Genomic DNA, 288,358 nt, shown 5'->3' with positions numbered 1-288,358 from the left:
CTTTTCTCTGCCGTGCCATATTTGTTTCGTTAGTTTATTATATACAATTACTAGCTTAATGGAAAAGTCAGCGTCGTGTAACAAAACATATCCATCTGTTCCCATGTAGTCGTCTGGAGCAGAACATGATCAAGAGCATCCCAGCAGGAGCGTTTTCCACGTACAAGAAACTGAAGAGAATGTAAGAACTTCTTCACACAACAACACAGACTGATGATCTTACCATGTACACTTTACCGATCAAAAGGTCGGTGTCAGACTTTTTTCTTTTCATAAAAAATCAACAGCACAACTGTTTTCAACATTAGTGAAATATTTCTTATAGAATGAATTCTCAAGGATCATGTGACACTGAAGACTGGAGTAACGCTGCTGAAAATTCAGCATTGCATCACAGGAATAAATTACATTTTAAATATATTAAAATAGATAACAGGTATTTTAAACTGTAATAATATTTAACCATTTTACTGTTATTATGCAGCCTTGGTGAGCATAAGAGCTTTCTTTTAAAAACATACTGACCCTTGAACTTTTGAATGATAGTGTACATCCAAAAAGCACTTTAAATTCCTCTATTTTGACACATCAAGAAATATAAACACTTTCTTCTTATATTTTTCCAGCCTATGCATGAACTCTATACCTACTGCAAGTGATCTCCTGTCAACCGCATTGAAAATATCGTAGAAGGGTTCATAACCCACCGCAGTTTCTAGAGGCATGTCAGCCTGCACAAGAAAATTTATATTTTACACACAAATTCAGATATTTATTCAGATCTTCTCACCTCTGCTTTGGCAGTGATGTTTTGATGTGCAGAGCTCAGTATTTTTAAAAAAGGATATACACAAACCAATCTGGGCTTCCTGAGAGAAACACACCTGAGGGGAAAAAAACATGAATTCACAACCACTTCTCACCGAATCGTTCTAGAGTTTATTTCCACCCCAACAAACTTACATGACAGAAGATTTGAAAGAATCAAGTCATTATTTATTCACCCTCATGGTCCACTGCAGTTCAAGTCATGTGATAGCTTAATGTGAGAAGAAGTAAATGGTTTAAAGATTAGATGCTAATGATGATCACCATGCAGTTTCTCATGTTCTTTCTCCTCAGTATCGAGTTCGTTGGGTATTTATGGAGTATTGACGTCCTGTCAGACAAATGTGCAAACCATCCTTTTGTTGGTCTAACAGTTGGCCGTATTATCTCTATTTATGTCATTACAGAGACCTGAGCAAGAATCAGATATCCGAGATTGCAGAAGATGCATTTAGTGGCCTGCGCTCGCTCACTTCACTGTAAGTGTTTTTCACACACACCTGCAAACATTCATACATCCTGAGCTGCATACTAATTCATTTACAAAGATAATAGGCGTGCGTGAATGTAAACAGTCAGGTGAAAGGACAGGTGTCGAATAAATCAGCTGACAGAAAGGAGACGAGACAGCCAACTGTCTGTCTGAGTGTGTTTGCTGACATCTGTGGCAGCATGAACACAAGGGAGGACTTTCATTTAAATCACCTCGACAAGTCTGAGAGAGACAATATTAATTTGGTCAGATCTATCTCTCTGCGTCCGCCCCACACAGCTGTACACTGCTCATTTACACATGCGGCGTGAAAGAGGCGCTGAGGGGTGCAAGATGGGCATAGAGCAAAGAGGACACGCGAGATGACATAAACACACAACCACACGTTTGCTCGGAAATTAGAGTTTGTTGAAGGAATGGTTCAGCTGAAAGTGAACTCATATAAACTCATTCTTTCTTCTGTGAACACAAAACACATTTACTATGAATGGAGAACTTCAAAAGGACACAAAACACCATAAATTGTCATAAAAATAGTCATGCACTGTATTTCATGTCTTCTGAAGCCATACAATAGCTTTGTTACAGGAACAGACTGAAATTTAAGTCATTATTCACTGAAAACGTTGACATCTGCCCTAACTCTCTATGGCTTGTTGATAAGAGAGGTATTTATATCTAACTATTTATTAATTCAAAATAATGACATAATAAGATCATGACTGAATCATCAATTATTTGATGATTGGTCCAGTTTTCTGATTCAACGGCTTTCTCTTACAACATTATCAGTAACTTTTCTGACAGATTTCAGTCCGTTTCTTATATACAGCTACATTGTACATCATACATCGTATGACTTCAGAAGACTAGTTTTATGTACCACTTTCATGATTTTGACCCCTCTAAGAAAAACACATCCACGCTTGATGTGTTGCATGTGGGCTACATACATGTGGGATGATTCATTGCTCTCTATTTACATTGTATCTGTGTGTATCTCCAGGGTCCTGTATGGAAATAAAATCGCTGAGATCCCAAAGGGACTGTTTGATGGCCTGGTCTCCCTGCAACTGCTGTGAGTGCTGCATTTATGACTCAATAACCTTCAATGTCAAGAAGATAATGACTTCTGTGTATGTGAATGTTCAGTGGGGTCCAAGTTTTACTACAAGTGATTTTTCTTTTTACACTACCACTCAAAGAAATGAATTTATTCAGCAAGGATGCAATAAATTGATCAAAAGTGACAGCAAAGTCATTTAAAAGACATTTAAAATTAATTTGAAAAAAATATATATTTAAAATAAATGCTGTTTGTAATTCTAAAACATGTATCATGATTTCCACAAAAATATTAAGCAGCAAACTTGATAATAAGAAATGTTTCTTGAGCAAATCTGCATATTAGAATGATTTCTGAAGGAGCATGTGACACTGAAATTGCATTTTAAAATAGAGAACCTATTAACTGAAATTGTAATAACATTACAAAACATAACTGTTTTTATTGTATTAAATGCAGCCTTGGTGAACATGAGATCATTTTTTAAATATTATAATAAATGTTAGATTTTATCATAGTTTCTTAACAATTTTACTGAGAAAAAAACGTTCAGAATTTCTGTATTTGATATTTTTTGTATTTGCTTTAATAACAGTAGCACTTTTCTCTCTGCAAATTTGTGCAATGCCTGATTGTGCATGTCATCTAGCATGATTTGAGAATGTCTGATTACCGTATTTTCTGGACTATAAGTCACACTTTTTTTCATAGTTTGGCTAGTCCTGTGATTTATAGTCAGGTGCGACTAATTTATCAAAATTCATTTGACATGAACCGAGAGAAATGAACCAAGAGGAAACATTACTGTCAACAGCCGCGAGAGGACGCTCTATGCTGCTCAGTGCTCCTGTAGACTACACTGAAAACACAGAGCGCCCTCTCATGGCTGTAGACGGTAATGTTTTCTCTCGGTTCTTGGCTCTAAATAAATGCAACTTATAGTCCAGTGCTACTTATATATTTTTTTTTCCTCGTCATGACGTATTTTTGGACTGATGCGACTTATACTCAGGTGCAACTTATAGTTCGAAAAATACGGTAGTTACCTCATTATTATTATTATTATTATGTTTTTAAGTTATTTTTGTTTTAGGAACCCATTGTATATATGTACAGTACATGCTTCACAATGAGAACAAACGTGTTTAGTATAAAAAATGGACTTGTTTGATTAGAGGAGGTAAAACATTTCTGCCTTTTCCCTCGTGAAAGGAAGAAAAGCACTAAAAGAAGAGAAAAGAGCATGTAGTGTTTTGACTGAAAGGAGCATCAAGTTTAATTCTCGTTTCCTCTGGGGGAACACTCTCGACATCATTAGCATGTAAATTGGTCTTGATTGCTAAACATGTCCCTCACACCTACTTATATTTGTGTAGACATGGAAACATTGCTCTGACATCATTTCTGCATTTAATGGTCCAAATTAAGGTGAATCTGTCGGCTCTAATGGGCCTGTTTCAGCTTATTCTAATACTTTGGGGAAATTCTGATGGCTTCCACTTTTCTTAACGTACACACTGCTGCCTCAGGCACAAAAATAAGCTCACATCACCTGTTATTATGCTTCTAAAACGCCATAGATTTACTGGTGCGTCCGGCCCATGTTTTCACTGTCAACTGCCATAATGACTCAAATTATCTGTGTTTTCAGCAATTAGAGTTCTTCATCCTTAATGGATTTTCTTAATAAGACCCTTTCAAAGGTACACCTCAGGGCATTCCAGCAATTTCGCAAAGCTATTCTGGTGTTTCTGTGTTTCTTTCTGTTGTTTATGGTTTTATTCACTTTAGTTTTTCTTCCTTTTTTGAGATACTCAAACCTAATTATTTCACCCTGTGAGAAGACTAACGATGCATGTGTTTGCTCCAAGACAAAACCTCATTACAGTGGCTTTCAGTAATTAAGCACATGACTGCTTTAGTCAATTGTCAGGCAGCATGAACGAGAGAGAAGTGTGTGACATGACAGGAGTTATGTGTGCAACTCAGGAGCTGAATACTCCAGCAGTTCATCGACAACACATTCACTCGGGTTTGGTTAAAATTAGTGATCTGTGAACCGAGTAAATTACATCTATAGATCTGAATATGTTTCTGATACTTACGTCAAGTCACACAGCTTTGTGCACTTTTGTGGATCCCACACTGTGAATTTTATGTCCGGTGACATCAACGCGCTGCTCGTGATTACTGATACAGCACAGATTACTGAATTTACTGCCCCCATAACACACCCCACTAGAGGCTTTAAAGCAAAACATCAAATCATTCAGAGAGAGCAGCACTTTCCGCTCAGTCAAGCAAATTGAAAATAAAAAGTCCTTATTGTCTCTCAAGTCTTTCGCAAAGTACCCCTTAGGATACATGTGCTTGAAACAGACTGAGGAACCGCACTTAAAGAGGCTTCTATATGGTGACTGATGCCACACAAACAGAGCACACTAACTTCTGTAACTTCTGTTTAGACTTCTGTAATGCAATATATAATAATTATTCATCAAGAACAGCATACAGGAAACACTACAGCAATAAAAGTATTTGCTTTGCTTTTCTTTGTTGTGCTTTGCTTTGCTTTCTTTTGCTTTGCTTTGCTTTGCTTTGCTTTGTTTTGCTTTGCTTTGCTTTGCTTTGCTTTGCTTTGCTTGTTTTTGTTTTGTTTTGTATTTTATTTTGGCTCGCATTGCTTGTTTTGTTTTGGTTCACTTTGCGTTGGTTTGCTTGTTTCGTGTTGCTTTACTAATTTTTTGTTTTGTTTTGTTTGCTTTGCTTGCGTTTTGTTTTGTTTTGTTTAGCTTTTTGTTTTGTCTTTGCTTTGCTTTTAGTCCATTCTTTTTTTATTATATATATGTTTTTTATTTCATTTTAGGAAAGCATAAATTTGACATTGTCAGTATTCATTTTAAAGGTATTTTGGGGGTTTTGCCACTTCAAATGGTAATTCAAATGGTAATATTGTGCCTATTATACGTGTAAATTAAACATAAATATAAAAATATTTTCGAGTTTGGTTTGTTTTTTATCGTATGTTTATAGCGATGTCATTACACATTTATAGTAAAATGTCTAATGAATCTGTTTACTCTTCCAGACTGCTGAATGCCAACAAGATCAACTGTCTTCGAGTGAACACTTTCAAAGACCTGCAGAACCTCAACCTGCTGTCCCTCTATGACAACAAGCTTCAGACCATCAGCAAAGGCCTGTTCACTCCTCTGCGCGCCATCAAAACACTGTGAGTTACACACACACACATAAACACTTAATTCTTCACACCCACACTCAGTCCAGGAGACTCCAGTCTCTAAGCAACTGTTGAGCAGGACTGCCTTCACCCCGCAATTAATTAGCTGCAAGTAGACAGCAAAACAACAACATTAACAGCAGTGAGATAAATGTGAACTAAACAAATGAAAACCTTACTCTTAAATGTCATATGAATCGTATTGTTATCACAGGATATTACTGTTTGATTATAAAAACTCCCTTGACTCTAATGAAGCGTTTTGATTTATAATTATGTCCGCCCACCGTAGACATCTCGCTCAGAATCCCTTCATGTGTGACTGTCATCTGAAGTGGCTGGCCGACTACCTGTTTGACAATCCAATTGAGACCAGCGGAGCTCGATGCAGCCACCCGCGCCGTCTCGCCAACAAACGCATCAGCCAGGTCAAGGGGAAGAAGTTTCGCTGCACAGGTAAAGCTACACACATGCACACTGTTCACAGAGGACTTGTATTCCTTTTTGAGTTAATTTGAGTTATATTGTGTGTTAAAACAATATACTACACAATGCAGACATACTTTAACATTCACAAGGCTTCTTCATTAGTCCACCCAGAATATGCATTCACATTAACATACAAAAACGGGTCCTTCAGAAATCAAAATATTATGACGTTGTAACATGATTGCCCACTTTACAATTAGTATTCAACAGCTCGCTCATTTCAAATGTTGTCAAAATACAGTAGTGTTCTAAAGTTCACTTTAAACATTCTGCTAAATTTAAGTAAAATTGCAGCTACATACATGTCAACTAACTCTCATTATTTTGCATCTGCATCAACCAACACTCATTAAAGTATTAATAGACTGTTAGGTTAGGGTGAGTACTGTAAATTGACCTGCACTTGCGAAGTTACTTATAGTTAGAAGAATGTTAGTTGACATTTAGTTATTTATAGTTATTAGAATGTCTAAGGTGGACATCCTATGATCTTACGATCGTCGAGTCTGCATTCATTTGATCAAAAATACATTAAAAACAGTAATATTGTCAAGAATTATTACAAATTAAAATAAGTTTTATGAATCTATTTTATGAATTTTCAACATAGTTACTTCAGTCTTCAATGTCAGATGAACCTTCAGAAATCAATCTAATATGCTGATTTCTTATTATTATTATTATCAGTGTTGAAAACAGCTGTGCTGCTTGATATTTTTCTGAAAGCCATGTTGTTGTTGTTTTTAGGATTCTTTGAAGAGTCGAAACTCAACAGAATAGCAGTTATTTGAAACTGATTTTTTTTATAACAATGTAAATACTTTTACTGTCACTTTTGATCAATTTAAAGCGTCCTTGCTGAATACAAATAGTGTAATATGCAAAAGCAGTAGTGCAACTGTTTAACTTCAATGAGTAAGTGGAAAATGGTGATGTACATTATAGTTGGTTTTTGGTCCAAGATAACATTACAAAGGGACATACACCTTATGAAAGAGTCAGTCAAGTAAATCACACAGTGTCTTGTTGATGGCCAAGCAATTGCTGCTCACATGGTTCTTCACACTGAGAGTCCTCACATTCAATGACGTCCATTTCCTTTTCCTATGTGTGAGTTTGTGTGTGGCATACTCTGGCCTGGAGCAGTTCTTCTCACACACTGCCAGGTTTCAGAGTGCTAACAGGACAATGCTGGCTGCTCTGAAGCAGAATGAAGATGCCTTGTTAGAAGATGTTTTTTACGAGTCGGAATCGGCCCCCACACGCAGCCAAGAGCACGGGCCCCTGAGGAAACTGCTTTGGTGGGAGAAGTGCAGCCGCTGTTTGCTTTGATATTAAGCCAGAGATTTTTCTCATCAAACTTCTGTCAGTATATCAGCACAATAATAAGTGCAACGCCGGAGCACACAAACCCGCTACTGGCCACAAGTGTGTGTTTGCACATGAAAATCTTTGTTTTATGCGTGTGTGTGTGTGTGTGTGTGTGTGTGTGTGTGTGTGTGTGTGTGTGTATGCAGGCCCATAGGCAGCTGTACGACTACCATGGTCCAGATCTCAGTAAATTGTGCATGTTCAAAAATAAAATTTGTTCTCTGAATGACATATTTTTTGTCCTCATATGAATGTCTGCATGTGTAATTCAGTTTAGACAGTTTGAAAGAATATTTAGCATTCGTGGTTTGAAAATATTTCACTATGAGATGCTGGCGGAGGAGTGAATGAGAGAGTTGTGAGTGAGGACACGGGCGCAGCCTCTATGTTCAAAGATCCAGTTATTATATGCGTTTTTGGACTTGTTTAATTTATTCCACTAAATTTGACACCTTAGGAAGTTAATAAAGTGGGAAGTTACAGTTTAGGGTCAGCGAATAATAAGTTATCTTATCTTATTGGCAAATATATATATATATATATAAGATCATAAGATCACTAGACAAAGTTATCATCTACATAGCAATTATTATTAATGAAAGTCATAACAGTAATATGTGTTGTTGCATGATTAATAAGCAACTGATGAAATTATCCACCCCAACCTGAAGTAAAATATTAACAAATTTTGATGCATTAAATAAGTTCACCCCTCCAAAACAGAGAAAACACCAATCACAAACATGTACACCTCTGTCATCTCTTGTTTTAAAGTGTTAGTGTATATAATGAGTTGTAGTTGGGGTAATTGTAGCACTGTTCCCTGGCTACTGGTGTGTGTGTGTGTGTGTGTGTGTGTGTGTGTGTGTGTGTGTGTGTGTGTGTGTGTGTGTGTGTGTGTGTGTGTGTGTGTGTGTGTGTGTGTGTGGTGGCAGAGGGCTTTCCAACATTCCTTTCTCCTCTGCAATGTCTTTATGTGTGTCTTTCTAGTCCCTGTCTGTCTGTCTTTTCGGGCTTGTATTCCCAGTGGGCTATTGTCCATGCTGGGACCATGGAAAGTGGACGGCTCGCCTGTGTGCATGGTGGCCCAGAGTTCTGGGCGGCTTCCTGGCTGCTGTGTCCTGGCTGCTCCTTCCTTCTCCTCCCCACCTCTCCGTCCCGCTCCGCTCCTCCACTCTGACCTCTGGTGCAGCTGTCTCTTGTGCTTGATCTAACCATGTGCCGCCGCCTACACAAGCCTCACATGGTTCCGTCAAGCACCAGGGACCGCTGGACACACTCGCACACAGCATGGCATTCTGGGATATGTGCGGTGGCAGCTCGCTTTGCCACCGTGAGGAGTGAAGGTGGCATTCTTTAACCCGGGAACAACAGATCACTTGTGAGGAGCTCTAGCTGTGTTCTGCGTCTGAGTTTCTTCTTTTTTTAAGGTTGCTCTCGTACACATTTGGCTGGAAACATCAGGGCAGCCAAACGGAGATGGTGGGAATATGATAAACAGTGGCAGGCAAGTGATGGCTGATGGGAAGCAGACTTATCGCGGGCGGCCAGAAGCTCGTGTTACGCAGAAACTGCCTGTGTTTTCCTGTCAAAACACTTCGTAGTGCCAGATCTCCAATACCTGACCTCTCGCTCACTGACGCTGTTATCTGAAAAAAAGAATACAGACAGTGAAGTTGTGTTCGCAAACAAGTGCCTGCGACTGTTTGTAGGTGGAAAGAAAAAAGACATAAAACCAAAATATTCATTCTTATTTATTATGTGGGTAAATCTCATAAAAAATATGTCCAGGTCATGTTTTGCCTCACAGTCAAGAGAAAATGTAAGAATTACTTTTTGCAGGATATTTACAGATCTTATATAGAAAAAAAGTAAAATTGTGGTCATATATTTGACATTTTTTATATAGATTACAAAGCCATTAAGATAATTAAGCACATTTCCCCAATTTCTCATTACTGTGATACATTTCAGACATCCTACTTTGAGATTTTTTTCCTTATAAATCTGAACTGTATTACTTATACGGTGTTATTATTATTATTGTTTTTCAATATAACTATTACAAGTACACATTTACATTTTATATAGAAAAATAGGTAAAATTGTGTTCTGATTTATATATATATATTGCAAAGCCATTAAGACAATTAAGCACATTTCCCCCAATTTTAATTTAAAATGTTACTTGTTACTTTTTATCTAATTCCCATTATCTGAAATTCGAACTGTATTACAGCTCTATTTAATATGAATATAATTTTTTTTAAATGTCAAATTGTTCATATACGTATTTTACATCTTTTTACAATGATTACAAAATCATTAAGCCATTATAAAGTGACACTTTTACATAAACGCTTGCAGGGAGAATACAAATTTACATTTTATTTAGGAAAATAAGTAAAACTGTGTTCACAAATTTAAGCCATTAAGACAATTTACTTTGATATTTAATTTTCTAATTCCCATTATTTGAATTTTTATTACTATTTGAAAAGCACTTTTATTTTAATTAGCATACTGTATAGTCGGTACAACACAAAGCTTGATTTATAAATACCATTTATTATTGTATTTAATTTTAATGTGGAAGTGCTTCATTGCCCTGGAAATAATGTCAAAAAGGCTTCATTTTTATGCAAATACATTTATCATTTCTGTAGATTTTTGGATTTTGACGTGTGGTTGACAGATTTTGAGCGTGATGTTGAATAAGCTGTCTGTCTCTCTGTCTGTGTCTGCTGTGTTTGTCAGGTACGGAGGACTACCGCAGTCGTCTCAGCGGCGAGTGTTTCCAGGACCTGGTTTGTCCCGAGCGCTGTCGGTGTGAGGGAACGGTGGTGGACTGCTCCAACCTCAAACTCACCAAAATCCCCCCTCACCTGCCGGAGCACACCACCGACCTGTAAGAATCCTAGCGACGCACCTAGCGACCCCATCAGTCATTCACATGATAATTTGCCATTTACAATCTCACCTCACATTTTTTCGGTGTCCCTCTGTCTCCGAGGCCTCGTTCCTCTGAATGTAAGGTCCTGTTCCCAGCTGAGTTGTGTAAATGAATGTCCCGGGCCTCTCTCAGGCCATTAGCCACCTAGCCTTGTTTTCCCTGGGCAGCGCTATTCAGGGTGACAATGCGTTTGCCCTTGTGTTGGTGTGTGTAGAGGACACATCAGGGTTTTCCCTCTGCAGTCCCATCAGTTCGAGTCATCTGTCACACTCTCTCGTTCTCTCTCTGTCTTTCTGCGGCTCAGTGACTACAGCTTGCACCCGCTAGCACAGTTGCTTATTTATAGAGCTCTTGCGGGAATGCTAGCAACCAGGAACCAGCACTTTATGTCTGATGTGCTTTCCCATGGCAGGCCCCGCTGGGGACAGCAGCCCTGGGGGAAGCAAGAAGACAGCCATGGTTTATTTACTAGACTCTACTTTACTAATGTTTGGAAAGCCTCTCTCAACCTTGTCTAGACCTTCTCTGCACCAGCCTGTCTCGCTCTGTTTGCAAAGGAATACTAGCGTACTGCTAACTGCTGTGCAGTATATGCCTCATGCTGTCGTTTGCTGGTTATAATTTCTTGTCATTTCTTGGTTATTCATTTGGTGCATTGAAGTCCTCCTGGGAAGTTCTTTTAAGTTGGGAATTGCAATGCATTCAAATAACTTTGGTTAGAGTAAGAAGCACTGTAAAAAAATAAATATATATATATATATATATATATATATATATATATATATATATATATATATATATATATATATATATATATATATATATATATATATATAAGTTATGAAGAAAAAAAAATTCTACTACTACATTCCACTTCAAATTTTCACAATTAAATCAATGTTACTTGCTGTTTCTTTGTAAATATTTGTTATATTTGCTAGCAGTTTAAAGCAAATCTCAGTTCAGTGTGGCAATGGATCTTTTCTACATAAGTTTCAAAAAAAGATTTTTCTTAATCTATTGAATGATTAATAAAGAATGCACATTGGGTGCGTTTTGCTTTTTAATTCAATTTATGAATGTGCTATAAATTAAATGATGTATTCTATCTATAGTAATCGTACAGAATTATTACTTTTAAATGCAAAGTAACTATTCTTAATGCTTAGATTGGTTTTATTGTAAATAAAAATGAATATTAATTCCATTAATTTTAACAAATGTAACATTATAAAAGACAGGTGATTTAAATACGTAAATACGATTTTTCCAGCATAACTTGAATGCACCAGTTTTGGAAGATATCTTGTGTAATACATGCATAGAATAGCGGTTTTCAAATGATTTATTCCTGAATAAACCACCAATTATACAGTGAAAAAAATAGTATTTTAAATACATGTAAAATTTGATTGAAAATATTTACAATAGAATTTTGTTTCCCTTAAGATGCGGTCAATTCTGTAAAATTTCATGGACAAAAAAGTCTATTGTCTATTTTCAGAGTGGAAATGCATGAATCACTTTCACGCTCATGCAAAATTTCTGTTTGCATATATTCCTTTTGCAACTGGATATTTGCAGAACAATGGTAAATGTGACCGCACTTTTAGAATATTTCCAGTTGTGATTAATTTTAGGATTTTCAGCCAGTGTTTAAATCAGAATGAAATAGTAATTAATGACAATTGGGTCCATATTTTATTCTTTTCTTTTTTATTTCTTTTTTTCTTTTCCTCCTGCCGTTCCTTCTTTCTTAAGCAGCTCCAGTTTGAATCTCCTCCATAAAGTACTATGCCTTTCCAAAATACACCATCTGTTTCCAGATTCTGTCTCCATTTATTTGCATCGCCCATTCGCCCGTCTTCCACCTCTACTCTTATTATTTGCAGAAGTATCAGAGTATGTCCTTCATGTTGTCATCACTGATGTTGATGTGTATGAGAGTCACATACCCAGCGCTCACACCAGAGAGAGCGCTACTGATTTTTCATTACAATGACATCACCGTCCCAATTACACAGCGTCTCCCACATAAGAGACTTGAAGACTGAAACAGAGACAGAGTCTGAATGATAATCACTTCCCATCACTCCTACATGCTCCACTGAGGCTTGCTAGTGCTTTTTGCTGTGAGACTTTATCTTATTATTATACAGTAGCTTGTGAGTACTCTGCTTAACCGCTGTCTCTCTCTCCACCAGACGGCTGAACGACAATGAAATCTCTGTCCTTGAGGCTACAGGGGCCTTCAAGAAGCTGCCAAACCTGCGCAAGATGTACGAACGGGTTTATTTCTCTCTTTTGGTTTGACTGCTGAATGACATTGGTGTGTTTGGGAAATTCAGCTTCGCTATGGACAGCGGGACAAGAAAAGCTTCTGGAATATTCCAACCTAATAGGAAAACGCATGCAGTGATTTACCATAAGGCGATATTTGCGGCCCACTCCAAAATTGGAAAAAGCGGTATTCGCTCAGGAAGAGGACTGGTGATTTATCATGCATGAAATTGCTTGCTATCTAGCACAGTTATAAATTGGGCAGATCTAAAAGCCTGACCTTACATTTTACTGTAAAATATTTTACTTATTTAAAATTAAGCGGTGAATCATCGTAAACGTGTGTTTAGGATACAACCACAACCTATCCATATGATGAAACAAAGACATTTGCATTGTACCGTTACAACCAGCGCTTTCTGCCATTTGTCAGAGTAATAAATAGCGCATTTGAGACCCATTAAAATAAAAGCTTCAATTCTGTGTCTGCAGAAACTTAAGTAATAATAAACTCCGGGACATCCGTGAGGGGGCGTTTGACGGGGCCGAAGGTGTTTTGGAGCTGCTGTTGACCGGAAACAAGCTGCAGTCGGTCAGTGGACGGATGTTCAAGGGTTTGACCGGCCTCAAAACGCTGTAAGTATCGCCAACGTTTAAACTCATTTTTCATTTCTCCATTAAAATGAAGACATGTCTCAGAGCCACGTTTACATTCATATATTCACACGCTTTTGAATAGAAATGCATGAACACCAGAGATACGGCCTTGGAAATGTGCTCCAGGAACTGCTCATATAGGCTATTTTAGAAAATAAAAATTGCCTGTTCTCTGCAAAAACTGTGATCGTCGGATCTAATCACGATGCTGAGTGCGAGAAGCTATTCTAAGAAACTCATGGGCATAGACGTCTCCTATGCTGGCCAGCTATCGGGAACAAAGATGCTAATACAATGCATATTCTGAAGCCTGGTGGTTAGAAAAAGCCTTCCTAAGGTCTGCTGTCACTCTAATTAGCCTAATTGGAGAGAGAGAAGAGCATAGGAGAGCAAATGAATGGAATCATGGTCCTGCAATATTGGATTTAGTGGCTTTCAAATTCAAATTTCAAAATTGAGTTTGTTCATCTCAGATCGCTGTTTGTCAGAGATTAATGCCGAATTTGCTGCTTTCGGGTTTTCAACACGACTGACTCTGGTTTGCATTTAGCCCGTTTGTGCTGCTGAGGGCCTTTAGGAGAACCTGATTGTTTTGGGCAGCTCAGCCCTCCTCGATCGCCCCTTAACAAACTCATCTTGTCCCGTGTCACAGACAGAACATTAACCTGGCGATCTCAAAGGCCAGAGACATCTGTTGTTCAAATACAGCTCGTTAACCCAAACCCTACACCTAAAACAAAACTGATTTGCGTTTTCAGAATTAAAGAAAAATAATAGATTAGAAACTCTAGGGTTCATGTATGTACTTATTAGACTCAAGCAAAGTTATATTATATATAATGTTTCACATATGATAACATTCTATAAAATATGTTTTACATAAATTAATGGATTTATATAGGCTTTATGTAATAGGCCTGGTTCTTTCTAGGAGACTGCACAATAAATATTTAAGATCTTTGCATATCATTTTTGTGTTATATTTATTATAATAATGTGCAACAAGGATGTTTAATTGATTTAAAAAAAGTGATAAAGACTTGTACTGTTAGAAAATATTTGTATTTACATCACAGCAATTATAATTTAAAAGTACATTAAAATAGAAAACCATTATTTTAAGTTATAATAATAATAATAATAATAATAATATTTCACAATTTGTTTCAGGATTTTTGATTAACTAAATGCAGCCTTGATGAGCATAAGAGACTTCTTTTAAAAGAAAGCATTCACAATTTTACTGATCCCAAACTTTTATTTTAATATATTAATAATAATAATTGTTGTTGTTGTTTTATATATTATATTATATATATATATATATACTCTGTTTAACTGACTTGCTGGGTTAAATAAAGGTTAATGGCATTGGCAGTTTAGCAATGTTTCATTTGAATGGTCTGATACACAGTAAGGGCCGTCTGTTCAAGCCCAATCAGATTTCCTTCCTGTAAATTATTTCACTACCATCAAATCACTGTAGACTCGTACCAGACGCCTGTCTCGATTTGTGTCTACTCTCCTCCCTTACACCAGTATGTGTGTTTACCCACCCGCTGCATGTATGCCACATTCACAAAATACTGTTTCTGGAGTGAGGTGTTAGCAGTCGTATTGATTGAATGCATTAGAGTCTCATAAACGCCCCGTGAGCTGCATGCCGCTGTCTGTCAGACTCAATGTGATCCACCTGCCTCTGTGTTCCCGTCAGGATGCTGAGGAGCAATCAGATCAGCTGTGTGGATAACGCCACCTTCACCGGCCTGAGCTCCGTGCGCCTGCTTTCCCTCTATGATAACCGGATCTCCACTATCGCCCCGGGAGCTTTCAACACCCTGCATTCCCTCTCCACCATGTGAGTCCTCCCCCTCACACACACACACACACACACATTCCCCTATGTGTCATGGGTTCACACAGTCATGCATCCATAATTAACTGGAATTCTTTGCGCAAAAAAAATTATAATTGAAAGAATTAGGCATTTTAAATCTCTGCTGCCTAATAAAACTAGTTCATGTCTCCGTTCCAAACCCACAAACGAGTTAGTTGAAAAATTCACAAAGACGCAGGAAGTCAAACACAGTCTATCGGGTCACGCACCACCACCAATCAAGCGCCTATTATATCTTCATATGCAAAGCGAATGAGGATGTGGTTCGAGCGAAGAATTTGTATTGTTTGCAGATGTTTGTTTTTTTTTTCAAAATTATGAGGTTATGTTTTCTTGTCCTGGTTGTTTTTTGAACCTCAGATGAGAAAATGTTGGCTTGCCCCATGGGGCAGGGTGAATAATTTAAAAATGGCTATAAAAAAGGGAAAATTGCTCCGCGGTCTAAAAATGGACTCAAAATTTTGTGCGATGAAGATGCCCATACAGAGGCAAATGTAGTGAATTAATTCTTCTGCCATTTTGTTTTAACTTTTGATTGTATGCTGTAAAAAATTGGGAACAGCTGGAGAAAATGATGTGCGGTGCATTTTTAATGCAGATTAATATCTGCGTAGCTTTTTGCAGGGGAGGTAAACAAAGAACTGATCAATAAAAAAATGAACTCTAGTGTGTCACAGCCCTGAGGGAAAGACAAGAAAGAGAAAGATCAACAGAGAAAGCTGAACGAGATCTCACAGATGTTCATAGATAAACAGATGCTGTTAAGCATTCAAAATAACTTTTGGTGGAATCATAATTTAGAAAAAAAAAATGTAAATGATGACTGCCAACACAGTAAGCCTCTGTAACCATTTGAATTATCATATCAGGCTATATTGCTGGCACACATCACAACATGCAGCAATACACATGCTTCTCTTTTTCATTTGGTGAAAGCTCTCTACTAGCTGAAATATGTGAGCAGAGAGACTCTCAGACTGTTCTGGTTTGCATGGGGTGTCATTCCTTCCGTTCTGACCGTCTAATCAAGTTTAGCATGCATAAACAACAGGAAGAATTTACACAATGAAGTCATCAAATCAGTAACATATATTTTCCTTTTTTATCAAGGCGTAAACAAGGCATAAACTTCCTTTACAACCTTTTTCTAGCTTAGAACTATAACACGGTTTATGTATTCTGTGTGTGTGTGTGTGTGTGTGTGTGTGTGTGTGTGTGTGTGTGTGTGTGTGTGTGTGTGTGTGTGTGTGTTGCTTAGTTTTTTGCTGTCTTTTATTGTTTTTATTTTATTTAATTTTTATTTATTTATTTATTTTTGTCATGTTTGCTTTGCTTGGCTGTGCTTTGTTTTATTTTTGTTTTATTTGTGTTGTCATGTTTTGTTTGCTCTTCCATTCTTAATAAAAACATGCATATTTATTTTTTTATTTAAATAAAATATTGTATTCTAAAATATTCTTAAATATTCTGTTCTATATTCATTTTTTATTATTTAATTCATTTCAGAAATGAATTAATGTAATTATTTGTGTGTGTGTGTGTGTGTATATATATATATATATATATATATATATGAGTACAAGATTGCTAAGTGCATATATATATATATATATATATATATATATATATATATATATATATATATAGTTTTTATATAAACATACATTTTGTAAATGTTTACAGTAAAAAAAATTAAAATGTTTTTTTCCATCATAGAAAAAAAATTATTAAATATTCTCTTCTATATTCTATTTTTTCCTAAATATTCTTTCTTTAAATAAATGCACCTGCCACTAGGTCAAGGATTGGATTTTTTTTTTTTTTTAAATAGAGTTAAGACATCCATGTAGAATGTATGATATGCTTATTTTCAGCTAAATTAACATATTTTGTATATTAAAAATATTGTATGGAATCTGGAAAACACCTTCAATTTTTTCATTCTTATGCCATAATCCGAGTTTTCCAATCAATATGTTGTGCTTTTTCTTTTTCATTATCTTTCTTTTTTGCAAGCTCTCTAATTACCCAGCGGCTGACACAGCCATGTCCATTTCAGCACAGGGCAGCTAAAAAATATCCAGAGAGAGAGCGAGAGAGAGAGCAAGGTCTCTCCACCTCTTCTCTTCCCACAGTAGTGGCATGTTGGGCACACTTCCCTCCTGTTTCTCTCTCACTCCATCATTCATCCCTCCACCTCGGCCGAAATTAGAGCAGGAGTGTGTTTCCGGTTGGAGAGTTTGCTCGCATTTGTGATCACAGTAAAAATAGCCACGTGTTTTGTCAGTTATGTTCCATTTATTAAATTTAGCAGCATAAATATTCTCTCATGTCTAGTGTGTGATATCATTCCCAAAGCAAACTTCTTCCTGGCTTGTTCTCTCTCAGCCAGTGTTCCTTTGCCCTTTATAGTGTGTAGAGAAAGCGATGTAGGAATAAGTAAAGGCAAGCACATTGCAGGATGGTGTTAACATGAGCACATCCTCTTAAGCTGCGAAGCATCTATTATCGAAGCAGCGGAAGGTCAGCACACTCGATGAATTTATCCTGGAGGCTGTAGCGCAGTAGACACTCAGAAAGAGTTCCTCTGTCTGTTACAGTAATGCATCCTGTCTGAGTGGACCATCTGCCGGCTCTCTGGTGGGCCTCCTACGGTCATTGCTGGTGACGCTTTCAACTCAAGGCTACACTTTTATGATTTAGGTCTGTGTGCCACCACCTGAACTTTCAGAACTAAGTGAGGACGCACGAAAAATGGGCCAAATAACTTGATTCTGAAGCCTCTATTCCAGCAGTCCTGGTAGCCATTGATTTATGGATCGGTTTGTACCCAAACGTGATGAAGATGTGTCTGTGTCTTATTCATGAGCCCTGTTTTTCGGGGTGTTTTTTTGGGGGGGGCATAGAATTTTTACTGCAAAATTGCACTTTTACATTTTACAATATTCACATTCTACCTGACCCAATAATCTTATAATTTAAAAATTAAATAAAAAAGAGAAAAAATAATAATGAATTAAAATATAAAAATTAATATTAATACAAAACTACTGCTCATAGTATAAAGGAGAAAAATAATTATACCTCCCCTTAATCTACCTTCAGAATGTGTATATGATATTATACATGACTTTTTCACGTTTTTAAAGAAGATTCAATCTTTAAGCCACACTGATATTGAAGGAGGTTGTGGGGACGTCCAAGATAACAATATGCTGCGCCGAGCAAGCAATGTTACAAATGCCGAGGCATTACCTTGTTTATGGTTCAGAGGATAACACTGAGATGGAACCCCAAAAATATCAATTTAAATTTTAAGAACATCTGAGACAATTTTAAAGAAAGAGTCTAAAAAATTTGCAGTTTGGGCCAGAGAGGTTATAGGGTGTAAGTTTGCTTTTTTTACATATGTCGAGAAAGTTAGGATGTATCTTCAATAGTTTAGTCTTAGACAGGCCTCGTATTAGTTTTTAAAGCAGCTTACCATTAGGGGCTGTTTTATAACAATGTAATAACATAGCAAAAGTTGCTATCGAACGCTGTCAGCATTGCAGGTCACATCGCAGTCACGATATGTAATTGTGTTGCTATCTAAATGCAAATTCAGTTCTCCTGCTGGGTTAAATGGGCTGGAGTTTAATCGTTTATGTGGTAATTTAACCCTGCTGATTGCTTTCCATTGTAATTATATAGTAATGGGGTTTGTGTTTTCTTTCTGTTTGTGTACAGTAACCTGCTGTCTAATCCCTACGTGTGTGACTGTCACTTAGCCTGGCTGGGACTGTGGCTTAAGAAGACCAGGGTGGTTAGTGGCAACCCACGCTGCCAGAAACCTGCCTTCCTGAAAGAGATCCCCATACAGGATGTAGCCATGCCTGATTTCTCCTGCGACGGTATAACTCTCTTTTGTTCGCTTGCACAATATCTGCTAGTTGCCCTGTTGATGGATCAGTAACTCAGCAAATGCCTGCATCAAAGAATGCATATTGAGAAATAAATCAGTCGTGCGTCACAGTGGTTTTAGCACAATAAAGGAACATGCACCTTGTCAGCCTGACCACCTTAACTTTAGGACAATCACAGATTTTATATATTTATATATATATATATATATATATACATATATACACATATATATATATATATAAAAGTGCACTTTTGTTAGCACTGTCAGGACGCTGAATAAGGGTTTGCAGACCTCAGCTAGTATTTGCTCTGTAGCATGTGCCATCCACACCACATCCATCTCCAGTTCCCATGAAATCACGCTGCTTAGATCAGGCCGCTGCATCGCCTCCTTCCAGACCGAGGCTCTCTCTCCACTCCATCTCCTCAGATTTCCCACACCTTCATCCCCCTCTCCCTGCTTCCCAGCATCAGGGTAAATCACACACCCGTCCAGCTTCCCACAAGGCCATTCTAAGAGGGCAGCACAAGGACAAATTCAAAAGGCCTCCCTGTCAAAGTCGGGGTGTTTTGGGTAGAAACAGCTCTTTTGCTGCTTCGGGGGAATATCGTGTTAAGAGAGCCTGCTCAGCTGTAGACGGCCGAAGCACTTTGAAACAAAGAGGTTGAAAGTGAGAGAAATTGCCCATTAGTTAGAAGAAGTCTGTCAGGACTCATGTCTTGTTATTCTGTTAGTTTCTTCCTCCTAAAGCGGGGCTCCAAAAAACTCACCAGCTATTTCAGTGCTCTGCAATTACAGTTAGAGTAACAAAGTCAAACTAAATTGATTTACGGGAAGATATTTTTGGTCGTTCGAAGGAGTCCAGTCATTGTAAAACTAGCCCACAGCCCCTTTGGCTCTTCTGCGTTTGCAAACACGTCCAGATCCAGCGTTCTCCTTCCAGACTCGGTCTGCGTGTTATTGTTGGAGCATATCTCGGTCTCCATTACCTCCCATTAATGGCTTAATTCGCTGTTTCTTTTAATCTGCAGGGCAATTCAGCCTTTTACAGATAGCATCTTACAGAGCTTGGATGAAAGCAGCTCGGGAGGAGGCTACAAGTATTGCTTGCAGGAAATGTGGAGCGAGCGAGGCCAAAAGCAATATTTAGCTGCTGATTTTAAACTCCTGTGCACTGTATCAGTTCACAAGCATGTGCTGTAATAATGACACCCGTGTTTGGAGAATGGGCTATTTTCAGTGCAGTTCGGTGCACCTGTGCTCTTTCTTCCGCTCTCTCTCTCTTTGTCTGTCTTCCATTACTTCCTTTTAAAGAATTGATGAGTTTCTATATTAGATCTGTCAGCAACACATATTACATTTTTCTCTTGCATGATGTAAAGGAGCATTAAATATGCATGTCTTCCTCTCTCAGGTATGGAAGAGAATATCTGTCTGCCGTCGGTTCCTCGCTGTCCCGATTCCTGCACATGCTCGGACACCGTGGTGCGCTGTAGTAACCGCGGGCTGCGTTCGCTGCCTAAGGGGATCCCTAAAGATACAACTGAACTGTGAGTTTCTCCTTCCAGCTTCTTCCTGTCATGCTTTCAGCTTTTTCAGTTTATAAAAGACAGGTAAGGGTTGGTGCAGTGTCACATCCAGGTTTTGTGTCTCTGTCGGTGATTGTTCTTGGGTTGTGCAGGAAAACTCCAGCAGGATTGACCTCTTCTCCTGGGTCGTAGTTTTTAGGACAAGACTCTTGCTCACTGACAGACCCCATTATCAAATCACTTTGATAGCAGACCATGAGTTCCCTATCAAAGCCCCATTATCTGTGTCCTGTCATCTTGCAGTGGAACGCCTTTTAGCACCTCACAAAGTGGCAAAATTTGGATGAAACTCACCCAAGAGTACATTTTGTACTGAAACAGCCACACTTCATAACCGTTCTGTGGTGCTTTTCTGAAACCTAGCATCACTTCTCTATATCTAGAGCCACTTTGTGGTAATAAGACTATTGCTTTCAATGTAATATTGATTTTTAAGCCTGAAATAAAATTTAAAATGAATCTGGTTTTACTTTGTAGCTTGTTTGAGGATTGTAGACTTGTCTGTTAACAGGATTTTTCTTATCGTTTCAGATACTTGGAAGGAAACCTCCTCACCTCCGTTCACAAAGAGCTTGCTAATCTGAAACACCTGACATTGCTGTATGTATTTCTCCACTTTTCATTTCAATTTATTCATTTGACACACACTTTTACCTTTAAGGAACCTATTTGTGAATTGAATGCATTCATTTGTATGTTCGTTTTAAGCTTTATTTTTATTTCCTGAACCTGCAGGGATTCATTTAGCAATTTTAGGAAATATGAAGCACCCACACAAACACACACACAAAAAGGTTTATGTTTACAAAAAAAAAATGTGACATTAAAAACCTGTCCATTCTTTAACTGTAAGTTACTTTAGCAAATATGGTGAAAACTGTAAAGAGTGCATTTTATGTAATTTTACTGTTAAATATTGTTTTGCAAGTAAATCTATGAATGAATGTATAATTTACAGTGAAAACATGAAAAATATCACATTCAGTGTAATATTTTTATTTCAATAATTTGGTTTCTTCTAATTTTTCTTATCAGCAATGTACATGTTTTATTCAATGTTATGCTTTTGGTTCATGTTTGTTCATGTTTGTGCCATCGTACCCTGATGCTGCTTTTTTTCTTTGTTTATATGACCATATGCAGCATTTATATATAAAAATTTGCCATATTTTATGGATAAGGTACAAAGCAAATTTAGTTGATTTTCATGCATCTTGGTATAACATTCAACCACTTAAGGAAATCAAATAAGCTGTAAAATGTACAGTCACCAACATGCCTTCCCATAATCCCTCAAACATTAGAAATGAGTGAGTTTCTGGCAAAAGTTAAGCATATAATATTTTTTTGCAGTAAACGGTTTAGTTTGTATGCATGTTTACATGCTCTGGCTTTGGATTGTGAAGGCATGTTGTAGACGTTGTTCTGAGGGTGTGCGTAATTGAATCTGCTGTGTGTTTGTGTGTGTTTCCTCTGCAGAGACCTCAGTAATAACAGCATCAGTCTTCTTGCACCTCTCACCTTCAGCAATATGACGCAGCTCGCCACCCTGTGAGTAACACAGGGATCCAACAATCAAACACAGTTTCTGTGTCGACAGATGTGCAGTCATGTGAATGTGATTACTACTGTTGGCAGAAATGTTGACATTAAATGAGTGTGTGTTTGTGTCTATGTCTCACTCATATTCACTCTCTCTTTCTCTGCAGTATCCTGAGCTATAATCAAATTCGCTGTGTCCCGGTTCATGCATTTGATGGCTTGCGTTCTCTCCGCCTGCTGTAAGACTCCCTTTTGTTTTTCACCTGATGAACCAGCGATCATCTGCTGCACAGTCACATCAATCTCTCTCTCTCTCTCACACACACACACACACACACACACACAGTCACATCAATCTTTCTCTCACTCACACACACTCTCACTCAGTCCCCATGCACCACAACACCTCTGTCAGATCCTAATAACCTGCCTCATGAACATCGGAGATTACTGCCTGAACAAAGCTGCTTTAGAACAACATGTTCACAGCATAAGCTGGTTCTGAAGGAACAAAGCAATAGATTTTAAGAGCACTTAAGTCCCACGGGGAAACGTTTTTTTCTTTTGGTTGTATGAAAGTCACATTAAAATGGTCTTGGAAACTTTTTAAGATGCCTTCGTTTATTTTTGTTACTTACCAAACTACTTGCAGACTCAAACTACACTGACTGATTTTTATTTTTTTATTTTTGAGGTTTTAAATTAAATCAAAGATTATTGGAATTTCTTTATTTGGAGTTTCTTTGAACACAGAATTTATTATTCAAATTTATTTGAAATATAAATCTTTTGTCAGATTAAAAAAGTTAATTTCTTTAAACAAAATCTCTTATTCTAAATTTTTTTTATTTTGCATTTTTTATCTTATGAAACTTTTTTTTTATAAAATATTGAACATGTGTTTATGATACTAGAATATGAAATAAGTAAACATTTCTATTGAAAATATAAATTCCATCACAGATTTATTTGGCATCTTGTGATGAAAATAAATAAATAAATAAAACATTTGTCCATGGGTAAAAAGTTCTGAGATGCATGTATATTCGCTCTTGTAAGTTATTAGGAGTGAGTTTGAAATATGTGCTCATAGTTTCAGAATCATCCTGTCTGCATTAAGCTGGTTCTGCGGCTCTGGGCTGGATAGGTTATCAACACCCTGTGTGCACAGATATGTTAAACAGCCCAAAGGACGCCCACCTTATTCCGGCCCTTTTAAGATTAGTCTGCCAAGCAGTCATCATTGTCACTTTTTAATTTCCCAGAATGCCCCAGGGCCAGTGCTGACGTGGCCTCAAGGCCCGTAGCTGTCCAATCATGTTCTCAGGTTGCAGTCTGAGTGTGTATGTGTGGGCAGAGTGCCCCTGATACAACAGGAGAAATTATTAAACAGAACCGACACAGCATACATTGACATCTCAATGCAAATCTGCCGTTCCCACCGGTGTTCTGTAATCGTCACTGAGTGTGGTGAATGACCAGTCCTTTCTTTCTCTATCTCCGTTTATAGTGTGGAAAACAATGGAACCAACTCCCAGAGCTCCATGCTTTTTTCATTTCCTTTCTATTCTTCTCTTTCAGAACCCTCCACGGAAATGACCTTTCAACTATTCCGGAGGGAGCCTTCAGCCACTTGACATCTCTGTCTCATCTGTAAGTGTGTGTGTGTGTGTGTGTGTGTGTAAAAGCATGCTCTCTCTGCCTCTATTAATGATGGACTCCCAGTCTCAGTCTTAGAGACCAACTCAGGTCTTTAGACTCAGTGTAAGTTTTACCTCATTACCGGGTGCAACCTAGAGAGAGAGAGAGCAGCCTTGTGCTCCACGCTCAGAGACCGAGCCCCACAGGAAATCTTTGTACATTTTATTACAGCTAAAAGGCATCTATTATGGAGGCTTATGGTGGTGTTGTTTTTTTCCTCTCTGGCTGTAGTTCCTATGCCGGTTTGGAGCGGGGCTACTGTAGCTCCTTGTTTCCTCATTGAAAAGAACTATCAGAGAAAAATCCCCATTGAGGAATAAATGGCCTGTTGAACTGAATGAAGTGCACTTGGGATGTGTGTAGTAACCGAAGAAGTTGGCTTTGTAATGAAGAGTTGAAAAATACACTAGACTAACGAATCATACTGATATTTTTCAACACCTGGTTCCTGTCATCCAGGGCTCTAGGTGCGAACCCCCTGTACTGTGACTGCGAGCTGCGCTGGTTGTCTCAATGGGTGAAGGCTGGGTTTAAAGAGCCTGGCATCGCCCGCTGCACTGGACCACCCGACATGGCAGACCGTCTTCTGCTGACCACCCCTCTCAGTCAATTCCAGTGCAAGGGTGAGGCTCTTTTCTGTCTTATCTCTTCATAATTAACACATCTGCTGCAGACACATTGAGCCATGGTGCTCATGTGGGAGACACAGATTTAAATGTGGTCTGTGCCATGCCCTGGGTCAGTTTCTGCTCTCTTTCTCTCCCTAAATAATATGCTGTCATTTTTCTGTTGTTTCTTTCAGTAAATAATCAGTATGCAAAAAGTAAGCATAAAAAATAAGGTCCAAAGCTACAACCCGAATTCCGGAAAAGTTGGGACGTTTTTTAAATTTTAATAAAATGAAAACTAAAGGAATTTCAAATCACATGAGCCAATATTATATTCACAATAGAACATAGATGACGTAGCAAATGTTTAAACTGAGAAATTTTACACTTTTATCCACTTAATTAGCTCATTTAAAATTTAATGCCTGCTACAGGTCTCAAAAAAGTTGGCACGGGGGCAACAAATGGCTAAAAAAGCAAGCAGTTTTGAAAAGATTCAGCTGGGAGAACATCTAGTGATTAATTAAGTTAATTGATATCAGGTCTGTAACATGATTAGCTATAAAAGCTTTGTCTTAGAGAAGCAGAGTCTCTCAGAAGTAAAGATGGGCAGAGGCTCTCCAATCTGTGAAAGACTGCGTAAAAAAATTGTGGAAAACTTTAAAAACAATGTTCCTCAACGTCAAATTGCAAAGGCTTTGCAAATCTCATCATCTACAGTGCATAACATCATCAAAAGATTCAGAGAAACTGGAGAAATCTCTGTGCGTAAGGGACAAGGCCGGAGACCTTTATTGGATGCCCGTGGTCTTCGGGCTCTCAGACGACACTGCATCACTCATCGGCATGATTGTGTCAATGACATTACTAAATGGGCCCAGGAATACTTTCAGAAACCACTGTCGGTAAACACAATCCGCCGTGCCATCAGCAGATGCCAACTAAAGCTCTATCATGCAAAAAGGAAGCCATATGTGAACATGGTCCAGAAGCGCCGTCGTGTCCTGTGGGCCAAGGCTCATTTAAAATGGACTATTTCAAAGTGGAATAGTGTTTTATGGTCAGACGAGTCCAAATTTGACATTCTTGTTGGAAATCATGGACGCCGTGTCCTCCGGGCTAAAGAGGAGGGAGACCTTCCAGCATGTTATCAGCGTTCAGTTCAAAAGCCAGCATCTCTGATGGTATGGGGGTGCATAAGTTCATACGGTATGGGCAGCTTGCATGTTTTGGAAGGCTCTGTGAATGCTGAAAGGTATATAAAGGTTTTAGAGCAACATATGCTTACCTCCAAACAACGTCTATTTCAGGGAAGGCCTTGTTTATTTCAGCAGGACAATGCAAAACCACATACTGCAGCTATAACAACAGCATGGCTTCGTCGTAGAAGAGTCCGGGTGCTAACCTGGCCTGCCTGCAGTCCAGATCTTTCACCTATAGAGAACATTTGGCGCATCATTAAACGAAAAATACGTCAAAGACGACCACGAACTCTTCAGCAGCTGGAAATCTATATAAGGCAAGAATGGGACCAAATTCCAACAGCAAAACTCCAGCAACTCATAGCCTCAATGCCCAGACGTCTTCAAACTGTTTTGAAAAGAAAAGGAGACGCTACACCATGGTAAACATGCCCCGTCCCAACTATTTTGAGACCTGTAGCAGAAATCAAAATTGAAATGAGCTCATTTTGTGCATAAAATTGTAAACTTTCTCAGTTTAAACATTTGCTATGTTATCTATGTTCTATTGTGAATAAAATATTGGCTCATGTGATTTGAAAGTCTTTTAGTTTTCATTTTATTAAAATTTAAAAAACGTCCCAACTTTTCCGGAATTCGGGTTGTATAATTCGGGCAGTATCCTAAGGTACAGAAGCTAAATGTACATCATTGTAGTTTATTTAATACAAAATGGTACATATTGAAAGTGTAGCGCCGCAGTTTAGTACATTTTTTTTTAGATTGTGCAAGTTATGCATTTGTAATGTCATTGTTTTCATGATAAATTACATTTTTAGAACAAAACAAGATATTTGAGGAAAAAAATACTGTAGGTTATGACTTGATTTTATTAAGTTCAGAACAGATTGGATCATGAAAAGTGGACATTACGTACCAGAATGGAGTCAAAGGTTTGTGATGTCCAAAAAGAGCAGTCTTGTTATCAATAACTACAGCTTAAAACTGTTCAAACAGTTTAAGTTATCATTTAAGTTATACGTTTTCAGTTCTTTTCATTACCTAAAATAAAATTGAATAAAATATAAATATTAGATGAAAAAAAAACTTTAAGAACAAGAATTAGAAATGTTGACCTGAACTGAAAAGTTCAAGTGAAAACTGAACTAAACTAAAAACCTGAAATTTATATAAAATCAAGCTAAATATCAATATTTATGAAAATCTTAATTAATCAAGAATTAATTAAAACTTAAACTAAAATTAAATGAAAACTGGAAAAACAAAAGTGAATTCAAAATAATAAATGCATACTACAACAGTACATAAATATTTTTTATTTTGTATAGTAATAAACATGCGTATATTGTTTCACAAGTAAATATGGTCAGGTTTGTTTCATGTTGACCTTAATGTCACCTCCATTCACTTTTATTTCTTGTTCCCTTTCTCATTTATACTTCACATTTTGTGTTGTGTGTTTCAGGGCCAGCAGATTTGAATCTGATGTCCAAGTGCGCCCCCTGTCTGGCGACTCCCTGTCAGAACAACGGCACATGTGTGAGTGATGTCACAGGCTCCTACCGCTGCACCTGCCCTTTTGGCTACAAGGTGAGTGAACATCCGCCACCCCAAATACAGCACATCCTCATGCACGTGTGTACAGAATATTCCTATGAGTTATGTGCTTCATTACATGCAAGAGAGCCTCATCATCCATCTTCCCGACGCTGAACTCACTGTCTCTGATGTTTCTTGATTAGTTCCTATTGTACTCAGGCTGCAGTTGTTTGTGTAGTGGATACTCGGTGGTGGGACCTTGGCGGTGGGGTCTTGGGCTATGGGCAAATGCATTGCACGAGATGTGAAAAATGTGAGCTCCTCTTCATAGGCAATTTATTCAAAGACAAGCTGTGGTGTGCAATGATAAGTGTGACCAGACAGGAGCGTACAAAAATGATAATTATTTATGAATTATTAATTGATCAGATTGCTGATGCACATACGAAAACCAATTGAAAACCCAAGCGAACCAAAGTTTTACATAATACAGACTCGGTTGCATTGCGAGTGTGTGTGTGTGTGTGTGTCCTGGATGCAGCGCCCAATTATTACCCTTTTGTTTGGTTATGGGATTCCTGTCAGTGTTGTTCTGTTGAAGAACAGATAAGAGCTTAACCCTTTGCACCCCCTACAAGACGGAACCAATGAGCTCTTTTAATTAAAACCGCAGCTCTCAAGGTCATTTGCAGGTGTTCATCTGTCCTCGAAGTAAGTGAAGATTGATTCGAATGTTCAAGAGTACTGAATTAAGTCAAACATGAGACCAAAAAAAAGATACGCAGAGAGAAAGAAAACAGACATATGGGCCCTTTGAGGAGAGCAGAGGAAACAGGCATATCTGTGGCAAAAGCCTTTCACAGAGTCACAGAGTTACAGCCCCGGAGTGTAAAAGGATCAGGACAAGACATGCATCTTCCATAAACCATGATATTAAACTAAACTCGGTTCTGGGCCTGGATATAGAAATAGTAAACAAACAAGACTTTTACATTAAGTGAGGAAAATCTGAGTGGTGCTTTTCTGTGCAAAACGAGTTAATATGTTCTGAGTGTTTTTATTATGTTGCTATGTGGTTGCTAGGGTGTTCTTGATGGAAGTTAAGGGATTAAAACAGATTCCTAATTATAAGTATGAGCAACAATGACCATAGAAAGCACCACTAATCATTGGCTTTAATATCCACTCCTTAACCCAGTTTGAAAGGTAAATTGTGGTTAACGTTTAAGTTGACATTTTACACAGAACTCATTACGTAATACTGTGGATGATGGCTTTTTATTCCTTTAACCGCTTCACCTTTGAAAGTATCCATCTGATTGTGGCCTTTGTCTCAGTATGTAGGGTCAGACATGTTAAAACCAAAGCTCTTTCTTTCTTCATCCATGCTCATAGGCTTTCTCTTTCCTTAGGGTCGTAACTGTGAGATCCCCATAAACGCCTGCATCAGCCTGCCGTGTGTTAATGGAGGCACATGCCACCTCACACCTGGACTGGATGGGTACTACAGGTACATTCAGAGCTGTAGAAATTATATTCTGTCAGCCATCGAATAGCTTGGAAGTTGTTGGACCTATGGCCTGAAATGTTGAGTTTTGGTCTGAATGTAGTCTGCACAGTGTTTCCACTATCGCTATGAATACAAGTGTCAAAAATGATATAAATAAGATTAAAAAACTGAAATGATTTGTTAAAATGCACGTCTGGGGAAAATCTGTGTATTAAAAATGTAAAGCTTGTAACACCCCTGGACATTTGAAAGAAGCAAGAGACAGGCAGATTGTTGTAATGGCACAATAAATGTCCCCCGTGTCCTATAAATCTCCCAGCAACTTTGGTAATGTCACGTTAGGCCTCTGTTCAATTTTTGTAGGGCAGCCGCTTCACATCCAGCAGGAGCAGAGTTGCACAATGACTTAACAAAAAAACAGCAAATGAGCCCAGAGATTTGTGTGTTTTTATGTGTCTGGGGGTGGAATATATCGGTTGCTGGCATAGTTTCTGAGAGATGGCAGCCAGAGGGCAGGGACTGGGTGGAATGGTACAGATGGGTGTGGGCTCTGCTAAACAGTGAGATAAGTTTTACTGCTATTGCTCAACAAGTCACCATGGAGATGGAGGTTTATCAAACACTGAGCCTCAGTCACTGATGGATCTGACCTATAAGTCTTACGGATAGCAACAGGAAGCCAAAACAACAGAGAAAAATTGAATTTCAGCAGGTAATTTGCTGTGGTGTAATTGAAACCAGCTTATCTGAGTCCCAGTGAAGACCTAAACCAGAACAGAGTCGAGTTTGAGTCTAGAGTGAGATCAGAAAAGGGTCGAGTCTGATTCAGGACTGAGACCAGAAAAAAGTCTGAGTAAGTCTGAATAAAATTGAGATCAAAAGAGGGTCGAGTCTGAGTCACAAGTGAGATTGAGTCTGAATCAAGACAAAGACCAGAAGAAGGTCAAGTATGTGTCAGGGCCAAGACCAGAAAACACTGAGTCTGAATCAAAATTGAGATCAAAAGAGGGTTGAGTCTGATTCAAGTCCAGAAAGAGGGTTGAGTCTGAATCAAGATCGAGATCAAAAGAGGGTTGAGTCTGATTCAAGACCTAAAAAAGAGTAGCGCCTGAGTCACAAGTGAAAACAGAAGAGATTGAGTTTGAATCAAGACAAAGACCAGAAGAAGGTCAAGTATGTGTCAGGGCCAAGTCCAGAAAACACTGAGTTTGAATCAAAATCGAGATCAAAAGACGGTTGAGTTTGATTCAAGTCCAGAAAGAGGGTTGAGTCTGAATCACAAGTGAAAACAGAAGTGAGATTGAGTCTGAATCAAGATCGAGATAAAAAGAGGGTTGAGTCGAAACCGAGACCAGAAGTGGGCTGATTTTGGTTAAAGACTAAGACCAGAAAAGGGTTGAGTCTGAATCAAGACAGAGTCTTCATGGTCCCAGCAGGACAAGACCAATAAAATTAAAATATGATTTTGAACCCTGAGTCGAGGACCAAGACCATCAAAATATAATCTTGGACTCATATTCAATGACCAAGAAAATATGGCTCAGACTCAAGGACCAAAACAGTCATGGACTCCAGTAGCATTTTGACTCATACACAAATGAGCTGGTTCTTCCATCATCTAGTCACCATTATATTGCTTGTTTTTGACAGAACAAAATGAGATGTTTACCAAAATGTTTAGGCTGCTCTTTTCCTTCAAGAAAGTGGATGGTGACCAGTAGCTGTCAAGCTTAATAGCTTAGAAAAGGACAGTCTGTGCTATAAAAGTGAGTCCAGGTTTATTCAGTGTCTCAAGATCTTCTTCCATAAACCCAATATTCTCAATAAACAAGAACATATAGAGTGTAATAAATTTACCAGCACCATCATTAGTGGCTGAACTATTGTTGTAATGTGTTCAGTGCATGTTAAAACCAAAGCTCAAAGTGTTCCTGTTGGCTGTGAGCAGAGCACTAATGAAGGATGTTGGATTGACATTTAAAGACCAAACAATCAGACATGAATGGCAACAAATGAAACTGTTCTGGCTGCAAACTTGGAAAAAAATCAGTCTGGCAGTATCAGGGTGTCACCCAACAGAGCTAAATCACTGAAACCCACGAGTTTCCATTTGTTGTAACATTTGAAGTATTGATCCTTGTCCTGTGCCTTCCCATTCCTCTAGCTGTGTGTGTCCGCCTGGGTACGAGGGACAGCAGTGTGAGCTGAATCCTGATGACTGTGAAGACAACGACTGTGAGAATAACTCCACCTGTGTGGACGGCATCAACAACTACACCTGCGTCTGCCCTCTGAACTACAGAGGTATCAGTTAAAGCTCATTAAGCCAGACTATAAATGCATTCAGAATGCATTCAGACTCTTTGTTACCATTTTCTTAGACTATTGCCCTACTTGTCCATCTCAGCTTACCACAATCAGGCCATTTCACTGGCAAGACTGCGCCAATTTCATTTATATCCTCCAGCCACAACTGAGGTGGCTAAGAAAACATTAAGAAACCAAAATAATATACATGTTAAGACTGGTAGTGGGCAGTTTTACTAAACAAACCAGCTTTTGACAGAAGTCCTGACCAGGCAGATTTAAAGTTCAGCTGTTGTTAAAACTGTCTGTTTATTTCCACTTCAGATCTGCCAAGAGCTGTCCAGTGGCACCACTGCTCGTTCTCTCTTCTTTTCCTCAAAATAGGAAGTGCAACTGCTCCTAGCGGGCCCTGTCATTATAACGGCATTCCTCTTTGCCACCTCCCTTGGAGCGGGTGCAGTTGGTGTAGAGAGTGTGTACTTGCTGCGGTATAAGCCTGGCCACATCCTTAAGCTCGTAGGGCACACACAGCTGCCCGCTTAAAGAGCACAGTCTTAAAAACTGAGTTTTAAACCAAGCAAGAGAAAAAAGTTATTGCTCAGAGGTTGATCTTAATAAAGTTCTCAGTTACGTTTCATGAAAGTATCATCTTTGACTAAGAGGTTTCCCCTAAAAGAGCAGGTGCTTTTTTTCTCCATTTGCTGTCATATTTCACAAAAATCTAATTTGTGATTTTTCCTGCATGCAGGAAGTATGCAGTGCTCTTCATTTGTACCAGAATGGCTAAAGATCAGACTCTCAACATAGAAAATACTTTTTCATTAGTTTCATATAAAACATATGTACTGTATTTATGTGGGTGAAATGAAAGGGGAGAAGGAAGGTGGAAGATTTAATATACAGATGATGTTTTCTATTGTTTTAACTTTATGCCCATAGACATTGTGGGCTTGTATTGTTATATTTTACATTTGTATTGGGGCTTATACTACCATTTGGGGTCGATTAATATTTTTTTCTTTTTGGAAAAAAAAAATCATACACTATTGCTAAATATTTGAGGATTTTTCATTTTGATACAAATTAACACTTTTATTCAGCAAGGATGCATTAAATTGATAAAAAGTGACAGTGAAGACATTTATAATGTTTGAAACGATCTCTATTTAAAAAAATGCTGTTCTTTTTCAGCATGTTAGAATGCTTTCTTAAGGATGTGACACTTCAAATTGAAGAAATGGCTGCCAAATATATATTTAAACTGTTATTTGTAATTTTTATATTTGTAATATTATCTCATAACATTGCATTTCACAACACAGTCTTTTTGACCAAATACATGAAGTCTTCTTTTTAGAGCATTAAAAAAATCAACCCCAAACAAGGCAAGGCAATTTGGTGCTTCAGTCCTTGTTTAATGTTGAATCTTCACACTTTGCCAAAGGTGAAGTCTTCCTTCTCAATTTTCTTTGTGTTTCTGCATCTCAGTCTTGTATTTTAACATTTGAGGATTGTTCTGTATTAACGTCAGTCAGCACAAATCTTCCCACCAACATCCAGAATTGTTTTAAGAAGCCCCAGCTTGAGCTCTTTCCAGACTCCAGCCTGTGAGGTGCACGGAGGAAACATCAGCTGTAGACACTGACTGCACTGATTCCCTGAAGAACACTCACAGTTGCTGTAGAAAGGGTCTAGAGGAAATTGGCCTGGCAGCAGACCACCTAAACCCGTCTCGAGGGTCTGAGCACGGAGAGGGTACATCTCTTTCTGAGCTGTTGCCGTGCCATGCAACTAGCAACACCAGCGCAAGTGTGCTAGACAGGAAGTGCTAGGAATATCTGGTTGAATGAGTGCAGGGATGTGGAGGTTGGATTAGACCCAGTATGGCCTGTTGCAGAGCCAGATGTCCTACAGCAGGTGGACGGGAACAGGGAACGTATTGAAGTTTCTGGTTGTCAGTGATTTAGTGCCTTAGAGTAGAGCCTGCTGAGCTGTGTGCTCTAGAAAGACTTTGCCATCACACAAAGATGTTTTCAGTTGAGCCTAGAGGAGAAAAGCCTCATACAGTCTAAATGCTGACAGATGGTGTGAGGGGTGAAAACACCTCGAGGTGGGTCGTGACACACATGTTGTATATTCAGTCAAAGAGTTGCTTCACCCGTAGACATCAGAGGCCCTGAGTGTTTCAGCATGTGATAAAACTCCGAATGCAACTGTTAGAGTCATCTGTTCCTTTTCTTTGTGTGTCTCTAAGGTGATCTGTGTGAGGAGGTGATTGACCCCTGTCTGCCCGGGTTTGACCTCTGCCAACACGACTCCAAGTGTGTTCCCCTCAGTAAGGGCTACAGGTGAGTGTGTGAGCTCCTCTGGTCAGAACTTCACACAAAAGACAACATGAGCTGCCTGTAATAGAGCAACTGTCGGGTTCTGGAAAGTAAAAGCATTCATTTTCTCTTCGTTAGGAAAGTGAGTTTAATAATTCAAGACAGACCTGTTGTGAGCTCTGAGGATATATGCTTTTCTTCAAACCAACTGTTCACATTAATGCAACTTATTTGTAAAATAATTATGCTTAATAGCAGAATTTGTGATGGAAAAACTTACCATGATGCTTATGAAATTCATGTGTGTACACACACACACACATATATAAATGTTTGTGTGTGTGTGTGTGTGTGTGTGTGTGTGTGTGTGTGTGTGTGTGTGTGTGTGTGTGTGTGTGTGTGTGTGTGTGTGTGTGTGTGTGTGTGTGTGTGTGTGTGTGTGTGTGTGTGTGTACTTGTTTTTCTATTCTGGTGGGGACTTAAACCTGAATACACACAGACTCATGGGGACTCATTTCACGGTGGGGACCTAAATTGAGGTCCCCACGGGTAAACAAGCTAATAAATTACACAGAATGAAGTTTCAGAAAGTTTCCTGTGAGGGTTAGGTTTAGGTGTAGGGTTGGTGTAGGGCCATAGAAAATAGGGTCTGTACAGTATAAAAACCATTACCCCCACAAGGATAGCTGACCAGACGTGTGTGTGTGTGTTTGTGTGTATAATTTGTTTTTGTTCTTTGCTGAAAAACATTTTAACAAACAACTATAAATTAATAGATTTTAATTTAAATTAGCAATGCTTTATGGGATTGTAGTTCTTTCACTCACTAAAACTGGACAGAACATACTTTGTCTACTTTTCATATACTTCTTTGATTGATTTGGTTTATGTCTTGTAATGCTTCAACAAATAGCATCTGAACTGTTGTTGGTGTTGTTCTTCCTTCAGGTGTGAATGTTTGCCGGGTTATGTTGGCCAGCACTGTGAGCAGGATTACAACGACTGTCTGGAGAACAAATGCCAGCATGGAGCAGAGTGTAATGACGCCATAAACGGATACACGTGTGTGTGCAAGGAGGGGTTCAGGTGAGACTCGTTCATTGTTCACACTCACACGCTTGCATTTCCTTGCACGCAGTATAGAATTCAGTTTTTTCTGTTATAATGACTTACAGTTAAACTGCTAAAGACTAATCTGAACTAATCAGTAGCTCTACAACTAAACGAAAAAGTGCATTTTAAGGGAAAAACAATTCACTCAATTTAGAATTATATTTTATAATAATAATATCATCCTAATATTTTAATAGTAATATTATATAGTATATTAATATACAATGCATTTGAATGAATGCAATTTGAATTTAATTCAGCAATGCATTTGAATGAATGCAATTTGAATTTAAGTTTTATTATATTTTAAATAGTAATAATACCTAAATATGAAAACTGTTGATGAATACTGACCCTGACGTTTTTTTTTTTTTTTTTATAAATCAATCAATAATCTACTAATTCCTTTCATTCATAATTTCCCCTTTTTCCCTCTTCACAATTGCATCTGCAAAAGTGAAAGTAGGTTAGAAATCACTCAAAAAGCATGCACATACTTTTCTGATAGCTAGGATACTTGCACACCTGTGTTCATTATGATTATGAAAGGCTTGATAGATGATGCAAACATGTACACGCTTACACACATACACACCAAGCTTCTGTTGGTCCTTTGTTATATGATAGTGTGTAGTTAGATCTGACACGCACAGACGATGAATAGCCATATGGCTAATTATAACATTCGGGTGTGTGTGTGTGTGTGTGTGTGTGTGTGTGCGTCTGAGTCTGCGTGCATGTGTGGCATTGTACAGAAGAACAATAGCTCTCTCCTCAGCATCCCTCACTCCACTACGGCTACTAATTAAGGGCCTGATGGTGTCTTGAGCCCCACATTAATCTGCCTTACCACCCATCCTGACACTCCATCAATATTCTAACACTGTCTCCATTTCTTGTGTGAATTAGATTTAAGAAAGAAAGAAAGAAAGAAGTTCTTAAAAATTGCTTAAATTGTTTCCAGTAATATACTATACTAATATAATATTCAGTAATAATATATGCATATGATGGTATAAAAGCTTTTATCATTGTATATAATCACAAAATATGCAAAAAAAAAGCATTGTTATATTATAACAGGTATAATAAGCAAAACTATCATTTTGTTGTGTTGCTTTATTGCTTATAAATGTTTAAAGTAAAAAAGAATTATAGTTTATATGCAATAGGTAATAATTTACAATAAGGTCTCATTAGTAAATGTTATGTGAAATTGCTACATTTGTTACACAAGGTATCTGTTAATGTTACAGAAGAATGTTAGTATTAGTTTAAAAAATACAACTGAATTTTCTTAGTGTTTTTAGAATGCATTTGAAAAATCAGAGTAATGTATAATCATTTACAGTATTTGAAGTGCCCACGATTACGATATTCATGCAGGTTTATTATTACGATGTTATTATTATTTTGAAAATTCAGCTTTACATCACAGGAATAAATTACATTTGAACATATATTCAAATAGAAAATTGTCACTTTAAACTAAAAATATTTCACATTATTGTTACTTTACTGTATTGTTCATCAAATAAATGCAGCCCTAGTGAGCATAAAAGATGTCTTTTAAAAACAGTAAAAAAGAATCCTAATTATTCCAAACTTTTGACCCTCGCCCCCTCTCTTTCCTTAGTGGGTTGTTCTGTGAGACTCCTCCACCAATGATAATCCTCCAGAAGACGAGTCCATGTGATCAATCTTACTGTCAGAATGGAGCGCAGTGTCTGGTCGTGGAGGGAGAGCCTGTGTGCCGGTGTCCACTTGGCTCCAAGTGTCATAAGATGGTCACAGTGCACTTCCTCGGCAAAGATACCTATCTGGAGCTCTCAGGCGCCAAGATCCGACCACCCATGCACATATCCCTGCAGGTATGCCTGTAACCACTTCCTGTAATGCTTAACAAAGGGTCCCAGATCAGTTTCTGTAATACAGACCCCACATATCTCCCGAACTCACATCTGCTGCCATGAGAAGCGATCTGTCTCTCTGTCAAGGTCTGTTTTCCTCCGCGGTGCCTGGTCTAAGCCAGCTTTGGCCTCTCTGACATTATGAGAATGTCACCTCTTGTCCACCTGCGTGAATAATTCTTCTCCTGAGGACATATATTATGGTAATAGAGGTTGAGCCGGCTGTTATCCGTTGCAATCAGGGGCCCTGCGTAACCGCTAGATCTCCTACAAATGATCCCATCTTCTCACCGTCGAGAGGGCACACTAATGTTAATTAAAGTAGGAGAAATGAAAAAGAGCTCAGTGGCTGTTTATCTCCTTGTGGACGTCAGCATCTCTCCTTTTCGAGTTAAGTAATGGTGCTTTCTAAAACAAGTCTGACTTTTTGGCAAGAAGATAACATAGACAATGAGGTTTTAAAATGAAAAAGTGCATATCTATGATTCGTGAATGTTTATTTATTTTTTCATTCATCACAAGTCTAAAATTCATGTCTGATTTGTTTGAATTTTCATAGATGTTTTAAAATTAACCAGTTATTTTAAAATACTGCAAAAATGTGTGAAGGAATCCAAATACCATGTTCATAGAGTATAAAAAAAAAAACATTGGTATTTTCCTCTAAATATTTCCTCTGTATTTCATTGCATGTATGTTTACTATTAATTAAATTAACATTTAAATAGCATTAAAACCAGAGTAAAGAAACATGTAATATATTCAAAAAAAAATTATTTCACACAGTATAGTTCAAATCTATTAACATAACTGATATAAAAATTATAATTAAACTTTATTTGGAGTACTACTTGTGCCCAATCCACATTTCTTAATAATACGCCTAAAATGTGTCATAATGTCACCATTTATTGGTGGATCTTTGATCTTTGTATAATCAAAGTCTTTAAATGCAAGATATTTAATGTGTGCCTGAAGCATACTTGCAGTAGTTCCACTTTAAATGGTAAATGGACTGCATTTATATAGCGCTTTCAACAGACCACATGGCCATCCAAAGCGCTTTACAAGTTGCCTTGGACTTCAGCACTATTTCAGTACAACTAAAATGCATTAAGCACAAAATTAGCTGTTCCAATTTATTAGACTTGAAGTACACCAATTTAGTATACCATAAGTACAATTGCAGGGTATTTTTATTAAGCAGATGTAAATGTATTTATAGCACACTTAGCACAAAACAAATGTATTTCAAATACATTGTAGTACATTTATTTTTAAAAACAATATCAGTAAAAAAAAAAGTGTCCATTATTGTATGAACTGATAAATATTTTAAGTCAAATTTAAGAGAATGACATTTCATCATTGCACTTTCTGAATATTTTACAGCTTTCGCTCTGTTGGTGCAACACGCTCAGGAACTGCAAATATAGAAAAGCAATCAAATTAGGTTGCTTTTTTTATTTCTAGCGCTCTTAGTAAAACTGTGCTAAACAGTGTTAATGACTTGGTCCTCCTGTGACATATCCACTGACAGAAACCAAATACAGGGACACATTAACGGCTCATATGCCTCCAGGGCATATGAGCAGTCCACTTGGTCTCAACTGATGTGTAGATGGGCTTCCACACTCCATAAGCCATCAACTGCTCTTTTCTTTCCTCTCGTCCTAGTGCTTATATATAAACGTGAGCTGTTTTCCATCACAGCTTGCTCGCAGGCGTTCCATTTGATGCCCTCGACTAAACAGGGAGTTAATTGTCAGGCCTGCAGCAGATCTCTCTCGGTGTGAATGTCGTATTGAAATAGCGTGCTTATCACGCACTCTTGATTGTTTTGTACATCCTTCTTTTACCCTTCCACCTCAATCTTCAGAAGTCTTCCTGCTGTTTTCCTTCACTGATCTTTTGCTGTCTCTTTCCCATTACCCCTCTCTTTATTTGTAGGTAGCCACAGATAAGGACAATGGCATTCTGTTGTATAAAGTGGACGATGACCCACTCGCCCTAGAGCTGTACCAGGGACACATACGTTTGATCTATGATGTTGCCAAGTACCCCCCAACCACAGTGTACAGGTGAGGGTATGGCACAAACACACACTTTGTAAGCGATTATTTAAAGAAAGAGACACTAAGTGCAAAAATCTTACCTCTATGTGCAAAACACCTGTAGGGGCAGTAGAAAGAGGCATCTTTGTACTAGGGGTATGCAATATAGACAAACAATATATCTTTATATTTTGAGGATTTTTTTTCTTTTTTCGATAATGATAATTAGTGCATTTTTATGTTATAACCTTGGCTGGTTTAGGCCTGTCATGGATAAATAAATATGACACTAAAACCACCAGTAGGTGGCAACAATTCCCTGTTTGTATGATTGACTCATTGAATCATTCATTCAAACGATTCATTCAAAACGGTAAACTACAGAGTTGTCTTTTAAAGGTAATTCACCACTGACAAGATGGGCTTTCAATAAAACTTGGCTGTGTATCACTAATTTCTTTTTATAGGTGCTACATGAGAAACAGAGAAAAAGCACTCTTGCCAAAAAGTTACTAAAAACACCCATAATGCACTGGGCTCAAACCGACTGTCCAGTATTGGGAATACAAAATGCCTTGAGGTGAAAGTTCATTAAAATTGACTTAAATTTAATTCATAAATAATTTAATATAATTGAAAATGGTATTACCCCATATTTGTGTATACTATGTATATTTATGTTAATTAGAGCATTGCATTGTGAACTACAACATGCTAACAGCAGAACCAGTTGCAGTGTGCCTCACATGAGGAATGTTATTTGTGGCTTCCTATGTAGAACATTCCAAATTAGTCACTTAAGAGGTTCCATTTTAGTTACGAAGCTCTCTAAGAAATCAGCTGCCTCTGTAGCTCACCAGGTTTTGTAACAGACCCACAAACACAATCATACTTCTGTTCTACACAGTAAATAAACTCATACAGCCAGCTGTGTTTGCAGCACCATAATCTAAATAGACATATACCACTCTAAATTATTTCAAAACATCAAACATACACAGTCATTCATCTTCCATAAAAATGACTGAGTTTCAAACGAGGCTCCCTGCTCTCATCCAGAATAGTTCAGGGTGAAAAAGCTGCATTTGCGGGTAAGTTTGCTCACCGTTCTCAGTGAGTTTGAATCCCTGTAAGCTCGTGGCACATCATAAAACCATATAGGAGGCCTGGGTTTACATGACATGCTTGAAGCAAGCTCTCACTGGGTTCCCATGTGAACGCTTCTGTGCTGCAGCGCCATGATTTCTATGCTCACTGGAGCCCCCATAAACACAGAGCTCTTAGCCCTCACCTCCTGCCCTTTCAGCAGACAACAGACTTGTTGAGTCTGGTGTAGATTGTGCCTGACTCCGGGCCTGGTGGGTCACTGCGGATGTCATTAAGCGAGCAAGGCTCTGTAATGGGTTTCAAGAGCCCAGATTCAAGCTTTTAAATTCAGTCTGCACACTAACATAATGACAGCGCACAGTTTCAAAGCATTTCGAGATGTGTCTTGATCTATAAAGAATGGGTATGTGCCATCTCTCAGAGTCTCTGGCATCTTTTTCATCTGCATCTGCAGAAGTAGAGAGTGAACATTTGTGACTGGCAGCTGTTTTAGCAGGCAGTAGATGTGAACAGCGGTGAGCTGGGTGCTCAGGCCGTGTCTGCTTTCTTGATGACTTTGTATTGATCCAGTGCCTTCTGTTGCTGCTGCAGAGGGCCACTCTTCACTTCTGCCTGCAACAAGGGCTGAATCGATTGCTCTATGAAGTAGACACAGCATGAAAAATAAAGTTTCAATCAGATTCCTTGTCTTTGTAGACTGAGAATACATTCACTTAATTCCAGTGTTTCTAGTAGTAAATGCAAACATGCATTTAGAGCATTTTTTTTTTAGAAAAAGATAAAAGGAACAGACTGTTGTTTCAAGTTGCAGCCTTCATGGAATACACCAGGCAGCTACATTCTATGTAATAACAGAGATACAAGCTTCTCCTTGAATGGGGAATGACCAAAATCTCCAATGGTATCATTAATTTAGCTAAACTCTGCTTAAGAGTTGTGTTTTTGAGGCTGGTCCGGGCAGAATAAAAGACGGATACAGCTGTACAGTTGTCGAGCACCGGAGGTGTGCTGTGGGCGGAGCTATGGAGTCATGAGCATGCAAAGCTTTTGAGTAGCGATCGTCTGCAAGCTGTGACATCGACACGAATAAAACGAAGACAAAACATTTATTGAATTAAACAACGGCTAACGAATTAATATATGAAGCACATTGATGGGTGTGCTCTTGCTTTCGCTCTGATTGCTGTTTGCACGCTTTTCCAGGAGAAGTGCCCATATAAGGAATTCCACCCTTTATTATTTCATACAGGGTCATACTTTACGAAACTTTACAAACCTTATACAAACCGTGCATAAAGTGTCTTTGGCACAAGTCATACATTTTTGAGTCATGTTTAGCCTGAGAATCCAACACTTGAACAGTGTAAATAAGTCAGAATGCATGAAATAGCATTCAACATCCTGTTTAAATTAATATGCAGTGGTGTGACTAAATGAAGTAAGTTTTGTTGCCAGGTCCCTGCTAAGTCCAAGATGTATCTTGGCCCTCACAGTTAATCACAGATCCATGCTCACCCTCTAATTATCTTGTTTTTCCCCAAGCGACGTTGTGCTGTGTGGCTTTGGCATATCTTCACCCTATTGTGTTGTTCACATGTGAGGAGAGGAAGTGCAAGGAGAGAACACGTTCTTCCATTTCAATGTATAATATTTGGCATTGGCACACCCCGGTCTGGCAAATGTACTCCGGAGTTCTCCATGTCATAGTTAGCGTTAACAATGTGTAACCAGACCTAACAGAGCCAGCTGCTCAGTTTGTAACCCGTCCTACGCCGCAATGCTTGGACGTGGGTGCAGCGTTTGGGCAGCTCCCTTGCTTTTGGTTTTCCCACCATGGAACCTAGAGTTTTGAGGCTGTGGTTGGAGCATTCCTGAGCTGAGTCTGGTTCAGTGGCTCTCTGCGGGTGCTTGACTTCAAATGTGGAATTGGGTCATAAAGACTCTGTGGGGCGAAGATCAGAGCAAGATTCCCACACCATCTACAGGTCTTGCTCAGCTTTTCTTACACCTCATCCCTGCTGAACTTCAGCAAGAGATCCCCGGCAGGAAAAACAAGGGTTGGTTTGAGGGAAAGCGCGGTGGGAAAGAAGACAGCTCGGACTCCAGAGAGATGAAGAACGACTGAGAGCCGACGAAGAGTGAAGGATACTTATCTCTGCAATGTGATCCTGCCTTGATGGAAGGTGTGGGTGAGGGGAGGGATGGAGAGACTGATAAATGCACTGGGGAGGAGAGCGACGGAGGCTGTTAACTAGCAGTAATGCCTCATTACCATGAGATGAATGCTCGGGCCCATGCAGCGTGTTAATGCGCTGCCCTTTACTAAATGTCATGCTAATCTGAGTATTAGTTTAGGCAGCGGCATGGGCAGTTCCTCAGCAGAAGCGGCGGTTTGTGGAAACATTGCAGGAAATTGAATGAGAATGTTAGCATTCCCTGCCCCCAGCTTCTCAGCGTGGGCTCGCCATCCTGCGCCACGCCTAACCACAGCTCTCCAAATGCAGCTAATGTTTGGCATGTCAACCGGGTTTAACACTGAGCAGCGCTAGGGGGAACAAGGAGGGGTCAGGGTATGTTTTTACGGCCTGTTTTCATTTCGCCCGAGATTAGAGTTCCTCTGCGAGCAGAATGTTTGAATGGGGGGGGGCAGTGGTAATTCAGACTGAACCGTGACGGGACATGAAGTAAGTTCGTTGGGTTTGAGAAGAATAAATGGTTGTGGTGTGCTAAGTGCGACAGCGCTAATGCAACAACAGCAGAAAGCACAGTCAAAGCTGAGGGATGTTTATGGTAACGGTCCACACACAAAGTTTTATCGTGCCTACATTTACCTTTAATGTAATTAAAGCTTAAATGTTAGACATCATTAAGTTACCCAGAGTGAAGATTTAGTCGCATATGCCAGTGATGTACTCTTATCAGTGTTTTCCTCAAGAATCAAACCAAGACCGTAACATTGCTAGCGTTGCTCTAATGTTTGTGCTTCAGGAAAGCTACATATTCTCAAAGGATGAGACCTTATTCCTTGCTGCTTACAAGTGTTTTGATGCTACCTGTTAACTTCAGTCTGTAGATTAAAGCTAACCTTACTTGGTTACACCCCATGATATATCAAACGCTACATAACCACGTTTAGCAATTCATGTTCCAGAAGGGCATAATTGACTTTACAGCTGCGTTACTTATACAGTAGCTCGATGGTTGTGCGGCGTAACTGAATCTGGAAGATGTAAATATGTCTACAGTTTTTCTGATCTAGATAACTCTCCAAGATGAAGGTGCCAGTAATAGTATGTATGTGTCATTTATAACGCGGTTTCGCTCGAGGGAAAACAGAGTATTTTATTTTCAGCTAACAGGAAATTGACTACCCCTCGTGCGAGAAGGGTGACATGAGGTTGCTGAAATCTTCCATGGGTTTCTGTTTGTTTTTATTGAGCTCCGTAACGAGCTGCTTGAAGCTAATATGTAGGCTAGCCACACATCAAAGATCCCCCCCCCCCCCACAACCCTTCTAAAAATATTACAGCCTCAGGATATTTTCTGTCTGTCAGAATATGAACAAAAGGCCGATAGTTGCAAGCGCTAAGATACATCTTAATCTCTGGTGCCCCCTAGTGGTGCTAGAGCTTCACTGCATACATTTTGTCAACTCCAAATGATGACTTCTGTCCCCCATGGTGAGATTTATGTTCTGATTAAGAATGTTTTCATTCTCATAATAGAATCTTCCTCTTTTTTTCTATTACATTTCCACTCTCACCATCTTTTTTTTTCAAAAAAATACTCTTCCCATTTCCTTCTCAGCTGGTCTGTAGGCTCTCTTAATGAAAGGTGGCTGTCAAAACCAGAGACAGTGGATAAAAATGTCCTTATATTGTAATAAAGCCATTCATCGGTACCACCATAGATGTATCAAATGGACGGGCTTGAGATGTTTGGGGGGTCTCAGCCCGCGGACTGCAGTGTTTGTTGCAAAAGCCTATTTTGAAACAGGAATTGAATTATGGGCCTGTAATGCAAACCACACGTGCGCCTGTGTTGGGTCTTTGTTCAGCCAAGACCTCCGTGAACCATACCCCTCTATATCTGGGGACACTGATCTCTATCCGCACCTATGGCATCAGCATTTCAGCAAGGGAAAGTAGCATTACGGGCAAGCGCAAATACTAGTTGCCTGGCCGCAAAAATGAGCTAATTTTAATGCTTTAATGCTAGTCTGTTTGTTTGCTTAATGTATTTGTGCTGACAATGCTCTGCTGGTTTTGTTTATTTGTTTGTTTTGTTTTGTTTAGTACATGTGAATTTTTTATATATATATATATGTGTGTGTGTGTGTGTGTGTGAAGAGTTTATTTGCAAAAACAGATCTTTTTATTCAATAATCAGGATCTTTTTTTGTTTGTTTTTTTTTTTATTATGATTTGAGTAATTTTTTGTTATTTTTACCTAATCAAAATAACCCCTTCTCCTCTCTCTGTTGGTCTCTGGGCTTCTTTGCCAAACCACTGTCTCTAGCTGTCTGTAACTGCTTGTGCTTCATCCAACAATAACTACTACAATACAAAACTGGGCTTTCTGCTTTCTCATAGTTCAGGGGCTACTGATAAGTTAATAACCCTATTTCTCACATTTAAACAAAATACAGTCCTAGAAGTCAGCAGAATCTGGGCCAAACAGGGCGCTGCATGCACCACATCGTAAGAAACCGAGGAGGGAAAAGGCGAAAATCCAGCTGTGCCGGTCAGAGCACGTCTGTGAGATGTTTCATGGAGGTTTAGTGGAACCCGGGAACAAACGGCACTCTTCAATGGTTAAAAAATGACCGTGTGAAAGAGAATCGCTCTCAGGAGTTCACGCAGTCACAGTGCCAAACTCAGCAGGATGTGATTTGAGCGTCTTAACTCAAAGAAATAGTGAACTCATGGCCAACACAAGCTCTCCTTTTCCCACAACATAAGCTTTCCCCACATCAGTGCCAAATTCACTGGAAATACACCTGACGGAGTCTAATGTGGAAACCACGGCATTTTCAGACGACGGGGAGATATTCTGTATTGCACATTCATGGCTTTTCATTTAGGCTTAAAATGTTGCTTTGAAAAGTTAATTTACTCCACTGGTGACATGATACGATCTGCTAAAACTGTCGTTTTGTAGCTAGCATTTTATGTATCCACAATACACTAATTTAAATATTTCACACTGCAAAATTTGACAAAATAAAGCATAATTGGAAATGATACAAAAATAAAGATATTTTGCTCACGAGTGATATTTACACTACCATTCAAAGTTTGGTGTTATTTTAAGAAATGTTTCTTGAAGGTTTCTTGTGACACTGTAGACTGGAGTAATGATGCTGGAAATTCAGTTTCGATCACAGGAACAAATTACATTTTAAAATCTCTTCAAACAGAAAACAGTTATTTGAAAATGGAACAATATTTTACTAAATGCACTGTATTTTGATCAGATAAATGGAGTCTAAATGAGCATAATAAGAGACTTCATTTCTTACAACATTAAACAAATCTTACGACCCCAAGCTTGACTTTTCTTTCTTTTCTTTTTTTGTCTCATATTTAATCTCAAGTGTGCTCTAAAAACTGCTATCTTCTTCTGCTTTCTTGCAGTGTGGAGTCAGTGAACGATGGTCTTTTCCACACGGTGGAGGTCCTGATCCAGAATCAGACGCTGAGTTTGGTGGTGGATAAAGGGGCACCGAAAAGCCTGGGCAAACTCCCCCGTCCTCCGGCTGTGGACCACAACACACAGCTCTACATAGGAGGTAAGCATCAAAAACACCTCATTGTTCATCAAAACCACATTTCAACGGTTTCAAAAAATTTAATATGGCTTGTTTTGAGATACATTCAAAGTGTTTGAATGGTAATGATTGAAACGTGAGCACAGTGTTGGGAAGGTCACTTTGGAAATGTAATAGTTACCCTATTTAAGACAAGTAGTGTAACTATTTCAATTACTTTATTAAAGGAATGTAACTAATTACATTTGATTACTTCTTGATTGCTTTTCCAAATTTCTAATAAATGTTTTCAAATGGTAACATTTAAAAATAACAATAAAGCATACATAAATAGAACCTATTTTGTGTCCTGAAACATTGCGGTCTCATATTTTAGAGCAGTCAGTGCAATTTGGGAAAGAAATCAATCATATCTGTATGTGTGTGTGAAAAAATTCATATGTAACCCCCTTTGTAATCGTTAACCTCTTCATAACTGTAATTTAATTACACATTTTTTTTGCAGTAACTGTCACAGATTTGTTTTGTAATCAAAGGGATAGTTCACCCCAAAATGAACATTCTGTCATCATTTACTCACCCTCATGTCGTTCCAAACCTGTATGAGTTGCTTTCTTATGTTGAACATGAAAGACGATACTTTGAAGATTGCTGGTAAACAAACAGTTGGTGGTTCCCATTGACCTACTATGGAAGTCAATGGGAAAAAGCGACTCATACAGGTTTGCAATGAAGGTGAGTAAATAATGACAGAATGTTCATTTTGGGGTGAACTATCCCTTTAAATGATGTTATATTGTTACATGTCCCCACACTGCATAAGCGTGTGTGCTAATGTTTGCCTGTTTTTTGGTATTTTAGGTGTGCCCTCTCTGATTGACACAGCAGGCCTGCGACCGGGTCCAGACCGTCCCTTCCAGTCATTTAACGGCTGTATTCATGACGTACGGCTCAACGGGGAGCTCCAGGACCTCGGCGGTGGGCTGGCAGGGGTGGAGGGCATCCTCCCGGGCTGTCACTCCTGCGGTGTCTGTGCTCATGGGGCCTGCAGACAGAGAGGAGAGGCAGGCGTGACCTGCGAGTGTCCCATCGGCCACAGCGGCCCGCTGTGTGAAGAGACCACCTCCCAGAGCCCCTGTGAGAGCAGCAGGTAAAATTATCGATATTCACTGATATGAAAAAAAGGATTGTGATAATGTTTGGGCCATATGGCCCACTCTCAGTTGTGTTGGCATCAGGCAGTGATCTCCTGGCTCTCTCTTGCTGTGCAGGTGTGTGCACGGTGTGTGTGTGCCGAAGGGCTCCTCGTACAGCTGCTCTTGTTCAGAGGGATACTCGGGCCAGTTCTGTGACAGACGGGAAGAGTCCGCCGTCTGCAAGGGGCTGCACTGTGTGCTCGGAGAGTGCAGGGCGACGGAGAGCGGAGAGCCGGTTTGTCACTGCCAGTCTGGATACAGCGGGCCGTCCTGTGAAACAGGTGCGACACAGCACTGCAGGAGACATCCATCAGTCATGACAGAAAATTATAGCTTTTTATTTACATAAGAACAAGATAAAAAAAAATGTTTCTGGACTTATTGTGCACAATTCATCAGTGCACATTGTTCTGTGTGTGTGGTGGGGGGGATTTTACCCCTTGCTCTATCACCCATTCTTCTATTATATTGATTTAGGTATGTATATCCATTTGCTAACTGTAATTTAATACGTTGCAGATCCGCATTCAAATACTTTGTTGCTGTTTTGATCATCTTTCATTAAAATTGTATAACTTACTTTGCATTTTAAATTACTTTTTTCTTCTGCAGATGTAACCAAACTTTATTGGGTGAGGAAGAATTATACAATGATATCTTAATAATATTTAGATACTGGCTATGATATCTCATTTCAATAGAGCACAACAGTAAAAACCAGTCAAGATCTCCATGAGATTTCATAAAGTAAAAAACACATAAATAACCATTGCATATGCAATACAGTTCAAAATCAGTATTTAAAAAAAAACGATATATATTTGTACTTTTATTTAGTAGGAATGCAGACTTTTACATTGTTACAAAAATTCATAAAAATAAAAAATAAATTAAATTTTGAAAAAAATTTCACCCAAAAAAATAACACTTAGCAGCACAGCTGTTTTCAACATAATTAATTCAGCTTTGATCACAGGAATAAATGACATTTTAACATATACTAAAACCGAAACAGATATTTTAAATTGTAATATTTCACAATATAACAAGATTATCAAAATTATTCTTATTTACTACATTTTGATCAAATAAATGCAATCTTGGTGAGCATAAGAGACTTCTGTGAAAAACAACATTTTTACATCAGTGTACCTTTGATTAGAAAACTTCAGAGCTCAAAGCAAATCTGATATTAAAAATCAATTTCTTTGTATCACAAATGAATGGGACTGTTTCATGTAATCAAATCCTGAGGAATAGAATTCCCTCATACAAAATGATGTTTCCACCCAAAAATGTGATGCATTTTTGCATTTTTAAATGCTAAATGCAGTAAAATGCACAAAAAAACACTGTCTCGTGTAATCTTTTGCATGCTGCACAGAATCCAGAAGAGTGAAGCAACACAAGTCAATATCTGACCTGAAGGTCCTTATGTTTATTCATCTCTTATATAAATGCTTTATCTGATGGCCTGTCCTCCGTCTCCTCCTCCACACAGAGCTGACGTGCCAAGGAGAGATGGTCCGTGAGCTGCTCAAGCGTCACATGGGTCATAAAAACTGCACCTCCACCAGTAAAATCGCTCGGTGTCCAGGCGTCTGCCGCTCGGGCCTGTGCTGCGCCGCCACCAAGAGCCGGAGACGGAAGCTCAGCTTCAAGTGCTCCGACGGATCCTCCTTTTCCGAGGAGATGGAGACCACCGTGGAGTGCGGCTGCACAAAGTGCCCATTGTAATATTAGCCTGGAGAAGAAGATATATTGTAAAAAATAAACAAAACACAAATAGAACTTATTTTTATTAAGGGATGTTTTTTTTTTAAAGAAAGAGACTGCTTTTATGATGTTGCTTATATGAAAAGTAATTTTGTATCGTCGGACAAAAACACACAGATTAACATTCCTGAAAATATATGAATTATATAAATATGTATAAATCTATATAAGTGTACAACCTAACCTGAGAATTAATTTGGTCTGCGTATTGCATGTCTGTTGTGAAGCGTGAGCGTGGAGAGAAATGTGCCCAATCAGACGAGGACTCTCTGGACTCTCTAACACAGGAAGTGGTGAGCAAACTTCCTGTGAACTGGTGGCGGATACAAATGAACTGCTTCCTTACGGACCTCAGAGAGCTTACCTGCGGATTTCAAGGACGGAGCTTCGAGTGGGATGGGCTGATGTTTTGAACTTTAGATGTTGCTTTGCAAAGCTCATCGTTGTGGCTCTGGTTTACAAGCTGCAACTCATCGGAGTGAATTTTTTGCATGTCTGCATGGAAGAGTTAAATGTGAACTTGTAACATGCTGCGCTCAGGCGGTAAAGCTATCGTAGTAACTATGATAGTTAAAGGCTCTCTACCTGTTTTACCTTGTACAGTTGAAATCCAAATGCATTGCAGGTGATACAGGAGCAAAGCACTTCATACTGACGTAGTATTCCGTCATAAGCGTCTTTTACTAAAATATTAAATGCAAATATATTACACCCATTACTACTGTATTGTTTCATGTGTACCCTTTTTGGTTTCGTTTTTTAGATTTAACACAATGAGGTCTATAGATATTCCAAAGGAAAAGCTAATCAGTGTTAATGAATATTCCTCCTGGTTCTGTCTCATCCCTGTTCACCACAGACTGTTGTATAAGGTAGAAATCCAAGTGGACGATGTAACTCAGCTTGTGCAGGAAGTGTCATGTTAGCATTGTTATACGGTGCATTTTCTAATGTTTTGTTAAATATGAGTTAGAGAGTGATGATTAACTTACAGTGAATGTCGAATTAAACTTGTAATGAAATACGCAGTTGGGTTTTTTGTGATTTATTTTTGTAAGCTTTTATTAATTAGGTCTTTTATTTTTTTAATTTGTCAGATGTACAGTAATGTTCATATGCACCAGATCAGCGAAACCCAGGGACATGTTGTCGGTTGTTATTCAAAGGTGTTATGTGTGTATTTTTCTTCTTTATTCAAATGACTTTATCCCAGTTTTATATTCAGAGATAATGCTGGTTTACTTTCTTAAAGAGTAAATGCTTTTCTCTCTCTCTCTCTCTCTCTCTATTTTTCATTAAGTAAGTCATTTCAATGTCATATTTCAGATTGCCAGTTATGAATAATAATTATAGTATATGTGAATATTGTATATTTGTTCCTATATCCAGTAATATAATAATTATATTTTAAAATAAAATGTTTTTTGGTCACATGTATAACCATACCATACATAGTATGACATGCAGTGAAAGGCTTAAAAAAAAAACAAAAAAAAACAATTATAACTTTTTTAAAAAGAAGGGTACAAAACTAGACCGTACAGATAGACAGAATATATACAGATTATATTGGATTTATGAATTTCTATTTCTATTACTTTTATGGAGGCTCAATTCTGGCCTGCAATCAGCCCAATGATAGCAGAATGATGTCATGAGTTGTTTATTATACCATTATATGTATTTGGGTATTTCTGTAATGTTTTTGCATATACAGTACTACAACTTAGATGAATATGGCTTTTTAGCCCTTGAGGCACACAGACAGCTTTAATCTAAAATAAATAAATACATAAATAAAGGTTGCAAAATGGTGTTTTTGAAAGCAATGGCATTGAAGAATCATTTTGGGGATTCTTAATAGAACCATTTTTCTTAGTGTGAAAAACATTTGATTAATTCGAAGAAGATTTTTCCACTGCAAAGAACGTTTTGTTTAATGGAAAGGTTCTTTGGATGTTCTTCATGGAACCATCCAGTAGAGCAGATGCTTATGAAGAACGTTTATTGTTAAGAGAGTGTGTGAAGAGAAGGTGTATTTAGGAGTTTTGTCCCCTAGATGGAGTCATAAACCAATATGCTGTGAGTCTGAATGTCTCTCGCAGGCATTGAGGATGAAGTTGACCATTTTGATTAAGATGAGGATGACTTCTCCTTCACTAATCAGGACACTCTTCCTACAGCCGTGTTCTTGACCCACAACAACCAGATTGCTCTGGAGGGCTGTTATATTTCCAACTAGTCATTGAATTCTGATATTTTTGTTGAACTTTGATATGTTTTTCCTGCTGTGTAGACCACAAAACCTGTGTGATCTGTTGTCTTTGAATTACTGGATCCTGATCCTTTTTCCCTTAAGGGTGCTCTCAGTAAGTTTTTGCTCACTCTTACTTGCCCCAGTGGTCTTGCACTTTATATTATATTGATATGAATGCATTAAGTTTCAGATCTCGTAGTATATTAAACGACAGTTAGTCTGTACTTTAGTGGTGGGGATTTTTCATTAGCACAGCTTTGATTACCTGCGTCTGAGCTTGCCCTTACGAAAGGAAAATATATTTACCAATATATTTCTTAAAATATATTGTGATATATTGTAATATATTATTTTCCCTTTTTATTTTCTAATAAATTATATATTTGAATACATTGAATAATATATATAATATATATTATATATATTATATAATACATATATTATATAATATATTGCAAAATATACAAATGATTGCCGCTTTCAATATATTGCAATATATATATAAAAAAAAAATTTAAATCCTATATATAAGAATATATACCTAATATATTACATGATATTTTCCAATATACTGCAATATATTTTTGTTTCATAAGGGTGTGTTGTGTGATATTGCTCAAATAAAACTGACATTTTGTGGTTCAGTTCAAACAGATTAATTTATTACAGTACTGCTTGCTTGTTTGGACATATAATTTTTCTGTTCATGAAAAAAAACAGCATCTGCTGGTTAAATATGTTTTGAAGAACAGCTGCTGGTTTAAGCTGGTCCTGAGCTGGTTTAAACTGGTCATGAGCTGGTTTAAGCTGGTCCTAAAATGGTTTAATTGATCATGAGCTGGTTTGAGCTGGTTTAAGCTGGTCCTAAAATGGTTTAAGCTGATCATGAGCTGGTTTAAGATGGTCATGAGCTTGTTTAAACTGGTCATGTTCTGGTTTAAAATGGTCATGAGCTGGTTTAAGCTGGTCGTGAGCCGGTTTAAGATGGTCATGAGCTGGTTTAAGCTGGTCACGAGCCAGTTTAAGATGGTCATGAGCTGGTTTAAGCTGGTCGCGAGCCAGTTTAAGATGGTCATGAGCTGGTTTAAGCTGGTCGCGAGCCAGTTTAAGATGGTCATGAGCTGGTTTAAGCTGGTCGTGAGCCAGTTTAAGATGGTCATGAGCCGGTTTAAGATGGTCATGAGCTGGTTTAAGCTGGTCGCGAGCCAGTTTAAGATGGTCATGAGCTGGTTTAAGCTGGTCGCGAGCCAGTTTAAGATAGCTGGTTTAAGATAGTCATGTGCTGGTTTAAGATAGTCATGAGCTGGTTTAAGATAGTCATGAGCTGGTTTAAGCTGGTCCTGAGCTGGTTTAAGCTGGTCATGAGCTGGTTTAAGCTGGTCGCGAGCCAGTTTAAGATGGTCATGAGCTGGTTTAAGATAGTCATGTGCTGGTTTAAGCTGGTCCTGAGCTGGTTTAAGCTGGTCATGAGCTGGTTTAAGATGGCCATGAGCTGGTTTAAGCTGGTCCTGAGCTGGTTTAAGATGGCCATGAGCTGGTTTAAGATAGTCATGTGCTGGTTTAAGATAGTCATGAGCTGGTTTAAGATAGTCATGAGCTGGTTTAAGCTGGTCCTGAGCTGGTTTAAGCTGGTCATGAGCTGGTTTAAGCTGGTCGCGAGCCAGTTTAAGATGGTCATGAGCTGGTTTAAGATAGTCATGTGCTGGTTTAAGATAGTCATGAGCTGGTTTAAGCTGGTCATGAGCTGGTTTAAGATGGCCATGAGCTGGTTTAAGCTGGTCCTGAGCTGGTTTAAGATGGCCATGAGCTGGTTTAAGATGGTCGTGAGCTGGTTTAAACTGGTCATGAGCTGGTTTAAGATGGTCATGAGCTGGTTTAAGCTGGTCGTGAGCCGGTTTAAGATGGTCATGAGCCGGTTTAAGATGGTCCTAAAATGGTTTAAACTGGTCCTGAGGTGGTTTAAGATGGTCATGAGCTGGTTTAAGATGGTCATGAGCTTATTCCAGCTCAAACCAGCAGCCATGCTTCAAAATATACCTAACCAGCAAAGGTTTTTTTTTTCAACATGGTAATTATTCAATTTTGCGACCTGCTTTTTATTTGCCAATTGGCAAGGCCAGGCAAGTTTATTTATATAGCACATTTCGTACACAATGGTAATTCAATTGGCTAGAGTCTTTGTAAAATGTGAGCATTTTATACATTTATTTTACATAAGCAGGCTACTATTCAATTGTTTTCCTTTAAAATATTTGAATAAAAAATCTATTGATTTAACGTTTAGGGACCCAATGACATAGTTTGTTCTTTCTAGCCTTGCTATATTGTAACAAGACATTGGGACAGTACATATTGAAGGGCTCGCTCTTTTTTTAAGTAACAAATAACTTTAGTTATGTCACTTTGCTATTTGCTTTTGCTAGCAATAAGTTTTAAACATGCATAATGTGAATTTTGTCAACTTTTGCAGCACACTATAGATGACCCCGAAGCTAACAGACACTGAATAAAAGCCACTTACTCCAATTTCGATTTCATGGTATTTTATGGCTTCTGAAAATGTGAAGACTTGAAGACACTCAGTGCAATGCTGGGGGATTTGCAGTTAATGTGAAGGTCAGGACGACCTGCTAGCTCTATTATCTCTCTTAGTATTCCACGTGAAAAGAGAGATTTTAATAGCATTCAGATTAAATGGCAAGCATCCCAGATTACCCGGGACAATGGTGCAGTAATGCCCAGCTGCACCGGGTTTGCAGCGTGATGCATCTACATGTTTATTGAAGGGGCTAATCTCTCCATAAGTCTAGTCCTCGTGAGAATCTATGTTTACAAAAGGATGGATCTGTGCCTCTTTCATGCCATTCAATTCCTTTCAAGTGCTCAGTCATTATGTTCAATAGCTTGCCTCTTAACCCTGGTTTCCTAACATGTGGCTCTTCCTTCTACAAGAGAAGATAGAGAGGTAAAACTGCTGGGGCATGTCAAGTTATTAAGGCACTATAATTCTTGCGATTCCTCAGAATTAGCCACTCATTGTGGTCATGTGAGAAAGGGCTCCTGAGAAAGAAGACGGGAGGAAATTGCCACATAATTTAAACACAGATGCAGGAAATGAATGGAAATACTTCAAGGAATAGATCAGCCAAAAATGACAATCCTGTCATATCCTTTCAAACCTTTTTCCTTTCTGTGGAATACGTTCATTGAATAGATTCAACTCGCATGAACTCGCTTTTATTTTGAATTCCATGACCTTGCCAAGGATGGATTTCAGAAATGTGTTTGAATAATGGCTTTGAGTTAATATAGCTTCAGAAGACTTGAAATACAGTGCACAATCCTATAGATTGCTTTTCTGATACTTCCTAGGTGTTTTTGTGAGATCCTGAAGTTCTGAAATCTTAAAAGAAAGACAGGTACATTCATAATGTCTCCTTCTGTGTTTTTCCACAGAATAATGTAAGACATAAAGTTAAAGAATTCCAATAGAGTGCCATTTTTTTCACCTTTAAAATGCATCCAGAAATTCTTGTCTATTTTATTTTTAGTATTCAATTCACAAGTTGGATTTTTGAGTTAGATTTCAAATCAATCACGTCTCCTTCAGTTTTCCGAAAGGGCATTCATAAGGAGTTTGATTCATGAGGAGATGGTATCTTGACAGTATTGCATGTGATTGTGAAATATGGCATTGACAGAGAGCGTGACACTCTGTGAAAGAAAGTTCCCACCACACAGCTGGTTATAATCAGGCGGAGATAGCAAACAGATGGTACCCAGCTGGCAGGGCAGCCGCACACCAGAACCTTGTGCAATATGTCAAAAACAATATATCTGAGACACAAGCATGTTTGTACCTATTGCTTTATTTTGACAGGAACTTTGTGCATCAGGAAATGTATCATTCTTGTCCAGCATTATTGGGTCATTCCGTGAAGTCCGCAGCTCAAATTTTTGATTTTGTTATTTTTTGTATATATTCATTTATTCATTTTGTGAAAGAAATACCTAAATGAAGAGAGGCAAAATATTAAATGTCATCATTCAAAAGATAGCAGGATTATGATGTTATTTTTACACAGAGATTTGTAGGTCTATTAGTAAAATCTGTTGACATTATCAATCTTTGTTGCATTACTTGCCAATGGCGAACATTTAAAAATGAGGAAAAGCACTTTTCAGGTTTTTCCTCCAAAGTTTGCATTGCATCAAAAATTGCATTTTCATCCAAAGTTGCACTCAAGAAGTATTAAAGATATTTTAATGCCCTTTTAGATACTGTCATCTTAACAAATGTTCCTTATGGCATCTTCTTGTTTAAGACACTGTATGGTTCATTTCCAGAGATGTGATTGTGGGAGACAATGCTTTTGTCAAACACAGCCCAGAACATCTCAGTGGGGGCTAGTTTTCCATGGATTTTCCATGGGTAAGCGCTCATTATTATTAGAAAACATCAAAATCTGGTTTCTATTTTTTTTTTTTTTTTTTTTTTTTTTTTTTGGTAAAGCATGTTGTCAAATTCTAATTCAAATTCAATTTAGTTAATACAACAATAAATGTGGTGTTTACTCGTCTGTTTCTGAGAAGAATTCTGTTTTAGAAAAAAGCCCATAACTCAAGCTCATGCGACAGCTTGACTGCTTGACCTGCATGTTTTCAGGTTGCTTGTTGTTCATTTAAGACCACCATTGAGGACACTTATTTCATTACTGGGGTTCATGAGCAAAACAAGTGACGAATGTAGTCTGTTTTTACTAAGGACACCTTTTCTTTTAAGTTTAAGATATATACATACATATAGTACAGACCAAAAGTTTGGAAACATTACTATTTTTAATGTTTTTGAAAGAAGTTTCATCAAGCCTGCATTTATTTGATCAAAAATACAGAAAAAAACAGTAATATTGTGAAATATTATTACAACTTAAAATAATAGTTTTCTACTTGAATATACTTTTATTTAAATAATCATTTATTCCTGTGATGCAAAGCTGAATTTTCAGCATCATTACTCCAGCCTTCAGTGTCACATGTAACATCCAGTCTATCACATGATCATTTAGAAATCATTCTAATATTCTGATTTATTATGAGTGTTGGAAACAGTTCTGCTGTCTAATATATTTGATGAATAAAAGGTTAAAAGGAATTGCATTTATTCAAAATAAAATAAAAAATTCTAATATATATTCTAATAATATATTTTCTTTACTATCACTTTTTATCAATTTAACACATCCTTGCTGAATAAAAGTATTGATTTTATTTAAAAAGAAGAAAGAAAAAAAAATTATTGACCCCAAATTACTGACCAGCAGTGTATTTTAAATATATATATAATATTACATTTTTTTCTGTATTTTTGATCAGATAATACAGGCTTGATGAGCAGAAGAAACTTCTTTCAAAAACATTAAAAATAGTAATGTTTCCAAACTTTTGGTCTGTACTGTATATATATATATATATATATATATATATATATATATATATATATATAAAACAGTTTTTCGTTTAGCAGTCAATGGCTGATTGTTCAGTGGTAATTGAGTGTTTCTTGGAGAGTGACGGTGGAGGGGTGGCAGCATGGCCTGGCATGGGGGCGAGACTAACCGCTGCTCTGCCCTCAGATTACTGACAGCTGTCTGCTTTCCAGTCCGATAATTTCTTCCAGCATGTGATGGAAATCCAGCTAATGTGGACCGAGCTGCCCTCTTTCCCCAGCAGACTATATATCAGCATCTAAAACATGCTGTCTGCAAGTTTACCTGGACTTTTTCAGAGCTAAACAAGTCAATTAGGGTCATTAAAACTCTTTAGCTATTAACTTTTTCTCCACCATTGACCAAATTTTCATGTTTTCATGCAGGGGCACTGTTACATATCGCTGAAAAAGCATTGAACGTTCGAATCAAACAAAGGTGAAGAAGACGCAGAAACAAGCGATTGCATACTGTATGTGAGCAGATGTATGTGTAAAATAATGCAATAATCAAGTATTAAACAGCATATAAATCAAAACTGCCCAACATTAGTGAATTTAAATGTTGACCAAGGAAGTAGTTAAGGACTATGAACTTTTGGAGGTCTTGATTAACTTGATCGACTCCTTGTATGTTTTAATCATCATTCTGAATCCCATCCAAAGCTAAATAAAAAATGTAAAAATGTGATTTGTTCCAGCTTTTTGTTCAAAATGATTTTTTTTTTTTTTTTTTGGAAACATAAAACAAAATAAAAAAAACACAGTACATGAAGCTAAAATAAAAAATTTTAAGCAGAGGCCCTGTTCTTTCTTTTGACACATTTTATGTTCAGATATTAATACAAAATACAAAATGACAAAATATTTTTGGGGTCATATATGTTTTCTGAAAATCATCAAAAATGCTGGAGGTGGCTGGCAAAAAAATACAAATAAATAAATTCTGACAGAGAAAGAGAGTGGCTTAATTAGATTATTCTCATTATAATCAGTCAAGCTATATAATTTTATACAGTATTTCAATTGTTCTTTCTATCAATCAAGGGGGTCCATGGCCTCAATAAGTCGGAAGACCCCTGTTGTAGACAAACTTAAAACAGCTTAGGAGCTTTGCACTGAAGTGTGGAGTGACTTGGACACAAAGTGGCCTCAAAGTTTTCTGAATGTAACAGCCAAGCGAGACTGAGCCTTCGCAGCAGTGTTAAACTCACCTGCCTGCAGACAGTTTGCTGTGAAGCCACTTAATCACGTCCCAGCAGACCACCATCTGCCCATTTCTGCTCTTCAGTCACCCACCCACCCGCTGCCCGTCAATCTCACAGTCCACCACACAACGCCTGGGCATCTTGGTGCCATGCAAGCTTCATTTATCTGCAGATTTGGGTCTGGGAAGAGGCAACGTCCTTGACTATAAAGTAAACATGTCGGCAGAAAGTACTTTTCAACAGTCCGATTGTGTTGGATGAGAGCTCTTTGTTCTGGGGCAATTCATCATTCATTCACAGCTCCCTGTCAGAGATGAAACAATTGAGTTGGTGTTCAAAGGCACTGAGGGGTCATGGGGAGAATGCTTTGTTAAAGGAGGAAATCCCACAGTGATATATTAGAGAATTTGAGCATGTGGTCTATGGGGTCTTTTGATGCAACTGCAAACAGCCAGTCCTTCTCACAACCTGTAATGAACTAAGGAAAAAAGCACCAGCAAGTATGGGCAGTTTCTGTCGAAGTCCTTTCTCCTGTGCACACCAGTCACAACATTAGGTTTTGTTTGTTTTTTTTTCTCAAGAAACGTTAGGCTGAATGCATTTGTCTGAAGAGCTTGACAATTCACAGATGGATGCGTCACTCTCAGGAAACATTTGTATTTGTTTGTTAAGTGTGTGTTGCTAATGATGTATTACTCACTGTATAGATTTAAGCCACTTTAGTGCATAATACCGTTCTATAATATAACAGTCTTTATTTCTGTTGCAGTCTTCATCAATACCTGCCTTTGCTTTTCTATTGGTACTGTAAAGCTCAGTAGTTATGAGTTAAAATCCTAGTGAACTTAATAATAGCCTAATAATAATTGTCCAATGACTTGAACTGACACAAAGCCCTGGAAAATTTTATTCTGAAACATACTCAATCTAGGAAATTGCCCCAAAATATGTCTTGAAACAGAAATGTCACACGTTATTAATATTTTTTGTGCATTTATTATTATTGTTATTTTGTGTGTGTGTGTGTGTGTGTGTGTGTGTGTGTGTGTTTAATTAACTTAAGCACTGATCACAGACACTGATCAATACTAGAATGTTACATTATTTAAGCTAGACTAATTGAATTCAACTCGTGTAGAATTCCAAATTTACTATGATGCACAATAAACACATGCTAATTTATTGGTTTTCATCAACATTGGAAATTTTATTGTGCATGAATAAAAAAAAACACGTCATTTACATTTAGATTTGACCTTATTTAAAACATGAATATTTTGTGATCTTTAGTGAAATGAATATCAATCTTCATACTGTAAATTATATTATTGTGTTGCCTGAACATACTTGAAGAATTTAAATAGGCTTAATGTTTAATTTTGAACTCATTTATACAAAATAAGGTGAATATATCAGCTATTTATCGACTATCAGATGTAACATGAAAATAATGAATTAATGTGGTGCCTTAGGGTTACTTTAATGCTTTTCGTACTCTCTGCCAACAAGATCATTCCCTCTTTTGAAACTCGTTTGTTGCTTGACCTACATACTTTGCTGTATGGGCACAGCACAATTCAAAACAGACATATTTCAAGGCAGTGTGTACCTGTGTACCTGTGAGCTTTAAAATCCAAATATAGAAACTCATTCATACAATGCCAAGCAGACCCATCGATCAACATTAGGTGCTCATACGTCACCACAGCACCTGTCTGTTTCTACCCGCAGACAACAGGCTGATGATGAGTCCTAATGCCAGATTATTGCTTGCTGACAGAAAAACAGCTACCTTGTCTCTCATTAGCTCTATTCATTGTCTAATTCTGAGTGAAAGATGTGCATAAATCAGATGCTTAAAGGTGCTGTATGTAATTTTTTGACTAAAATACCTTAATATGTTTGCAGATATTTAGAAAACACGGGAAGTTTATTGTTTCTGCAAAAAAACAATGCTACAACCAGTTATTCTACTTTTAAATGTGTGTTCTGTGTCAGAATGTCTGTTTTTGTTTGGGTGTGACTCAATCCACTGCAAGTTTAGCCAATAATATTTCCAAACCTCGGGTTGCCAGTTGGTGGAAAACACAGTGTATTTGCATGTGTCAGTGATTGCAGATCCTACTTTTTAGATCCATCTAAAAAGCTATATAAAAGCAGAGGACTATTAAAATGGAGATAAATCAAGTCTTCGCCTTCCATTTTTAATTGCGCTCGTTCCTGTTGCGTATACTCAATATGGCAACTTGTGTGAGAATTTATTGAAGCTTCCCTGGGCGCCGCCATTGATTAGCAGACCCCCACCTGCTGTTAGCATTCCATTGACTCCCATTCATTTTGGCATCACTTTGACAGCAAATAACTTTACATCTGAGGCGTTTAAAAACTCCATTTGTCCATCAATTATTTCTAAAGAAACACGAAAATTCATCAAAAAGGCCCCATTACCTAGTATCTTACGTTATGGCCCCATAGAAGCAGTTTTTGTAAAAAAATAGGCTAACGATTGCATCATAACCAGTGACTCTCTGTCACACAGTAGAGAAATTACCGTATGGACAGGAGGAAAAGCTCCCAGCCAATCTTTTACTTACAAAATTATTCAACAACGTCTGCAAGATGTGGTGGGTGATTCAGATTTCTCTTGGCACAGCGATTAGAAGACTTACAGGTTGCTCACGTGACATCTACATCATCAAGCTCAGTTTGAGCCTGCGCAGTACGCTCGACCCCCAGGAAGTGCATGCTTCTAACTGACTTCACTTGTCTCCTTGGTTCGCTGTGTCCATATCTTTTACTGTCTATGGTTTCGAGAGCAGCCGGCTGACTCAGCCGCCGCAGTTTCTCTAGAGCGACTGCAGAGGTGACGAAACAGCTGTTTCACGATTGGCCAGATTCACCGCATGACAACGATTACGTGTTTTGGGTTATTCAAACTTTTTCAGTTCCAATAATCTGTTTTTAGAATGCTAAAAGCTTTTTTAGTGTAAGCGTACTTTTTTATTGAGTCACATTTATCATGACACTGATAAAAGCATATATATCCCCACGTTATTAGTTTTTAAATAGTATATGATTATGTTGAAAAGATGGCGCTGTATTAAGCAGTAAATAAAAAGTGTTTCTGTTGCTCATGAAAATGTTTCTGAAACGTCTGTGTATTTGACAAATATTGTATTTAATTCACTTAATCTGTGAAAAAGTATGCAAACACCGCTTAAGTGTCACTAACGGGAGCAGAAAGTGTCCGGCTTGACGGCTCCGTTTTCAATCCCACTCCCGATTGCAAGGGGCTACTCTCGGCGATCGCTATCTGTAGCCGTGCCTCAGGTTGGATGCACCTACGGTGTTAAAGTCATGGAGTGTCACATGACTCACGGCATAAAGCATCCAGCCGTAATTACAGGAGTTCTGGTCCTCGATTATGTCTTAATGACAAACCGCACGGTGGAGATCTGTCCCATTCCCATCAATATCTCCACAGTTCACCACTCATGGGCATCAGCAGGCAATTCTTGAGGATTTTATGACTTTTGACTATAATTGAAGTTCTTATATTGCTGCCACGGTCCCTCCCCATCATACCTCTCCCTGTCATCATCCTCTTCTCAGTCTCTTTTCATTCATCATGCATTGTTTTTTCCAGCTGCCTTGTCCAAAGGATTTAGCCTAGGTCTTTTGTCTTGGACATGTTGTACAGAACAGTGTGAGAACTCGTTTTTCTGCTTAGAAATGAAGTTCAGAAACATGTTTATGTAGGGAAAAGGTGTCTAGTTTCCTCTAATGAGGGTTCTTCAACCCTTTGTGACCCTTTACTGGTATTTTCATCTCAACTGAGCCGTGGGGTGCTGGCTGTCAGCGTGAGGACGAGATCTGATGCTATGTGAGAGTCAGGCAATAGGTACGACCCTTCCTCAAGGACACAATGCCCTCTCTTTGTGCATGACCTCTAGGTACATGCCCTTTCGCTGATTATCTGTTAGCCCTTGTCGTCTCGCTGATTGATCCTCTAATCCTTCAGCTGGCCGTCTGCCTTCCATCCATCTGCTCTTACAGAGTGAGGAAAGAGGCTGTCACGGCTCATTGTAGGGAAATAAATGGCATTTTTCGCAGTGGAGAAGCAGAATTGCTCTCACACTTACTTGATTATCACTTTCACTGGAAGCTAAACTTTTTAAGTTCAGGCACTTTTCTTCAGGACACATCACAATATTGAGCATCCCTGTTGAAAAAAACAGCTTATGCTGGTTACGTATGTTTTGAAGCATGGCTGCTGGTTTGAGAAAAAAATAATTTAATAATAATAATAATAATAAGATGATCATGTGCTGGTCCTAACCTGGTCCTGGGCAGGAGATAGTTGCTAAGGACCGGCTCATGACCAACTTAAACCAGCTCAAAACAGCAGCTTCAAGACTTCAAGACCTAACCATCGTATGCTGTTTTTTTCAACAGGGACAGTATTATGTGACCAAGAAAATGATTAAACTGCGTTTTTTTTTTGTTGTTGTATGCATTATGCTTTTATGCTTTTTCACTTTTTCAGCTTTAGTATAGTGTGTAGTATTGCTGTTTGAGTATAAAACAGATAACAAAAAAAGATAACAAAAGTTACAAAACTCAAAGTCCATTCTTAAAGGATATTTTCTTTAACAGAAAACACATTTCAAGAAGCTTGTTTATATAGTATAGCACACTTCTTCCGGATATTATGATTTCACAGTAGCTGTGTTTCCATCACCCTTCAAATTGCACAAATAGGAACTGCGAATCGAAAATACACCTAAGGAAACACAATTTCGCAAAAACGCCTATACGTATATATCAAAAGTGGTTTACTCTCAGAAAGTGTTTTTTCAGGCAATTTTAAAAAAGGAATATTTTGATGAACTGCATTTTTTTTTCACATTTACAGGTCACATAGCATTTGTAAAAATCAAATGATAATTTTTTAGTAAAATGTAAAAGGGGCATTATTGCTTGGATAACCCCTTATTACCACTGCATTACGGCTCCGACACAGCCACCAGAACTGATCGTGGTCACTATAGTCAATATTTATGTTTATACCAGCCGTGCCACAGCACGTTTCAGAAGCTACTTTTATCTAAAGGTTAACGCCTATGTCTCTAATGTATTTGGTCTTGGAGAAATAGATCTGCTACGCTGCTGCTGTTAGTTATTGTTGTAGTTGTAGATTATTGCTGCTGCTGCTGCAAGGATGTACAAGAGGTTGCTACGACCATTGCATACGACGTTAAGTCAATGTCAATGTCAATGTCACCTTTATTTATATAGCGCTTTAAACAAAATACATTGCGTCAAAGCAACTGAACAACATTCATTAGGAAAACAGTGTCAATAATGCAAAAATGATAGTTAAAGGCAGTTCATCATTGGATTCATTTATGTCATCTCTGTTCAGTTAAATAGTGTCTGTGCATTTATTTGCAATCAAGTCAACGATATCGCTGTAGATGAAGTGTCCCCAACTAAGCAAGCCAGAGGCGACAGCGGCAAGGAGCCGAAACTCCATCGGTGACAGAATGGAGAAAAAAACCTTGGGAGAAACCAGGCTCAGTTGGGGGGCCAGTTCTCCTCTGACCGGACGAAACCAGTAGTTCAATTCCAGGCTGCAGCAAAGTCAGATTGTGCAGAAGAATCATCTGTTTCCTGTGGTCTTGTCCTGGTGTTCCTCTGAGACAAGGTCTTTACAGGGGATCTGTATCTGGGGCTCTAGTTGTCCTGGTCTCCGCTGTCTTTCAGGGATGTAGAGGTCCTTTCTAGGTGCTGATCCACCATCTGGTCTGAATACGTACTGGATCCGGGTGACTGCAGTGACCCTCTGATCTGGACACAGACTGGATCTGGTGGCCACGGTGACCTCGGAACAAGAGAGAAACAGACCAATATTAGCGTAGATGCCATTCTTCTAATGATGTAGCAAGTACATAGGTTGTTATGGGAAGTGTTTCCGGTTCCGGTTTATCTAATTAATGCAGCCTAAAAATCCTTTAATGGATTTGGATTTTAAAAGCATATAAGTATGTTATGTGTATGCCAGGTTAAAGAGATGGGTCTTTAATCTAGATTTAAACTGCAAGAGTGTGTCTGCCTCCCGAACAATGTTAGGTAGGTTATTCCAGAGTTTGGGCGCCAAATAGGAAAAGGATCTGCCGCCTGCAGTTGATTTTGATATTCTAGGTATTATCAAATTGCCTGAGTTTTGAGAACGTAGCGGACGTAGAGGATTATAATGTAAAAGGAGCTCATTCAAATACTGAGGTGCTAAACCATTCAGGGCTTTATAAGTAATAAGCAATATTTTAAAATCTATGCGATGCTTGATAGGGAGCCAGTGCAGTGTTGACAGGACCGGGCTAATATGGTCATACTTCCTGGTTCTAGTAAGAACTCTTGCTGCTGCATTTTGGACTAGCTGTAGTTTGTTTACTAAGCGTGCAGAACAACCACCCAATAAAGCATTACAACAATCTAACCTTGAGGTCATAAATGCATACGACGTTAAGTGCTGTGAGTATTTAAGACATACTGCTGCTGCACAAATAAGCCGTAGCAGATCTACACAGGTGGAGCTGGGGAAGGTGAAGGGTTTTAGAGGAACTCTGAAAGTGCGCTGAAAAATGCTCATGTGGATACTAACCAGCCATTTATATGAAAAGCACCAAGCTCATTGGCTGCATATGCAACATGAACCAATCAATTTGTGCCAAGTCATTTAACACTGTGAATATCATCAGTTACATTAAGAACCGATCAGCAAGCACCATCTAGAGTTTCATAAAAGAACTTGGCATTTATAAAATATTGTGAAAGATTTGCACATAGAAATTCAGTTAGTAACACTTATTTAAATAATTCCTGCCAATGGAATATGCAAAAAAGAGGGGGACTGGGCCTGGTTGAAAAAAATCATGCTAATGTTTATATTGATGCCAACCCTAAAACTACATACATAAACTTTAATTTTCTTTAAAGCTGCTTTGCAATGATTTGTATCATGAAAAGCTCTATTCAAATAACCTTGAATTTAATTGAATTATTTTACAGGTGAGCAGATGCAACTTGTGCACTGTTAGCAATTGATGTAATTTTACAGTACATTTTACAACAATACACTGTATTCATGGTTTTTATTGTAAATGCAAATGCATGATGGGAAAATGATGGACAGTCCTGTAATATTATTGTAACTACACTGTAGAAGCATTGTTTTACAGACACCACAAAGCATTGTGGGATAGCATTAAAACTGGTACCTTCATATTCTTTCTAACATAAAAAAAGTTTAGTTTCCATATTAGAATAATGTTATTTTAAGGTTAGTAAAATGTTCCTGCAACATTCTCTGAGTCATTCAAACACCTGATTTGAACAAGCAAGAAAGAAAGAGAAATAAGAACAAACTACAACTTTCTTCAGCCACAACTCCACATACAGCATTACCAGCTTCACTTATAGTAATACTAACCAGAATGATTTTATTTCTGTCATGCATCTACAGAAGTTATTATTGAGAATTCACAGAGGTTAAGATGTTGATGTCTTATTGAAAATGTTTTTTTGAGATCACCATCATAGAGATCAGGGTTTGCTTCAGTTGTGCTCTTGCTCCTCAACTTTTGCTGTTTTCTGCAGCAGTTGCAGTTGTTTTCAGAAAATATTTTTGCATATATTAAGCAGATCAACAAGTCTGTTTTAATAGCAACCTACTGACTGCACTAAAATGGTTTAAGTGACCCAACTGATATAAAAATAAATAGTTTGAAACACTGTTTTGGTTTGTACACGGATGTTTAACAGTGTATAAATATTGTCTTTGCTAACTTTTTTGTTTAAAACATGTTTTAGGTTAATTATACACTCACAAACATCAACATTAGGCATATGAAACACATCAATGGTGACATGTTTCATGCCAGCATACAAAACATGTCCATGGCTCCCAGCATGCATTGCTGCAATTTTGTTTTTCGGGATTGTCACCACTGTTGAGGATTGTACAACAAAAATAAAAAATACAACATTTTATTGTATTAATGCTACTGTAATCACAGCAACACTGCTGTATAAACACAGAATTTTATTGTATTAAATCAACAGTATATTTCATGTATATTACTCGCTGTAAATTCACGGCAATTAGTTGCCAGGAGTTTCCTGTAAAAATACAATACATTTTTAACAGTGTGGTTATGGTAAGGGGCGTGTCATTTCCAGAACATGGACTAAGCGGATCACCAATCACAACACACTAGGACAGCTAACCAATCAGAGCATGTTTCATGTTTTGGAAGGAGGGGCTTCACTGAAACAGGAACTAACCAAGTCATTTGAAACAGACTGGGAAGAGAGGTGCAGCAATAATGCAAAATATGTGAAAAATAATGAATTTTTGAAACTATCAATCATGAAAACCTACACACCAAAAACCAAATCAGGAATTTAAAATGAACTGTTTCGATGCTAATACCGTTTATTTGGCATTGGGTAGATCTAGAGAAAATGATTCCATCACTGTTACATGTAGAGTCATGTTCTGCACTATGTGTTTTGTGCTTGTTATGAATGAAGGTTTTGAGGTTTCGAATCTCTTCCCAGGTTTTACTTGTAAATAAACATCCTTGATTGTGATTCAGTAAGTCTTTTTGGGCTGCCATTTAGTGTAGTTTCTATGCCAAGCGTTAACCGATACAACCACAAAACAACTTGACAGTTTGAACATCTGAGACACAGGGCTCTGCTCAGTTTGATTTGTTGGCCTGCTCTCACTTTTTCTCTCAGGAACTTGGCATAGAGAAGAGACCTGTTTTAAAACAGGAGGAAAATGTGCTCTTTGTGTTTGTTCTGATTCGAGCAGGTGACATAAAGGTGATATTGTTTTATGTGCATTTACATTTAATAACCATGACACACTGTTCTTATCGATTACAAATCATAGCAAATAATGTATCGCAAATGACATATAGCCGAACATTATGAAGTCTAAGCTGTCATATCTTATAGGATGGTTGCCTGGTATCTAGTCAAAGCTAAAATACAGTTATAAATGTCATGATTTATATGGAAAATCTTTGAAAATGAAGCGTTTTGATGAAACCATGTTAAACTTAATATCCTTTTAAACCTATAAATATATATAACTGACAAAACAAGACTTGTCATTCTGCCCTTGGGATCCCTGCATCATAACCAGCTTTCCAAGATAATTTTTTTGGGAGGTGTCAATGGAAAATTCCAGCCAGTAACTGATTTATATAACCTATATATGATGCAAGCGTGAAATGTGTTTGTCTGCCCGGCCTTTAAAGTCCTTTAAAGGGAGACTTCACCCCAAAATGAATATTTTGTCATTATTTAAGCACCCACATGTTATTACAAATCTGTATGACTTTCTTTTTTTCTATAGACCATATTTTGAAGAATGTCTTGGATTTTCTCTCCATACAAAGAAAGTCAAACAACATTTAACATGATGGGGGGTGCATGATTGACTGAATTGGCATTTTGGAGCCAACTATCCTTTAATTTCTTTGTATGTTTACATAAATTCTGGCAAGTTGTTTATGACCTGTATACACACCTGAGGGTTTTTCCTCATAAATAATTAGCTTGATGCTTGTAGGCAAATGGGTGGATTATCTTTGAACATGGGAATGTCATTGTTGGTTAAAGGAATTTAATTATGTATTTCAAGTAACTTTAGTCTAATTCTAGATTTTGCTGAAAATGAATAACAACTAAGTAACCACAAATATTAATTATAAGTTGTAAAAGCATGTATTGTACCTGGCGCCAAATTTGACGCTTGTAAACAAAAAACACACCCAAACAGAGAAACAACATTTGTGCTGACCGTTTGATTTCTGTGACTCTTTTTGTAGGCCTACTCTTTAATTGTCTCTCAATTAATATCATATTAATATATTTTTTTTTTTTTGGTTAAGTATTTATTTCTGTAGCTGTGCAAGAAAAAAACTATTTATTTTATATAATTTGATTTGTATTATCTATATTGTGTTCCAAGCACTCATTAAAATCCTCACAATTATAGGCTTAAAAGAAAGAAAGTCCTGCTTTCACAACAGGTGTTGAAAGGAACGAGGCCATGTGCATGTTTGCGTGAGTATCTTTGTGCCGTAGCTGGATTTGGAGGTGCACCGCGATCCCACATTGCCATAGCCATCTGGCCTTGCCACTGAAACCCACTCCAGTGCATTTATCAGGCAAGCACAAAGCACCTAATAAACTCCATACAATGGGATAATTAGCCAAGCGAGAACTCCAAATGAGAGCAGATTAATGTTAAAGAACTTGCATTGGTGGTACAGACGCAGCAGGAGCGGGCTGGTTGTCAGGACATTGGCCGCGGCGGGGGCAGGAATGCTGCTGGCATGGAGGAAGGCAGAGTGCATGCGCAATTGCTTTAGCAGACGGGGGCTGCACAGCGGGTCGCCTGTTAGTTTTGATGTATATACGTTCACTTCTTACTTCTTCAGCGTTTTACATCAGCACACAGGTCCCGTCGTATCCAGAGTGCTGTCTGTGATAGATGCCATCTGTCTTGCACATGCTGTCTTATTCTCATATCCGCAAGGATTTCCATCAGAATCGTCCTTGTTTACTCTGTTAAAACTCAAGAGTACGAAAAAAATATTTTCCCCTCTCCATCCATTCTTCACCCTGACCTCTTTCTCCCCTGACAGATGGTTTTTATTTGGGGGGTATTTATCAGGGTGTAAATGTATTAATGAGTTTTCCATGTCCATTGCTTCAGGCTTTGATGAGTTGCCTCATCCTTACAAAAGAGAGCTGTGCTTTGGTCCAGCAATGCATTACTCACTGTATTTTATACCATTGCTGATACAATGGCTGTTTTGGTTTCTGTGGAAAGTTAGACTCTGGTGTGGTTCTGGTAGAGATTGAGGTTATGAGGAATTGCTGATAAAAACAGCTGTTTAAGATTAACATCAGCTGTCCTTCAAACTCTGCTTATCTACTCTTTGAAATCTGAAATGATTCAAAGAAGGCAAAAACAACCGATGAACAAAATTACATAAATGTTATTAGACAGAAAAAAGTGCAATCGCTACTGGTGTTCCTAGTTTGGATCCTGTCTTGAGGACATTTCCCAATTCTAACAACTCTCCTATATTCAGTAATACTTTTTACTGTACACTGATCACGTGATTGCACATGTTTTTTTAACGATCTAAAGTCAAATGCTTAAATGGCTGACATGAGTTTTGCATACAAATATAAATTGCCAACATGAATTTCTTTACAAAAATACAACTTTATTTTTAAGTGAATAAATGGTGAAGTAAATGCAGCCTACAAATGCCCGGCACAGGAATGTGAACTCCTTTAGTGCTGCTTAAAAGCATTCCTCATCTGCTCCATATGGAGCAATGCTGTATTTTTATTGTATATTAAAAGTGAATTGTGAAGTTGCACAAGTACTAATTTACTTGACAAAGTAAATGATTCTGGTTCAGCTTCCCCAGTCATTTTTATCACCATGAAGCTGTCAGTTATGTTTGTACTGCCGAGCTTGAGGACTCAGTGGCTGATGATGGCTTTGGGAGAGTATAACAGTTGGTTTGAATATTTTCCATGCTTTTATCATCACAGAGTCAGATTGCATAAATCTCTGATCTCCTCGTTTTTTGCCCTACATTCCACCAGAGCTTTAAGTCACTAGACGTTTTTGTTTTTTGAGAGACTTTTTATTTTTGCATAATCCATGTCCAGCAAACCTGCCAGACATTTGATGGTAAAGCATTGAAAATAGTCATGTGGTGTGTGGGATGGGTACCGAAACCCAGTATTAAAATGGCCCTGGGGCTAAATTATGAAAGACCGTAGTATCAGTAAGATCTAGCGGTATCTTTGCTTAATTATGTTATCGTGCACATTTTATCTTACATCTACATCAACATCCCTAGTGGTGTGACAGACTAGCGCTAATTTCATTAGCAAACAGCACTGAAGCATTTCTCCACAACAGCCTCGGGGAGAAGCAGATGCGGATCAGTCACGGGTGAATCTGCAGTGACAGACGTGTGCAGTCTGAGGACATCGCATGAAGGAGAGGAGACTGGACCAAAACATTCAAAGGAAATGTAGCCAACATTAGGCTGTGTTTGCTTCTGGGTGGTCTTTGATACAGGATATCCCAGATCAAATCAGACTTGATAACTCTTTAACGGCTGACATGTTTGTCTTGGACTGCGTCTGTTGATACTGAATGTCTTGAAACACATTGCCACATTCCACCTCTCCTTTTAATTGTGCCGCTCTGTCTGCGGTTCAGTGCCACTGTTTTACATCGTTGAAATGGACACTGCATGTTTTCAAGTGAGGAAGGAATGCATTGAGTTTGACAGCACACCAGAAACCCAAAGAATAACAGAAGCTTGCATGCAGAGAGGTTTCCCACTAAAGTTGGCAAGAAATGGAAGCTTACCCTATCCGTTTTCTAAATGCATGTTTATTGATCTTATTGTAAATCTTAACTCCACTGCAAGCTCACTTTCATCTGATTCCACTGTTGAGAAAAACATCCACATCTCAAAATCTAATCAACAGCCGATACTTAAATCAATGTTTCCCAGTTCCTGGAGGCACAGCAACACTACACATTTTTTGAACTTTTCCCAATCAAATCAAACACACCTGATTTCACTCATCAGCTTGTTAGATACTCCAAGACCTGAAATGGATGGGTCAGATAAGGGGGATATACAAAGCATGTGTTGCTGGTGTGCCTCCTGAAACCGGGTTGGGAAACACTGGCATAGAATCGAGTCCACCCTACATTTTTGTTTTTGGATAAACCATTACTCTCAGATGAATGTCAATGAAGAAAAGACCTGTTGCTACTTCCGTCGCATCTTTAAAAGCGTATTTACTAACAGCATGCATCATCCCAAACTCTCTTTCATCGTTAAAAAAACTACTGTCAGGATTTACACTCTTAAGGTTAGGGTTATTTATTGGCATTGATGGCTTCTTTGAGGAACCAAAAATGGTTCTTCTACAGTCGTAAAAATTAAGGTTTAAATTAATATTTAAAAAAAATATTTTTTTATGTGAAGAACATTTATAAAAATAAATAAAATAAATAAATAACTGTGGCGAGTGGGGCGGGGCCGAGGGACGTGGGCCACAATAACCACAATAACCTTTTCCGCTATAAAGATCCTTTAGTGCAATTGAAAAGTTCCATTGATCTTAAAGATTCTTCGTGGAACCATTGATTAGTTTAAAGAACTTTTATTTTTTTAGAGTGAAAGACATGCATTTAAAAAACTAGTGATAAAAGGCATGGACACAGCTGAACTTTTTGCATATGCTTTAAAAGGTGTTTTACTTTAAGATGCAAAATTTATGGGAGGAAAGTGTATAATAAGTGAAAGTGACGTGACATACAGCCAAGTTTGGTGACCCATACTCGGAATTCGTGCTCTGCGTTTAACCTATCCAAAGTGCACACACACAGCAGTGAACACACACCTGGAGCAGTGGGCAGCCATTTATGCTGCGGCGCCCGGGGAGCAGTTGGGGGTTCGGTGCCTTGCTCAAGGAAAGTGGAGAGAGCACTGTACATTCACTCCCCCCACCCACAATTCCTGCTGGCCCGAGACTCGAACTCACAACCCTTGGATTGCAAGTCCAACACTCTAACCGTTAGGCCACGACTAAATAAATCATGCAATGTGATCTACTAAGGCTTGCAGTAGTCCAAAAAAGCATGTCTTAACCAATTTTGACCATGACACAGCTGTAATAATGCATTGCATTGGCCATTATGGAAACTATCTGGCTATATGAGGGTTCTTTCATTTGCACATTGTCAGTAGATCACCTTCAAAACTTTCCCATCAGCGCTTTTATTTGTATTTTTTTTACCCCTAGACTTTTCATTGAAACCTTCGTTGTATGGATGTTTGCATCCATTTACATTTACATTTACATTTAATCATTTAGCAGACGCTTTTATCCAAAGCGACTAACAGATGAGGACAGTGGAAGCAATCAAAAACAACAAAAAGAGCAATGATATATAAGTGCTATAACAAGTCTCAGTTAGCTTAACACAGTACACCTAGCATGGGATTTTAAATAATATAATATAAAGGAAACAGATAGAATAAAAAAAGAATAGAGCAAGCTTGTGTTAGCGGTCTTGGTAACACTTTAGAATACTATTTCTTACTTACTACATTACTAATAAGGAATTATTTCAGTTAATTTTATGATTATGTTAAGTAACAGTTAGCTAATCAGTAACTAATATATTCTGTGATACCTCCTGAAGAACTACTATTAATTATCTACTAGTTAAGGTTCAAGAAAAATAACTATGAGGTAACTACTAATGAACAGTTTTACACAATTACATTGAATTGTGACCCTTTCATATAAATGTTAATAGCAATAGTAGTAGTAGTAGTATGAAAATGCAATATTAATAAATGCAATACATTTTATAGAGGTTTTGCCTATGTAGTAAATTGTTTTGTGAGTGTTTTGTAAGAAATCAGCTTCCAATAGGAACCCCACCATGACTCCAGTGCCTTGCGATAATTACCTTAGTTTTTATATTTTATATACAGTACTGTATGTGTGCCTCCTCAGCATATACCACATTATCATTAATTAGATTTTTGTATGTAAGGCAAAGTCTGAGGAAAAGTGAAAATACAGGTATCCAATTTGTAATTAATAAAGAATTATCAAATAATTATGCAGGACTTATTTTGAACCTGAAACATTAGGCCTATTCTAAAGTGAAAATATTGGGAACCCATTAATAATTAATAAAGAATTATCAGCTAATTCCTGAAGAATTATTTAGAATCTGAAACAGTATTATAAAGTAAAAACATAGGGAACCCATTAGTAATTAATAATTAATTATCAAATCATTCTGAAGGACTTATTTTGAACCTGAAACATTAGGCCTATTCTAAAGTGGAAATGTTGGGAACCCATTAGTAATTAATAAAAGAATATTAGATAATTCCTGAAGAATTACTTAGAATCTGAAACAGTATTCTAAAGTGAAAACATTGGGAACCCATTAGTAACTAATAAAGAATTATCAGATAATTTTGCAGGACTTACAGAATTCTAAAGTGAACCTATTAGTAAATAATAATAAACTACATCACTTTGACTAAGAACAACCTATAAAAGTAATCATAAACTTTGTAAAATACTCTCATCTGTTTATTTCAGATGAGAACATTTCTTAATACAGCATATTTTATTCCATTTTAACATGTATACTGCCCACATTTGAACTAATTTAACAAACCTTTCATAATCAAAAGTTAAACATTTAGAAGCAAACAAAGTCCATATTTCATTTCCATTATAGACTAATAAGTGGGCTGTAACAAAGTTGCTAGTGTAGTAGTACTTTGTACTTGTCCTTTTACTCAAGTAATTTTGAAAATGAATAGACCTACTTATAATTTTACTGGAGTAATATTTTATTGAGGGATCTGTACTTTTACTCAAGTACTTGATTTGTGGGACACAGCCTGATTATTATAGTGGGGTTTTTTTGCGTATAACTGTTCAGTAGTAGTTATTTCATAGTTATTTTTCTTGAACCTTAACTAGTAGATAATCAATAGTAGTTCTTCAGGAGGTATCACAGAATATATTCGTTATTGATTAGCTAACTGTTACTTAACACAATCATAAAATTATATTACATACTGATTAATTAACACATCTTCCTTAGTAGTTAACAGTAGTGAGTTAAGTGTTAATGAATAATCACCTCTTAGTTCTTCAATAATTCCTTATTAGTAATGTAGTAAGTAAGAAACAGTATTCTAAAGTGTTACCGAGGTCTTTACACATACACACACACATAAAATTTCATAATTAATGAAAAGAAAATAGAATATAAAAAGATTAGAAAGGTAGTTAGATTTTTTTAAAGAATAGAATTAGAATAGTGAGTGTTAAAAAAAGGATAAGGATAAGCATCATTATCCTTGATCCATTTAAATGAATAGTCCCTATAACCCACACATATGTTATGGTGCCATGATAAGGTGCTGCAGTAAATGTCACTCTTTTCTGTCATAACGTTCATCTTGGAAATTGAAAATGTTTCTTTTTTGAGACCCCAGGAGCCCAAATTCAGACCCAGAACAATAAAACCCACAGAAGAGGTGGGAGTTTGTGAGTCTGTTCGGGAGCTCGGATAAAGAGCAATCAAATAGTGAGAGAGTGATCTGATAACCTGGTTATGTTCGTGGATGTTTCGACGTGGAAAGCAGTTCGGAATGGAAATATTGATATTTTATTTGTTAACAACATACTTTTCGTACCTTAATTTCAGTAAATGTTATGAAATTAGAGAACTAAGCCAATAGTAGCGCTGGCGGTTTTCGCGAATCATTCAGTCAGTTTGGGAGTTCGGAGCATGAATCATTTGAGTCAGTTTGGCAGTTCGGAGTGTGAATCATTTTAATCAGTTCAGGAGTTCGGAGCGGGATCGCGAATCTTTTGAGTCAGTTCGGGAGTTCGGAGTGTGAATAATTTTAATCAGTTCAGGAGTTCGAAACGGGTTCCCGAATCATTTGAGTCTGTTTGGGGATCGCGAATCATTTGAGTCAGTTTGGGAGTTCGGGGATCGCGAATCATTTGAATCAGTTCGGAGCGGGTTCCCGAATCATTTGAGTCTGTTCGGGAGCTCGGAGCGGGATCGCAAATCATTTGAATTAGTTTGGGGATCGCGAATCAATTGAGTCAGTTTGGAAGTTCGGAGCGGGATCGCGAATCATTTGAGTCAGTTCGGGAGTTCGGAGCGGGTTCGCGAATCATTTGAGTCAGTTCGGGAGTTCGGAGAGGGGTTGCAAATCATTTGAGTCAATTCAGGAGTTCAGAACGGGATCGCGAATCTTTTGAGTCAGTCCGGGAGTTCGGAGCGTGAATGATTTTAATCAATTCGGGAGTTCGGAGCGTGAATGATTTTAATCAGTTCGGGAGTTTGGAGCGGGTTCGCGAATCATTTGAGTCTGTTTGGGAGTTCGGAGCAGGTTCACGAATCATTTGAGTCAGTTTGGGGATTGCGAATCATTTGAATCAGTTCGAGAGTTCAAAGCAGGTTCGCGAATCATTTGAGTCAGTTCGGGAGTTCGTAGCGGGTTCGCGAATCACTTGACTCAGTTTGGGAGTTCGTAGCGGGATCGCGAATCATTTTAATCAGTTCGTGAGTTCGTAGCGGGTTCGCGAATCATTTGAGTCAGTTTGGGGATGGCAAATCATTTTAATCAGTTCGAGAGTTCAAAGCGGGTTCGCGAATCATTTGAGTTAGTTCGGGAGTTCGTAGCGGCTTCGCGGATCATTTGAATCAGTTTGGGAGTTCGGAGTGGGTTCGCGAATCATTTGAGTCAGTTTGGGAGTTCGGAGCAGGACCGCGAATCATTTGAGTCAGTTTGGGAGTTCGGAGCAGGACCGCGAATCATTTGAGTCCGTTCTGGAGGTCGGAGCGTGAATCATTTGAGTCAAATCGGGAGTTCGGAGCGTGAATCATTTTAATCAGTTCGTGAGTTCGTAGCGGGTTCGCGAATCATTTGAGTCAGTTCGGGAGTTCAAAGCGGGTTCGCGAATCATTTGAGTCAGTTTGGGGATCGCGAATCATTTGAATCAGTTCAAGAGTTCGGAGCGGCTTCGCGGATCATTTGAATTAGTTCGTGAGTTCGTAGCGGGTTCACGAATCATTTGAGTCAGATCGGGAGTTCAAGGCGGGTTCGCAAATCATTTGAGTCAGTTTGGGGATCGCGAATCATTTGAATCAGTTCGGGAGATATATTTATATCATTTTATGTAGTTAATCAATATCACATGAAGAGTTCCATTTCAGTTTTTCTCCAAAAATCAGCATGATTAAAATGTGATATTAAGTTACTACAAACAATAGCCTAATTTAATTACAAATACAAAATGTTGCAGAATAATGTAGGCTAATATATGAATGAATAATAGCCTAAAAAGAACCTTTGTGCCAAAAGGGTTTTTTCTTGTCATTATAAAACCTTTTTAGCATAAAAGGTTCTTTGGAGTTGAGTAAAGAACCCTATGGTTCTATATAGAACCCCAATGAACCCTTTTTTCTAAGAGTGTGTGAGAGACTGGCCTCAGATGCTAATGATGTGGAACAAATCTCAGTTCATGGGTAGGGCAGACATGCTAACCATTCTTCTCATTACACCCACCCAAGAGATGCTAGCAGAGATTATGAGAGTAAAGCAGTAATTAACCTCAAACTGTTTTATAATCCTGAGGTATTATTTTAACTTACACCATTACATTTGTTCTATTTAGGATTTCCTCTCAAATATGAGGCTGTGCTAAACTCCTACAGTAAACAATAACACATCAAGGGTTTAATCAAGATATAAATGGGGTCAAAATACCATTTGGGTGGAATGGTTGACATGTTGGAGACTTGACCTGTTGGGTAGTTCACATGCTCTAACATGCTGTTTAGTGATGCTCATGCAGGTCATTTAGGTTCAAATATGCATTGTGTAGTTTCCCAATCCTGTCCCCCCATCTAGGCTACTCTTAACATACTCCCTCATGAAAATGACCAAAGGGCCAAAAGTAATAAAAAAACATTTACATTTTCTAAAGACACTAAATACAAATAATCAACCTCACTGGCAATTTATTTTTCACTAACTTTACGTATATTTTACCTTAAGTGCAAATAGCATATTATTTTATCTTACACTTAAAGTCATTTATCACTATTTGTCCTTAGTGGGAACAAGATATATTTCTATTTATACACTACTGATGAATAAAAAATGTATCTATAAGATTTTTTAATGTTTTTCAAAAGAAGTCTCTTTTAGGGGCCGTTCACACAGAAAGTGTCTTTATGTTTAAAAACCCGAGATGCAGCTTTCAAAAATGTGTTTTTTTTTCTTTTCTTTTTTTTTAAAGCACAGTGCAGAATAGCTCCTCCACCATGTTGCTGTCAAATAAAACATAAAAAGTTCCCATTGCCAACTTGCTACTTTAAACAAAAGCTTTCACAGCTTGCCCCGCCTCCAGGGTCTTCTGATTGGTTCACTGTTTTGAAACTGATGCTGATTAAGCGCGCTATGTGTAAGAGTTGACAATGTGTCTTAAAAATGCAATGCTCATGTGCAAGACGTTGCAAAAGTTGTGAGACACGATGGTCAAAGAGACATCTGTCTAATGCGTTTGCATAGAAAAACAATGGAAAGGTGTTCTGTGTGAACAGCCCATTATGCTCACCAAGGCTGCATTCATTTGATCAAAAATGCAGTAACAATTCTTTTAACTAACTCCTTTTTCTATTTGAATATATTTTTAATTGTAATTTATTCCTGAATTGATTTTTCAGTAGTCATTACATCCAGTCAGAAGTTGTCGAAACAGTATTAGGGTGTTGTTATGCAGTTGCTAACATGTTCTGAGTGGTGTTTGCATACTGGCATAAGTGACACATGAGCCCACTCCAAAATCTGGTCCCTAGATAAGATTAAAGTCCCATTTTCAATGCAATGATTTTTTTGCTCGTTGTATCATTTGCCATGTTAACGTCATAAGTCTGAACACTTACAACAACAGAAATAGCACGCCTCTTCTGAACGAGCTGCATGGGTTGAGCTATCATTTATGTCTACAGAGCAAATGATGTGGGACAAGTTCCTAAGTTTAAACCTAGGATTAGAGGTTTGCTCAAATTGCTATCCCTGAGCAATAGTTACAGTGGTTGCTAAATATTGTCTGCTGTTAACGAATACCTGCATTTACAGTCCCTGAAAGCAGACACGGAGTGACTCGCAGGATGCCGATACTGCTGTGCTCCAGTTCATGTGGGCGTTGTCTCAGGGTACACAACAGCCCTAACCTGTGCTTATCATACAGCATTTTAAACACCATTCACAGAAAAATGAATTCTTCCACCAGTCATTGACAGCTGGCCCAAACACCTTCTGAAACATCCTTCTGACTCACTCTCTTTTCCATGATATATTGTGCAGCGTCAGTTTCACTGCACAACACTTTCAAATCACATGGCAACAGCAGTGTGTGACGGGTCTCCTGCTTCCCCGCAACGGGAGCTGTACTGCTAAATCATGTGCACCTGTTGCTTGTTATCTCTCCTTATTTAAGTTTGGGTGATGAATGTGTTCAGGAGGGATATTTCCTCTTGGGTTTTGTTTGGGGTTATTTTGTGTTTGGTTTCTTTCTTATTTTGTAAGTATGATTTTTTTTTCCTTTGTGTTTTCAGATACATTGTTACGATGAAACTGCCAAAAACCTTCTATCAGAACTCAGTCTAATTACTCACAGTTTAAATAAAAGATTAATTAGTAATTTGGTTTTCACTGCATCCTCCTTTTTGTCATGACTTGAAGCCGGTTGTGACAAGTGACACCGACTTTTAATTTTATGTAGCTTATCCTATGAGATACAGACGTGAATGATGTTGAAGGACTGTGTTAGTTTCACCTGATTGACAATAAAAGCCCAAACATGAGGCCATAGCTCTCATATTCTGCTATTTTTCAAGCAAATTGTGAAATTGGAATTCTAAATTCTGAATAGAAACCATATGAGAAACTCACTTGCATACACTTCTATTATAATATAGCAATGTATGGGTAAATATATTTTCCCTCACACAAAATTCCAGATCACATTAATTCCTATTGGAATGGTTGGGTTTCATCCTTGATCATTCTCAAAATAATGGTAAATGAGACCACAAAACAAGCAGTTCTCTTACGAGAGCTCTCTCGTACTGCGTCTTAGCTAAGACGCTACGGGAAAAGTCTCTTTTCAAGAAATACTGAAGCAAAAAAATTATCCTTAATTTTGTATTTTTGTAAAGCGCATTTGCAGCAGTACACAGCCATAGGCGAGACGGCTCGTTCGCTCATTGGCTTGTTCTGCGGTAACTGCACAGCCTATCGAGCGCGGGCTGATGCAACATCAAACCAATAAGGGCGCTTCGCGCCCTTCTTGCCACTTCCTGCCGAAACGGGTGTGGCCCAACCTATAAAAGGAGCTCGAAAAGGCTGACTCACCTGATTTTTCATCTCTTCAGCGAAGCTCACGCATCGCTGGATCACAGAGGAAGCAAGCGCCGTCTGAGAAAGCACATCAGCAGGACGAGCCATTCTGAAGCTGCTGGCATCGCCGCCTTCCACTGCCGTTCCTGCTGCGCTATCCGGCGCCTATATCCTTTCAATCCTGTTATATCCAAGCTGTTCTTTATGTGTGTGTGTGTGTGTTCGCCCTGCGAGCACACTCGTAAAAGAGCTCGCGTCTTTTTTAAGATGCCTTCCTGCGGCTCGTCAGAGCTCCACTCAGCGAGGGAGACCGGTACGTCATCTGTGTCTCCTGCCTGGGTGAAGATCATGCAGCGCTCGCTCGCTGACGGCGGATGCCCCCACTGCGAGCTGTTGCCATGGTGACTCTGAGGACTCGCCTGGCCTTTTTCTCTGAGCCTGCATTCTCCGCTGCGCTGAGGCGCCGTAAAAGCATCGCTTCCAGCGGATTCCGGAACCGTCTTCAGCTCAACCGAGCTCGCCGGTTCGCCCTGCTTCACCGGCCCCCCCTGCATCGCTTCCCGGTGGGCAGCGCCCGCTGTTTGCCGGCGCGTCGTCCGAGGAAGTCGATCTAAGGGCCGCGTCGGGGGAAGAGGACACGCGCTCTCTGCTAGCTTCGGGCAGTGAGGGCTCAGAGGATCTCGCGCCTTCTGCTCAGAAGCCCAGCAGACGAGCTGACATCGAGAAGGAGCCGGGGCGAATGCTCGTGTTGGCCGCGATGAGTCTCGGCCGCGAGTGGTTTGCACCAGCGCCCCCCCTCTCGTTCCCGGCTGGATGGTATTTCCCTTTCGGATGAGCGTACTTCTCAAAGCCCGCCTCTTTTCTTCCTGAGCTTCACGAAGAGGTGGCGAAGGTGGCGAAAAGCGGTGTTGCCATCTAAAGCCTGCTGTGTGACGCTGCGTCGGCACTACTAACGATGGCTGCTTCATCGAAGCGCAGGTGTACGAGTTCCGCTGTGGCCGAGCTCTCACCCAAGCGCGCCGCTGTTTCAGTTCCAGGAATTGTGACTGTCTCAGCGTTTTCTGCAATGCGCAAGCCTGCACAGTTGCCCGCTTGCCTGCACACAAAAGCCGTTATCACAACAGCTTCAGCAACGCAGCTCGAGACCCCCGTTCTCACTCTACTGGCCGTCGCCCCGCGCCGCGGGGACCGCGGCAGAGGATTACGGTGAGGCCGGGAGCCCCGAAGCCATCCTAGGAAAGCCATCTACGCATGCTGCATGACGCTGCGTCGGCACTACACTCGATGGCTGCTTCATCAAAGCGCCGGTGTACGAGTTCCACTGTGGCCGGGCTCTCAACTAAGCGCGCTGCTGTTTCAGTTTCCAGAGATTGTGACTGTTTCAGTGTTTTTTGCAATGCGCAAGCCTGTACGGTTGCCCGCTTGCCTGCACACGAAAACCGTTATCACGGCTACCCAGATATTTCCCGAAAAATGTGTAATTTCTGGTGTCCCGGCCACGGCCGATGGTGCTATAAATGTAGTGACGATGCCCACTGCTCAGTGCCCATCTACACATATAAGCACAGCCCTTCACACAGGGCTCGCGCCCATAAAAGCGACTCAAGTCGATCACGCGCACTACATAGTAGACGTGCCCACTCCTCAGTGCCCACAATCACTATGTCACACGCATCATGTGGTTTCTGTAAAAACGAAACCCGTGCACGTTCGTCTGGCCACGGCCGATGGTGCTATAAATGTAGTGACGATGCCCACTCCTCAGTGCCCATCTCCACATGTAAGCACAGCCCTGCACACAGGGCCTGCGCCCATAATGTCGACTCAAGTCGGTCGCGCACACTACATAGTAGACGTGCCCACTACCCAGTGCCCATCTCCACATGTAAGCACAGCCCTGCACACAGGGCTAGCGCACATAAGATCGACACAGATCGGTCGAGCGCGCTGCATAGTAAACGTGCCCACTTCCCAGTGCCCACATACACTATGTCACATACGGCGCGGGGCTTCTGTAAAAACGAGGCCCGTGCACGTACATTCTGCACAGGCAGACAGCGAGTTGAAAGTGGTAAAAGTGCACACATGCAGCCCACGGTTACTCGCAGATATATCGAGTCCCACGGGACCCGCTCAGCCTCCCTCCAGTCGGTTAAGCGCCGGAACGGGGTCGAGGAAGAGCGATCTGCCCGCTGTGATCAGCGCGCTCCCCGCCTCAGATGTGCAGCACACTCGAGCGCCGCCGTTGCCCAGTCAACAGAGCGCGTTTCGCATCCAGCCCTTAGCCATTCATGCAGATGCATGGTCAGTGCTTCCAGGGGTTTCGGATTGGGAGCTAGGCATTATAAAGAGAGGCTACTCGCTACAGTTTTCTCGAAACTACGGTCAAAACAGAAGTAGCACACATACTTCGGGCCGAAATATCAAAACTGTTGAGCAAAGGGGCTGTAGAGCCTGTGTCTCAAAGCGAGGGGGGGCTGTACAGCAGATACTTTCTGGTGCCCAAGAGAGACGGGGGTCTCAGGCCCATACTGGATCTAAGACAGCTGAACAAGGCATTGATGAAACGCAGTTTCAAAATGCTCACGACCAGGAAGCTCCTCGCGCAGATTCGCAGAGGGGACTGGTTCATGTCAATAGATCTGAAGGACGCGTATTTTCAAATACAGATAGCGTCAAACCACAGGCGATATTTGAGATTCGCCTTCGAGGGCCAGGCATACCAGTTTGCAGTCCTGCCATTCGGCTTGTCCGTAGCTCCTCGTACGTTTACGAGGTGCATGGATGCAGCGCTCGCTCCTCTCAGACTCAGAGGCATACGAGTGCTGAATTATTTGGACGACTGGCTGGTTCTGGCCCGATCATGAGCGGAGCTCGTGGACCACAGAGCCGTTTTACTCGATCACCTCGAGAAGCTCAGCCTCAGTGTCAATTGGGCGAAGAGTTCGCTGAACCCCAGTCAGACGGTCCTGTTTCTGGGTATAGTTCTGAACTCGTGTTCCATGACGGCGCGGCTGTCACCACAGCGCGCGATGGGCATTCAGCGTGCAGCGAGTTCTTTCCGCTGTGGCGCGACTGTGTCGCTCAAACACTGTCAAAAGATGCTGGGTCTCATGGCCTCAGCATCTCCGGTTCTGCGGCTGGGCCTGCTCCGCATGCGCCCCCTGCAGTTCTGGCTGAAGGCTCAGGTGCCGCGCAAAGCGTGGGCGTCTGGCCGGCTGCATTTCAAGGTCGATCAGAGCTGTGTTGCGGCTCTAGCACCTTGGACAGCGAACGGCTGGTACCGATCAGGTGTAAGCCTGGGGACTTCCCCGAGTGTGAAAGTGGTGTCGACGGATGCCTCCACTTCGGGATGGGGAGCGCTGCTCAAAGGCAGACCGTCCTTTGGCCTATGGTCAGAACGGGAAAAGCTCCATCATATCAACTGCCTGGAAATGCTGGCAGTGGAGAACGCGCTGACGCGCTTTTGTCCCCATATCAAGGATCACCAGGTCGTAGTCCGTTCGGACAACATGTCCGTGGTGTCCTACATAAATCGCCAGGGCGGTCTCGGGTCCCGAAACCTGTGCAGGCTGACGGAACGCCTCCTGATTTGGGCTCAGCGCAACGTGCGCTCGCTGAGAGCAGTGCATGTGCCTGGACTGCAGAATCTGGGTCCAGACAGGCTGTCCAGAGGCAATGTTCCTACGGGCGAATGGTCTCTACACCCGCAAACAGTCCGGCTGTTGTGGGAGAGATCTGGCATGGCGGAGGTGGACCTCTTTGCGTCCCACGAAAATGCTCACTTCCCCGCGTTCTTTCCAAGAACGAAAGCGCGCTGTCACGGAGATGGCCGTGCTGCCCGCTTTATGCGTTCCCTCCCGTCTCCCTCCTTCCGCAGGTGATAGAACGGGGGAGAGAAACGAGATGTTCAATGCTGCTTGTAGCACCTCTTTGGAAGAACCAACCATGGTTCCCAGATCTGATGCAGTTAGCAGATGTCGCCCCGTGGCCGGTACCGTTGAGGAGAGACCTCCTCTCGCAGGCCAGGGGCTCGATTTGGCACCCTCAACCGGAGTTGTGGTCCCTCTATGTATGGGCACTCAACGGTTACCCGCTGATCTCGCAGTGGGAGTGCTAAATACCATCACTCAGGCTAGATCCGTCGACACGACGTCTGTATGCCTCGAAGTGGTCGGTGTTCTCCAGCTGGTGCACAGCTCGAGGTTATTCACCCCTTAGTTGTGAGGTGACGGAGGTCCTCTCCTTCCTTCAGGAGCTGTTGGATAAGGGCAGAGCCCCATCCACGCTCAAAGTTTATGTGGCTGCCATCGCAGTGTTTTCTGAAACGGCGTCCGGTCAGTCAATAGGAAGGAATGATTTAGTCATCTGGTTCCTCAGAGGAGCTAGGAGGCTGAATCCTCCCAGACCTCCGTCAGTCCCTATGTGGGACCTCGCGGCGGTTTTGGAGGCCTTGAAGGGTCCCCCTTTCAAGCCTATCCAATCGATTAGCCTTCAGCATCTGTCGTTCAAGACAGTATTCTTGTTGGCTCTCACTTCTGTGAAGCGTGTGGGTGATTTGCACGCGCTCTCGGTGAGCCAGTCGTGCTTGGAGTTTGGGCCCAATGACTCAAGAGTCATACTCAAACCTAGGCACGGTTATGTGCCGAAATCCCTCAACACACCGTTTCGGGCTCAGGTTATTGCCCTGTCTGCCCTGCCGGTGTCAGGGGAGGATGGAGACTCGAGTCTTCTTTGCCCTGTCAGGGTTTTAAGAGCTTATGTGTCTCGCTCTGCTGCCTTTCGGCAGACGGAGCAGCTATTTGTCTCGTTCGGTGGGCGTTCCAAGGGAATGGCTGTTTCGAGACAGACGCTATCCAGATGGATAGTTGACGCCATAGCGTTAGCTTACGCTTCCAGGGGCCTTCAGTGCCCGTTGGGAGTCAGAGCACACTCCACAAGAGGCGTCGCCTCGTCGGGGGCATGGTCTACTGGGATCTCCTTGCAGGATATATGTATGGCGGCAGGTTGGGCCTCGCCGTCTACATTTATCAGGTTCTATAACCTGGAGGTTCCCGCCTTGCAAGCAAGGCTGCTGTCGGTATAGGCGAATCAGGGCCCTGAGGGGAATTCTGAGTTCACGAGCGCTATGCGCTGCCGACTGTTATATGGGAAGTATTGCGTAAGACCCGCATTGCCACATTGGTCAGGCCTTGCCTCGGCTGTGTGATGTCATATTGCCGCATCTACGGATGCTGCTAGATATGGGACGGAGGGCTTTTTCCCTTTTCTGTCCTGGACTCTCTGTGAGTCCCTCAGGTGACTGTGCACTGTAAATCCTGGGCGTTGCTTCAGGTTTATTGGTGTGTGATCCCTGCGCGCACAGCGTTTTACATTGGGTTCCCGTAGCGTCTTAGCTAAGACGCAGTACGAGAGAGCTCTTGTAAGAGAACGTACTCGGTTACTAAACGTAACCTCGGTTCTCTCTAGAAGAGCGAACGAGTACTGCGTTCTCTGCCGTGCGCACGATTCACTCTGGTTCGCTTCGACGATGAAATAAATCAGGTGAGTCAGCCTTTTCGAGCTCCTTTTATAGGTTGGGCCACACCCGTTTCGGCGGGAAGTGGCAAGAAGGGCGCGAAGCGCCCTTATTGGTCTGATGTTGCATCAGCCCGCGCTCGATAGGCTGTGCAGTTGCCGCAGAACAAGCCAATGAGCGAACGAGCCGTCTCGCCTATGGCTCGTTCGCTCTTCTAGAGAGAACGTTTAGTAACCGAGTACGTTTTTCACATAAATATTGGCTAGAAAGCATCTACCTAGCAACCATCCAGAACAGCCCATAGATTGCATTGCAACCTGCTATGAATCATATTCCAGGTGTGGTATGAAAGCCTGACTGTACAGATTTGCTCACCTGTCATTCATGTTCACCTACAGAACCAGAGGTACTGACCTCTTAAAGTAATAGTTCACCCAAAAGTGAAAATTTGCTGTTAATTTACTCCAATTACATCCAAGAGTACAGTAGGTGATTTTTTTTTAAGAAACAGTGAGGAAGATTTTTAGCTGAACCCAAGGTCCTTCGTGATTCATAAAATGCAAGTCAGTGGCTGTCTATTTTTGAGGGGGGAAAAAAGCATATCAAGGAACACAAATTTAATATCTGTGACTCCTGACGATATATTGAGGTCTTATGAAGCGAAACAATCAGTCTCTGCAAGAGACTGTACATTATTTACAACATTATATTACCTGTAATCCAGAGTCTTTGCCAAACAGGGGAATATGATTTATTTTATTTTGTTTTATTTTTTCGCAAACTGGTTCATTTCAGTGAACTTTTATATGGCCCTTGCGAACTGTTTCAGATGCTTCAGTCCGGTTTGGTGAACTGATTCAACTAGAACCGGCTCAAAAGACTGATTTTCTTGCTCAGACTGATTGTTTTGCTTCATAAGACCTCAATATATTGTCAGGAGCCACGGGTATGTGCCACGGGTGTTCCTTGATATGCTTTTTTATGCTTTTTTTTTTAAAGATTTGCATTTTGAACGTGTTGTTCATTTTTGTGAATCATCAAGCAACACATCTTCAGCTAAGAATCTTCTAAAGTCACCTACATCTTGGATGCCCTGATGGTGAGTAAATGAACTAAAATGTCTCTTTAAGAAGAATGTCAGAAGACCCAAAGCAATGATTTAACATATCATACTTGCTTTAAAATTGCAGTCTAGCAGACTGCATCCAGAATACTGAGGAAAAGCTTATTAGAATCATCTGCTTTCCCCCAGCTGAGATGTTGCACAAGGATGCAATCAGAGAAAATTAAAGCAGAGTGATATGAGGAGCTGTAGGAGGTTGCATTTGATTGCAAACGACAGACCTCCATAGGACCTCCAGATTGAAGTGCGACACATGTGTGCACGTGAATCGGGTCCTCGTGCATGAGAGGGCTGCCGCTCAACTTTGCACGGTGCCTCTGGAGTCGCGCACCACGCTTTCACACCCCCTGCCATGCACGCAGGGCGAAAAGTCCATAATTAACTTCCTGCTAAGGTTGGCAGCTTTGAGCAGGAGCCTCCTGCTGTGAGCGAGAGGGTATGGACACCATCACCCGACACACGTGGTCAGATGGATGAACCGCTGCTGCACCATGGGACCACATTACCCTGCCTTTACAATAGTAATTTCATTGAAGACATCCTGTTTCAAGAGTCGAGAGATGATATTTGAGGCAGAAGTGATATATTTTTCTGGCTTGTAATAGCGTTGCTAATCCAAAGGGCTCGTTACATAACATTCCAGAGGATTCCTGATGACGCTTATTGTCCTGGGAGGCTCTTTTGAGCATTATCATGTATGATTCATCAGTAAAAGGACACCGTTGCACAAGGCCTCTCTCTGTATTGAGGCTTCGGCGGAGAGATGGGGGAAGCTTTCTGAGTTTAAAAACTCACCTTGTCATCTGTGACTCTTCCACCTGTTCTTTTTGTACCTGCTGATGGAAATGTTTGCGTTATTTGCCAAAGAAATGGGGAACAATGCCCTTCCCTGCTACTGTAATATAATCTCCATGAGGGAGGGATGTGGTCCGCTCTGTTTGCGTTGTGATGATGTGTGGAAACATGGCTTGTTCTGGAAAGAAAGTGTGGTTTGTGTGGCTTTCAATGAACGGATGAGCCTTTTCTGTGCATTACAGGTGTGGTGGGAGTTTACCGTCAGAGTGATTTACCACATATATGCCATATACCTTTGTAAAAAAAAAAACAAATAAATAAATATATATATACATATGCTTTACAAGAATATACTGGAAAATATATTCATTTGGGGAAAAAATTGGCAATTAAATGTAAATTGTAAACTGTTTTATAGTGAAAATCTAAATTGAATGCAATTGTTGACTTTAAAGGAGCTATGTGGAGGTTTTTACTTAAAAAAAAATCTTTAAGATAGAGTTTTCATTTGTACATGTATGAGCCAACCTTGATGTAAAAAAAAGAATGACACCTCGACTGTCCACCACGGTTGCCTCTATCAGCCTGGAGGCTCAATTGTGTGTGGAGGAGTCGGGCCCGAATTGGTGCGAAAATTCACAAAATGTGACGTCATGCGCGTTCTCGTCTACTTGGGCTTACAACCGTACGGCACGCCAGCCATTATAGTAAGCAGCGGCAATAGTGTTTTCAAATGGACTCTGCGGATGGAAAGAAGCGACCAGCCTCCAGCACAATTCAGACACCCACGGACACTCCTCGTAAGTAAAAAAAAAAAAAAAAGAGCGTGCGCACTGAGAACGAGCATGAGACTGGCTGCAGTTCCTCTAACGGCCACTGGTGTCAGTAACGGTTAGAAATTTCAGAACCTACGCAATGCTCCTTTAAAATATGGTTAAAGCTCAAATATACGTCAATGTCATTTCTATTCAAATTTGCGTTATGTATTTAAATATATTTGTATTTACAAATTTGCATTGATGAAATTGCAATTTAATACATTTAAAATGTCAATTTTAACGTAATATCGAATAAGATAATACAGTTAATCAAGTACTTAACGTGCATAAGCTTGTAAATCAACAATCAAAATAGATTTAATTCTTTAAAGCATGGCAAAAGATCATAGGATTGACATGATTTAAGTATAACAATTTGTCGTTGTAAAGTGCACTAATGAGCATTAAGAAACATTAATGGAAGTTTACTGTATTGATTTTTTTTAGGTTATTAATAATTTATAATTTTTTACATACACTTTTAAGTTGTTGAGTACACATTAAGTACAATTAAGCACACTACTTTTTCACTTTTGCTTCATTTATGCTCTTTCTTTGGACTTTTTTTTCCTAACTACTTTACTTAAAGCCCTACAGATCCACTATCAGTAGACATTCCGTGACTCATGTATTCCCTGATGATGACACAATAAAAGATATTTTTGCATTCAGATTGCAATTTTGTTATATCAGTATATACAATATGTGGGTTGACGTGGTTAAATGTTTCCGGCAAGCTATGACGCATTTCTCTGTAGAACAATGAAGTTTAAAGTGACTCACGGAATATCTCTGTTTCACATTGTTCTCCCCGGAGACATACAGATTAGGACTAGATCTTCCATCCAAACCAGAAGAAATCTCTACGGTCTATCGACTATGCGGCTTGACTTGTGTTCTCTCCCCCTCACAGTTTTGCATTTCAGTCTCCCAGCTGTGTTGAGTCTATTTGCTTATTTGTCATTCTTGATCCAAAGCATAACAACCTCTGCACATTTCCCATAATTCTCAGCACATGGATTCTGATGCAGTTGCTAAGAGGATTTTGTTAAGTTATAATAATTAGCTGCTTATTTGATCGCTTTTGGAGCATGCTGTATGCAGCAGAACTCATCTTTTGTTGAAAATAAAGCATTGGTTTTGAAGCAACAGTGAAGTCTTTCAGGAGTTTGAGTTTCCAACGTCACTATTCGAATATGTTGTTATTATTCATATTGTAAGCATGTCATGCGCCTCTGTATGTAATAATGAGGATGCTTTCTGACTCACTATATGCCACCGCCTCCTTCTTCATCCCAACAATAGGACCATTGTCTTGCTATTATCAACTTTTCACACATAATCACAAAGAGGAGGGGGTCCGTCTGTCAGTCGGATGTTGAATGGCGTATGCTGGTGTTTTAACAAGTGACCCATGATGGGTGCCATTCATAACCAGAGCAAAGGCTAAGTAGGGTTAACTTTTTAAACTGGCCCACATGTCTGTTTGTTTTTTTGCACGGAGGAATATTGCTTCTACGGTGGGGAAAAGAGCATCTTGTCCATTTCCTCCATTACACAACAGTTCTGGTGCACTACGGTATGCCGCTGTTGGTGCGATTCCACCAGCAGGCATCTGCTTTGTCTCTCGTGCTTCTCATCCTAAGTAGGGTCCTCCAGGCCTACAGATAATGTGTGCACAAAGCCACTATTATGGCCCATGAAAAAATGTCCCTATACCCTGGGTGAAAACTTGTCTCAGGACTTATGCCTCATTCACACATAGTTTCCGCAGCAGGTCAATGGCAGTTGCTAAGATGCTGGGTTGGCTGCCTATTACCAGTTCAACTTCCAGCCAAGGTTGAGCCCTGAGCTTAAAGGAAGGTGCCTGCTTCTTCTGCCTGAGCAAAATGCACTCCTCTGGGTTCTCATTTTGGAGATTTTTTACCTGCAGCTGTTCTGTCCTAATAACGATGACTAGTATGGAGAGTTCATCAGATGTAACACACGTTGGAAAACCAATAAATATTGTTGTCTCTCTGAACAGAGCTCTGTGTTGTCAGAAACATCTCGAGGGAGGACAGAAACGAGTGGAAGGTTTTAAATATTCACTGTACATGTCAATACCCCATAGCAATGAATTGGTGCACAGCCAAAAGCAATATATTTGGATGGCAGGACATTCTCTTTGGGTTGTATACCTTACATAGGCTATCTTCAGGCTGTGTTAGATATCCATTTACATGTCACTTTAACTATTTAACACTTTAGTCACGTTACTCTTTTGTTGTCTTATACTGAGTGACCCATATTCTATTTACAGCTTATGACTCACGGAAGTATCAGCGTGTTGTGTCCTCTGTATCTTCGTTTTCCAGACAAGTGTGTGTGTGTGTGTGTGTGTGTGTGTGTGTGTGTGTGTGTCATAACTGTAAAATATGATAACCCAAGTGGTTGGTGATAATTTCTAAATTATTTAATAAAAAAAAAAGAAGAAGAAAATGGATCCTTCACACTACAGTTTGCATATAAAAATATTATAGTTTGTAAAAAAAGTTATAGTTTGTAGTTAAAACTTCTAATGACTAAAATTATTTAATTAAACAAAATTAATAAATGTAAATTTTCTTTTGTAAATGTCAGATTTATTTGATTAATATTTAACATATAAAGACAATAAATAATACAGCTGATTAGTAAATTGTGTGTGTTTACTACCTACTTTACATTTAAATTACATTTATCTGATGCTTTTATCCAAAGCAACTTACAATTGCTATATATGTCAGAGGTCACACGCCTATGGAGCAACTAGGGGTTAAGTGTCTTGCTCAGGGACACATTGGTGTCTCACGGTGGATTCGAACCCGGGTCGCTCACACCAAAGGCATGTGACTTATCCACTGCCAGTACCACTCCTCACTTGTAAAACTGGTATAAAAGTAAAGTAAACAAAGTTTTTTTAAATTGTTAAAATGCAGAAGGGGTATGGTTAGGTGTAGGGCTGGTGTAGGATGATAGAATATATAGTTTGTACAGTATAAAAAACATTATGCCTATGTAATGTCCCCAATTAGATAAGCTAAGTAAGCATGTGTGTGTGTGTGTGTGTGTGTGTGTGCGTGCGTGCGTGCGTGTGTGTGTGTGAGAGAGAGAGAGAGCTAGGCCTTGTGGGATTAATCAGGTTATTTAACTGCTGTTTATTTACACTGTAGTGGGATGATTTATTGATCCGCAGTCTCTGACAGCTAAAATCAGCCAGGCTTTATTTTCCCAGGGACTATACTAAGCTCATGACACATGCAATCTGGATTAAACACCAGCTCTGTGCTGGTACTCCTGCCTCTGGCCAGGGCCCTCAAATATGTTCCCTGCTTTGGCAGGTTTAATGAGTATTGCATGTGATGTTTGGACAGGAGGTTTTTAAAAGACATGAGTTTATCACAGGGTGCTGGTGTCTTACATCATTCGAATCAGTCAAATAAACCTCCTGGCTCTAACAGAGCAATTACGCTTGGAAAACATCAGAAAGGTCTTGGGGAGTGCGGTTGGATTCACTTTTGAGCCAGATTTGGACAAAACACATTTCTCTCTACCTAGCACCATTCACCTGTTATGTGTTGTTGGATAAGTCCATTAATGAAAGAGAAAGAAGAGAAGAGAAAGAATAGAAATTTCTAGAAAATAATACCGACTGCCAGTCAAAGAACATCATAGAATCATAGAGCAATTTCTCTACTACTTTGGCATTAATCACCTTCAGGGTTCCCCAAGGTTCTGTATTGGGCACTTTTTTTTTATCTTTATACTTATATTTGGTCAGTATTTATTTATTTAGAATGTCTTATTTGTTTCAAGAAAAACATTTCTTCTTTGTTACTATTAAACATTCCAAGGCTAAAATATTTCTACAGCTAAATGAGAATCAGACAAAGACTTTATTTAGGCTCTCTAGGTCTTGTAATATAAGTGTAATATACATACATATATATATATATATATATATATATATATATATATATATATATATATATATATATATATATATATATATATATATATATTTATTTATTTATTTATTTATTTATGCTGTATTGTAGTGTAGTTTATATTATGAGTTGATTTATTTCATTGTGCAGTACACGTCAAACGTTCCCTATAAATGTCTATGACTTGTCTACAGTGCGGCATCAAGAAATATTGCACTATTAAGAGACTGGACTGACTTGTATTATAATATATTGTGTGCTATTGTCAAAGGACTATTGGAATATAGAAAAGGTTGGCTTTATGAACAACAAATGATATTAAAGGGATCTCAAACACTGTTTATCCAGTCTCTGATGATCATGCAGATCCGTTTATAGATTTGGTCTATAATGAAGAAACTTACATAAGCACAATAACAAACCTGCTCTGAATACTATGAAAATGTTTCAAGAAGATGTCAGATTCACCATAGATCAGCAGCTCCAAAGACAGTGTTATGTAACATTATCAGTGATTAGTGTTCTCATCACATTTATTTACTAGCTGAAACCCAGCCAGAACGAGACTCTCTGACAAAAATATAGAGATTGACGGAGGTATACAGAAACTTGACTGGATGTGTCCAGCCTCTCAGCTTGTGCAATGCTGAACAGATCGACTCTGAAGGATTCTGGTATGTACTAAAGCTGTTTTTGTTTATGCTGCATGTCAGTGTAGGGACAATTATTCTTTAACCAAAGAGTGAATTGTACTCTGTAAAATAAACTGTTATGAAGTTCAATTATTTGTGACACTGCAAGTCAAATGCATCTTCTGTGTCTCCTCTTTAGGTATTCTCATGCAGTTCTTGTTACATGTTATTTAAGCAGACATTCCTATGATTCTTCCAGGACATTTAGACTAATAGTATCAGATAGTGGAATTCTAAGCAGCAATTATCCAGCATGTTCTCTCACGGAGCAAGTAAACGTGAAGAATCCGAGAGCCGCTGGCCACTGGCTAACCTGACTTAAAATCATTACATGCAATTACAAACACCACCCTTCTGCTGCAGCAATTTGCACAGACGTGCCTGATCAGGAAAAAAGGAGCTGCTTTGATGTTTGTTGACGTGCTGATTTACACGTTGTCGTGCAACGGTGCTTTCCTTCGAGCAACAAAGATTCGGTGCTCATATGCAGTGCATTGTATATATTCTGTATAACATACAACAAAGTAAATATTACTCCGCATGATATACCCACAGACACAAACAAATACATAAAGGTTTTGTCTGAATGCATGAGTTAATAAAAGAACAACAAAGAAAAATGAGCCTATGTGGGTGGAAAAATAAAACACAAAAACTTTTACAGTCATGCTATTGCATACTGTCAAACGCCCTTATCTGGTCATAACACAACGAGTTCTAAACTAGTTCTGCTTCAGAACCCAGATTGTACTGCACTTAGAGTGATAGCCTAACACAGTACAATAACTAAAATGCACTTAAACACAAAACATGTAAATGTATTAATAGGTTAATATTAATAGGGTGTGTTGACACTTGTTTTGGTCCGGACTGAAAAAAAAATATCCGAACATCCAAAATTGCTGTGGGCTGGGTTAAATACATTTGTTATATGTGTGTAAATATGTTGGTATTTTTACAAGCAGATAACTGACAAAGGAGTGTCAAGGAGTGAAAACAGTGCCAGGAATTCCTCCATAGGTGGTTTTGACGCCTGTTCCGAACTGTAAAGGGTGACATACTTTAGCTTCTATGACTAGAAGAACCAGGTGTGCTTGAGCATTTTATCCATTTCATCTTGTGTCATCACATCCTGTTTATAGTTCATTTAGATATATTTAGCCCACATTGCATTCCTATTCTCAGTCAAACTCCACCAGAATTAATTTGGAAGTGGGCCGAGGCTCACCTTTTCCGAGGTCTCGGTCTTCTTGTCTGCTTGTTGTCAAAACATTCACATACTTATCCTCGATTCAAGTGAATCGTGTTTAGTCTGGATATTTTTTCACCTTTTGTAAATGGATTTGCAGTATAAGAGCATGACACGCAACCTGGCCAGTCTGCTTGATTTGGCTCGCTTCTATCCAGTGAGAGATGAATATGTGCCAAAATCCTATAGAATTTGAATGGACACTTGATGCCAGTGAATGATATGGCAAGCCATTAACAGTTGTTAAGGCTGTTTGCTGTCATGCAAACATTAATATGTTTATGTTTTTATTTATTTATTTATTTTTGCATTTAGCAATTTGATTTTTTCCCTGCAGTCTGCAACTCTTTCAGAACAGACTTGCAATCCACCAGATGCATCTCCCTTTTCTAAATAATTATACAACGACTGAGACACTATTGCATTCATTATCAGCTGTGACGAATCTCAGTCAATCTTTCTGAATCCTCTTCTCTGATGGCTGTTGCAAGCAAACATTTTTCAAAGAAGAGGAGGATGGACTGTATGCCAAAAACGGCCTTTGGTCTAGACGGGTCTTATAAACATACCAAAAGTAATTGCTCCAAAATGCTTAGCTGGAATGAGTTATATATTGTGAAGGGACAGTTGGGTCTTTTCACAGACCTGGAGGAAGGTGACGCAGTGATCATTGGAGTGTTTTTGCATTGTTGACATCAGGTGGCTCGGACAGAGTTAAAACAGCAGATTTGATTCATTAAAGCCGTCTTTATAGAACTAAGAATGTTTATTTTGGATCACCCCCGATTTTAAACACATTTTGTACATTGAGCTGCTTATTGCTTAGTCTACTGTATATAGAGGCATTCGCCAGTTAAAGTGTTTTATTGGTGACAGGTGATTGGTTAAATCAGCTTCTTTTAAGTTCAGCTAACGAGGTATTTGGACTCTTATGGCACACTAAACTGAATGTCACTGCTAAAATATCAAATGGTTTAGCAAAATATTGCATACTTTTCAAACAACATTTTTTTTAGGTTTTAAATAATAAAACAGTAGAAATACTGATCAAAATTTATTGTGACACTTTGTGGTTTTCACACATTAGTAGATCGTCTTCGTTGTTAATGGGATGAAATCTTTCACTCAGACTTTTGCTATTAAATTTCGCAGTTGATCACTAAGAAGCAGCAAATGGATTAAACATTTTAAATGTGATATTTCCTTCCAAAACATACCTGTTCATCTTTATTTGCAAATTCGAACATTTTTCCCTTTGTATAGTTTTCTACACAGTGGCTTGATTTAAAATGTTCCAGATTTCTTATTCGTTTGATCCCTGATGTAGCTGTCAGAGGACAATCTCAGCATTATATGAAATAGATATAGTTGCCTGTGTTTTTGGTGTGACTGACAACATAAATGCCCTTGACAGTGGTAGCTGATTTGGGTTAAAGAGGTGCATTGACATTGTCTGTTACCATTAAGTCTCTATTATATCCAGTCAGGCAGAATGAAGGGCATCTTCAGGTAGGATTTTCATCCTTTTCAGTCCACCCAGACCTTTGGATGGGGCACAAACAGACATGAAATGGACTGAAGCATGGCTGATGACAGCTGGGATGAGGTTCTTGTCCACAGACACAGATACTCAGATGGTTCACTTCATGCCCTCCAATCATCCATGCATGAGGAGGAAACTAGAAACAGTCTTCTCAGGGGTATCATTTACAGAGCCAAACACTGTTTGGTGCCAGTGCAGACAATAGGTAGATTTACTCATCGCTGTGACATGATTTTAAAAAGGTGACAAATTCAAAAGCACAAAAAAGTATGAAAGTAAACTGCATGGATCAATAACTATAGCTAGGTCATGCAGTTTACTAAAGAAACTTTCTGGCATGCCTAGAAACGAAAAAAAAATTGCATTTTCAAAATATGTTTGAGAATCGCTGACTAGTCTTTTAACCCTTACAAAATTTAAAAGTCTTCATGGATATATTATCACACATTAAATAAAATGCACTCTCTTCAGAACAGAATAATGTTGTGAATGAATGTGCCCTAACAGCTGTTGTTTTGTTTTTGTTCTACTAGGCTAATTCAATTTTAAAAAGAAAATGCTGATGATATATAAGTGTAGACAGTATTTATAGCGATTGCCACCATTATGCAGCTGTGTGTAGTGTGAGTTTTTACACAAACCCTGGTTAGAAGCACAAAATAACACTCACACAGCTTTATTGGTGAAACTAGAGCATAAAGCATAATTATCGCCAACAACAATCTAAAAATAGCTTTGAAATTTGAAGAAAAGAATTGTGAAGAAAAAAAAACATGAAAAAGTGCTTATTCACAGGTTTACTTAATTATAGCTCTAATTTTTTTATCGAGGTAAGTATCATAGACATTTTTTAAACTTCCTAACTGTCCAAGAAATTAAAAGCAGATGTTTTGTATTTAGGTCTAAAGATGTTCTTAAGAAAACACTCTTCTACAAAAGACTATAATGATGTCCAGATTGTATAGATTTACTTGGTTACGAAAAGAGAGAGTTTGCTAAACTGAGCTTTTATTCATGGGCAAGAATCAGAAAGAACAAATTAAGTGAGACGGTCATGAAAGCCAATGCAATTATCTCCCCTGACAACGTACAGATTCTCCTAATAAACTTTTTAACCTAATTGTATCGCTTTTTCTCTGGCGATAGATGTAGACCGTGTCTCAAAACCTAGCTACAGTGCTGCCAACCTAGACAGCCTCGACTGCATTTAAACGATTCAAAAATGCTTTCTAGGTATGCAACTCGCTCGGTTTGGAGACACAGCCACAGTCAATTCGTCGACGGGCTTTGCATATCAATGAGGCGCTCGAGCGTGTGTTTATAGAAGCTCAGAGCGCGAGCACCTCGTCAGATTGAGAAGAGCGTGACGTGAGCACAGAGACAGAGACGGGTTCATCTTCACGCTCGCGCTGTTTGAGCATCTCGTTTATTGAATCTGAGTGTTACAAACAAACCGGAGACTGCTGGAGCTTCTCAACAAACTATTGGGGATGAATCGCTGTACGGCCGCTTTACTTTTGCTGGTTATCGCAGTTTATTCAATCAACACAGAGGGTGAGTTTGTGTGCCATCTTTATTTTTATTTTTTATATTCTATTTTATTCTATTTTTTATGTATGGTTAAAGTGTAAATCAATACAGAATGCGGCGTTTTAGCTATTTAGGTCTTATCCGGAGTGCATGATTTTAATATCTAACAAATGGCATGCTTCTTTTTTATCTCTGCTTTTAACTTTTCACGCAGAATAGCAGCGCCTTATGCTGGTGCAACTGTCAAATATGTCCACTTGTCTCAGACAATCTAGTTCATTCTGCAAAACCTGGCCAGTTGTAGTAAAGAGTGGCTCTTTGTGTTGCTGGATGAGTCTTGTTGGCTCGTTTGCTGGAGATGATGCTGAATGGAGCGGAGAAGATTGATGAGGGATTAGATGTAGGTCACGCGTCTTTCAGCAGCAGCTCACCTGCTGGAGGAGATCGAGGGAAAACAGAACAGCATGATACTTTAATGGATCTCCACCATGCCAGTCTGCTGTGCTGTTTGTTGAATTTTGTACAGCCTCGTTTTGAATGCGTTTGAAAGTCAGAAAATGCTGCCGGGAACATGTCAGAAAGCATCTCATGGAAGAAATGTCCATGTTATATGCATATTTAACCAAGAAAAAAAAAACGAATTAAGCACATTTACATCACAGATTTTCATTAGCCTATGTTAATGCAAAAAGTAAACAAATAAATGCTCATTAATACAGCAGTGAAGTTATTGTTTAGACACAATGTTAAAATCAGAAAACAAAACTATTATGCATATTAACAGTAATTGTTCTTCACTGTTTTTTTTTTAAACATACAAATTAACAAATTACATTAATGCATGCTCATGCATATAAAATATGTTGTTTTTATAAAAGAATGCATTTGTAAAAATGTGTTCACATTCACGTTGGCTTTTCATTTTTAAGCTCTATTATGCAAACTTTGTTATCTTCTCTTCAAATGTAATTTTCTTTTTGTGATTTGTGTGCAGCATGAATCAGATATCTCTTGACAGTTGTCAGCATGATTTTTCTTGAGACTTACCCGTGTGTTTTATTCATTTCTTAGCATACAAGTGCAGATGCACTAGAAAAGGACCGAAGATCCGGTACAAAGATGTACAAAAGCTGGAGATCAAGCCTAAGCATCCATACTGCCAAGAAAAGATGATATTGTGAGTTGCAAAAAAGAATAAAAAAAATCTATCTTTGATATTCTCGTTTGGGTTAGTAAAGTGTGTTTGGTGTGTTTTTATGATCGTTAATGATTTGCAGTAGGTTCTTATTAGCTACTTATTATATATTTATTATGCAGCTAAAATTTCCAGTAGGCTTCAATAGACTAGTCTTAGAATAAAAACTAAATATAAAACCATTCTTTAGGAGATGTTTGTTGATTTCCTCAAAAGTGTCGACTGCCCCTAGATCCTGGTTCATCTTGATCAAGCTTGATCCATTGTGATCCAGCTCAATCCAGTTCAAACCAGTTTCAAACCTGACTGTAGCTGTCAGGTAATGGCCACCAAATGCATCATGGACTTCCTATTGACCATAAATGACCATCATAGATCAGCAATAAATCTTATAAAACCAGCTGCCAGCAGAAACCGTTTTAACTGGATTTTCAATTATGATCCGGATGAGAGTTTAATGGCACACTTAGAAGATTCAATGGTCCAAATGAAATTGAAATTGTTAGGCATGGTTATGTTGTGACAGTGCATGAAGTCTGAACAGTGTTTATGAAGCCTGTAAGATCCAAACTGTGTTCTATGGTGTGAAGCAAACCTGTTTTTGTGATAAGCATGTCTTTTTCATAGACATTATTATACATTCTGTTCCCCCTGCTTGCCATTTTAGGTATTGCAGCATATTTACAGAGCTGTATTAAATTCTAACGAAATTTATGATCGTAGTTCGATAATTTTTTGAGTGTTCAAAAGAGGTTTTAGTATCATATGCTTTATATAGAAATCTCATTACATATGAAAAGAGAGAGAGAGATCTTCAGATCTGCAGTTTAGATCCATAAATGTTGTTCTGAACTGCACGAACTGTAAAATGAAAGTGGTCAAATATGTGATAGATTTACTGCAATATTAGATATTCTCAAATCAAGTGCTCTGCCTGTGTGATCATTTGAAGACTAGTATTTCATCTAGTCTTTATACTTCAATAATTAATAGTTAATGCAGAAAATGTTTTATATAGGAATAAAAAAAAAATCATTTGTGACCAGGTTTGGTAAGTAATCTCTGGACGTTTAGCTCATTCGTCTGGATTTGCATTGGTGAGCTCTGACCAAACCCAGAGGAAAGTGTTGCTTCTCTTCAGTTTATGGCTCTGGATTCTGAGTGAGTTTAACATTCTAGAAGCTTCTCGAGTCCCACAAGAGCTCCTGCCCTGCTTTAAGAGCCCAGTGAAGAGTTTAGGGGCAACAAACATGTTCGAAATAAAACACTATTGGCACTCTTGGTCAGCTCGCTTCAGTGTTTCCAGCGACGTGGTAAATATCTTCTTAATAGGCAAAATAAGCTGTGGTATTGAATTCTGCTTTGAATTTGTATTTGTTCAGTTACCGGTCGTGATGATTCACCTCAGAATTACTCAGAAATAACAATTTGTCAGGATTTGTGCAATCTGCATATAACTTAAATTATAATTTCAATCAAATATTTAATGCACAAATGACATTTATTAACAAATAAAGTAGCATTGTTATTATTTTTATGATTACTGGCATGCGTAAAATATATCAGGGCATATTGTTTGTGTTGCTTGAATGACTAATGTTCTCCCCGTGTCTCATCCTGTTTACCCATCTTCTCCTCTCATCCACTCATCCGTGATTTTCCGCATGTGTTTACAGTGTCACCATGGAGAATGTGTCCCGTTTCAAAGGGCAGGAGTATTGCTTGCACCCCAGACTCCAGAGCACTAAGAACCTTGTCAAGTGGTTCAAAATCTGGAAGGACAAACACAGGTAGCTTTCAGTAAACTTTCACTGATTTCAAACATCGCTTCTACGTTAATAGATATAAACGACTGCCTGCCAGCACTGCGAATATAAAACCCTGGTCAAAACCCAAATGACTCATGTCCTTTGACATATTTCCAATGTCAAATATTCAAGCGAAATTCAAAGAGAAAAACGGGACTATTTTGTCTATCAGGAATGCATTGTGGTTGTTGAGCAATTTGCAATGTTAGCCAAAAAGGAAGGTTTTATAGTTATATTGAGTTATAGTTTGATTAAAGATTATAAACATTTTCTATTTTAATAAAATTCTCTAATTTTGTGTACAACAACAACGTTTCTGTGACTTTAAAGGTCTTAAATCAGAGTTTTCTTCAGTATTTTTTAGTTTGGTACAAATATTTAACCATCATTAAATCAATATGCAAATTAAAGATATTAAGTCTTGAACAAAATTTTGTGAGTTTACGCTTGAAACAAAAGCAAACATCTGTCCTTGGGTTATGAAAGCTAACCCAGCTGACAGATATTTGTTCTTTTTTCAACCAAACTCAGTTCATTTTAAAAAGTTTCTCAGAAAACAAAGACTTTTTTTTTCATCTGATGTCATTTTTTGCTTGTCATGTAAATGGATCTTGACACTTGCACCGAAATCCAAGAGAAAAATACTGATGAAAAACTTTTCTTTTAATGTAATGACAAAAACAGTAAAAGCTATTTCCATATTCTAGTGGCTGAGAGCAAAGGTATTTATTCAAGTGCTCCTTTCAATGTTTTCCTTAAGTTTTCTGTACTTGGTCTTAAAAAGGTCTTCAATTTATATTCAGAAAACCTTAAACCCCAGATAAGATGGGGAACATTAAAGGTGCACTCGGTTTTTTTGTTCTTAAAGTGTTTATTAAAAAGGAATTGAATAATACTCTTGAACATGCATGAAATGTCACCATAAAATCAAAATTCTGATATTTTCGGAATATTGCAGTGTTTTTTATTTTATTTTAAAATTAACTCATTAACACATTAACTTTCCCTCATCTGAGAGATAAAATCACGTCCTGCCTACTTTTCTTCTCATTTTCACTAAGATATGTCACTTTATGAATTCTGTTTCATGTCGACTTTAAACTCATGTGCACTCAGAAGCCACCACTAGGTGTCAGTATAAGCCCAAGCCCCATATTAAACCTCTCAAATATTTGTTTTTTGTCCCTTTGTAGGGTGTATGAGGCCTAATCTTTCTCCATCATGCACGAGGCTGAAAACATTGTGGGATGCACTGCATCTCCAGTCAACCATGGAAGACCAGAGGACCAATTTTTTTAAAGCATGACAAAGCATATACCCAGACAAGCTTATAGAGCACACCAGTTATGTTAATGTGGAATAATTTATAGTCATACGAAAGTGTTTCTTATACAATGTAATTATGAGCCAAATGCGCAGTTATGGCAGAGAAAAAGTCCCTGTGAATCAGCACCATCTGTAAGAAGTGATCATTACATTTTTGCAACGTGTAATGTTTTCTGAAACATCAGTTCTCGGTCTGATTCATTGTGTCGTGGCGTATAAAGGGGTCCTGACACTTATATATAGATACCGTCTGGTTCGAGTGTCAAAGTCACAGTACAAAAGAACAGAAATATCTACAAAGACTTTAAAAGGAGGCAAAGTGTTATTTGTCAAAATCATGTTCAAAATATAGTTTCTCATTGATCTGCCCAAAAGTGCCGTGCCACTTCATAGTGAAGTGAAAGAGACGAAGCTGAATTCAATAATATCATCTATTTAAATCATATCATACTCTATATTTACACATATACTTCGGTGGAAATGTACTGCACACGACAAGCACATGATCTTTGGGGCCTGCAGTGGGTCATGAAGCTTTTTATTAAATCTCGGCACCCTCTTATCAGCACATTATGAACTCCTCGTTGAGGTGCGCAGGTTTTGTAAGCTATTGTTTTCATTTGTTTGGTATGGCTGTGTTTTTCTTTCTGGTAAATGGAATGTTTCTCTACATCAGATTGTATGTATAAGCACACAGAATAGGTTATTGTGTACAGACCACCCCGTCTAGTCTAGCTTGTTCAGAATTGATTAGTAAAGCCTATGTATTGTATCACAGAATTGTTTTACTATTTAAATAATAGAAATGTCTGTGTGTTTGGACTGACCCACCAAACACCCCACTCAAGTTCAAGGAGTGTAATCTTCAAACACAGCAATAAACATTTAAATAAATCACTGGCTGTGTCCGCTTTATATTGTTTCATTGTCGTTTTATTTTTTGATTCTCAGTTGTGTGATGATATGGTTTTGTATATAATTTAGTAAAAACTGGTAAGTTAGAAAAGGGCAGATGACAAAGTTATTGTCCAGTGATAAAACATTAACTTGATTGTCTCGTGCTGAGATTAGTCTAAGGGCTTCAGGGTTATAAAAAAATAAATAAAATAAAAAAATACACATTAAATAAAATACACAACGACTGAAAACAATATTTTAAAAATATATTATTACATTTTTTATTTCGTTTAACTCAACTAAAGCTAAAACTGAAATAAAATGTATAAAAACTATTGTACTTTATATATATATATATATATATATATATATATATTTATGTGTGTGTGTGTATATAAACTATTAATAGCATCTCAGTGATACTAAAACACTAAAAGACATCAGAGCAATTGGAAAATATAAATAGACATCCTTTAGATGATGATTGTAAGAACATTGATTGATTGATCGATCGGTTGACACTATGTTATAGCCCCTCACACATTATTTACACACTATTTCTCATATCTACACAACTACATCATTGCTTAGGATCCACTAGGAAGGGCAGCACAATTTCAAAAGGGTGTCAAGATGACTTAAATTATTAAAATAGCCTTTGAAATAATGTAAAACAGCTAAATATCTAGATCAGAAAATTTATTTTTAAGTCAAGAATATGTAAAAATTTGAAAAAAAAATTGTATTGGTGAGTAATATACATTTATTGGTCATAAAGTGTATATGGTGATAAACATACAGATAACGAATCTTCTGGAATTTAGTTGTTTTAATTAGTTATAATTATTTGTAGTATTTTAATATATTGCCACTAGTTAGTGTGGATAAAGTTTTTGTCATTGTACCAGAAGTATCGTCTTTGTCAACACTGCACTGCACGCTAATTTTGACAATAATAATTAATTTATACAGTTTATTCATTACAATTTAAAACAATGGCATGATAAATTGTTAAGGCTACTTTTTAAAAATTTTCTCTTTCATATTCATAGATTATTGCATACTTTTTTAAAACGGATTATTTACTGTTTAATAAACTGAATTTTCGTAGTTAATAGATTTAAATAGAGAACTATTTAAAATAAGCTACTCACAGGTGGAGAATAATGTGTGACAACTTGCCCCGGTCTTGTCCTAAGTATCCGATGCATGTATGGAATCAAACACTGGGTGACGCTGCAGAACCATGTAAAATAATATATTTTCTTTTGACAACAGTTTTGAACTGCATTTCTTGAGTTGAGTTTTTCTTTCGTTTAAAACAACAAATAATTTGTGTATCTTTTTATAATGCAGTCTATTTATATATTACCTTTATATATTACTTTTTAAACTACTACTAAAAACAGAACTGTGTTGTTACCTTACGTTAAAATAATTAAATCGATACCATGACGGTTAATTTTGCCATAATGTATTTCTAATGTTAGTTTTATGCGTTTGAAAGCTTGACTGTATAAAGCTTCTATTTAATCTAAGATAAAACTTGCATGTGTAAAATATAAATTGTTTTAATGGAATATTCTGGAAAACAGAGTGTGCTGGGAAGAATGCTCGAAAGCTGAGCGAGAGAGAAACAGAGAGGGGGGGGAGGGGGAGGGGGGGGGGGAGGGGGGGGGGGGTGAAGGGGCGTGGTCAGTGTTTCTCAGCAGCATCGCTGTGGGTGTGTAACTAACACTGTCTCCATTCCACAGAATCAACTACTCACATTAAAACTGGCCATGCCAGCCCAGCACTGTAGCTAGTCATCATTATTATTCCTATCGGCTACTTTGAACCAAGGACTACTGGACTAATTCTGTTTGCTGGTCGTTTATCGTCTGGTTTGACCTGGTAAGTGCGGAGAGCATCAATGAAGAAGTGACTTTAGCGGATGCTAGCAGTCGCGTTAGCCAGCTGAGGGATCGCCTCACAGCGACTCATCCTCTATTTGCATCGAGCTATTGATTTACACTCTATTTTGTTGTTGTATGATGGTGGTATTTTATAGTTTACATGTTTAATTAATTTCTGCTTTCGTGAAATGATGATAAAATCCGTTAAATCGCTGTTTTTGTGCGTTGACTGGTGTGTGGCAGCAGGAATAGACGTTGACAGTGCTAAGCTATGAGGCTAACATCAAAGCGTAACGTTAAAAAGACGTTGGTTTTTTTAAATAGCGAGAATTATAAATTTGATTTGTTTTTGAGTGTTTGGGGTACTTTGGTCAGGCGTGGTGCACAAACAAACTCTGCAGAAGCTTTGAATTTATTTGAAATTGTATTTCTATTTGTTCATATTGTACTCGAAGATGCTTCTGGAAATTGAGTGACAGCTGTAACGTAACTGACAGAATAACTTCCTGTCTATAAATATAAATATATTCGTGCCTTATTGGTTTTGAGACGTTAAACGTGTTCTGAAGTAAAACAGATTGCTTTGGTTCCTAAAATAGCGTTAGTTTTATTTAATTTGGATGTGTAACTTGAATCCTGTATGGAGATCTTTCTGGAACAGCAGCTGAGGAGGATTGTGCTGTTTAATAATAGATTAATTATTGGAATTATTTGACCTTGTTTTATTTCTAATTTAACGTTACATAAACGACTGTTTTTAATGCTTCAGCATTTCATAATTTAATAAGTGTTTAGTTTATCAAATTAATTATTACATGTATACTCTTAACTTTTTTTATTTAGTCATTTGTTTTCTTTTTTTATATTTTTCTCTGTACAATTTCTATTTATCTGTGCATGTTTTAATTGGTTATCAATTCATAAAAAACGTGCACTGTTTTTCTCTGAATATCCATCCTTTGACCCCAGTTCAAAAACTCATGTAATAGACTATATACTGTGTACATTGTGAAAAATAAACAGGGTTTTTTTTTTTTGTCTTTGCCTGCCCTTTGGCACCAAGCACTTTTCAATGTTTGTGTCCTTTATGACATCAGAAAGTTCAAGGAAATTCATCAAATCCTAAAAAAGCCATGGATATATCCAGCTTTTATAGTATGTCCAATATAATACAAAAGAGAAGTCATAGAAATTCAGGTAATGCTGCACTTAGATTGTGACCTTGTGAGCCAAATACATTTTTCCATGTGTACTTGAGTGATCAGAGCAAAGTCATTGACTGTTGTCCACTCCTATTACAAACTAGACAAACCCTTGCTTTCACACCAGCGTGAAACCAGGCTGCTCGTAGGCTTCCCAAAACAGAAAGTGTGTACTTGGATAACTTCATTGGGTTTTTAGCTGCTGTATGCATGGATATGGCGATAAGGCCCTTAAAACCTGCTGAACGCGCCTTGTTCAGATTACAGCTAAACCCAGCTGTCCTTGAGGAGATTTCAATGCGGCTGCTTGGCTCTTTTCTGTGACAGACTAGACTCTCTTTAGATTCATCCAATCGTTCGTCATGAAAACAGTTGGAGCACCATACGGGTTGAGAGCTAGATTATGGACAGCTGCTTTCATTTGTAACGCCGGTTCTATGTTGTTATAAATGTGCTCTAATAGTTCACTGTGCAAAATAGCAGAATCATCATGCATGCTTGAAATCAGATCTTGAACATTGAACTGAGTGATTATTGCTGTGGTGAGCACAGTCATGTGATGAGCTGCTTTGAATTGTTTTTTTTTTTGTTTTGTTTTTTGAGATAGCGAAAGTGAAAGCTTCCTGTCAGTTCTGTAAAGTATATGACTTTTATTGCGAGTGGGATTCGTGGCCAAAGAATTAGCTCAGACCAAAACTACTTCAGCTGGCAGTCATCCTGAAGAAGTATTTGCATTTTGTAAATTAACCTGATACTTGCATCCCATCTTTGTCAAATGGACCCCAGCTTTTAGTGTGTGTTGTTTCATAATAGTCATCCGCAGTGGTGCGCCCACCTCGTTTGTATTACTCACTATTTGCAAATTTAGACAACAGAAAGCTTATTTGTATGTAAATCCCAGTGACAAACATTTGCGTTAAGCAAATCTACACAAAACCTTTTCTCTGTGTGTTTGTCAGTGCATGCTCATTAAACTGGAAAAATAAAAATACAGCAGACATGCATTGAAAAAGGAACCCGATTCATATCCAGAGACTAGAATATCATACAGACTTAGAGATGAGCTCTTCTGAGTTTAGTAAAACTCAAGGATCAACCACAAAAAGCATTGTGTGAGCAATGACAAGCAACACATACTGTTTACTCCAGTGATTTAAGTTTTGTATTGGTAACGCATCTCCAGTAGGGGAATTTCTTAAAAGATCATGTCTGAACAGGACCGTTTTTAGAAATAATGCTATATCAGTTGCTGTTGAATTATCAGGGGTAAAAAGTTTCAAGGTCATTTCACATTATTGATTATTGTCACAGGTATTTTAGTGCTGATGTGTGCATGCTGTCTGTTAAAGAAGAAAGCTGCTGTATGTGTGAACAGCAGATACGATGATTATCATTAAACAAGCTGTAGTTGCTCATTTTATCCCTTAAAATTAATCTTTGATCATCAAAATGACATATTTCCAGTGGAAATAATTTCTTTATGTGTAGCCTTTCAAAGCGTACTCCATTCGAGGTCCCCTGTGTGGCCTATATTTTGGCCTTTATCTAATTTACTATATACAAAATCATGAATATGCAAAGTAGTCGTGTCCCCACTCAATTACGCCAGCTTGGACTACCTGCTCCACTTTTACTCGGTTAACTGAAGCAGTGAATGTTACACAATGACAAGCACCAGTATTGGATTAATTCAGCTATATATGTTTGAAATAGAAACTGATTCTAAAGAGGAAAAGCAAATGATATACAGGGTCATCTGCAAGTCTTTAACTGGTCTCTACATGTAACAGTAATTAATATCATTAGCCTTTGGCTTGACTAAGTTACTGAACAAGTTATAATGTGTTTCCAATATTATACAAACCCTGTTCCTTTTCACCTTCCTTCCAAAAATCAACATCTTTAGGTAGAAATGCTTTGCTAATGATATGAAAAGTTGATGGGTTGATTGGTTATGTGTTTGTACAGTAGGAAACGGTCTAAATTTTCAGACTGTCTTTTTTTTAAAGATTTATTTTTGGCATTTTTACTTTTGTTATAATGGGAGTCAAATAAATGACATAACTAAAATGAATGAAATTGGATGAACTAGAGAATTGTGGATTGGTGGTGGTGTTTGAGATATCACTGATCATTAAATGTTGCTATTAAAAAAAATAAGAATAATTCTAATAAAATAGTAATAAAAGGATACTAAAGTTATATTCAGTTACGCTGTTTCTACTTGTATTTAGCTTTGATTTGAAAGAAAACAGCGCATCCTTGTAGCGCCGCTGATACAGAAGAGCATACGCAGCATACGGTGATATGGAGAGACACAGAGGAGACTGTTGACAATGGAATTGTTGAATAAAATCGTTATTTTTGTTTTCTTTGCTTACAAACAGTATTCTCGTGGCTTCATAAAGTTATGGTTGAACCACTGATGGCAGATGCACTATTCTGACTATGCATTTCATACTTTTCTGGACTTTGACTGTGTAACTTACTTGGCAGTCTATGGGACAGTCACAAGCCTCATGGTTTCATCCAAAATTTCTTAAATCGTGTTCCGAAGACGAACACAGGTTTGGAATGCCACGGGGTAAGTGATTAATTACAGAATAAAAATGTTGGGGTGGTGTATCCCTTTAAGGTCACAAGCAAAGACAGACGTAGACTCGATGAAGTTGTTGTCTTAAGCAGTTAATCTGGGCTCTTTCTCCGGGTCCCTTCAGAACGTTGTCAGCAGCTGATTAGCTAAATTTGCGTAAATTAAAGTTTCCATCCTAATAATGAGAGCTACGTTCAGTGTTGCCAGGGACCACCTTACTGCTAGACTGACATTTTACTTCACGCTTGAGCATCCAGTGGTTTAATACAACATTTGGAAATTTCCATTCCCTGCAGAGCTGGGCAGGAGACCCTTAATCAATAATGTCAGTGTCAAAGACAAGCTCAAGTTGTTCTTTTAAGTGTCAGGACTCATCGCTTGTGTTTGCTGCTGGTTATTTATGAATAATTTATACTTGTCCTGCTTTATTCATTGATTTATTTATTTGTGGATCGGATCTTATCTTTGATGGTCAGGCTTGATGGGTTTTTTGAAGTCACATGACGACGCTCCAGCTTCTGCACAACATGGAAAACTTTCTTTTTCTCATATGCAGCCCATGATATATGACCCATAGTCTTTGTGACATAGGACCTCAGGGTTTCCTTTTTGTGTGTTTATCCTGTTATGCTTCTTATTATTAAGTTACTTTATCCCACATACTGAAAACCTATTCTGATAATTACACAAGACACAGGCTAGCAAACTAATCTGGTTCTTTCGTTCCACTGAGACCTGTTCAACACAACATATGTTCATATGTTAAGACTCCTATAGAATAGCCTAGTGTTTGAGTGAGCTTATGTTTTGCATAAATGCAGTTCTGCATCAGAGGTGGTTTGCCGTTGTCATGGCTTTCAGCACGCATGTTGTTTTATGTCTTGAATCAATACATAATGCAACACCATCTTCGCAGTTTAAAGTGGTCTATAGATGCTTAAATATAGTCAGCAGATTCAAGTAAATGCGAGAAAGAGGACCAGTTGCAATTCAATATGCAGATATTTCAGTAGATCATCACTGCTGGTTCAAAACAAACTTCGAATAGATATTGTGTGTTGTAGGCTGGTTTATATATTTGGACACATTCCAAATCAGATTAGCATCTCTTCACAAAGTGATTTGATGAGTATAACAATAAGGCTAAACTATAATGGATGAATGGATGGAAAATTGGCATGCTATGGTTAAATAGTTTTCTGTTTTGCATTTTATCTCAAAATGATGGTTGTCATGCAAAGTTTAAAACCTATTTACATGAGGTAAAAACTTGACTAAACTACTTTTACGACTAGTAAATTATTATTTGTGTAATCCCTAATGTATATTAACACAATAAAGAAAATAAATGATTGAAAACCATAATAATGGCCCATTTCAAAAAGTTTACATGATTTTTGTCCCCCCAACAACTTCCCACATTTCAATAATAAAAGGGTCCATATTCATACTCAAAGCTTTTGGACAAAGTCAAGTCAGTGACAGACATTATTTAGTCACCTGGTGCAAAATATAAGATTTCGGTCATATCTCACACCCCTACTAATGACAGACATTATTTAGTCAGAAAATGTAGTCACGTGAATAATTTACTTGTAGTGTAAAGGTTTGAGGTGAATTAATAACATACCATTATGTGGAAGAAAAATACAAAGTAGAGACATTTCAGTGCAGTGCTTCCTCATGAGACAATAAAAATTAATATTTGCCTGAATTACGGGGAGAATGCTCAGATCTAGTTTTAACCTTGAGCACCTTTTAATTGCATACCTCCTAAGACATCCCAAAAGATAGCTGTAGTTATTAATTAATCGTTTGCGTTTGAGATTTGGCCTGTGTGCTGTCAGTGGGCTGATAATCTCCATGTTAGGTTATCTTCAGGACGCTGTTGTTCCAGGGAATGTTCTGGAATGTTTGCAGCCGCTCTTTGTGTATCTATCGCATGCTTTTCTGTGACTTCATTGACAAACTCGCCAAGTTACCATAGCAAGACATCTTAGCTTTGCAAACATCATGTCACCAAGTAAATTCGGAGAGATTTGCCTGCAGAGAATTCCCTTTATGTGTCCTCCAGAGCTCTGAGGAATGAGCTAAAGTCTCACTGTGCTCTCTGCTAACCGTCTCAGCGCTGAGTTGCTTTTAGCTTCTCTAAGAATGGTGAACATTGTGAGTGAAAGGTCATCGTGCATGATATGTGGCGTTAGAAGCATATCTACTCTCAATTGTCTGCAGATTATAACATCTGCTATTTGTTTTCGGGACATTTTGTTCCTGCTCCACATGGTGTCGGGTATTTAGTCGTGCCTTAAAGAGCTCTGTAATTTGGCACAGTGCTCTTAACATCTTAAAAAGTCATTTGTGTAAATGATAGTACGCTACAGGTGTTGGAGTAGATCTAATGAACTGTAACACTCTGTATACATTTCAGAGAAAAGGTCCACCCTGGAAGACACTTGGAAAAGTGCCATTCAAAAGAAAAAATATATATTTGAGTTCTTTTGAACTTACTATTCATCAAAGAATCCTGGGGGGTGCATCAGTTTTCACAAAAAATATTAAGCAGCTCAACTGTTTTCATCAGTTTTTTCTTTTTTTTTTGAGTACATAAGAATATTTAAATTATTTCTGAAGGATCATATGACACTGAAGACTGGAGTAATGATGCTGAAAATTCAGCTTTGCATCACAGAAATAAATACATTTTTACTATATATTCAAATAGAAAATTGAGTTATTCTAAATTGTAATAATATGCTGTTTAACTGTATTTTTTGATCAAATAAATGCAGTTCTGGTGAGCATAAGAAACATTAACAAATCTTACAACCCCAAACTTTTAAACGGTAGGTTTGTCATGTTTCTGCAATTCTAATTTCCTTGTTTAGAGTCTTGTAACACTTTTATTAACATTCCTTTTCAAAGAAAAATGAAAGTGATGCATCAAAGCTTTTAGTTGCACGATTGGAAACCTTATTTGGATTAAAATTCCACTTAGTATTAAATGTGGTTCATGTGATGCCATATGCAGCAGGGCGAGCAGAATGCCTGCCGTTTTTCTTCCTAATTGAAATTTAAACTTTACCACATACGTTTTTCAGACCACAGATGTTTATAAGTGGATAAGTGGTTTGTAAATTTGCCCCAGCTAATATTTAATCAGAAAGTTTATTATCCGTTTTGATGCATCTGCTGATGCTGCTCTTTTCTGTGTGTTTTATTTCCTCCAGCTTATCCACTAAAGTCCTGAACAGGATTTGCGGTCCGTCAATGAGGAACTACAGGCTCATCTTCTGCCACAACCTAAAGCAACCATAGATGAAGAATTTGTTTACTTCTAGTGAGTGGAGCAGGAGATAAAGTGAACTTCTGGGCATTTGTACAACAAGGTACGCTCTGCTGTGACAAAAAAATATTCATGCAATTCATATTGCAGTCATTTGACCATTTGATTTGAGTAAAACTAGCATCATATCACAAACACAGAACCGTAAAGGTATTCACGGCAACCCGTCAAAATAAAAGTCCGGTTTAATTTAAAGTATTTTCCAGAAATGTTCAGCAGAATACATAGCCTACTACTACTACTAAAATGAAACAAACATAATTTAAAAAAACAAATAATCACACAACATTTCTTCCCTGTTTTATTTTTAATAGTAATTTTTAATAGTAAATCCCCCAAAAAACGTTTGCTTAATTTTCAATAATAAAAAGAAAAATTAAATGAATGTTTTATGCCTTCATTTGATAACCAGAAAAATGTAAATACACAACATAATTTCTGAGAGGTGGGACATTTCAGCTATTTTAAGAATAAATTAAGTTGTTTTTATGCATTTAAATAATTAGACATGCTAAAACACAGAAATAGGTAACAATAAAACATATGGTGAAGAAAAAAAATTTCTAAACATGTAATTTTTGTTAAACCTTTAATAAATTGTTGTGAAAATGTGTTAGGATTTTAAATAATTAGACATGCTTTTTGATTAATACAGTTAAATTTAACCATTGAAAAGGAGTTGAGAGATATTAAAACAGGGGAAAAAAATGGAATCCAGAAAAATTAAAACTGAAAAAAAAAACAAATTTGGAAAAAAATTAAACGGAATTTGGGAAAAAATAAAATGGATTACATATGGCCCTAAATCATACTTGCTGAGATAAGATGCGTGAGACCATCTGGTGTAGGCGTGAAGACATCATGTGTCCCGACAGATAAAGTTTCGATTCGGTGTACATTTCCAAACACTAATCAGAGTTTTTCCTTAACATGAACAGCTTGTTCACTGTGTTTGTGTTGATTGTGATGGAATTTGCATGTTGAAGAAGAATCGCAGCCACCTGCTACCATCACCCAAATCGGCGTGCCGCATCTGACGGCTGTAGGATCCTTGCACATGACAGTCGCTCCACTTATTTAAGCTCTCCTCATCTCCACGCTCACACAGGATAAGAACCACCGCTTCCGAGATGGGAGAGGTCCCGCTCCAATTTTTCTGCTTGTTTTGTTCTTGTTGTCCGGAGTTGGTCATTTGAGCTCACGCCCCATCCATGATAGCGTGTTTGTCCGATGTGACCTTACTCTGGGCATCTCTGTGCGCAGACGGACTGAAGCAGCTTGGCTGTGGAGGCGATGAGGAAGAGCCTCAATACTTCCCTCAGCGACTCCCTCAGCACGGCCAGAGTGTTCGGGATCCCCCTGGAGGAGGTGCAGCACAGCGGGCAGCCAGGAAATGAGGTCCCCCTGCTGGTCAGGAGCATCGTCGAGTACATTGAAGAACACGGTGAGTCGCGGGGGAAACCTGGTGAATCATGGTACTTTCTTACTAGCCTTTATTTGTCGTCACTGATATAGGCATCATAGCTACTAAAATGACTCCAGGGATAGAAATGAAGACGTGAAAAAGCATATTTATCATTTGAATCATGAGGTTTCCGAACTAAAATGTTACATATACACAATTCATACATATATCAAAATATGTTCAAGAATATATTCAAGTTAAAATATTGTCATCAAAGAATGTAAGCTTACTTACTTTACACTCATAGATTATACATAGATTTATACACCAATTACAGTATTCAGATAATTGAAGTTTGTTGTGGTTTTCAAATACCATGCTGTTATTAATATTTTTACAATCACTAGTTTTAACTTCAAGAGTTTGTGTATCAGATATACATTCCTATCCAAACGTTTGTGACTAATGAGACTTAAAGACATTGTAACATTTCTATAAAGACATGTTACAAAATATTTCAGACAAATGCTTTTCTATTAATCAAAGAATTCAACAAAAATATTTAGCATTACCACAGTTTGATAATTAATTTCAGCATTAAATTCAGCATAAAACCAAATCATCATGTTAAAATTATTTCTAAAGGATCTTGTTAAACTGTAGATTGGAGTAATGATGCTGAAGATATTTTAAAATATGTAATGTATTAAAGAATAACTAGACAACTATTTTAAATTGTAATAGTATTAGAGTTTTTACTTTATCAAATAAACTTATTAAGCAAAAGCGATTCATTTTTAAAAAATAATTTAATTTAAAACTTCTTACTGACCCCAAACTTTGGTAGGTTGTGTAATTAATATGATGTGTGTCTTCAAAACCCCTCTTTACTCTGAAATCTGCAACAAGGCTGTGTAACACATGAGTATATAGCTGCTAAATAAATAGTTTAAATATTTCTGTATTAATCAAAGTAGCACAGCATGCAGAGCATGACACTTTCATCTGATAAAGCCTAAAATGTTGTTTGGTTTGATTGTATGATAGGAGTGGCTTCCCTGTACTCCCAAAACAAAGATCCACTTCCTTTATTCTGCAACATCATGGAGTTAAAAGTCAAGTCAAAGCTCAAAGTATTATACCACTGAATCAATAGGGCGAGTCTCTCACCTACTAAATGCCGAGTCCTTCACATTTCACATTTTATTTCAATTACTGGTATTTGCAAATTGCTGAACTTCTCACTCGCACGTCCAGCAGACTATTGAGATTATTGTAAGTTCTCTTTAAAGAGATGATGACTGCAGCCTGATGTTTAAACTGCAGCACAGGCAGGATGTTGAAACTATGTTGGCAGGGCTGTTAAGTCCATTAAAGGGCTTTAGCTACCGCTGTTGTCTCCAAACACCAGCTCTTCCTCTCTGAGTTCAGCACACTGGCAATTCTCCACCGTTTCATACGGAAGGATGGTTTGTACTGAAGCTAATTTAGACATAACAATGTGTTAGCTGTGGCTTTCCTCTCATGCGGTGCAAGAGTCTTATATACACACAGAGCACCAGGATCGGGAACCGAGACAGACCAGCCAATGCTGTTTTGCCAACTGAGCTTTTAGAAAGCTTCCGATCTGATCTGATCTGATTTGGCAGAAATCTAGAGTTTATTTTAAAAGCAGTTCAGTCAAGAAGCCAGCCGTAAAAATATCCATTATGGATTTTATTATAAACATTTAAGTTGAAGACTGTAAAATTGTTCCATCGTGAAATTAAAATATGCCACAGTTATTTAAAAAAAAAAAAAAAAAAAAAAAATAGGCAAGTGTGTTTCATCATCTCAGAGATAGCAGAGAACTGATGTTATCATGCTAACAGATCTGACTGAAGGGATTATGAGTTTAACAAGCAACTGTTCTGCTTAGTCAGCTGCTCTGTGCAATGATTCAGCGATTAGAGTCTCTTCAGTGAGATGTGTATGCGTTATTCTGCCCGTAGGCTTGTCTGAGTGAGCTGTGTGTTTGTGTTCTGCAGGAGGGCTGCACCTGGGTCTATTTCTAGTGAACGGGAACGCAGAACGTGTGGAATGGCTCAGGCAGCGATACGACAGTGGTGTTGAAGTCAACCTGGAGAAGGAGGCCGACCTGGCGTCAGCCGTCAGCCTGCTACGCCTCTTCCTGCAGGAGCTCCCCGAGCCCGTCATCCCTGCAGGCTTACAGGCGCAAATATTGCAGCTTTATCAAGGTGGATAAAGCTCTGTTACCCTACCAGCTGTCCGAATTGGCTTGACGAGATAACTCACCCAAAATGAAAATGACCCCATGATTTACTCATCCTCAATCCATCCTAGTTGTATATGACTTTCTTCTTTCAGAAAGTACTATCAGAGAAATATTTAAAAATGGCAATGGCAGTGAATGTATGGTCAAGATTTTTAAAGCCCAAAAAGTGCTACAAACCTTCAGAAAAAAAAAGCTGAAAGAAGAAAGTTATATACACCCAGGATGGCTGGAGGGTGAGTAAATCATGAGGTAATTATCATTTTTGGGTGAACTATCCCTTTAAGTTGCATCTCTCTGCAAATGCTCGTTTTACCTTCTGGAATGTTTTGGCATCTTGACAGACTTTTAATATGATTGCATCATCAAAGCATGGCCATAGTCTTTCATGCCTTTACATCAGCCTGCTCACCTCATATCGTAATAACTTCACACCCCTATGAACTTCCTCCTCGTTCTGACCATTGGTTTGTTTGCTGTCCTTTAGACTACAGCAGTGAGGAAGAGCTGGGCAGAAACATGAAGTACTTTCTTCAACAGCTGCCACAGGTCAATTACAGCTTGCTCCGCTTTCTCTGCCGATTTCTGTCTGGTGTGGCGTCTCTTCAGGAGGAGAGCTGGAGCATAGGAGCTCTCGCTGCCGTCTTCGGCCCAGACATTTTCCAGTAAGATGCTTTTTTAGTTTCTGATAATTCATATTAGCTATTTTGCTTGCAGAAGAGAAGAGTCATTTTTTCCAGTGTAAGACTATTTATAATAGTATATGCCCACACAGAATCTTCACAGTTTCGATTGTGTGGGAAAATCTTAAATAGGGTCAAATGATAAACAGAGCTAAGATGAATTCAAAGGGCAGGGAAGATGATGTTGATGTTGACTGTCGAATCAAAAATCAGTGAAAAAGATTAACGCTGAAATAATATAACGTATAATTTCTGCAGGCATTAGGGCACGTTCACTCAAAACGCGGCTAAAAATCCCAGACGCAACATTTAGGAATGGTTTTTAAAAAAGCACAGTGCAGAATGCAGAAACGCATTCTGTGTGTACGGCCTCTTAGACTCACCAAATGTAATAGCATTAAGTTTTCAAACTGATTCCCAAACACTCGTTTCCTGTTAGACAGACAAAGTCTTGCCCCAAACTCGCACTAATGGTTAAGCTAATATTTAAGAGTCCAGACGATTGGATACTCAAACAAACAGAGCAATATTTTGATTATTTTTCACCAGAAAGTCAGCATTTACACAGTTGAGGAAATCAGTCTACAGACATTTTAAGCTGATATAGAAGAAAGTATTTTACCATCAGAAAATGACACGCGTTTAACCCAATTCCGGTCTACGTTGTGCAGTTTAGACACGGATGCGGAGGATCTGAGAGAGCAGGAGTCGGTCAGCCGTATTCTGGCAGAACTGCTGGAGAACCAGGAGGAGTTCTTTGACTCAGAGGACGAGGACATTTCCAACACCAATGACTACAGCTCCATTAATGACCAGGTGAACTTTCTTTCCTATGTGCTTCTGCAGTGCTATTTTTGACATTAGTGCTGCTCATCTGTATTCACACAAGATATTGTGAAAAAACCAATGTTATTTATTCAATGCCAGAAAAGTTGACAAGGATGCACCATTCAATAAACCACTGATCTCTACCAGAATATATTGTGAATCACTGCATGCATCACACAATACACGGACACTAATAATGAATGAGCTTTGTCTCAGTGCTTGGTATATGACAGCAGCCAAGGAAGTAAATTGTTGGATTTAATTAAATTCAGGTTTATTTGTATAGTGCTTTTCGCGATACAAATCGTTGCAAAGCAGCTTTATAGAAAATTAAGTTTCTTCAATAAAAAATTGACTTTCTAAAATATATTTAGTAGTAGCTTATCAGTGGTAACTGTGTCAAATTGATGTGCATATGGCAGATTCAGATGTTTACAGCCTGTTTATTTAGAAAATAAATGCATATGCATATAAATTGTAGCGTGTCCATTTTCACAGATGCAGAAGTGAATTAACCAACAAATACATCAGTGATGGTGATGGTAATTCTGTTGCATAAGCAGATTTATCCTGGGGAAGCATCAAAGTTGTACATTTGTTTTCTAGATCAATAGGCTTAGTCTAAGTTGGTATTAGCTTTGTTTCTCATTAAACACTTGCCCAAACCTTGCAAATGCGATATTGCGATTTGAGTTTTAAAAGGCGATTATATACTTGTGCTCTGTGTTTGTTTAAAGCTTTTCAAATGTGTGCCATTTGTCCCAGTACCAGGTGAAGCCAGCGCTTTACACAAGCAGATGTGAAGCACAGAAAAAAGAAAAGCAGTTGTTATGTCTGCAGTGTTATGTAATAGACTGAAATCTAATCTGAAAGGAGTGTCTCCTGCATTCAGTTTGCAGACTGCTGGTTCTCTCACAGTCATTTGTTTTAAATCTCTTTTGAATGACACTCGCATCTCGAGATTTCTTACATCACCAGACTTTACATATCTGCTTTCTTAATATGCCCATGAAATGGTTAATAATTGGCTGTAAATTCTTTCCAAGTGACTTCTCCTTCTCCCTTAAGTCAGACGGGCAAAAAAGAGGAAACAACCTTTTTTGTAAGTGACGTGACCTTCAGCAGAGGTCCAGAGACGATACTAACCACAGTAAAATACTTGAGTGATGTAAGTTTGTTTTTGGCACCTGCGTTGGTCTTTTCATAACTGGCAGTAATTTACTGACCTGGGAAAGGTTAATCTAAACGACATAAACTGGAGAGCTGCCTTGCTGTCTAATCTCTGTATAGGCAGCTGCCTTTTCAGTCAATACCTCAGCCATCATTAAACTGCTCAAATGAGTGATTCGAACAGCTTAACATAGACGTAACTCACAACTGATTTCAGTAGACTGCTGCAGGGATGAGGTGTTTTTGTAGGCCAGAAGACAGAAATGAGTTGGCAATTCATCGTTTTGGGGGGTTTTGAATGTGTTTTTGATTAAATGCCAGTCATAGGGTATGTGGTTAACACAAGCTCAAGATATTTTCACATTTAATTCTATGACGTAAAATAGCTTTTGCTTTTCTTATTTTTTCCAAATTCAATTTTATCTATCTATCTATCTATCTATCTATCTATCTATCTATCTATCCAAATGCCATTTTTCTGGACTTTTATTAAGGGTTAAATCCAATTTTATTAATCAAAAACCATGTCTAATTCAATAAAATAATGAAACTTATGCAATTTTATATCAGTTTACTAATCAGTAATTCTGTGTTCAAGCATGTCTAATTATTTGAGTGCATGAAAACTACTTCATTTATAACAAAAGGGCCCTATGACTTTTTTTTTTTTCCCAGAAATTCTGTGTTGTGTAATTAAATTATTCTGGTTATCAAATGAATCCATAAAACATTAATTCAATTTATATTTTAATCAAATGAAAATTAAACTTACATTTTTTTTGACAAACAAAGGGGGTTTGCAATTAAAATTAAACATGAAAGAAATATTGTGTGATTATTAGTGATGGTATTTTTTGATTCATTCATCCACATTCTGTGGCACTCTGCATTATTGAGAAAATTCTATTTTTATGATTGGTTTCCGCCATTCAATCTGTATTTTCATGGGGCCCTTCCTAGTCTGCTTGTATCAGATCCACAGCCTCCCTTGAAGATTAGATCACTTTGAAACAGATCTTATTGATTTCTATGGGTTCCACTGCAGGCATGCTTAGAAATACTAGACATTACAGTTTTCTGAAGGTGCTGGCATAAGAAACAGAAGGGACAGAAACCACTGGAAGCAGCATGAGGAAGGTCCTGGGTGACCTATCTGGATTCAGGCCAGTGCTCAAGGAGGTGGCATATTCTGAAATGAATATGGGCATAAATCACAGATTTATTTCTAAATGTGTCCCGCTTGAGAGACTCCCCCAAACACTGGTCATATGCCTCACCCAGGGCTCATTGAGATGAGATGGAGCTGACTTGTGTAATTGTTTATCCAATGTCAAGTCTGGCGTCATTAAATAAAGCATTCTGAAGTGACAGGGTTTGTTACATAAGTGCCTAAGATTAAATAATTTTGATAATAGCGTATTACTAAGAGATTGGCCTTGGGACAGAGGTGGATGATGTTCTGTCCATGTAACGATGCACGACTTATTATGAGCCCTCAATGGTGACCATGCCCTATTCTCTCTAGAAACACCTGTTATTGTGTATTTCTCATTCAAACTCATTCAAACGGCTGTGTCCTTTTGTTTTTCAAATTCCTGTTTCCGCCCTGAAATGTTCAGACCATTTGTGGCCAGACACAGAAATAAAGCAGGTCACCGTGCAGCGCTGCAGATCTTTGCACACACACAGTTGCTGAGCCTGTTTTTCTGTTCCTCAGAGGCTGTGAGATGACTTCTCCATTCGTGTGGGTTGTTTTTCCTCTTTGGTTCTTGTGTGTGGTTGACAGCGTTTTTACTAATTAATGAACAGCACCTTTAATTAGAGTCTCAGTCAGCTCTCTGCTGTTGGTTTTTGTATGCAGATGTTGTTGTGTAATCTGGAGGCGGCACATTAACAAAGCCTCTGAGGCCAAACAAAGGACGAGTTTCTGCGTGCTTCAGCTTTTTGGACGTATTAAAACACCATGGATGAAGCTGTGAGGATGTTTCTCCCCACACGTCAGTGTTTAAGACCATGTATGGTCATGTTTGATAGCAGTAGTTACTAATAATGAAAACAGTGAGAGGCAGGGGTCATTTCCTTCACATCTGCAAGTTTTCCTTTGTTGATTTTCTTACAAAACCTCAGTTTTTGTGTCCATTGATGTCATCAGCGACTATATCAGTCCACACATTACTTATATTAATAATAATAATAATAATAATATTATTGTTATTAACTTATAACAAATAGAATAACAATGATACATACTAATACTAACATTAATAATTGTTGTTTGCAGCATTATTTTTATTATAATAATTAATATTTTATAATTTTATATTATTGTTATTATTATTAAGTTATAAGAAATAGAATAATGATAATGCATACATACTGCAACAACTAACAATAATGATTATTGTCATTGGCGGTATTATTAGTACAATAATAACTTTATTAGTATTTAGTTATTTTATGTTATTATTATAATTATTATTACTTTAGACATTGAATAAGAATAATACATACTACTACTAATAATTATTATTATTATTGTTGTTGTTATAATAAAAAATTAATTGTATTAGTATTTTGTAATTTTGTATTATTATTAAGTTATAAAAATAGAATAAAAATATATACTATAAATACTACCACTAATAATAGTTATTGTTGTTGGCATTATTATTAGTTTTAATAAATACAATAATAATTGTATTGGTATTTTTTATTTTCATTTTTTTTTATTAAGTTATACAAAAAATAATAATAATACATACATACATATTACTGCTGCTACTACTACTACTACTAATAATAATACTATTTAGAATTATTGTTGTTGGCATTATTATAAGTTATAATAAAATATATAATAATTATATTAGTGTTTTGTAATTTTATATTATTATTAAGTTATAAAAATAGAATAATAAAATATACTATAAATACTACCACTAATAATAGTTAAAATAAACACAATAATAATTGAATTGGTATTTTTTATTTTATTTGTTTTAATTAAGTTATACAAAATATAATAATAATACATATATACATACTACTACTATTACTACTACTACTAATAATACTATTTAGAATTATTGTTGTTATCTTTATTATAAGTTATAATAAAATATATAATAATTTTATTAGTATTTTGTAATTTTATTATAATCATCACCATTATTATTATTATTATTATGCATTTTGCCACTGATGTTATCATTATAATTAATATCAATATTATTAATATTGATATTACTATTATTAATTCTGATGATAAAAATAAAAAAACTTAGGAGGACCAATCATTACAGACATTACACTGCATGTAAGTTTACGGCTAGATTTAAAAGCATATCTTTTCAGAGGAAGCAAACAACTAGTATTTTGGCACCTTTATCCAAAAGCAGTTTTACCCAAAGTGATTCAGAATGTGTTGACGTTATACTTTTATTCTAGATCTTTACACAACTGCTCATTTTGAGCTGTGCTGTTGCTGAATATTTATTATTTAAAGTGAAAGAAAGTGACAGTGACATGACATTCAGCCAAGTATGGTGACCCATACTCAGAATTCGTGCTCTGCATTTAACCCATCCAAAGTGCACACACACAGAGCAGTGAACACACACACACAAACACTGTGAACACACACACGGAGCAGTGGGCAGCCATTAATGCTGCGGCGCCCGGGGAGCAGTTGGGGGTTCGATGCCTTGCTCAAGGGCACCTAAGTCTTGGTATTGCAGGTGGAGAGAGAACTGTACATGCACTCCCCCCACCCACAATTCCTGCCGGCCCAAGACTCGAACTCACAACCCTTTGATTGCAAGTCCGACTGTCTAACCATTAGGCCACGACTTCTCCTTAATATAACAGTCTTGCTGTTATTGCATTGTCTTCCTGAAAAAACCAGATCAGATCAAATGGCGAAGTCCCTAAGGATTCCCACCTCTAAGCTGTGCAATCTAACACTCAAGTCTGGAGAAATATAATGTGAAAGGCAGGTAGAACTAAAGATCCTAAAATAAAATGGCTTAAAATTGCAGAATCTGGGGCTTAAGTGTCCAAAAGGTAAATGTGAGTGGCTGGAAGCATATAGAGATGTTCTGCACTCTGCATGTGACTCATATCTGCACAATCGCTCAACAGCAGCCCGCTCGGCCAATCAGATGTGAAGGGAAATAGTTGCTATGGCAACATGGCAGCAATACTGCAGCAGATGCAGGGTGCATTTGATGGTGTGCTAGTGCCAAAGTTTGTCTGATATTAAATACTGTCAGATAGATTTACACACGGATGTGCAGCCTTGAACGCCGTGTGCCGTGCTTTGAATTCCACTGACTGACTCTGAGCACATATTTCATCGAAACCTATTTTTCGCAAGACTCTTGTGTTACGCAACTCATTCAAGACTTCAGGAAAACCACACTAGTGATAGACGCATGCCACCAGATAAACAGTGGTGGTCAAAATTATTCAAACACTAGTATTTTCACCAGCTAAAATGATTCTCAGTCAGTTATTTCTATCTTTTGCTGTAGTGTGTCAGTGGGAAATATCAGTTTACATATATTACTGCGTTATATAACATTCTGTAGTTATCACCAACCACCGTACGTGTGATGTCACGAGTCAGTATGCGTGTAAATTAGGCTCCCTGCTGATAATCGGGATAAGTGTGGGGCGTTGCATAATGACTGGATCTCACAGGGGCGTGAGATGTTGACATGTAATGTAAGACTAATAATGATTTAGACATAAATGCTGCTGAAGTAGTGTCAGCAGGCCTGTCGTGTTCACATTTCCCTCTCTCTCTCTCTCTCACCCCATAGATCACTGAGCTCCTGGAGGAAGAGAAGTCGGAGGCTTGTGAGGAGCTCCCACGGGACAGAGAGGACGGTCCCTCCCTGTCCCCTAAACATGCCCATGTCGCCCCCTCCTCCAGGTAAAAGCAGTTTAGAAACATCTACAACTGGGATCTGTCTAGTCTGAGATCCCTCTCAGGCATCTCCCTGTGCAATTTAATATGAGAGCTTGTGTGTGTGTGTGTGTACATATTTAAGGTACAGTAAGACAAGTTACCTTTACATAACCTCACAATCTGTGCCACTCACCACATGCTGACATGTTTTTACACAACCTCTTGATATCATATCTTGAATCATTTGATTTTGTTAATGTAACAAAAATATATTTTTATAAAGTAATTGATCAAAAGTGACAGCAAATACCATTACAATGTTACAAAGTTACAAAGTTTTTAAATGCATTCTATTCTTTTGAACCTCATCAAAGAATTCTGAAAAATGTATCAAAATTTCCTTGCTAATATTAATCAGTACAGCTGTTTTCAACATTGAAGATAATGAATTACATTTTAAAATCAATTCACATAGAAAAGTTATTACATTTTAATAATATTTCGCAATATTACTGTTTTATTGTATTGTTGATCAAATAAATGTAGCCTTGGTGAGCAGAAGAGACTTCTTTCGAAAGCATTTCAAAATCTTACTGAAATTCGATACTAAAAGTTATGATGCTACAAAATGTGTCATTAGTCAGACAGTTTTTAGTTTCAGTTGAATTATATATGCATGTTTTTAGCTTTTGCGATGTGGGAAAGTGGACAATCCTGTTCTGACAGTTCATGTAAACATGAATAGTAAAATAAAATACATATTTTCTTTTTCAGTTGCTTCAGTGAATTTGGCTACTTTTTGTTTGCATGTTGCAGTTTAGCTTATTACCTTCCCTAAAGAGTTGCTTGATTGTAGTTTGAAAATATGAGTAGCTTTTAGCTTTCTCAACACTGGTGTCTCTGACCCTAATCTGTCCGCTGCGTTGAGATCCATAACTGACCTATCAGCCGTCTGAGCCGTGATCTCTCTTGGCCTTTGTTCCTCTGAAGTCGATCAGAACACACTTCCAGGGGGTGACTTCAAACCCACGGCGTCCTAAATGTCAGATGGCCTTGCCTTGATGCCATGTTATAAAGCTAGCACTTCAGAGCCATACCAAGTCAATGAGTCTGACATCTGTTTTTATGTCTAGCTGTTTTTATAGACATGCTCTAGATTTTTAACTTGGTATGTGAGGGTGTGGAGAGTATGATTAATGGCTGTCTTTAACCTGTAGCTCTTCTCGTGAGACATCAGGCGGTCTGCTGAGAGGTGTCTGGTAAGATAACACAAAATGGATTGGTAGCATGTTTCTGTCTGACACGAGCTTAATTGGATAGGTGTTTTGGATTGAGACTAAATGTGAAACGTTCGTGACTCAAATCAGTGATAAGGTAACGGTGTTTGGACAGTCGCTCCGTGTTTAAGGTGATTAAATGCTTCAACCTGTAATCCTAATAAAAAAGAGGGCCATGAGAGTTGGCATGTGACATTGAGAAATACTTGCTGAAGTGAGACAGATTTGTATTCTTGCATTCTATCCAAAAGAAAACGTTTTTTTGTTTGGCTCTGCTGCTGTCATTGGTGTTGTTCCATTAACCGCTCCCTTCTAAGTGTTCTCAGAAGTGAGTTATTTATAACATTTATAGGCATTGCATCATGGAAATAGCATGCAAGATACTTTATTCACAATTGATTTTGACTTTTGACATTGCTTTTAGAACAATTTGACACTCTAATGAGTGTTACAAAATACAGACCACACCAAAATATGGGTCTTTTTCTATTTATTTATTTTTTTATGATTCCCTGTTGAAACTTTTTAATGTTTTTGAAAGAAGTCTCTTATGCTCACCAAGACTGCATTAATTTATGATTAAAATTATATAAAATTATATTAAAATATTAATATAATTTTATATAACTGCTCTCTATTTTAAAATATTTCACAATGTAATTAATTCCTGTGATCAAAACTGAATTTTCAGCATCATTTCTTCAGTCTTCAGTGTCACATGATCCTTCAGAAATCATTCTAATATACTGGTTTGCTTCTCAAGAAACACTTCTTATTATTAGTGGTGTTGATTCTTCTTATTCTTTTATTATTTTTATTCATTTGTTATTATCAGCAAAAATAGTTGTGCTGCTTAATACTTTTGTGGAAACCCCAGATATATTTTTCAAGATTCTTTGATGAATAAAAAAAAATTCAAAAGAACAGTAATTAGTAGAAAATACTTTTTTTTTTTATAATATTTTTGTTTTAGAGAATTTTTTGTGTCATTATAAATGCATTTAATTTCACTTCTGATCAATGTGTGCTTGCTTAATCAAATGATATAAAACAATCTTACTGACTCTTACAGTACTGTATATTTATGCTCAGCTTGTTGCAATGCATTCTGACTTTGCTTTTTTGTGAAGGATACATGCTGTGCTGACAAAAATAGGTCTTAAAAGGCATCATTTTACTGCCTATCTTTTAAAAGTCTTTGTGTCAGGACCACTCATGTGATGCTGTATAATGCCATTTTGGTAGGTTTTGGAACATAACTATAGTGTGCATTTGTGTTGCATAAACAATGTTCCCCACCTAAACAAGTTCAGACTATCTTCTGTGTGAGACGAAGCTCCACACCCCCTGTCTGTTTATTCGTATAAGGATCTTGCGTACACTTTGCTAATCTTATTCTCTTTGAAGTGTTTAGTCTCTGCACGAACAGTTTTGGATGGCAGCTGCTGGAGTAAGTCCAAGTCAGACACAAGCAAAAACCATGATCCGCAGGGAAATGGGTGGAGCAAAGCTGCTAATTAATCCCGAGCACATCCAAACGCTCTGGGTCTAATAAGATGTTGATCAGTGCCAGGCTTTTAAAAGATTCGCCCACAGCTCTTTTCAGCACAAAAGCATTTGGATATTTTAACATAAAGTCGTGGGAAGTCGTGGCCTAATGGTTAGAGAGTCGGACTCCCAATCGAAAGGTTGTGAGTTCGAGTCCCGGGCCGGCAGGAATTGTGGGTGGGGGGAGTGCATGTACAGTTCTCTCTCCACCTTCAATACCACGACTTAGGTGCCCTTGAGCAAGGCATCGAACCCCCAACTGCTCCCCGGGTGCCGCAGCATAAATGGCTGCCCACTGCTCCGGGTGTGTGCTCACAGTGTGTGTGTGTTCACTGCTCTGTGTGTGTGCATTTCGGATGGGTTAAATGCAGAGCACAAATTCTGAGTATGGGTCACCATACTTTGCTGAATGTCACTTCACTTTCACTTTCACTTTTTTCACTTTCATAATTTCTTTCCAGTAGTTTTAGCACGTATATGAAAACATTTGGGCATTGTTTTTTCTTCCAAATCACCTTGCATAAAGGGCTCAATAAGGCCTGTCTTGAGTATTGCATTATTTGATGAATTTATTTGACGATTTGGTGATTTATTTCCTATGCAAAGATGATAGCCAAGCATTACAGTTGCTGTTTGCATTGAAGGAAAGGCCACGACAAATCCACTCAAATCATTGAAAATGGTCTGTTTGGGTGCAAACTAAATTTTTAAACTACAGTACAGACCAAAAGTTTGGACACACCTTCTCATTCAAAGAGTTTTCTTTATTTTCATGACTATGAAAATTGTAGAGTCCCACTGAGAATAAAGAAAACTCTTTGAATGAGAAGGTGTGTCCAAACTTTTGGTCTGTACTAGAGATCGACCGATATGGGTTTTTCTATAGTCAATCATTTACATAAAAGTTTTAGAGCATTTATCAAGTAGAATTTTTCAAGTTTGTTGGAACATAAATGTAAACTTAAATATACATTTAAATAAATACAATTTTAGAAATAAAAATCAGTTAAACTGAAAAATATAAAAAAATAAATATATAAAAAATAAATAACAGTAGTGCTGCAAACACACTAGCAACCAGCAACATTTGTGTTTGGTATAAATGACACAGAACATCTAAAGTGCATTCTAATTTCAAACTTACATCGCAGTCTGTTCATTATTAAAATAAAGTACAGTGAACCAAACATTTAAAAGGTTACATTGGTCAGTTTAAATAGACCGTGGTATACCGGTCCACTCTGCTGTTATGCCAAGGACGTTTTTGCTCATGTGAAGAGGGTGATATTTTCCGTCTAGTTTACAATAAAAAAATAAAAAATATTATAGTTTAACATTCAGATACATTGCGAATATGGAAACATTTGGATATGTGCAGAACGAGACGTGAGCAATAACCTCCAAATACATCTAGTCAAACCCACGCTCGCTCGTCCTCGTATGGATCGGATCATTTTTCGGATCAGCAAAAAAAAAAAAAGGCCAAAACAAATAAACATACGTTTTGTCTTTTTAACATTAAATTATTACATTTAAATATATGAAATCAACTTAAAGTGCACATGGCATAATATCATCTTTTTAACATAATAGCCTGACTTCTCATCTTCCAGTCTGCTGTAATGAAGTGAGCAGTTATCGTCACAGAGCTCTCCGTCCCCCTGGACGTCCACCCTTCTGTCGTGAGCGCAACAGAGGATGCTCGGGATAGTTCATCCACAACTGTTTTCTTCTCCTGTTCATAAAGATCTGGCACAATCTTTTCACTCTAACCTCTTTCCTTCATCATTATATATGACAGGGAATCCAAAATGCGCGGGGCGTTCAAGCTCCTCCGTTCCTCCGCTCGCCATGACCACTGAGTGTGGACTGAACATGCGCAACTTTTTTTTTTTTTTTTTTCATAAATCATGTGCTGAACCGAAGATATTGATCAATGATGATCTGTTGCACCACTACTATAGTGTGTCATTTGAAAACATTGCAGTTGCGTTTTAAAATACAACAATGAGCACCACGAAACCATTTAAAGAGACGCATTCAGCAGTCTTCCTTGACGGGAAACAGTCAGCAAAGTAAAATTATCTCCAACGTATGGTGCGCTCTCTTCATTTTATCAAATGATCATAATCACATCTATTCATTTTACAGTCCTGCTACTAGCATTTTATTCAGACTAAAAGCCCTTTAATTTGGGTGAGAAAGCTTTTTTTCCAAGTGGCTTTTGCAAATAATAATAATAATTTAATAATAAAAATATTGCAGCATTAAGGTTATTAATTGATCGTTAATTTAAACGACGATCGATCATAGAAATTATTGAATATTGACATCCCTAAATACAAATGAGTTGGATGGAAAACTGGTTATTGTCTGCATCAAACCATGCCTCCGAACAAATGTCATTCACCGTTCTGGGCAGCTCCAGGACAGCTGTCTCTCCGAGCACGGTGCTGTCTGTGAGCGGCGGAGTAACGAAGCCCTCAATCACGCTGCAGTGTTTGTAAGAGCTGCCAACTTCTCCACCCCATTTACAGACTTAAATTCTCTGACTACCTTTATCTCCCAGGACTGTTGTTTAATCTTCCAAAAGTTTTGGCTTGGGGTGCTTCACATGATGCAGCAGCAGCACTTTCCACCGGACTTATAACACGGGGCTGCCCGCAGACGTGCCTGACTTTAAATCGGCACTACTAAACACGGATATCGGCCGATGCCGATATATAAAAAAAAAAAAGACAAATATCGGCCCGATATATCGGTCGACCTCTAGTCTGTACTGTATGTCATGACCCTTTTAAGGCCAAGACGGCTTTCACATCATAAACCTCCTTAAAGACATGGGCCGTGTCACGTCAGAGGCATTCAGAGGCATTGTTATTTTTTTGATGCAGTGGTGCTATCTCTAATGGCCTGTCATTCACAGCAGTAACCGATAGCATTTTATAGCTTTTATGATATTTTACAAGGCATTTTTGCTGTGTCAGGATGGCAAATAGTTAATGATTAACTTCAGAGAATGCAATTTGCTCCAAACAATGTGCTATAAATACTTTCCGGCCTGTATTTTCAGTTTCAAATTATATAGTCGGCATGTTTTGTCAAATTGCTTTATTGTTGTGTAATTTGGCATGCTTCTCAAATCATCAGTGAAGAACAGGTTATCCAACAGTCAAGTGGATGTTTATCAAACTTGCCCCCATTGTGCCCCAGTGGAATCTGAAAGGGTGTCGCACATAAACCTAAATATAAGTGCTGCAATGTATCCTTCACCAGCTATGGAAAATACTTTCACGCAGCCCTAAAATAAGCATCAGTAGATTGGTGTTCTTGAGACATGTTGTTCAAGCTTTGGAACGTGTGAACCGTTTTTGACAGCATTGGTCTGTAGGTGGAAGGGTCAGTTACTACTTTCACACTGCCTAAAGACTGCCTTCACAGCTTTACATTATAGATGGAGAGGCCATCATAGATACTTTCATCCTCATGGAGAGTGCAGAACAGGAAAACGAACAAAATTTTGAACCAGAAACAGAATCAAATTTTATAGTTCCGAACAGAATCGAAAAATTTTAATGGTCATTACCGGTTAATAAAGTTATTTCATCATTCCATTTAATATTTTAAATTTTTCCTGTCAACCAATACGGAATTCAAGTAGTAAGGCCTATGCAGATTAGATGTGAACTTATAAATCGCAATGTCAGTGCACTGATGTTGTGGATAATTCTGTTAGTTTATCCGAGGATAGTGCAAAATTGATTCAGCAGATCACACGCACCTGAAGAGCTTCTGTGAACGGATGAAACAGAATAAAACTGTAAAAAGGAATATATAAGTCTATACATTAAATATATTTCACTTAAATCATAGACAGATTAACAACATGAAAGAAAAAATGCGCTGAGTTTCGGTTTATTGTGACATTATCCGACCTCCGGTGTCCACAGAAAACAAGGATTTGTTGTGGAGAGAAGCGAACTTTAGCTATGTTTATAGTCTTTGTAAACATTTAGTTTTACCTGCATTTTAGCTTTGTTTGATTATGGTTAAAGCAAAACTCAAACTATAGTTTGAAATAATATTGATAACTTGATAACTTTTTTAGAAGATAGTTGGCATTTTCTAGTGAAAATTAGAGTTTTGTGTCTTTAGTCTATGTTTATTAAGCCTGGAACACAAGGGGTGTAATGGTAAACATCGTTGTACCAAAAACCTCTGGTTTGGTATGCATATGATAAAAAAAATAATAATATTCAGTTAACAGACACTGTTGTCCAAGGTACTGTTGACCAGGTTGTACGTGTAATATGTTAATTCCCTTGGAATCGAACCTGTGCTGTAATCTACCGGTTGAGCAAAAAAGGAACACAAATTTCAACAGCTATCCCTCTTGTGCGCAATGGAGATTGCTCATTGATTGGCCTTTGTTGGGATTCAAACTATTGGTCGACCGATATGTGTTTTTTGACTGTCGATGCCGATAACTTAGAAAGCAGGGGCCACGATAACCGATATAAAGCAGATATGATTTTTTACATTATTAATATTTAAGAAATTTGAAATCATTTGACAATGGATTAAAAAATAAATGTGTAAAAGAAACATGTTTATACTTTAGATGACGACGACGAACAAGAGAGAGAAAGTGTGAGCACTGTGTGCACTCAGGTGCTGCCGCTCTCAGTGTCATCAAAATAAAAGTCCCGCCTCGGACACATCGGCCAAGCAGAAAAACTTATCGGCTGATGTCGATATTTGAAAAATTATAAATATCGGCCGATATATCGGCCTTGGCAACATATCGGTCGACCACTAATTCAAACCTACAATCTTTTGGTTTCAAGATTAGATCTTCGTTCACTATGGCACACTACAGTTTGAGGACCGTGGTTTACTGTGGCATTGGAGATGTTGGGACCTCCTGGACAGACCTGTGTCAACACATTTAAGTTTTCCCTCTGGATCAAGTCTCCTACTTTTCCCATGCACTCCTATACTGAGCCATCAAAACAAGTGCAGTGTTGACTCGACGTGAACTCTTGGCCTATTTAGTCAGCCATTCATGGAAAGTGTAATAACTCATTTCCACTCGTCTTTTTAAGCGTTACCGCAGGCATCCAGCTACATTTATTGGGTTTCACCCTTCTTTTGACATCCTATCACCTGAGCATGTCGAGCAGCAGGCATAACACGCTAGGAAATTTGATACTTGCTGTGACCGAGCTATCAGAGTACATGCCATGAAGACAACGTCTACATGACTCTGCCATCCTCTGGATCTCTCTTGTTTAATGGGGTTTCTCGTTCTCATATTATCTCATCCAAATTTCATTGGGAATGACAACTGGGTCTTTTCACTGGTTACTGAAGTGGAACCTTCTAATTTTGTTTCCAGTTAATTGATACATTGCTCATCCTTAGACCTCCAGGAAGTGTGAAATGTACTCCATCCAGCTGAGACCAATGTCTGACTGGTCCGGGACTGTTAGCTGAGAGTGTGTTGCTTAAAGGGATTGTTCACCCAAAAATGATAATTCTGTCACCATCAACCTTTCAATGGTAGCAATGAAAAATAAGTAATTTCTCTTATTGAAACTGAAAAAAACGAAAATATTCTCTTTTCATTTACCCTAAAAAATGAAACAAATATTTATTTAAAAATCAACACTTAAAAAAAATAGTTATTTAATTAGTTGCATATAAAATTTATTTAATAAAAATTTATTAATGGGTGTTTTCCATCTTATTAGGATGCAATAAACCAAATGCATGATATATTTTCAAAAGCATTACTTTAACTTTTACATTTTTTTGTTTGTTTTCCCCAGGATACAAAAAACATTTAGGGTTAGTTTTGTTTTTAAAATTGACCGAATCTAAAAGCTGAGACTTCTTTCATGTAAAAAGTGAAAATGTATTCATTTTCGGCCAAATGTTTAGTTAAATGCTCCCTCTAGAATGAATTAGAGGCTAAGTCTCAAAAAATCTATAAAAATTACTTGAATGCTATTTTTAAGAAGGCCAGATGATTGTTCTGTGTGAGAAACCGACCTAAATCTGAGCTGTTAGTGAGCAGAACAGCAAAAGCATTGAGTTTTGAATGACATGTGTGAGTGAATGATGACAGAATTTCAGTTTTTGGCTGAACGATCCGTTTAAGATGACATCTGTAATGGTATTCATGTATTTATGTGTCATTTCGTAAGTCTGTGTTCCCTTAACTGTTAACAGCAGTGCAGTAAGGGGTGAAGACTGTCAGTTGTTTGGACAGTAACAGGGTTATATAAATGTCTAACAGGTGTTTTGAGTTGAAAGGAGGGAGTGCTCTGTCTCTGTCTGTGTGTGTGTATGGAGAGACGATTGGCCCAAAGCACTAGCAACGAGGCTGCGTCAGACAGTCGTGTATTTAAGCAAGGGTCCAGTGTTTCCACTGCAGCACTTCTTTAGCAGTGCCGAGTCCCACACACAGACAGACAGCACATACAGGACTCCACAGAATGAGCGCCGGCAGCCTGTGTTTGCTCTTTGATCTGCTCATCCAGACATTAGCACCACAAAGTGCCCAGTCAGGATAACCATACGCCCAGAACAGCTCATCGACGAGAACCAAACCCAGCAACATGGCTTGTCAAGTCCTTCTCCACAGGTAGTGTTTCAGAGGAGAAAAGCTCTTATCTCTGCATATTCTGTTGAAAAACGCTGCGGATGTTGCGAGAGAGGCTGTCGTTCATGGTGAAACTGGATTGATTTGTTCCCATCCGACTGTCTTGTTCTTTGGTTTTCGGTTAAGGCTGTATGTGACATTCAGATGAGATGGCTCACTGCCTCCGATCGCATGACGGACAGCCCTGCTAACTCACTTAACCCTGTTGATGAGTTGAAATAGGATTATTTAGGTGAAAATGAGAGATGGAGATTCGGCCAGAATTGTGGAATTGATGCATCACTGCATGATACAGCATTTAATTCACAATCAATGAGTGCTGTGTGTGTGTGTGTGTGTGTGTGTGTGTGTGTGTGTGTGTGTGTGTGTGTGTGTGTGTGTGGTGTGTGTGTGTGTGTGTGTGGTGTGTGTGTGTGTGTGTGTGTGTGTGTGTGTGTGTTTTGGCCACTCATGCTGATAAGATAAAGTGCCGAGTCAGAGGAAGTCATCTGTCTGTAATCCTCTTAAAGCCTCAGCTGATCTTATAGTGAAACAACTTATTACTCTTAGCTCTGTCCACTCTTTATTTCTGGCTGCTTGATTATTCACACTTAAGCCCTGTGAAAATATTCACTATTCATATTATTTAATTAAATTCAGTTATGTAAGCTATCAACCAAACTGACTCTGTATCATGCATCTGTAGTTTAGATGCATCTCAGGCCTTAGAGTTCAGGTGAGGTCTTGCAGAAGAAATGAATGGAAGCATGTTACAGAAGGTTCTTTATTAGAGTGCTTCATGCTGAGTAATGCACAGTCACTGTGAACGCATTACTGTAACTGATCTCTGCTACTGTTGTGTGCAAGATACTGAGGAGGTCTTAAACAGGCTCGTTTTGTTCTCTCTTGTGACATCGAACGATGCACTTTTCAATAGCACAAAAAAAACACCCGAAGGCATTTTTCAAAAAGTGCTTCTCTTGTCCAGTTGCCCGAGCAGGCATTTGCTGTCTCTGTGACACTTCCTCTTTTAATAGCACTGTTTTTAAATTAGCAATGCCATTTCAATGTGCTATAAACCTACATCAAGTTAACAGAGATAATGAATGCAATGTGTTGCAAAACATTCAACAAGGTTTTTTTTTTCTTTCTTTTTTTTGTAAAATCGAATGTGGCTTTGTGGCCTCGTTGTACAGAGAAACAGAAGCTTAGTGCTCGTTTAAGAAATTAGTATTATTTAGTAATCATTTTACTTACAATCTTTTCCACTGTAAATAACCTTTTCTGGAATGCAAAGATTTCTTGGATATTAAAGCTTCTTCATGAATTAGAATGAAGCTTAGATTTTTTTTGTCTTGTTTCCAGACAAAATATAAAAATATTCTTAGAATTTAAGCTAGAAAATCATTTTTGGCAGTGTATTAGCTGGTCATTATATCTTATTTGTTGTGAGCGAACACTATAATTAATAATATTATTTATTCTTTTATGGGGGAAAATATAGTGGAAACATGAAGTTGTTGCTTTTTACAAAATACGAATGATGAAAAAAACTGAGAGATTTAACAAAAAAAAAAAAAAGGGAACTGATCTGATTCGGTGGTCGTTTTTTTTAAATAAATGCTCACATCTTAGAAATCAGGAAATCGTTTGATGCTCTGACCTTGTAGACCAGGGGTTTTCAAACTGTGGGTCGCGACCCACTCGTGGGTCACGGAATGGAACAAGGTGGGTCGCACAAAGTCACTTGGCTGCAGCTAATTTTGCGTTTCAATGACACACAGACACTAACACAGTTCAGTCTAGGGCTGCACGAATGTGACGAGTGGGGCGGGGCCTAGTGCCATGGGAACAGAGCTAGGCCGGTGGAGTGATTGGGAAATGAGCAACACTCACCGGTCTCAAGAACCACGGAGGAGATCGGAAAGATACAAAAGAGGAGCGATGACAGTGAAGGACGAGAGAGGACCAGGCCTGGGTTTTATTTTGTGTTTGTTTTTTATTTGTGCACGGCAGTCATCCGAGAGGGGCTGTCGCGCTGTTTTGTGTTTATTTGGTTATTAAAACTTTGTTTGATTGTCCGCCGGTTCCCACCTCTTTCCACGAAGGAGTCATCGAGGCGGTGGGCTGGAGTGAGTTCGCCCCCCCCCCCCCCCCCGGCAACTCACTCCAGCCCACCACATCGAGCACCCTCGGCGGCAGACTCCTTCGCCCTGCTCGATGGCACTGCGGATTCACCCCAGCGGCGAAGGATCTTCGGCAGCGCGCCCCTCCTTCCTCCCTGGCTTCGGCACCAGTGTAAAACATTAAAATCTTCACAATCACAGGAAGAAGGAGGCGGGAACTGGGAACCCACTCATCACAACGATATAGCCCACCAACATTAATAATGAACTGCAATATCCTTAGTGTGATTTTCAAATTGCAATTAAGTCCGTGTGCGTTGCGTGTTTTGAAGGTCTCAGAGCAATGTCATTAAAAGGTTCAATCGGTCTTTTTTTACCTATTTCACAATTATTTTAATCTCCAAACTGTTTTAGATAGTTCTGCTTTGCTTCTTATGCTTTTCTAAAAAAGTGTTGGATTGTGCTCCGTTCTCGCCGACACACACGGAAGGATCATGAATGCAACAAAACACAGCAGCGCAGATCACACTTCACTGGAGTGAGCCTGCTTCACGTTTTTATGGACACTACATATTTTAACGCCAGTAAACAAAAATTAAAACTTGTAAATTTGTAGTGAAATTTTCAGTTGTACTCTAAAATAAAATGGTTATTTTTCTTAAATACTTAATTTCTGTCATAAAAATTTTAAGTAAGATTAGGTTTAAAGTAATTTCACTCGTTGTTTTTTTTTTTTTTTTAATATTTTGGTGGGTCGTGAAATATATTACACTTGTCTAGGTGGGTCGTGGAATGGAAAAGTTTGGGAACCACTGTTGTAGACTAGCACTAGACCATAGTTTCTAGAAAGTGTCAGGATTTTCCTTTTTCGTGGGATGACATGAGTAGTCTTCCTAGCAGCCTAGAGAGCTTAAGGGGTCAAGACATTGCACCATAGACCGCACAGCTGCCTCCAAATGACACGGGACCTCACGCTTGTCCTGTTTCTGTACATGCTCATCTGCGTGTGTTTAAGGCCTTATCTGTTCTTTCCCAGAACCTGACACGGGTGCTAACAAGAAGCAGGCAGCTAGTGTTATGTAAGCAAGCGTTCCTAGCATGTCTGAATCTGTTTATGGAACTGCAAAGTCCCCCTGCTCCCAATTCCTCTCTGATGCCCGCTTCCTGACACTCCTGATGTTTCCTGTGACCTTTACAGGAAATGAAAAACCTTGTTTTTCTACAGTGTACGTGACTCATGAAATGTACACTTAATGAGACGTCTTTTCCCTAGATGGCACCATAGACTGTATAAAAACATGGACGTAGTGTCCGTGACGTCACCCGTAGTCTCCTGAAGTGTGTTTTTGAAGCCTAAAGTGTGTAGAGCGGGCCGTCGCCAGCTTGGCAGCGCGTCACAGCGCGACTCTGCCGGACAATCAAAAATGGGCAAAAAGGCGGGAGCTAGTTGCCGAAGCCACACCCACCTAGCACGACGGCAGTGTCAGCAGCGGCAATCCGCCTGTCACTCAAGTGGCTACACCCTTAATTATGCAGAACTTTAAGTCTTAATATAATTTAAACGGATGAGTTATAAAAAAATTCACCCCCTCACAGTTGTCATGAAGGGCAAAATGAGCTATTTAGACCAAAATCATTTTTTGAACCAGGCTGTAAACATGTTTTTTCCTGCTGTAAAGTTGGGCATTTTAACATGGGGAGTCTATGGAACTGACTCCCTTTTGCAGCCAGCCTCAAGCGGCCAGTCGACGAATTGCAGTTTTAGTCACTTCCTTATTGGCCTCAGAGAGAGAGCGGGAGGTTGGCGCTCGGATGGCACATACAGCGATTATTGCATGAGGATGCAGTCATAGTTAATATAATCATCCTAATGTTTCCTTCCGTTTCCTCTTTTTCCAGTTCGCACATTTCTTCCATCAGCATTCTTCCAGGATCTGCCGCGTAAGTGTCTTCTTTTTTTTAAAAAACAGTGTGTAAATAATTAATACGTTTTATTTTTATAAGTCTCAACTAGAACCATATGGTTTGCTCTGAGTGTTGTTTGTTTGCTAGTGACATGGACAGCATACAAGGCCTTTCTTTAACCAACAGGTCCATTTGATGTTCATCTCTCTGACGTTAATTTGAACCATATGCAATTATCCTCTGGATTAAATTAGATTTGTTGACTCAAACAGCCACAGTATGCAATAAACAGACCTTTTAGGTGGACAGAAGGTGAAATGGAGCTTCACAGATGTGATTATGGTCTTAAAAGCAGATAACTAGGGCATGACATCTTGCCGACAGAGAGACCGTCAGGACTTTGTGACTTAGAATGGAAAGTAAAATTATGCCAAATTGCTACATGTTGCTGACATTCCACTAATTGTTGAATAATGAAAGAAACCCACCAGCAAATAGAGGGTTAAGCTTGTCTGGGTTTTATTTATTTGATATGACACAACTAAGAAAACTAGAGGAACAGCCATTAGACCAGTAAACAACTGAAAATTAAGAATTTAACGCTTTCAGCATCTTTTTATTTGCTTTGAGGAAATAAAATGTCCAAAATTCATGTAGCCTATTTTTAAAAGTGTGACTTCTAGGCGTGAAAGGGTCATGCTAATAAATAAAACCTTAAAAACACATGGGCATTTTATTACAAGAACACATTTTACTAGTTATGCTGAGCTCTGAAATATTTTATTGCATAGAAATTGCAAGTACGAAATAATGACATCTGTATCCTGTCTCTGTACTTATCCTGTAAAACACAAACAACTGGAAGAGGCATGTAGCTTAATCGATTAAAAAGATATGGCTCAAAACAAAATTACATTCAGCTTTTAGTTTTCTTACTAGCGAATGGCTTTTCAGCTGAAACCTCGACTCTCAGCAGTGGTAAGAATATTATCCCATTTTAAAATGGCCTTAGACCAAAAAAAGCATTAAAGTATCTGCAACCGAACAGCAGCTTCAGGCAAATCTAGTGCATCTGGCCATGAAATGCTGCAGCACTTAGGTGCACAGCACAAACAACACCATCCTCCAATGATTTATTGTGCACACCGAGGCAGCGTGACTCAACGAGACTTTTGGCCCAGATGAGCACGTGGAGGTGGTTTAGGAAGGCATGCTGGGGGTCCATTGCTCTTATGACTTCAGCATAGCCAGACCCTCAGTGCAGGACACATTAGAGACATCAAAACACTTCTATTTTTAGACACAAGAATCTGAGGTGCTCAGAATGGAGGGTTATTTGTTAGAACTTTGAGCTTGCACTGAAAACTCCTTGGCTGACCTTATTAAAAAGGTCGAATTGTGATTAATATGGGTACTGTGTGTTCTTGCCTCAATAGGAAGCTTAATATATATATATATAGTTGTTTCAGATGCCTTAAATGTGTTTATTTGCAGTATAATACAGAGGAGCATCTGTGCTGCAGTGGAACAGCACTTGTTGGGCTTACAGACGTCTATTGACAAGGAGCTCAGCTGCTATGAGAGTCAAGTGTTGGACTCCCAGCCCTTCCGGGGGTGAGTTTGACAATACACACAGCACATCTGGTGTTTAGTTGCTTGTAGCTGAAGTTTGAAGGTTAATGTTTGGTGGAAATGTGAATCTGTATGCATTTTCCTCCACAGAAACAGCCCTACTCAGAAGACAGCAGGGCCTGAGGAGCATGAAGATGTCCAGTCTGAATCTGAAGAAGAGACCGAGACTCTCCCGGAGGTTACAGAGGAGAGCCTGCCGTCAGAGAATAGCGAGGTAAGCAATTAAAGGGTTAAACTCATCCTGATTTTACTTATTTGATACGACAGAACTAAGAAAGCCAGAGGAACAGAGATTAGACCAGTAATTCTTAACATAGCTGAAGCTAAATCCAACTTAACATAAGAAAAAATCTATTATATTCACCCCCTCGGCAGCTTTTTGTTTGCTTTCGAGAACCAGAACCCTCACAGCCTAGGAAAACACGAATATATGATATAACCGAATTTTAAAAGTGTCATAGATGTGAAAAAGTCATTCAAATAAATAAAACGTCAAAAAAAAACATTTGTATTTTTTATGAATGCATAGCTCTGGAATTTTTTATTGGATAGAAATTGCAAGTGAGAAAAGAAAATCTGTATCCTAAGTCCTTATACTGTAAAACACAAACGACTAAAAGAGTTATGTATGAATAAAGAGTATTCCTCCCTGAAGAACATTTCTGGAATCCTAAAATGTAATTATTTTAATTCAAATGAAAGAATGCACATAGATTACGTTTTCAAAACAAAACTATGTCATATCATTGTGGACAGTGGAGTCCTAAAGGTAAAGAACCAGTGCATTAGATCATTTCTGGAGTCCTTGAACATGTTTAGTCTCTGTGCTATCAGCAAGGTCTGTAAATCCTCCTCCTCAGCAGAGTTAGAAACAAAGGCCTTGCTGTCAGATAAACAGACCGTCATCTGTTCTCAGCGGACACAAGTGATCTTAACATCATGCCGGAGCGAACGAAACATTTCAGATAAAGCACTTTCCTTAAGTAGCTAATATAGTATGTCTCTTGATTGTGAGGTGTAATGAAGTGACGAGTGTGGCTGAGGTCTTTCTGGGCGACTTCTCTTCTCTTCCCTCCACATGCTCATGCAGAGTTCTTGTGGCCTGGCCACAGTTCAGAAACATATGAACTGGGTCACCTTCTTTTAATAGCCGTCCCTGATTAATGACAGCACCACCTGGTCAAAGCAAACACTCCCTCCCTCAAAGAGCCACCCCATTCCTCAATGTTATCAGCTCCCGAACTTGAGACGCCGTCGTCAGTAAACACACACACAAGGCCTTGATGTGTTTGAGTGTTCAGAACATTTGGCATTGTACATTATCTCCAGTGCAATGCCAAAACGTATTATCTTTTTCACTTGTAAAGCTGTCAGTACAGTCAGTGGTAATTACTCTTCTCTTCCCCGCAGGAACCTCAAGGCTCTCAGCTCAGCAGCCCCGTCATGGAAGAAAGTTCTGGGATGGACCTTGACACGGAGACTCGCATAGATGCTGAGAATCTCAGCACAGAAAGGTTAGATTGGAAGCATTGAGATGCGATCACGATTAAGAGTTTGCACTTTTTTTGGAGGCGAAATCCACTCATTTTAATAGGAATCCATGCATCTGGAATTGTGCCATTCGTAATTCCCTCATGCAGATTTCTCTTTTAATCAGGACGTGTAAACAAATGTCAAATTCCTCCCTCGGAAATCAGACCTGTTATTAATGGTTGTATATGAAAAAAGTGGCAAGAAGAGTGAGATAAATATACAAAATATAAATTACATGAAATATATCGGAACAGATTTTTAATCTCTTTTCAAACTAGATTTGATTAAGTGGTATTTACCAGATGATGAATAGATCACACAGGATTCCCCTTTCTGTCAGACACATTTTATTGGACCGTCCAGCTTCTAATGTATATAGAAAACTCTTTTATGAAGTGAACTCACTTAAAGAGTTGTTTAATAGAATTTTCCAGGATTTTCCAAAAATCTTGTGTAATATCACTTGTTTGTTAGTTTGCTGTTTTTTATTATATTTGTTATACTTGTATTTTTCTTTTGATTATTTTTTCCATTAAAATAGCCTAAGATGCTGAGATGGCATTAAATAAAAATATACTACTACTACGAAAAATCATCTTTAGGCCTCCATGAATGCAAATGCTTCTAGCTACTTTCAATATAACGGTCTTGCATTTAAAAAGTATGCTTTGTAGGGTCATAAACAATTACGGTCACATTGGGACCCTGGACCACAAAACCAGTCTTAAGTGTCAATTTTGGATACTGAGATTTATACATCATATGAAAGCTGAATAAATAAGCTTTCCATTGATGTATGGTTTATAAGGATCTGAAAATATGTGGCTGAGATACAACTATTTGAAAATCTGGAATCTGAGGGTGCAAAAATATCTAAATACTGAGAAAATCACCTTTAAAGTTGTCCAAATTAATTCTTAGCAATGCATATTACTAATCAGAAATTAAGTTTTGATATATTTATAATAGGAAATTTACTAAATATCTTCATGAAAATGATCTTTACTTAATATCCTAATGATTTTTGGCTTAAAAGAAAAATCAATAAATTTGACCCATACAATGTTTTTTTGGATATTGCTACAAATATACCGCAGAGACTTAAGACTGCTTTTGTGCTCCAGAGTCACATTCTATTTCATAAGGTCCAATTCTCATAAACTGACTCAATAAACTAATTTGCTGCTTATTAATAGTTAGTAAGGCATTTGTTATAGTTTATGTATTGAGCAGGATCAGAGATGTAGAATATAGTCATGCAGAATATGTGCTTTATACGTACTAATAAACAGCCAATATGTTAATAATAGGTATGATATTAAGCAACTAGTTAGTAGTGAGAATTGGTCATTATACTTAAGTACTACCACAAATCTTTTATAGTCAGGTTAACTACTGTCATGGTTTAGTGAATACAGTAGCACACACTATTCAATCTGACACCACTGGATAATAGTTTTAGTGGCATGTGCATTTGAACAGTACTTATATTTTAGCCCCTGCGAGAACACAAATGGAGTATGTATAGTGAAACCTCAGGCATTCATCTCACATGTTTCTGGACTGATTTTGAAAGCTTCCAAAAATAACGTTTTACAAGGCACATACAAACCTGTTCTGTTCCTTGAATGGACAGTGATAATAGAAATCCCTAGCTAGAAATCGCTTGTAAACGTTGAATTGTTTTCTTGTTTAACCTTTGTAAGCCTGTTACTCCTTGCACCGGTTAAGCGAGCGTCGTAGATTCAAGAGTCAGTCTGTTAGCTTGTATAGTACGTGTGGGTGTGACTTGTAAAGTTTCAATACCATCCTGCCTGAATGCTCTCTTCTTGTTTTACACCTTTATTTATATACTAAATATAAAGCAAGATGTTTAAAGAGCTCTATAACTGACATGCATGAAGGGAACAGATCACAGAGTAGTTCATAGTCATTTGTTTCCATCTTCACACAGACAGGAGAACTACCCAGACTATGAGCTGATGGACCAGGCTGATGTTATCCCCCATGTGAGTATTTTTGAATAGCACCAGGATTTGGTCTGGTTTACTGTGCTGAAGCATCTAATCAAAGCTCTTCGATGTTTCGCAGGAGCACCTGAATGCTAATAATAATGAGTCCACAGATCCAAACAGCAGCCTTCTGTCTTTGACCGGACGCATTCTCTCAGACAGTGAACAAGAAGGTAGCTATTTCTGTTATTTCTCTGTAAAAGATAAGTTGCACTGTATTAACTGCTGATGTGAACATTAAGAAAATAAACAGTTTATGCAAAAAACATTTTTAGCGTGATTAAAAAAAAAATGAAACATTAACCAGCTGCATAAGCGCAGGGCAGCATCTGTGTCATTATTTGTAAAAGTTCGATTTGGTGCAAATTGTGGTAAAGAAAATGCACCCTTCACTTTTAAGCTCGTGTAAGAGTGATGAGATGTGTTTTGTGTATTCATACACTGGCTGAACTCGAGAGATGAATTTAATAGATTACAGAGATATAAATATGGACAGTAAATGGTTATAATTCATAAACCACCAACATACACCGTTCTGTTTTCTCATTTATGTGTAGATGTATGTGAATCATAAATATGGTTGATGTGGTCTGAGTGAATGCTAGTTATGACTATGTTAGTTATTTGTATTTCTGTCGTAGGTCCACAGCATTATGTATCTGTTTGCGTGCGTGCGTGTGCGTGTGTGTTTGTGTGTGTGTGTGTGTGTGTGTGTGTGTGAGGCTCATAGCTCAATGCACTCTTCTGTGCTATATCTCTCTCTCTCCGCCTCTCTCCGTCAGAATCATGCCCCATCAATGTCCCACCCATTGACTTCACATGTATGCACCTGCAGAGAGAAGGGAGCGGTAAGTCGCATCTCCACAGCCCTCCCCCGAGCTCGTCCATCGCCCACTGCTCCTCTCAAGCTGTTTTCACTCGTTTCAAACCCGAGTTTGGCCCCTTTCCCCCACAGCCACCGTCTCGTTCTGCCTTATTTTGAGTGCAAACAACTGTACTCTTTCAACATCTACCACAGTGTTACACTGTGAATAGACACTAAAGATGTAAAGCTTGCCGTTATTGTTTATCTGCCATAAATGCACCCAGAACAACACTTGTGTGTGATTTCTTCCAGGAAAAGTAGCATCAAGAAGTTCCAAATGGAATCTTTTGGGCCTTTTTTGCATTTTTCCACCTTGATTTGAATGGAAAACGGGTGGAATTTTGCCGAGAAGGGATTTAAATGCAGAAATGCGTCTGTTGAACGGCGTGTTAAATTTATTGTATTAAATAACCAAAAATATTTAATATACAAGCATGACTATGAGGAATGTTGTGAACCAATGTTCTCAAAGCTCTAAAAATCTGCAGAATTTTCTGTGGGTTCGGATTCCACGTAGAAATAAATAATCTTATAGTAGACAAATTATAGTAAGTGTGCTTGTACGAAAGAAGTTTACTTTTTAGGATGGATTGCTTTCATACAAATAACCAGCTCCAGCAATAACTATAACTGTAAAGATTTACAGAGTCTAGCATTCACGCCAACCAAATTCAGTTCTGACGTCAAACGGACTCTTAATGTGAAAACAGTTTGAGTTCTACCCCTGAGACTCTGACTAACCCGTCGGCTCTCCACATGCACCCAGTTGGTCCTGCTGACTCCCACTGTTTACCATCTGCCATCAGCAAATGCATCAGTTTTCTCCTGATCAACCACCATGTCAGATATCTAAGCAGTGCAAATTTGATCAGCTAAGTTTCCTTAGCAGGCCCCAGTCCAGTACATTCTCTGCCCTCTCGGCTCAACGTGACTTCTTCTCTGAGCATAATACCCTGCATCGAGCACTCATTGCTGTCATTGCAGCTCTTTAAATCATTTAGCTGTAGAATGTTTATGTGTGGATGATATTCAACCATGCACTCTTACCAAATAACACAATGCTTGTCTAATTCAACGAAGGAAGTCTGATTGAGTTTTTATGTCCTGTATGGCTCGCTCACTATGTGTCAGAGTAGCTGTGATTTCTGCACACCTGTGTAAACTTTGGGTTTATAGCACAAAGCAACCCAGGCCTGTTGTGATCTTCTAACTCTGTGTGGAAGTGTATGCGATTGAACTGTTGAGTTACGCTGATGATATGGTTTTTTTTTAATGCCAGTGCATGTGTCTGTGTCTTTGTAAGACCCTGTGCCGGTGTTCATGTCATGGCAAGAGGAGACCGAATCAGGAGAGGCCCAGTTGTCTCCGCTGGCAGGCCGCATGATGCCCCTGCCGCTAGAGGACGATACTCAGCCACTTCTGGCCCGACGCTTCCTGGACTTTGGCCACAGTCAGCGGTTCTTGCAGAAGGACCATGATGCTTCATCCTCCACCAAAACTTTGCCCTGTGGGAGGTGAGAAGAGAGACCACAGACACTCACCAATGCTCAGATACACTGACAGCCAAACTTACGCTCGTGTCACGTCTCTCAGGCCTCGCCGTGCTTCCCTCACTTCCAAAGACAGTCTGAAGGGAGACAACGTCTCCCACCAGCTCACCAAGAAACTCCAGAACCTCAAGAAGAAGATCAAGCAGTTTGAGGAACAGTTTGAAAAAGAGAGAAACTATAAGGTTAGGATGATATACATACACTAGTGGTCAAAAGTAATCTCTTCTGCTCACCGAGGCTGCATTTATTCAATCTAAAATACAGCAATGTTGTGAAATATTATTGCAATTTAAAAAAAACTTCATTTTCAGCATCATTACTCCAGTCTTCAGTGTCACATGATCCGAAAATCATCCTAATATGTTAATTTGCTGCATGAGAAACATTAATTATAATTATCAATTGTTAAAAACAGTTGTGTACAATTTTTCTCAGGATTATTTGATGAGTAGAGCAGCATCTAGCTGAAATAGAAAACTTTTGTAACTAAGTCTTTAATGTTTTTTTTGGTCAGTTTAGTTCATCCCAGCTGAATAAATGTATTCATTTCTTTAACCCCCCCCCAAAAGAAAGTTTTTGCTGACCCCAAACTTTTAAACACAATAGTGTATAAACGTACAAAAATTTTTGTTCTATTTTAGATAAATGCTGTGCTTTTGAACTTTCTATTCATCCCAAAAAAAATCTTAGATGTTTCTTGAGCAGCAAATCTGCTTATTAGAATAATTTCTGATTTATGGAGCAATGATACTGAAAATTCAGCTTTGCATCAAAACAATTAATTACATTTAAGCAGAAGATACTTACATTTTAAAATCGTGCTGTTTTAAATCTTCTGATCTGCAGCAAACGCATTAATCATTTCAGAAATGATCGGTTAAATTGATATCTGTGCTTCGTTTGCAGCCGTCTCATGCTGAAAAGGCAGCTGATCCGAAGGTGCTGAAGTGGATGACTGATCTGACCAAAATCCGCAAGCAGCTCAAAGGTGAGAGTGTCTGTGTGGGCCGGAGGAGTGATATGGGTGTGGAGTCTCTGATGTTATTGGGCCGTCTCGGTCCAGGCCTGCTCCCCTGTCCTCTGTGGGAGAAGTGCACCTTACACTGCATGTCTGTAGAGACTCTGGGGCTCTCTCTGTCATGGGACCACCCTCATACTCTACTGAAGAGCCCTCCGCTCACTGTGTTTGGCCTCCCACACTTCCCATCATCCATTTCCATTTGATTCCCCCCATCAGAGGTGCACTGTCGTATAAAGTCTTTCTTTCTCTTTAACTAAATCAACTCGGACGGCCCGCATCGGCAGGACGACAGCAGCACCTCTTACCCAAAGGTTTCCTGAGGCACCAGGCCGTGCTTCAGTCATACAGATGCCACTCGTCCTCTTCCTCCGTCCCGAACACACCCCATTTTACACTGTCACGCCCCCTCAATGCCTCTAGACAGGCGCCCCACTCCTGTAAGTACTCTTAAGCAGCAGTAAGTAGACTTGAGTTTGACACTCCCTGCTCTCCTCTCTCTCTAAATTTCTCTGACCGCGGTCTTGCAGACGCTTTCCCCTTACGGGACGCTCTCAGCCACGTGTCTCATCTTCTGTAATCATCTAAAGTGTATGTTTATGATTACAGACTGTTCTCAGTCGCCGAGACAGTGTTTCCGCTTCTTTGGCCCACTTATAGCGTACTTTGTGAGCTTGTCGGTGCACTACTGATGGACTTTTTCGTAGTTTGTGGTGATGCTGAGTGAGGTCGATCACTGACCTTGTATTTATTTCGGTTAGAGTTAGGACTGCACGATAAATCGCAATCGTGATTAAGCAAAGCAGTGAAGCACAGTTCTGTGATCAGTAGTAAATCTCCATCCAAAGGCCAGAGGGCGCTCTCGCACAGAAACTTCAAATACACCCCGCAGAAGAAATCTAAGAATCCCTGTAGCGGTATCTAAATAGAAGATTTAACGGACTACAACGGTATATGTGACCCTGGACCACAATACCAGTCATATGGGTCAATTATTATACATTATCTGAAAGCTAAATAAAAAATCTTTCCATTAATGTATGGTTTGTTAGGATATAGGACAATATTTACAAGATACAAGCATTTGAAAATCGAGAATTTGAGCGTGCAAAAAAAATCTAAATATCACCTTTAAAGTTGTCTAAATGAATTCTTAGCAATGCATATTACTAATCAAAAAATTAAGTTTTAGTATACATTTACGGTAGGAAACTTACTAAATATCTTCATGGAACATGAGCTTTACTTAATATCCTAATGATTTTTGATCAATAATTTTGAGCCATACAATGTATTTTTGGCTATTGCTACAAATATACCCCAGAGACTTAAGACTGCTTTTGTGCTCCAAGGTCACATATGGTTTATCTGAATTTGTCTTATTAAAATTTGTATTATACTAAAGTATATAAAAATGCAATGCATTTATCACTGCTAAGCCGTAGTTCATTGAGAACATACACAAACGCAAACAATTTCATAATCGCAGGATTATATCATCTGAAAATTTTTTATTTTTTTTTTGTCAGTGAACTACGATTCTGTATAGTAAATGCTTTTCCGCTTGAAAGCATGTGATTGAGATTTACTACTGATTACAGAACCTGCTTTACTGACAAGAATTGTGCAGCCATAGTTAGTGTTGTCAACTCCATCCAAACCTCCTTGCCTCCTAATTCAGTCTTTCTTTTCGTCTCTCATCCAGATGCCAAACACAAGGCTGAGATTGAGCTGACACCACAGACGCGTCCACGCAGTAACACTCTACCCAAGAGCTTTGGATCCACGCTGGATCAGTCGGTTCACGAGGACCCCGTGGAGAGCGAGGCACGGAGTCACCAGCCCACAAGAGAAGAAACGCTGGAGCTCATTCAACACTGCATCCAAACCAAGAGAGCTGAGGACGGCTGGCCAGAGGACGTCAGAGTGAGTTCCAGCTACTTAAACTTTAAAGAGTTCATTCACCCAGAGACTTTCCAGAGAGCTCTCAGATTCCATCAGAAATACCTTAATGTGTGTTCTGAAGATTTGGTTTGAGTAATTAATGACGGAATTTTCATTTGCAATAATGGGTGAACTAATCCTTTTGATCAGCCGATTTGATTCATTTCAAATTCATCTAAAATGTTCTCAGAAAGTAAGATTTGTAACATCTACATTACATGACTTTTGCACAGATTTTAGCCCTGCTTTACAGTCTGGATGAGTCAACGCTAGTTGAGGAAAGTCACAGCTAGTCTTCAGATTTTGGGCTGCCGGTGTTAAAAATTTTTTTTACTGTTTTATAATGAACTCTCTCATGCTCATCAAGGCTGCATTTATTTGTAATATTGTAAAATATTATTGCAATTTAAAATAATAGTTTTCTATTTTAAAATACTTTGAACTGTAATTTGTTCAGGTGATGTAAAGCTGTATTTTCAGCATCATTACTCCAGTCTTCAGTGTCACAAGATCCTTCAAAAACCATTCTAAAATGCTGGTTTATTATTATTATTATTATCAACCTTGGAACCTGTGAATTATTCTAAAAAGATTCTTGATGAGTAAAAAGTTAAAAAGAAAAGCATTTATTCAAATATATTCATGTATATTAAAAAGGAAACATTTTACATTAAAACTATATTTCAAAATACAACTTTTTATTCTGTATTTGTAATCAAATAAATGTGCATAAAAGACTTCTTTAAAAAGCATTAAAAATCCTACTGATCCTTCTTGGATTACTGATCCAGGTTTATTGTGTTCAAAACTACCTAAAATCTGTTATTGTTGTCATAAGTCATTCAGTGCATGTTGCCCAGTTTTTCAGTCAAGCTAGTATTTTAAATCTGTTCGGATATTAAAAGTCATGTAGTTTATCCAGCTGTAACATCTCATTTGCGAATTTAATTTGTTGCTCTTTGCAGAAAATGACCAAGGAGCAGCTTGCAGATGAGAAAACAGTAATGCAGAAGAATCTTCTGTACTATGAGGGACTTCATGGACGCCCAGTAGGTGTCTCTCTCTCTCTCTCTCTCTCTCTCTCTCTCTCTCTCTCTCTCACACACACACACACACACACACACACACACAGACTTTCCCCATGAATGCAGTCCTCTGACAAAAGGGTCTTCTTGCAGGTGACCCGAGAGGAGCGCTTGATCGTGAAACCCTTGTATGACAGATATCGTCTGGTCAAGCAGATGCTCACTCGTGTCAGCATCACCCCTATCACAGTAAGACACCCTGTTCCTCTTATTTAACATCTTCCACATTAGCCTTTTGGATATTTGGTGTTATGAATAATACATAATTATCGTCGTTTGCAATCCGAAACCGACTGTAAAGTTTATAATTAATGCATATCCTAAGAATGATATTGAAATGCGATAGGACTGTGAAATGAAAGCTGACACTGCTGAAATGGGATCTAGTGTTGTTTTAGGATTGTATGGTACACTGGCTAGACATTTAGCACAGAGGAAGCAGAATAACTAGGATCTCCTCTCTTTCGCACAGACTTCTCCCTCCAGCAAACGACGCAATCAGATGCTACAACCCATCATCGAGGGCGAAACTGCCCACTTCTGTGGTGAGATCGAAGAAGAGGAGGAGGAGGAGGGCAGGGGCCAGCAGGAAAACACAGAGATGCAGACAAGCGAGGGTTCGGAAATCATCATGGACCCAGTAGCCCAGCCCACTCAGGAGAACATCCTCAGCTCTGGGAAGCTCAATCTCGATCTGCGCCTGTCCAGTTCTAACGCCTCCTCAATGTAAGTGTGTGGACCAAAAAAGCCAAAGTTATATTACTTTCTTACTAACTATTCCTAGAACAGTATGGAGGTTAAATGGAAATGCGTTTTCATGTGGATTTAAAGGAATAGTTACCCAAATATGAATATGAAAAAGTCAGCATTTAAATCTGCGTTCGTACTGCCACTCTTTTTAGCAGCTCCTTTTCAACTACACAGAATTATTTCATTCATGTTATGACAGAATTACAGGGATGAAAGTTTATAGATCGGATATAAACACTGATGACTATAGTAGCAGTCAAAATAGAGCAATTCATGTATTTCAAGTAATTGGCGCTTCAAATAAAAACTTTTGTCGATTGCATCGTTTTGCCACTAGGTTTCATTCATTCAAGAGATTCATTCAAAAATGCTGATTCATCCAGTAATGAAACAAGTGAAGTATTTATGAGAGTCATTGAATCACTTTTTCATAATTTTAATATTAGAAATTGGTACATTAAATACATTTTATATTATATATTCAAATTAATTAAACACTTTAAAATAGACTGCAGCAATTCATATTTTTCCACACATTATTTTTAGTTCGGAATCATGGGAGAATATGAGTTCTTCATATTCAAGATGAGTTCATCGTAACTGATTTGGAGAAATGTAGCTTTGCATCACTTGCTCATCAATGGATGCTCTGCAGAGAATGGGTGCCGTCAGAATGAGAACAGCTGATCAAACATCACAATAATCCACACATCTCCAGTCCATCAGTTAACATCATGTGAAGAAAAACAACTTCAAACTGTTGTTTCTCCCCATAATACTGCTTTTTATCTGGTGAAAAAGTCATCTGTTCTGAATCTGGAGAGAAATATGCACAGATCAAGCACCGTTTACAAATGAAAACAGTTCAAAACAAATATGTGGGTGGATTTTGATGTGAGAGGATAACAGGGAATGGGTTAATGTGATGTGTTATCAGCTGATTGGACTCTCATTGTGACGGCACCCATTCACTGCAGAGCATGTGATGCAATGCTGAAGAAACAAACTAATAAAAAATATCCGAAAATTTGCGTTCTTGGGTGAACTATTTTTTAAAATCTGAAACAGTGTTGAAGGCCTCAGTCTGGAATTTCCCAGCAGGTCTTGGGTTTACAGTGTAACCTACATTGGCAGAGACCTCGATCTTTACACCTTGATTTATGTGCATGCGTTTCTACGCACGTAGTCCCGCGGTTTATCAGGTCGGAGCAGCAATCGGCTCATGCTCTCATCATATGAGGTCTATTAATAGAGCTTGGCAGAGACCTGGAAATCTGCAGGAGTCTTGAGCTGGATCAAGCTGTAATCCGGTATGAAGGAAAACAACTGCTCAAGCTGCCAGATCGAAGTCTAGTGTACTGTATTGGGTGCCGCCGAGATCCATGTCATCTTGATTCTAACCTTTACCGACCCGAGTTGACCTCAGAGCCGCTCAAAGGTCGCAGTGTTTTGAGTACACAGTTTTCTGTTGCTGTAGCCTCCTGAGAGTTACAGCTCTATGTATGGAAACCAGCAGTTTAACTCCACCGGTATCCCACAGGCCCGAGCTCCTGGAGCAGCTGTGGAAGGCCAGAGCAGAGAAGAAGAAACTGAGGAGGAGCATCAGAGAGTTTGAAGAAGAGTTCTACCAACAGAATGGCAGGTATGACCCAGGAACACACAGGACATGTTTTGAGATCAAACGCACCAGACGGGAGTCAGCGCTGGACCATAAACCAGCAGAAATGCATGATGTTTTCAAGCAAGGAATAAAGCGTTTTGGAAAGAAATTAATACTTTTATTCAGCAAGGATGTGTTAAATTGGTAAAATGTGATAGTGAAGATTTGTATTGTTAGAAAATGTTTCTATTTTGAATAAATGCTGTTCTTTTTAACCTTTTCTCATCAGAAAATCCTGAAAAAATCACAAAATATTAATCAGCACAACTGTTCCCAGCACTGATAATAACTAGTAGCAAATAGTATTAAGGAATGAATACCTTTATTCAGTACTTTTATTAAAATTGGTTAAAAGAGGCAATACTACACATTTATAATGTTACAATGATTCATATTTTAAGAACTTTGTTCATTAAAAAAAACGATCAGTTTCCACGAGAATATGTAACAAATCAGCATATTAGAATGATTTCTGAAGGATCTTATTGACAATATTACTGTTTTTACTGTGTCACTTTGGACCAGTATTTGTAAAATATTCTGATATTTTTTGTTTTGACTTGAAACAAATCACAGCAGCATTGTAAACCGGAAAGCGGATGTCTGGTTGTTGCATGTTTTATGTTTCTAACAGGTTGTTGATAAGTCATCAGACACTGCGTGATAAGAGCCTCCTCAGACACTGTATCAGCTGCTACTGTAAACACCTGAGCTTCCGCCAGATTCGGTTCAGTTCATTGTTACACAACTGACATCGATCTACTGAGGAACAAGCGTTTACTTGACTCTTGTTGCATGAAACGCTGTGTAATGCAAAGAAATTCACCTGACGCCAACCTGTTAAATCCCACATTTGTCCCATGTATGAAAATTTCCAAACGATGTGTCATTAGTAACCCTTTGATATAATCAATAATTATTATTTTTACATTTTTTGGAAAGGTGTGTGGACATTTGTTTTATGTCCGGTCACAATTTTGACCAGTGGGATAATGTGCGTAATATATATATATATATATATATATATATATATATATATATATTATGTTGAAATAACATTTCTGTCACAAAAATGTCATAAAAAATGGTTCGATATCCTAGCCCAGCTAAATGTTTGATCACATTCTAGTATTACTATTATGCATTAAAAAAAATCTTATGCAACAACTGATAGGAACACTGAGATAAAAGCTGCATTTCAAAATTGTTACTTTTTAGTAAAATATAGCATCAAATTTTTATATTAATGCTTTGAATATAACAAGATCATTATTGTACATTTTTTATAACATTTGTATTTTTTTATGTAGTGCATTGCAAAAAAAAAATTGTCATTTTCACTAGCAACTGCAATTGGATTTATATTGTTTACCTAAGTTCACTGTTATCCCATCAACATGTTTACTCATTCTGTGAGCACACACAACAAAACTCAATATATGTGAATGCACATATTAATACTAGACACCCTAAAGATCATGTGTAGCAAAGATCTGTGTCATGTCTATTAAGACACTTTACTGGCCTTTAGTTTTGAAACTTTGATGCAGCCTTCATCTTCTCAAGATTCAAACAGGAAGTAAGCTGCTCTGGTCATGTGACAATTTCCACTAATCATGTGAAACTGCAAAAATTTAATTGAGACCTTTCCATATTTGCAGGAAGTGCACTAAAACATTGGATGAAAAAAGCTCTGTACACGCTTTATCTTCTTCATATCAGCATATATGTTTTTCTTCCCCCCACAGGAATGCTCAGAAGGAAGACCGCGTGCCTATGATGGACGAATACAAAGAGTACAAGCGCATTAAAGCCAAACTGCGGCTTCTGGAGGTCCTCATCAGTAAGCAGGATTCATCCAAGTCCATCTAAAGCATCAGACATGGCCTGCAGCATCAACATCCACCGCCGTCCCTCCTCACTCAACCACTGGAGAAGAAGAAGAAAAGCCTGTACTCCATCATCCAAAAATTCACCTTGAGTTTGATATTCAGACTTCTGTCTGTCTTTTCCACATTGACAAGCTTTCTCATACTGAGAATCACGCTGCATTGAGTATCACATCAGTTCTACATGTGTGTATATATATATATATATATATATATATATATGGACATCAAGCACTAAACTCTTCCTCTGACCACACAGATGGTCATCTTATTTCAACATCCTCATCATACTCCTCCTCTCACTTGATTCATAGTGGTCTGTGGGTTCTGTGTATGTATACTTGTACAGATCTATACTATTCTATATGTAGACTCAAATATTTCAATGTTGTTCTTGATTGAGACGCATCAGTGAATTATCCAGAGCATGTTTTCAGTTACAAATCAGAGGACTCTTGTATCAAGCTGGTGCTCTTTTTGTGTTTTGTAATGAGGACTGATAAAAGCACGAACTCTTTCTGATTCTTATGTAAATATCATCGGTGATATTGCGTCTGACTAACGGATGTTGTGACGAAAGTGAAGATAAATGCCAAACTGAGATGTTACATCGCAGTGGTACACAGTAGATCATTTCTGATGCTGTAGTTAGTAAGCGTAGATGGAGCTTGTTTGGGTTTTAAATGTGTCCTCATTGGTTTTTCTCACCTCTAGACTCTTGGTTTGCCAGTGTGCACGTATTCAACATTCAACTTCAGTCCGAAAGCATCCGCTCGTGACCAGTAATGCTATTAGTTGGAAGAACATGATGATTAGATGACCCTGACTCCTGATGTGTGATGCTGTCATAATCATGTCATGTGACTTCTGGAGGTTTTCTGCACTTTGCAGCATATCATCTGATCTGTCACAGTCTCTTTTCTCATATCGTAACAGTTTCGGCTTTAAGGTGCTGCGGGCGTTGAGCTCGACTGATAATAAAGTCTTATCGAAGAAAGGATGAGAGGAACTACTGGTCAAGTTTTTCCACAGAAGGGATGTGTTCGTGACAGATGAAGGAGGTGATGGAGGTTATTTGCACAGCATTCTGGGAATGCGGTATGTTTTGTTTGTTCCAGCTGTTTCTCGTTTATTCAAGCACTTCTTGCACGCGAAGGCTGCGAGTGTGGCTTGTTATCGGACGTGTTCTGGCCCATCTATCACTTTTTTTATGACCATTATTTTGTACTCCGTTTTTTAATCATCTCACTTTCCGCAGTTCATCTTAACGTTGTGGTTTCCTCTGTATTAGTGAAGCACCTGCTTTGTCCTGTTTTGTATAAGCTTGTCAGTAGTAGGTTTGCATGGCTAAAATTTGTATTTCTATTTTTGTGCCATGAAAATGAAGCAATAAATTAGCACCGGGGCCAGTATCAGTGGAATGAGAGCCCTCCTGTATCCAGTATGTGCATTTTCATTAAACAGCTTGTGAGTATTATTACCTGTTGTGTTCATTCCTATAGGAGTGCTCCAAAATCAACAAAAACATATACAACATAAAACACCACAGAAGAAGTCTATAAAAAGAGTCATGGGTTGTGACTAGAAGGGATACAGCTATGGCTGGGAGCTAACCATAAATTAACTATTAGATTGTGTTTTATTAAACCTACCCCTTATAATGATGCAAAAATAGTTTTAATCACACTGTGCAACCATAATTATTATTCTATATTGATGTGTGCATGCCCAGTATCCCTTCTTGCCTTAACCACTATCAATACTGCAAATGTATGATGCACGGCTCACACAGAAGTCACTTTCAGAGCAAGATCAATGCATTGGGAAATCTTTTGTCCTCACAAAATTCCTGATAGTTGGTTGCGTCTGTGAAAAGATGCAGTGGTAAATGTTGCTTAATTTTGCAAACTGGTGTTTATTTTTGTATTATTTTCAAAGGTGCTATATATTTTTTATTTTATTTTGCTGGACTAAAGCATACAAATACCCTTTATTTAGGAAACATATTAATTCCACATACTTGTTTCTCTGAAAACAATGCAACAGACAGTTATTCTACTTCTCGTCCCATATCGGAATGTCTGTTTTTGTTTTGGTCTGTGTGACTCCGCCCACTTCTAATTTATCCAACAGTATTTCCACACCCTGGGTTGCAAGCACAACTTATTTCATTCAAGGAAACCTAACAAAATATTTTTCATAAACATTTGTGTTATAGTGGTTGAAAGTCTCTTTGACATCCTGATAGCAGTCAAATGTTATTAAAATCTGTGGAAGCCTCAGGACCATAAAATGTTTGTCCAATCATTACAATGCATCCGAATGCAATAATAGGATGTCTTACCTGCCTCCTTTTTTTTCTTTTTTTGCATCATAAAAATACATCGTACAAGGAGCCTTGTGTATTAATTTTGAGTTCAACTATGTGCTTTTTTATTTCTTAAACAAGGGTAGTTGCTGACTTGAATTTTATAACTCACCAAGGACCACGCTTTGAGCTAAAAAAAAAAAAAATACTACTTGAGGGTGAGTAAATTAACAACTTATCTTCATTTTTGGGTGAACCTTTTAACTGCCACCGGTGTCGCTAAAAACATCATAACTATCCAACTTTTTCCTCAACACGGAAGTAAGCCTATTGGTGAGACTTCCGTTTCACTAGCCGCTACAGGAAAATAACGAGGAGAATAACAACGTGCAGTAAACAGTAAAACCGTTTTCAGTACAAACCAGTATGTTCTTAATTAAGATAACAGATTAAAATAATATGATAGTACACATCAATTGTCAATATCAAGCAGCAAAACTTAACTGTTTTGTACAGCTAAAAATAGCTGGACGCAAATGAGACCGGAAACTTTACCCATATAATTTACAAATAGCAGCACCCATTTTTACATCAGGAAAAAGGTGGATAACTGTTTTTGCATATATTGTATTATTATTATTATTTAGCCTAATAATTCATGGTTATTTTTTATATTAGTTTATTAATTTTCCCCCTTCATTTCGATCTCTTTTACGTTCTGAACTACTGTAAATGCTCGACATGATTATGAAAATTGTGCTGACTGGAATGCAGTTTAAATTTAATATATTTCATTTTATTTCGGCTAATTAATAGACCATAATTATAAATATTATAATGTTACGTTGAGGAGTTAATCATTCAGGTAGTTGTAAATGAAAACACAACACGCTCATTTATCTTCACACATGTACATAAATACAATCATAAAGTCAAAACTTTAATTGTCAGGGTATTTGCTTTATATTGTCAGTTTATTTGCAAAATATATGCTAGCATAAGGAAAAGCCATACTCAAATTGAAAGGGAAAATAAGCATATATAACAATAAATATAAAAAATATAGGCCTAATAAGTTAATGTAATTTAATAAATTAAACGTTTAACGTTAAAAAAAAATTTTACTTTTACATTTTGATAATCCCGGCTTGCTATGGTCATGGTTTGTTTATGTATTAAACTCATAATAAGGATATAAGGATGTTGTTACCTCGATAAATTGATCTAGTGGTCATGACATAATATGAAGTGACCACAAATTAATATCTCGTGACCACGAGTTATGTTATTATGACCGTTTCACCTTCCGGGCACCGTACTATCAGACTTCAATACTGCACACACTTAAGTACATACACTAGACTGGACTGAGTACATAACTAAGCAAACATAACTAAGTGCATAATAGTGTAAAGTATGTCATAATGAAACACATGTCTGGCTCATTCACAGAATAAATCATCTAAATATACTGTACATGCTTAAAATCTGCTTGGTCAAAATTTGACGTTAATGCAAATTTAATGCAAATCTGTAATAAGATCATATTCCCTTTCATCTTGGCAATGCATGACTGACTGCTGCCCTCCAGTGACAGCTCATAGACTTGACAGTCACAACACAGCAGTCGAATTCTCTTAATACTTTAGAAATACATAAATACCTTGTTCACAAACCACAGTCGTGCATAATCCACGGATGAATGTAATAGTTACACAGTTGTGGATCATGAAGTGTGAAGACATCGAATGTAGTGACAGCAGTTACTCCAGGCGACTAAAACAATCCTTTACTGCATAGTATTACTTTTAGATCAGTATATATCCAAATTAAAAAGAAACTAGGTCATTGTGAGAATGAAAATATGTGATAACTGAGCTGGTAATGTTGGCAGTGTTTTGTTAATTCGTTTTCATGTCACAATGATCAGTATTGTAAACAGGAACACTCTACAGTCAAGCTTTATGACCCAATAATGAAAAAAAGAACCTTAATAACCTTAAATAAAACATTCTTCCAAAGTACAGTTCTGTTGAACCGCTGATGCAAATGACCCAGTCAGAAAACAACAGGATAAATAGTATACTTGACATGAGCCTGTGCTATCTTGGGATTTACCCAGGATTTGAACAGTGCAATTTGACCAAAAAGACACCAAGCCGGTGCTGCATCTAGAGAGAGATATCATGACCAAAGAAAGACTCTGTGTGTCCAACATGGACGATTGCACACCAAACTGCATCATAACAAACAGCATTATCCATTTGAATTAGGAGTTACATTTAGCACATTAACTGGAGACTTTTTTATATAAATCTTACTAATCCCAAACTTTTGAATGAATACATCCTGAAATTTTTTTTTAAAGGTATACCTGTGCTGCCGTCAAAGCCCCCCACAGCGTACAGCAGGTCCCCCAGCACAGCGGTGCTCTTGCATGCTGGGAACAAAGCTCCACTGGTCCTTCAGCCCATCATACACATTCACCGTCTACACATGCAGGGAGCCGTTAAATCCCCCCCACCGCGTACACATATACACTTACACATATACACCACACCAACATGACACCAACGGATCAAAATTCAGTCTGCGATTGTCATTCGTATCTTTCAGCGAGCCACGGTTCTGTGATCAGCAGTAAATCTCTCTTGTGTCAGTCATAACCTTTGCTTTAGCACTAAAACCAGATCCTGAATCGGTGAAAAGTAAGATGTACTTAAGAGGACTCCCAAGTAATTGATCCTAAAACGGCTGTGTAGTATGACCCTCGGGATGCCCCGTACCTGGGGCTGTAGAAATGTATCTGTGGGTAGTCATGGAAACAGTTCAGTAAATATGCCAGCAGGCTAAAGACATGCCGTTGTCTGTGTTCATTCATTTATGTACAAATTACGACATGGTGTCAGAAGTGTTTAATGTTAAAACCAACTCAGCCTTCGACATGAAAGTATAGTCGACAGTATAAGAGACTTTTCAAGGAAATCACCGCTATTTGGAGTTAAATCAACCCGCCAGCTCAAGTAACGTTAAGATGTCCAGAGAAGAGAGAGAACGCGCGGGACCATCCTCTGCAGCTTACACCGCTGGAGATGCATTTCGCATTAGCCCTCCGGAGAAGTTTGACTGCAGAGACATCCAAAATTGGCCCAAATGGATTAGACGTTTCGAAAGGTACAGAGTAGCGTCGGGTTTGGATAAAAAGGATGAGGCATTCCAGGTGAACACATTGATATATTCCATGGGAGATGAAGCAGAGGACATCTTACATGCGTCGGCGATAGAAGAAATAGACAAGGTAATCTACGAGAAAGTAAAAGACTGTTTTGATAAACATTTCATTGGAGAACACAACGTCATTTTCGAGAGGGCCAGGTTTAACATGCGAAAACAAGAGCCGGGGGAAACGGCTGAATGCTTTGTTACTGCAGTTCACAAATTGGCGGAATACTGCAAGTTCGGGACTCTCAAAGATGAACTGATACGTGATCGCATAGTAGTGGGCATAAGAGACATTAGACTTTCCGAAAAGCTACAGTTAGATTCAAATCTGACTCTGTCTAAAGCTACGAACTTAGTAAGACAAAGTGAAACTGTAAAACAGCAGCAAGTGGTGCTGCGCGGCGCGGGAAATCACGCACACACCGGGCCCAGTGATGAAATGCACGCGCTTTCGCCGGCTCGAAGGAAAGAGTGGAATTCCGAACGAAAAACAAAATACAATGCTACTGGAACATCAGGGATGTGCCATAAATGTGGGAGAGTGCCATTTCATAGCTGGAAGGATTGCCCGGCCAAGGAGGCTGAATGCAGGAAATGTCACAGAAGAGGACACTTTGCTGCTGTCTGCAAATCCAAGCAGCCTGTGCATGAGATGGCAGATGAGGAGGAGCAACTCTACCAGGACAGTCTTTTCCTGGGTGAGGTGAAGGCAGATGGTGCTGGTTGGTACTCAGACATCAAAATAAATGGGGAAGTTGTTTCTTTTAAATTAGACACAGGAGCAGCAGTGACCGCAATACCCACAAAATTATATAAGTGTAGTAGAGATGGTCCTCTAATGCACACCTCAAAACGACTGTATGGCCCAAATAACAAGATACTGCCTGTGGTAGGACAGATACAGAGTAGACTAGAAAGTAAAGCTAAAAAGGCCACTCAGTCTGTATTTGTCATTGATAACCTAGCCAGGCCACTGCTGGGCTTACCAGCACTTACAGAACTGCACCTCATTGAGCGATTGGATGCAGTTGACGAACAGGGTGAGAACGCAGATTCAGGGGAGGTCTTCAAAAAGAGGTTTCCAAAGGTGTTCAGTGGATTAGGGAGACTTGAAGGTGATTACCAAATCCGCCTGAATGAGGACGCCATCCCTTATGCTCTGACCACTCCTCGCCGCGTACCAATCCCCTTAACTGACAAAGTCAAAGAAGAGCTGCAAAGGATGGAGGAGATGGGGGTCATCTCAAAGATAGAGAAACCCACTGATTGGTGTGCAGGAATAGTAGTGGTCCCAAAATCCAATGGTAAAATAAGAATCTGCGTCGACCTGACCAAACTCAATGAGGGAGTGTGCAGAGAAAGACACATATTACCCTCAGTGGACCAATCATTAGCTCAGCTGAATGGCGCACTGGTGTTCACAAAACTGGATGCACGTTGTGGGTTTTGGCAGATACCCTTAGCACAGGAGAGCAGGGAGCTCACAACATTTATCACCCCCTTTGGCCGATTTTGTTTTAATGTTCTGCCTTTCGGAATTAACTCAGGGCCAGAACACTTCCAGAGACGCATGTCCCAGCTCTTAGAGGGGCTAAGTGGAGTGATATGCCATGCAGATGATATCCTCATATGTGGAGAGAATAGGGCCCAACACGATGAACGTCTCACAGCTGTTTTGACACGTCTCCAGGAGGCGGGTCTAACACTAAATGAAAAGTGCACCTTTGCACAGCCCGAAGTCCTGTTTGTGGGGCATAAAATCAGGGCGGGAGCCATTGAACCTGACCCCGGGAAAATCAAAGCTATCACCAATATGCCCATCCCACAGAATACAGCAGATGTTAGGCGTTTTTTGGGGATGGTTACATACATAGCAAAGTTTATCCCTCAGTTTGCAGATACCACCAAACCACTCAGAGATTTGCTGTCGAAGAACAATGAGTGGTCTTGGGGCCACATGCAACAGACATCATTCGAAAACCTCAAAAAGGAGCTGGCATCACAGAGAGTGTTGGCTCAGTACAGACCACAAGCAAAAACAAAAGTGTCTGCAGACGCATCATCCTTTGGCCTGGGGGCTGTCCTTATGCAGAGACAAGATAACATGGAGTGGCGCCCGATCGCTTATATCTCTCGAAGCCTTTCTGAAACGGAGCAACGTTATGCCCAGGTTGAAAAGGAGGCATTGGCCGTCACCTGGGCATGTGAAAGGTTAAGTTCATACCTCATAGGCCTACCATTCACGATAGAGACAGACCATAAACCACTACTGGCCTTGTTGGGGACAAAAGCGCTGGATGACTTACCTCCCAGAGTTCAGCGATTCCGTCTCAGACTGCTGAGGTTCACGTACAAGATAATTTACGTGCCAGGGAAGGCTCTCATCACAGCAGATGCACTCTCCAGGGCCCCGGTGAGACGGCCACTGACTGAAGAAGAGGCACAACTGGAAGGGGAAGTGCAGGTCTTCATTAATATGATACGCGAAACCTTACCTGCATCCCAGTCTAAACTTCAACAGATAGCTGAGCACCAACAGCGGGATTCTATCTGTAGCCAGCTGAGGTCACAGTGTAAGAGAGGGTGGCCACGGCAAGAAGAGCTGTCCCAGCAACTGAAACCCTATTGGGTACACCACAGTGAGCTACACATGAATGGTGACCTTCTGATGAAAGGGCAACGGATTGTTATACCAGAGACATTACAGAAGGAAATGCTGGCCAGACTACATGAGGGACATATGGGGACAACCAAATGCAGGCTGAGGGCCCATCAGTCAGTGTGGTGGCTGGGACTGGGTGCTCAGATCACAAGAATGGTGGCCCAATGTGAGGTGTGTGCTAAAAACCAAACACTTCACCCAGAACCAATGATACCCTCAGAGCTGCCACAGCGGCCCTGGCTAAAAGTTGGAGCTGATATGTTTTATTGGGAAAATGACTCTTACTTATTGTTGGTAGATTACTATTCTCGATACATTGAAGTAATTAAAACCCCAATAACCACATCAGCAGGAGTTATCAATGGCTTTAAATCAATTTTTGCTAGACATGGGGTTCCTGAAGTACTAATAACTGACAATGGCCCTCAGTTTTCTTCGGGCACTTTCTCAACATTTGCCATGGACTATGATTTCAGACATGTGACCAGCAGCCCATACTTTGCACAGAGCAATGGAGAGGCAGAGAGGGCGGTGAAGACTGTCAAGGGCCTAATGAAGAAAAATGCTGCTGACCCATACAGGGCTCTGTTGGCCTACAGAGTCACACCGCTGCATCACGGACCATCGCCAGCAGAACTCCTGATGGGCAGGAGACTGCGCTCACCGTTGCCAGTCTCACCTGTTCAACTCAAACCTAAATGGCCAAACAAGAAGGCCTTTGCAGACAAGGACAAACAACTGAAACACACACAGACAGTTGACTTTAATCACAGACACAAAGCTACTGTGAGACCAGAGCTAAAAGCAGGTCAGCGAGTCTGGATCACAAATACAAAAGAATCGGCCACAGTGATAAAAAAAGCAGACACTCCCCGCTCATATGTAGTGGAAACGGACTCAGAAGAGGTGAGGAGAAACAAAGCACACCTCAGACCCCTCCCAGAGATACAAGCCCCACCAGCGGTGGAGGATGCGGAACAGGCAGCAGGGCCAGAAGAAGGGGAAGGGGAGGGGGGGAGGATACAGAGGGCCCACCCAAGGAGAGAGGTGAAAGCCCCAGAGTGGCTTAAAGACTTTGTAACATAGTATTCAGCACCTAGAATTAAGCATAATAGACAGTGTTATGTTTATGTTTAATCTGTCGGATATCTTTGGTTCAAGTTTAATAGTTCCAACAGACTAGGTGACCTACAGTTAAGGCAGTTCGGCCAGTGTGAACATTTATTTAAGGTTTTATCCTATTTTGGGAGAAAGGGAGATGTAGTATGACCCTCGGGATGCCCCGTACCTGGGGCTGTAGAAATGTATCTGTGGGTAGTCATGGAAACAGTTCAGTAAATATGCCAGCAGGCTAAAGACATGCCGTTGTCTGTGTTCATTCATTTATGTACAAATTACGACAGGCTGTTGCTGGCAAACTGACTCGTAAATAAACGTAAATATTTCACAATGATTTCCCTTTAATTTAATTGTCCTTTTTATCATGCACAAGTTGGGCAAGAAGTAACAGCTGTCAATTATTTATAATAACTGTCACAATTATTTAGAACCAAGAGAAAACATTACCGTCTACAGCCGCGAGAGGGCGCTCTATGCTGCTCAGTGTAGACTACAGGAGCACTGAGCAGCATAGATCGCCATCTCGTGGCTGGAGACGGTAATGTTTTCTCTTGGTTAATTTCTCTCGGTTCATGTCAAATTAATTTTGATAAATAAGTCGCACCTGACTATAAGTCGCAGGACCAGCCAAACTATGAAAAAAAGTGCGACTTATAGTCCAGAAAATACGGTACACAATGTCTTACAATCAGCCATGATTGCTCTAGCAGTCTTAATTAAAAGGCTGGAAGTCATTTCACTCTTCATCCATATTTTTTTGCTATTTTTAACATGGAAGCGTGTTGCACTTTTCCTCATTCCCAGTTATACAGGTAAGCAGTCTAGATACATACAGTGTTAAACAGAGCATCCTCAAGCTAACTTGTGAGTTAAAGTTTGAATCAGACTTGGTGAATCACTCAGAAAACTAGTGATAATAAAGGACTAGTAAGTACACCCAAACTTGACTAGTACTGTAAGTTTGTGTAATATAGCGAATATATTAATACCTCTAGTCTGCAGGTAAAAGATGGTACTTCATCGCCTCGATGAAGAAGTTATTACAAGTGTTGTTTTTTTTATTAAGGGCTCCTCCTCAAAAAAAAAACGAATCTCTTCATATAAACAAACTAAGACTTTGTCTGTGCTCCTTTCATTTAAAACTAGAGGCAACCTCTGCACTTTAAAGAGATAGTTCTCCCAAAAATAAAAATCCTTTCGTTAATTACTCATTCCGAACCCGACATGGTTACCACAAAGCAGCGCTGCACTTATGAAACGAAAATAGCATCTAATGCTGCATCCCAATGCCCTTTAAAGTATACTTTTGAGTCTGTAGCAGAATAGTAGGTAATCTTTTGGACATAACTGCGTCTTTAATGGACATTCTGTTGCTTAGTTATGTGTATATCCTGTCACCATTTAAACTGCGATATCATCAATTGTCTTTTCAAAGACTATTTCGTTTAATTTCCTACCGTATTTGAAAGAAATGAAGAGACACGTTGCCAGTCTCGGCTCAATCATGCAGAGAACTCTCTTTTTATGTTTGTATAATGCATTTAAGAGTTAAATACCAAACGTATCATTTTTAAAGTTCACAGTGGTGCTGCAGATGAATTATACTACGGATAACATTAAATAAATACTTTTCCAACAGGTTAGATATTGACTATTTATCACTCAAACCTCTTCTCTACCTGTCCATCAGTCTCACATATCCGCCATGTTTGTAGTTTTTAACACTTTTTATGCATGTTTGTAGTTCTAATCGAATCCTCGTCCACAGCAATCGCGAGTAAATTTTCTGTGCAGGACTGTGATATGAAGAGTTTACAAAGTAACACATCTGTAGCATTAGTGTGTATAAACATAGACATCTATTGGTACAATGTGTCACATGTCTAAATATGCATTATCATTTTTAAAGGCCTCTGTTTTCACAGTCCACACTACAATGTTTTCAAGTTTATTCGCTTTCAAGAGCATTTTTAAAAAGCTAAGTCTTAGTGGGGATGGAAAGCTAAAATGGAGAGACAAAGATGCGTTTTCATACCAAAATGTATTAGTGTGGACAAAGCCTAAACTTTTCTGAAAACAGTCAAGAGATACATTCATATAAACCCAAGCGTATCACGATTCCTTTAACATCTCAACCAACTTGAATAGTCACATTTGTATCTATTTGGGGATGCATCATTACATCGAGAGAGCTCTCTTTGAAATTGTGCGCCGTCATACCTGAACCAGCTTATCTCTGGATAGCAGGGGCAGTCGAACATGTTGCATGAGCATGTGCTCCAGACGTGCCTCTTTATCTTGCTTTATCCAGGCGATCATGGCTTCAAACACCTGGGGGTGTTACAGACGAGAACAAAGTCTATTATATATATTGCATGAATGCAGCTCACATCCACAGCAGACCAGGCAACTATCCTCTACTGTCTGTGTGTCACTGCTCAGATGACACTGAAGCATCTGACGGATGACATCTGCCATCAAGTGTATGTGTGAGCGCAGACTGGAGACAGCAAGCAAGCAGACAGCAGCTAATGCAGTTAGACAGACAGATGGCCACATGTAAAAACCAACCATCAACCGTCTGCAGTCTACAAATCCCGCAAAGCTGAGCTGAAAACAGGCTCGGTGATGTGATGAGAAACCGAGAAGCGTAATGTTTTTTTCCTGTGATCAAAGCTGTATTTTCAGCATCATTACTTCAGTCTTCAGTGTCACATGATCTTCAGAAATCAGTCTAAGATGCTGATTTGCTGTTTCTAGAAACATTTCTGATTATTATCAGTGTTTAAAACAGTTGTGCTGCTTAACCTTTTTTTTTTTTTTTTTGCATTCTTGATTAATACAAATATACATTTCTTCAACAACAACAACAACAAACAAAAAAACAACAAACCTTTGACAGCGGTGTACAAACTAGTTAGAGACAGCTCTGTCTATAATTTTTATCTCTTTTATCAGTGATGATTTTAGTAAGGAAACTAAAATGAATGATATTTCACTTAAAATATTATTATTGCTCATCGTTTTAAATAAAACATTACTTTAAGAGCTATTGTCACCACCTCAACTGTTATACCAAATTAATTTTATGAATTAATTTTATAATGATGAATTAGGAACATAAATGAATATGTTCTGGGAAGTCGTGGCCTAATGGTTAGAGAGTCGGACTCCCAATCGAAGGGTTGTGAGTTCGAGTCCCAGGTCCGGCAGGAATTGTGGGTGGGGGGAGTGCATGTACAGTTCTCTCTCCACCTTCAATACCACGACTTAGGTGCCCTTGAGCAAGGCATCGAACCCCCAACTGCTCCCCGGGCGCTGCAGCATAAATGGCTGCCCACTGCTCCGGGTGTGTGCTCACAGTGTGTGTTCACTGCTCTGTGTGTGTGCACTTCGGATGGGTTAAATGCAGAGCACAAATTCTGAGTATGGGTCACCATACTTGGCTGAATGTCACTTCACTTTAATTAAACCCAGCATAAGCTACTTAGCATACAAGTAAAGATTAATATAGAAAAGTCCGACACAGAGAAAGGGAATTATGTGTGTACTTCTAACATGTTTGGTTAGTAAAATAAATGTTGTAAATTTAAATCAGATGTTCTTTCGTGTCTGGATTGGATGTATTCTTGAGTCTATAAGGTTACAATAATATGAAATGAGTTTGGCTAGAAGAACATGTTGGTTTCGTATATACTACTAGGTACCTGTACTATATTGACTGGGTTACATAGAATTGCATTGCTAAAAAGAGACTAAAATACAATTTGAATTGACTAAAACCTCTACCTCTGAGCACCAGATCTCCACAAGAGGAACGCAAACAGCCTTTACACAAAGAGCGAGTCATTAGTGTTGTTTGAAACAGTACAGTCTTCAAAAGTGCATTACCTGAACATTATCCTCAGACACTTCGATCTCAGCGGTGTAAATATAATCCACCAGCTTCGAGAGCGTCTGTCCATCAACATCCCTGATCTCCACATGATGAGCCTTGCTTTCACTCATGTCACATGGACTCATCAAGCACAGCCCAGAATCAGACACAAGGAAGAATTAACATTGTTTCTTTTCTCTTCTCTTTATTTATTTAATGTATCACTCATGCTGCTGCAAATAACTTGCAAATGATTAGATGGTCTATCCTCAATTCTGTCATTCACTAGCCCTCATGTTGTGTCAAACCTGTTTTATTTTCTGTGGAGCATAGAAGATACGATTCGGGTGTAACGATTCACTCGTTTTCTAAATGCATCGATTACTAACCCTGACGATGCATATGCATCGATCTTGAAACATGATTTTTGAATCGTGAATGAATCGCTGATTTCTGAGTAATTGATTTAAAATGCTAAGAATCGAATGAATCGCGATTTTTTATTTATTTATTTATTTTTTGCGATTCAATGCTTTCAAAATATATACACAATATATATACTTTAGCAAACAGACATCTGGCGCGTTTTCTTTCAGAATCATCATTCGCTGATGGAGAGGAAAAGTTAAATAGCTACTATAGCCTTTTATTTTGTGAAAATGAGATTAAGTTTTCACACTGAAAGAGAAGTGATCTCGCTCTCATAGATGTGTCAGGCTTTATCTGCAGCTAAACTGAATAAAAGCGTTAAAAAAACGTAAAACACACACACAATAAATAGATCAAATTTATGAATGATGCAGCGCTAATTGACATATCATTTATTACAGTACAGAAACTATAAATTATATTTTCCACCTTATTCTGTGCAGAAAATGTGTATGCCATGTCATGCCAAAGCATCATTAAACTAACATCTAACAATGGACAAAAGGTTGTTGTTGTTTTTAACCTATGGTTCTCTAACCATAAAGTCTGCTGTAATTTGCCCCCTGCATTTAAAGAATTTAGAGGAAGCATTTAAATAATCCTGTGAATGCACTTAATGCATCTTTTGAACATAGACTTGAAAGTGCATGATCCAAACCATGACTGAAAACATTTTGTAACATGATTTTGATGTACCATTTTCATGATAATGCAATGTTTGTTTTTAAAATGGGTTTCAAAGGATGAATTTTAAGTTTTCAAGTGATGATTTCTGATGATTTTTAAAATGCAATAGAGAAAAAGGCAAAAGGTCAGAACTCCTGTTATGATGTAGGTTTTAGAGGTGCACTCTTGCCATAAATTAATCTATTACTTTTCCTACATAATTTTTAACAAGATTGGTAAAATACATATTTAGGAGTCTTAGAGCTTTCCAACAATATATAGTTTGTCATGATTAGATTAGGATTTCATTGTAATATAGTGAAGTAAACGTAGGCAGTTAACAGGTTAAAGAAAGGAGAATCGAATCTCTATAATCGAATCGAAAACCTATGAATCGTGAATCGAATCGAAGCCTAACCAAAGATTCACAGCCCTATAGTTGCATTAAGCAAATCGCATTAAATCAATATGCATGTATTACCCGAATAACAAGGTGCTGAATAAATTCATCGGTTTACAAACCTTCTCAAGTCATTCATGAGCCGGAAGGCTTTCCTCGTGTGTGTGTGTGTGTGTGTGTGTGTGTGAAGCTGTGCAGTCCTGGGTCTTTAACATCTTCCTGCAAGTCCAAACTAGTCAGAGGTCAAGAGACTCTGCAACTAAAATGTGTTGCTGTTTAATTAAAACGTGTTAAATGCTTTAGCCGTAACACTCTAAACACTAAATAACTTCTACTAGTTTAACATGACAGTTCTGCATAATTAATTTGAATGAAAAAGTCCGTTTATAAATCACATCAGTGGATCGATTGCTGGAAGCGATTAGCACGAGATTGTTTTGAATGTCTCCCGCAAAGCTAATACAGCATTATTTCACATAACGAATCAAATGACAGCTTTATTTATTATTGGTCATGTCGGTTTCCTCTTTACCAGCATTTTAGTTAACTGCATCTTTAAAGCCCCCTCACAGCACACACTTAACCGTCACAGACAGTCCATGGTTCGAACAGATTGCGCTAGGCTAAAGTTGGCTTGCTAACGTTACATTATTTTATGTCTCGGGCATTGTTTGCGTTCGTTTAAAGCCTCTAGTCGAGTGCTGAACGACTTCAGTAGGCCGTTTCGTGCTCTTTCTCTTATGAGGTGGCCGAGGTTGTTGTTTTCTTGACTGGTTAGCAGCTCGAGGCTATCGCTCGACTCCCTCTCCAAGAGTCTTAACAGCGCTCCATCATCAGCGCGTCGCCAAGAGAACACGATCACAATAACAAGCTTCTGTAACCCTTATCAGCTATATTAAACGTTAATCATTTATTGTGTTAACTTTACTCAACGTTTATCCTTTTTTCATCCTGTGTAACACCACTTGATGCATTCAAACATTAATAACAGACTCAAGTTATCCAGTCATTTTTTTTATTGAATTCTTCAATCATTCAATGTTATGTTTATTCATGTCCATGTGCAATTTGCCATTGCGCATTTTATTTAACTTCGGTCAAGGGAACCGAATGCAGTCGCCCTCCACGTACCAGATCTGTAAAAACAAGTCAAGACACAAATATAATAGTTTGAGTAGTCTTAACCCAGAGAATAAAAAAAAATCACCTTAGATTTAGTAAAGGCAACAGTGTTATTCGGCTTTACGTTTGGGTGGTACCCATACTTTAGATCCAAAATGCAACAGCAGACATATTCGCTAAATATTTCAAACAAAGAGAAACATTACTCCAAGAGGGAAATTGTACTGGGAGAAAAGCCAAGTAAATTTTGTATATTTAACAAGGTTAAGGAGATTAATTACACTATAAAATCCTTCCTAAAATGTATCCCGTTAATTCGTCTATTTCAAAACATTCTGATGCTGATGAGTCTTGCTCATTTTGTGGAGGAAACAGCTGCCCATTTGTTTTTTGATTGTTGTATTACCAACAAATTAAGGGTTGATTTAAAGCACCTATGTTTCTAACCTTACAGGTGTGACCCATACCTTTATCCTCAAAGACGTAATTTTTTATCATGAAGCTCCAAAGCTATTATCTGATGAATAAGTTGTTAGTTTCTTATATTGAATGCAAACATTTTCATTCATAAGCAAAAATGGCTTAAATCTCCTTTGTCTTTCCCCCTTTTTCCAAAAATAACAAAAAGAGCCCCAAATGTTTGATGGATTATGACAACTTTTCTAAAATTATACTTTTTTGTATAAATAACATAACTTGACATACACAAATCCAGAACATTTGTTTTCTGTTCTTATTTCTGTGATTGTTCTTTGTAGGAATATATTCAGGTCTTGTTTCCCTGCTCTTGTTTCTACAAGTTTTATCATAACAAAACCGAACAGAAGACACATTTTCCAGCAACCATTATGCTTGACAACCATGGTAGTATTAAAAGAATGCAATTAGGGTTGCAGGACTATGACAAGAATCATAATTGTCAATTCTTCCCTTGAAATAGTAATTGCGATTATTTACGATTATAGCGATTTATATTAAATCATGTTTAGAATAGCCATATACCAATTTTTGAAACAAATGCACTTACAAAATAAGTTAAAAAACTAACTGAAAAACTATTATTGCTTTTCTATAGTATTATATTAAGCCTCGTGTCAACTATACATTGGATCCGTTTATTCTTTAAATAAAAAGTCAAATTAAGCACTGTATTATAATATTAAATTAACACAATAGAAAAACCCATAAGATAACCTGTAGAAAGAAACAAAAACACATCTTAAGCACCTAGAATACCGTAAGTGGACTTTGAACAATTGTCACTTAAATCCTATATGTAATTATATATTTTGATTTCAAATCACTAAAATGCAAGAGATTTAATGTCAGGGCTTAACGTACAAAATCTTACCACGGACATCTTGGCTCTCCAAGGTCCACGGGAATCTGGCATATTCATATGCAAACTCTGCTAGAACGCTAAGACGGAGAAAAGGAAATACTGTAAATATAATTGGGATGACTTTCAGTAAAACACTGATTTAAAAACCAAACTCACTGGAGTTTTCTTTATCTTTCAGACCAACTGGATTCACAGCCGCAGCAGAGGTTCATCAAGCGGCCGCGTTTGGAAGTGAGATTTTATTTAATTCCTTCCATTGTGTTCTCTCTGTGGAAAAAGAAAACAGATGCAGATTCATGTAAGCGTCAAGTCAACTAGCAGTTTCCTTAGACATATCTAGCTACACAACCTCTTCAGATTTACACACTGTGCCTTTAAGAAGGGTCTATTTAGGAGGTGTGCTTTTAAAATGACAGCACTTTTGAAAAGGCCAATGCCAGGAGGTTGTACAGTTGCATTTCAACTAGTCTCACTCGATTATCAACACAACCCACTGCCCTCTTAGAAATGTAGGACAAAACACGAGCAAAACACCGAGATGAGGAGGGGAGGGGGATTGATAAGATGTAAGGTAAATAACTGAAAGCACAAACCTTGCTTAATTAATGCTGATCTCCTTTGCATTTGATGCCATTAATATCTGGAACTAATGCACCAAGTAAACAGGAACTATAAGCTTCGTTCTCCGGATTGACCTTAAACTGGAAATCGGCTAAAATATTTGATTAAGACATAACTACATAGACCACAATCACCACATTGAACTACAGAGCATGTTCTAATTTCCACTTTTCCTCCATGTTACATGGTCACCGCCAGTTAACGCCATTCACTACTAGATTTTAGGAAATAAAGTTGCATGCACGCTTTATGTTAACGACCCACAAATACCTGATTTGGTTTTCCAGGTGGATCCAAAGTATGTTAAAGACACACCCGATGTGATGTCTGGTGTATAAAGCATTTCTACAAACCTGGTGCGTTTATCCTATGGATTTTCAGCTGGGTTTCTACATCTCTGGAGTAGCCCTGGAGAATCCAATGAAGTAGTAGTGGACACAGCTAAGGTATAGATCCGTCTTATCTGATCACTAAAAGTATTGGAACAAAGCTCTAAACATATTTGGAGAATAAAGACAACATATGGTTGGGAAAATATCGACATCCCCACATGTCTGGTGCAAAAAAAATGTCATTAATATGGAGCACTAGAGCCAATGCCTGATATTGGCAAAGAATGGCCTCCAGTTTTAGTCTTACCTAGATGGAAAGACAAAAATCGCAGCACGAGCCTTATATGCCACCCAATAAATCTCAGCTGGCCATAAACCATAATGGTTACGGAATAATGACTTTTATTAACAGAAATACATACAGTTCAGTTGTATCTGGAATAAACAATATTCAATAGGTTATTCCGTTGAAGCAGTAATACAATAAGACAAGAGCATTTAAGTCCTTTACTAAGTGATTAAACGCTAGAAAAACAACTCAAATCGGTCTTCAGAGACCTGACGAAAGAAAGGGTTTGTGTAACACCAATTACAATATTTTCATAATGTGCTAGAACTATTTAACAAATGACACTAATTGGGAGGAGACACGTTAATCACTATATTAATGGATGTTGAGGGATGTTTTAGCGAGCCTGAACATTTGAGGCTGAAACTAGTACTTTAATAAGCTACGATTTTGAGACGCCAAAGAAATTTTGGTTTATTCCAAACACGTTTATGTTAGGACGAACAGCTTCTAGTTGCCATTGAGCCTAATTAAAAGAAAGGTTCAATCTTTCATTGGTTGGCGGCCGATTCTGCAGCAAACGGAGTTCAACAACAGTGCAGTTTTTCAGTTGCGTTGAGTTTTCTGGAGTATTTATCCCATTCATTTTTTAAAAAGTAATGAGTTATAATTCCCTTAATCAACTATGCGTTTGATTTAAAGCCAAAAACAAACAAAAAACTGGGTACACAATGAAAAAAGTACTGCAATCCCAAGAATCATTACAAATTACAGATTAAACTATTGATTTAAAGACGTTGCGTGTGTATACAGAAACAAAATTATAAGTTTATTGCAAAATAAGGAAATAATAATGCGGTTAGGGTTATCATGCGGCATGTTACATAGGAGTGGGTGGGCACTAACATTTTTTTTTGAAGAATCATGGTTCATTTCAACATATTTGCTAAAGGAGTAAAAAACAAAAAAAATGCCCAGTGGCGGCTTCAACAAATTCATATAACATAAATTAACCTCATTGCTCACAGGTCTGGTCTTATGAAGAAAACGAATTTGATTTTTACTTCAGATACTGATGCACTCAACAGATCATGTGATATGCAAATCATGCCTGCTGCCAGCCAATGAATTTTTGAATCTCTACAGGGCTTCACTGCGATTGGCTCTCAATTAAAACCAGATTTAATTGTTCGGCTGCGAAACGATTAATGCATACAAAATAAATGTTCGTTTTCAAACGGTGTGTGTGCACGGTGTATATTTATTATGGATGTTTAAATACACAATCATGTATACATTAAAAATATATATGTATATATTTATACTTCCACTAAATCTTTGATGTATACATGTGTGTATTCACATATGCATAAACATACACAGTACACGAAGTAAACAAACAGATTTCGAATGCGATTAATCGTTTCGCGACCCTATACATGTATTGAAAAGAAAACAGACAATAAAAATACAATACATATACTAAAAGGAGGGGAACGCATGCATACACTAATTAACAAGCAAAAATACTACTCTTAACTTAACCCCAAAGCACAAAAAAAACGTGAGTAACAGTTTCGCAAACAAGTAGCCTGCCCCGGACACCACTGGCCAGTCTTATAATAAGCAAAAGATCCAGAGTAGTAGTCCTATGTCTTGTTTGGGGGAAAAAAAACTTCCTAGTACTTCAGGGAAGAGAGCAAAATGATGTGTAGTAGTAGCTGAGATGTGGAGTAAAGTCGAATAGGTGAGCCCTAACTATGATCTGCTGGACTGGATAATGATAATGGAGCTTGAGTGTTTCAGTCAATGCCATGCCACATTAAAGTGACTCAACTTAGCTGAAGATAATGTGTGGTCGAAACTGTGATGTGGGCTGGGGAAGGACCTAATATACGCTCCTAATACGAGCCTCCGTAACCCCCCCTGCCGTAACCACCACCACCTCCACCTCCTCGGGAGTAAGGAGCGCTGCTTCTGCCCGAGTAATTACCTTTCATTGGGCCATAGCCAGAGGACTGCTGGCCATAGCCGCTGCCAAAGTCATTGTAGCCGTTACCACCGCCGTAGCCCTCCATTTGGTCCCCGTAGCCTCCCCCATACCCGCCTCCGTAGCCTCCGCCGTAGCCGTCATTGCCTCCATACCCGCCGCCGCTGCTGTAGTTCCCGTACCCGCCGCCGCGCGCGCCGTAGCCGTTCTGGGGCCTGCCCATCCCCCTCCCGCCGCGGCCACCACGACTCCCAGCGGCCTGCATCTCCTGCTTGGTTAGGGCTTTCTTCACTTCCACTTTATGCCCGTTAATAACGTGGTACTTGAGCACCACTGCTTTATCGGCCGAGTCGTTGTCCTCGAAATACACGAAGCCGAAGCCGCGCTTCTTTCCGGTCTCTTTGTCCGTGATAACCTCCGCCTTCTCCACCGCGCCGAACTGGGAAAAGCAGTCGAGGAGGTGATCCTCCTCGATGTCGTCTTTAAGCCCGCCGATGAATATCTTCTTCACCTTCGCGAGGGCCTCGGGTTTGCCTGCGTCTTCCCGGGCCACGGCCCGCTTCAGCTCGACGGTGTTACCGTCAAGAACGTGCGGTCGGGCCGCCATGGCCGAGTCCGCCTCCTCGGGGCTCGAGTACGTCACGAAACCGAAACAACGCGAGCGCTTCAGCTGCTGGTTCTGCACGACCACGCAGTCCGTGAGCGCTCCGTATTGCTCAAAATGATTTCGCAGGCCGTCGTCGGTGGTCTGGACGTTGAGGCCGCCGACAAACAGCTTGCACAGTTGATTTTCCATCTGAGTCATCTTCTTCGCAACTAGGGTTGATGTGAAATGGCGGTGAAATATAAATGGCGGTTGCGATTGTAAGGACGGATGATGTCATGTAAACGTAACCACGCCCACCGCTGTGTGAGGGCAACGGGTGCAGTGTTGCCAAGTCCGCGGTTTTCCCGCTATTTTACGTTTAAAAAAATCTATAGTATTTTTTTAGTAAATAAACACTGTAGCGTTTCTGAACCTATAGTAAAGTAGTACTTTAATTTATTGTGGTAATTTTATAGTTGCTGTGGTAATTTAACCACTATAGCCTTGTAATATAAACAAATTACTTTACCCTATTCTGTATTAACTAGGGTATATTACACTGCAATACACTACACTAGTTCATAGTAGTAAAAACTAGTATACTACAGTATCTATTACAGTTTATCAGTTCACTACAGTTAATACTACAGTATGCTGTAGCATTCATTAACAATGTGTTGTAAATACTATAATATATATAGTATAATACATTTTACTATAGTATGGTAAAGTAAACTATAGTATTTACCATAAATTACTATAGTATTTTTTCATGTTGGTGTTGCCACGGTTTGACTTTGTGATCAGTGCCAAATACCTGCGAATGTAGAACATGTTCTTGATTCTGGCATGCAGGAATAAAAGTAGGCTTAATCGTGCGCACAATTTACTATTTCCTTCCCTCGATTTATAAATTGTCCACATGATTTACTACTTCAAAAAAATAAATAATTAATTAAAATAATAAAAAAAAATATTCATTGAAATAGTAATCATGTGCACTTTTAAGGACATAGAGGGAACTTATTAGTAAACCGTGCTCACAGTTTCTAAAAACAATTCTTGAATGTCATGTGTGGGGCTCTGTACTTGTGTATTGCAAAAAATATGAAATTTCTATAGATTATCTTCGAAAAAGACATGGTGGAAATAGGATTAACTGGACATGGATCAAAGTCATACTGGAATGCAGTAGGAGCAAACAAGGAATTAAATTTTTTTTTTTGCCAAAATCTGTAAACTTTGTATGCGTTTTGCCTATTCAAATGTATGTTTTTGAAACGGGATTCAAAGTGCATGTTTCCATGTAAACACCCAATACAGGAATCTTTGAAAACGATGATGTCATCCGCATGTGTAGTACGTGTTAGGTGTGTAGACGTGCAGTAGGCTATGTGTCGATTTTAAAGGCAAGCGCGAACAAACATGAAGAAGACTGACTGAGTACAGTGTTGTTGCTGGTCAAGAGTTTGCTAACATTTCTTCAGTAAATTGTGGATTTACTTTACCAATATTATATAACAAATAGCAGAGACACATAATAGATTCATAACTTCCCTACAGGTAGTGTTTACTACCAAAGTGATAGCGCTAACTACTGGCCTGGTATAATACAGCGTTTTTGTCCGTTTTCACTGAATTGTGTAAACACGAATCGTTTTGAAAAGTTTTCATACGTGATTTTTTTTCAGTTTTTGACGACATCGTTATTGTGTAAACGGAGACTAAAACGGTACTAATATCAAGAATATGAAAAAATTAAAATAAAAACATGCACATGGGAAGTTACTGTCTCCAGAAGATGATGTTAATGCATGACCCATGCAAACTGCTGTTAAAACCAAAAGAAGAAGGACTTTTTCATGTCCGCGGGTTGAAGCGACCCCATTAACGTCATATAATTTTACAGTACGAAATTTACATGGGGAACCTCATTTAAAAAAATTCAAACCCCACGCCCCCAGAAGGCGATTTTTACTGAGGGACCCTCCCAAAATGGGCTAATTTTGGGCTGGTTTGGAGGGTTTTTGTTGTTAAAACCTGGCAACCATGGGTTAGAGCGATTTGGATTACATTAGTACTATGTTTATATTTCGGTTAAATGTGACCATGGACGGTCAAAACCAGTCATAAGCAGCACAGATATATTTGTAGCCATAGCCAACAATACATATGGATCAAAAAAATTAGTAAAGACCATGTTCCATGTTTTCTACTGTAAATATATCAAAACGTATTTTTTGATTAGCAATATTTATTGCTAAGAACTTTACTTGGACAACTTTTAAGGTGATTTGACATTTTTAGCACCCTAAGATTCCAGATTTTCAAATAGTTGCATCTCAGCCAAATGTCCTATCCTAACAAACATCAATGAATAAGTTTATTTATTTCAGATGATGTATAAATCGCGATTAAAAGAACTGACACCTATGACTGGTTTTGTGGTCCAGGGTCAAATATATTTTGTACAGTTTTCCAGAAACTTTAGTCTGGTTATGTTTTATCTGCTATGACAGATCAAACATATTCTCCTCTGAAGACCAAAAGAACGTCGCGTTCGTTCAAAAAGAACAGCTAGTGCGCATGCGCACTGAAGACAACAACAGCCCACTACAGCAAAACAATGGCGACTGCCGTGGAGAACATCGTTAAAGTGTGAGTACATGTAGTTTATCAACTCTTTGAATGATTATCCGCGTGATATTCTCAATTTGTGGCCGATTCGCGACGGTTTTATTGTCAATACAGTAAGGCTGAAGCATTGGGGTGGTTTGACTAATAATGAAAATCTGCACCTCGTTCATTCATCGTTTTCTGACATCAAAGCGCCGCATACAGCCATGTGTGTGTGTGTGTGTGTGTGTGTGTGTTTTAATCAGTTGCTCTAACCATTCACTAGTTATTTTGCCTTGTTGTTGGGTTTTCCTGTCCAACTTTTTTTTTCTTTTTCTTTTTTTTAATAAATGTCTAGTTTTGCCGTTGTTTCTTTTATACTGGCAAAAAATGTCTAGTTTTGCCGTTGCTTCTTTTATACTGGCAAAAATAGTACATCTCATTGTTGTCCATTGTTTGCATACTGGACCACAAAACCTATATTAATGGTCTTTTTTATTTTATTTAGATTTATGCAGCTAAAAGCTGAATAAATAAGCTTTCCATTTATGTATGGTTTGTAAGGATCGGACTAAGTGAAAATATAGAATCTAAGGATGCTACAAACCTAAATACTAAGAAAATCGCCTTTAAAGTTGTCCAAATAAAGTTCTTAGCAATGCATATTTATAATCAAAAATTAAGTTTGGATATATTTACAGTAAGGAATTTACAAAACATCTTAATGGAACATGACCTTTACTTAATATCCTAATTATTTTTGACATAAAAGAAAAATCTATAATTTTGACCCATACAATGTATTGTTGGCTATTGCTACAAATACACACCAGTGCGACTTAAGACTGCTTTTGTGCTCCAGGGTCACATATAAGCACATATTGTGATGCAACGAATAAGTAAGTAATAGTAAAAAAAATCCCCTGCTGTTTCCCCAAGACTAGGATTTAACAACTCGGATGTGAATATGTTTACTAACATTAATCTAAATCACATGCTTTGAAGTACCTTGTATTTGATGTTGTGTGTGTTTGTGTGTGTGTGTGTGTGTGTGTGTGTGTGTGTGGACTGAAGGCTTGGAGAGCAGTACTATAAAGATGCTTTGGAGCAGTGTCACAGTTATAACGCCCGGCTGTGTGCCGAGAGGAGCATCCTCATGCCCTTCCTGGACTCCCAGACTGGAGTCGCTCAAAGCAACTGTTATATTTGGATGGAGAAGAGACACAGGAGTGCAGGTTCAGCATCAGCCTAATGCACTTATGCCATTCTCAGTCCATAATACTGGTGCTAACATATGATTTCTGTTTAAGGTAGCGCACCGGGACAGCTGTACACATATCCTGCTCGCCGATGGAGGAAGAAGAGAAGAGCTCACCCACCAGAAGACCCTGCTCTGGTTTTTTCTCCACTCAAAGCTGGTATCTGTTAAATCGTTACCTGTTTGTAATGCTTAACATCATTCATTTCTTTCAGTGATTCTCTATGTTTAAAAATCTATATTCTGTAACAGTTTTTGATACACACATTTATGAAAACCATACACACTCTACTCCATGGCTTCCTTTTATTTAGTAAATGTTTTAATAACTTATATATTATTAGTAACATTCGAGATGAACACTTATTGGATTGCAGCAACTTATTATGCATGCTTTTTTTTTTACATATTTATAATGCATCAGGCTTTTGGGTAACGTTTATTCGTTCATCCCTGAATTATGTCTTTATTGCATTACATTGCATTGCATTTTTAAAAATGAATTGAATATCTATAACAATTATGGAAGGTTTAAATTGAAAACTGATATTTATATGCATTTTAAGTTAGTAGTGCTGTTATATCTCATCGATTTACAATACTAACTCAAAATGTAATCTTAATTTTGATCTAATTTCCATATTCTTCTACATTATACTATATTAGCCATAAAAGCCTGGTGTATCAAATTTGATGCTCAACATAAAACAGACTTAAGTCTCTGGAGTATATTTGTAGCAATAGCCAACAATACATTGTATGGGTCAAAATTATAGATTTTTCTTTTATGCCAAAATTCATTAGGATATTAGGTAAAGATCATGTTCCATGGAGATATTTTGTAAATTTCAACCTTAAATAAAACTTTAAGTAATATGCATTGCTAAGGATTTAATTTGCACAACTTTAAAGGCAATTTTCTCAGTATTTTTATTTCGCACCCTCAGATTCCAGATTTTCAGATAGTTGCATCTCAACCGAATACTGTTCGATCCTTACAAACCATGCATATATGAAAAGCTTATTTATCAGCTTTCAGATTAATAAAAAAAAATGTTTTACCCTTCTACTGGTTTTGTGGTTCAGTCTCACATATGCAAACTTTTATCAAAAGGTTAAACAAACTGTTGCATTTAAAAAAAAATCAGCTGATTTCAAATTTCATACTTTGTAGGGTTAATAAATATAAACGATATAGATTGAGATATTTAAGTCAGAGAGAATATATGTAAAATTAGATTGAAAATCCTAACCAAAACTGCATCTTTTTAAAGCTGAGCTGGACCTGAACCTGAAAAAAGATGTGTTGGGGCCGTTGGATGGAAGCAGTCTGGAAGCCTTGCTGAAAGGAGAGCCGCTGGATAAAAGAGTGTCCACCGAGCTCAGACCGCCGGAGGACGAAACCAGTCTGACTGAAATCACTGGGACCAGTGCAGCCAGCAGCTCCACACGCATCAGGAAGGTATGACTCTTCAATATGGCTTCTTATATACTATATACTCTGAGCACATCATTTATGAATACATGAATGTTCTCAGAGAGTCCTTGAGCCGGAAGACTACTTGGATGATCTGGATGATGAAGATTTTGAGGAGGAGACCCCAAAAAGAAGAGGAAAAGGAAAGTCTAAGGTAACATGCCTGATCTGCTGTTGCTTAATTAATTGAATATTGATACAGTAACAAAGGGATAGTTCACCCCAAAATGAAAATTCAGTCATTGATTACTCACCCTCATGTCGTTCCAAACCTGTTAGAACTTAACTTAAACTTAACAAGATATTTTTGATGAATTCCAATTGCTGTCCGTGAAGGGTCAGAGAGCTGTTGGATTTATTTACAATATCTTCATTTGTTTTCCGAAGAAGAACGAAGGTCTTACAGGTTTGGAACGACATGAGGGAGAGTAATTGATGACTGAATTTTTGTTTTTGGGTGAATTATACCTTTAAGAATTTATTATATTCCGATGTTCTTGGTCGTTTAATCATTCAGGGTCGAGGAGTTGGCAATGGGAAAAAGAAAATGGAAGCTGCTGCAGCTGCACAGGAAGATCGAGACAAACCATACGCTTGTGACAGTGAGTTGTGACACACTTTATTATGGAGTGAAAATTAATATGATTTTTTTTCTTTTTTTTTTCTTCTTTTTTTTCAAGTAACGGTAAGAATTTCGAAATTACATTTTGAACTTTTGAATCATTAAAGAATCCTGAAAAAAAATTTTTTTACGGTTTTACAAAAACATTAAGCAGCACAATTGTTTTTAACAAGAAGAAATATATATAAGCTGCCAATTAGCATATTATACTGATTTCTGAAGGATCATGTGACTCTGAAGACTGAAGTAATGATGCTGAAAATAAAGTGCTGCATCACAGGAATAAATTATGTTTTACAATACATTCACATAGAAAACCCTGTTCACACTGCTGTTTTAATTGCAAGCCTTTTCTTTGTGTTAGTCTGTGGGAAACGCTATAAAAACAGACCAGGTTTGAGTTACCACTACACTCACTCTCACCTGGCTGATGAGGAAGGAGAGGACCGAGAGGAGCCTGAGATGCACACACCTGTACCACGAGAGGAACACAAGAGTGAGTTCACTCACATCACTTATAGTGTTGTGCATGATCAAACGAGTCGAAATATACCCTTCTTCACGTTTGAGCAACAACCTTTATACAATACTTACACAATACTTTATACAATACTTATACAATATACAAAAGCAGTCTTAAGTCTCTATTTATAGCAATAGCCAAAAAATAAAACATTGTATGGGTCAAAATTATAGATTTTTCTTTCATGTCAAAAATCATTAGGATATTAAGTAAAGATCATGTTCCATGAAGACATTTAGTAAACTTCCTACCGTAAATATCAAAATATATTTTTTGATTAGTAATATGCATTGCTAAGAATGCATTTGGACAACTTTAAAGGCGATTTTTTTCATTATTTAGATTTTTTTGCACCCTCATATTCCAGATTTTTAAATAGTTGCATCTCTGCCAAATAGTGTCTGAACCTAACAAACCATATATCTATGACACTCAAAAATTGACACTTGTGACTTGGTTATGTGGTCCAGGGTCACAAATGACATTACAGATATTTGTCACGATCACATTGATTGCAGCTTCTTCTGTCAGAACATTAATGTAAGCAGAGTAATCTGACCCTCTGTTTTATTACAGCTCCTAAGAAAGGACCAAATGGCCTGGCGTTACCTAATGACTACTGTGACTTCTGCCTGGGCGACTCCAACATGAACCAGAAAACAGGCCAGTCGGAGGAACTGGTGTCCTGCTCTGACTGTGGACGTTCAGGTACCACACGAGAGACACAGAACAAACTCTAAACCTCCACGCTGAGATGCACATAATTCACACATGGCCTTTTTCTTCCTTCCTTTCGTAGGACATCCTTCATGCCTGCAGTTCACTGCCGTGATGATGGCAGCTGTGAAGACTTACCGCTGGCAGTGCATCGAGTGCAAGTGCTGCAACGTTTGTGGGACATCTGAGAACGACGTGAGTCTCCTCACATGATCAAACACATGAAACCAGTGTTGGGGAAAGTTACTTTTAAAGTCATGCATTACAGTATTGCATTACTCCCTAAAAAAGTAACTAATTATGGTACTTTTTGTGGAAAGTAATGCATTGCATTACTTTTTGAATCCGGGCTGGACTTACTTGTTTGTTTTAAATATAAAAAGTTATATTTTTGGCAAATGTAAAAGCCTGTTCACTCCAGAACTGAAATGCATAAGTCTGAAGGAAAACAACCCTTTCAGTTGTGCATAAGATACAGGAGAATAAAAAAAAAAAATCTAAAGTGTCATATTTTTTGTTGCATTTCACTATTTTTATTCATTTTGAAGAACGCTGAATCTGTTTTTGTGCAGATTTAGATGAGTTAGATGAGTTAAAGCATGTTCACATTTTACTACACTAACATATGTGACCCTGGAGCACAAAAGCAGTCTTAAGTCTCTGTGGTATATTTGTAGCAATAGCCAAAAATACATTGTATGGGTCAAAATTATCCATTTTTCATTTTCCAAAAATCATTAGGATATTAAGAAAAGATCATGTTCCATGAAGATATTTAGTAAATTTCCTACCATAAATATATCAAAACTTAATTTTTAATTAGTAATATGCATTGTTAAGAATTCATTTGGACAACTTTGAAGATGATTTTCTCAATATTCTTCTTTCAGCTGATGTATAAATCTCAATTTTGAAATATTGACACTTAAGACTGGTTTTGTGGCCCAGGGTCACATATGTTCACACTTCACCTCTGTGCTTTCTTCCGATTTCTTTCAACATGGAGACTGGAAAGCTGCCAGTTAATAAAAAAGAAACCATATTTGAAAACGTAGTTTAGATATTTTCTTGTAAATTGAAAAGTAATGTCACTTTACTAGTTACTTTAGAAAAGTAATCTGATTGCATAACTCGTAATGCGTTATCCCCAACACTTCACAAAACCATTTGTTAATGTGTTTAACTCTTCTTCCTCAGGACCAGCTTCTGTTCTGTGATGACTGTGACAGAGGATACCACATGTACTGCCTCAGCCCTCCCATGGCAGACCCTCCAGAAGGTACGAGCGATGTCGTGTACTGGGGTGTGCACGGATAGTCGAACATTCGAATATTCGTTCTGCTCTAATTATTCGATAAATAATTCACATATCACGCCTAAAACCCTGTGGAAAACGCTAGGCGCGCCGCTTTCTCCTTCTTTCCAAAGCGCTCGGGCAGAAGCACCCCTGAGGTGTCTGCCGTTGCTAAGCAACAATGACGTGCTCTCTCCATGAAGACGCGGAAATTTCAGCAAAGGATAAATGGATTTGCAGCACAAAAAATCACTTTCAGTAGCTCTGCTACTAAATTTATTTCAAAATGGCAATCTATATACAGCTATGATCAGCTGTTCCTTCATCTTGGCTGAGCTTTCAATGTTGTTACAGGAAAGGATGAAGCTGAATGTTTAGTTCTTGTCACATGACCCGCGGTGCGTTTGCGGGATTCTGAAAATTGAGATGTTTTTAACTCGATGCAGTGCGGACGCGCCTGGAAAAACCGGGCGCATCGCACAGCGTGCGCATCGCGACCGCGTCGCTTCCATTATGAGCGCGCATACCGCGCGCCTACATTGGAAATAACGAACTTGAGCACGCAAGAGACGCGATATGTGAACGGCCCCTATGAACTGCGGTCTTCTGCAGTACTTCAAATATGCCGTGGAGAATCACAGAAAGTGGCCGAATTCAAGAACATTGTTGCGGCATCTCTCAAGCAACAAATAAACACCGCTAACTTGGAGAATGCAGTGAAAACTCCTCTCCTCGCGTCTGCCCTAGACCCTCAGCACAAACATGAGAGAAGTAAGAAAAAAAACTTTTTTGAACATTATCAGAACATTTTCCTTGATGTGAGTGGTGCGGATGCAGCCGCCGTCACCAACGATGAAGAGGATGCAATGCCCACTCGTCGGAAAAGGCTGAGCCAGATCTTCAGCGATGATTACAGAGAGTCCAGCCGAGACGAGTGGGAACAGTTCTTGCTGGAGCCATGTATTCCACCAGATGAGGATCCCATTCGGTGGTAAACGAAAACACGAAGCGCTTCACAAAACTTATTCGCTTAGCACACCGTTATTTGTGAGTCCCGACAACGTCTGTGTCGTCAGAGCGTGTTTTCTCCGCGGCCGGCCTTATTGTTAACAGACTAAGGAGCCGACTTTCCCCCGATCATGTTTACATGCCCGTATTTCTTAACAAGAACATATAAAACAATAAAAAAAAGCAAAAAAGATTTGATGACAGTTTCAAAGTTAAGTGTAAGCTACATTCTGTACAATAGCCTAATTGCTGCAGGCTGCTTTACGTTTTTCTTTGTTCACACTCTTTGTTTTTTTTTGCTTTTAATCTGTACTTTTGTTTGTTTGCACGCATTGTTAAAGGTTTTCAGCTACAAAACACGATGTGTAATGTTCGCTTATTGTGTGTAAGCTTGTTCAAAATGATGGAAACAATAAATGTTGCTGAAAAATAACGTCTGTCTCATTAAACTTAATTTAAATAAACGAATATTCGAAAATTCGTTTTTTTGTGAGCTCAAATATTCGAATGTGATATTTACGGAAAACGCATGTAACACTATTTACTTGTGTGCTATATTCCAAGTCTTGTGATGCAGTGCAATAGCATTGCATGAGGAACAGACCAAAAATATAACATCAGATAGCTTTAAAAAGCAATCAAATCTCATGCATGTGTGCATGCATTGCAAAACGATTGCACAAGTTTATGCATTCATTGCTTTTTAAGTTGGTAGTAGTTATAGTTATGTGTTTGCGCACTGATTAATATTTGGCTTTAATCTTCTTTATAGGAAGCTGGAGTTGCCACCTGTGTCTGGCTCTTCTGAAGGACAAGGCCTCAATTTATCAGATCCAAAACCCCGCGATGGAGTGATAATGAAAACAGTCTAGCTTGAAGAATACACAGCCCTCACAATCCACAGACGGTCGTGAGATTTTACTTGCCCTTATTATAACCATTGTTTTTGGGTTTTATTCCACTATGACTGTTACACACATCACAAGCAGTGTTTGAAATGAAAGAGTGCATAAAGGAAAGGTCATACGCTTCATGCATTATGAGCAGTATTTCCACATTCCTTGATGTTAGTGCCAGATGATTAAGCACCTGTTTATGCATTGAATAATTTTTTTTTCATCTTATTCACTCAAGATACATTTGTTTACATAGAGCAAACATATGGCTTAATCATTTAAGGATGTTATGGATTTCAAATTTTCATTTGTACAAGAAGTGTATCTCTGTCTTTGTAGTAAATTATTATTTCTTGTAAGTTGCTCTTTCAGAAAGTAATTGTGCCAAGGTCCAGATTCAAACACCAGAAAATGGTGCTGTTTTTTTATTTTAATTATCATGTTTTTTTCTTCATTTTCTGGATTCACTCATTTTAATTCCACCAAAACACTCTCATGATGCGGGTTATCTTTCGTAGCAGAATTTTGTATGTGATATATAACCAATATCTATTATTGTTGACCATATTGAATTATAGTGAGTACTGTATCGTTTTGTATTTGGTTTTGGTATATCATGCAAGTTTGTATTTGGTATTAAATGTAAATGCTGTATTTTTCTGTCTTTTTTATTTACATTTTTCATATTGGCCTTTCCATAATAAACATACGTGTAACAGATATTAATCTTAACCACGTGTATTTTTTTCTGAATGGTACCAATAAGGTAAAGTAGGGCTGTGCAAAAAATCGAATGCGATTTTCATGTGCATCTCATCAGTAAAGACGCTCCTGTATTTAGAAGTATATCTCCAGCACGTGCGTTCAGATCAGGGTTGCCAGGTTTATACAACATATCCACCCAGTTGCTTCTCAAAACTAGCCCAACTGCGTTTCCAGGAGATTCCCCGATAAAAAATTACTTCCCGAGGTTAAAATATACGTTTTTTGACAGGGTTGCCTTGGTAAAATTCGCATTTTAGCGGCTAAATATCACGTTATTGTTTTTCATGTCCGCGGGTCGAAGCGACAATACCAATAACGTGATATTTAGCCCCTAAAATTCGAATTTTAACAAGGCAACCCTGCCAAAAAAACGTATATTTTAACCCCGGGAAGCAATTTTCATCGAGGAACCTCCTGGAAATGCGATTGGGCTAGTTTTGAGAAGCAACTGGGCAGGATTTGAAAACCTGGCAACCCTGATCTGAACGCACGTGCTGGAGATATACTTGCAAAGCATTTTGGGAATCTGCGGCACAAACATTAGGCTGGTGACACACTCACGCATCCAGTGTGTCGCTGGCCTTAGGCGCCAGCAGTGTTGCCAGACGTACGATAATTATCGTATTTGTACGATAATTTTTACCTCTGTACGATCAATAATGAAAAAAATCCCGTAATGTACGATAATTTCAGAATTTTATGAAAATTTAAATGATGGTAGTTGCAGTCATAGGGCTTCTTTACTCATACACGAAATCGGCTCATTACAGACACTAAATGCGTTCGTGTGCACCTGAGGGTGTGTTAAGAATGCAGGAGGGTGCCCTGCACTAGTCGCGGTCCATGACAGCAAGAACCCCTTCAACATCTGGCAACACGCAGGATTCCGATGACAGCGGCTCAGATGTGGTACATTTTACTAAAACCACGCAGAAACAGCTAAATTCCTTCTTCACTGGATGCGACGAAGCAAGTGTTAAAAATCATTTTTATATGTTTTAATATGCGCCGCGACGCAGACAGTCACTGAAAATAATGGGATAGTATTTTGTCTCACTGCTTCCATCCAACAATAAGCCTTGTTATCTATTGTGTTAATTTGCAGGTCGTGTCAAAATGTTGTTGGTTTATAATAGATAAATAACTCTTTTGACTCGTGTACGATAATTTTCTTCCAAATGCGATAATTTTGAACTTCTGGTACGATACTTGGGCATTTCCAATCTGGCAACACTGGGCGCCAGACTTCTTTGCATGGAAGGAAGAACGCAGTGTTCAAGATGCCGTCTACCTGCTGTGTTATAAACTGCAGTAGTCGTTTTTACGATAGAAGTGGCAAAAAGCTTAAGAACGGAATATCCTTTTATCGTTTTCCAGCGTGGAAAAATAATAGTAAGGCTGGCGACACACTGGATGCGTGGCGCAAGCGTCTCAGCCGCGTGGCGTGTCAGTTTTTAATTCGGCTCCCATGTTAACAGGTTAGAGCTTGCAGACTGCCTGCGTGAGTCGCGCGGAAAACGCGTGCATGCTAGAAATAGAACCGATTCCTATTTTTCACGCGACACGCTAGCGTGTTGGAAGCGTTTCCAGGCAAAATATAATAGGAAAATATGTTTATATGTCATTTTGTACACAAATACATATTAATTCATGACATTGTGATGTTTGAAAGTCTATAGGTTGACATAAATTCAGATATAAATGTAATTTAAAAAAATAAATAAATAATTATTGATTTTCAAAGATTGCACCTGTCAAACATAGTATATTTTGCCGTCAAAACTGTTGACTGTGACCTTTATCAGTAGGCGTAGTTGTAGGTGTGTAAAAAAAAAGATCCTGGTCTGTCGGCGGCCTCCCTCTATGTCACCTACAGCAGCAGCAGCGCGCCAGTGCCGCGTCAGGCCCGCTTCTGATGTGTAAAGACACAGAAAACGCAAAGCATCCGCCACGCTTCTGGGGCGCTTCTGGCACGCAGCAGAGATGCCACGCAGCCAGTGTGTCACCGGCCTAAGCCATGTTTCAGAGGTGACAAAAGGCGACGAATGGCATGGATAGCAGCGGTAAGGAGACCAAGCTTACCTTCGATAACACTCCACCACACATGATGGTGTGTTCAAAGTATTTTCACAAAGGTAAGTTAAGTTACAATTACTCTCTGTAAATGTTAACTGTTAACTAGCATGACATGGCTAGAAAATGAACTTAAGTTACCAATGTACTAAAGCGTAACATTAATCCGTTTTAAATGTTGTACATTTAGGCTACATTGAAATTTAATTGGTGACTGTGTTTGCAGGCAAACCTGCCTATGAAATGTTGGAGTGTGATCCTGCTTTGATTACAGGAATAAATTTGTTTAAAATAGAGTCATTTTAAATTGTCATAATATTTCACAATATTACTGTTTTTATTATTGTTTTATTTTATCAAATAAATGCAGCCTTGGTGAGCAGAAGATGCTTCTTTTAAAAACATTTAAAAATCTTACTGATCCCAAACTTTTGAATGGGTAGTGTATGTTGCCCCCTGTGTATAGCTAATCTGGATTCCTTAGGAATAGAGGTTGTGATATGACTGTTAAGCCGCCTTTCCACTGTCTCCGATGAACGACAAGCGACAGACCGGAAGTCATTCATTTCCAATGGAAAGTAATACGGGAGCTGCGTGGAGTTCCGATCACATGCGTATGCGGAAATCTCGGATCTGATTTGAGCCTCGGATACGTTCAAATATTTGAACTTCTGCGACTAGACCGTATGCGAACGCGAGGTCAGAATTACCAATATTTTGTTAACATTAACATTATCCTTTAAACACTATTTCTGTAAAATGGTGGGTTATAATACTTATGGCAGAAATAATTATTTAATAATTATTAAACCATTATTTACGTTGATTAGCCCCATGAAACCTACTGTTTTTATTTTCGGGGTCACCTGATTTGTGACGATGCATTCATAAATTAACTGTGTTCATTAAAATTATTAATTTTATCATGGTGAATATGCCAAGGTAACGGTTGCTGCACGACCAGTTTGAAAGTTCTGCGCGACTGCCGCTAGAGGGAGAAATGCGACAATCGTGTCCGAATGTCGTGTGCAGTGGAAAGGCGGCTTTACTGTCAGACACTACACCTGCAACTGAGATGGAAGGTCCTGTGAATCCACCCCCATCGCCGGGCACTGTCCACACCACTCGTGAGACTGAACTGAAGACTTACTAAAATGATTCGCAATCCCGCTCCGAACTCCCAAACTGATTAAAATGATTCGCGATCCCGCTCCGAACTCTTGCACTTATTAAAAAGATCCGCGAAGCCGCTACGAACTCCCAAACTGACTCAAATGATTCGCGAACCCGCTCCGAACTCCCGAACTGACTCGGATGATTCGCGAACCCTCTCCGAACTCCCGAACTGACTCAAGTGATTCGCCATCCCGCTCCGAGCTCCGGAACTGATTAAAATGATTCACGCTCCGAACTCCTGAACTGACTCAAATGATTCATGCTCCGATCTCCCAAACTGACTCAAATGATTCGCGATCCCCAAACTGACTCAAATGATTCGCGAACCCGCTCCGAACTCCCGAACTGACTCAAATGATTCGCGATCTCGCTCCGAGCTCCCGAACTGATTAAAATGATTCACGCTCCGAACTCCCAAACTGACTCAAATGATTCACGCTCCGAACTCCCGAACTGACTCAAATGATTCACGCTCTGAACTGCCAAACTGACTCAAATGATTCGCGATTCCGCTACGAACTCCCGAACTGATTAAAATGATTCGCAATCCCGCTCCGAACTCTCTAACTGACTCAAATGATTCGCGAACCCCCTACGAACTGCCGAACTGATTAAAATGATTCGCGAACCCGCTCCGAACTCTCGAACTGATTCAAATGATCCGCGAAGCCGCTCCGAACTACCGAAATGACTCAAATGATTCGCGAACCCGCTCCGAACTCTCGAACTGATTCAAATGCTTCGCGAACCCGCTCCGAACTCCCGAACTGACTCAAATGATTCGCGAACCCGCTCTGAACTCCCAAACTGACTGAAATGATTTGCGATCCCTCTTTGAACTCCCGAACTGACTCAAATGATTCGCGAACCCGCTTCTAACTCCCGAACTGACTCAAATTATTCGCGACCATTTGGGGATCTAAAGTTGTGGTTGTGTGCTGTGCTTTGACCAATATGTGTCCAAGTATTGTTGTGAAGGCGTCATGTTAGAATTATACACCATGCTCACACCTAATATGTAAATGTTTTTTTGGTTTTCCAAAAGATTTTGTAATGTCTCTTTTCACATGTTTTTTTTATAATTTAACATAAAAATAATTATAATTTAACAGCTTATATAATGCGGCATGGTATTTTTTACATAACTCAAAAAAAATTAAATGATAATATTTGGTAAATATTCCACTCTGCTGTTATTACGTTATTAAGTTCATGTCTGCAGCTTTAGTACACAGTTTGTATGGTAACCCTCTGGTGTTGCTCACATGATGGTCAAATTTTATTTAATTGAATGTACTCTATTATAATTTTATAATGTTTTATATTTAATATTTTGTGCTTTTATGGTACTAAATTATATTTATGGAACAGTTGTGAATAGGGATGTAACGGTATGCAAAAATCACGGTTCGGTGCATACCTCGGTTTTAAAGTCACGGTTCGGTTCATTTTCGGTACAGTAAGGGAAAGAAATGCAAACATTAAACTGCAGGTTGTTTATTACTATAAACTTTTTTTTGACAATTTGTTTACACTCTCTTTTTAAATACTTTTTAATAAAATATATATAAAATAAAAAAAGAATAAGAAATAAAATACTGCTGCAAAGTTCTCCACTAAATAAAATACTCTGTCTCAAACCAATATCATATAATAAAATATAATGAAAAATATAAATAAATAACTATGATTACAGTGCAGCATTTCCAATCCCAGCTTGCCTGCTCCTATTTAAAAAAATATATAATATAACTTTTCCAAAGTGTAAAGTGCAGCATCAACAGTTTCAGTTTTTAGACCTGCTCGGATTTCGTTATTGCGTTGGACCGATCGGAATTAAGAGCAAAGGTCTGTTTAAATGCCGACGGGAGCTGCGTTTGAATTACAATCGTTTTCTTCCTAGTTGTAGTGATGTTCACACTCTCGTGATGCCTTTTGAAAACCTTAGGCGGTAACACACTGGCATATTGCACCTGTCAAACATAGTCTATTTTGCCGTCAATACTGTTGACGGTGTCCTTTATCAGCAGGCTTTATATTTATGCTCAACATGAAGTATAGATATTGTTGTAGTGAAGACAAGATCCTGGTCTGTCGGCGGTCTCCCTCTTTGTCACCTACAGTAGCAGCAGCGCGTCAGCGCCGCGTCAGGCCCGATTCTGGTGTGTAAAGACCTGTTTTTATACAGTCTATGGTAAAGACACAGAAAACGCTAAGCAGCCGTCATGCAACTCACACGCAGCAGAAACGCCACACACACGCCACGCAGCCAGTGTGTCACCGGCCTTAGAATCAGCTGCAGGGCGGGATTTGCACTGAACGCGGAGACTTCCGCCACTTAATGTGTTCGTTTGGAAACACGAAAATGTATATGTTCCGCAAACAAAATATTGCTTTCGGTCATTCGGTATACACTTGCACCGTACCGAAAGCCCTGTACCGAAACGGTCCGGTACGAATACACTTATCGTTACTCCCCTAGTTGTGAACCATTTATTAACCACTGAGCATAGACCTGAAAATGAATTGCTTGTACGCTTTGGAGTGCAAACTTAATTTTTGGTCTCTTTTTAAATAAGACACTTGGCAAATTATAGCTGAAGTGGAAAAAAATGTTATAGAAGTTTAAGCTTGTTATTATAAAAAATATACAAAATGCTATTTTAAAATTTTATCTGCAATATATTTTTTCCAAAACATGTTTTACTCTACATCTATATGAAAATCAAAGCCATTTTGGGTTTGGGTTTCCATTCATTTCCAATGCAAACAATGTAAATTACTATTTTTTTTTTTTTTCAGGACAAGTTAACTTTTTTCAATTATGTTCATTATTTTTATTTATCATATATATATATATATATATATATATATATATATATATATATATATATATATATTGTACAATTCTGATGAAGTTACAAAAATAAAAAAATATTTGACCAAACATCCCCAAAGGCTGAAAAGGTTTATGCTTGATAAAAACATACCCAGATGCTACATTTTATATTTTGAATGTGTCAAGTAAGGCAATTCCAATTTAAAAAATGCTACATGTCCTGCCAAGACACCACTTCATAAACAGCTGGTCTGAACTTCATACACTTGATGCATATCTTAAGATCTTTTCAAGCCTTTGTCACCCAGTGCTGAATCACTGATATCATCAAGGGAGAAAACCCAACATCAGCCAGTCCCTGTCGGCGTCCATCTGATCCATCTGACAGGGTTGACCGTGCTGTTGACACCGGGACCATGATGTTTTAAGGTGTCCATGTTACATTGAAAGCCAGGAGAATGGCGCTGAGAGTCCGGGGCTGCTTTCTTCTCCCGGATCAGACACGAGGTCCGGGCTTTGCGTCCCTGCTGGCCCGCGGTCAGACTTCCAGACTCACAGATCTTCTTGGTTGCAGTCATTGTGGAGATCACTGACCGCAGAGTTATCCATCCGAATGATTGGGATGTATTTGTTACTGTCGTCCGTTTGTCCTGAACAGTTAAACTGTCTGCTGTTCTTCAGAAAAATCCTTCAGCTCCCACAAATGTGTTGGTTTTCCAGCATTTTTGTGAATTTGAACCCTTTTCAACAATGACTGTATGATTTTGAGATCCATCTTTTCACACTGAGGGACTCATATGTAACTATTACAGAAGGTTCAAACACTCTCACTGATGCTCCAGAAGGAAAAACCATGCATCAAACGTTTTGAATTTGAAGATCAGGCTAAAGTTAACTTATTTTGTTTTCTGGGAAACATTTAAATATCTTCCGTAGCTTCTGAAAGGCAGTGGCCTACTATATGAAAAAATATGATATTTAGGGCAAATAAGAAAAATGTAAACATCTTCATTCTGTTCATTCTGTTTTCACCCCCCGGCTCTTAATGCATCCTTTTCAAAATTATTGTTGGAAAGGGTTCAAATTCACAAAAATGCTAGAAAGCCAAAGACTTTGCGGGAGCTGAAGGATTTTTCTGAAGAACAGCAGGCAGTTTAACTGTTCAGGACAGACTTGTGAACAAATATCACTAAACAAAAACACACAGCTGTGGATCATTCAGGTAACATCCAACAGTATTAAAAACGTTTAAACGGGTCATTTTTATAAATGTATCTATTTTCTATTGTGGACTATGATGTAAACAGGTCAGTACTAAAAATATAACATGCATTTTGTATGATCCCGCTTTTTAATTCATATTTTGCAGATTCATGAAAAAAAGAATAACAGAGTAAGTGTTAGAAAAATAACAAAGTGTATATGTAAGAATAAGTGAAGTATTAGCAATAGATAATTTAAATTCTGTGATGTTTTGTGTGATTGGGTATTTGTTTGTCTCAGCACTACATCATGTTTAGTACAATTACTTATACAGTGTTATTATTACACAGTGGGTACAATTTAACAAAACGTAACTAAACTAAAACCAATCATAAAAAATATACCACAAATTAATAAGCTATTTGAAGGAATTGTATTGCTAATGTTTATTTGGGGAAATATATTATGTATAATGCGGTCAATCGATAAAAACAAATTAACATTTAAAAAAATAATTCTGTAATTGATCACAAATAATTGCATATAAATATATATGGATTTATATTGTCATAATTTCGCATTGGAACTCCAAATTAATGTAGAAAAAAGATAAAAATGGTTTATTTAAATTGTTTTAGGGCATCTTTTTACTAGGTAGCCCGTTAAATAAGGTCAGCGTTAATTATAGCCATTCAACATTCCAGTATCAATTCACAGCCATTATTTTTTATAATTTAACAGGCTTTGAGTGAACTTAAAAACAATCTTCACAAACAATAAACTGTATATGCATAAACAGTAAATTGAAAAAAAAGGAAGATGCATTAATTGCATTTTTTAAATAATAGTTTTTTTTTAGGAAGCATCATTTTTGGTTCCCTAAAGAACATTGTACCTTTCAGTGAACCGTTCTTAAAGCAACCATTTTTTTCAGAGTTTAAAGAACATTATAAATTAAAAAAAAAACTAAAAGAGCCCACATGCCAGAACTAAATAGCTGGAGCCCAAAGCACAAACGAGCGTTTCTAGTGGCCCGATAGGTCAAAGGTCGCATGACAGAAAGATAGCGGTCGACGCTGATGGCCAGCAGGTTCATAACACAGTCAACCACACATCACAGGCTAGGTTTCCTAAAGTCCACTGGCCGATCAGGATGTAATAAAATAAAGTCAGCCACAGCCAAGCTTAAGAGGAAGTAGTTGCTCACTCTCCTCAGGAGAGGGTTGACCCGAAAAGAGATCACGACCAGGACGTTGCCTGTGATGGTGATGATGGAGAGCGGGACGGTTATGAGAATGATCATGGCTATCCTCCAGGTGACTGGACCTGAGACCGTCACATCTGTCCCATTGCTTAAACTGGAGAGATTCAGTGTGAATGAGATGCTGTTCACCATTACCTGAAGATGGCAGAGAAGATGAGATTATCTTTGTGCTTTAAAACTCCAGTGCATGCGTCGTATTGCATCTTTTAGGGGATTCCTGATGTTGGATCATTCTGCGTAGACAAAACCAGTCATTAGGGTTGATTTACAAAAAATTAAAAAGCTGAATAAAAAAGATTTCCATTGATTTATGGTTTTTTAGGATCGGGCAATATTTGGGAAATCTGGAATCTGTGGGTGCAAAAGAACTCTAAATATTGAAAATCGCCTTTAAAGTTTTTTTTTTTAAACATTACTTATAATAAATATCATTACATTTTTTGTAAGTCACACCATGACTGTTTTCAACATAAATAAATCTTTACTTGTAACAATAATGGTGATTTCCGCAATGCAGAAAAGTCAGATGGAAATCACAGACAATGTGATCCTCTCTGTGACATCATTTCCTGTTTTATTTTTCTGAACGTCACATAGGTTAGACTCGGTTGACAATATTTTTCAAAAAGAATAATTTTTAAAGAATGCGTTTTGTTTATTCTTGTTTTTACATTCTGACATCATACATTTCAACCTGACATTTTTCTTTTCTTATGCCCCTAAAATATCAAAATTAATTTTAATGCAGAAATTAAAAACATAATAGAAGCCCCAGTGTATTTTATTAAGTATTTTTTTAATAAATTAATACCTAAAACAAAAACTGAGCATCAGATCATTAATGCTTCATTTATCTGTAGCCTTTGTTATCAATATTTGTTTACTTTATGATTACAAACTAAAATACAGTGACTTTTTACCTTGGTGATGACATTAATCCATCAAAATCTGATTGGACATGATGACTGCAACAATAAAATACAGAAAAAACTTCCGCAACGACCCTTCATAAGAACAGTAGACTAATACAAGTATCAGTAGATTAATACAAAGGCAGGCAGTATTTGTTCATGTTAGCCTGTTTATTGTTGGCCAGCCTGAAACAAAGGCATCATCATCCTGAAATCAACCCTTCTTGTATATTTAACTGACTTTCTGTTACATCCCAGAGTAAATGTATTATATAATCATAGATGTTTTTACAGCAGTCATCTCACTCGGTCTGTTAAAGCTAGCAATGAAGTGAATAAAAGTAAAAGACAGTGGCTTTAGGACTTCTAGGCTTGCTATAGTACACTTAATATAGTTACTATCGCTTGCTTTATAAAAAGACTTTAAGTCCTTGACAAACAGCACTTTCTAGTCCACGGATACAGATCGTTTTTCTGCATGCCGAGGTTAATCCCGTTAGACAGGTTCCTCTGTATGAAAAACCATCGCTCACTAAACGAGGAACATGGAGATCAATGAAGCAAGTATGGAAAACAGCTCTAATGTCATCAAATACCATTATTATTTACTTGTGTCCACTTTTAATCTAATTGCAATTGATTACTATAGTCGCTTCTGAATCCTCAATCAATTTTAGCCATTGCAAGCCTTATTGCAACAACTTGCAATAGTAAAATGTGCATTAATTGCTGAATTTTTGATAACCTCATTGTGGTCTTATTTTAGTCCAATACACACTTCAGCCCAGTTCTGGAGTAAACAAATGTAAATAAGTGCCTCTAAGCATGTCTAATTACAAGTTGTAGGATATGTATTCTGACTACTTTTAGATTACTTTTGACCCAATTTGTTTAGCCTATCGATTTGAATGGAATTATTGATGAATAATATGAATGCATTAAACAATACATCACTCCAGGGTTTCTGCAGAGGGTTTATGAGTTGATGAAAAGCTCATACTGAATTATTGATCACATTAATTATTTTGTGTTTCAAAATTTAGCTGAAAGGCATGGGATGTTTGTTAAATGGCAGGTTGCATTGTGACAACTTACTCCATACAGGGTGAAAATATGCCCCAGGACTGCATGCATTGTGTAAAATCTCCATATTTAACTGAAATAACTGCATTTGAAAGCACTGAAGCATATCCTAAAAATGCAGCGTTTTTATATTAATAATAAAATAAAGTAAATAAATGAAGATAAACTTACACAGTCAAGTCAAATTTTTATGTCAAATTCATGTTATTTCTAGTCCCTATAAATCACATCTTGCCTGGAATTACTATTTCCTTTTTTTTATGTATAGAATGCATAAAGAAAACCTGACCTGCAGTGGAGATGTTGAATCCTCTCAGATCTGTAATGTAACGCACATATTCACACTGAAGAAACTCTGAAGCTGGACAACTGCTGGACAACACTTCTCACTCCCAAAACTAAACTAACAGAACCCATCTATAGTCTCATTCGGAATTGAATCGAAGGCTTGCAAACTTTTATCAAATTATTTTTCAATTTATTTGCTATCTGAATCTCATACGTTAATCCGTTAATCGTCTCGATAATAAAAGTGGACTTTGTGTCCAGTGGGCAGATTTCATCATCTCTGCGGTTCATCTTTGCTCAGTTGCCAACAGTAGAGGGCGCTAAATAACAAGAAAAGTCGCCTTCTTTACCAACATCTTCCTATCGTTTCTGACAGCAGCATAACTGATTTTTAACCTAAATAGGTCTTGGAAACATTTTATCATACATTATTAATTTGCTACTATTCAGTGTATTTTATTTTTAATAAATAAACATTAAAAAAAAGATTAGAAAAAGGAAAATAATTATTACATTTATAAATAATAATTCATCATCACTTTTTTTTCTTAGGTTTTCCCCCAGAAAGTTAGCAATAAAAGAATATTGTCAGAAAAGCGGCATGGGATGTGCCATGAAACGATTAATCGCGTCCAAAATAAAAAAAAATTCTTTACATAATTTATGAATGTGTGCTGTGTATATTTATTATGTATATGTAAATACACACACATGCATGTATATATTTTAGAAAAATAGGCAATGTTTATTTATTAAATATATATATTTATAAAATAAATTATTTGAATATAAAATATATGTAAATATTTCAAAATATATATAGTGTGTGTGTGTGTATTTATGCATACATGATAAATATAGTACACAGAACACAGACATATATTATGCAAACAAAAACTTTTATTTTGGATGCGATTAATCGCGATTAATCGTTTGACAGCACTAAAAATAAAATAAATAAAACAAAATAGTATATGAATGAATGATGTCAAGTTTAGTTAACTGTCACTAACAGTCTATGGTTAACATAGACATTCAATCCTCAACTAAATAGGAATATATCCAGACCTTTATTTTGACATCGATAGTGAGTCATCAGTTCAGACTGCACTGCAGCGATGGCATCCTCTGCAGATGTCCACGTCCGAATATGTGAACAAGAAATCATCAAGTATGATTTAGAAATAAAAGCTCTCATTCAGGTATGACTGTTTTATTGTTCATATTGATAAAACTGAAACATTACGATTGTTGCCATATTTATGTTTTATGTGGGACAGTATAATTATTTTTTTTTAAATGCTGATAAAATTAATGAATTACAAGGACCATAAATGGCATTTTAATGTTATGGTGAATCAATAATTTTATTGTTGCTAGTGCCATGTTAGCATAAACTGATTTTACAAAGTGAGACATGTTCCTGGGACAACCAATCAGATTTGAAGAACCAGTTTATAGATTTTGTGAAGTTTATGCTTAAAATCACTGTTTGGTGCTTGTACATCAGTGTCATTCATCTATCATTTCCTTTGATTTTAGGGATTACTCGTGGTTAAGGTTAGGTTTAGGTGTAGGGATATGGTCAAGAATACATTTTTGGAGTAAAATGTTGTTCCAGGGTCAACAAAATATGTTGACCTAGGAACACATCTAACTCCGCAAAATCAGGACGTGCGCCATGTTAAATGATCATTTGTATTTGTTTTGCTAAATAATATTATTTTCCTGTAACTAGCTGATGTTTTCAAACATTGCAGGATGTCAGTGAATGCACAGGACCACAAAGCAAACTGACAGATTTCAATTTACAAGTAAAAGAAAAATTCAGCAATCTTAGACAGCGTATTCAGGTGAGAAGCAACACATGCAAATTTGGTGCTTATTTTAAGCAAATTCTAAACTAAATACTTTTTTTTTTTTTTAAACAGGATCTGGAGCAAATGGGAAAAGAACAGGACAAAGAGTCTGACAAGCTGATGCTACTCAATAAAGCAGAAGGACATCGGAAACAGATGCTTAGGTAATGATGCATCACTTGTGTTCTTCAATGCATTTTATAGAGAAATGCTCCATTTGCATTATTCAGGTGGAAGGAGGTGTGTATTTGCTCTTAAAAAAAAAAAAAAAAAAGTGTTTTTTTTTTTTCTTACAGCAATCAGACCGCTTGGAGGAAGGCCAATCTCACCTGTAAACTCTCCATTGATAAGCTAGAGAAGGAAGATTTGTTAAATTCAGAGGACATGTCAATAAGACACAGGTGAGTTTGAAAGCTGAAGGATGTTTTCAATGCTACTTCTGATGGCCTGAATCTGTTTGATCAGAAAGATGACTAAAGAAAGCCTCGCTCAGACCTCCAGTGGCATCACAGAGAGTCTGATGAGCATCAGCCGGATGATGGCACAGCAGGTCCAGCAGAGCGAGGAGACCATGAGCACATTAGGTGGGCATCTCGCAAGCTTTCCATTTCATCCATGTCTGCATGCTGGGAAACTCATGATGTATTAATTGGTTTATCTCCTGTAGCAACGTCTTCCAGGACAGTGCATGAAACGAATGAAGAGTTTAAAGCCATGACAGGAACTATACAGCTGGGCAGAAAGCTGATCATTAAATACAATCGACGGGAATTGACGGACAAGCTGCTTATTTTCCTCGCTCTCGCGCTGTTCCTGGCTACAGTCTTGTACATCCTGAAGAAAAGACTTTTTCCTTTCTTTTAAATGCAGAGCAATGAATAGCCTATGATGCATAAAGGATAGAAGAAGAGAAAGACACCTACAAGCCGTAAAACCTTTTTGCTTTCCTTGTGAAACTGTTGATCATGTCATGAAAAAGCTTTTACCGTTGACTGACGAAACTATGAAAGCAGCAACTAATTCGTCTTATCATCTTGTAGGTGTCATAAGTTATTTTTATACCATAGCATGGTAAATCTGCTAAATGCATAAATGTAAATATATAACACTTTTTGTGCTTAACTATAAATTATGTTTAATGTATTTATGATAATGATAATGTTAGGTTTAAAATGTTAGCTTGAATGCATTGTAAGTCGCTTTAGATAAAAGTGTCTGCTAAATGCATTAATTTAAATTTAATAATTAAGAGTACAATAAAGAGAAATTTTGTGAAGTACGGCAAAAATCTTACAAAAGAAGTGAATTATGAATTACATCTCTTCATTTTAAAACGTTTTACAGTGTAAGCCGATTATTATTTCTTATGACAAATCTGGAATTCAAATATTGTTTCATGGGTTCTAAAAAAAATAAAAGATCTAAATGAGTCTTGTATATCAAAGTTGTTATAGATTGGAAAGCCTAAAAGTCAAAATAGTTTATGAAAAGTTTATTTTATGTACTCTGCTGTTCAAAAGTTATGCTCTCTTATCTCTTCTGCTTGCCAAGGCTGCATTTATTTGATCAAAAATATAGTAAAAACAGTACTATAGTGAAATATTATAAATAACTGTTTAATGCTGAATATCTTCAAATGTAATTTATTATGTGATGGCAAAGCTGAATTCTCAGCATCATTACTCCAGTGTCACATGATCCTTCAGAAATCATTTTAATATGCTGATCTGAAACATTGTTTATATTTTTGATGAATAGAAAGTGAAAACCTAAATGTCTTTACTGTCTCTTTTGAATAATTTAATATGTCCTTACTGAATATAAGCATTATTTACTAACTCAAACAGTTGTGTTTTGCTCTGCATTGTTTCGATTTAACTTCTCATTTGTATTACATACAGTTAATAATTTAAGGAGGCTTATTTTTATGGAAACAGCATAGAAAGTCTTCACAGTTTAACGGTCAGTGTTGCCACCGGCCCTCAGTTTTTTCAGTGTGATGCCTCTAGACGCTGGAGGCTGTCACATGGACACCTACAGTATGACAGGCAATTTAGAGAGAGTTAAACTCACATCCCGGGCAGTGATGAAGCAGCAGCTGTTATGCAGGGCAGGATCCAGAGTATCACAGGGGGAAAAGCTCAGAAAAGCTATGGCCATAATCAGAGCTCGGCTGATAAAGAGGCATGCGACCCTGTCTTTCCTCCGATAAGACCCGGAAAAGCTGATTATTCCATCCCTGGTCTCTTTCTCGCTCTCTGTCTCTGTCATTCTCCTTCCATTGTGGCCGGAGGACAAGGTCTGTTATTTTTAGAGATGTGCGTCCATGTTATCTGACTTGTTCTTTTCAACGCCTCTGAAGAGTGGGCCACTATTGTAACCGTGTGACCTTTCTCTGTAACTCTCAGTGGCCCCGTATTTGACTTGAAATGACAATCACTTCCACATATATATGTATATATATTTCAGATGAAGGTGGACGCTGGTTCAGATGTGGTGGAGAGGGGGAACTGTGTTTAGTGATATGTGTGGAGAGGCCAGAGAGATGCCCGAGGACAATCTATTACTCATTTTAAGTGGCAGCAAATGTGGATGATCTTCCCTCCTCCATCCAAGTCTTTGCACCCTTACCTCTCTATGTCAAGCAAATTGTGCCATTCTGCTCACTAAGCAGAGCACTTTTGTGTTGTCAATCAAGTGGGAAATCAACCTTTGCAAGAATAGCATGCACATGATAAAAATGATCTAGGTTTGAGCATATAGACAAAAAGCGTTTAGTTTCACAGTAATCTCAGCGGGACGTTTTACTCTGACGACCCTTCAGATCAAATCACATGATACAGAAACATGATAAATGCTGAATTAGGCCTATATACAGTTTGGGATTATTTCTGCAGGTTTACATCGGTTCAAGTCCTCGCTGAAACGTCTTTGTTAAATATTATACTTATTTTTAATATTTGTATTTGATTTATTCGAATAAGTCATAGAAAAGGATATCTCAGATTCACCTTTGGTAAAAACAGTCACCCCAAAAATGTTTTAAATGGCGAAATAGTGTTTAGCAAAGGTAAAACAACAACAAAACACTTTAATGGAAAATATAGATGAAGCCGTCAATGACGGAAAGATACATTTAATAATAATAATAATAGTGTTTATCAATTTTAGGAATGTCATTTGTAAATACGAATCTACGCATATTTTTAATTCGCTTCTACGTCGAATATCAATTATTAGTATTGTTTATACTAATATATTAATTGTTATTCTCAAACCAAATAATAACCGCATAGGCTACATTCTTTAAAGTCCTTTATTATTTTCTCTTAAAAGGTTTACATATCAGACTTACACAAGCAAATGAATAACAACACCTTCATTGAGCCGTACTCTCTGGATACACACACACACACACAAATGTTTCTTAATTCATATATTGGTTACAGTTAATTGTTATGGTCTGATCATATTAATGAAAATGAGACTGGCCTTGAACAGAAAGAAAAGAAAAGAAAAAAAACACGGGAACTTCTTTCGAGATTAATAAAGGCTTCATAATAGCTACATCTGGTGAAAATTATAAATAATCTACCTATTTCACGCGCTGTTTATCTCTCATAATTTAACTCAAGTGGAAGCAAATGATTCAGACATGTTTTTAAAGAAAACAATTATATATACTGAAAGATATTAAAGCATAAGAAAGAATGCATCTGACAGAGCAAACCCATCCCGCATTCTGCAAATTCAAATAGGCTGTTATAAAAACAATTATGAAAATTAATATAAATGTCCATGCATGCAACTAAAGTTCTTTGTTTCACCAGGCTCGGATGCCGTGTAGTGAGGGAACCCCGCTGCTGGACTGAAACGGAGCCTGCACGTTATTTAGATCCCCAACTCCAAAGTTGATGTAGTTGTTGTTGGACTGTGAGGGCTGGATGGAGGACATGCTCGCTGGGTAGTTGCATGAGTAGTTCGTGTTGCCTGGACTCGGGAAATTACTAAAGGCAGGGTAGCTGTTGTAGGTGAAGTGATTGATCCCCACGTTGTAAGAAGTGTTGTATGTGGAAGCGTCGCCCAGGCACGGCTTTCCATCCCGAACCAGAACCGGCACCGAGATGCGCCTCGGAGGCGCGATGCCCACCATCTCCAGGGTCTGGTCCTGACGCTGCCTCTTGCACTTATAGCGTCGGTTCTGGAACCAGATCTTGACCTGTGTGGAGGTGAGTTTGAGCACGCTGGCTAGATGATCTCTCTCAGGTGCAGAGAGGTATTTCTGCTGTTTGAAGCGCCTCTCCAGCTCGTACACCTGCGCTTGAGAGAACAGAACCCGAGGCTTCCTCCTTTTCCTCTGCTTGGGTCGATCCGCATCATCCAGCTTCACATCTTCACTTGGATCTTCCTGAGAGCAGCTGATGTCTGAAAATGTATTATTAATTTCATTAATGGGACACAAATCGTCAATATAATAACACTTGGGCCTGTTTGTATCCATTCCATCCACTTAGAAATGTCTACCTTTTTTAAATTCAAACACTCTAAAAAATGCTGTGTTGTTTCAACTCAACTTTGGGTCAAATTTGTACTAACCCAACTTTTGGGTTAAAAATTTAATGCAAAAATGTAACCCAACGGTTGGGTTGTTCTAATGTAGGCTACATTTGACCCAAAGTTTTTAGAGTGCATGGACTTGTGACTAATACGTTTTCGTTGCCGGTTGTAACCTCTTGGATTTAACTTTAAAATTTTAAAACGTAATATACATTTTTTTATAACGTAAATGTAAAACATTTTACATTTTAGTGAGTTTCATTTCATGCACTGGTGCCGTTTTATCCTACGTTCTTAAAAATAAAGATTCCAAATGGAGTTTTCGCAGCGATGACATAAAATTTAAAATTCCCTAAAGAACGTTTTTGAACAGCTCTTAAAAGAACCATTTTGAAACCAAGTTTGAGGCACATTTTATTCCGAATATGATCGGTGGATGTTAAACTTTCTGTATATATCCTAAGATAAATAAAAAAATCTATGATGATTTTAAATAAAATGATTTTTTATAATATATACAAACACTATTTTTATAGTGCAGACAGTGATTTTTATTCATGAACTTTTTTCTGTTTTATTAGCCTACTAAAAACCGGAATAAAAATAGCAAAGAATTACAATTATTGTAGTCTAATTAGTGTTATAATCAATCTAGACACACTGAAAAAAAAGAATCATTGAATTAATGAAGTGGTTGCAATCATACTTTATTTAACAAGCTATAGTTAAATAAACTAATTTAGTTGATTAACTTTCAGCAAAATTTGTTTATTTAAATGTAATTAAATTTTTTTTATTGCAACCACTTACCATAAAAAGTAGTAGGCTAAATTCAATGATTCATTTTTTTCAGTGCACGTGCGCTTATTTAAAAATGTTTTTTTTCTTTTAATGTAACTCAATATTAGTAGATGTGCATTTTTAGCTGAGTTTTTAAATAATCATGAAACGGCATCTTTAGTTTCCAATAAATGTCCGACTCTTGTGAGAGCTCACCTTTTTTCTCTTTGTCTTCAAACGCGTCATCCGTCTTTGCGTCTTTAACATAGTCCATTTCTAGGAAACTCTTCCCATAAAAGGCAGCGTTACCGAAGTTCAGAGGGCTGTTTTTGGTGCCTTTGTCGTCCTGAAGGTCTTCGCTGAAGAGAGAGGCTCCGGATGGCATGTCCATGAACTGCTCTTGTTTGAAAGTGGACAGCATGCAGGATGAGCTCGGAATTAGGGCACTGTCCAGCCGCTGAGACATGTCCAGAGACACCAAGTCCTCCTGATTCTGCTCCAGGTTCAGTATGTCCCGCACTGAGAAAGGAGTGGAAGTCATCTGGCTGGAGAACATTGCCGTGGAATGATGGTCCTCTTGGGCGACCCGGCTGGCATTTATCAGGGGAGCCTGTTCGTTTAAAGAATAGTGTGAAACTTTTGTGTTTAGAGGTAGCCTATAAACCCAAGTTTATGTTTTTAATAGAGCCCTCATAACACACTTTTGGGGTGTAAGGAGTGACTGCATGCTGTAATGAGGCAGGGGGCGTGGCTCAACATTTCAGAGCTTATCATTGGACAAATGACGTATAATATTAAAATGACTCGTGAGAGTTCCATACAAGTCCATGCATAAGATGTAATATCCTCCAATTATAGCAACTTTACTAACACCTACAAACATTGCTGTTATCCATATCCATTTTTTAACGTTTGTTTGGTGTTGCCTGTTGTTAATAGTTGCAATGCTACTCAGGTCAACGCTTTTTATCAATTCAGCCAGTCTTGAGAGAGATGGATTTCTTAGCTATACCTTCGAGGCTGCATTTGTCCCTTTTGGTTAGATCTGGCACTGTGCGCAAAATGCGCATGCACTCGGTTTGATTGTTTTCCTCTTAATTGCTTAATCCAGAGGAAACCACGGGCCAGAGAAGAGTTTTCTCCAAGAGATCAGACACTGGCATTGCTGGAACCTGAAACCTGCAATGACAAACCCAACTGTCTACCACTGAAAGATTCTGGTGCCACTGGGTTTGTTATCAAGACGTGATAACAGATGACAACAAACCAGAAACCCACCCACGCCGAACAGCCGCAGCAGAAGAGCAACACATGGCGATTCATATGAAATATAGACCGGTGTGGAGGAAATTATATAATACAAGAACACATGTAGCCTACAGATTAGACTCAAAACATCTGTGACTGATAGTTTGGTAACACACTATACCAGTTACAGTTTGGACATTTATATATATTATATATATATATATATATTTTTTTTTTTTTTTTTAAGTATATATATATATATATATATATATATATATATATATATATATATATATAATTTAATAATATTATATTTAATATAAGTTTGTTTTAGATCAAATATTTAGCTTGTATTTTTTTTGACAATGCATTTAGACGACAGACAATAAAGTAGACAATTTTAGACAATAGTTTAACTAGTTTCTTTATGTGAATTAATTCTTATCAAAAGTGCTTATTTAAATTTGTAGTTTTATTTAACCAAATAGACTCGTTCTGGGCCTTTGTGATCCGTTATATAATCAGCCTTCATTACTTTAATAAATTTTTAGTGATTCATCAATAATAATAACAATAATAAACTAACTACGAGCTCAAAGACTGCTTATTGCAATTGCATATTAAACTAGTTCCTATCTGTTAAAAAATTTAATTACGGTGCAATATGGACACCAATCCATGACACCATTAATTATTATTTATTTATTTTTTGGCAGCAGTATTGGACAGTGTTGCCGTTCCTCTGGATATTAGTCATAGTTTGTGCAGAGGAGACAGACAGTATTATCGTTTATTTGATCTCTGACGGTTAATGCTGCAGAGTAAATGGTGCACAAGAGCTTCATGTTTATAGTTTTGGAGGAAAGCAGTGCGTCTGGTCTCAGACAGGCGTTTCTGATTAATGAGCGCGAGCACTTTTCTCTATGAGCGAATCAACACTCCCTTATCCATCTGCAATAATTGGTGAAATAAAGTAAACTGACTCCGCAGCTTATGCAAACTGCTTTATATCACTATGATTTATGAAGCATATCCTCTACTGAGCGCCATTGTGATCCTCATGACGGATGGAACTCAAAACATGCACATGTTGTTTTTGAGAGTTCACTACGGTTTTCTGAGACAGAGCTTGCTTGGAACTGAGTCGATTAATTCATCTCGTTTGATGCATTTCTGAAATAAATATTATGACAGACTACACGGTCGAGAGAAGAAGAGACACAAACTCCCATAAAGCAACTGCATCTAGGTCTGTCTTTCAACAGCGCATTTGGAGCAGATAAAGAGCTGGATAACGTTCTTGAAAACTTCCTGTTGGTCGACCTGTTTAGGAAATGATGGGACAGAGGGGTGAGATGGGTGTTATCTAAACGAGTCTGTGCAGTGCTGAAACCACAGACCTCTTCATCCCTGTCAATCACTTCCGAATTGAAGCTCGTGCACGAGACCTGGCTCGCTGCGCGGGGATTTTGAATGGATTTATATCTAACACGTTTTTTTACACTTAGCTAATTTAACACACAGGCAGCTGTTTAAACTCGCTTCAACTAAATATGACTGGTGCTAAATGTCAAGACAGTCATCTTTTTTATTATAGAATTAAATATGCACAAATGGTTTCTTTTGTTTTCTTGAGACATTTTTTTTCATTATGTAACATTTAATTTCATCGTGCAACATTAGATATTATTGGAATATGTGTGCAATTAGATAGGCCACTTTTATAACCAATTAAGGAATTGTGTTTATCTTTATTTTAAGCTTTTCTAAATAGTCTAACTTTCTTGCTTTGCTAAAAGATTCTATATCTGATAAAATTGTAATGTGTTTATTTGTGTGTTTATTCAGCAATTCTGACGACATAATTAAACATGCATCGGTTAAATTACAATAAACACTGTTTTAAAGTAGCTATAAGAAAGTAAAGCTAAAATGTCTTCTCATATGCTGTAGTTTTTTGTAGTTGTAGACTAGTCGTTATTTATTATTACAATGATTTAGCCTAAATTAAACTGTAAAAAGTCTTTTAAAGAGCCATAAATTAGCCTATAATACATTTGTGTATATTTCAACCCTAAAAGTTAATGCACATTATTAATGCATGCCTGTATCGAAAGAAATTCAAATTAAAACTACGAGGTTGAAGTTGCAAAACCAAACACTGTGAGATCAGATGTAGATGATCTCTAATAGGCCTGATGCATGAAAAACAGAAGAAAATCATTACGCTGATTTAGAGCTGTGAGTTTTGTCATCACATCATTTGTCTTACACGTCTTGGGGAATAACAATTTTCTTTCTAAACTCATGTTCACAGCTTTGGCAGTGGATTAGTCAGACAGACAGGATCATGATTGCTCCCGATGGGAGTCAGATGACCTGCTCTTCTTTGGATGCCTCAGAAATAGTTTTGACTACTCGCTCACACTGAAACATGTTCATATGCTCATATTTCAAAAAGGCTTTGTCGCTATATTAATCATAAGAGGGTTTTTGCAGCTGGTTGCTCCCGTTTGATTTCACAGACCATCCGGCAGCTGAGTTCATGAATGCCACTGGATGTGGAGTTTATATAGTGTCTTGGACAAGTGCCTGTTTCCCAAATTTAGATTCCTTTCTGTCCTGAAGTTTCTGCGAGTCTGCCTCCTGGTGGCGGATTTAAACATAGCAGCGCTGTTTCATTCATTCATCGACATAATAATAACCTCTTCACAAAAAACATAAACACATGTCCGTCTGGCAGTTATATTGGCAGAGATATTTATTCGATAGTTTTAAACACATATTTCGCCTAAAAATGAAATGCTGTCATCATTTACTCGCACTAGTGTTTATTCCAAACCTGTATGACTTTCTTTAGTCTGCAGAACACAAATAAAAGCTATTTTGAAGAACGTATGTAAACAAACAGTTTTCATCACAACCCACTTCTATTATAGACTACACAGAGTTTTTTAAAGTTTTAGTCAGTGCATGGTTACACACACACACACACACACACACACACACACACACACACACACACACACACACACACACACACACACACACACACACAAAATAAAAAATAAATAATAAATAAGCAACTTTAACTTTTTATAATGCTACAATTAAGATTATTTTAAATGTTACCTGAATGTGTGACGTCACTGCACAGGTGAACTTCATTAAGTACAAACACAATTAAAAACTTTTGGAATAGTATAGATAAGCTTGTCCAATAAAAATGAAATCCCAAATCCAGAATTTAAATCCAATTGAATTAAATTAAATTTAATCAAAAATCCAAAACATAAAATGAAATCCAAAATTTAGTAAATCTATAAAAAGAAAACTTATAATTCAGTGAATTATACTTAATTTTAAAATCTGTTCTGACTTTTGAGACACCTGTTGTTAGATGCAATAAACAATACAAACAAAATTATTTTTTAAATGCAAATTGAAATGTTTTAAAATTAAGTTTAGGATTACTCATTAACTCATTAAAAAAAGAACAAATGACAACCCTGTTAAGTATCCTATTTTCCTCACATTGCATTACTCAAGAGTTTAACCTACAGATCTTGACCAAAGTTTGTTATATCTATATGCAATGGTTATAAATGACCGCTAGAGGACAGTAACGCAATGCTTTACACGACTGTCACAATGATCCAAGCACATAAAACAAAGAAAAAATAAAAACATTATTTGCTAACCTTGCTCAGTCTCTACAAGTGTTGCGATGGATTAACAGGTTTGTTTAGCTGTGCAATTACTGTGTCTATACAGCACCAGATTTAACTAGATAGATCAAGTAGGCTACAGTGTGTTCAATAAATTGTACTAACAACATACCAACTGATCAGCTGACAAAACTTCTTCCTGATACAATCAGTTGATAAAGACTCAATAAAAAAAGTTGAGTTGATTTAAAGCATTTAGGAACTTTACACACTGTAAAGACTGGAAGTCTATTCATAACAACCCCATTTTCATCTGTTATATACATTATGGCGCCTGATCTGACTAAAGTCTATTAATCAGTCTCTGTATCATTGCACTTTTATAACCGTGTATGCAGAGGTGGGTAGTAACGAGTTACATTTACTTCGTTACATTTACTTGAGTAATTATTTGGGGGTAACTAATACTTTTCGGAGTATATTTAAAGATGGGTACTTTATACTCTTACTTGAGTAAATTTTTTGGGGAAAATCTGTACTTTTTTCGTTACTATGGGCGACGCCCCTCTCGTTACTTTATCTTAATGCAATAAATGTTATAAATGCTTCAGTTTATTCCAAACGCGCCGTCTACGTTTCTCTGGGCAATGAGCGATGCCCATTCGTGAATGATTCATTCTTTTGAGTCAATTCTGTTCAAAGGCTTGATCAAACCGAATGGCAAACGAGTGAATTGGTTCATGAATCAGTTTGAATGAGTCGTTCAGTTCCCTGCCGCACGCGCTGAGCGTCTGAAGTGGTTCACTCGGAGTTGTAACGTTTAAGAACAGAAAGAGCGTTGAAAACGTGGCTGGAACTGCACTGAATTGAAAGCAAATCTGCAAAGGCTACTATTTGCTAGCGATGGAGATCCTTATTAGATGAACACCGCGTGTGCTGTACTGTTTAACAGGTAATGACTTGGGCTACATTCGATTACAGTACACGATACCTCTGACATTAGTTAGTTGTACGTGTGTGGCTTATAACAGAGGGGAGTCAAGTTGAATGCAGCTTCCAAAAGACAAAAAATAGCCGATTAAGATTTTATTAATTTTAATACAATCACACCGGTGCAAGTACGTTCAGCGAGTCATATTATCAGCTGCTAAATTCAGATCTGTGATTGCTTGCTGGCGCTGAGCCAGAGATAGATGCGTTTTTACAGCGCTGCGCATTATAACCAATCACACATGATTCTGTTGAGCTCATTAAAGCATTGGCCAATCAGAGGTGTCCGATGAGTCATCGCTAAAATGCCGGTGCTTCCTTCACTCGCTCACTGACTGAATACCTATTTCTGGCGAATTCTCTCGTCAGAAACAACAAAGTGCAGATGTGTGTACGAATCTATAATTAAGATATTGATTTCACAGTTTTAACAGTTTCAGTGATTTTAATGGAGAGTGATTGAAAGAGTGATTTCTAAGAGTGATTGAAATCTAGACTGTCAGTGAAAATGATCTTTAATAATGTAAATGTTATTTGCTCTCTTTCTGAACAATGAAAGATTAGTAGCAATTTTTATATCACATTAACTTTCAATGTTAAATTCACATTTAATATAAAGTCAGTCGTATTAAAAATATGTTATGGCATGACACCTATATCTGGTACTTAAGTAAACAGACAGGGTTTTATAATAAAATACATAAATTGGAGTAAAGGCTGATGAAATATATACGTTTATACACGCACACATACATTACATACATTTTATCTATATATCTAAATAAAAATAGGCTCAGTATATATGACCCAAAGTAACTAGTAACTAACTACTTGAGTAGATTTTTTATCCGATACTCTTTTACTCTTACTAAAGTAACTATTCACGACTAGTACTTTTACTTTTACTTGAGTAAATATTTCTAGAAGTACTTTTACTTTTACTTGAGTACAGTTTTTGGGTACTCTACCCACCTCTGCGTGTATGCCAGCTGTAGCTTTTAAGTCATCTCTGTGCCAGTGTAGTCCAAAAGTCTGTCAACATTATAAAACACATTAAGTGTACTTAGATAACATGATACAAATACAAGGTAATTGTGACTTATCTCACAATTCTGGCCTTTCCTCTCAGGGTTGAGTGAGAGAAAATTGAAATAGCAAGTTACAAAGTCAGAATTGCATGACGAACTCACAATTCTGACAAATACGTGTTGCATAGTCGCATCAAGTCAGAACTGCAAGAAAAAAGTCAATTGCGAGATATAATATCCAATTCAGAATTTTTTTTTTTCGAGTTTATTTTTCACTATTCTAAGAAAAAATGTCAGAACAGTTGAGAGAAAGGAAGTCAGAATTAAGAAAAAAAGGCAATTCACATGTTTTATTTTTATTCGGTGGCGGAAAAATAGGCTTTCATACATTGATTGACAAATATATATATTTTTTTTTGTGTGTTTTTTTGTTTTTGAGGAAATATACAAAAATACATCTTAATACAAAATTGACTGGCACAACATCTTAATTCACAACTAATGCACGGTGCATAGTTTTTATTATCAATTAATAGATTTTTTTAAAGGAACTAGTTGCATGATGTCTCAGTATTGATAGGTAAGATTTAAACGGCTCTGTTCCAGCCATCTCTGGAAACGGGGCTCTCTGGGAGCCCAACGATGCATTTTTGACTTCTTGACCAGATCACCCACACCTCCAGCTCAGTAAATTCATCAGCATTCAGAATGGCCACTTTGTTGTGGCGTTGGCCTGTCATATATTAGCTGCAGCGGCCCGGCCTGAGAACCAGTTCGCCTGCTGCTCGACCACAGCCATCAGAGCCTCATAAAGCCTGTTTATAGATCTTCAGCCCCATGACAGGAGAGACCGAGCCAGAGCCAGAGCCAGAGCGCAGGGGAGCTTGTTTACGGTGCGGTCGTCTCATTCCACTCCGACGAGAGAGAATGAGTGTTTTTCCCACTGCAGCAGCGATGAGCCGAGTGTTTCTGCAGGAGGCTGGTGAAGGTGCAGCTCAGCCTGGCGCCAACCCCGTCCCACACGCCCTGACAGCTTTATGCTCCAGTCAAGAAGAACGCTTCTTCACATCGGCAGCGCTGGCTCCAGACGACATAGACCTGACTAACTTTTTTTCTCTTACAAAATCCAGATTCTTAGAAAATTCAGGCCTGTCTAAATTGAGTTTTACTATGATTAATGTCTATGTGGACTCAGTGGGTAATGCTGAGGTGTTCCTCCTGAAGTCCACTATCATCTCCATTGTTTTGAGCAGTGTTGGGAGTAACACATTAAGAGTTATGTAGTCAGATTACTTTTTTTTCAAGTAACTAAAGTAATGCATTATTTTTTCACTAACAACATTTTCAAATAAGTAACTCCTGTTACTTTGTTTTCCCATTTATTGACTGACTATGGTGTCACCATGTTGAGAGAGGTGCAGAGAATAATCCTTAATAACTAATCTCACTTGCATCAAAACAGTGAAACAAAAGTGCATTTTCTGTGAATCTGTGTTAGTCAGATATATATATATATATATATATATATATATGTATAAGTATTTTTTTATTATTATGCCTGAATATCAGCTATCTTTTATTCGTTTTATACTAAGTAATGATTGTCTTGGAATATTTGTATGTTTGACACATTTCATGGTTTTGTGCTGCAATATCCTGTCATGTCAAACTTTAAATAAAACTAAACTAAACGACTTCTGCCAAGGACAATTAGTGGAAGTGAGAGAAAGTAGTTTATAGTATTTTAAATATGGATATTTTTCTCACAAAAAAAAAATATCAAGTTGCTACAGGAGGCTTTTATTCACCCCACAGAGCCGTGTGAGGGATATTTTAATAATGGATGGATGAGCTTCATTTGACTACTTTTGGAATTGTTGAAAAAAAAAAGAAACACCCATCTACTTCTATTCTACAGATTGGAAGAGCAGGGACAATTTTTAATATAACTCTTACAATTCGGAGTATGGGTTACCATACTTGGCAAATGTAACGACTTACAATATTTTCAATAATTGGTAATTGGTTGACCTTAACTGGTATTATTTAATTGTGTAATTAAATTTAACAGTTGAATAATTTTTGGTTGATTGCAAGCCATTTCTCCCCTTCCTGACATTTGAAAGATTTATTGTTTTGTGACTCAGTTTAACTCCGAGTTCTTGTCATATTATATTACCATTTTCGAAACTATATCATATAAACTGTGATAATGTCAGAAATGATGGAGGTGTCTGAATATTTTTTTGTTCGACTGTTAAATCCTTGGTTTGTCCAGATTTTGCAAGATAAAATGTAGACCCAAGAAATTTGCAGGAGCTACATCAAGCATCCAGTGATGTTCTTCACTTGACCACCGAGGTTAGGGCAACAGGTCTGTAGACATTATGTCCAATGATTTTGTGTTTTTTGGGAAAGGGATGGTGTGGCATATGTGATATTAAGTTTATACAACAGTTTGATGGCACAAGTGAGTAAATAAATAAGAAACCACAAAATATTCAGTGTCCCAAATCTAAAGTTAACAGAAAACATAAATTTAGAACGTTTTACAAATAGTAACTTTAGAATCTGTTGCTTCATTGAAATCTTTTATTATCAGAGAGTTGTGTGTGTGATTACCTGCATTTTGTACAGCATTCATTCTTCAGCTCAATATATTCACAATAAAACTGTTTGAATGTTCGCTGAGGAAAGCGATATCTTTGTCGTACTAGCCTTTCATCCGTTGAGGGGGATCTTCAATGAAAACACTGCTCAATGAATTGGCTGACTGAATCTTTACAAGAAGTCAAAAAGTTAAAATAACTTCTTTAGTTATAGTGATGTCCGATTCGCGAACGAATCGTTCAATTTAACCGGTTCTTCTTAGTGAACCGGTTGAACCAGTTCACCAAAACGAACTGAATCGTTTGAAACGGTTCGCGTCTCCAATAAGCATTAATCCACAAATTACTTAAACTGTTAACTTTTTTAACGTGACTGACACTCCCTCAGAATAAACCAATATCCCGGAGTAATTCATTTACTCAAACAGTACACTGACTGAACTGCTGTGAAGAGAGAACTGAAGATGAACGCCCACTGCTGGAGCAGTTCTTGTTCTCGAGTCAAGAGCCGGTTGCATCGGTTTTCGGATCACCAGTACACTGAACTGAGAATCGTTTCTGTCGGACGCGTCCGATTTGAGAACCGAGGAGCTGATTCTCGTTCTTGAGTCAAGAACCGGTTGCATCGGGTTTCGGATCACCAGTACACTGAACCGAAAACCGTTTCTTTCGGACACGTCCGATTTGAGAACCGATGAACTGATGATACTGCGCATGCATGTCATTTTTCAATTATTTTGTTAAACATTGGAAAGTGTGATGAAATAACTATATTTTATTTTGCTTATTTATTTATTTAAGATGAATGTTTCTAATATTTTGCTTATTTATTTATTTAAGATGAATGTTTCTAATCTGTATATTGTAGAAGTTGGACAATAATTAAGACTCTAAAATTAATAGGAATAAGGGATGATTTATGAAATATCTGTACTGTATTTATAGTTTTTTTAATGTAAAATCATTTTCTAACTGTTTTTAAATTCATTTTAATTAAGTAAATTTTTTAATCATTTTAAAAGTTTTACAATTGCTTGTTTTATTTTTGTTATTATTTTTCTTCATGATTATTTTACTTTATTTTATGTAAAGAACTTTGAATTACCATTGTGTACGAAATGTGCTATATAAATAAACTTGCCTTGCCTTAATGATGACACATTCACAAATTGAGTTTGTAGTAAACAGAACATGAACACGAGTAGAGCAGTTGATGATACTGAACTGCAGCACGTGCCGGTTAGAGCGATTCTCGTTCTCGAGTCAAGAACCGAGGGCTTGAATGAAGGGCGATCTGGCGAAACTAAGTTCATTTACTAACAAATACATCGCAATGGATTATGTATAGTAAGTGGATCATGGTTTCTGCTCTGATGTCACCTAATTTATTTACTTTATATCTTCAAGACTTAAATCCTCGTATGCACATTATTGCTGTTACTGTATTTGGGTGCGTTGTTGCAAAACTTTTCATGATTATGAGGTTTTTAACTGACTAAAGTTATGATTACTGACTCTATGTATTTGAATGTTTGATAGACTTGACGCCATTACGTCATCGCCAATGACGTCATTACGTCGAGCGTAAAAGAACCGGTGAACCGGGTTTTTCAACCGGTTTATTGAATCGAACCGTCCGATTCGCGGAAAAGAATCGAACTTCCCATCACTATTTAGTTATGGTGTTTTTCAAAATAAAAGTCTTTGCCGTTGACTCATTCATTAAACAGTCGCCATCTAATGGCAGAACAATATAACAAAAATTACCATCACTACAAACAGGGCTGCATTTCCCAAAAGCATGGAAAGCCTAAGTTGATCACTGAACCATTTTTATCGATGGAGCTGCAATCAACTTAAGCTCATGATGCTTTTGGAAAATGCAGACCAGACCGTTTCTCATTACCAAATACTATTATTAATAAATTTCTAAATACTGACTTTTATTGTGCTAAAATGCTGTGTGTGAAAAAAGAAAATCCAGAAAGACACATCTGAGTAAGAAATGAATTTTAGTATTTATTTTTCCTAAAACAATTGGAACACATGCTATCTGTACCGATATGGAATCTATTATTCAATGTAATAGGTGTACACAGATTTTTTTTTTTTCATTTCTTGTAACAATCTAAAAATGTTTTTCCAGGTTTAAACCCAAAGTTGATCACATTTTTGCCCACATGTTCATTGGAATACCTGAGTGAATTAAGAAGATGATTGGTCAAAGTAACTACTGTTGACTTTAGGCTGATGAATAGCAGAACTGTACAGGCTGTTCCTTATTCTTAAACCAACAATCAGCTCCGAACATTTTATTAACCAATCACGTGGCAAGGACCCAAAACAATTCTTTTCGCAGCTATAGTAAACAATAATTCACCCATTTCAATATTATTGTCAGTAATACCCTGAGCTTCTTATGTAGCCTTAACCTAGTTCTTGGGTCTAAGGCCAGACGACTGCAATTCCAGCTTCTGGCTCTTCTCAGTGGCTCTGGGAGAAAACTGCTATTTTTTACTTGGAAACACCAGCGGCTGGCTGTGGACTTGGCAAGAGCACAAGCAGGCCTGCTTTCCATGAGACACTGTGTGCTAAAGTTGTTCCTATGTTCAACTAATCTGTTTGGGCAAAGCCCAGAAATGCAGCATACACATTAGACTTAAGCGATGCTATTAGGATGCTTTATCATACTGAGACATGATGCAGCTAGAAGTTTTTACTATCATGCATCTGCTCCGGTTCCACAGTTTATTTTAGGGTAAAGCCTCTATGTAATATTCTCAAGGCACAATAAGCTTGTAACTGGACGTTGTTTTGACTTCGCTTTCCTTCTAAGAAGCACAGAGCGTCGTACTGTATGTGCTAGTCCTGGACTTCAATCCTGTACAGCTTGTATTTAATCAAGTATTTCAAATAACAATTACACACACATTTCTGAAACAAACAAAAGTATCTTACATATCTACAGTCAGATGCGTAATTGGTGCAATAATGTAACTAATACAACAGCAAGCACTATATTACATATAGTATATCATTACTGAATATGTAGGCTATATTTAGATGTTTATATAAATATAGATATACATAGATTTATATATACATGTTTTATATTCAAATGTTGCATGAAGCATAAAATAAATAAACAAGGTGATTGATATGATTTGCAAAATAGAGATGCTGTTTTAGAACTAAAATAAAAGCAATTCTACAAAATTAACAATCTGTCCTATAATCTGGAGTATCAAAAAAGCTGCACCACATTTACCCTGCAAAATGTACAGTTTGGGAGAGCTGGAATGACTGTGGAGATGTGAGGGTGGATGGGCTGAATTAAGAGGTCTGCTGAGTCTGTGAAGAGGGGGATTGGGGTGTCATGGTCAGTTTGGGTGATCCTGCTGTTTCACCTCCGAATGTCGCTGATCTTTGACTCTTCCTGCTCGGCGGGGCCTGCATCTACACTGGCGCGGCGCTGGCCTTGGCTCCGGCTTCTTGTGTGGGAACTGAAGCTGACCTTGCCGGGTTTGTCCTTGTCTCCTGTTCGAGTGCTCTTGTGGTGCTCGGCGTCTGACTGCGAGGAAATCGGCGGGCGTCGCTCGAGGCCTCCTGACGCTGGAGCAGAGGTGATGGATGTACAGATGCTCAGGCTGTCGCACAGAGCGCCCCAGTTCTGCTCGCACTGCAGACGCACGCTCCGCGTAATGGCTTCCTTCACCTCCTCTCCACAGCTGAGCAAGATGTTTACCAGCTCGACGTACGGCCTAAGAAAGCAGGATGATAGCGGTTAGTTCAGGCCTGGTTCTACAGGGGTGCTAAGCACCCTCAAATAAAATCAATAGCACCCTCAGTTAAAGCTGCATTAAAGGGATAATTCACCCAAAAATTTAAATTTAATGTTTATCTTCTAACCACCAGGGCATCCAAGATGTAGGTGACTTTGTTTATTCAGTAGAACATAAACAAAGAATTTTATCTCAAACCGTTGCAGTCTGTCAGAAGTGAATGGGAATCACGGCTTTGAGAGTTAAAAAACATACACAAACAAAACCAAATTAAACCCTGTGGCTTGTGACGATACAATGATGTGGATAAACATGAAAGATAGTTTATGCAAGAAACTGAACAGTATTTAAATCGTTTTTATTGCATCATTTTTATTGCATCCTGAGCATGTTCTTCTCAACAGCAAGCGCCTGTTACTATATAAATACTTTTCAGTTTCTTGCACAGACAGATCGTTTTGTGTCTTTACACATCAGTGTATTGTCATGAGCCGCAGGGTTTAATTTGGCTTTGTTTGTGTATGTTTTTTTTACTCTCAAAACCGTGATTCCCATTCATTTCGATTATAAGACTGACAGACTATCTCGGTTTGTGTTCTACTGAAGAAACAGTCATCAACATCTTGGATGACCTGGAGATACACATCAAATTTTAATTTTTGGGTGAACTATACCTTTAAGTTCACTTAAATTAGAAGTTATTTTAAGCAGTCTAACAAACGTTAAAATTAATAGCTCTTGTGATGTTGAATACCTATAGTCAATGGTCAGTGTTGTGCATGAACGTGTTCATATTTTCGCCGAACGCTGAACTGAACAAATCACTTTTCATACAATGAACGTGAACGAGAGCGGCGCTCACTCTGGCAGGAATGAACAGAACGCGCAGTTCACTTTCACGCTCATTTGAAAAGTCAGGTTTTACCAGGGCTTAATTTGAGCCGGAACATGTTCCGTCACCTCCGACATTGGATCCGGCACCTCCTGTGTCACTAAAATTAATTGCCTAAATGAAAAAAAAAATACTGTTTGTGTAGTGTTCAATGTTTGTGAAACATGACTTGCGCGCTTGTTGTACTAGTTGAGATTGCTGTTAGCCTCGATCGTTTCACGCAGGGGAAAAATGTCAAAAAGACAGGAAAGTTTGCTTAACGTTTTCAAATACGCTGGACATTCAGATCCCAAACAAGCAAAAATCGTTTCCGCTGATCAAAAAGGAGACCACGGTGGACACAGTAGCCTAGTATGATATCTCGTTATTTCGACATAATAAGGGGACATTCTAATCTGCATTAAGCGTTCTTATAATGGTTTTCTATGGGAGGAAAATGCTTAACCGTTCATATTATGGGCTCATCTGATATTTTGTACATAGCATAGCCTATTTGTTAGGATTTTAGTATCATAATGAATAGGCTAATAATTGCACGCGCAATTATCCGTGAACTTGATTTGAACAAATGCCTTTCAACTTGTGTGTGCAAAATTCAGAATTAAATGAATGTGCAGAAATTTGTACAAATAGAGAGTAGGCTATGTAGGCATACTATACTGTTGTAGCCATTAAAAAAAACGCGTTTCATATTGTTAAAATATTATAATGTTATTTTTTTTTTCCATTTATGTTGATTTATGAAAAGTGAACAGCACGACCGAGTAAGATAGGATGCGCAATATGAGACATGGAGCGGGTCAGACATGATTGACCGTTGAAGTTGTTAGAAAGTCCTGGGTAATTTGGTTCATGCTGGCTAAATAAAAGTTTCACTGAACATACTGTATACCTTGACTGCACCTTGTATTTTCCAATTTCTACATATCATGATTACACATTATTTAAGGGGTAAATATATTCTCTATCTCAACATTATTTTTCTCCTGGCTATAATAATTGTCTCTTGTTTATTGGTACAATAATTTTGATTAGTTTTGGAGTGGCAGTGATTTGCAGCTGGTAATGGATGGTAAAAAGGTTCTATTGAGTAAGATAGTGGCCTATCTTAAAAAGAATTTAACAAATGAACGTGAACTAGTTCGTTTTAGATATGTGAACTTAGTTCATTTTTAAAAAAAAATGAACTATGAACATGAACTAGTTCATTATCATCTGTGTGAACTGAACTTTGAGCTAGTTCTTTTTAAGTATGAACTGGCACAACACTGTCAATGGTTAAATCTTAGGGGAAAACTTTTTTAAATTTGGTTAAATATTAGGGGAAAACCTTTTTTAAATTTTAAAAATATACCGTCTTTATGTAGTTTCTACATTAATTTAAAGATTTTAATTTTATTTTTATTCTTTTTTTTTGGTGAACTGTCTCTAAACGCTTAAAGAAATGCCATCAAATGCAAAATATTGTGTCAGTAGCACTAAATAAATAATAAAAACACTTTTAAAGTACACAAATATAGTGTTCAGGGGTCTTTCTTTAAATTAAATGAAGGCTTTTGGGTTCGAACAGAATGCATTATATTATTAATTACATAAATATTAATTTCCAATAGAAAATATAAATCCTATGGACTGATACAATTATAAATATTATAAATGAAATAAAAAAAGTATACATTATAATCAACGTGAAAAAAAAACAGAATTGTATGACAGTCGTCAGTACAAAATTATTGATCGAAACAGGCCTATTCGCTAAACCACAAACAATACTGAAGCACAAGGACAGGACGCCATATAGTGTGCAAACAGGAGCATGCATTGGAAAGCTGATATGCCGAGCGTGATACCTACCCTTTGGGAAATAAGTCTTGGAAATGTATCATATCCACCATGACATTGACGTTGTCTTTAGCAGCTGAGCAGAGGTTGTGTTTCATGTAGCACTCCCGCTGCAGCTGGAAGACCATTTCCTTTATGGCCAGACATTTTCGGCTGATGCAGCTGAACTTGTGCCTCAAGCCATGAGCCATGCACTTCAGTGCATCCTTGATGAAGGACTTGCCCTGTGAGTGTTTAAAACAGAGTCTTATATGCAGTCGTAAACAGCCTTTCTTTCTCTGCTGGGATAACATGGACTAATAGTATGACAATTTTTGCTAGACACACATCTTGATCCGTGCTACAAGCTTGAAACCCTCTGCTTCAAATCCACCTGTACCTTGTGAAACACGAGCCAGGCTGGAGGCGATGCCAGATGGCCCAGGCCGGTCGCTGGGTCATCCTCTGGATGCATTTGAGGGATATGAACCCCGTGGGAAAACTGGGGCAACTATGTGCTTACCTGCGAGTCGAATTTGCCAGCATTGTGCAGGAAGTTCATGCAGATTTCCTGAAGGCCCCGGATTTCACAGGAGTTGTTCTCGAAACACTCGAAAACACCGCAGCCCACGTCTCCTGCGCTCACGAGGCAGTGCTGGATCTCTGCTGCGGAGGATAGAAAGACAGAGCATGCTGTTTAAAGCTAAATAAAGACTTTGCGACACTCGATTTTGGCCGATCCAAGGCGATCTCTACAACAAGTCTATGTTTAAATAAGAAATAAAATTGCTTTAGAAATATACTTGACACAACCTTTTACACATGAATGCAGAGGCCTATTTTCCGGGTTTGTTTCTCATGTGAAAATTGAAGAACTGTATTTAGGGGACAAATTTAGCTGAGAGCGCGCTGTGGTAATTAAGGTATGCTATTAAAGTCCATCGAACTGGGAGGCATCTTGCAGTAACTGCCTGCGATGTGGAAAAGCAAGGTTAACTGTATATAGGGCAGGATGAGATTGCTTTTACCTTGCTGAAGAGATCAGCAATGACTACTGAGATTCAGAAAGCTAACCAGGGAAATAGAGACTAGCAAACAGCACACTGAAACACTTGAAAAGCAATTCTGATACACAAAGGAGCACTTTATTCGCTTATTTAGAGATTGCAAAAGCACCGATAAATGTTTGATACATTAGATCAGCTCACAAAGATAGACATTTGGTTGTATTTTTCATAACCACATCTTTATAAAATTGTTTGTGATGTGTCTGTTAGTCGTGTCCTACTAAAGAAGAGTAGTAAGAGAAAGGATGCATTAAAGACTTTTATTTTAAAATGAACAAATCATGTGCTGTAATAAGACAAACATTATTAAATATGTCATGGCATTTGCTCTAATGCAAGGCAAACAGTTAATAAAATTGACTGTGAAATTGAAACCCCACTGTGTCAGTAAAAAGCCAAAGTATTAAGCATAAATCAGTTCATGAAAAGTAAAGAGCTCTGCAGCTATCACATTACAAACTGCCTTGACTTATTTTTTTTTTTTTAATGTTATTTCTGGGGACCTCTCAATGGCTACTCCAATCCTCATGCATTTGTAAAGAGATTAAATAAAAATACAGACTGATTGTCTTTTTCTAACATTACATTATATGGACCAATCGAACACATAAGCACAACAATGTCTGTCTTCACAATTCTTGTTTTCTTATTTTAACACAAACATTCCAAAATTTGAATTTTTGAAATATTCTAAATACCTGAATGTTCTGATTTAGAAAGGCCTATTCCAAAAGCTTTTAGAGTTTCCCTAAAGCATTTCAGCTTTACAGAAAACAGTATATGAGAGGTTTTTAAGGTCTTGTATATGAATACTACCCAATACCAGTGTAAATACATGGCAGAGGACCTCGGCTGCTGGAGGTGCACAGGTAAAGTCAGCCGTCCGCGTTTGTAGACGTGTGGATCGTGCGTGGAATCACACAGCGATGAGACCCATTGAGCTCTTCTGCTGTAATAACCTAGCTTGGACTAGTCCCATGCAAAAGTTGAAAAGATTTGATGCCTGACATCGCTGCTATATTTCATTGTCATAATGCACGGGATTAAATTGCCTTTATGCCGTGAGAACGGTTAAGTTTGATCCACCTAGTGCAACACGTAGAGCCATTGCATCACACACTACAGGTTTAACTTGCTCTCCCGCACAATGCAACAAAAGTTGCGCACGTTTATATTTGATGCTCTTTATAATGAGCACTTTGCATGGCAGTTAATAATAAAATACCAGCCGAGGGTGTCGTGCGTAAACACAAATCCACGAAAATAAGACGCACGCGCGAACCTGACAGCAATGTCACTGTATATCTCTGCCTACCTTGTGCCACGCTATTAATAGTTTACGAAGATATTGGATTTCTCTACGTGTGCTCCGTATTTACGAGTTATCGTCTTCTTGCGTCTTCGGAAAATGAGATGTGCACTGGTCGGTTTTTGCGCCGAAATCGCGTTCTAACCGCACGAGACTCAGTCTGGAGCGGAAGAGCAGCTTCGCAACACTTGCTTTCTCTTACCTGTGTTCTGCAAGGAGAGACGTCCCTTCTGACTGGCCGGTTTCTCAGGGTGAGTCTCGTGGACGTCCGCGTTATCCGTTCCCACCAATTCCCCCAAAACGGAGAGAAGCAGCAAGGCTAGTGCGCATTTGGTCAACATTTCTCCAATCAGTTTGCGCGATAGATACGATCAGGCTGTCAGCGCGGGATCTGATGTGGAGACTGTCGAGATGACATAGAGGGAGCGTGTGAGAGCGGAGAAGGGATGGATGCTGGATATATTTCCCAGAGTCCGGGTGTCAGTTCGGATGAAGGAGTTAAGCAGGTGTTGTCAGTCGCGCTTCCCGACCAATCAGAAACGCAGACCACCACGTCCAAGTTTTTAGGGGTGTGTCAGACGAAAGTTGTCTCTACTTGACATAAACTAAGCTTGTAAAATGTGTAAGGGTGGGTGGGTATTTACTCTGCAAACGCTTATGAGGCATCAGACAGCTGTAAGGACAAGAGCATGCGAGCCTGTGATTATTGCTGTTAATACTGTAAGTGATGGATTTATACAGGAGAGGATATGACTCAAATTTAAAATGAAGCGTGTATGAAATGTTGCATTTACAATGCATGCATTTCTAGATATCTAGTCACAAAGAACTCCATATCTGCAAAAGGAAATGTAAATGTTATTCTTTTTGACAAAAGAAATTACACACACACACACACACACACATATATATTAAACTTAAGCCTAACATGTTGTTTTCACATGATGTATATAATAAGCATTTAATAGAGTGCAACCAGACAATCAAGTCTTGATAAATCAATTGGATATATATATATATATATATATATACTATGTAGCTACAGTAAAAACATGGAATATATTAAAACAATGTCCACACAGTTTACATAATATACACAGTGTATGCTCCATGATCTTAATAAGTATAAAGAAGAGGTAGAAAAGACTTCAGGATTTCCAAAACCCTTCTAAATAAATGTGGCATTGAGAGGGAATAGCACATTCTGTTCTGCTTGCTGTTGGTATACTGGTGACCCAGCAGATGAACATAAAAAAAAGGAACATAATGATTATGTGAGTTTTTTCATTGCAGTTTTTATAAACTCACCAGTCGACATAGCTAATTATATAGTCCCGCTGTCAAAATGTGCTCCACACAGTGCAGAAAATGGGACAAATTTGCTAATGGATGGCAGGGATTGCATCATTCAAACCACCCCCTCTAGGCAGCTGCCACACACAGACAAAGCAACACAAAAGGCATATAGACATGTGTGCACATATGACTCTGACACACACACATGCACAGCATATATAGGCACACCACTGAATCAGAGCGGTGTAGTTATTAAGCCTCATTTTATATCTCTTGCAGTGAATTCTTAGATGAAGTCCATGTAGCAAATCAATCCCAAAACTGCGGTTCACTAGTAATCACCCAAACTATGAACTTTTGAGAATTACACAGAACACATCTATTTTGATTTACTCTTTGGTGACTATGGTTTATGACAATACTCTGATGGGATCCAATTCAAACCATGCAAATCTATTGCAAATGAGAGATATGCCTCAAATGGGTTGCAGGCCATTCTCATGGATGTCTGGCTACTAAGAAACTGTCAGTATGGCAAGCCATGTTATCACTCATAGAACCTGATTTTATTTTATTAATCTTTATTATTATTATTATTATTAGTTGTACGTAATCTAGTAATGACTAACTCGTATATCAGTTTCACATTTAACTGTTTATTAGATACACCAGTTACGCCTCTGCCATACTAGGTCTGGTCTTATTTTGTATTCATTTACTTTTATACAGGTTTATCGTCTATATTTTACCCTACATGTTATGTAATAATATGTTCTTTTAATTGTAATTTATTGCCTATTCAGTTATACTAATTGTTAGACTAGTAGTATACTAATAGTATTTAGTTTCCAAAACAGGCAAGCATTTTTTATATAACATTACCAGTTACATTTTGTTTACATTTTATTTTAAGGTGTCCTTGTTACAATAGTAAAAACAATTAATTATGCATAATTACATGCAAGTAACCCTAAGCCAAACCCTGATCCTAACTCAAACCATATAGTAAGTACATGTAGTCAATTAATACTCATACATAAATGTATGACTACACTGTAACATGGACACTTTAAAATAATGTGTAAACAATATTTCTTATCTCACTAGTTACACTTGCATTTTGCTTGTTATATGTAATTAAAAGTGAAAATGGTTACTTTATATTTCAAATAAATTTCTTAATATTGTGATTAAAAAATCAACTGGAATTCACTAGTTGCTAAATTAGGTGCGGTAATTACTATTATCAGGATAGAGTCTAGTTAGGTTTGCCCACTTCAGCAAGCAAAATTATGGCTACATTATTATGTTATAATATTTTTGTCTAAATTATTTTATTTTTTGCTTTTTAAAATGAAAAATTGATTATTTAAAATTATTATTTGTTATGTAGACATTTATGATAAATATAAATGATAAATTAATAAACAGGGTTTAACATTAATCATAACCTATTAATTCATCTATCTAATAAATGTATAACATTTTTATAATTATGTCTACCAAGCAGTGATAATGTCTGAATATTATATTTCACAGACTATCAAAATTTTAATAAAAGAACAGGCCTATTCACAGATTTGTTTTTAAAGGAATAGGTTTTCCAAATATGAAACTTCTGTCATAATTTAATCAGGTTCTTCTAAACCTGCACCAGCAAGTAATTGTTTCTGTTGAACACAAAAGAAGATACTTTGAGGAATGTGGGTAACTAAACAGCTTCTGGCCCTCAAAATAATGTAAAATAAGTCATAATGTGAATGTTATTTATTTTTTACAGCTGTTTATACTTGATTGTATTATGTTTGAAGGTTCATGGAAATGTCCATGTAAAAAATACTAGACAATTTTTTTGGATAAAAACTGGATTTGTTTATTCATTTTACACTGAAGAATAGTACTAGTCATTGATGAAACATGCAGATTTACTTGGCTACATTCTTAGTACTTTCTAGGTAAAAAGAAAGCACAAATACACACACACACACACACACACACACACACACACACACACACACATACACACACACACACACACACACATATATATATATATATATATATATACAGTTGCAATCAAAATTATTCAACCCCCTTGACCTGCAAGACATTTTGCTGCGGAAAACAACATTTTATGAAATCAATTCAACAAAGGCATCAGTAAAGTATCAGAGAAAGTTATATGATTATATGATTCTGAGAATGGAACATTGATGAATCATGATAAAATTCAAATTGGCTCTAAACATTCATGTTCAAAATTATTCAACCCCCTTTGTGCAGAATCTTTAATTCTTTAAAATCATCATTAAACGCTGTCTGTAAGTGTTTAGAAGCTTCTGTCACCTCTCTACTACAGTCTTGGCCCATTCCTCGCCTGAAAAAGCTTCCGGATCACTGATAATCTTTGGTTTTCACATTGCCACTGCTTTCTTTAAATTCAACCAGATATTTGCAATGAGAATTAAGCCTGGAGACTGAACAGGTCACTCAAGTACATTCTATGACTGATCCCTGAACCAAGCGGTAGTAGATTTTGATGTGTACTTTGGGATGACTGGCCTGCAGGAAAGTCCATTGATCATCAGCTTCAGTCTTTGCACCAAAGGCATCACAATTCTTTTCAAAATGGCCTGATACTTCAAAGAATCCATGATGTCCTTCATACAGTCATGATTTTCACTTCCTTCAAAGTTCAAGGTTCAAGTTTATTGTGAGCCCAAGGGGCAATTTTTGATTCCGCATAAAATCTGTAAACAACACACAACCATCATACTAAAAACAATCCATAAACAATAACAACAACACTCTCACAGGTTTTAGAGTCTAACAGCAGTAGGAATAAAAGAAAATCCATACCAGTTACTCTTAAGTTTAGGCATACTATAACGTAACCCAGAAGGAAGCATTTTAAACTCATGAAACAGCGGATGAGTATGATCTACAAGAATAGTTTTGGCTTTCTGTAAGATGAACCGCTTAAAACTGATAACTACACTGTTAATTATTTCACTGTAAATTTACAATAAATAGCAGGTTAATAATTGCATGGCTTTCACAGCAAGTTACCGTATAATTTTTACAGTAAATAATTGTGAAATGACAGCTGTTTACTGTGACTTCACAATAACTATGCCGTCATATTACTGTGATTTAGCAGTAAGCTGCTGTATAATTACAGTATTTTACTGTGCAATTACAGTTAGTCTATCATATTACTGTAATTTAACAGTAAGGTGCTGTAGAATTACTGTATTTAACCATGTCTATACTGTGATTTAGCATAAATGATGGACCAAACAAAACTGATAAAAACAATGGTTTAACTTTTATTTTTTTAGAAGAAAAATACATTTTAATAACAGGAATAAACATTGTGTAACATGAATGAACACTGGGTAACATGAATGAACACTGGGTAACATGAATGTCTGTCAATATGTGTGTGAATGTGTTTACTGTGTTTACCATTATGTGATAATGGTACTTGAAAAATACAATTTAATAACAGGAATAAACACTGGGTAACAGGAATGAACACTGGGTAACAGGAATGTGTGTCTATGTGTGTGCACTGTGCATGTATTTACTATGTGATAATGGTACTTCACAACGTAGGAGATGAAAAGAGAAAGAAGGAGAGAGAGAAGAGAGAGTAAGAGAGGGAAGAAAAGACAAAAAGGTGGGAAAAGAGAGGGTTGCAGGTGTCTCACTCCTTCCCTTGCAGCAGGCACCTGCATAGTATGGGTTCTGTCCACTATCTACAAAAGATAAGAAAGACAAAAAGTTTAAGTTACTTTGTGGTGCAAGTACCTGCAAGTATGGCACTCGCATTGTAAAACTAATCCTAAAATGTGTACAATTTAAGAAATTACAATTGTAAAACTCATGATAAATCAGATAAATCATGTGAATAGTACTATATCAATTAATATTAAATCAACAAACCAGAGGACTCTGAAAGTAACATGATTGAGGTTAAGCAAAAATTACATGACATGCGTACATAGTAATGCAACTCAGTAAGCCAGTAATGTGATGTAAATTTACACTTAAAACTATTGTAAAGTTTTTATTCTAACATATCAATAACCTATAACATTGAAAAGGCATTGTGGCGAGTGGGGTGGGGCCGAGGGACGTGGGAATGATTGGGCAAATCAGTGGCACCTGCGGCCCACCGCCGGTCTCGAGTCCCACGTAGGAGATGGAAGGATATAAAACTGGAGCGACGACAGTGAAGGATGAGAGAGGACCAGGCCTGGGATTTTAGTTGTGTTTTGATTTTTATTTGTGCGCACCAGTCGTCCGTGAGGGGCTGGTGCGCTGTTTTGTGTTTATTTTGTAATTAAAGTTTCACATTGATTGTCCGCTGGTTCCCGCCTCCTTCTTCCGGATGAATACGAAGGTTTTATCATTACAGGCATGTTTAATTCAAATAAACGTAAGAAAAATGAATTTTACACATTTTGCAGCCTTTCTAAACTCGTAGAACAGATTAAAGGGATAGTTTACCCGAAAACCCACCCTCATTCCAAACATGTTAGCCCTTCATTCATCTTTGGAACACAAATTAAGACATTTTCTGACTCCTCCATGGAAAGCAATTTTATTACCACTTTCAAGGCCCAGAAAGGTAGTGAAGATTGTTAAAATAGTCCATGTGACTACAGTGGTTCAACCTTAATGTTATGAAGCGATCCAAAAATACTTAATAGTGCGGAACGCACAAAAAGTATTCTCGTCGCATCATAGCAATAAGGTTGAACCACTGTAGTCACGTGGACTATTTTAACAATGTTTTTACTACCTTTCTGGGGCTTGAAAGCGGTTATAACATTGCAGTCTATAAGCGGGATCAGAAAGCTCTCAGACTTCTTAAAATTATCTTAATTTGTGTTGAACAAAATTTTTTGGAACATCATGAGGGAGTGTAATTAATGAGAGACTTTAAATTTTTGAGTGAACTAACCCTTTAATAGCTTAAGTAAACATCTTACTGCATAACTAATTCTAGCTTAAAACAAAGACAGTGTTTCGTTAGTCTGTTCTGAAGTTGGAACACAACTTACATTAGACTGACATCCATTCAAAGTCGATGAGCTTCCTGATCAGTGTACAGACTTGCTGGTTTATGTGTCCTCTCTGCCTCTTTGATTTTGTACCTGTCTCTGGGTTGATGCCCAAGAAGCACATATAAACAAAAAGACAGAGAAGAAAGATGTTAGTTTAATTCAAGTGGGATTAAAAAGGTTTCAGTTCCCAGTCATCACCTTCAGTGGGTCACTGCTGTTGCAGTACTGAGCAAAACTAAAGTTAGCTCAGTTTTAACAAGGTGACATTACTTGGATTCAATTAAACAGCAACCATTTAAATAACTTAACAGCAACTGAAAAACATTTACATCACAAACACACAGTCAAGAATAGTCCTGCAACAAAGTAAGTTAGATGTGTGTGATTTACCCAGGCAATGCATTTGCACACAACAATTTACATCATTTACACGTACTGTTTGCAGAGGATGGAGGAAGAGCCTGTTGCCAGTCCATCTCCATGTGGCTGTTTCTGCTTGCACTCTTCCTCCTATGCTGTGTTCACACCAAACGCGAATAGAGCGTCTGGCGCGAATGATTTCAATGTTAAGTCAATGCAAAGGCGCGTTTACGTGCGTCTGGAGGTCTCGCGGCGCGAATGAAGGCGTTTAGCGCGGCGCCGAAGACGCGAATTCACCTCATTCGCACGTCTAGTTCGAATAGGAATACCCTTCTCCACTCATTCAACAAGGAGGAACGACTGATGTTGTCAGTGAGCAGTCAACCAGAGCTATATTACAAAAGTTCATTTTTCTATAGAGACAGGAATAAAATAAAGGACCTATATATATATATATATATATATATAAAATATTAATAGATTGATTGAATAAAGGCCAAAGATAAGAAACCTTTCGTTTTACCCCAAACGAATTATATTTTAACTTGAACCACTAAAGAGACATCAGAGGCAGCGGCAAATGTCAGAAGATCTAGCCGAGGTGAGGCTGCTCTCGGCGGATACATGATGACGGAGCTCCCGCTGATGGCATGGAATTTGACGCTCTATTCGCGTTTGGTGTGAACACAGCACTAGAATTATTACCCGTTCACAGACAAAATGGCTCCTAATATCTCCAGATGTCGACCTGTTTTACTTTAGAATAGCACAGCTAACGAAGCTCCACTAATTCAGTGATAAACACATTTATTTTCCTATATCTTTTTTATAATAAAATGCACTTTATTTTTTCTGTTGACGAGACAGACAACGGCTGCTCCGTTTCACACACACGGCAGAAAAATATGGACGACGCCCAGCTAGCTAACATTACTAATTTGAGATTAATTTATTCCACCTTTGCACAAATCCACAACACTATAATGTATCTAGTTGATCATAACTGTCATAATACACACATTAAGGCCACAGCTTACCTTATAACTTTATTTCCCGGTGGTAGAAAAATGCTGTGGGAAAAGAGAGAGTGCTGTTAGAGTAACGAACGTTAACTAAGAAAAGCATTAAGCAAAGCTAAAGTTCAATTTTGACGGTGTAGTTAACGTGAAGCCTCACAGTTAATAACTTAATACGGTACTACTAGCTATACACTTATTAACACAACCAACTTCTGATCATTCAACTTCGCGCGCTCAAACCTAGACGCGAGTCTGCTCCATACAGTCAGTCTATGGTCTGCTCCAGCTAAGTTACAAAAACATGAAACAGAACTTAACTAACGCTAATTTGGTTAATACTTTTAAATAACATGAAATTTCATATTAAAAACAGTCATCAAATTGACAAAGTTTGAAATTAAACACTTACCGCACTGAATCCGTCGAGTGAGACCATGGATGAGATCAGGCCAGGGAGCTCCGGGGGAGCTCAGATGACGCAGTTGCAGCGCGAAAATGACAGAATTCACAGTATATTCTTGTAAAAGCCCCGCGCCTGCATTATTTTCACAGTAAAAGTCTAAATATGGTATTATATTGTGAAATATCACAGTTAAAGCCTGTGAAGTGGTAATAATGTAATTACCTGTGAAATATTACAGTTATATATTGTGAAATCCTGGAAATATTTTACAGTGTATCTGATAACCCAGTCTGCTTAGAACCAACAATCTTACTTCCTTGGTTAACAATGCCATTCAATGAGTTCCGATGCTTCACATTTAGATTACCATACCAACAACACATAGAGAAACAAAGTACAGATTCAATATAAGATCTGTAATACATGGTCATCTGTTGACATTTTTGCTACTCAACTTCAGCACATGCATGGGCTAACTGTATGTATGTGTAACAGCTCAAGCTAATTCTGTTTTTAATAGAGTTTCTAAAGGCTTAATTGTATTTTGAGACTGTTTTATTCCCCACCATGCAAATAAGTGATTTAAAAATAGCAATGTTGAATAGGGGTTGAATAATTGTGACATAGCAGCATTATTAAAAAATCTTATAACTCAAAAATATTACATTATATATTGACAATATCACTTTTAATATGCCAGTGAACTGTTACAGATGCTATTTTTATTTTATCCTGGATCTTCAAAAGTACTGCAGTCTCTGAGGTTTTGAGTATTTTTGATTGCAACTGTATATAATACTTAATTTTAAGCAATAAATGTTAAAACAGCTTGCCATACTGAGAATTGAGAATTTCTTTTGCAGCCACCCGTAGGCGAAAAATAGATGAACAGCGCTGAAGCTGCAGACAAATATTTGGTCAACACACTCTCGTGGTGAGAGGAGAATAAAACATGGTTAGACTGTCAAAGCTTTTTTATAGGCACTTCAAATGCTATTGGCAAGATTATTAAACAACAGAAAGCCTATAAATTAAAATCTGGTATTTCAGTTCTCTAAGCTTTGCTTTCCAGGGAAATGAAAGAACGAATGCTTCTGTGGCTTCAAGGGATGCATAACGTGCCAGTACTCTGCTTTATGGCATTCTGGCGAGACTCTGTGTGTTGCTTTACCTTTTTGGTGCGCTGGTTTAGGATGTGCCTACCTCACTGCATGGACTGAATCAGAGTCTGTAAGAAAGCCAGTCCATGATGCGCACACACCCTCGGTATCCACCAATCAGCATGCGTTCATAGACCGCAACCTCGTAATGACGTGTGTCACCATAGACGACTGGAGCGCCGAAAAGAGTACTGATGGTTTACCCGTATATTTTGTACTTCTGAGATGCCTAAAAGCGTGTCTCAAAGAGAGAGAGAGAGAGAGAGAGAAAGAGAGTGTACTGCGGCAGCCTGAAATGTGCTATTACCGAACGAAAAGATAGCCTATATTTATTTTAATGCACTTTCAACGTGACGTCTACATCATAATTTAAAAGAAGAGGTGCAGTCATCTGGCATTATCAGATGCCTCTCAATAATTAAAGGCAATCACATCCGCATAAACGGGGATGAAGCTGACCAAAACCACGCATAAAATACATAAACATCTCTCAGGAGGGTCTTTAATCATGCTGTAATTTATGTCTTGCGTTCAGTCACTGTGTTGCTGGAAAATGCCAGCTTTGCTCACAGATTGCATGAGGCTGTCAACAAGAGTGCTTATTAATTCCTTCTTGGCAGTGACGGTCTGTTAAAATGTGAGCTATCATATTGAAATGCATCAATTTCTGTTTTGCTTAGCTTGCTAATCCCATCAGTCCATCATCATTTTGGACTAGTGTTGCTTTGAGTCCTTCTACGAAATGAAAGGCTGCATCTTCTGGATCGGTGGTGAATTTTTAATAAGCGATTTCTCTAATCTACTTGCTGATGTGCCCCTGAACACTGACATCAAGATGATCAGGTGTTATTGATAAGAGGACTGTGCTGTGCGTAGCTGGAAGCGTCTCAGATGTCCCAATCGGACATTAATCCCACATTCCAGGGGGCTCAGTGTGATCCCGGGTGAAATGGAGAGGGCCCAGAAAGCTTGGTGACTTGGAAGCAGAGAAGGAGACCAGGAATCTCTGAGCTTTTTCCAGGAACCATGATGGTGGAGAAAAAGATATGCGAGTATCAACAGGTCATAAAGCACTCGCTACTATGCTGGAAAGACTTGCTATGCCTTTGCGACATGAAAGCATGCTTGACTCACCTGAGTCGTGAAAAGAGCAATTTTACAAGCCGTGCACAATGCGCCAAAATGCTCTTTCATTCCAAACGTGTGAAAATAGTACCTTGGACACCAGCTTTTACTGGCTTTGAACAATGTGCTATTATAGAGTGTTTTTCATGCTGATTTATATTGCAGCAGTGTTGGCAGATTACAACCAAGCCCTCCAGCTCATTACAATCCGTGTGGCTTTCCCACTGCAGCACAATAGACTCAGTGATGCTGCCATGTGACCCTTTACCTTGCTTGCACTGTCGAATCAGGAGAGGGGTTGATGTCATCTGCTTTTGGAAAGCTGGGATGGAGACACTCTTGGTGTGGGAGGTGGGTCAGCGATGCGTCAGGACACAATGGGAACCTGGAAAACAAGAGCGAATTACCAAAAGGCTTCTGTTATGTAAAGCCAGACTTGGATTTCAGTGGGTTATGCTGTTTTGAACCCATAACACAGGATGCTAAATTTATCTCCGTGGAGGGCCAAAGACAACCAGCCAATGCGCTGTGACACACTTACTCCTCATTAGAGATGAATAGCACATTGTGGTAGGTCTGAGATCTCAGATGATCATTAAAACCTCTCCTCAATGCTGTATTTACTCGTTGTCAATCAAGAGAAGATTGTGTGCCTCGTGACCCACATTTACTGAAGTGTATAGCTACCGGATGGGGAAAATGAACAGACAATGCTCAGGAAGGAGCATAAGATTGAGAGCTTCTCCTTGTTGTCAAGAGTTGTTTTGTCCGCATTCATCCTCTGACATGAATGCCAATAGGAATGAACACAAGTGCGAATAGTCAACAGGTGAACATATGCTATAAGTCTTACTTTCTCTAATAAACATGGTTTCCAAAGTACTACAGCATCATTTTCCTTATTTTTCAACACACTAGTAATCTACATTACTATTTTTACTACTACTAAAACTATTTGTGCTACTAAACCACTGTATTTACAATTACAACAATACAATAAAAGAATATAATAAGAAATACCAGTTTGCAATATCAAGTAGCATAATAAGCTGTTTTGGAAACTATGTGGCACAGACTGATTGATTCATTACATGCAATCTGCTAGCGATCACTTAATTACACAGCACAAGCTGATTTGCTGCTGATTAGGCCTCCACCTCCCCCAGCTCCACTTGTCTTTAGGATTTATGAATGCCTATTCATGCAGCTCCAACATATCATACATGCTCACAGCAGTGTGTTTAGTCCACCTAGATCTAGTTCACCAATGTCAAAGCCGCTAACACGCTCAAGCCGTTCCGAGAGTTGCCATGACTGGGTTGCAGTTTCTAAAAATGACTATATAGAGCTAATTCTAGAGGCTGCTTCAAATGAAATGATTGCACCCTTGACTTGTGGCAATGGTGCTGGGCATGCATTTACTTATTTGAGTATGTATGGATGCCCCATCTGATACCATTGCCTATGTGACTGGGAGCATGTGATCACCTGAAGCTCGAGGGAGGGGGGTTTCTCTGACCCTGCCTCAGGCATAGGAAGGGCAACAGCAGACACCCACTTTTCTCAACTTCCCGCCTAAATCCTTGGGGAGAAGGCAATCAGCTTACAGGCCTTTTGTTGAGCGGCAGTGCTCTCTCCAATACCTCCCCCACTCACAAATCTTGTGTAAACACCAATGATTGATCTGCCATCTCTTATTGGAGGGTTTATGTTAATCAGATAGCATGAACAGAGCTTAGTTCATACCATGCTGTTTTCCATTCTTTCTATGACAATTTTGTTGCAAATCAAGGGTTAGTTTGGCAAAAAATTTTAATTCTGAAATCATTTACTCCACCGCATGTCGCTTCAAAACCTGTTTGTCTTCCTTTTTGTGGAACTTAAAAGTCCCTTTGTACATAGAGTGGGAGGTCTCCAAGCCAGGTTGGTTATCCACATTTTTCAAAGTATCATAAGAAAGTCATTCACATGGGTGAGTAAATAATTATAGACCTTTTATTTTTGGGTGAACTATCTATTTAACTGTAAGTATCAACAGACAATAAGATGTCTATGTCAAAGTAAATTGTTAATTGCAGACTTAGTCCATGAAGCCAGGTCGTTAAAGATGAAAATATAATTCCCTGTAATTTAATTCTAATCAAGGTGAGTGATACAAAGAACTGTTCAGGTTTATTTTTGTCTCTGTGAAGAAACATTTCGTAATTTCAGCACAGAAATTCAAAACCCGACTTTTTTCTTCACTCTCAGAACAAACATACCCTTGTTTGCCTCCTTGTTAAAAATATGTTGTTTTTCATTTGCCTGGCTTTATCATCTGAAAACTGTGTAAAAGCAGGCCTGTACCCAAAAAAAACTACTGAAACATTGCTTATTGAAGATCAGCAATAAATTCTGTGAAACCATAAATCTTATTTCAAGCCAATTCCGTGGTGCCTCTGACATTTCCAACGAAATTGATCACACATTCAACACATTTAGATTTAATAAAGTTGTATTATTATACAAAACCTTGAGAAAATACAGAGTGAGCTATGCATATTTCTTGTCCTGCTTCTCCCCACTTATACGCTGGCACAATCCTTACATTTCACATCAGCTCTCAGACTCGAAGGTTTTCAAAAATGTTTTCCACACAGACTTGCAATTTCATAATGGACGGGAACGTATCAAATGTGCCAATTTGTGATGGATGAAATGTCCTGATAAGAGTCCAGACTGGCTCTGTATAATGATAGGTCAGTCATATCAACCTGATTCAGAAATGCATTGCAAGACACCCTAATAATATAACAGCTCTATAAAAACTAGGGCATCTTTGCTTCAGTGGTGGTGATACAGTGTGTGTACACAGTTTTTTGCCAAGGCTTGAAGAAATTGACTCTATAATCTTGATCTCCCGGACCTTTGTTTATCTTTTCTTCCTTTGTCTGTTGGCACATGTTGGATTTTTCCTAAGGCTTGCTGCCTTTGACATCGTGACAGAGACAAAGATCCCAGAGAGATGAGCCTCCAGAGGAATTCCAAAAGCTCCTCATAATTATGGCATCCGAGGTGCTTCTGTCACTTCTGTATTCTTCTTCTTTTATTTTTTTCCAGTAGTGTCCGGTCTTCACTGATCACAGAATATGCCAGCAGGAGCAAAAGTTATCTATGTGTGGAATCTTCTATGCGGTTCATACATGGTAGTTATGAATAAATCAAGACAGACTCCTCTTTTGCTATGCAGTGTGCAGTAGTTTCTAGCAACTGTCCCACTACTTTGAGCATGACACATCTTTCTGAAAGAGAAGTCCTGATGAAGGACAACTTTGATATCAGATCACTAGGTACTGACACATAGAATCACTTGCCTTCCTGACCTAGAGGTGAAAGTTCATCATCTATCATCGCTTCCTGAGGAATCACTGGACTACATTCATTCATTCTCACTATGACATGGCCTGATCAAACAAGGAGGATGTGAAGTGTCTCAAGTTCACAGATTCAAGCTGTCAGGTTTCTGTTCTGTTATGTATTTGGTTCTTAAACATTTCCATAAATTATTTTTGTACTTTAATGGAATAAATATTTGTGGGTAAGATAAAATTCCATTGCCAAGTGACGAGATTTCCAAAAATATCAATAATACTTCATCGTTTAAAAATATAAAATATGTATTTTTACATGTTACACTGAATGTTTAAAAGTTACATTGGCCAAGTGGCTTTATTTTATTTATTAAAAAGCCAAGTATAGACCTATTTTAGCATGCAGGGTTTTATACACATTTTTAATTAATTTAGTTTATGTTAATATTTCTAGCACTTATACATGCATTTAGACTGCACTTAAAAATTGCATAATGCTAAAAGATTAATGTTTTAAATATAAAAACGTATAAAAAAATGTAATTATACTTGAAAAAAATTTAATGATACTATTTAATATGAAACTACCAACCCGATTCCAAAAAAGTTGGGACACTGTACAAATTGTGAGTAAAAAGGAATGGTATAATTCACAAATCTGATAAACTTATATTCACAATACAATATAGATAACATATCAAATGTTGAAAGTGAGACATTTTGAAATGTCACGCCAAATATTGGCTCAGTTTGGATTTCATGAGAGCTACACATTCCAAAAAGGTTGGGACAGGTAGCAATAAGAAGCCGGAAAAGTTAAATGTAGGCTACATATAAGCAGTGTTGGGAAAGTTCACTTTCTACATGAACTAGTTCAAAGTTCAATTCACAAATTTTAAAATGAACTAGTTCAGTTCATAGTTCAAACTACAAAATTTTGAACTAAAGTTCACAGTTCCAAAAATGAACTAGTTCATAGTTCTTTTTTTCCATACGTTGCTGCGAGCTATTATTTTTCAAAATTATTGCCACAGCCCATATAGAATCACAGACAGCAATAATTTTATCAGTTTTAACAATGAAGCTATGCGTCAGATTTCATCTTCATATCCAATTTTGAATCCTTATCCAACCAGGGTGTACATTAGCATTGAGGGGACAGCATTTCCCCATTGTTGCTTTAATGCTTTGTCTCCCATTCTCACCGACCTTGCCATAAACATCATAAAATTCTTTTAAATGATCATATACGCCTTCTTGCTACATGCTGCTGTCGTTTGCTGTTTTTTTTTTTTTTTTTGGTGACGCGTCACACATGCGGCGGACGGCGGTGCGACACTGGTGGCTGGTATTTAATAATAAAAAAAATAAAATAAAAAAAAGACACTGGTGGCTGGTGTTGCCAGATTGGGTGTTTTTCTGCTACATATTAAGACCCGTTTACGGTGTGTTTTAGCCGGATTTTCGCCTGGAGGGCTCTATAGAAATCTGGCACCCTATTGAACGAAGTTAACCTGAGAGAGCGTGCCGTTCACAGACACCAGAATGAACGAGCTCACAGTAACGTTCATCAGGCATTAATACAGCACGTTCAGTTCACGTTCGCCCAAAATATGAACGAGTTCATGAACTATCGTTCAATGAACGCGTTCAGGCACAACACTGCATATAAGGAACAGACTTTGAAGAGCTTTTCGAAACTCCTGCAGCACAAAATGATTCACTGTTTTGAATCACTCCAATCAGATCGCATATTGTGGATCGTTTGATTCATTTGATTTAGATCAGAACCTCGGGGTGCATATCGTAAGTCATTTTATTTAGATTGGGACTTTGGAGCGCGATTCAGATTGGGACATCGTAGCATGTATCATGAATCATTTGATTCAGACAGGAACTGAGCGGGTTTGGGAATCTATTGATTTAGATAGAGACTTTAGAACATATATCGTGAATCATTTGATTAAGATCAGAACTTCGTAACGTATCATTATTCAGATTGGGACTTCGGAACGTGAATCACAAATCATTTGATTCAGATCGGAACCAAGCAGCTTCATGAATCTTTTGATTCAGATCGAGGATTCGGAGTGCATTTCGCAAATAATTTCATATCGGGAATCATTTGATTTAGATCTGAACTTTGGAGTGAGTTCGTGAATCATTATTCAGATTGGAAATTCAGAACGCGTATCACAAATCATTTGATTCAGATTGGGAATTTAGAGCACATATCGCAAATCATTTCATATCGGGAATCATTTGATTTAGATCTGAACTTTCAGGAGTCATTATTCGGATTGTGATTTCTTGAAAGCATATGTGTATCGATTTAGATTGGATCTTCGGTGTGGGTTCATGAATTTTAAATTCATATCGGCACTTCATAGCGCATGTCACATATAATTTGATTCAGATTGTAACTAAGCGGTTTCGCTAATTTTTTTATTCAGATTGGCACTTTGGCGCACATATCGCAAATCATTTCAGGTCGGGAATCATTTAATTTAGATCTGAAATTTCGTGAGTCATTATTCAGTTCTGGATTTCTTAAGAGCGTATGAGAATCGATTTAGATTTTTTATTCAGATCAGAACTTCGGAGCACATATCGCAAATGATTTTGATTATAGGAACTTCAGAGCGTGTTCATGAATCTTTTAATTTAGTTTGGAACTTCGAAGCAGGTTAGTGAATCACTTGACTCAGATCAAGACTTCGAAGCACACATAGCGAATCATTTTATTCAGATCGGGTTTCTGAGCGAGTTCTAGAACAGATCGGGAAAGTGAACATCACTGAGTTCCAGAACTTTTTGGTTTTTCCTACCCTATTTTAAACGGACTGGTTTTATTCAAATAAAAGCTTATGTTATGTTTTCCTTTATTGCTGTCTTTTATTGTGTTTATCCATCTATTAGCGTGTATCTCTTTCTCATTCTCTGTGGGAGTCCATTGTGCTGTGGAGGGAGACGCATCAGAGACATGTATAGCAGTGAGAAATATGTGGTAATTATTATCTTCAGGATGGCCATCTGTCATCTCTTCCCCTCCAGCTATTTGCTGCTCCCACATTCCTGGTGCTGTGAAGCTGGCTCAGAGAGGACAGTTGTTGGGGTTTGAAGCGGCTGGAGGACGGTGGTGTGGGCAAAATCATCTGACCGGTGCTGGCGACTGTGAGGGAGTTGAGTGTGATGGTGAACAGACCTCGGCTTTGACCATAATTGTCCTCTGACTTGCTTCTTATTTCGCTATCACTGTTTTTCCTCTCCTCCCTTTGTAGCTTGGATGATTTTCCAGTGTTTAATTCATTTACAAGTGCTGCAACAAATTATCCCCTCACAACATGAATGACATTACACCTTCAAAATCAGCACGCAACACTCAAGTGAGTCTTGGTCAAAACAATCTGGCTTGACTATCAAAAGCTTATGGTGAGTGACACGGTATCCATACTGATTCTGGAAAAAATGAGGGTTTAATGAGGGTCTTTAAAGTTCAGATTGAGCACAGACATCAATGTGAGCTTGTGCATTCATGCATTGTTCCTTAAAAGTTCGATGTAGGACAAGTTTTAATGCACTGCCTTAGCTGGAGGAAATATGACGTCATCAGACTCGATTTGCATAAATGCACACTTGTTTTATTAGGGTGTTTTTCTTAATCTAGCTGCTGTGTAGTTGTTGAGAGTTGTTGCACTCTTGCAGAGTAATGCTTATCAGGGCAGTTCTAGGAACTAACATGGTTTTTGACATGCAGTAAATCAAGATTTATAAGACACAAGACATCAGGCATGCTATTCATTTAATCAAATTATGTGTGATTCCAGGAAAGCGGAGAAGACATTCACTGTTTTGCGTCAGCAAAATATATATTTAAAAGAAGAAGAAGAATTATTTTATTCGGCAAAGATGCCTTTAACTGATCAAAAGGGACAGTAGACTCAGATTCCTGGATCCTAAAAGAGGGAATCATATAGTTTCTACCAAAATATTAAGCACAGCTGTTTTCAACGCTGTGAGTCAGAAACATTTAATATGATTGATTGAACTCGACTACTAGGTAATGGCAACTTTTCATAAAATTATTAAACAGCACAACAGTTTTCAACATTTACAATAATAATAATAATAATAATAATGTTTCTTGAGCAGCAAATCAGCATATTAGAATGATTTCGAAAGGATCATGTGACACTGAAGACTGAAGTAAATGATGCTGAAAATTCAGGATAATGTATATTTAAAAGAATTTAGAAGTATATTGAAATAGAAACAGTTATTTTGATTTGATTCAAAATATTACAGTTTTTACAGTATTTTTATAATTTTATAAAATCGACCCCAAAGTTTTGAAAGGTAGTGTGAAAGGTAGTGAATAAAACTGTCTCATTGTATGACATTTTAATGCATTTTAATTTTCATGTTTTATACTACATGCACAGTGGTATTGTTTTATCATTTGACTTATTTATTTATTTATATTGACAGAATAGGCCAGGCTACTCTCAAACCTCTGCTGTATTTGAGTAATGGGGGGTTTAATAAGAAAGGGCAGATTTCTCAGTTACCTATTCCCCATGGTCTCATAAGAGAGATCAACACTCCACTTTTCAAGTTATACAAGAGCCCGGTGATTCTACATGATATTTCATTAACTTATGAAACAGTCAACAGAGTCCTCTCAGGCTGCAGAGAGGCTCTAGACCCATAAACCAAAGGCTCACAGATACTACAGTGTGTTTGTTTGTATGCATGCAAGTATTCAGCGAAAGCACTAAGTCACCAGAGTTAGCGCTGAGATCATATCACCTTCCACAGTGTTAAATAAAGACGTGTGATACCTTCTTCTTCGAAACCTGGCCTGCTTTTCCAGAAATGTTTGGAAGTAAGTCACTAGATATGTGTGCACTGGCTGCCATGGTTCTTATAGGAGTTTGCCAAACATAGCTGCTCATCTCTGGTCCAAATAGTCCAACTCAGAATGACTTATGTACGATAAGCTGCATAGTCATTAATGAAAAATTGGCCTTTAGCGCTTATTCATGCCATCCAAGTGAGTTAGGTATTTTGATATGAAAAGTCAGCCAAGCCAAAGGCAGTGAACTGAAAGGCATTTGTCGAGGCTGCATATGACACAGGAGAACAGCTCTTATTTTACGATTTCTGAGTCATTCGCAGAGCTTGACACTTTGGACAGGAATCCATTGAGTCACAGTGAATCGTTTTATTTCAAAATATAAAGAAAAGCATTAAGTCTAGCAATGCACTTAGTGACACATTTTTAGCTTTTTTTCTCTTTGTGTGAATTTTTAGGTTTAATTATTGTATATTAATCTATAAAGACTGGAAAATGTGCACAACGTGTTTTTTTAGGTCAGCCTCTCCTAGAGAAATCTGGACCTTTACAAACACAGTCAACTGTAGTTTAACTCAAATTTAAGATTTTGATGAAATATATAGTTACTATGGTATTTTTGGGGATTAAAATATAATTTACATTACTGTTAAAAATTTGTGATAAAAAAAAGATTTTTAGTTAATGCATTAACTAACATTAACAGTGAGAAAAACATTTGTTGCTGCATTTACTAATCTTTGTTAACGTTAGTTAACTATTTATTAACTATTCATTGTTAGTTCATGTTAGCTCAGGTCCATTACATAACAGAATAATGCATTAGCTTTGAATTTTTTTATTGAAAGGATAGCCCCTTGAGATGTAACATCTCATTTTCAAGGGGGTCCTAAGAACATGAGCAAAATATACAGCACAAATAATAATAGTACTACTACTAATAATAATAATACAACACCAAACCAAACAACTTTACAAACAAAACTACAAAACACAAGACAAGACAAAACAAATGCTCAACCTGCTTCCCGCACCAACAAATCAGTTGGGATACAGTCTAAACATTATACATCATCAACATAAAGTCGAATAGTAATCGAAAATCATCAAATTTATCTCAAGAAAAAAATAAATAAATATATATATATATATATATATATATATATATATATATATATATATATATATATATATATCAAAAATCAAAAACATGAACAAGTTATTTTAAAATAAGAAAATAAAGATAACCTAAAGTGATAAAGGGAGGTAATAGATTTCAAAGAATCAGGAAGATTATTCCAATCAAAAGGGGCTTTATACTGAAATGACCTACGTCCGGCTACACTGAAAATTCTAGGAACAAGAAAAAAAGGATATTGTGTATGCCTAAGTGAGTAAGATGATCTATATGGAATTAAAATTTCACTCAAATAAAAAGGACAAACCAAATAAACACATTTAAAAATAAACATAAACCAATGGAATTGTCTTCTAGACTTAAGATGCAACCAATTAAGCAAATCATACATATGACAATGATGAGTGCGATATGGGCACCTTAACACAAATCTGCACAAAGAATTGTAAACAACATTAAGAGGCTTAAGATGAATATCATGGGTATTTTGATAAACAATATCACCATAATCAATAAGAGGTAATATTAACTGAGAAACAATTCTTTTCCTATCCTGAAATGTAAAACAGTTAATTGAACGATAAAGTGAACGTAGGCAATAATGTATTCTATTAACAATAGAATCTATATGGGGCTTAAAAGAAAGTTCAGAGTCAATCCAGAGGCCAAGATATTTAAATGAATCAACATTCATAAGAGATAGGCCATCATCAAAAATAATATTCAAATCAAAAGTGTTGAAATGACAACGACGCGTCCCAAAAATCATGCAACAAGATTTCCTCTTATTTAACATAAGCATATTGTTATGACACCATTTTTGAACCACATTAAAATCAGATTGCAGAGAGTTCTGGATTTGAAACAGATCAGAGTTAGTGGTATAAATTACAGTGTCGTCAGCATAAAGATGTACAGAACAATTTAAGCATAACTGAGGTAAATCATTGATAAAGATAGAGAAAAGCAATGGTCCAAGAGTGGAACCTTGTGGAACACCTTTTTCAACAATTACATAATCTGACTGATAACCCTGGAAAACAACACATTGACGTCTATTATGAAGATAAGCATTAAACCAAAGGAGAGCATCTCTACCTAAACCAATAGAATACAATTTGTCAAGAAGAAGATAATGATTGACCATATCAAAAGCCTTAGAAAAATCAATGAAAATGGCACCTGTTGCTTGGCCTTTGTCAAAGGATGAAAACACATCATTTGTGAATTTTAAAAGAGCAGTTGTAGTAGAAAAATTAGGTCTGAAGCCTGACTGTACCGGAGATAGAAAATTTAATGAATTAATAAATGATGATAATTGATTAAAAATTAGTTTCTCAAAAATTTTTGCAATAGAGCAAATGATAGAGATTGGACGATAATTATTGACATCAGATGAGTCTCCGCTTTTGAACAAAGGAGTAACTCTCGCACATTTCCATATAGACGGAACAGAGCAAGTAGACAATGACAAATTAAATAAATCTGCAAGAGGATACATTAATACATGAGCAGCAGATTTAATAAATTTAGCTTCTACACCATCAGGACCAGCACTACTATTTGTTTTTAGATTGCATATAACATAGTAGACATCAACAGGCATAATCTTCTTAAAGGAAAATGAACCGTTTGCAGTAATTGGATTCAAATAAGCATCAGTATAGAAATCAGAACACTGAGAGTCGCAAATTGAGGAAAAATGTTGATTAAAAGCTTGAGAAATAAGTGAAGGGTCAGAAATAGTTTCATTATTAAATGTAATATTTTTAATCAAACTTTTTTCAGATTTATTCAAAAGATTATTCAACTGATTCCAAAACTGTTTAGGGTTATGAAAGTCCTGAGAAAAACGGTCTTTATAATAATTGGCTTTTGCATTCCTTGTTTCCAACTTACATAAATTACTCAAATGAAATATCTATAGTTTTCCCAATCGATGGGATCCCTAGATGACCGGTGTTTAGCCCATGCTTTATCCCTTTGCTTAAAAAGTTTAATAAGATTAGAACTGATCCAAGGTAAATGTCTGCCTCCGACTCTAACAGTTTTCATCGGAGCATGTTTAATTATTATATTTGTAACCTCAGAATGAAAAAAATTCAGAGCATCCTCAACAAAACGAATTAACTGAAACCTATCCCAATTTATATCAATTAGGTCTTGAATAAAATGATCAACGTTCATATTTTTGCACTGTCTCAATCTTATGTATTTAGGTGGAGAACTTGGAGTTTTAATTTTCCAGAGACAATATATAATCGAGTGATCACTTAAACAGTCTGACAGTACACCAGCATTAGTATATATTGAAATTAATGCTTATGTGATGCTTTATTAGTATTTTCAATTGTTAGTTTATATTAACTAATTCAGTTAACTAATATTTATTTTAAAGTCTGTTATACTCTCAAAGGCTGCATTTATTTGCTAAAAAAACAGTAATATTGTGAAATAATATTTTCTATCATTATACGTGCTCTATTTTGAAATATAATTTATTTCTGTGATGCACATCTGATTTTTCAGCATCATTTACTCATTAATCATTTATTGATTTATTTATATCATTTATTTATTGATTTATTGCTTTAGAAACAGTTCTTATTATTAATATTATCAATACTGAAAACTGTTATACACCTTAATGTTTTAGAGGAAAGGATTCTTAAAAAAAAAAAAAGAAAAAAAAAAAAAGATTTTTCTGAAATAGAACTCTGTTGCAAAATTATGCATGCATTCCTCACAGAATAAACATGCTTACTTTAATTACTTTTTAAATCTTTTGAACAGCCCCATTTTTAATAACTAGTAAGAACATCCTAAAATTCAACATTTTGTTCGCTGAACTCTAATGTAGGTGCCATAGACGTCACCCTCTGGTAGCAGATGTGGGTTAAACAATGTCTCCCGCTGTACTGCGTTCCCATGCAAATCTGGACTGCAACGTCGACACAGAAAGAGAAGAGCCAGAACCATAGAAGCAAATACATGGAGTGCCTGAGGTTTCTTAAGTGGCCAGATTTTATGAGTAAATGATTAATTCCTCACATTTGGACACTTTTGCCTTTCCACAGCAACATATTTGCAGGCGAGACAGATGGTACCAATTTTTGTACCCCAGTCGCTTCAAGGTCCAAGTGCATGTGTGTGTCTCGTGGCTCATTGTTACAGTAATTCACTCCTTCCTCTCACGGCCGAGTTATTAATAGTTCTTTTTTCCTCACGGTATTTTTAGTCACGCTTACATCTCTAGGTCATTGAAGTTTTGTGCATGTCACAGCTGCTGATTGTTGGTCTCCAGTCTCTGGTGCCAGACCGTGACACCCTGCACCATTTTCTCCATGCCATGCCTTCCTCCATCTGCTGTTTGAGGGACTTCTGCTCCTCTAAGCGCCTTCACCGCAAAGCCATAATTGCATTAAAAGAAGAACGGCTGGCTTTTGGCCTCCTCGTGAGTGTTGAGTTAGAGATTTCATTTTGAGGAGAAAAACTGGATTTTATTGGAGTTGGCAAAATGAAAACAAATAAAAATAAAGTCTATATTATCAACCGAATGGTCAGTTAATCCGGATTTAACGGTCTCATCACCAAAGATGTGGATTTTTGCACAGCTTTCTGATCAGGTGATTGAGGAGACATCGCTGATGGCATAAATTCTGGGTGTTGCTCTGCCATAACCTGTCACATTCATCTCCATAAACACACTAGATCTGTTCCAAAACGTAGTGAGTCACCTATGGAGGCAGTATTTTAAGGGCACTAGGCAGCAATGATTCTACTCTTCTACTATTCTCTCTTGTTCATAATTTTAGGCTAGGTTTAATAGATTCTTTCTAAATATTGTGTCAACAGTTCTGAATATTGGTAACCAAACGGTTGATGGCAGCCTTTGCCTTCGATAATATTTTTCCCCCAAACTATGGATGGGACCACCGGACACTTTTTGGTTACCAACATTCTTCAAAATATCTTCTTTTGTGCTGAACAGAAAGAAACTCATACGGGTTTGGAACAATGTGAGGGTGAGTATATAATGACAGGATTTTAATTTAATTGGTCAACTATCGGTTTAAGCAGGACTTATCTAAAAGAAAGTTTGTGAAATAATAATAATAGTTTGATAATTATAAATCAGCAAATGATTTAAAAAAACAACAAACTTCACTGTAAACTTGAATAAGTTAGCAGATCTCAAACAAGTTACATCAGCATTTTTTAAGTTAAAAAATTCAAGGTTGAAGTAAGCACAGCTCAGATTTTAAATTTGTCCTCATAGTAACAAAATATTTGAGTTACTCATGTCTTAAGGGTCAATTTCTCGAAACTGAGATTTATAGATAATCTGAAAGCTGAATAAACGAGCTTTCATTGATGTATGGTTTGTTAGGATCTGACAATATTTGGCCGAGATACAACTATTTGACAATCTGGAATCTGAGGGTGCAAAAAAATCTAAATATTGAGAAAATCACCTTTAAAGTTGACCAAATTAATTCTTAGCAATGCTTATTACTAATCAAAAATTTGGTTTTGATATAGTTATGGTAGGAAATTTACAAAATATCTTAATGGAACATTAAGGATCTTTATTTGGATCTGTATTTAATATCCTAATGATTTTTGGCACAAAAGAAAAATGTTGACCCATACAATGTTTGCTATTTGCTAAAAATATACCCCAGCGATTTAAGACTGCTTTTGTGCTCCAGAGTCACAAATTTTGGTGTGGAAAGTAGTAGAAACTTAAGAAGTTTGTTCAGTTAATTGAAATATGCTAATTGGTAACACTGCTTTAATTAGTATAGCAATTACTAAATGAGTATAAGGCAACATAGAACATTTAACATACAGTAGTCTATAACTGTATCAACAACTGTCACCATGATGGTAAAACATTAAAGATAGGACTAAATCTCCAACTTAATCTTGCACCTAAATAAATAAACGAATAAAGAATAAAGAAATAAGATCATATCATAAAAAAAAAAAAATTATATATATTCCAACTCTATTGGAAATTTGTATTGTTTTCATGACAGAGATTACACATGAGACTCTTTTTTTTAATCTAAATGTTCATTTCAAATGTTTCCTTTATGGTAAAAGCAAATCCATAATGCAATGTGATGACGTCCATGAAAAATGACATCCAAAAAGTGAGAGTAATGTCAGAATTTTCTGAAAAGAATACATTAAAAATAGATATCAGTGTTTTTAAAAGTGAATCGGGCAAAAGTACCTAATATTTGTGTATGCCATATGTTTCTATTGTCAACATGCTAACATCAAACTCTGTATAGAAAGCTTCGAATCACACACTTATGAGGTTACATTAATAGTAAAAAAGGTAGCTGTAGATAGGAAGTTGGGAACAGCGCTAATAAAAAGGTTTAGAAAGGGCATAGATGGGCAGCACACATTGTTTCGTTCCAAGGGTAGGATTAAGTTAATTTGTTAAAATGCTTCTTTGCTCTAGTTTTGCAAACGTTGGAGAGCTCAGTGGCTTCTTCCACCGCTCTCCAGAGGCTCGACTACAGGGTAATGAAAGAGTGTTTAAAAACCTGGGAGTGACAATGGAGAGGAGTAGAAACCAAATCCTTGTGGAATTTGGTTTTCGCTGTCAAAATGTTTTTGCATGAATGGCATTTAAGGATGTTAGGCCAAGTGTAATCCTTTTGTGGTGAGTCTTTTCATTCCATCAGGTTTTTGCATACATAGACAGACTGCATTTTTCACTTTACGTTGAGACCAAAGTTGATATTAATGGCTTAAAATCAACCACAGGACTGGCCCGAGGCTCCAAAAATCAGCTTATGTGCAGCAAAGTCGCGGCTCCGATGGCTCAGTTCAGTCACGAGCGAATCCATGCCAGAAGATAGTGGCAAAGAGGAGCCCAGCTCTGCATACTGTCTGCAAATCCAGGCCAAGATGTAAGCACTCGACTGAGTGGATAAGTGGAGGACAAAGCAGGCATTTACTGGGTAGCGTTCATTACCTCAACTACCCCGAATCAAAGGATCAGAGGTAAGGAGAGCGTGAAACTAAAATGAAGGAATTACTGAGATTATGGAGAATTCGCCGTTCAAATAAAGACATCATTCCAGCACTAAACTTATCCAGTGACTCAGTTTTATGTGATGTAACTCAAAGCTCCCGCGTTGTTGATGTCTGGTAAACCTGGCCGTCACGGAAAAAAATAACAATTCATCAAAGGTGCTCGTCGAGACGTTTGCCAAGAACAGCTTCAGAATTCTTGTTTTTTGCAGCGTCTCGCCCACATTTAAGCCTCAAATTCTTGTACTGTGTTTCAGCTCACCACATTGGTCTGGTACCACTGGCCTTGGTCCTTTGACCACTAACAACACCAGAACCACAACAACCACTGCTGCTATTTATACAGCCACAACTACTACTTTTCATACTACTCCTTCTACTTTTACTACCATTACTAATACTATTACTACAACGGCTGCGTTTGTTTTCACTACTGCTAGCTTTATCTTTTCCTGTGTAACAACTTCTAGTATTACTCTATAACCACTGCAATCCGGATTACAGTGATTACAATGTCACTGTGTTAAAAGTGCTATAAAAATAAATGCAGGGGTGAGGAGTAATGCATGTAACTTAGTTATTTAAAATAAAAAAAAGGGTGAGGAACTGTATTTCATAACAGTTGCATTTTAAATTACAGTTACATCCGAACAAGTATTTTAGATTATCAAAGTGACTTGGTATATTTTCATTTCAACTTTAACCTGCAATGAATGAAAACAATGTTATGGAAACTAAATGCGTCTTGTTTTTACATTCCACAAGAGAAAATCCCTGAAATGATAAAAATGACCCCAATCAAAAATGTATATTCCCTTGAATCTTAACTGTCTGTTGTTACCTGGATGACCCATGACTGTTTTCAGGTTTTGTGATAGTTGATTGTGAGCACCTTGTTTGTTATAAACAAGCCGCTGTTCTTAAAAAAAAACACACCTTTCCAACAATAACTGATGATTTTGAGATGTATCTTTTCACACCGAGGGCAACTGAGTGACTCATACAAAACTATTACAAATGGTAAAATGAAAACATTTACTTATGCTCCAGAAGGAAATGCAATGCATTAAGAGCAGGGGGTGTAAACTTTTGAACAGGGTGATGTGTACTTTTTTCTTTTTCTTTTATTTTTAAAGATCTTTTTTTTTTTTTGTACAACCCTTCAGAAGTACTTACAAGTTTCCCAGAAGACAACAAAATAAGTAAAATTTACCCTGTTCATCCAAAAATATATTTGTTTGTATATTTGTTTGCATTTTCCCACATATTTCAGAAAACTGATGTTGTTAAAAATAATATGGAAAACCAAGTCCTATGTTTAGTAGATGTCATTTTTTTTCTCTAGAGGACCCTTTGCATTAGTATTGCAAAGGAATTTAAAGTATTTAGATGAAGTTACGAAACTTGTCCATTCTAATGAAATACATTAAAACTGTGTTTTTTTATCTGTAATGAAATGCATTTTTTTTAAAAAGTAACCTTTCCAACTTCATGCACTGCTGAAAAAGATATGCAAACATACTAAATAATGCATGAAATAGCAAAGAGAATGAATAATACAACACCTGCTGCATGCCAACAATGTCTATTATTACTACAAACACTTCATCTGTTGTTAAAGTTATTACTGCAAACTTTTTAAAGTCAAGTGTTATGCACATAGGGCTTAATAGCGTTCTCATTGTACATTCCCATGCCACAACAATCTCCTTATCTCATATTACGCAACCGACACAGCAAGTGCACTGCGCTACAAAGTTTCATTTTCATTAGAAATTTAAAAGAGCCAAGAGCACAGAGGATTCGTTTGATATCTAATGATTCGCCTCAAGTGGAGATTGAGAAACAGTTGCTGGAACTCAGGAACCCTGCAGAGACCCCGATCCCGCTGGCTTATGCAGATCAGCGGGAACGCATTAAAATATCTCCTCTAAAATGAACTTTGTCCAGTGCTGAGGAGGAAATCTGAGTCTGACTTTTATGTCAGTCTCCAGTTTAATATTTGAGAAGGGGAGGTTACCTGAGCTAGAAACAGATCCCTTGCTTTGACCTGGGTGAGAATTTGACAGAAGTCTGGAATGAAGTATTTGTTCTTTTAGAAATAGTAATAATGTCTTTTTTTGTGTCAGATATAAAAAGAATTAGATTCATTAGGAAGAATGCGTTTTGAGAGCTTTAATTCTTTAATTCAGGGTTGAAACCAGCCTTTTAAAAGCTAAATATAGATGCAAACATCTGGTTATTTGAAAAGTTGAACAATAAAGGTACACATTTATTTATCCCTAAAAGATGTATATTAGTACATTAGGTGTGCATATTAGTATAGTATTGGTACATATTAGTATTTTTTGAAAGAGTACAGAATCAGCATTTGTTTCATTGTTTGTTTATTTTCCGGGGGTTGGGACACAAAACTAATGCACTGCAAAAATTATTTTTTTATTTACAGTAAACCTTCTTAAAACAAGATCAAGCCAAATGACTTAAGATATTAAGTCTTGTTTTCTGTAAAACTAATCAAAATTAAGTGAGCCCATGTTTCAAATATGAACAAATATTTGCCAGTGGTGTCAGAAAAATAACCTTGTCTTCCCTTTAAACTAAGTTTATTTTCTGACCTTGTTAGAAAAAACTTTCTCCTTGTTTTAACTATAAACTCACTTTTATTCAAGAAAGTATTTTCTTGTCCTGAATCATTTGCTTCTCAAATAAATGTATCCTGATTTATATATTTATTTTTTAGATATTTGCACTGGAAAACAAAACCAGATTTTTTTTTTTTTTTTTTGCAATGCAAAATATTCTTTGAAATATCTACATAGTCATACAGGTTTCGGGATGACATTAGGGTGAGTAAATGATGACAGAGTTTAGATTTTTTGGAGAACTGTCCCTTTAGATGTCAGTTCAAAATAATAAAAGTGAGTAGAGACTATCAACTACAAATACATCTTCTACTAATAAACGTTTGGGTTCAAGACCCTCAGTGCAGCTCATTTAAAAGATGGCCTGTGTACGGTAATCAGGGCAGAATGTGATGGTTTTGAAGGTTGTTGGTCTCTTATAGGGAGGCGCAGAGATCCTGCAGAAGTGGGAATGGTGGTTGCAAATGATCTATAAACATAGAGGAACAAATGAAGTACAGTGTAAAGCAATTTGGGCCCCTAAATCATTACCTCTCTGTGTGACAACCCTGGCAGATGCTTGCCAGCGCTCTTCAAAAAAGTGGGTGTTCTGCTAACCCAAGAGCATTCAATGCATCTGGCCAAACACAACACTGGCGGCGTGCCCGTCCCGTTTGCTGTGCTGGCGCGAGCCCACATCCAGCGCAGCCTTGGCGATCTGTGGGTGCACTGGGAAAGTTTGCAGGTACTTCAAACCCACAGGCACTGTAAACTGATCACACAGATCGTATTATATGCACCCGTTTGCTGAAATTGTAGCAGAAATCAAGAGACTGATACATCTTGTGATTTTGATCTTTTATATTTGTAAAACTGAAGATTTAAAAAATAGAAAATATAGCATTGCATCACTTGCTCACTAATGGATGCTCTGCAGTGAATGGGTGCCGTCAGAATGAGAGTCCAAACAGCTGTTTTGAACTCTCATTCTGACGGCACGCATTCACTGCACTGCAGTGGGGAATTGTCACCATTTTATTTTATTTACATTTTTAGCTGAGCTATTCCTTCATTTTGCTACCCTTTAATTCAAGGTAACTCAGTCCAGACCTGTTTCTTAAATCTACACATTTTTCATCTGTTCCTGGTGTCCTGGTCTGCTGCTGTATGATATCAGTTTTTAGAAGCTAATGTGAGTGTTGACACTAAATAAAGCAGACTACAAGTATGCTACTGAGCTAGTTCCAATATCATGACAGCCTTGGAAAAATTTCATATTTATTTTGCATGCAATTAGACTGGGGCCTGTTTTCTTCAGACTCTTGCGGTTTATATTTTTTATTTTTATCAGCCAGCTAGGATTATACTTTTTGCAAAGTGCCAACACATTTTTCTTAGTGTGCCTGTGTGTGTGTGTGTGTGTGTTTGCATTCATACCGCATGGATATTCAAAGCACACCTTTCTCCCAGTGCCCTTTACCACACTTGGACTGAGGGAACTTTCTTGAGAAAAGTTACTACTGGTCCCAGTGCGCATTGCATATACATAGACCAGCAGCTGTGCCAGGATGACGGCGATCAGTGGTGTGTGTCAGCAAAACTTTGAGATGTAGTCTTTGCTTTCCAGGGGAATGTATAGAGAGCATTTCAGCCTGCGACCTGAGATAACTTTAAAAAGAAGCTCAAGGCCAGAACTGATTGGAAGCGAATGAATGGTGATAGCACAGGCCAGTTCTTTTCAGGGATAATTCATCAGTGGTTGATTTATTAAGGACATCATTATATTTGGAACATTCAGGAATGAATCGTGGAGGCCAAATTCAATGCATATATCTCTTAACTGGCTGAGTGTTTGAGACTCATTTTCATTAAGGGCTGTGTGCTGATGAATGATTCAGGGAAGCTATGTTAGGCAGTAACTTGAGACGAACATGAAAACAGACTTGGCAAAAGCTTCACAAATACCACATCAGGACTTTGAAAACCATAATTGTGGGTTACATTTTTCGGCATTGTTTATTTCAGAGTCTGGGGTTACAATTAAGGGAATTTGCCTTGCAATTAGTATGTTAAAAATAATAAAACAATTTACCTAAAATACCTGCATTTTGTGTAATGATTCGGACCAGCAAATTGAAATTACAATGTTTGGACATTGCAGAGTTCTGTTTAGATGTTTAAGTGAAGCTACTGCTTTTTTTGCGAATCAGAAGCAAATTGAGAATGACAAGCCAACGGCATCCGTTGGAATTTTATTTTGAGAATCTGCGAATTGATCCTCTGACTTATTATTACTTTAAAATGCTTGTCCAGTCTGAGTGATGATGTCATTTTAAAGTGATAGTTCACTAAAAAAAATCTACATTTTGTCGTTGTTTACTCTCCCTCATGTCTTTCTTTCATCTGCACAACACACATAAAAAATAGGATGGTAACTAAGCATTTTTGGCAAACGTTGCATGGACAAAAAACACTGAATCATTTACTTTAACACCCGGTTTGGCAAATGATGACAGAATTTTCATTTTCGGTTCATTCAGGGTAGTTACTTTTTTCGATCATGGATGCAAGTCGGTTCACATCACACAGTATTTAAAGAGTACAGCTCTGGTTGTCGAACGCTGGGTTTTTGTCTCGATTAGTGAAGTGCTTTAGTATGCAGCTGGGAATGAGAATGATTCCTGAAGATACCCTGAGGGTGAGACATATTTTAATGACAGACAGGTCCCCACTGCTGCAAACTGTAATAGAGCTGAAGAAACTTTTGATATCACCATTAAACCATAAAAAAGCTTTTTACTTTTCAGCTTAGCTTTACCATAAAACAGATACAAATGAAAGCTGGAGGAAACCGAGCCGATCAGGCCGATCCGATACTTGGATGATTATTTAAATAAATACTGCACACCTTCCTCTCAGGAGTGGAGTTAGCTAATGATAAAATCATTTTATTATTGGGGGAAATATTTCATTAAAGTTTTAGTTCTGCGCTAGATCAAACCAAACTCTTTTGATTATCATAACCCAATAAGGTATTTTAAGAGAGATTGTATTTATTAATAAAATGTTTATCCAAAAATAAAACGTCCTATCACTTACCTTTATTATATATTATACATATGGCTTACAATAAGAGATGTTAAGAGCCAGAATGATTTGTCATTCAGCTACTTCCTCCTATAGCCAATCAAATGGAGAATAGGAGTTTCTCTCTTATCTCATTTTGTGTGCAAAATATATTTATTTGTATAAATTAATTGTATACTAGTAATACATAATGACTTTCTAAAGCGGAAGTAATTACCTTTATTTGTTAGAATATGTATATTTTAACTAATTGCAAAAGCTAAATAATCAATAAATGTCTAACCATGAAATGTGACCGAGTTTGGAGACACCTGTCTCAGCACAGTGGACGTATTTGAAGATTTGTGTATGAACATGGTGGTGTGGTCATACAATGACTTTAAACCCGACACTACTCTGAGCTGTTCACATACAAATGCTCCAGATATGTAATCAGGTCCTCCCTTTAGGAATGGTAAACATGACACTATTCATCACTCACACAAACAAATCACTTAATTTTTGATAATTGAATTGGTTTTTGCTGTTAAACTTTTTTTTTTTTTGTAACACATTGCACTTCATGTGTTTACAGATTTGTGCAGAATTTGAGACATCCAGAATTACCATAGGCCCAGTAGAATCAACGATCTTTGCCAAACTGGATCCGGACTGCAAAACTTATGAAAATGTTTGCATACTGAAGAAGAGTCCTTGGACAAATACTGAAACCCTCTTGGTGCCCACTACGCAGGTAAGAACAACTGCACTCAACACAACCTTGTATTAAAACATTATTCTCTCACTGGCCACTGGAAATTGACAAAAAAAGACAGATATAATAAGATTAGGTTTATTAATACAATAAATACAAAATATGTGGTATTACTATAAACTGACAGATTATGAATGCATTTGCCTCCAAAAACCATTTATTTTGATGCAAGGCAGGGGTGTCCAGACCTGCTCTAGGAAAGCCAGTGTTCTGTGGAGTTTAGCTCTAACACACCTGCCTGGAACTTCTAGTAAGACTTTTTGGTTTTAAAATTCCCAAGAACCTTGATTAGCTGGTTCAGGTGTGTTTAAATGGCTAGATCACCCAAAAACAAACATGTCATTAATTACTCACCCTCATGTCATATGTCATATTGTCATGTCATATTGAAAACAATAACCGTGACAGTCTGAAATTAACAGCAGTAACTGCACAGTAGCCTAGATTCAATACAAACACAGATGGTACAGACATCAGCATTTAGCTTTTGTTTTTTAATTGGGTTGAAACGACATAGAACTGGCCTTAAATTAAAAGATTAACTGTTACCATGTGAAATTAAAGGCAACAACTGCATAGTTCTACAGTCTAATATTGAGGAAAAGCTCAATAAAGCCCCTTTCACACTGCGATTCCGGCAAATACAGGTCCCGTAACGACACGTGACATCAGGGCGTGACGTGTAATGTACAAGTCGAAAACATTAGGCACATTATACTTTCACTGAAGAAAATAAAAATAGTGACTTTATTCAACATTTCTTCTCCAAATCACATATGCCGCCATTATGGAGAGTAACAAGAGGCATGAACATTGCTTTCCTCTGCGTGTAATCAAGCCTCAGCGCATGCGTGTTCTAGGTCAGCAGCACCATGCGCATGAATTATTTACGTGCTGTTGATAAAGGTGGAAGATGCGATTTGGAGAGGAAATGTTGAATAAAGTCGCTGTTTTGGTTTTGTTTGCACAAAAAAGTATTCTTGTAGCTTTGTAAAATTATGGTTGAACCACTGATGTCACATGACTGTTTTACTGATGTCCTTACTATGTTTCTGGGTCTGGGAACAATTCAGTTCTGTTGCTTACCGTACAGGGTCCAGATGTGTGTACCATTTTTCACTGTAATGTTTGTCAGAATCCCATCTTGACTGCCTGTAATTTTGTAATTTTAGAAAAAAAAACAAATACTAAATTTTGTTGTTTTCATCTTCAGACTAATGAAATTGAAGTATCCAATGAAGACCCTAGCAGTATGGAGTATATGGTGAGGTTTTTTTTTTTCAAGGTTAATAAATGATTTGTTAAAGTTAATACACAAGAATTTGAGTTCTCCATCCTTTTAAATACTTCTAGGATACCGACGTTGCCAGCAATCAGGAGGTGATCCAGAAGACTCGTGGGAATCTATTTGAAGCTGCAGTCATTGAAGACAGTCAAGCAGAAGTTGGGGTTTTAAAGGATAAAGTTCTTCAGGACCTAGCAGTTTACAGTCTGCAAAACCATGTTTCTGGGACTGATATATGGACTGAACTTGAGCAACCCTCCTGATCTCAGGTACACATTTGGAGTACTGAAGAAGTTATTTCTGGAGCCAGTTCCTGTTTCTGGAATAAGGTTTGATTGGTTACCCATGAATGCCAATTAGAAAATGAGTAGTTTGCTATTTTGTGTAATTTTGTAATGTGGTTTCAACTGTATTTAACTGTGTGTAATTAATTATTGCTTGTTTAACAAATACACTTTGATCATTTGTGACATCTTGTCTTTTGACTCATTACAAGACAAATCACACAAAAAATGCTTTATTGAAGGGAGTAACTTTAAATAGAAAATATTTAGTTAAAGTAACTAATTGTGTGGAACCACTGTCCGTAATTGAAATTAGTAATTTGAAACAAACCTTCTTATGTTGATAGAGTGAAACAAATTTGGCTAGAATGTAATAAACCAAAACATGTTCAGTTAACTTAACCGGTTTAAATTAAAGCAAAGTGAATAAATTGATTTGGTTGGACATTACTATTTCATATACATAGATTCTACCTCATTCAATTGTGTTGTCACAACACAAGGAGTTTGCATAGATTCAAAAAATTCCATTAATGTTATCAAAACACAATTTGGTTGTGTGGAACCACTGTCCATAATTAAATTGGGTAAGTTTAAAGAGTAATTTTTTTGAGTGTGTGAGGCAGCAGTTTGCAGTAGATTCAAAAAGAAAAGATTCTTAGATTCTTAGTTTCCTAATTTCTTTTCACTGATATATTTATATGAAACAATTTGTGTTGAATAAATTTATGACTTTGGTTATTTTATGCCAGATAGGAATAGTTCACCCAAAAAATTTAAATCTGTCATCATTTCATCCAATGTATCCTACCGTTGTGATTTTCTTCTACTGAACAAAAGGAAATAAATATCTTAACTTCTCAATGACAAAAACCCCCCACAATTGAATTATCATAAACAAAATTTTCAGAAGCCTTAGCTCTATATCATCCCTATTCACTTTCACTCTGTGAAAAAGAGCAGCTGCGGCATTATACCCTTTTGCATTCCACTATCAGTGACTGCTTATGGCTTTTTAACTCATGTTTAGATTATGGTCATGATGGTCGAATTAGTTGACTGACAAAAACCCTGTACAGCAAAGTTCACAATCCGTTTTATAACTTGTATATCTTTAGATTTTTCCATGAGCTCTCAAGTTTATGCCTTTGGTTATTTCCTCTCAGTTGATTAGTTTAATATGGAGTACACAATTAAGACCCGAAATAGCCAGATAAACCCATTTTCTGTTCCATTAGCTACATGCCTTTGCTTTTTGAGGTTTGTAGCTATATTTGGCCAAAGCCAAGTGTCCAGTCATCTGTGTGTGTGTGTGTGTGTTGCTATAGAATCTGCACTTTTTCCATTGAGCGTGACACATGTGCTTTGAGGAGAACAGAGTAAACCATAAACAACTGCTCGTCCCACGCAAGCCACTCGTGCTGGGGGACCGACTGAGGTCTGGACCTGTCGTGCAGCGCTGGAGCTCTCGGCTCACGGAAAGCTCTGTCTCTCATCGGGGCTTATTCTGCTGAAGACTCGTCGGCCGTAATTAGATGTGATGTTTCGAGTCCAAAACGACGTAATTAGACACAGGCTTCAAACTTTCAGCGGCTACAGAGGCAGATGTGCACAGGCGAGATGGTTTTGGATGGAGCTAACCGGGATGCTTGCCGGTTCCACAGTCACCCGTGCATATACACCCGAGCCCGGCCTGGGGCTTTAGCAATGACTGGCATTCAACAGGCATCACGGCGGCGTGCCAATGGAGCCAGGCACTCCTTATCTCCCGCCGCACTCAATCCCTCGTGTGTGGAATGACAGCTCGAATGTCCGGTCCCTCTCTTTCTCTCTCTGAATTGCTGTAATAACGTTTGATTTCCCACATGCATGCGGTTGGCTCGCCATGGGAAATGCGAAGGCAAATTCCAGTGTATATTTAACCGGGCCTAAAAATAGCAGAGTAGAATTGAGATGACCTCGGAAATGAAATCACTTGTCACCTTTTGCTTCGGGTGTTCAACACGTTTTAGGTTACTTTTTAAATGGATAGTTACTCCAAATGGGAAGTCAATAGTTTATATTCAAAGGATAGAATGACTTTAATAACATAAAATCATAAAACTTGAAAATTCTGTCAACATTTAGTCACCCTCTTCCCAAAAAAAGTGTGAGATTCTTCTTTTAAAACATCAGCGCAAACGTAGATATTATGAAAACATTTCTCTGCGTTTTTTGTCCATTCACTGGAAGTTATCCAAAACTGTTTGGTTACTATTTCATACCATAACATTTTTCTAAATATATTATTTTATGTTCCATAGGAGAAATACATTTGAGAATGAGGTAAATGTGAGTACGTAAGTGATGACAGATTTTATGGTCTTGGGGAAAATCAATAGTTTAATAGTTGATAAAATGGCCATCCAAGATGTAGATGAGATTTGAGAAGAAATGTAGCATTGCAACACACCAATAAATCCGCTGCAGTGAATGGGTGCCGTCAGAATGAAGTGAAAAGCTGCATGTTTTTGTAAGAAACAAATCCATCAAGACATTTTTAACCTAACTAAATTAATCCTCTATCGATAACCAAGTCATCTGGTCTGAATCAGGAGTGAAATATGCACAGATCAAGCACCATTTACAAGTGAAAACAAGTGGTTAAAAATTCTTAATTAATGATGAATTTATTACAAATCGACAACATTTCTCTTCACGAGATGCTAAATGATAGACTGGAGTGGTGTGGATTACTTGTGGATTACTGTGATGTTTTTATCAGCTGTTTGGACTCTCATTCTGACGGCACCCATTCACTGCAGAGCATCCATTGATGAGACACTGATGCAATGCTACATTTCTCCAAATCTGATGATGAAACAAACTCATCTACATCTTAGATGGCCTGAGAGTGAGACATTTTTAGGATCTAACCTATTGAATGCATTTTACACTACTTCTATCCGTCCAAGCCACATTTTCATTTTAATATGGCATCTACCCTTAAAAACTATCCTTCATATTTCACTTTATATTACCTTTGAATAGCTTCAAATATCAAGATCAGTACATTCACATGGTGTTCTTTTCTGTTCCATTCTACATTCAGGAATAATTGTGTTAAAGTGCAGTTAGAGATGAGCACATTGGTGGCAATAATGTAATGGTAACACGGTGTTATTAGTTTCCAGTGCTCAATTTGTGGTTTTCAGAACAGAACAAAATACCAAATTTAAGAATTTCCTCTCAAACGGCATTAAATCATCTTTTGAGCTGCTGCCTTGAGAATCAACCATCTTTCAAAATCTTAAATTACAGTGCTTTAAACCAGCGGGAACACAAAAATCGAGTCGTGTAATATGCTTTTCAGATATTTCAACCAGTTGTTTTTGCTCTGGAATTTCCTCAAGGACATTTCTACTTATAGCACACTTCGGCACGCGTAATTTGTTAGATATTTAACATTTGGTTTTGGTTATTCACTGCACATGCGACGGATGACTGATGATAGATACATAGAAAAAGTCAATATTGTTTGTTCATGTTCACACTCGCATGTTTATGACATGCCGTTTAGGTTTGTTTATCATCAGGTGAGTTTATAGGTTCAGATGTGATGCGGTGATGGCAGGTCTAATGGATCTGTCGAGCGTTTGGGCATGTGCATGTGTGTGATAATGAGGACATAAAATCTCAGCTTTAATGTATGTCAATACCATGCACAAGAAACACTCATTCTATTTGAAGTCTGGGCACTTGAATGCAAGGACTGGGATCAAAGCATTACGTAGAGCTTAATCAGAGGGTCTGTTTTTCACTACGTTCGTCAGATGTGCCGATGTGCCTGCTAGTGTTGACAATCGCAGCTGTTATATTAATCGTTAGTGGTATGAGGCTCCTTTTGCCTTTGTTTCAAGAATTATTTAAACATTATATGTGACCCTGGACCCCCCAAAAAAGTCTTAAGTGAGATTTATAGATCATCTGAAAGCTGAATAAATAAGCTTTTCATCTATGTATGTTTTATTAGGATCGGACAATATTACAACTATTTGAAAATCTGGAATCTGAGGGTGCAAAAAAAAACTATTTCTAAATATTGAGAAAATCACTTTTAAAGTTGTCTTAGCAATGAATATTATTGATCAAAGATTAAGTTTTAATATATTCACTGTAGGAAATTTGCTAAATATCTTCATGGAACATGATCTTTACTTAATATCCTAATGATTTTTGGCATAAAAGAAAAATCTATCATTTTGACCCATACAATGTTTTTTTGTCTACTGCTAAAAATATACCCCAGAAACTTAAGACCGCTTTTGTGCTCCAGTTTCACATATTTTTCAGGCTTAATAAAGGCATTTTTGTTATAGTTTTTGTGTACTTTTCACCATGCTACAAAACAATCCATATCAAGTTTGACGTGACCCATTGTGCTCTTCGCTAAATAGAGGGAGCTGATGTCGAATTAAAGGTTTTTAATGACAGTCCATCCTACGAAAGCCAGACGAGATGTAATATTTCCTAAATATCACTCTATACACTCTTAGTTCTTATGCACATGTGAGTATGTGTGTCCAGCCGCATGCACACGAGGAACATTACACCAATTTCTGCCACAAAACAGTCCCATGAGCCTCGAACACAGTAGCAGGCCTTGTGAAATCTGTCTCTCCTCACCATAGACAGAGGCACTTTGCTGAAAGAGAGACAGAATTTCTGAGCAAAAGGAAAAAGGGAGAGCAAATAACAGCTTTGAGAATGTTTGGATTTTAAAACCAGAACATTAGTACAAACCATAATAGCTGGCTCGGAGAGCGTCGGGTAACTCCAGAGTCTCTCTCACACAGGCAGTGATGTAATGCCAAACATTTCTGATGAAGCATTCGGTTGTTGTGCTCTGAGAGATCTATTTATACCTTGTTCATCCACTCCAGAGCGCTCCGTGTTTTGTTAATGGCTTGCCATAAATGATTGCAACCAGCTTTTCTGATTTCTAATGGTTTGGCTTCACTGTCGGTAATCTTCAGTGTCATTATCATGTAGGGTAATAAAATACTTCAAGGGATGAGAGGAATTCAAAATAGCTGCAGTCAATGCAGTCAGTGAATGAAAAGCATAGTCCAGTAGCTGTATTAATGAAGTAAAAAATAAGTCTGTGAGCGACTTAACTCATTTTTAGTGAAGCCAGATTAGTCTGCTTTGTGTTGTTTGTGCCATTGAATCCCAGCAGAAAAATACGCTGGAGGTGTTGAAATGTTTCTTTTTGATTTAATGTTGAGCGAAACACTTTTGAGGAAAATTCTTGGCTTGGTTTTAGTGGTCAGCTCTACTTTTCAGTGTAAACACGTTTTGGATGAATCTCACTGTTAGGTAGAACCTTTTGCTCATCGTTCAGTGCGTCTGTGCTGTTAAAATGTATCATCCTTGTATTTTTAAAAGGTAGAGCACACTGCAAACAATAGAAGACTGACATTATAGACTAAAGGCTCATGAAATGTAGCAGTTTATTGTAAATGAAATAACTTTGCCCCCTGGTGGCTGCATTTAAACCAGTTATTTCCCTCATCACACACTCTTCCTTAAAACTATCTCTTTGTTTTAGTCCCATAAGCAGGCTTATATATGAAAGAGTTAGTTTGCAACTTTTTAAACGTGTTCAAAAATCACTTTTTTATTTTATTTGCATCCTGCATCTTAATTTATATCGATCAAACTGCAGTTGGGTTGTTTTGAACAAATAATAATAATAATAATAATAATAAAACTAAAAAGATAAAACAATGATTTATGATATATATACATACATATATATGTGTGAGTATCATTTAGTGTTATCCTTACACTGGATCGATGTTTAAACCATAAAGATACACCTCTATTAAATTCTTAGTGACTTTTGCATTTCATTATAATTAAGATCAGTTTTCCAGGTGTGTCTAACCTGTCCGTGCCTGTCTTGAAGGAAAAGTTCATTCCTTCTGGCATGTCTTTAGCCGTTGCCATTGCCACCTTCAACATCAAATAGTAAATATATCTTAAAAATGACCTTGGTCAAGGTTTTACCCGAGCTGTAAGCAATCATTACGGCAGAGAGCTTCCTCAGCCTAAGGGAAGACTTTTTATTGTCTTCGGCGGTGGGTGATGTGAGTTACCCTTGCGGGAATACAGGAACACTTGCTCCATTTCAAACATTTTTGGGAAACATTAATGCATATGAGTTATGGGCTGGCAACCGTAAATGTCAAGGAGCGCCGTTGCTTTGGGCTAGTGGAGAAGATGAGTGGCAAGTCAGGCGCTCTGTTGGACTTTGGTTCCCGTTCTGTGTCAGATTGGGACGAGCCCCAAAGTGACAGGCCAGAACCACTTACCAGGGGCGTGTTTGGTCCCACGCATTTCCCATGCTCTCTCACACCAAACAGTGAGGTTTACCACAACTCGCTCCTTTCCAACTTCCTCCACCGGTCCATGTGCTTGCTTTGTGTTGTTGCACAAAACCCCCATTTTCGAGCCCAAGGTTTTTACACATGGGAAACCATTATTAAATGGGGACACTTAGGCCGCTCTTTTTTTGCTTGTTCATTTGTCTATTGTCGTCTTTTCCAGACTGTTCCGTACAATGTGTTTGTCGTAGGCGGAGAGTATGTGCGTATGCTGCTCTCTGCCCCGTTGTCTCCTAATTATACCCACTGTCCGTTTTCACATAAAATGCCATGATCTCACAAACAGAGCAGAGAGGAACTAATTAGCGCCTGCTTCTCGCAACACAAGGACCTCTCTGTCAGCCTGGTCATGACCTTTGACCTTCTTAAGTGCAGCATCACAGAATCATAGATAAGTACTCAATCAGCCAGAAAACCACTGAGACTCCCCTGAGAGCACTGCAAATCTGATTTTGTTTAATAAATGTGGTTTTAAAGTGAAATTATTATTATTTTTCCTAATTTATTATCGGTTTCGTTTATAATCATCATCATCTTCATCTTCAGTTCTCTCTTCACAGCAGTTCAGTCAGTGTACTGTTTGAGTAAATGAATTACTCCAGGATATTGGTTGGTTTGAACTCAGAGGGAGTGTCAGCCACATTAAAAAAGTTAACAGCTTAAGTCGTTTGTGGATTAATGCGTATTGGAGACATGAACCGTTTAAAACGATTCAGTTCGATTTGGTGAACTGGTTCAAAAAGATCCGGTTACATCGAATGATTCGTTCACGAACCGGATATGACAAACTGCTTTGTTTTGAACTCTCTCACAACAGACATGGAAGAGAAGACAATGCTGAATAAAGGACCAAAATGTATTTTCGATGCTTCCAAAAATTCTAACTGACCCTCTGATGTCACATGGACTACTTTGATGATGTTTTTCTTACCTTTCTGGACATGGACAGTAGACCGTACACACAGCTTCAATGGAGGGGCTGAGAGCTCTTGGACTAAATCTAAAATATCTTAAACTGTGTTCTGAAGATAAACGGAGGTCTTACTGGTTTGGAATGACATGAGGGTGAGTTATTAATGACATAATTTGCTATTTGGGTGAACTATCCCTTTAAGTCTCTGGGGTATATTTGTAGCAATAGACAAGAAAACATTGTATGGGTCAAAATTATAGATATTTATTTTATGCCAAAAATCATTAGGATACTAAGTAAAGATAGTGTTCCATAAAGATATTTTTTAAATTTCATACTGTAAATATATCAAAACTTAATTTTTGATTAGTAATATGCATTGCTAAGAATTCATTTGGACAACTTTAAAGGTGCTTTTCTCAGTATTTGGATTTGTTTGCACCCTCAGATTCCAGATTTTCAAATAATTGTAATATCGTCATATCCTAACAAACCATACATAAATGGAAAGATTATTTATTCATCTTTCAGATAATGTATAAATCTCAATTTCTAAAAATGGACTCTCATGACTGGTTTTGTGGTCCAGGGTCACAAATGGTTCCAGGTATTCTGGTGATATTTGATGCATCGTTCATATCCAAAGCGTACATTAGTGAGGGCTTTGTTGAATTATTGTGTTAATAAGCATCACTACGACACTTTGGTGATTTTGAATGTAAGACAATGTTAATTTTCATGCAACTTTTCCCCCTGAGTACACTTAGTGTTTTAAATCATAGGTTTGTCAGAGTAATATACATTATTTGAGTATATGTGATTACGTGTATGACCCAGTTAGCGTATGAACAACTGGTCACTCTGAGGCTAGCGCTGTCAAGCTGGCATTTCACTCGCCTGGCTGTGGAAAATGTTGTGTATGGCGGAAAGGTGAGGATCCAACACCCTTCAGCCTGCAGCCATCAATCCTTGTCCCTGCTGAGCATATTTCACATAGCTGAGCCTGATTCTGTGCTCTACCTCTGGAAGCGAAATGGCCCTTTAGTAGGTGTACGTGTTCAGTGGCCACTCACAGAAAAGAGGCATGTATGTGCAAAAACGCAAGCCTCTCCTCCAAACACTGGGGTGGCGCACAGCTCAGGCCAGAGGAATGCGTTGTCAGTCTGTCAACAGGATAGTTTTTACACCTTGGCAGTAGCCGAGGATTTCATAACTTGGAGGATTTGGAAGACACCTTTTGCCACGGGCCCAGCGCTCTGTTCCCTTCTGCACTGGAACATAAAGATCAGTATGAAACAAAAACACACACGGCCGTGTTCTGCCACAGTGGCATCATGAACTTGTTGTTTTGTAGGGATTCGAGTATCAGTTCTCTAAGCAAAATACTGTAAGAAATCTAAAGGATTAAAAAACACTACTTGGATCTAGTGTAAAATTCAAAATACTGGTAAAACACCTGTAAAAAATAAATACAAATTCAAATTTTACAGCATATTGTGTCCTATTTTTACCTTTTTATTTTTTTTGAGTGTACATACCCCACAACAGCTAAACAGTATACAAATTTCCTTTATACAGAGGTCCAAAGAGTATCTAAAACCAAACTTGAGTAAAAGTACAGATACCTAACCAGCAGACCCGAGTCGTATGTTTTAGGGATGCCCCAGATTAAACGGTTTTCTGGAACATTTTAATCTGACAAAGACGTGGAACCTAATCCCTTGACTTCCATTTTCAGTGAGGTGGCGTAATAAATGCACCAATCAGCTAATCGGGTAGAAATGACTGTCTTCTCCTCATTATTGACTATAGGCGCCTGATTCTTCTCAGTTGGAAAAAGGCAAGGCCATCATTTCACAAACACTGGGTAGTAGAGGTGACGTTTTATCTTAAACTTGAGCACCTTAAGTATACTATCCAAGACTCCTGACACTGATATCGTTTTTTATTTTTTTTTATTAAAGGGGTGAGTATGTGTTTGTTGTTTGTAGTTATGTGTTTTGGTGTGAAATGTGTGATTTAAGAAAAAACAAGTTATCACCAACTGACCCTTCGCTGGGAGTTTGATTGACAGGTGATTTGACCAATCATAAACCTGAATCTGCCATTTTGTCCTACAAATAAACAAGAGAGGAGAGTAGTTTTACGTTGGTGGATTTGAGCTTAAAAAATTAAGCATATTGCCGTCTTTCCACGGTTGAAGCAAGATACCTTTTGATGTTCGGTCATGTTGATTTTGTGCTATAACCAGTAAAGAGGAAGAGAGGATGGTTCACGTGCCGCTTGAACTGAGGTGCTACAGCGAACTGACTGACACGTCAAAGAGCTGCAAAACAGTATTTGTTTAAATTTCCTAAAAAATGACCAAAGGTTGAAAATTTGTTTCATAAGAAAAGTAAGCTGCTCTGTCTTTGTCTGTCAGTGTATTTTCAGTGTTTTTGACATTTGACAATATGACTTAAATAATTCGCATAAAACAAACAATATAATTCACATTCTCAAGGATTAAAGATTAAATGGAAAAAAATAAAAATGATTGCACAGCCATCAGTTAGGTGGGGATATGCACTAAGCATGTAAAAAAGTAATGAACAAAAGAAGAAAAAAGAAACAGCTTGGTGCGCTTTTTCTTAGCGTCCGTTTCTATAATGACTTGTCGATTTGTCGCTCTGTTGAGAATGTCTTGAGTCTTAACCAGGAACATACTCTGAGTTGAAAGAACTTACTCCCGGACACGTTTTTGGAACTACATAACTAGAGTAAGCAAGGTTTGGGGTTAATCAACTGAGAGTTCAGGTTTTAGTTCAAGGTAAGTTAACCCTGCTTTCTGGAATACACCCCTGCTCTGCTTTGCATTGTTTTGAATTGCTTTGCTTTGCTTTGTTTTTGGAACTGATTGACCGTAGGTCTCATTGATCTGAGCTGAGCCTATGACCAATCAGTTACAAAAAAACCTGTGCTAAGTAAAAAAAAAATGTTTTCCAAGCTAATATAGCATAATATATATAGCTTGGCTTGGTTTTGTTTTGTTTTGTTTGGCTTTGATTGGATTGGATTGGCTTGGCTTTGTTTTGTTTTGCTTTGTTTTGCTTTGATTGGCTTTGTTTTTGGAACTGATTAACCATAGGCCTCATTGATCTGAGCTGAGCCTATGACCAATCAGTCACACAAAAACAAAGAAACCTGTGCTAAGTAAAATTAAAATAAAAATAATAATAATAAAAAAAATGGAATCCAAGATAATATAGCATAATGTTTTTTTTTTTTTTTTTACCAGGAATACCACAAGTGTAACAAGGTAGGGGGGAAATACTTTAACAAGTAACAAAAATAATCAAAATTCTCTAAATTCTCCCTGTGTCAGTAAGCCAGTAAATTTCAATCCAATGCAATAACGTTTGCTATCATTTCAGGAGAAAGAAAATTCTCTCCAGGTCAAAACGACCTCAACACAACATGAGGATTAAGCAAATGATCTGCAGAAGGTGTGACTTGACTGGAGTGAACACATTTGAAATGTGAATGTGCGATTTCTGTCACAGCGTTTTAAACAAACACTTTGTACCTAATCACGCTTAATCGTCAAATATTCAAACATTTATTTTGGAAGTTGACTTTAAAATCCACTTGTCCCAATCTGATGGGGCACATGCCTCTGTCAACCGAAGGAAGTGTCAAACACATTTACTGTATGCATGTGCAACCTCAGGACACTCGAAAGTCTGTGTGGGGTTTTCTGGCTTTCGCTTACAGACCCAGGCATCACAGTAGCTCTCCTCCTCTTACTCCTCTTCCACAGAAGGCTAGAGCTGATGAATGCTGTGCTCTATGTGTGGCCTAGGCCTGGTCTGCACCACCTGAGTGATGAATCTGTCTTCGACTGAGCGTCTCCAGCATGCCTGACCTGCTGGGAACACAGAAGCGCTCTGTGCTGCCCCTTCTGTCGCAGTGGCAATTAGAAAGTTCGGAACAGGGAGCACAAGCCCTGCTCTCATGCTGTCAGGCTGCATTAGAGAGAAGTGCTGGATCCAGGGACACTAGCTCCCCTGTGGATCCCTGTGAGGTCAACACTTTACTGTACGGGACGTGCTACCCCAAAATGGTCCGGTGACTCCACAGCACTCACCTCACACAACGCTTCCTGTCAGCCTTTATGTTTATTATTAGCCAAATAAATTTAGCGTGCTTAATCTTGGTTGTTTTTGGCACAATCAGTCACCACACATTCTGTTCTCTCCACTTGAAAAAAAATCTTACGTCTACATTTCTTGTTTGCCACAAAATATGATAACCATAGTTTCTGCCAAAATAGTTGCTTGATTTAATGTTATTCCTGATATATTAACGTGAGATACCATTTAAATAATTTAAGAGGTAATATCAAAATCTCTCTCGTCACGATAGCCCTCTTTCCATTTTTAATCTGTGTTGAGTTTGCACAAGCTTTAATTTCTTTTTATAATAAAATTGCAATATTAATACAAATATTTTAATTGCAATGTAAATATTTGTGATCAAAATTGCTGCATTTAATACATGTGTTATGCAGGTTATAATTATTTGGCCTACGTGATTTTCATTTATATATTAACACTCTATTTGAAACCATCATCTCAGTGCATTAATCCACTAAAGCGTATACTATATTTGTTTAAAGTATTTGGTATATATCATTTTTTATCTGATGGTGATATGAAAAGAAAACACTTTCATTCATTCATTCACTCACTCACTCATTAGTTCATTCGTTCATTTGTTTATTTATTTTTTTAGAAAATCTGATTAAACTCATCCTGTAGTCTTGATTCATTCTTCATATAAGTGGATTTGTTTATTTTTTATCTGATCTTGATATAAAAACATATTTTATTTTATGATTTCATTTTATTTAGCTAAACTTCAGTTTGAAACCATGTGTGACCCTGGACCACAAGTGTAAATTTTTTTTTTAAACTTGAGATTTAGACATCATCTGAAAGCTGAATAAATAAGCTTTAGGATCTGACAATATTTGGCTGAGATACAACTATTTGAAAATCTGGAATCTGAGGATGCAAAAAAAAATCTAAATATTGAGAAAATCGTTTTTAAAATTGTCCAGATTAAACTCTTAGCAATGCATATTACTAATCAAAAAATATTTTAATTGTTTTAATATATTTACGGCAGGAAATTTAAAACATTTCTTCATGGAACATGCTCTTTACTTAATATCTGATTTTTGACATAAAAGAAAAATGTATAATTTTGACCTTTTTTTGGCTGTTGCTACAAATATACCCCAGAGACGTACTTCTATGCACATATTTTAATCTTAATTAATTCAGTGTGGATGCTTTGTTTATAATATTTTGCTTGTAAATTTGTGTATAAATTATTCAATAGTGATATTAATTACCTCAGATCTATCATCTGACGATGTTATGAAAAGAAAACACTTACATTTATTTATTTAGAAAATCTGATTAAATACATCATTTTTACTCAATTCATAAATGCACCTAACACAACTGGATTTGTTTATAAAATTACTTTTTTTTTTTTTGTCAAGCATTATTTTTTAAATCAGATCATGAAAATTCACTGTGGATGCTAGATTTTTTATAATAATAATTATTCTGCATAAATTATTTAATTATCTAATGGCGCTATAAAGAGATGCACCTGAACCTAATAGATATACTGAATATGCTGAACACAACATTCCTTGATACATAAACATTAGTTTTGCTGTTTTTCTCTTTTGTCCAACTACTCCTATTTTACCCTGCAGCCAACACAACAAAGTCAAGCCTTGATGACATGGACATAGCATGATTTTTCACAAAGAACGTAAATGAGCAACTCCGGACACCCGTGTGACCGAGGCAAGGCTGGCGTCACCCACAGCGCTAGAACTTTGGACAGGAACTCAAATAAAAGTGCCAAGGACTTGACGTCCACACACAGAGACAGGGTTGTGGTTAACAATGCTCTGTGTGGCTCTCCAGGCCAGCTAGGGACCCAAAACAGAGACGTGCTCAAAGTCCAGTGCTCTCTCCGAGCCTGCTTTTGTCTCCTTATGAATAATCTACAGTCAAATGTGGTAATCAGACCTTCTAGGCAAGCCCAGTCACAATGCTCATCATTTACCCCCATTAGCCATGCCGTTACCTCATTTCTTGCTTAACTCAAATTGCATGGAAACAAGTCAGCGTGTAAGTGGCCTGCCAGCAGTCTGGACTAGGTCTACAGCAGTATTATGAAGGGGGAATTACTGTTGGATAGGTGGACTTTGCCATTGTACGCTTCCTGTGGTGTCCGTGTGGCACTGGGAAGAGCAAACAGAAGATGATGAGGTCATAATAGTGCAAACCCACATTTATTGCATATGACATCAAAAGCAACACAATCCTCTGTGCTCACAGAGGATAATACAAAATGTGTTATTGCTTAAATTTATATTTAATGCAATTAGTTGAACTGAGGAGTTATTTGATATGTTTTTTTCACTCACTTAAATAAATGTATCTTTAAATGTAATTACATTTGACTGTCTTTCAAACATGGTTAATGTTACTGCCTAGTACATGGTAAACTAAACTTTCATATCATTTCTACTGATGTCATGTACGTGAATGTATTGATTATTACAAATCTGTAATGACTGAGTTGCATTTTAGTATTTTTAAAAATGTACTCTAAGTTATAATCAAGTACTTTACATGTGCTTTAATATGTTGGTCAACACATTAAAACAAGTGTACTTCTATGACTATGAGTTCAATTCTACTCTACTGTGAAACATTTCATGTGACATTATTACAAAGTAGACTTTTGTACAATGTACTAAAGTGGGTTAAACATATGTAAGTGTGCTGAAATATACATGTGTATATATGTACAGTATATACAGTCACACACTCACACACACACACACACACACACACACACACACACACATATATATATATAAATCTGGAGTTAAAAGGCCTCTTAGGTAGAGTAGAGATTCAGTATCTAAATGAGCAATATTATTTTAGCAAATTAAAGACATGCTATCAAAATACTCACTTTTAAAAGGGTGCATTATTTCCTGTGTATTTATATTAGTAAAACAAATATATCGTGGAGTAGCCTACACATCTCGGAGCTGCTTACTACACTAATATTTTTATTAAATGAATATAATTCCAACCATCCTAACTTTTCAAAAATATATATTTTTTTTTTCAGTATATTTTTTTAGAACTTGCTGCCCCTGCAATGTTTTAAATCGACTAAATGTTGATTAATTTTCCCTCATATTTATTATTATTATTATTATTTTAAAGTATTAAGAAAAAAATCGAATTCTACGTTGATCTGAAAAACTTGGGAGGAAACATATTTAGCAACACATTTTGCATTGTAATAATCTTCTGTACCACTAGATGATGCTGTCTTACTTATTTTATGTGTCTTAATAATTGTTAGGCTGAATTTGAAATGGCATACTAGCTTACTACAATTATATTGTTTCTCTTTATGTGGCAGAAACAATAAAAGCAGTATGGTAATATGCGATCGCAAATTCGGCAGAATAATGTAAGCCCTGAGATGCAGGTTTATATTTAACCAAATGACAGTTTATTGTGTGTTTGGATTGAAGTTTAAGACAAAATTGTGTGTTTCATAGATGATGCAGTGTCTTTTGCACCAGCCTTTTTTCTTAACTTAAAATAATCTCAGGCAGAGAAATTACAGCAGTGTATTTTGTGCAGCTGAATGAGTATAGAGTGAAACTGCAGTAAAGTTGTTATAGTTTTAATGATACTGGCCTGCAGCCTACATGACTCTACATGACTGTCTATTGATTATATGCTTTCCTGCTGATATTCTTCACAGAAAATTGCCAACGGGGCAATTTAACTTGAACGCACGTTGTTTGCGGCATTGCCCAGGCCCTGTTATTTTTTAACAGTGACGGAGGTTAACTTCTCTAAACGAGTGTGTGCCAGAGAGAGACCATGAAAAAAACATTGTTTTTTTTAGACCAACTGCACATTAGAAATGTAATATTAAACCGCTTTACTCACAATACAGAGTAAAACAGACTCTTTGTGTTTCTTTTTTAACAGTGATTCAAAGGTGACTCATTGTTTTATATCGTAACACGCATACAGGCATCAACCGTTTTTATTAACATATAATGAAGGAATATAACAAAAAAAAATATTTTGCATCTGTGTGATCACATACACTCCTTCTTGTAAGTCATATTCTTTGCTGTGAATGTGACTTAAAAGTATATGACTTATGACCAGTGTTGGGGAGTAACTAGTTACATGTAATGGCGTTACGTAATTTAATTACAAAATTATTGTAACTGTAATTAGTTACAGTTACTAAGAAAAAATGAGTAATTAAATTACAGTTACTTATGAAATTTTTTACGATTACAAAGGGGATTACATTTGAATATTTACACACATCCACATACAGATTTAACTGATTTATTTCCCAAATTGCACTGACTATTCTGAGACATACCGCCCTAATAATTTCCGGGATGCGCAAACACAGTCTGGTTCGTAGAATCCAGTCATAAAAACGAAATGCCTAACGCGGACGGAATATGGCACATTTTGGATGACTAAATCAAAAGTAGGTCAGTACACTTGAATCAAAACATGACATCGACTAGTGTCTGTGAATATAAAGCCCCAAAAATGCAATATATGACTTGCACATTCTGCGTGTCTGTGGAAATCAGGCGCGGACTGGACACCGGGAGAACCGGGACAATTCCCGATGGCCTGGCAGACGATTTTGCCCCACTATTTAATATCATTATTGTATAATTGCCTGCCGAATGTACTAAAGCGATCATTTGCGAATCCGCCATTTGATAATTAAATCTCTAATAAATCATGAAGTTTTAGTCATGACTCGCGCGCTCTCCGCGCCTCCGCCAAACGGTTTGGATCAGACTCAGAGTAATCAATGCGAGAGAGAGAGAGAGAGAGAGAGAGAGAGAGAGAGAGAGAGAGAGAGAGACAGAGAGAGAGCGAGAGAGAGAGAGAGCGACAGAGAGAGAGAGCGACAGCGAGAGAGAGAGTGAGAGAGAGAGAGAGAGAGAGAGAGAGAGAGAGAGAGAGAGAGAGAGTGGACTGCTGGAGCAGAGAAGCAGAACTACTGTTCAGGGTTTCAGGTCAGTTTCATCTGTAAAGATGCTTTTTTGTCTTTGTTTTTTTATTTATTTAATCAAGCAGCAGCACGTTTCTTATCAGTCATCACTCAAAATACTATATAAAGGACATCATTATTATCAGTTGTAATGTTACAGTAGTCTAATTTAGCTGAAAAAAATTCAGATTTTTTTAATAGGTTTAGGGGGAGCTACGACAGACAACAACACAACCCTTACGAAAATTAACATTTTAATATTTAACTATAAATCCAGAGAAAATGGTTAGCCTACTATTGTTTAACTGTGATAACCAAAAATGTAAAATTATTTTACAAATGTATTTATTTAAAAATAAATACAAATCCATTTGCAAAAAAACAAGGTTATTGTATTTTTATATAGGCTAATAAAAGCATGGTAATTTTTTGTAAGGAAAAACATGACTCGTGTACAGTATTAGGATTTTTCTATAAAGATATTGTAGTATTGTAGAGTATTGTATTGTAAAGTATAGTTTTGTTCAATCTTGAGTATTAAAGTCATGAGAGAGATGGATAACAGGGCAAAATAAAGAGACTGAAGAGAAAAATGGAAGTGAAGGTGCGGTTCAGGAGAGAACTTTTAATTATTTTGCATGTCCCCAAATTAAAGATTTAAACCTTTTTTATGTCAGGTCCATACAAAAAATAGTTTTGTCCATGAATTTGTTTGTGTGAGTTTGGATTTTCCAGTCTGAATTTTTTTCCCAGTCTGCCCCTCCTGTAAATTAATGGCAAAGACATGGTTTCATTTACTACACATAGGCCTACTGAAGCTTGCAGTGTTTTCAACCTCTGCTGCCACAATATAGGATTACACGAGTACATAAACATAATTTCTAGAACTGCTTTGTGTCACTTAATGAGCATTTTACTTATTTTGAGAAAACTATCATCATATACAGAGACAGCAGTTTCAAAAAAACATCAATATTTCAGGAGTTTATTACACAGAATACGTCACATGCTTATTAGATAACTGTATTTAAGTTGATGTATATGCTTTTATTTATTATTCTTTAATTTTCACAAATTTAGAAAGGAATCAAAAAGTACTCAAAAGTAATTAGTTACATTACTTTAATAAAGTAATTGAAAAAGTTACACTACTATTACATTTTAAACAGGGTAACTTGTAATCTGTAACCTATTACATTTCCAAAGTAACCTTCCCAACACTGCTTATGACAATCCTAAAGCATATTTTTTTATAAGTTGCTCCTTTTTCACTTCTGTTTAATGGATAGTTCACCCAAAAATTTTCATAATTTATTCAAGATTTTCCAAATGTATTCCTTGATTCAAATTTCTCATAAGCTTAATTTATTAAAGATTTTCCAAATGTATTCCTTGACGATGTCTAAACGATTTTGGAAACATTATTTTAAGGTAAAAAATGTTACACAGTGTTGCTTTAAGGACATTTTTATGGTGGCTTTTAATCTTGCATCAAATAGTGAACTGCATACTGTATGCAGACGTGCATTTACATATCACCAGCAGTAAATATTGTGCTAGTACTAGTACTGAACTACAAGCAGCAAGACAGTTGCAAGCCTTTGATTAGATTAAAGCTTTTGATGGGACAGTTAGGTCCTAGAGATGTGGTGATAACAACTGCGCAGAGGGGGGCCAATTCGATTTTTTTTGTCATGGGGTCCAAAATTCCTGGCAGCGCCCCTGCCGCGATCCGAAGTTCCGATTGGAATAAAATGATAGCTACGCGCTCTGCGATCCGAAGTTCCTATCCGAATCAAATGATTCGCGCTCTGCGATCCGAAGTTCCGATCCGAATCAAATGATTTGTGCTCCACGATCTGAAGTTCCGATCCGGACCAAATGATTCGCGCTCCGCGATCTGAAGTTCCGATCCGAATAAAATGATTCGCGCTCCGCGATCCAAAGTTTCGATCCGAATCACATGATACGCGATCCTTAGTTCTGATCCGAATCAAATTATTCACGATCCGAAGCTCCGATCCGAATCAAATGATATGCGCTCCGCGATCCGAAGTTCCGATCCAAATCAAATGATTCGCGCTCCGCGATCCGAAGTTTCAATCCGAATCACATGATATGCGATCCTTAGTTCTGATCCGAATCAAATGATTCGCGCTCCGTGATCCGAAGCTCCGATCCGAATCAAATGATTCGTGCTCCGTGATCCGAAGTTCCGTTCCGAATCAAATGATACGTGCTCCGCGATCCGAAGTTCCGATCCGAATCAAATGATTCGCGATCCAAGATACGAAGTTCCGATCCGCATCAAATGATACGCGATTCGAAGTTCCGATCCGAATCAAATGATTCGCGCTCCGTGATCCGAAGCTCCGATCCGAATCAAATGATTCATGCTCCGTGATACGAAATTCCATTCCGAATCAAATGATACGTGCTCCGCGATCGGAAGTTCCGATCCGAATCAAATGATTCGCGCTCCGTGATCCGAAGCTCCGATCCGAATCTAGTGAAAACACTATTTTAAAATGTACATGTACATCCTGTACATTGTTCGGTTCCGGCAACAGAGCCCCTGCAGCAGGGCAACTGGGTGACAGTGAGGCAGCATAGTCGTGGGTCAAAACACCGCTCTTCTGTTCCGATCAAAACATTAAACAGGTTCTCCCCACTCAGTGATGCACCCACTGAGAAACCTGAAGATAGTGCTCTAGTTATTGGTGATTCTATTGTACGGAACGTGAATATAGAGACACCAGCCACCATAGTCAAATGTTTACCGGGAGCCAGAGCGCCTGACATCTTGGCAAATTTAAAAGTGCTGGCTAATGCTAAACGTAAATACAGTAAGATTGTTATTCATGCCGGCGCTAATGATGTTCGACTTCGCCAGTCGGAGATCACTAAAAATAACATTAAAGTGTGTGAACTTGCAAGCACGATGTCAGACACTGTAATATGCTCTGGTCCCCTTCCTGCTTACCGTGGTGACGAGATGCATAGCAGATTGTCATCACTCAATGGCTGGATGTCTAAGTGGTGCCCACAGAATAACATAGGTTTCATAGACAATTGGACGAGCTTTTGGGGCAGACCTGACCTGTTGAAAAGAGATGGTCTTCATCCCTCCTGGGGTGGCGCCACTCTTCTCTCTAGAAATATGGCAAATAGTCTTAGTGTTTATACTTGACTAGCTGGGGCCCAGGTCAGGAAGCAGACAGACTGGCTAAACCGACCGTCTGCTAGCTGCCTCCCGTCACAGAGGTCAGCTAATTCTCAGCACATAGAGACTCTTTCACCTAGATATCACACTATAGAGACTGTGTCTTTTCCCCGAACTATAAAATACAAAATGTCCAAACCAAGTTAAGATTAACAATTTAATTGAGGTTCAACAAATAAAAAACAGATGCAATATGGATAAACAAATGATAAAGCTTGGCTTATTGAATATCAGATCCCTTTCTACGAAAACACTTTTTGTAAATAATATAATCACTGATCATAATATAGATGTGCTCTGTTTGACAGAAACCTGGCTAAAACCTGATGATTAAATTTTTTTAAATGAGTCCACCCCCCAAGATCACTGTTATAAACATGAGCCGCGTCTAAAAGGCAAAGGGGGAGATGTTGCTTCAATTTATAACAACGTTTTCAGGATTTCTCAGAGGGCAGGCTTCAAGTATAACTTGTTTGAAGTAATGGTGCTTCATATAACATTATCCAGAGAAACGTCTCAGGTTACGAATGTAACCATGGTTCCCTGAGAGGGAACGAGACACTGCGTCCTCTGAGGGGACACTATGGGGAACACCTCGTCGTGACCCGTGTCTGAAGCATACTTTGAAAAACGCCAACGTGTTGGCCGGCGACAGCCTCTGACGTCACTACCAGCGCGACTATAAATACGCGCCCGTAGGACCCGTCACTATCTTCTTCGTGAAGCTTGCGTCCGAAGCATGGCAGGGAGCTAGAGGACGCAGTGTCTCGTTCCCTCTCAGGGAACCATGGTTACATTCGTAACCTGAGACGTTCCCTTTCAAGGGAACTTCGAACTGCGTCCTCTGAGGGGACACTATGGGGAACAGTATACCCACGCCGCCATGCTGAGGGGAGTGCAGACCAGAATCATGGCAAACACTAAGTACCAACTCTACCGCTTTTCTCTTCACCGGGAGTCGCCCCTGGGACGGTCTGACGGCTGCCTTATGACATTATCCCTTACGGCCAAAGGCCTAAGCTACATACCCAACTTATCCTGTAGGGCCTTGGCCCGGGGTAGAGCTAAAGGCTTGGAATCACGGAGATTCCTTTAAAGGGATACGGCTAAGAGCCTGGCACTTTCCTCTACCAAGTCTTTGCCTGTCACACAGGGGCTACTGCTAGCTTTCGCAAAAACCTGCCGAAAGGGCTGTCCCTACAGCACTCTAGTAGCGGCGCCCTGTTCTAGATAGGTATCCGAGGATACCTAGGTGGAGTGGTGCCCAAGATGAACGGGGCTTAAACCAACTCAAGAAAAGGGCACGAAGCAGCAGCGCGAAGCCCTTACCATCTAGGGATTTTAGAAAGAACGCAGAGACTAGCGTGCGAACTTACCACAATGTGGATTTTAGAAAGTGCGCAAAGACTCCCGTGCACACTTACCATAACATGGATTTAAAATACTGTTCTAAGGAGGGGTTCTCGTGGGACTCTGTCAGAGCAGCTCGTAGAAGAATGGCCCGGGAGCAGAGCAATTGGAGGCCTCAGCCCCTGCCTCAGCAGGATGCCTGCTCTCACAGAGCGTCTCAAACAGTATGTGGTACTGGAGCGCTCTGAAGAACCGGGAATCAGTCTCCCAAGAGAGGAAGACTCCGAGCTCCGAGCAGCATGCTCATAGGTGACCCTTTCAGAAAAGGGGGGTGCTGCTGAACTACCCGAGAATTGCCCACACAGCCCCCCCAAGTTGAGGGGGCTTGGGGTGTACAATAAGTACACACCGGTTGGATGAAGCCCAAGGAACACCGGGGCGAATCATCCCGAGAAAGGGAACGAAGTGGAGCGCGTAACCCTTACCATACAGGATTTTAGAAAGTGCGCAGAGTCTTGCGTGCACACTTACCACTTTACGTGGATTTCAGAAAGTGCGCAGAGTCTTGCGTGCACACTTACCACTTTACGTGGATTTGAGAAAGTACACAGGCAAGCGTGTGTACTGAAAGGTTACCTGACAACCACAGTATGTGGGAGCTCACATTCAGATAGGCCTGTGAAGCCTGCTACCTGATAACCACAATATGTGGGAGTTCATCTACAGAGAGGCCTAGAGAGGCTTACTATCTGTTACCAGATAACCACCTCAGTGGAAACTGAAAGCAATATGGAACTCAACTCCAGGGAGGCTTGGTGAGGCCTACCACCTGACATCCACAAATCGGGGGAGCTCGTATTTTCTTTATGAAACGCACAGTATGTGGGAGCTAAATCTCCAGGGAGGCCTGGTGAGGCCTACCACCTGGCAACCACAGTATGTGGGAGCTCGTCTTCAGAGAGACCTGATGAAGCCTACTATCTGAAAACCACAATGTGCTATTTAGTGGAACGCACAATATGTGGGAGCTAAATCTCCAGGGAGGCCTGGTGAGGCCTACCACCTGGCAACCACAGTATGTGGGAGCTCGTCTTCAGAGAGACCTGATGAAGCCTACTATCTGAAAACCACAATGTGCTATTTAGTGGAACGCACAATATGTGGGAGCTAAATCTCCAGGGAGGCCTGGTGAGGCCTACTACCTGGCAACCACAGTATGTGGGAGCTCGTCTTCAGAGAGACCTGGTGAAGCCTACTATCTGAAAAAAGCCACAACATGCTATTCCGTGGAAACGCATAGTATGTGGGAGCTAAATCTCCAGGGAGGCCTGGTGAGGCCTACTACCTGGCGACCACCGAACGTGGGAGCTCACCTTCAGAGAGACCTGGTGAAGCCTACTATCTGAAAACCACAATATGCTATTTAGTGGAGACGCACAGTATGTGGGAGCCAAATCTCCAGGGAGACCACCCAGCCCCTCATGTTGAGGGAAGCGATGCTTGAGGTGCATAACAAATACACACTGGTTGGATGAAGCCCAAGGAACACCGGGGGCGAATCATCCCAAGAAAGGGAACGAAGCGGAGCGCGTAACCCTTACCATACAGGATTTTAGAAAGTGCGCAGAGTCTTGCGTGCACACTTACCACTTTATGTGGATTTCAGAAAGTGCGCAGAGTCTTGCGTGCACACTTACCACTTATGTGGCTTTGAGAAAGTACACAGGCAAGCGTGTGTACAGAGAGGTTCCCAAGCATCGCAGAGGCGCTGGATCGCACGGGAGCGGTGAGCTCCAACCCTCTTTTCTAGGCGAGGGGAGCATCACCTCGCCAGGCGGCCCCTCAGAGGACGCAGTTCGAAGTTCCCTTGAAAGGGAACGTCTCAGGTTACGAATGTAACCATGGTTCCCTGAGAGGGAACGAGACACTGCGTCCTCTAGCCGGACATCTATGGAATTCCCTGCAGTGCTGTGCCAATTCTTTGGCCACCTAGCTACTGTAAGGAAACTCACAGAGATTGTTAGTAGACATATAACCACCAGCAACATAACGTCCATAAACAGGTAGAGCAAGGGTTACCTACTCACCCACCCTCCTGTACTGGAGTCCCGCTGCGGGGCGCCCCCTTCTGGTCCAGACCGTCAGTAAGGCGGTTGCTATGAACATAGAACCAACCAAAACATCATAGGTCCAGAAGGAGACTGTTATGTGAGAGACCGTCCACCTAACCTCGATCAGGTGGAAGCTGGTGGCTACAGGGGAATTAGGCAGGGGAGGACAAAAAACAGAGGTTAAAAACAGAGGTTAAAAACATCCGGAGCTACTAGGTCATACTACCGCTCTGACCCGGGCGAGGACGCTGCCTCGTCCGAATCACGTCCCTCAGACCCTGCTTACCGCTCCGTGACCCGCGGTTCCTCTTGCCCCTGCCCTTAGGCGGGGGAGGAGCGCGAGCCGCAACACTAGCCTTCTGCGCCCCTCTACGACCCTCAGATCGAGATGAGCCAGGACCCCTGAGTTGCTCGGGCTCGGACCTGGACCTTCGTGGAATGAAGGATTTAAAGGCCGCTGAGCGCGCCCTTGCCTCCCTGAACTTCCCGACCACCATCTCGATGGAGGTACCAAAAAGCTCAGAAGGCGAGACCGGAGCATCGAGAAGAAACCCCCTTTCTTCCTTCCCGATGTCAGCCAGGTTCACCCATAGATGTCTCTCCGTCACCACCATGGCCGCCATAGACCTGCCCATGGCGGAGGCGGCCTGCTTGGTAGCTCGGAGAGAGAGGTCTGTGGTGCGGCGCAGCTCGGCTACCTGGTCAGGTGAAAGGCCCTCACCTGTATCCAGGTCCTTCAGCAGGTCAGCCTGGTAGGCCTGGAGCACCGCCATCGTGTGCAGTGAAGCCACAGCCTGACCGGCTGCCGCGTATGACCTGCCATTTAAGCGGGATGTATCTTGGAGGGGCTTAGATGGCAAAGCGGGAGATTTAAGAGAGGATGTTTGCCCCACAGAGAGATAGCAAGCCAGCGTCTCTTCTACAGGGGGCATCCTCTCATAGCCGTTCTCATGCAAGCCCTCGATATTAGCATAGCTCGTATGCTGAAACCGGTGGATGCGAGAGGAAAACGGCCTCTTCCATTCCTTTTCGACTTCTGCATGCAAGTCAGGCAAGAATGGAAGGCTCACCTGGGCTGGAGGGCTATGGTCAGACAAGTACCGCTCAGCAAGGCGACCTCGTGGCGCCACCTTGCTGGCACGCTTCCATGGCAAATCTAATTTTGCCGTGGCGCGATCCATAACCTCTAACAGCTCCTCATACGCGGGACAGGAGGATTGAGAAGGCTCAGCCTCAGCTTCTTCACCACTCTCAGACATCTCCTGCTCTTCCTGGGTAGAACCCAGCAGAGCACTAACTTCAGTGTCAGAATGGGTTAATGATACCACATCTGCCTCCCGAAGTTCGCTCTCGTTCGCCGCCAGAGAGTGTGAAAAGGAAGGTCCCTCTCTACACTCCTCAGCGAGATCCATTTGTGATCCCCACGAGCTCATTCTCCTCCGTGCCTCGGCAACGGCGGGACCTGAGCCGCGGGATCCAGATGGCTGTCCCTCTTTCCTCGAAAAGAGAGACAAACGAGAGTGGAGCTTTCTCAGAGAGAAACGCTCGCAGTGCACGCAGACCGCCCCCTCAAGGACATCGCGCGCGTGCTCTTCGCCCAAACAAGAGACGCAAAGAGTGTGCGTGTCATCGGGTGTCAGATAACGCTGACACGGATGCACACACTGTCTAAACGCCTTGCTAGTGGAAGCCATGATGAAAACAGTAATAGATCGCTCTTACCGTTTTGGTCGTTTCTCAGATGCACGCTTCAAACAAAACAGTCAACTGAAGACGAAGAAGATAGTGACGGGTCCTACGGGCGCGTATTTATAGTCGCGCTGGTAGTGACGTCAGAGGCTGTCGCCGGCCAACACGTTGGCGTTTTTCAAAGTATGCTTCAGACACGGGTCACGACGAGGTGTTCCCCATAGTGTCCCCTCAGAGGACGCAGTTCGAAGTTCCCTTGAAAGGGAACAAATGTTAATGATAAATCCCCTGTTATGTTTGTACTGGCTACTGTATACAGGCCACCAGGGCACCATACAGACTTTATTAAAGAGTTTGGTGATTTTACATCAGAGTTACTTCTGGCTGCAGATAAAGTTTTAATAGTTGGTGATTTTAATATCCATGTTGATAATGAAAAAGATGCATTGGGATCAGCATTTATAGACATTCTGAACTCTATTGGGGTTAGACAACATGTTTCAGGACCTACTCATTGTCGAAATCATACTCTAGATTTAATACGGTCACATGGAATTGATGTTGATAGTGTTGAAATTATGCAGCCAAGTGATGATATCTCAGATCATTATTTAGTTTTATGCAAACTTCATATAGCCAAAATTGTAAATTCTACTTCTTGTTACAAGTATGGAAGAACCATCACTTCTACCACAAAAGACTGCTTTTTAAGTTATCTTCCTGATGTATCCAAATTCCTTAGCATATCCAAAACCTCAGAACAACTTGATGATGTAAGAGAAACTATGGACTCTCTATTTTCTAGCACTTTAAATACAGTTGCTCCTTTACGCTTAAGGAAGGTTAAGGAAAACAGTTTGACACCGTGGTATAATGAGCATACTCGCACCCTAAAGAGAGCAGCCCGAAAAATGGAGCGCAGCTGGAGGAAAACAAAACTAGAGGTATTTTGTATTGCTTGGCGGGAAAGTAACCTATCCTACAGAAAAGCACTAAAAACTGCTAGATCCGATTACTTTTCTTCTCTTTTAGAAGAAAACAAACATAACCCAAGGTATTTATTCAATGCAGTGGCTAAATTAACGAAAAATAAAGCCTCAACAAGTGTTGACATTTCCCAACACCACAGCAGTAATGACTTTATGAACTACTTTACTTCTAAAATCGATACTATTAGAGATAAAATTGTAACCAATCAGCCGTCAGCTACAGTATCGCATCAGACAGTGCACTATAGACCCCCTGAGGAACAGTTCCACTCATTCTCTACTATAGGAGAGGAAGAATTGTATAAACTTGTTACACCATCACAACCAACAACATGTATGTTAGACCCTATACCATCTAAGCTCCTAAAAGAGGTGCTTCCAGAAGTCATAGATCATCTTCTGACTATTATTAATTCCTCATTGTCATTAGGATATGTCCCCAAAACCTTCAAACTGGCTGTTATTAAGCCTCTCATCAAAAAACCACAACTTGACCCCAAAGAACTAGTTAATTATAGATCAATCTTGAATCTCCCTTTTCTGTCCAAGATACTAGAAAAGGTGGTATCCTCACAATTATATTCCTTCTTAGAGAAAAATGGTGGTGGATGGTATGTGAGGATTTCCAGTCAGGATTTAGACCGTATCATAGTACTGAGACTGCTCTCCTTAGAGTTACAAATGATCTGCTCTTATCATCTGATCGTGGGTGTATCTCTCTATTAGTTTTATTGGATCTTAGTGCTGTGTTTGACACAGTTGACCACAACATTCTTTTGCATAGACTTGAACACTTTGTTGGCATTAATGGAAGTGCATTAGCATGGTTTAAATTGTACTTATATGACCGCCATCAGTTCGTAGCAGTGAATGAAGATGTATCATATCGATCACAAGTGCAGTATGGAGTACCTCAAGGCTCAGTACTAGGGCCGCTACTCTTCACGCTTTATATGTTACCCTTGGGAGATATCATCAGGAAACATGGTGTTAGCTTTCACTGTTATGTTGATGATACTCAGCTCTATATTTCTTCGTGGCCCGGTGAAACACACCAATTTGAAAAACTAATGGAATGCATGGTCGATATAAAAAACTGGATGACGAGTAATTTCTTACTGCTAAATTCTGAAAAAACAGAGGTGTTAATTATAGGACCTAAAAACTCTGCTTGTAATAACCTAGATTACTGTCTAAGACTTGATGGTTGCTCTGTCAATTCTTCGTCATCACTTAGGAACTTTAGGTGTGCTATTTTATCGCAATCTTTCCTTAGAAAGCCACGTTTCTAGCATTTGTAAAACTGCATATTTTCATCTAAAAAATATATCTAAATTACGGCCTATGCTCTCAATGTCTAATGCAGAAATGTTATTCCATGCATTTATGACCTCAAGGTTAGATTATTGTAATGCTTTATTGGGTGGTTGTTCTGTATGCTTAGTAAACAAACTACAGCTAGTCCAAAATGCAGCAGCAAGAGTTCTTACTAGAACCAGGAAGTATGAACATATTAGCCCGGTCCTGTCAACACTGCACTGGCTCCCTATCAAATATCGTATAGATTTTAAAATATTGCTTATTACTTATAAAGCCCTGAATGGTTTAGCACCTCAGTATTTGAATGAGCTCCTTTTACATTATAATCCTCTACGTCCGCTACGTTCTCAAAACTCAGGCAATTTGATAATACCTAGAATATCAAAATCAACTGCAGGCGGCAGATCCTTTTCCTATTTGGTGCCTAAACTCTGGAATAACCTACCTAACATTGTTTGGGAGGCAGACACACTCTTGCAGTTTAAATCTAGATCAAAGACCCATCTCTTTAACCTGGCTTACACATAACATACTTATATGCTTTTAAAATCCAAATCCATTAAAGGATTTTTAGGCTGCATTAATTAGATAAACCGGAACCGGGAACACTTCATATAACACTCTATGTACTTGCTACATCATTAGAAGAATGGCATCTACGCTAATATTTGTCTGTTTCTCTCTTATTCCGAATTCACCGTAGCCACCAGATCCAGTCTGTATCCAGATCAGAGGGTCACTGCAGTCACCCGGATCCAGTACGTATCCAGACCAGATGGTGGATCAGCACCTAGAAAGGACCTCTACTGCCCCGAAAGACAGCGGAGACCAGGACAACTGGAGCCCCAGATACAGATCCCCTGTAAAGACCTTGTCTCAGAGGACCACCAGGACAAGACCACAGGAAACAGATGATTCTTCTGCACAATCTGACTTTGCCGCAGCCTGGAATTGAACTACTGGTTTCCTCTGGTCAGAGGAGAACTGGCCCCCCAACTGAGCCTGGTTTCTCCCAAGGTTTTTTTCTCCATTCTGTCACCGATGGAGTTTCGGTTCCTTGCCGCTGTCGCCTCTGGCTTGCTTAGTTGGGGTCACTTCATCTACAGCGATATCGTTGACTTGATTGCAAATAAATGCAAATAACACTATTTAACTGAACAGAGATGACAACACTGAATTCAATGATGAACTGCCTTTAACTATCATTTTGCATTATTGACACACTGTTTGCCTAATGAATGTTGTTCAGTTGCTTTGACGCAATGTATTTTGTTTAAAGCGCTATATAAATAAAGGTGACTTGACTTGACTAAAACTCATTAATGAATAAATAAATATTGGTTATTACACTGTCTGGCAAACAACAACAAAACAATTGGCACCAATTATTTTAACCCTAAAAGATGCAGTGAACAGCTTTCATTTATCAGAAGACGTACCCATATCCATATTCCAGGATGACAATGTCAAGATTCATCAAGCTCAAATTGTGAAAGACCGGCCACCGCAGGGTCCTGACCTCAACCCCACTGAAAGTCTTTGGGAAGTGCTGGAGACGACTCCACTATTCCATTGGAGCACCTTTAGCTCTGACAAAAATTTGCTTTCCTATTTCGATAATGTTATACAACATCACAACATTATGTTATCTGATCACTGCCAATATGTGAGTGTTGTGAGAGTCTCCTCGGGTGTAACAGTTATTTGTGTCTGCGTGGGGTGAGAAAGTGACAAATGCTGCATGCCAACACTGAGGGTCTGTGTGCTCTATGGGCTGCCAGCTGCTGGGCTGCTTATCATTCTTAGTCTCCAGTCACTGTTCTGGATAAGATGGGACACTGTTGCAACGGAAGCCACAGTCCCATCAGACATGACAGATTCACAGTTCCAATACAGTAGTGTTAATTTCATCAGACGAGACGAGACGAGACGAAATATGTTCGTCAACAACCTTTTTTTTCATGACTAAGACGAGACGATGACAAGACTGCACCACTGTCCAAAAACGCTGACTAAGACTAAATTAACATGCATTATTGTTGACGAAAAAAGACGAGACAAAAATGTTTTGCATAAAATAAAAACTAAGATAAAATCTCTCTTTATTTTCGTCTACAATCGTCTCTGCTTTTTCATCAACTGTTACGCCTTTAAAAATTCAGAACGAGTTTGCGGCTTCCCGCTGTTGCTCAAGTTACAGGTCTCATACTCCTGTTGCTGCCAGCCTGTGGCTGCAACACAAAACTGCTGAACACACAACACCTGAAGCGAACACGAGTGATGAGCGAGCGGCGACGACATGCTAGGTCGAAGGAAGAGGCTCGATATTTGTGTGTTATAGTTAGCAGCGGTCTGTTATCAAGAAATAAAATAGTGTGTGCGTAAAAAGAATTTGTCCACACGCCGCTCAAAAAATACAAAATAAAAAAAAATTCCTGAGCGCAAGTCCACCGTCTAGGCAGGCTTTTTGTGTTAAATTATATTTCCTGTTGCTGCGCAGGCTCTTTTATTGTATATGACAGCTTATGTCCCGATGACCAGTCTTTGCATTACGATTAAAAGCAGTATCAATAAAGTAAAAAATTGTGATCAGGTTAATCATTTGTGAATGTGTCTCCTAAATCAGAATTTGAAAACCAGACACATTTAACATTTGCATCCAACAAAAATCATTCAACAAGTGTATTTTGTCAGGTAATTATGACATTTAACCAATGTTTGAGATATGTGAAACACTTTTTTTACTGAAATGTTTATCAGTAATAATGTGTTATTTTAAAAAAACACTAAAAATTTTTGACTAAAACTAGACTAAAATTAAAAGACTTTTAGTCGACTAAGATACCTTGAGTTGTCTTTTGACAAAAACTAGACTAAAATGACGAGACTTTTAGTCGACTAAAACTTGACTGACAAAAAAAGATATGTGAATGACTAAATATGACTAAAACTAACAAGGACATTTGGCACAAGACTAAGACTAAATTAAAAATAGGTGACGAAATTAACACTACAATACAGGTTATTATTAAAGGTATGTGATAGTATACATTTTGAAATTAAACGTGATGGTTGTGTCAAGTCAAGTCACCTTTATTTATATAGCGCTTTAAACAAAATACATTGCGTCAAAGCAACTGAACAACATTCATTAGGAAAACAGTGTGTCAATAATGCAAAAATGATAGTTAAAGGCAGTTCATCATTGAATTCAGTGATGTCATCTCTGTTCAGTTAAATAGTGTCTGTGCATTTATTTGCAATCAAGTCAACGATATCGCTGTAGATGAAGTGACCCCAACTAAGCAAGCCAGAAGCGACAGCGGCAAGGAACCGAAACTCCATCGGTGACAGAATGGAGAAAAAAACCTTGGGAGAAACCAGGCTCAGTTGGGGGGCCAGTTCTCCTCTGACCAGAGGAAACCAGTAGTTCAATTCCAGGCTGCAGCAAAGTCAGATTGTGCAGAAGAATCATCTGTTTCCTGTGGTCTTGTCCAGTTGGTACTCTGTGTGTGAAAACTGAGATATGGTTTTTGAGAATATAAATATATCGTCTGAAGATAAAAGTTAAATCGTCTCACTCTTTGGCTGCTATTAATCTGAATTCAACCAAGCTGATCTGTTTTTTTTAGATACTTTTTTTAGATACTGTGTCTTTATTAGTTTTTAGTCTTTTCAACCCAAACACCTAAAGTGGAAACCTAAAAACTGTTCGAGCCTGGTCAGGTTCATTCCTCCAGAGCAACTGTGCTTTCAGAAGTTGTGAAATATAACATGCTTTCCAAAGCACGCTCCTCCCTTGTGTACGTCTGTAAAAAGAAGTACACATGGGATACTATTTTAGAGTACAGATGTTCCCTGCAAGAGAGCTGGCAGCTTAATACTTGCCCTGATTTGCTCAAAATATCCCTTCATTTACGCTGCTTATTAAACATCGATGCCATTCTGAACATAATATAATGCGTTATATCACCATTCAATGGCACTACAGTCAAAGGAAGCAGACCAGGTTCATGATAATAAACATGGAAATAATTTCCAAGGAAATAATTTTATCTAGCTCCAGACAAGGAACTTGGTGTGTGTTGGCTTTGTTCTTCATTTATAAGAATATAACCAGTTACATTCATGTATAATCTAAATTTAGACATGATAACACACACACACACCCATATATAATGTTATTAATTTATTTTAGTGTAAATGATTCGCGATCCGAAGTTCCGATCCGAATCAAATGATTCGCGCTCCGCGATCCGAAGTTCCGATCCGAATCAAATGATTCGCGCTCCGCGATCCGAAGTTCCGATCCGAATCAAATGAATCGCGTTCCGCGATCCGAAGTTCCGATCCGATTCAAATGATTCCCGCTCCGCGATCCGAATCAAATGATATGCGCTCCGCGATCCGAAGTTCCGATACGAATCAAATGATTGCTACACGCTTCGCGATCCGAAGTTCCGATCCGAATCAAATGATACGCGCTCCGCGATCCGAAGTTTCGATCCGAATCAAATGATACGCGCTCCGCGATCCGAAGTTCCGATCCGATTCAAATGATTCCCGCTCCGCGATCCGAATCAAATGATATGCGCTCCGCGATCCGAAGTTTCGATCCGAATCAAATGATTCGTCCTCCGTGATCCGAAGTTCCGATCCGAACCAAATGATTCACGCTCTGCGATACGAAGTTCCGACGAGCTGCACCAGATGCTCGAAGTTAATGACGAGCTGCACCAGATGCTCGAAGTTGTAGCTTAATTCACTATATTCTAAAACAACTGCAGTTCAGTTGGTGATAATTCAATAGGAAATCAGTTAAAAGCATTCAATGATCGCATACAGTGAATGCTCAGTTCCAGTATATCAGTATTACACAATATCAGTATATGTAACAATAAATATCTGAGAAATTGTTGTATGATTCTATTACTCTAGAGTGATAGCCGATGTTAAAAGAGTAAATGGGAGAAGAAGAAGCTCTGGGGGTAGTATGAATGAATTATAGGAAGATCGGAGGCTGTTTTGAATGTAAATTGTGGTAAAACACATTAATGAATAAATAAATATTGGTTATTACACTGTCTGGCAAACAACAACAAAACAATTGCCACCAATTATTTTAACCCTAAAAGATGCAGTGAACAGCTTTCATTTATCAGAAGACATACCCTTATCCATATTCCAGGACGACAATGTCAAGATTCATCAAGCTCAAAGAAAGACCGGCCACCACAGGGTCCTGACCTCAACCCCACTGAAAGTCTTTGAAGTTCCGATATGAATCAAATGATACGCTCTCCGCCATCCGAAGTTCCGATCCGAATCAAATGATTCGCGATCCGAAGTTCCGATCCGAACCAAATGATTCGCGCTCCGCGATCCGAAGTTCTGATCCGAATCAAATGGTTCGTGCTCCGCGATCCGACGTTCCGATCCGAATCAAATGAATCGCGCTCCGCGATCCGAATCAAATTAAATGCGCTCCGCGATCCGAAGTTCCGATCCGAATCGAATGATTCGCGCTCCGCGATCTGAAATTCCGATCTGTATCTAGTGAAAACACTATTTTAAAATAGGAGCTGTGAGCTGCACCAGATGCTCGAAGTTGTAGCTTAATTCACTATATTCTAAAATAGTTTGACAACTGCCGTTCATTAATTTATTTTAGTGTAGCCTATTTTAGAATTGGTAACTAATTTATCTGGTTAGTTATTGTTTTTATCATTCTTAATAATTTTAACATGTGAAAATGTTATTATAGAAATCAACATTTTCCTGGATGACATTTTTCATGATGACAATATTTGTATAAAAACAGGTGTGACATTGTCACCTGCAAACCACTATTTACTGTTTTAGCTCCAAAACAAAACATCCCACATGCTCCTCTTCAAAGAACACAATCAAGCAAACCAGCTTTTAAGTGAAACACACAGAGGACTAGAAAAGGACAAGCGTTATAAAACAAAGGCTTTTTAGAGAGAGAAACTAAAGCTTCCAGGATCTACGTGGGCCATGAATAAGTGATCAGGAAAGTCTGATGAATAATGAAAGTGGTTTGGAGATAAAGCAGATAGCTGCTGAAATCCCACTGTTCTCATATCTGAGGGTCAAAGGTTCAGAACTACTCAAGCTATTTGAGATTGTATGTTTACTTAATTTTGTGCATGAATTAACCTGACCTCACCACCCGCTTTACACTTAAAGATCCCACGCCAGACCTAAACAAGCTAAAACCAGTTCTTGAATAGATCAGTCCAAGACCTTTGACCAAGCCAACCCCTTAAACACAATAGATTATGCAGAAACACTCATGCAAAATTATAAATACAAGTACAAATACTTAAATCTAGGTCCAGACTTTATCCTGGTTTATAGGATCTTGATTTACTGTTGTTTGTGTTTGCAGCCATAAATCCACATGGCCATACATGTGCCATAATTCTGCACTATACACAGTCCATTAGTGAGTGTGTGTGTGTATTCAGCTCACAGAGCGAGAGCTCCTGCAGGTGTAATCTGCAGACCAAAGCAGAGAGCATTGCTTCCGTTGAGCTATTTCTGTTCTGTTCACGCACCCAACCCTGATAATACAGCACACACTGTCTGGCTCAAAGCATGTCGTCGGCTAAGAAAAACGTGCATGAGTGTTTGGGTGTTGGTTTTCCATCAACAACTGAGGAATAACAAACATTTTATATAAAAATAATTATACAAAAATGATACAATGGGGTTTTCTAATGACTTGATCAAATGGCATTTTTTTCCTCCACGTTTTCTGCATACACTCTTAGAAATAGAAGTTTCAAAAGGCAGATGTTTGCAGTGATTCCACAGAAGAACAATTTTCTCCTTTCATATGACAGTTCTTAAAAATAAATAAATAAATAAAATAAAACATTTATATATATATATATATATATATAGTGTGAAGAGAATTTTTATAATTTAAAGAGCCTTTTTTAAACTATAAAGAATCTTTTGTGAAATTTAAATGTTCCATGGACACTAAAGGGTTCCTCATGGAACCATTAATGCCAGAAAATAACCTTTATTTTTAAGAGTGTATTTTTAAAAATAAATTAAGAATGATCTAAAAATAAAGGTTCTTTATTGGCATTGATGGTTCCGTGAAAATCCTTTAACATCTAAAATAACTTTCTCTTTGTGCAAAAGGTTCTTTACAGTGGCAAATGTTTCTTAAGATTCTTAAACTTTTCTTTACACTAAGGAATTTTTATTTTATTTTAAAAGCTGTTCACTTTATGGTTCTTTGGGGAAATGCAACATGCATCGTCTATGGCATCAATGCAAAAAAAACTTTTATTTTTAAGAGTGTATATTTATATAGTTTATATATATTTATATAGTATTTTTATTTTTTTACAATCATGTGCAATATCATGTCCATGTTACATTTCAATTCAAAATTTGCTTAGTGTGCATGTATTTAAACCCAGTTTTCATCTCTTGCTTTCTCTGCATTACATCCTAGTCAAAGGAGGCCACAAGCACACTCTAGTCATAGCAAGACTGGAAAAACATAGGAACGTGAGCCAGTTTTGGAGCCTCAGGCTTAGGTGTGTGGCTCTGAGAACACTCTGGGAAATCATTGAGTTCCACTTGAATGAAATTAGACAACATCAGCATGTACAGAGGCAGGCTGAAACAATACAACATATCTCTCACTTTCTTTTTCACTTCCTTAAAACATTCACACAGACAGATGCATTATTGCTTTTTCACTACGCTGTCTCATCTGCCTTCGACTCAACATGCTGTCTTGGCAGGGTTTAATACTTTGGCCAGGGTTAATGTGGACTTAGATGTACAATACTGCTGTGTTAGCTTAAAGCCTGAAGACTGAGGAACCCACTCAGGTGTAAGGAATAGGAAAATGGCCTGTCTCCATTGATTAGAGCTTCTAGAGGAAATGAGTGCTCACATTCAAACAGCACATCCACAGGGACGGTGAAACACTCCAGGTCTGACGAAGCTGATTGATATCATAAGCCTCTCCAACTGCA

At 38.1% G+C, this 288,358-nt stretch overlaps 8 protein-coding genes and 3 long non-coding RNA genes across 14 annotated transcripts in view; 7 read left to right on the top strand and 4 right to left on the bottom strand.

The window, feature by feature from the left end:
- LOC132109303 (slit homolog 3 protein-like) overlaps nucleotides 1–49,458 on the top strand; it is a 167,224-nt gene extending 117,766 nt beyond the window's left edge. The window contains exons 11-37 of the mRNA XM_059515313.1: nucleotides 110–181; nucleotides 1,236–1,307; nucleotides 2,328–2,399; nucleotides 5,476–5,619; nucleotides 5,921–6,084; nucleotides 10,246–10,396; nucleotides 12,646–12,720; nucleotides 13,214–13,357; nucleotides 15,093–15,236; nucleotides 19,005–19,168; nucleotides 20,597–20,732; nucleotides 21,303–21,371; nucleotides 22,251–22,322; nucleotides 22,481–22,552; nucleotides 23,895–23,966; nucleotides 24,474–24,637; nucleotides 27,290–27,414; nucleotides 28,776–28,873; nucleotides 31,038–31,177; nucleotides 33,435–33,528; nucleotides 34,453–34,590; nucleotides 36,254–36,488; nucleotides 38,478–38,608; nucleotides 45,325–45,479; nucleotides 46,320–46,608; nucleotides 46,730–46,935; nucleotides 48,156–49,458. Coding sequence (XP_059371296.1) covers nucleotides 110–181; nucleotides 1,236–1,307; nucleotides 2,328–2,399; nucleotides 5,476–5,619; nucleotides 5,921–6,084; nucleotides 10,246–10,396; nucleotides 12,646–12,720; nucleotides 13,214–13,357; nucleotides 15,093–15,236; nucleotides 19,005–19,168; nucleotides 20,597–20,732; nucleotides 21,303–21,371; nucleotides 22,251–22,322; nucleotides 22,481–22,552; nucleotides 23,895–23,966; nucleotides 24,474–24,637; nucleotides 27,290–27,414; nucleotides 28,776–28,873; nucleotides 31,038–31,177; nucleotides 33,435–33,528; nucleotides 34,453–34,590; nucleotides 36,254–36,488; nucleotides 38,478–38,608; nucleotides 45,325–45,479; nucleotides 46,320–46,608; nucleotides 46,730–46,935; nucleotides 48,156–48,391 — 3,634 coding nt within the window. The 3' untranslated portion in view covers nucleotides 48,392–49,458. The remainder of the gene's footprint in view (nucleotides 1–109; nucleotides 182–1,235; nucleotides 1,308–2,327; nucleotides 2,400–5,475; nucleotides 5,620–5,920; nucleotides 6,085–10,245; nucleotides 10,397–12,645; nucleotides 12,721–13,213; nucleotides 13,358–15,092; nucleotides 15,237–19,004; nucleotides 19,169–20,596; nucleotides 20,733–21,302; nucleotides 21,372–22,250; nucleotides 22,323–22,480; nucleotides 22,553–23,894; nucleotides 23,967–24,473; nucleotides 24,638–27,289; nucleotides 27,415–28,775; nucleotides 28,874–31,037; nucleotides 31,178–33,434; nucleotides 33,529–34,452; nucleotides 34,591–36,253; nucleotides 36,489–38,477; nucleotides 38,609–45,324; nucleotides 45,480–46,319; nucleotides 46,609–46,729; nucleotides 46,936–48,155) is intronic.
- Nucleotides 49,459–55,678: 6,220 nt separating this feature from the next.
- LOC132110061 (uncharacterized) lies at nucleotides 55,679–197,379 on the top strand. The gene is made up of 2 exons (XR_009424579.1): nucleotides 55,679–55,735; nucleotides 197,242–197,379. It is a non-coding gene; the product is annotated as an uncharacterized LOC132110061 (long non-coding RNA).
- LOC132109414 (C-X-C motif chemokine 14-like) lies at nucleotides 95,533–100,955 on the top strand. The gene is made up of 4 exons (XM_059515459.1): nucleotides 95,533–95,753; nucleotides 96,801–96,906; nucleotides 98,601–98,714; nucleotides 99,926–100,955. The coding sequence occupies exons 1-4, from the start codon at nucleotides 95,690–95,692 to the stop codon at nucleotides 99,939–99,941; spliced, it is 300 nt and encodes a 99-aa protein (XP_059371442.1). The 5' UTR covers nucleotides 95,533–95,689; the 3' UTR covers nucleotides 99,942–100,955.
- LOC132109413 (protein FAM13B-like) lies at nucleotides 102,671–150,791 on the top strand. Of its 4 annotated transcripts, XM_059515455.1 has the most exons (24): nucleotides 102,671–102,848; nucleotides 109,873–110,031; nucleotides 111,252–111,432; nucleotides 113,421–113,630; nucleotides 114,153–114,330; nucleotides 115,020–115,164; nucleotides 121,170–121,282; nucleotides 134,755–134,796; nucleotides 136,255–136,374; nucleotides 136,483–136,606; nucleotides 137,803–137,906; nucleotides 139,880–139,934; nucleotides 140,017–140,110; nucleotides 140,720–140,785; nucleotides 142,106–142,316; nucleotides 142,396–142,534; nucleotides 143,259–143,340; nucleotides 143,658–143,810; nucleotides 145,076–145,296; nucleotides 146,280–146,363; nucleotides 146,493–146,588; nucleotides 146,872–147,125; nucleotides 148,690–148,791; nucleotides 150,558–150,791. In XM_059515455.1, the coding sequence occupies exons 3-24, from the start codon at nucleotides 111,282–111,284 to the stop codon at nucleotides 150,679–150,681; spliced, it is 2,868 nt and encodes a 955-aa protein (XP_059371438.1). In that variant the 5' UTR covers nucleotides 102,671–102,848; nucleotides 109,873–110,031; nucleotides 111,252–111,281; the 3' UTR covers nucleotides 150,682–150,791. The 4 variants fall into 4 exon arrangements, with proteins under 4 accessions (XP_059371438.1, XP_059371439.1, XP_059371440.1 ...); XM_059515456.1 differs by lacking the exon at nucleotides 134,755–134,796; XM_059515457.1 differs by lacking the exon at nucleotides 140,720–140,785.
- LOC132109411 (heterogeneous nuclear ribonucleoprotein A0-like) lies at nucleotides 166,380–171,940 on the bottom strand. Its single transcript, XM_059515454.1, has 4 exons — nucleotides 171,081–171,940; nucleotides 168,002–168,112; nucleotides 167,855–167,922; nucleotides 166,380–166,517 (listed from the first exon to the last, which is right to left on the bottom strand). Exons 1-2 carry the CDS (start codon nucleotides 171,880–171,882, stop codon nucleotides 168,057–168,059), a joined length of 858 nt encoding a protein of 285 aa, XP_059371437.1. The 5' UTR covers nucleotides 171,883–171,940; the 3' UTR covers nucleotides 166,380–166,517; nucleotides 167,855–167,922; nucleotides 168,002–168,056.
- Nucleotides 174,167–182,794, top strand: LOC132109410 (zinc finger protein ubi-d4-like). Its single transcript, XM_059515453.1, has 11 exons — nucleotides 174,167–174,321; nucleotides 175,354–175,514; nucleotides 175,590–175,697; nucleotides 176,812–176,999; nucleotides 177,076–177,168; nucleotides 177,532–177,616; nucleotides 178,001–178,132; nucleotides 178,736–178,867; nucleotides 178,959–179,071; nucleotides 180,074–180,155; nucleotides 181,951–182,794. Exons 1-11 carry the CDS (start codon nucleotides 174,290–174,292, stop codon nucleotides 182,031–182,033), a joined length of 1,209 nt encoding a protein of 402 aa, XP_059371436.1. The 5' UTR covers nucleotides 174,167–174,289; the 3' UTR covers nucleotides 182,034–182,794.
- LOC132109412 (uncharacterized) lies at nucleotides 174,536–174,868 on the bottom strand. Its single transcript, XR_009424499.1, has 2 exons — nucleotides 174,661–174,868; nucleotides 174,536–174,615 (listed from the first exon to the last, which is right to left on the bottom strand). It is a non-coding gene; the product is annotated as an uncharacterized LOC132109412 (long non-coding RNA).
- Nucleotides 194,616–196,503, top strand: bnip1a (BCL2 interacting protein 1a). The gene is made up of 6 exons (XM_059516644.1): nucleotides 194,616–194,878; nucleotides 195,437–195,529; nucleotides 195,608–195,699; nucleotides 195,832–195,936; nucleotides 196,001–196,119; nucleotides 196,203–196,503. The coding sequence occupies exons 1-6, from the start codon at nucleotides 194,795–194,797 to the stop codon at nucleotides 196,397–196,399; spliced, it is 690 nt and encodes a 229-aa protein (XP_059372627.1). The 5' UTR covers nucleotides 194,616–194,794; the 3' UTR covers nucleotides 196,400–196,503.
- A 1,970-nt stretch (nucleotides 197,380–199,349) lies between the features above and the next one.
- On the bottom strand, nucleotides 199,350–201,581 carry LOC132110059 (homeobox protein Nkx-2.5-like). The gene is made up of 2 exons (XM_059516643.1): nucleotides 201,089–201,581; nucleotides 199,350–199,960 (listed from the first exon to the last, which is right to left on the bottom strand). Exons 1-2 carry the CDS (start codon nucleotides 201,426–201,428, stop codon nucleotides 199,359–199,361), a joined length of 942 nt encoding a protein of 313 aa, XP_059372626.1. The 5' UTR covers nucleotides 201,429–201,581; the 3' UTR covers nucleotides 199,350–199,358.
- A 10,833-nt stretch (nucleotides 201,582–212,414) lies between these two features.
- LOC132109409 (stanniocalcin-2-like) lies at nucleotides 212,415–219,808 on the bottom strand. The gene is made up of 4 exons (XM_059515452.1): nucleotides 219,489–219,808; nucleotides 217,434–217,576; nucleotides 216,944–217,155; nucleotides 212,415–214,176 (listed from the first exon to the last, which is right to left on the bottom strand). Exons 1-4 carry the CDS (start codon nucleotides 219,625–219,627, stop codon nucleotides 213,819–213,821), a joined length of 852 nt encoding a protein of 283 aa, XP_059371435.1. The 5' UTR covers nucleotides 219,628–219,808; the 3' UTR covers nucleotides 212,415–213,818.
- Nucleotides 219,809–251,267: 31,459 nt separating this feature from the next.
- Nucleotides 251,268–253,001, top strand: LOC132110058 (uncharacterized). Its single transcript, XR_009424578.1, has 3 exons — nucleotides 251,268–251,568; nucleotides 251,762–251,839; nucleotides 252,803–253,001. It is a non-coding gene; the product is annotated as an uncharacterized LOC132110058 (long non-coding RNA).
- Nucleotides 253,002–288,358: the final 35,357 nt, after the last annotated feature.

Source organism: Carassius carassius, chromosome 29 (assembly GCF_963082965.1).
Source record: "Carassius carassius chromosome 29, fCarCar2.1, whole genome shotgun sequence".
NCBI classification, from domain to species: domain Eukaryota; kingdom Metazoa; phylum Chordata; class Actinopteri; order Cypriniformes; family Cyprinidae; genus Carassius; species Carassius carassius.
This window is presented reverse-complemented; position numbering and strand designations above follow the sequence as displayed.

Bases quoted from the DNA above. Each gene is read 5' to 3' on its own strand.
- LOC132109414 (XM_059515459.1), top strand. From the start codon at position 95,690: ATGAATCGCTGTACGGCCGCTTTACTTTTGCTGGTTATCGCAGTTTAT. The intron at 95,754-96,800 runs GTGAGTTTGTGT...TTCATTTCTTAG, and splicing joins TTATTCAATCAACACAGAGG to CATACAAGTGCAGATGCACT. The intron at 96,907-98,600 runs GTGAGTTGCAAA...ATGTGTTTACAG, and splicing joins TGCCAAGAAAAGATGATATT to TGTCACCATGGAGAATGTGT.
- LOC132109413 (XM_059515455.1), top strand. From the start codon at position 111,282: ATGAGGAAGAGCCTCAATACTTCCCTCAGCGACTCCCTCAGCACGGCC. The intron at 114,331-115,019 runs GTAAGATGCTTT...TACGTTGTGCAG, and splicing joins TTCGGCCCAGACATTTTCCA to TTTAGACACGGATGCGGAGG. The intron at 146,364-146,492 runs GTAGGTGTCTCT...GTCTTCTTGCAG, and splicing joins AGGGACTTCATGGACGCCCA to GTGACCCGAGAGGAGCGCTT.
- LOC132109411 (XM_059515454.1), bottom strand. From the start codon at position 171,882: ATGACTCAGATGGAAAATCAACTGTGCAAGCTGTTTGTCGGCGGCCTC. The intron at 168,113-171,080 runs GTAATTACTCGG...CTTTTTCCACAG, and splicing joins TGGCTATGGCCCAATGAAAG to AGAGAACACAATGGAAGGAA.
- LOC132109409 (XM_059515452.1), bottom strand. From the start codon at position 219,627: ATGTTGACCAAATGCGCACTAGCCTTGCTGCTTCTCTCCGTTTTGGGG. The intron at 217,156-217,433 runs GTAAGCACATAG...AAACACTCACAG, and splicing joins CTGGCAAATTCGACTCGCAG to GGCAAGTCCTTCATCAAGGA. The intron at 214,177-216,943 runs GTAGGTATCACG...CTGCTTTCTTAG, and splicing joins CAAGACTTATTTCCCAAAGG to GCCGTACGTCGAGCTGGTAA.
- bnip1a (XM_059516644.1), top strand. From the start codon at position 194,795: ATGGCATCCTCTGCAGATGTCCACGTCCGAATATGTGAACAAGAAATC. The intron at 195,937-196,000 runs GTGAGTTTGAAA...CTGTTTGATCAG, and splicing joins GACATGTCAATAAGACACAG to AAAGATGACTAAAGAAAGCC. The intron at 196,120-196,202 runs GTGGGCATCTCG...TATCTCCTGTAG, and splicing joins GGAGACCATGAGCACATTAG to CAACGTCTTCCAGGACAGTG.
- LOC132109410 (XM_059515453.1), top strand. From the start codon at position 174,290: ATGGCGACTGCCGTGGAGAACATCGTTAAAGT. The intron at 177,169-177,531 runs GTAACATGCCTG...TTAATCATTCAG, and splicing joins GAGGAAAAGGAAAGTCTAAG to GGTCGAGGAGTTGGCAATGG. The intron at 180,156-181,950 runs GTACGAGCGATG...TCTTCTTTATAG, and splicing joins CATGGCAGACCCTCCAGAAG to GAAGCTGGAGTTGCCACCTG.
- LOC132110059 (XM_059516643.1), bottom strand. From the start codon at position 201,428: ATGTTCTCCAGCCAGATGACTTCCACTCCTTTCTCAGTGCGGGACATA. The intron at 199,961-201,088 runs GTGAGCTCTCAC...ATACATTTTCAG, and splicing joins TGAAGACAAAGAGAAAAAAG to ACATCAGCTGCTCTCAGGAA.